General features: G+C 38.4%; 3 protein-coding genes across 4 annotated transcripts; 2 read left to right on the top strand and 1 right to left on the bottom strand.

Annotated features, from left to right (window-relative positions):
- Positions 1-567: 567 nt before the first annotated feature.
- pwwp2b (PWWP domain containing 2B) lies at positions 568-9,973 on the top strand. The gene is made up of 3 exons (XM_058049691.2): positions 568-1,045; positions 3,229-4,948; positions 8,341-9,973. The coding sequence occupies exons 1-2, from the start codon at positions 906-908 to the stop codon at positions 4,946-4,948; spliced, it is 1,860 nt and encodes a 619-aa protein (XP_057905674.2). The 5' UTR covers positions 568-905; the 3' UTR covers positions 8,341-9,973.
- Positions 9,974-34,574: 24,601 nt separating this feature from the next.
- Positions 34,575-195,411, top strand: inpp5a (inositol polyphosphate-5-phosphatase A). Of its 2 annotated transcripts, none has more exons than XM_058049722.2 (16): positions 34,575-35,087; positions 53,273-53,314; positions 64,175-64,275; positions 64,385-64,472; positions 107,045-107,108; positions 109,529-109,632; positions 119,489-119,541; positions 122,839-122,958; positions 135,023-135,107; positions 156,539-156,634; positions 158,293-158,367; positions 168,823-168,896; positions 185,286-185,397; positions 189,209-189,277; positions 191,851-191,887; positions 193,851-195,411. In XM_058049722.2, the coding sequence occupies exons 1-16, from the start codon at positions 35,010-35,012 to the stop codon at positions 193,898-193,900; spliced, it is 1,248 nt and encodes a 415-aa protein (XP_057905705.2). In that variant the 5' UTR covers positions 34,575-35,009; the 3' UTR covers positions 193,901-195,411. The 2 variants fall into 2 exon arrangements, with proteins under 2 accessions (XP_057905705.2, XP_057905712.2); XM_058049729.2 differs by having other exon boundaries at positions 191,851-191,942.
- Positions 195,412-196,355: 944 nt separating this feature from the next.
- On the bottom strand, positions 196,356-198,765 carry nkx6.2 (NK6 homeobox 2). The gene is made up of 3 exons (XM_058049792.2): positions 198,139-198,765; positions 197,466-197,638; positions 196,356-197,371 (listed from the first exon to the last, which is right to left on the bottom strand). Exons 1-3 carry the CDS (start codon positions 198,566-198,568, stop codon positions 197,120-197,122), a joined length of 855 nt encoding a protein of 284 aa, XP_057905775.1. The 5' UTR covers positions 198,569-198,765; the 3' UTR covers positions 196,356-197,119.
- Positions 198,766-203,641: the final 4,876 nt, after the last annotated feature.

Below are 203,641 nucleotides of genomic sequence, written 5' to 3'. Positions count from 1 at the left end.
CAATATTACAGTAACATGACTGACACCTAGTGACCAGCGTAGAATCTTATCATCTTATATTTGTATTTTAGGTCATTTTGCTATTTTTGTGCTTGAAAATGGCACAAAATTGTCTCAGTAAGCCTAATAATAACTAATAATGTGCAGTATTCAACCACAAAAGAGTATGATTTACTTATTGTTGCAATAACAGCGATATTGTGGCTGCAAAGTAATTTGCACAACACCGATAACAATATAGGTAATATGAGTTTGTAGATAACATTTACAATAATAAAAATACATAAAGCAGTTCACAGAACATGTTTTACTAACAACTAAGAACATACTATGTGATAAACAAGGCCTTAATTGAATAATGATAATGCCTTATTTAATATTTGTCTCATTTACTCTTACGTTATTTTTAGATTACGTTAACATCTTTGTTTCTTCGTCTTCCTCTCACAACACATGTCAGTTATTATGTCAGTTATTTATGTATGTATTTGTATTCCAATTAGCTCATGTGAATGTATTTGCAGTCTTCTTAGATTAAATAAATTCGCAGTATCTGCCGATAAATACGGCTATAAAAATGCTGTGTCGCGGTCGATCGTGTCCGTCAAACTGCCTCCAAAATCGGCGACATTGCTGAGGAAAAAAGGTTGGCAATAATGAACGTGATAGAGTCAAAGTGGGGCAGAGGAAGGGAAGGCCTTGTCTTGGGAGACTTTTGCTTCAGTGTGATGTCAGCGGTGGCAGTGCTGGTGTAATTGACTTGGTAGGGGTGATGGCGTCATTTTATGCCCTGCTGTAGCCTCCTGCTTCAATAGGGAAGGGGAGACGGAGCTCTAGCCGACGTGACCGTGGCTCCTTTGGCCCGGATCGAGCACCGCCGAGCCGGACACTTCACCACGGGAAACATGGAGGCTGCGGCCGAGGAGCTGCTGGCCGGCTCTCGGGTACCTGTCACAATCGATCAAATAGTTAACGATACGCTGCTGGTGACGCTGACCTACCGAGAACGGAGCTTCACGGGGATTTTACTTGACTGCAACAAAAAGTGAGTGTCATTTCTTACTTTTACTTTGATCATTTGTGCTTTTAATTCGACTTAGCTGGCGGCTAACATATCGACGAGGCTAGCCGCTATGGCTAGCTAGTTAGCCGCCTGGGCCTCAATACAAAAGACATGTAGCTGACAGTGGGGCTAGCATCCTTGCTAATAGCTCTGTTTCCTTTTAAAAGCGTCCGAAAACCTTGTCAAATGCGATATATCACTTCGGGGGAATCATGTGTAGCGATATAGTTGTCCCATTTTCCGAGATTACTAAGTTTTATTATGAACAATAGCTAATGTCAGTGGGTTCATCTCTAGCTTATTGTTAGCCTAATCAGACAGACCAGGACTCACGTACTCAATAAAATAAAGAAATTGCCTGTTCGACATTTTTTAGACATGTAATGAACCAGTGTATCTATATATGAATAGTTACACTGATTGTGCAGTGATTCTTTTAGAAGTAAATGCAACTGTGTCAATAAACAGCCATCTTTCAGTCAAATCTACACATACAATGGGTTTGATAAAATGTATATTATTCATATTTAAGTGACCACACTGTTGACTAAAGTCAGCATTATTTCAGAGAGGTATATTTGTGATTAAAAGTCAGCCCAGTTGATGTGTGAGGGCCACAGAAGCATACATTGGCATGTATCAATGTAATAATGTTGTATCTGCTCCTTTTGTGTGTGTTCTACCATGTGGTAAGCCTTGTGTAAGAGTTGTGCACCTTTGCTATTAATAGATGAGCAAAATCAGATTGGACCAGTGCTTCCTACTAAGTATGTGGATGGCTTCTCATTTGGCACTTGAATTAGGCCTCGACCTCCAGATCTTTAAACATGTCGACATGCTGTCAATGCCACATACCCGTTTTTCAGGTCATCGTTTAAATCCAAGTTGGGTCTACCAAATAAAACGACATTGTTTTGAGTCATACGCTGTGTCCTTGTGCGCTTAACGGGCCTTGTCTGGTTCATGTCATAGGCAGTGTGTGTGCCAAGCCAGGCCCTGCCAAGGTGAATATTCAGGTTCCTTAGGGGCACGTGTCCATAAGGGGACTTAATTCTGAGGTGACTGCTTGTTCTCTAGTGGCAAGCGCTGGTTCCCTAAATGTGCACTAATTAATAATCTCAACTCTCATACGCCCCAAGTAGACAGGGTGTGTAAATAAATAGAAATCTCCTGACTCCTTACCAAGAGTAATCACAGACTCCCAAGTGATTCGTATTTTTTCCCTTAGTGTTTGTGTGTGGATGGGTAAAACTGAACTTTTTAAATATTGTGACGTAAAAATCGAGTTCTGGTCCCCATCGATGCTAGATTCCCAACCCTACTTATTTATGAACTTATTTATTTAACGTTTTCCAACAACTAGCAACTATAAACCTTTCAGTTCTACATCCACTCGGTGTTCCCATGTCACTCGTTCATAAGGTTGAGCATTGAGTCTCATACATGGATGGGAACCGGGACTAACATTCAGATTCTTTTTTTCATCACGGTACAACAGCTGATGCAGTCCAAACTAAAGTTCTAGTAATTCTGCACTTGATCAAACTTACTGCAGATTTGTCAGATCAACAAGCTCGCTGCATAAGGCTTCATAATGTGATATTAGTGTCTAGTTAAAAAATTCACTACTTCCTGACTCTGCACTTTAAAAATCATGGGAACAGTAGTTTTTATTTTCTTTTTCTTTTTTGCCGTTAATTGTTTAAGTCAAATGGTTCAAAGCGTGTGAAAAATTTAGCGGTTTATAGTCTGGAAATTGTGGTAAAATATAGTCATATTTAATTCAAAACACAGATTATAGCTTCGTAACAATTGATCAATGATTAATTGTTATCTAATTATTCAACACCCATTATGATATACATTTTTTTAAATTGTAAAATATAAATATCCTCTTATTTCGGCCTCTCAAATGTGCCTTTTTTTTTCTTGGGTGTCGACAACAAATTGCAACTTTATTCTTTGGAGAAATACTACTTTTTTCTGGTAATTTCGTGAATGTATTCTTTTGTTTTTTCATTCTTTGTGTTTTCAACTTTTTTATCAAGGTATTAGATATTGTTATTGCGGTTTGCTATTAACATTACTGTAGAAATGTTGCCAGATGAGTGAAGTGAGAGGCTTGATTAATACATTGTCCTTTCCCCCCCCCTCCATCATTTTAGGACTGGGCTATTCTGTTTACCAGATTTCACAACAAATCCAGTGGACTTCCCGGTATCCAAGCCAACTTGTGAAATCCCAGAAGTCCCGGGTGATGAGCCAGATTCCAAGTCACCCAGCCAGTCATCGCACAGACCAAAGGATGAAAATACTCTCCCAGAAAGCAGTATAGCTACTGCACCCCCACTTTGCCCGCTTCCAACACCAGTGCCAGCTGGGCAAACTCCATACCCTCCTTATTTTGAAGGAGCCCCCTTCCCCCATCCCTTATGGGTGCGCCACAGCTACAGCCAATGGGTACCGCAGCCCCCTCCGCGACCAATTAAGAGGAGAAAGAGGCGGACACGAGAGCAGGGTCGCATGACCATCAGTACCATTCGCCTGCGCCCGCGGCAGGTACTTTGTGAAAAGTGCAAAAATACTTTGAATAGCGACGAGGACAGCAAAGATGGCATGAACAATACAAAGAACTCCAGAAAAGACAATACACTACAAAGCGATGACGATGCCGATGACAAAGATATACCTAATAAGCTGTCGAAAAAAGAGGATGCAGTTGCAGCCAAGGACAATAAGAGACGGGAAAACGGCACCAGCATCGATAGCAAGCGTCTCAGGAAGGACAAAAAGGGGGAACCTGAAGGGGAGAAGTTCCCCGGAAGCGACGTTATCCCTCACAGTCCAGTCATAAAGATTTCATACAGCACTCCACAGGGCAAAGGAGAGGTCATGAAGATCCCCTCGCGAGTCCATGGTTCAGTAAAACCGTTCTGTCCCAAGCAGAATGGCTCAGGAGAGAACTGCAAGATTCCTTCGAATCCCACCAAGGAGCAACGACACATTTTAAACGCTAGACGGTCCGGTCTGACTGTATCCATTCCCAAACTCAAACTGACGAGGCCTTTCACAACCGTGTGTCAGGATTTACCATCTCCAAAGATCCGCTTGAAACACCCACCCAGGGAACGGGACGAGAGCGTGGTCGAGTATGAGGCTGAACTTGTAGGCGACGCCAGGAGACGAAGTCCAAGGGCAACGGCACCCTGTCTCGCCCACTCCGAAGACTCCGGGGAAGGCAAAAACTCTTTGGAGTTGTGGTCAGGGAGTTCTGGCGAGGAGGCGGAGCACGGCCATAACGACCTCACCCTTCTCATCAATTTCCGTAAGCGAAAAGCGGATTCCTCTAGTCTGTCCGTTTGCAGCAGCGACAGCTTAGATGAGTCCAAGTCTTTCAGTTCCGATGGCACGTCCCCAGAGCTCTGCGACCTGGCACCTGGCGAAGACCTCTCCGTCACCTCATCCTCGCTACCATCACGGAACGATTGCAAGACAGTGCCCCCACTCACAGTGCGACTACACACGCGCAGCATGACAAAATGTGTGACAGAAGAAGGTCACGCTGTGGCGGTAGGGGACATTGTGTGGGGGAAAATCCACGGTTTTCCCTGGTGGCCCGCACGTGTCCTCAGCATCAGCGGCACCCGCAAGGAAGAGACTGCCACTTGTGAGGCCCAGTGGCCCCAAGCGAAGGTGGCGTGGTTCGGTTCCCCGACCACGTCCCAGCTCTCTGTTGCCAAACTTTCGCCCTTCAGAGAGCTCTTCAGGTCCCGTTTCAATCGCAAAAAGAAAGGGATGTACCGGCGAGCCATCCTGGAAGCAGCCAAGGCTGTTGGACACATGAGCCCCGAGATTACATCACTACTTTCCCACTGCGACACATAGGTTGGTTGACATCACTTGGATGGTACAGTTTGTTGTTATGGTGATACATTTTCCATGATGGGTCATTGGAGTTCTCCATTGTTCTTGCAAACTTTGGAAATGAACTTCTTTGAAAACAGGGTCGACTTCCTGTGTAAATATGTATGGAATGCTGGATTGTGTTGCACCGATCAAAACACGTCTTAAATATCAGCTGTTTAAATGTAGAATGAATCATCAGGACACTGGGAATTATATTATTATTATATTATTATGACAAATATTATGGGAGGATTAGTATTGCAGATTCACCTCACATCTCATTTGTTAACAATGTCAAATCAAAAACACTATGTTTGTTAACAAGTAATAGCTACCTCGCCAGTCGGTAATTAACTAGCTAGTTTCTTATATTAAAAGAAGGCTCCATTGCATGGATTTTAGTCTTGTCACGTTACGATTTTCACAATGCTGACTTATCTCTGTGGATGGTGTGCACCCACAATGGAGCCGGGACCTTGCCAGTGCTTTGAGTTAATTTTAACTGCGATCTATGACATCACACGTATTGAGGTTTCAAACTCAAGTTCAGGGAAAATCTCTTCCCAAAACGTTTTGTTGTACAGTGGATCCCCTGCACATTCACAGATTTATTTTGTTCGAAAACCAAACTAAACTCACTCCAAGTCAGTAATAATTTTTTTAAACGGTATATAATAAAACATAAAATGTACAGCATTCTACGTGGCGTTCAAGGTTTCTTAAATCTAAATTCCAGTCATTCCAATGTAAGGCCTTAAAATGTCATCAGAATCTCAGAAAATGTTGTCAATACAATTTGGAAAAGTCTTTTAACATAATATTAACACTTTTAAATGTTTATTTTTGAGGATACTGTAACATTGCTCTCATGTAAAAAAAAATGCACATTAATTCCCCTTATTTTGCATTCTCTAGTTATTATTCTGCAAGCAACAACACCGAATTAGGCATCTCTTTAGCAACATGAACAGTTAATTTTAGGCTATTTTGAAAGACACTGCGTTGGTCTAATGTGGCAGTGTTGCGTAAGGGCTAGCGGCTTGGGGTTGCTTTTAGACAGCGAGGTTTATTTCCTTGAACAACATTAACTCCTAACTCAAACAGCGCACTGGCTATAAATATTTCTTATATTTAGATACGGGGTGGGAAGTACTGTATACTCCTTTGCAACTAATTCTGGTGCAAATGTGTTTGAGTCATTGCGCTTTAACGAACATATGAGGTATCGTAGTGTTTGTGCTTGAAAGGTGGTTTTATATATTTTTCACACACGTTGTCATGCTGTGGCGGTTTCCCCCGGAGAGTGTAGATCGTTTCACTGCAGCACAGCAGCACGCCTTTGAAGGTTAAGTCCTTTATACGTCAATGGCAATCCTATTTCATTGAGATTCAACCGATATGCACCATTCCATGATACAATCATAACTGCAGGCTCAGTAAAAACTAATGCTAGACGTGTTGCAAACGTAAACATGAGTCCGTCTGACCTTTCAAGTGTCATTGTATTCCAACGGCAGACAAAAGTTCTACTTTGCAAAGTCAGGATAGGATGTCATCATGATGTCTGTCTTGGGGTGTAATAGTCATGTACCAGTTGAATCGTGTCATTTTGTCCCACCCTAATTCACACTATTGTCTAGAGCTGTGAATCATTCATTACCAATAATCCAATTATTGTTTTTATTTAAAATCTAAATATCCTCTGATTTCAGCCCCTCAAATGTGAACATTTTTGGATTTCCTTGTTATTCCTATTATCTTTGTGTTTTAGGCAAGATATTTACACACATCAGCTTTGACTTTGGAAAACACTGATGGACATTTTTAGCTCTTCTCTGACATGATGGGCCTGCTCAGGATTAATCCAGCACAACCAGATAGTGTGCTGTGAGTACACGGTGGTGTATTACAGTGGAGCATGGCAGCAGAGAAAACTTAAATGAAGCCCACGATACAGCTAAAATGTGTGAATTAATGTTCCAGTGCAAGTTTTAACGATTTGTTGCCTCGGACCGAACAAATGAATATGTGGTTCTAACCAGTGGATGGAAACAAATATGGTGATATATTGTGTTTTTTTGCCAGAATGGATGTGAAGCAGGTCTTAGGTCCTGTCCACTCAGGAACACCCCCGGGTTTTGTTTTTGGCGGGTTGAAAAAAAATCATGTGCACGCAGTGTTGGATCAGTCAATACTTAGATCCTCACACCCACAATGGATGACTTTATGAAAAATAACACATCAGGCTTACATACATGTTTTTGTGACAGCTTAAATATCTAAACAACTGTACGACAACAAACTATGGGTTTTATATCAAAATAGCAGTTTAATAAGAAAGATAACACCATTAACATTGCAATTTTCACATTAATCTGTGTGTGTGCATACGTTTAAAATTTCCAGACAATGCGTGCAATCTTCTGCACGCTACACTCCTCCATGCTGTTCTACTTCCTCCTAGCTGTCGATGTTAATACAGTACATGGTCCACCTTGTGGCTATTTTTCTATGGTTTAAAAACTAATTTTGTCCAAAAAAACATAAAATACGTCTTTGGAATCAGGTGTTGGGTTTATAAATAGTAAAAAAAAAAAGTCTTGGGTATTAAATGAGTTAAAAAGTCTAAAATATTATGTGTTTTAAACCTATAGAAACTGAATATAAAATCTCATTGGTTAAAAAAAAATGTATCACTACACTGGGCCAGCACCCCTGATTTTGAAGGCCCTGGGCAGATGAGATTGGCATGGCAAGACATACAAGCTGACATCTAAGTAGTAAAATCGAACATACGCATACATACTGTAAACAGTGCAGTCAACAAACATGCTAATGAAGATGATAGATGCAGGCAATAAATGGAACAAATACTATCATTTAAGTTATAAACATTAGTGCTTCTGAGGGCTCGCTCTACTGAATCCAAGCATAATCTCTTTTTAAATCAAAAAAGGAAATTCTCTTCATATTCAACAAGACTTATTAGAAGTCAGTCAGCTATTAATAGGCATGAAGAATTCAGTCCATTTTGTGGAGTAGACATTTAGTCCTGGTTCCAGCCATGTTGTTCACTGGCTCTTTTTGAGATGATGATTCACCAACAATTCCACGTAATCCTAAGGATTCCCAACAATGTGTCGGGCCCATCCCTTTACTGTCTACTGCACTATGGTGTACTGTACTGCTGGATGCAAATGTTTCATAGCAGTCCCCGTGACACAATAAGCATTGTATTTATTCCAGCAGTCTGAATAAGTGCCATCAGTGACGGCACCGAAAAGCACATTAGTGTTGAAAGAAAGAATGAAACCTGTCCTGTTTGCTCGTCGTCTTCACTGTGTGCTCTTTCTTGTCTTTGTCTTGTGTAGGAGGCCGGGTGCTGAACAGAAGTCGCAGAGATTTTTTTTTTTTTGGGGTGAATTCTCAGACCCGGTCATCAAGATCCAGGACGGAATACGTGCGGTTGCCTCGGCTACTATTTATATGCTGGTCCCTTCCTTTCATTTTACTTTTTTCACAAGGCTGGTGTAAAATGGCTGCCAAGGTGGAGGACAAGGGAGCAAAAAAAAAAAAAAAAAAAACGGCCATGCACCTCATGGTATGCTGTGACTGTTCCTCCCGATTTTGTTTTCTCGAAGGAATCATGGATCGCTAGAAGCGAACAACGAAACAACGACCAACACTACAAGAACCAGAATGTATCGATTATCTCGTACGGTTTAAGAATCCATCTTTTTCTCGCTGAACTTCCCAGTGTGCTGCTGTCACGAGGCGCCGCTCAGCCACCATTTTGTACATGGATGTTTGATGGAAGGGTTCAAAAAGTCTTACCATATTATTATTATTATTATTATTATTTTTGACACTACAAAATGTGAACATCTCCATCCAGTGACCGTAGTGGTGACCTGTAGTAACCTGCTCTTCTAGTGACCAGTGTTCCATCCTTGTGCATGTCGATACTGATCTTCGTCCCTGTCAAGTCACGTCGTACATCTCGCTTACATTTCATTTGGAGCTCCAGAGGCGTCACCCCTTTTTTTTCCCCTGTCACTTGTAATTATTTAAAGCATTAAGAAAAAGCACTTTATCTGTACCTCGGTGGCCTGCTGGAAGCTCACTGTCTGAAACGCTATTGTGAGATCCAGCCCTGATAGGCAGCAAGGGAGTTATGAAATATTTGTGGTTGACTATCCATGGCCTTGGAGATAGGAAAAACACTTTTATTTGAAGGGGGGGGGGGGGTGGTTGTGTACACTGTATTCTCACATGGGTGTGTTTCTTTCTCAGCTCATCTACCACACTACAAAAATTCCACATGTGACATTTCCACTGGACAAACGTGGGTTAAAGGCGTGCGACCCCTCCCTATGCAGTATCATTTCAAGCTTTACGGTCCACTTTGGAAGAATAACACAACACGCTGTAAGAATACTGTGAATGGGACGGCTCGTAGCCCGCAGTTATTGAGTCATCGGGCAAAGCAAACTCAAGCGCTGACCTTTTAGTGACCTTTAATGTTGAAAGCAGCACTGTTTGAATAAGGGAGAGAGGGCCGAAGCGGCGGCGACGGCGGCTGCCGTCGAGCTCGGGGCCGGCCCGAATCAAAGAACCGCACACGGTCGCTCTCGGCCAGCCGGCACGTCTAATATCTGCTCGGCCACAAAAAGCTCAGCTGTGATTAAGAACACAGAACGAGGGATGTTTGTTATTATTATTATTATTATTATTTTATTTTTTTTCTCCATGGGGAGCAGTTGACGACCGTTGCGGTTCTCGGCGCTTTGACTGCCATCAAGCCCGGCTAGTTTTCCAGGCAGCCTTACACAGATTCTAAATGTATGTATGCCTAAAAGGGGAAACGTGTGTCAGGATGATCCCATGTTGTGCAACACGGCTATCAACTGTTGCTCATATTGGTCAATGTTATTGGCTACTTTTTCTTTTTTTGTTTTGTTTTTTTTTTTTTACATGTACATAAAATAAAATATACAAGCAATATCAGTGATGTCGTGGATTGATTACTTAGAAGACGATACACTAATTCATCGCTGCTCTGAATTTGGCTGTTTCCCTCGATTTATGGTTTTTCAAAAATACATTAATAATAGGGCCTTCTCGAACCTGCTAGCCTTTAGCGCCAGTCTGATGACCAGGCTAAAGGCTACACGGTGACTCGGAATCCGTCTTACATGACCGTTATTAGTGCTGAGTAGCTATACATTTTATACTTTACATGGGTTTAATAAGCGGTGAGGCATACATGGAGCCTAAACCTCAAATGTGTCATGTATAGACAACGGTAATTGAAGAGAAAATGGGGAACGTTCCGGAGCTAATCATTGCAACAGTTCCTTGGATTGTGAATGTGAATCTGAAATCAATGGAGAGCCTTTTTTGGAAGAGTATTCATGTAATGGCGACACCATCAAGTGTTTGCTATAACTTGCAATGAGTCTCTTATTGCGCTGTGGGGGAATTTAGGCCCACTCAACTTTGCAGAATTGTTGTCATTCCGCCACATTGGAGGGTTTTTCCAACATGAAACAGCTTTTTAAGGTCATGCCGCAGCATCTCGACAGGATTCAGGCCAGGACTTTGACTAAGGCACTCCAAAGTCTCAACTTTGTGTTTCCTCAGGATTTCTTTGTAGACTACAGATTTTAGGGTTCCATTTATCACAGCAAGTCTTCCAGGTTGGGGTTTTGAGTCATTTTGGTTGACCGTCCACTCCTGGGAAGATTCGCCACCCTTCCATGTTTCTGCGATTTGTGGATAATGGCTCTTACTGTGGTTTGCTGGAGTCCTAAAGCTCTATAAATGGCTTTATAACCTTTTCTAGACTGATGGGTTTTGTTTTAATTTGCTGGACAATCACATTTTCACACGTAGCCGTGCAGGGTTGGATTTTTTTTTGCCTCCGTTAAGAATAAAAAGTTTCATTTAAATATGATATAGTTATTGTGTTTCAGTTGGGGCCGTACGCATGTGTGTTAATTTGAAGCCGCAAATAAATACCGGCGTATGACATATCACATTTAGTGATACTCTGTTGGACACTCCCTCCTGGAATCATCATGTCTGCTCTTATTTCATAGCTGTGGCTCGTCTTGGTGTCCTCATGCATTTCATGTCTCTGCACTCGGTTTCTGTGGGTGTAAATCCTCCCCACAGCAAGCATTGAGTCACCAGGGAGGGATGGCCTGTAAAAGAGGCATGTGCTTGTCACATTTTTATTACACACACTGCAGGCAATAGCATGTGATTTGCTTTATTTCTTAGTCACTTTATGAGTAACTGGAATAAAAGAATTTCAGTAGAAATTGCGGGCGAATGCTGAAAACGGAAATATGTTGAATTATATGTTCATCAACTGAGGATTGAACCAGCAATAATAATGTAAAATGTTTTTCCATTAGTCGGGGCTGCCTTTTAATTTGTCCATTATTTTTTTTAATATTTCGAGCTTAAACCCTGAAATCCAAAACACTCAGCCCGACAATGAGATGAGGCAATAAAATGATAAAAAGACATTTTTATGGCCATCTCAATTACTCGTGGATTTACGACATTCAGTGGTATTCTTGGAATGTAAATACAGTAGTATTTGTTTATTGGATAAGTGGTTTCGGAACTGACCTTGATAAGTGATTTTTTTTTTTCAATTGAATATTTTCCTGTTTCCAAAATTCTAAACACGATTCTCAAACATTACAGGAACATTACTGCCACCTAGTGACCAGTGGAGTACATATCACTACATATTTGAATACATCAACTGAATGCCTTATGTTTGCTATGTTTTACTCCATTTAGCATTTTTTATACTGTGTTTTAGAGACTACAAATAGCATCAAATGATGATGCAACACTTCTAGTGGAAAGTACCATCTGGTTGTTCCTCTCCTGCTGCAGTTATTTGGAGGTTTTCAGCGTCAAGCCTCCTTCAGGCAATCGTTGTCTCAGTGGGTTCTTTGGCTCAGAACATAGCGAGCAGGTGAGGCAGGCAGGGAAGCTGCATTGTCAATCGCTGTTCAGTCAAATTGATCCATATAATTGGGGGGGGGGGTGCAGTAAGAGAAAAAAATGAGCAGTGACAGTGAGGAGAGATTTGCCACGAAGACGAGCGAAAGCAACACATCAACAAATCTCTCTCCTTTGCACACATGCTTAAGGACAAAATGGCCGCTGTTGTTTATTCCCTTTGGGCGTAGTGGCACACATTCCGGCACTATCTAAGATGCTGGTTTAGATATGTGGAGAAAACACCCTCAGAGGAATAGACGCATACTCGACATTTTTATGATGTGACCTAAGGTTTCGCAGGTTTGATCATTTTTTACAATAAATGAAAACAGCCAGTCAGACTGTGAACTATGGCATTGCTGCAATGAATGATAATACACATAGTGTGGAAGTGGTAGTGTGCGAGACATAATTTGATCCACACTATTAAACTTGCAATTCGATCTACTTCGGTGTTAGCTAGTGTGTGGCTTTTTTTTCCCCATCGGAATTCAACTGCGGCAATTGTTTTAATGGTAATGGTAATGGTACTTTTACAATCAGTAACTGTTACATTTGTTCACTTCCTGCTTTCCGAATATAGTTTAGTTTTTTTTTTTTACATTTAAAATTTTTTTTTTTAATTTTTTATATTTTTTGTATTTTTATATATATATATATTTTTTTTTTAATTTAAATTTTTATTTTTGTCACGTACCAAAGTACAAGATTGAATTGGCTCATCGTTGTGCATTGTTTGATTTCCTTACTCAATCCATTCCATAGTTTGATTCCACATACTGAAATGCTATGGCTAGCATAACGTAGTCCTAGCATAGAAGTGTTTCAAATCTACTTCTTCCCTGAGATCATATTTCTCCTCTCTTGTAGAGAAGTATTGGATGACATTTTTAGCTAGCAGCAGATAGCAGCAGCCTCACTGTTGATATCAAAACATATACAGTCCATACGCTTGTATGCATACACACGCTGTACTTATACACCAAACATTACACAGTAATCCCGTGTTTTCCCAGGCCTTCATGCTCATACTCTTAGATTTAAATGCTGACATTTGGACACATGATCTCACACGGCAGCTGACTTTTATCCTTCAAATTCTCGACATAAGAAGAATTGTGCTGACTTCCTTCATGGAAATCTGGGAAATCTGGGAGAAAAAGGAGAAGCAAACGGCAGCGGGATCCGATCCGTGTGTGCAATTACTGCTAATGATACGCTTCCATGCAAGCTGTGTCCATAATTAACTTTAGTGGAAGCCCAGCCTGTCTGGGAAGATCCTCGCAGGAAAAGGTAAAACCTTCCATGACATTATTCCTTAAATTAGGCACGCTTGGTGGTAAATACCGAGGCTTAGAAGGTGTGGTGAAGTACTAAGTACTCCCTTAGAACAACAGCGCATACACTCGTTCATGTTCAGTACAAGAAAACTATCAAATAATACACCTGTTACTGACACTTTATTCATTTATTATGGTGGCTGTAGTTAGCCGTAGCGTAGCATAGCGTAGCACGTTGCATCATAGTGGGAGGTTGTCTTGTGCACTGAGCCGTAGCATCGTAGCATCGTAGCATCGTAGCATCATAGCATCGTAGCATCAGCCAATAGAGCAAGCTAACACCATTAGTGACACATCGGAACAGTGGGAAGCTTTCCAGCACTCTGGGAATAATTGGAGGGGGTGGGGGTGCTTTCTACACCACTGCAGTGTATAGTATGTACTATGCAGTAATATCAGTATTATGTCCAAATATAACCAGAAGTACTTAGACAAAAACCACAGTAATGTCAGTAATGTTACTATAATGTTGACTTGATCACAGGACAAACAGGCTTTTATTTGGTCCCAAGTGCTGATATTATGCGGAATTTCAATGAATTAATCAATGTATCAATGATTAATTGATTAATGGAGAACTATTTTGGTGTTAATCATTTTTAAATCGATTCATCAATAACGCTGATAGACGTTTTTGCCTCTTTTTTGACATGTTACAGATCAAAACCACATCATATTGATTTGTCCAGATGACTGAATGAATCGAAAGAACAAGCTTCAGATTAATCGACAAAGTTAATCTAGCCCTCGCCTATCATCAAAACCACCAAATCAACCAATCACCATCAAAACCACATCATATTGATTTGTCCAGATGACTGAACGAATCGAAAGAACAAGTTTCAGATTAATCGACAAAGGTAATCTAGCCCCAACCTAGTAGAAAACTGAAAAATATTAATCTCATCATGTTCGTAGCTAGCCAATACTGATACTACGCACTCTTGGTATCAAGGTGGTCTGAGGGTCATGGGGGTGCTGGAGCCTATCCCAGCTGTCTTCGGGCGAGAGGCGGGGTACACCCTGGACTGGTGGCCAGCCAATCACAGGACACATATAGACAAACAACCATTCACACTCACATTCATACCTATGGACAATTTGGAAGGAGGAAAACCGGAGTACCCGGAGAAAACCCACGCATGCACGGGGACAACATGCAAACTCCACACAGAGATGGCCGAGTTTGGAATTGAACTCGGGTCTCCTAGCTGTGAGGCCCGTGCGCTAACCACTCATCCGCCGTGCAGCTCCGGTCCACAATTAACTCAAGTTAATTCATGATAGCACAGACATCCAACAGCGATGTATGATCTTAAAATCCGCCAAATCCCAGGCTGGTACTGCTGGATTGGGTGTCTTAGTTGCTTAAGAGACGGTTGCTAGTGAGACCTGGTGCATGTCTCTAGAACTGATTAATCTAAGGATTTATGGCTAGCTCTTATTGATCCAGGAAGCTACAGTCTATGTTGCTGTATTTCTCTCTTGTCAAGAGACACAACATGATACGATATACTGTAGTACAATATCTACAGTACACGCACCAAAACTTGCATTGTTTCAAGGACATTCAAGGACAAATATTTGAAAGTCACCTTTGTCAGTGTGTTGTGGATTCCTATGACCAATAAGTCAACGGAACATGTTATTTTTTTACTAAATGTATATAACTTCAATGTATTATGGTCCTTTACCATTATGGTTGTTTACCACTCAAGGTATTTAAATGGATGGCCAACGGAGTGTTCAGGTTTCAGGACTTTACGTCTAGACTAGAGCAGTCCTATCTAGTCACTGAGCATGAACCTGAATAATCCATGGAACAATTACCGTACATCGTTTTCGGCCATTAAGAAAAATGAACTACAGTAGTTGACATTACTATGCAAATGGCGGTGGAATCAAAAACGGAGTCTTGGCGTGTCTCCAGAGCTTTTCCACTTCATTGTCCTTGATGCTACTGAGTGATACGACTTTCACGCTTGAGTTGGATTCTTCAGTATCTCTTCGACTTTACAACGTAATAAAGATCCTTTATGTTGCTTATGATTAGCCTGTTTGTTTAAAGCCGATCAATATTGACATTGACTCTCCAACATCGGCGGCGAGGACGGCTGTTTACTAAAAGACTGCATGAAGCAGTGAAGCAAGAGTCTTCTGGTAAACAGAGACCAAATGTGAGACTGGGATGGGCTGCCTGAAGGAAAGCCAGGAGGAGACTTGATACATTTTTCAAGGATTTGGGTGTGGTTGACTATTTACATGACAAACCATAGGTCAAGTCATGTGGACTACATACTAAGACTGTAAGACCAGCAACAGCAACCATGCGCTAGTCCCAGCGGTGGTCCAAAAGGTGGTCCAAAACCCTTCAAACAGCGTCTCGTGTTGTTCTTCTCCTCCCTTTGGTGACTCCTCAAATATTTCCATAAGTGAACAGATTGAGTAAACATTGGCGATACCTACGTTTCAGTTTGAGTGGTGCTGTAGCCACGAGCATGCATGGGGCCCACCGTCCCCGCCCTCCTCGCCCCCAGGATGTGGTTGAGCCCCAGCCCCAGGCCTCCCCGAGCAGCTGTCAGCAGGCTCTGGAGACGGAAAGAAAGAGATTGGCCCTGCCCCCAACTTTACCAGCCTGGCTGCTCGGCTGCAAGGCCTGTCGGGGGGGGGGGGGATGGGCGTTCCGTGTGGAAAACATGGAGAAAATACTGGGAATGTCTCAACATCTCCTCATGAATTGCGTTTGCTATCTCATATCTTGGGTTCTTTTCTGAAGCCACAGTCAGACGCATAACTCTTAATAATTCGGAACTAGAAGAATATTACTATATGCCACAATTTGTTGCCTTCATGATGATTATCTGTTGACATTTGTACCATGTGATAAATTTTCAATGAGACATCGCTCCAGGGAGTTTTATCGGAAACGTAACAGGTTGACACGTATTCAACAGCAGTACGTGTCAGGGTGTTTACAACATGAGGTTGGCTTCGGGCACATACTGATACAAGCATGCTCATATTTTCATAAGGAAATCGGAGCACCATTCCTCATATTATTTCATGTATTTGTACTTTATATTCATTTTTTGTGCGTATCGCTGATACGGTTTGTCATGTTGAGTCAAAAAAAATCAGTCACAACTGATGCCTAATTCAATGACTTCTTTGGGAAAGTAACCAATAACGACAGGCATCCCTTGGAATATGGCGGTTCGATTATCACTCCTTCGCTATATCATGGTTTTGCAGATTTACTTACTTCTGGGAATTGGATACTTTTCATGCAGTTTGCTTATTCAAGCAAAATTTTTACATACCATGAGAGCGATGTCCGGCATCCGAGTGGATTCCTGTTGGGAAAAAATACTCATGTCTACCCCAAAGTCAGATTTTTATAGGATATCGTCCTTTAATTATTAGTCAAAACATACTGAAATATAAGCGATATGCAGTATTCTCGTCACTAGGCGGCAGTAATGATACAACACATTGAGACATTACCTTACATTATATTACCTTAACACTGCATGAAGTCATGAAGTTAGCCACGACCTGTCCCACATGATAGAATGAAAAAACGATGTCCCATCCTGTGTGGCTTCTTAAGTTTACGAGAAATCAATTTGAGTTTTAGGTTAGCTTGGTAGCCTGTTAGCTAGCGGTTGTTTTGAGTCGCTGCAGAATTTGCAATGTAATGGTAATGGTAATGGTAATGGTAATGGTTTTATTTCATTTGAACATGCATCAGATTACAATTGAGTGCATCCCATAATCAGTTCACAGTTCCACATGTCCAAAAGGAGTAGGAAGAAGCAAAGCTTATTAAATCCTACCCCTCCATCTGGTACTTTTACAATCAGTAACTGTTACATTTGTTCACTTCCTGCTTTCCATAATACAGTTTAAGTTTTTTTTTCATTTTTAATAATGTACCTCATACCATACCATTCCATAACACAGTTTTTAGGTTTTTTTTTTTTTTTTTAATAATGTAGACTATAGGGTTGTAATTCATGTCTACAGTGCTCTAAAATATTTTAAAAATAGATTTAAAGAGCTTTTTTGTACTCTAACGATGATAATATTCTATTTGTTAACATTGAATCCTATATCACCGAGATTCATTTAACATGTCTTTGGTCCCTCGTTTATCGCAGTCTGTGTAACGATCGCATATACCTCGGAAATTTAGGCTAACATTTTACATTTAGCATAAAATTTGTTGTGTTATTAATACACCGCACAAGTATCACGACACTGTTAGCAGCCAATTAGCATGATACCAAACTGGAAACCGGAACCTGAAGTCCTTGTCCCCACAACTCCATATATAGTAAGGTCATAAGCAGTTCAATCTTAGCTAAAAAATAGCTAATAGCAAAGTGTTTTCTGCATGTAAACAATAATTGGGAAACTATTTTTAATTTTTAACTATTTTGTGGGTTTACATTTTTGGCTTTTTGGAACAAATTCATTTGATTTACATTATTTCTTATGGGAAAATTTGATTCGGTTAGAGTACGTTTTGGTTAGAGTCCGACCTTCAGAACAGAGTAATGACGCTAACCAAGGTCCTGCTGTACTTTTCAAAAGTCATTTTCCAAACACTGTCGCCATGTGTGCGTGCAGCTTGACCCCTGCATCGCCGCCATTGTCTCGCTAATCCAGCGCTATTAACAACGCCGCTAGCAACGCATAGCCGAGCTGCAAAAGGCTTCAGAAACTCTCGCTACCAAAGAGACTGCAATCTAATTAAGCCTGAAGAAATGCGGAAGGGGGGGCAAGAAGGGTGCATGTGTGTGAGGTTAACAGGATCTGGTGGATTAGCGCCTGTTGAAAATAGACTCGGCCCTCGGCTGGCATCCGTGCCAAAGTGGCCTCAATGGAAATCAGACTGAGATGGTTCATGCGATGCATTAGAAATGATGTGAATCAGCACATTGAAGTCATGTTTTCATCATCTTACCTGAAAAAATCAAAACATCTGGTGTCAAATATGATTATATTCACTTCCGGTGTGGACTAAACACGTTCTAGTATCACTAAAACCACTAGACGTGGTTTTAAATCAGACATCACGGCTTCTAAAAATGCAATTTGGCAACTGGTTAACTGGTTCCGGACTGAATTTCCGCCAAGCAGTTCGAAATTGAATATTTTTGTAGTGAGAACATAGAAAACCTGTGTGACTTTCTAAATACCAGTTTTAAGAAACCTTAAGAAAAACCTCTTAGGTGGGGAAGAAGGACAAAGAAGCAAAAAATGTACCACTTCCACACTGAATGAGAGGAGAACCTTTTTTGTTTCCAGTGGCTCTCGGCTATGACATTTCTGCCATGTAATCTATCGTCATGTCTCATAACATCACAGATGCTTAGCGATCGGAATACTACATATAAGTTGTCTTTCAATATTTTTGACAAATAGTAGGCCATAACGAACCAAGCAACATTTATTAATTATTCTGGAGTGAGGTTTTACAAACATACACTTACAAACATACTTCATTTCCAAAAACACTATTGCTAAGCTAGTCCATCATAATGGGACAAAAGTTCAGGAAACAACCCAAAAAAACACAATCGCCAAAATATTGCACAAAGATACTATTAATCATAATCAACTTTTATGATGTATCTAGCCGTGGTATATTTATTAAAGACTAAAGCTAGCTCAAGTGAGAATGAGCGTATCAATTAGTCATTCATGTTAAGCGGCATAGAAAATGTATGGATAAGAATAGAATCAGTTAAGCAGTACAAAATACACAATATAAAAAATAAACAATATAAACAACCCAAGTATTAACAAATCAACACTTTTACTACATTTTAACAGAGTTATATACGAATACAGTTTGCAGATAATATGAAATGAGATGATGAGGGATCTCAAACACGCGGCCCGCGGGCCAAATGTGGCCCGCAGGACACCAGTTTGAGGCCCCCGCCTTGATATGAAAGTTTAATGTTTTGATATGGATGCTGTATGGTATCATGTACCCAGAAAAAATGATTACGTTTGATTAATGTTCATGTTAAAGGTTAAATAACTGTTAATAGTTATCCTCTCTATCCGTGTGGAAGTGGTAAGTTTTTGGATTTTTAAGTTTAAAGGAAATAACTTGGAGGCTACCGTTTAGGTCGCTAGCTCTCTAGTTTGCGAGTTAGCATGTGTCTCAAGACGCTGCAGTTGCGCAATATGTTGTAAATAAAAAGAGTATAAATGTGACTATAGTCGTGTTTTAGGGCTCTAATAATGCTTTGTTCATTTTAATCTGATATTAATATAATTATAATTATTATAATGTGATTATAATAAGATATTTGAGAACAGTGGAATGTTTTATCAGCTTTTCTTGTAGAAAATCGGAACCAAAGCAAAGTTTATTCATTTTTCTGTTTTTAATAAATGCGTTTTTTTTGGAAAACCTGATGCGACCCAGTCTCACCCAGACCCTAGCTCCAGTGGCCCCCAAGTAAATAGAGTTTGAGACCCGTGTTATATGCATTTGTGTGTACTTTTACTTTGCTGTTGCTGATTTAAGAGGTGGAACGTTGGCAAAGGAATTCAACGATCAGGAAGAGAAATAAAAATAAATATGTTGAAGTTGTTGTTCAACTATGGAGCTTTCTTGCTTTCTATAAGCCAGAGCAGCTGAGCTAGCACAGCTGAAGCCTGGGAACTGTTGATTCTTCGATATTGCACCGTGTGTGTGTGTGTGTGTGTGTGTGTGTGTGTGCACAAGTCAATTCCTGTTTTCATCCTTGATTTCTCGCAGCTACGCACAGCGAACGTCTTCATCATCCAGTGAAGCAAACAGAAAGGAAGCTAGCTTGAAGCCGTCCCTACCCTCCCTCATATTTGACATTCTTTGGCCTTGTACGGTAGATCAGCATCAGATGTTGCTCCACGGGAGAATAATAATAAGTGGAGCTTGCTGAGACCTCTATGCCCCCCCCCCCCACACACACACCCCCACCCCACACTGCAGTGAAGAGAAGCTGCTTATGTCATTCTTCAACTTGGAAGCATTTTTGCTTATGTAGCGCTAAATTACACTCGCTAAATAGTGAGTATGCTATTTTATTGACATATTCAAAATAACCTTTCACCCTCACTTTGCAGTATTTTATACTATATAACGACTTCATTATACAGGTTAAATATGTAGCATGCATGTACCACAATTTGTACATACCTTTTCTGAGCTTTATCTTTATCTTGTAATGGTAATGGTAATGGTAATGGTAATGGTAATGGTAATGGTAATGGTAATGGTAATGGTAATGGTAATGGTAATGGTAATGGTAATGGTTTTAATTTATTTGAGCATCAGATTCCAATTGAGTGCATCCCATAATCAGTTCCCAGTTCCACATGTCCAAAAGGAGTAGGAAGAAGCAAAGCTTATTAAATCCTACCCCTCCATCTGGTACTTTTACAATCAGTAACTGTTACATTTGTTCACTTCCTGCTTTCCTAATATATTTGAAGTTTATTTTTTGTTTTTATTTTATTTTTTAACTTCATTTTATTTTTTAACTTCATTTTAAATCTTTAAATTTTAAATTTTTTAACTTTTAAATTTTTAAATTTTTACATTTTTACATTTTTACATTTTTACATTTTTACATTTTTACATTTTTACATTTTTACATTTTTACATTTTTACATTTTTACATTTTTACATTTTTACATTTTTACATTTTTACATTTTTCTGAAATCCTGAAATTCTTTTCTCATCATTGTTTTGCTCAACATTAATGATCAACTTGATTATCTGATGATAAATTTTATTTTTTAACTTAATTTTAAATTTTAAATTTTAAATTTTAAATTTTAAATTTTAAATTTTTAATTTTTAATTTTTAATTTTTAATTTTTAATTTTTAATTTTTAATTTTTAATTTTTAATTTTTAATTTTTAATTTTTAATTTTTAATTTTTAATTTTTAATTTTTAATTTTTAACAATCCTGAAATTCTTTTCTCATCATTGTTTTGCTCAACATTAATGATCAACTTGATTATCTGATGATAAAAATAAAAATAAAAATAAAAATAAAAATAAAAATAAAAATAAAAATAAAAATAAAAATAAAAATAAAAATAAAAATAAAAATAAAAATAAAAATAAAAATAAAAATAAAAATAAAAATAAAAATAAAAATAAAAATAAAAATAAAAATAAATTTCTACCGCTTTTTCCTCATGAGGGTTGATTAGAAAAATGAAAATAATAAATTATAGATAAGCTGCTCGTTTGTTGTTCTTTTCAGACAAAGCCATAGATCATCACCTCACTCTAAAATGGTGAAATCCAGCAGAGAGGCAACATGTTTCACACCCACCATTCCCAGCGGTAATATCTCTGTCTAACATCTCCCTCATCCTCGTACAGGATTTCCACACTGCCAGCTCAAATATGAGGGACTCACACACAAACACTTACACACGCAGAAATCAACAAATGACTGATTTTATGACAATGATAATATGATTGACACCATTGGTGACCCCAACATGATCTAATGTGGCATCGCAAAGAATGAAGTGTTGGTCTCAAGCAGGTCTTTATTCTTATTCTAACCAGAATTCTTATTTTCTATGCCGCTTAATCCTCATTAGTCTGCCAGCCAATCACAGGGCCTATATAGACAAACAAGCATTCACACCAATGTATTTATTTATTTATAACAATTTATTTTTTAATTTTATTTTTTATTTTTTTTCATTAAAAAATGTTAAATTTAATGTAGTTTTTTTATTTAATTATTTTTTTTATTTCATTAAAAAATTTTTTAATTCATTCAGTTTCTTCCGCTTTTCCTCACGAGGTGCGCTGGGGGTGCTGGAGCCTATCCCAGCTGTCTTTGGGCGAGAGGCGGGGTACACCCTGGACTGGTGGCCAGCCAATCACAGGGCCTATATAGACAATCAAGCATTCACACCAATGGGCAAATTATTTTTTATTTTATTTTTTAATTTTTTTTCATTAAACAATGTTAAATTTAATGTAATTTTTTTAAAATGTAATAAAAAAAATTAATTTAATTAAAAAAACTTTTTTTTTCATTCATTTTCTTCCGCTTTTCCTCACGAGGTGCGCAGGAGGCGGGGTCCACCCTGGACTGGTGGCCAGCCAATCACAGGGCACATATAGACAAACAACCATTCACACCAACAGGCAATTTTATTTATTTATTTTTTTAAATTATTTTTTTCATTAATTTTTTTTTAAATTTAATGATTTTTTTATTTAATTAAAACAATTTTTTTCAAATTTAATTACAAAAATATTTTTTTTAATTTAATTTTTAAAAAAAAGGGCAATTTAAAGTGGTCGATTAACCTAACATGAAACCCATGTCCCCACGTGGAGAACATGCACGCTCCGCACAAAGATGTCCAAGAAAAGATTCAAATCTTTTGACTGTGTGGCCAACATGCTAACCACTTGCACCCCGTGCGGCCTAAAGGAATGCATTGGCCGGGAATCAAACCTGGGTCAACTGCTTGGAAGGCAGCAATGCTCACCGGTATCCCACCAACACCGTATTTGCAGGGCAAATGGTCTTTCTTTTTCAAAAATGACAACTAAATTTCAGGAATAATTGAAGTTTAGTCTCATTTTTTTCCAGTGTCTCTTCGGTAAACATGAACTAGTTTGGCCTTTTTTTGGAGTCAGGTCATGATGTCACCGGGTTCACTCGTGTTCTGCTGAATAGCGTCGGCAGTCGTTAAGGGATTCAAAGTCTATTCTGTGCATGTGGAAGGCAGGAGGAGGATTCCATGTTTGCAATTAGACAGACGTTGTCCATTTACGGGAAAGACTCCCACAGAGCAGATGCAGCCTGCGGTGGAAGCGTTTAAAAACGTCTTTAGCTTGTAAAAATGTCTCATTGCTGACTCTCGTAAAGTAGAAACAAAAGAATAGAAACATGGGTTATAAAGATGGAAGATAATGATAATTAATGAAGGTAATGTATTGTATGTTTACAATTGGTGCAGTTTTACAGAAGGTTTACCCAAAATTACAATGTTGGGAGATACCATTGCAGATTATTACAAAGTGTACGACCATTTCATATCAAAACATTTGGATTATTCATTTGGATTCATGCAAATGAGTGAAATAGATCCATAAATTTGGCCTGTTTTTTTCTAAATTTACAACGGTGTGAAAAAGGAAGAACGTAATTAAGCGCTATCAGTCTGGAAAAAGTTATAAACAAATTTCTAAAGCTTTAGGACTCCAGGAAACCACAGCGAGAGCCATTTTCCACAAATGGCGACAACATGGAACAGTGGTTAACCTTCCTAGGAGAGGCTGGCGAAACAAAATTACCCCAAAAGTGCAGCAACGACTCATCCCAGAGGTCACAAAAGACCCCACAACAACATCCAAAGGTTAAGTTAAGTTTCTCAGTGGTCTCATCAGTGGTCTGATGAGACGAAAGTTGAACTTTTGGGAAAGTGTTTGTCCCATGACATCTGGCATAAAAGTGACACAGAATTGAAGAAAAACAACATCATACCAACAGTAAAATACGGTGGTGGTAGTGTGATGGTCTGGGGCTGTTTTGCTACTTTTGACCCTGGAAGACTTGCTGGGATAAATTGTTTGAGTTCCTTACTCAATCCATTCCACAGTTTGATTCCACATACTGAAATGCTATGGCTAGCATAACGTAGTCCTAGCATAGAAGTGTTTCAGATGTACTTGGTTATTTTTAGCCTTATGCATTATTTTAGCCGTTTGAAGATGAACTATATCAGCAAGTTGAAGTATTTGTGATTTTACAAATAAAGAGTCTAAGCTGTAGTAATTCCACATCTGATCAAACTTACTTGAGATTTGTCAGATCAAATCATGCAGATGTTTGAACTTGTGTGATCACCATATATAAACACAAACATGATGCTGTTTTCCTCCCCTCCATCTTAAGAATACCGCCCTACAGGAAGTTGCCCATGTGGCCCATCGCTAAAACCGGTTTAAAACCGCCACTGGTTGTATCTGGTAGGCTCCAGCTTTAAAGACACAGCAGGTTCTGCTTAGACATAATGATGTGGAAAGCTGTGAAGGAGGAAGGGGTGAAGACGAGGGGGGGCGGGGGTGTGGGGGGGGGGCTGTGACAGCTGTCACACTAACATTCTCTTCTCTTTGTGAGTAGACATTCAGGGACAAGGGTTGGGTTGGGGTTGGGAGGTGGATGGGGGTCGGAGCTCCCTCACCGCACAGCTGCCACAGAGCTGTCACTCACCGTGTTATCTGGCCTCCTCATCTGGACTGGCTGATGGCCCACTGGACACTGTGGGACCATTATAATTATTATTACAATTATTTATATTACCTACATGTATATACAACAGGGGAATAGGTTGCACTCATTAGTAAATGATTTCCTGTTTACTACAAAATATCTGCCTTAAAATATAAGTCAAATGATGCTGGAAATGTTAGCATATCTAAATAGAACAAGCTTTTTAATTTTAATACAATTTTAAAGCAATACCTTGTCCACTATAGTAAAATAAGTCAAACACTGCCACCTAGTGGTAAAAGTTAATCAGTAAAGTAACTGTTTTTTTCACCACGATCTCCTACACTCATTTATCGTTCTTGGGTTGTCAAATAAATTCAGTCGAGAGAGAGTCGACTGTGATTGACAGGTGACCTGTGATCCTGAACACGTTAAATGGGAGAATACTGCCTTGTTTGTAAGACAGGAATTATAACTTCCGGTACTGCGCTCTTATTTTGGAATTCTCCACTTCCTGCTGGGAGGAAGTTGCAGCTGCATTTCTGCGTCTTCACAGCGAAGGTTATTGACTAGGTTCTACTAGCCTGTGCGGTCACCCAAGTGGTTTAATTACCTGTTGCTTCTGCCGGTTGTTTGTTTTCGTAGCCGTTTTTTGTGAGTATCTTTTTGTTATTACAATATTTTCATTTGCATGTTGCCTTTGTCACGCATTCAACCGCCCCACCAAGTCGTTACAACAGGCTGGTGAAACGTTTAAGTTCCACAGCTAAAACGGAAAAAAAACACCCCACTAAAATAGAAATAAACATCTGGTTAGCTGGTTTCAACAGAAGTCATGCTATAATTCCTTTGTTTTTGTTTTTGTTTTGCAGGTGAACATACTAACTGGGACAAAATAGCACTAATAGTTTGATATTTAGAGAAATTTCTCAGTGGGAATGCAATAAAATACATTCCGTACTGAACTCAATGAAACGGAAATTCGGATTTTGTTTCCTTTCTTGTCATTTCCTCCTACATCATATGAGTGAATATTGTCACGTCAAGAAATTAGTGATATTGCAGTAGTTTTTCCCCAACAATACCTCTGTTTCCCATCGCTTTTACAAACAAAAATACAAGAGTCTGGTAGAGTTCTCCTTTGTGGCTTTAAGATCAATTGCATGCACAAAGCAATTGAACTCTGCTGCCCTCTACTGGAATAAAACAAGACTGCAAGTGCAATAGTGGTGCTTTGTAGGAGCCAGTCTACAATGTTGCCTAGCACTGAAATAAATACCACAGCCTCCTGGGGGAGCAAAGCATGATAAAAAAAAATTTTTTTTGATGAGGTTCAGAATCCCTGGTGCCACCCTTGTTCAAATCACATCCATTTTTCAAAATGTCACCTCAAGCCAAGTTAAATATATATTAGAATATTCATTTCAGAGCACAAGTTTAAAAACAAACAAGAGTAGTTTAGAGGAGCAACCCAACCAGGATGGCTCTGTGACCTGCTTTTGTGTCTGTACTACTCAGTACTATTGAGTATTACTGGTATAATGTATTCACTCTAGGTTGCACGGTGATCGAGTGGTTAGCGCGCAGGCGATCAATTCCACCCTCAGCTATCTCTGTGTGGAGTTTGCATGTTAACGGGTACTGCGGTTTCCTCCCACATTCCAAAAACATGCTAGGTTAATTAGCAACTCCAAATTGTCCATAGGTATGAATGTGAGTGTGAATGGTTGTTTGTCTATATGTGTCCTGTGATTGGCTGCATGGCCACCAGTCCAGGATGTAGAAAATATAGATATTTTATAAATATAAATATAAATAAATATAGATCATTTGTGATGCCCTACAAACATATTTCCAATGCATTCGATGTATTTTTGTATATTTTGAGGCATATTACACGTATTTTAGTCGACACCAGTCAACCATCTTGCATACAATATGTGTTTTTGCTGTACCAGGACGTTTGTTTCTAGGAGAGTTTCCACCCTGGTGCGAACCTCGGAGTTGGAAAAGACGATTCAGTTGTGATTCCAAGAGTAAACATCTGCTGAGCCCAAGGTGGAACAACTTTGTCATATTCAGTTGGGCCGCGGCACCACTTCATGCCAATTATAAAGCTCTTTTCTTTTGGGACATTTTACATAAGGCTGCGGCGAGAGCAGCACAGAGCCCGGCTTGTTTTCCATTCTGGCACCGCACGTTTCCTAGATACACTCCGGCCTGTTTTCAGCACCTTCAGGAGCTTTTTAACGTGAGGCAAAAAAAAAAAAAAGCTAATCCTCTGAGTTTATATTTAGTACAGACCTCTCATTAAAGTCCGACACCCAGGGTCGCTCGCTTGACTTATTGCCAGTTATGGTTTTAATGAATTGAGGAGCGAGTGAGATGTCGCTTGGCCTTGTGCGGGGCAACCTGAACCGAGGTTTGGCTTTGTTGAGTCTCAAGACTGTTTTTTTGGCGTATACCCTGGAGATTTAGTTTTATAAAAAGCTTTTTGTTTATGACCCGTCTCCACACTGTACTTCCGTGTGTAACAGCAATAAAGTGTTCTGTGTAATTAGCGTGTCACCGCTAGTGACCCGATGAAGGACAAGTCCTCCGTAGTAATGACAGATTTGGGCTAAATGGTGTCTAAACAGGACCCGCCTGATCAAAAATGTATTTGACAGGGAGCTTCGACGTAGAGCTTCTCAGGCCCCGCCCACACGTATCTCATTCAACAAAAGTATTTTTAAGATATAAAGATATTTGGTACTATAAACTGTGTGTATTTGGAGTAAAATCTGATTGTGTGTTTGTGTATGGACACCAATAACCGCAGTTTTACGTTTCCCGGCGTCACGACCTCCGATAACGTCACACACGCGACTTGTGTTTACATCAGAAACAACATGGATGCCCTCGGAGCTATTTTCAAGGAATAAACGCAGAACTGACAATACATCGATCTGGAACAGGAGTGGCCAAACCTTGATGACGTCACTTTGATGTCTTTTATCAGGCTAAAATCGATAAACCGGGGGTCTCAAACTAGTGTCCTGCGGGCCACATTTGGCCCGCGGGCCGCGTGTTGATATGAAAGTTTAAGCGCAAGTTTGATATGGATGCTGTATGGTATCATGTACCCAGAAAAAATGATTACGTTTGATTCATGTTCATGTTAAAGGTTAAATAACTGTTAATAGTTATCCTCCCTATCCGTGTGGAAGTGGTAAGTTTTTGGCTATTTAAGTTTAAAGGAAATAACTTGAAGGCTACCGTTGAGGTCGCTAGCTCTCTAGTTTGCCCACCAACTATATGTGGTTTCTTAGGTTTTTATTATTTGCCATTTTATTATTATTATTATTATTATATTTATTTATTACTGATTGATTGATTTTCTTTATTCTTGATTTGTTTATTTTTCATCTTATTTTGTGTAGAAAAATAAAAAGATATTTGAGAACAGTGGAATGTTTTATCAAAGATTTTATTGTAGAAAATCGGAACCAAAGCACTGAAAAAGTTTGTATATTTTTCTGTTTTTAATAAATGCGTTTTTTTTTTTTTTTTGGAAAAAACCTGAAGTGGCCCAGTCTCACCCAGACCCCAGCTCCAGTGGCCCCCAGGTAAATTGAGTTTGAGACCCCTGCAATAAACCAATCCAATATCCCAGTGGTTCTCAACTGGTTTGGCTTTGGGACCCACCATCACCCGTCAATGACAAGCTAAGACCCAAAATGTGGATTTTTTTTCAACTCAATCTTCTCAAATATCTTATCTTTAAAAGGCCACACATGAGCTCCTCCAGCGGATATCAGCAGCTGTGTGTCAGACGGATAACACATAAACTCGGCCCATAAACATGGCACACTTCATGGGCACAGACAAGACATCAAGACGCGTTCATGGACATTGGACCGTCACATTATTATGTTTTTCTCATGCATAGACCCGTGACCCTCTGAAAACAGCTCTGTGACAAACTTGTATGGTTGCGACCCGCCAGTTGAGAATCCCTACACTATTCAGAAGGAAACCTCTACTTGACAGTCACAAACCTTTTTAAAGCTTGCTTTCTTGCTTCCTACTTGATTTCTAACAATAAAAATGTTGTTTACTTTTGCTTGGCCTAACTTTGTACATGCTCCGATGGATTTTTATTTAATATTCTACATTAAAAAAAAAAAAAAGCTTTGAGCTGTAAGTTTAAGCAAGGATCTTTCCCTTGCAGTAAAATGGGTTAGGCTATCAGCAACCTCGTTCAGAAAATAACTGACCTTTGTACCACAAGAAAAATATGCTCCAAATTAATTGGTAAGGGAGGATTAAATGAGTCCGGCCGATATTATAAAACACCCGGTGGGAACTCCAAAATAGGCCTCATCGCAGTGGGATTCTCTTTGGCTGGGGGAGTGGAGGAGAAATATGTCAGAGATTGCAGGAAAGACTATCTTTGTGGAGTGACCCAACAGAAATAGCAGGACGGAATGAAGTGAAGGCCTCATCTTGGGATGTTTCCTAACCTTTGATACCCATGTGTGTATTTGGGTCTCTGCTGGGTGGGCAGTATGAGTTCCCCATACGTCGGTGCTACTAAGATACTGGATTTGGTGGTCGGCATGAGTCGCTGGTAAACTTCATTCAAACACAAAGTGCAGATTTCTTGTGTGGACTTTTCATAGCCCTAATTAAGCAAATAACAAATTTTTCTTTTTGCAGTTATCATGTTATTTCGCTAAATTAAACACGGGAAATATGATTGATGAAACCAGAACCGGAAGTGGGAATCAGTTCCAAGCGTAATAGAGCACGACTTCCCTTTCGCAGGTAAGGCTGCAGACAGGTGGGATCAAAAGGTAGTCAGAGCTGCGCCCCAAAACCTTGTGCAATCTGGAGCTACAACACTGAAGAGGCAGACGGTTTTCACCTGCGCTGCGCTGCGCTGCGCTGCGCTGCGCTGCGCTGCGCTGGGCTGCGCTGTGAAGCAAAGCATCGAGTGGACCAGTCTTTCTTCAGTGTGGCTACTCAGCCCCTTTTTCAAGTGCGATGATGCACAAGGCCAGGATGAACTTGACATAAAATAAAATAAAATAAAATAAAATAAAATAAAATAAAATAAAATAAAATAAAATAAAATAAAATAAAATAAAATAAAATAAAATAAAATAAAATAAAATAAAATAAAATAAAATAAAATAAAATAAAATAAAATAAAATAAAATAAAATAAAATAAAATGACAATATGTGCCCTGTGATTGGCTGGCGACCAGTCCAGGGTGTACCCCGCCTCTCGCCCGAAGACAGCTGGGATAGGCTCCAGCACCAAAATGAATGAATGAATGTTGTGTAACATTGGCTGCTTTGTTTTTGTTTCTTACTCTTCTATCTGTGGTTATCTTGCACACTGGAAGGGGCGTTGCAAAGGAGGGAGAGACAGGTTTAGCGGGACAACATGCAAATAAAATATCTTGGTCGAAGCACGGCTTCATTCTTGTTCTGACATAGAATACCACCTAGTTTTTGCTTCTGTGGAAAAGTGAGGTGAACACGGAAAATAACACCTGAGTTCCGTTGGGAAATCTTCTGACATTCCAAAATGAACAGGAGACACGGTGGTAATTCATTTGAAGGTCACTTGAGTAATACAGACAAGAAATGCGTTCCTGAAAAGGGAAATACAAATTCCACGGGGTGTGTAATTGTTTGTATTCAAATAGTATGGAAATACTGCATCTGAGAGTACTCCTCTCCTCTTTTAAAGTACCGAGTCCATCCGGTCTATGCGAGTCTTATTCTGATTCTTGAGTAGAACAGCAGATGAAAGCCCGTGTTGACCATCTCACAGCTGCTTCTAAGGCAACACAAGAATGCAAGATTATTTTCCAGGTTTTTCTATTTTTAGACAAGTCGTTTTAAGTACTGGTGACATTGGGGTCAAAGTTCACACTTGCTTGCAGTCAGGAATTCCAACAAAAAAATGCTTTCCATTTCCCAGAGTGAAGAAGGCGGAGCTATGGCCTGTGTGTAGAACCTCTTTATCAACACACACAACACACACACACACACACACACAGTCCTTACATTTCCCTCTGGGATATCCTGCCTGCAGCTAATGGTGTGTATTTACTGACCCTCAAGGAGCCTTCGTTGTTATCTCTGTGCACAGACTTCCACACATATTTGTCATCTGTTATTTTTTAGGTCTATTTCCTCTTGTTCTGCCTTGAAGCTATTTAATTACTGGGAATGAAAGTAGTGCAGTGGAGGTATGCTAGACTTGGCAACAGACAAACTGGCTGGCCGGGATCCCTGCTGAAGTCAAAAGGACTTGATGACGATTATCGAATCAGAAGTACCATTTGAATTTGTGGACGGGTTTCCCCTCTCGTGATTCCGATCATCCTGCCGGGCTGGCATTGAAAAAAAGCAGGTTAGCAATTTATGCTGCCGAAACAGAGTCCAGGAAATCATTGAACACTGAACACTGAAATTTTTATTTTTATTTTTATTTTTATTTTTATTTTTATTTTTTATTTTTATTTTTATTTTTATTTTTATTTTTATTTTTATTTTTATTTTTATTTTTATTTTTATTTTTATTTTTATTTTTATTTTTATTTTTATTTTTATTTTTATTTTTATTTTTATTTTTATTTTTATTTTTATTTTTATTTTTATTTTTATTTTTATTTTTATTTTTAAAACACCATGATAGAGAGTGATGTGTCGAGGGACAACTGTACTCTACAGCCTAGGTCCCCAAACTGAGGTCCACGCACCCAAAAGAAAAATGAAAAACTACATTAGCATTGAATACTGAGAGTTACATGATGGTCCTGAATGTCTCATGTGAACAACGGAGGTCGAGGGCAGAAGAAGGGAGACATTGAGACTCGAAGTGAGTCCATTTCTTTATTGATTTCTGTACTTTATGTAGGGGCATGGCGGCCGAGTGGTTAGCGCGCAGAAGACCAGAGTTCAATTCCACAATCAGGCATCTCTGTGTGGACTTTTCATAGCCTTAATTAAGGAAATAATGAATTTTTCGTTTTGCAGTTATCATGTTATTTCGCTAAATTAAACACGGGAAATATGATTGATGAAACCGGAACCGGTTCCAAGCGTAATAGAGTCCTGCAGACAGGTGGGATCAAAAGGTAGTCAGACCTGCGCCCCAAAACCTTGTACAATCTGGAGCTACAACACTGAAGAGGCAGCCGGTTTTCACCTGTGAACATTTTTTTTCTGTATCGAATTTACATAATACATCATTTTCAAGCGTCTCAGTCGCAGTCAGTCACACGTGCGCACACACACACACACACACACACACTCCAATGCCAGAGACAGCTGTGAGTACACGCTTTGGTAGTAATTGCTGAGGTACTCCTCTTCCTTGATGCCTGATTGCATGCACACAAATAATGATGCTATTACCGTAACAAATCCATGAGCACGTCTGGATGTGACGTAACAAATACGTAGATTCAAAGTAAACCCTATGATGCTTGTAATGTACATCTCATTCCACTGCATCATTGGAAACCAAACCACGATGACTCTATCAGACTTAATCAATACCGAGAGCTCAATATCTCTGTTGACCTCATCCGTCCTCCTCGGGAGCTCATTGTGCTGGCATCCGGTGTGTCATATTCCTGCCTTAAGCGGTTGACCTCCAGCTACCTTTAGCTGAAGTGGGTTATTTTTGGTTCCTAGCTTCCTTAGAATCACCAGGGGAGCTCTGATGAGTCTGCATGAAAAGCATGTCTGATGGTCTTTAAATGACGCCACATGTTGAGTTTCACGTGCAAATGGTGACGTGAGGCCTAAGAACTAGGGTTAGGGTTATTTGTAAATATTCAACCATGTACTGTAAACCCTCTAAGATTGAACCCAATCTGTTCCTCAACATGTCATGCTCCAGTTTATAGTAGTGTTTTTTTTAATTACTAGTTGTCATTAAGAATATGTAAATGAAAGAATCTGTTCTAGGGTTTTACCTGCTATCATAAAACATGTAATAACAGGTAATGGTTTCAGCAATGGTGTGCATTCAGGGCCTGCCAGGCCTTCTCTGCTGGCCTAATCACTAGTGATGTGTTGCTCGATACTGAAATACTCATTCATTCATTCATTCATTTTCTACCATTTATCCTCACAAGGGTTGCGGGGGTGCTGGAGCCTATCCCAGCTGTCTTCGGGCGAGAGGCGGGGTACACCCTGGACTGGTGGCCAGCCAATCAATTTTATTTTATTTTATTTTATTTTATTTTATTTTATTTTATTTTATTTTATTTTATTTTATTTTATTTTATTTTATTTTATTTTATTTTATTTTATTTTATTTTATTTTATTTTATTTTATTTTATTTTATTTTATTAGACAAACAACCATTCACACTCACATTCAGTCGCCAATTAACCTAGCATGTTTTTGGAATGTAGGAATGTAGCAAACCAGAGTACACGGAGAAAACCCACACATGCAAACTCCACGTAGAGATGCCTGAGGGTGGAATCGAACTCGGCTCTCCTAGCTGTGTGGCCTGCGCGCTAACCTCTCGTCCACCGTGCAGCCTATGCTCAAAGTTACTAGCAGTAATGTACTAAGTCAGGTATATTGGCAGGGCCGTTAACAGGGGTGTGACAAAGGGGTATCTTGTCCTGGGCCCACGCATGAGGGGGGGTCCAGAACTGGTGTGTGTGGCGAGGGGGGGACCCCACTCCATTATTTTATCCCGTTTTTTTATGTTTTTTTATACATCTTTTTGCACAAAGAGGTGATAATGCAACTTCACAATAGCATCCAGTTTGGTGCTGTTTTAAACCAAAAAAAACATTGATGCATTGACGGGAAATTTTATGTTTTATGTTCATGGTAAAAAAAAATAAAATAATGTTTACACCTTTAAAGATTGCCAGTCTTATGTTTTGCGTCTATGGGAAGATTGTTCAAGCAAATGAAAGCTCAATTATAGTTTTCATCCTGCAGCCCAACATGTTAAAACAAGCACATCAGATCAGGCTCATTCCACTGTCTGTTGAAACAGCTTGAACATGACGTGGTAAGTGTCATCATCATAAATTCATAAAAAAAAAAGTAAAAAAAAAAGTGGTGTTGGTGGAAAGTAGCTACACACACAGGCGGAAACAGAATGTTTGGCTGATTAGCCGGCCGTGGAAATAGTAACAGAGCTGTATCAACGTCTTGTATATATATGGGGCAGCTGCAACAATAGAGCAGCTGATTGAAAGCACAGATGTTATAAATGTAACTCTATTTGTCAGTATCCAAATACAGGTGCTTCTCGGGTTATGTGGTTCAGCGGTTGCAAATGCGCTCCTACAAATGAATTCAAATCGTACATTTTCATCCATAAACACTAAACTCCCCTGAGAACTAGTTACGGCACGCGCGGCGGATGAATACATGCGGCAAGTATTGCCTCATTCACAGCTACACCAAGTGAATAATATTGCTTATGAGTTGACTTTTTGCACTTGAATATGTCTCCCGAGTGTAAGGCAGGTCATCACCATGGAGGTGAAAATGAACATTCAGGAGAAACACCCACCAACCGCACTAACCTGTTTGGCACAACCATCATTAAGAATAGTTATAGTATTCTTCAGCATGTTTATGCATCTTCAAGTATGAAAGTGACAGTAATAACTACGCAGTGTAGTGGTCTTGTTATTGGCTGGAAGGTCAAAATCAATTTAATCAATTTGAGCTTTACTCGCTGTTATTATCCATTTTTGGTCATGATGGATCATCAGATTAGATTTTGAACGGATTAAATCTGATAAAAGTGTATTTATTTGAGTCAATTTCCATTGTCATGATCCTTCCCTGCGTATACTGTATTACCAGTAACAACCAATAGACCAATTGAAAATTGAACAGCTGTGTTTATGGTGCGCTGGCCCTTTAAGAAAGCCCCGAGTTTCTCATTGGCACCGTGACGTCAGAGCAGTGCGGGACTCCAGCCTATAGCTCGTGAACACTGAAGGCAATGGTCGTGGTTGGAGTCCTGCTTCACGAGGGACACTTTTACACTGTTCCACGCGAGGAGAGGTTCTCGTGGTTGAAATGAACCAGACCCCACAGGCTCCCGCCGCGGATTAAATCGGAAACTTTTAAGATGGAAGCAAGAAAGTAGCGCAAAGAGCCAGCACCCCAACCGCCGTCGCCGACGGACCTTGTACTGCAGAGCAACTCCTCGTAGATGCACGGCTGCTGCTGAAAAATATGCTCCAACCGAGCCGCCTCAGCCCGGGCTTCAGTCGCGAATTCCCCGTCTTTTAAGCAGTTTTCTGAGACGTTCGCCTGCATTCGCTGCTTTAGCCCCCACCCTGCTTCTTACCTGTCAAGTTCGCCGTCCAAGTCCTCGACTCACCTGCGGGAGAGAATGGCTGGGAAGATGACAGCAGCGCAAGGCACGGGAATACTGCTGGTGACAGCCAACGTTGGCTCCCTCTTCGAGGATGTGAGTTCCTCCGTTTGTGGGTTTTCTTCACCAGCGCGGCGCTGGTGAATCTAGCGTATTTGACGTTTGGAAATGTTGTTTTTTTAACGCGCTGTTCCTTCAACGTTCCATCTTGTCACGACTTGCGCGTTTCAAGTCCCGCGCGGTAGCCTAAACAGCAACAGTCTCGCGCATAAACACGCGAGGCTGTCACGTTGAGCACGAGCATACGCGCAGTTTCCTGTTGTGTATTCTATGACCCACTTTATCCCGTGCATTGCGGCTCTGCTCTGTATTAATTATGAAGTGTGATCTAGTCGATCTACTATGATCAACACGGGCCCACGTTGTCTGGTAGTCAGCCCAAACTCCTCATCACAGCAAACCTAAACCTAAACCTAGACCTAGACCTAAACCTAGACCTAGACCTACACAGGCATGAAGTGTTCTCTGCTGACATTGTGCTAACTTCCAAGCAGCATTACACAATATGACTTTTGTGCAACTCGCAGTGAAACATACTGCAAAGTGGTGGCGTGTCCCGAGATTAAGAATAACCATGGAACTTCCAAAGTAGAATGCCTCTCAGATGGAACAATTCGGAATTCAACCAACATATGTCACGGCATATGTCAAAGGACTTCCGCATACAGTATAGAGTAATATGTAATGGCCACTAATGAAGGATAATGTTAGATGATCCAGGCATGCTACACAAATATGGTGCGTTCAAGGACCGCTGAACAAAGTGTGAAACTTCATGCTAAATGAATGGCTACATGAATGAAAATAGAAATACAGCACTCAGAAGACGCATTTAAAGATGTAGTAACATGTTGGATGCTGCACTGGCCAATGATGATACAATAGCCACTAAAGGTAGTATACTGTCCAGAAAAAATAACTCTTCTAATGCTAACATGTGAGTCCATAGTACGTTCTTTTTATGTCCAATATGACTTATTGTCTCTTATCATGTTTACTGTATTGGGTAATATGAGTGAAAATGTTGCTATGGGTGTTATTTCATGTCAAGAGTGCTCTAATAAGGTTAAGATCCATATGTAGAAGGTTTCTATGCTGTATGAAAATAGTCCATTAGCAAATAAAGAATCCGACTCAGCAGAAATTCACTTATTACGCTTGGGTCTCAAACCAATTAACCGACAAAAACGAGGGATCACTGTGTACAGTATCAGCCACCCATCAGTATCGGACGATTTCTGTGGAAAAATCATGCATATGCTGATAAATGCTTTACCGTGCTGATCCCAAAAGCCGATCAATCGCCTGTGGCTGGTACTATTACTACTACTAGCCCGCAGCGATCCTTTCATGCAGTGTGGTGTTTTGCCCTAACTAACGTCTTGGGCAACATCATCCCTTCACTTTCCTTCAAAACAATAATGGCTGCTCTGTGGACTATGAACTTAACTATGGCCGTTAAAAATTAGCATGTTGAATAGATTCTAAAGGGTATTTGAAGAACAAACAGGTGACAAAATATGTGGTGTGGTCAACACTCGCCCGTATGTGTAACCTGAAAAATAATTGAATTAATCAGAGGAGAAAGTCTCCTTAAGGAACGTGTCTCATCCTCGGTAAGTTTCAAGATGATCGTTATCAGAATCGGTAGCATAAATCCCTGATCCGAGCATCCCTAATATGTTTGACTTGTATTATCACGTACTGTATTTGTAAATTATTACTGATTCTGGACGCAAAAGTGACACAAAACATAACTTTCTGCTGCCACAGTTGAATTAATCCACCAAATATAAGGCAAACTGCTGTGTTGTTGACACACATTCTTTGCCGGTCTCAGCCAGTTAAACGTCAGAAGACGTCAACCCTTTTGAAGTCATCTTGGTTTCAGTCTCCAAAAGTCTCTTGACTAGATTTGTTCATCACTTTCTTGAAAAAGATTATCTAGTGGGGTCTGATTACTCACAAAATATAGCGACGATGTCGCTCATCCTTTCTGCTACATCTTCTTTCTCTTTCAGAACAGGTGTGTATGAGGTGTGTTAACCAATGGAGTTATGTATGGTATTAAACATGATTGCTAATCTAATGTATCTTGTAACATCCACCATTTAAACCAGGGGTGTCCAAAGTTTTTTTTACAGCCCACGTTCTAAAAATTAGATTTAAACAAGACAATTAAATAAAAAAACAGCAAAAATGGAAAAAGAGCGGTACTTTTACAACCATAAGGACAAAATATTAAGATTAAAGCCAAAATAAGAGAAAAAAACTGCATAAATTGGAATATTAAAGACTAAAATATGTCCTTTTGAGTGTTGACATAATGATCCTTTATAATTGAACTGGTGTCTTTGTTCCGTATTTGCACTTTACGTTATTATTGATTATCAAAAAATATATTCACGCACATCAGCTTTGACTTTGGAAAACAGTGATCAGCATTTTTTCGGGTTGTTGCAGATCAAACCTCTCACTGTTAATATTTGGCTCATCTTGATTTGGTCCGTCGAGGGCAGGGGTGGGCAAACTCCGGCCCGGGAGCCACATGCGGCCCACTAAGCGTTTGAATCCGGCCCGCCAGTTGCTTAGTATTTCAACTTTTAACAGACAAACTGACAACATGACTTGCTAGTCGGATGTCCTATTTAGTAAAAAAAAACAACAAAACTGTAAAATTCAATGACATAGTATAGCTGATAGTATAACACTTTTACAGATAAAATTAGACAAATAATTCAAGGAAAATTATAAGCATAAAATAGTATGTGTGTACCGGACAAATTTGTTAACTCAATGCGGCCCACGAGTCAAAATATTTGCCCACCCCTGGTCTAGGGCCTAACCGATTAATCGAAACAACAATCTTCAGATTAATCGACAAAGAAAATAATTAATTTAGCCGTAATTCAGTGCCATCCTGTCTTCTTTCGTTCTTCCGCATCTTGACAACCCATTTACACTAAATCTTAGCAGTAAGTAGTATTTTGTCAAATGCTTGAAACTCTTAGTGTCACTTTCAGTGTTGCGCTCACCGAGTGTTCCCTTTTGCCACACAAGGGAAGAGCTCTCCTTCTCTGGCCTATAAATATCCTGCCTCTCAACACAGCGTTGGATGTCTCATGGATTTTTCTCCCCCAGACTTTGAACAGGCTCGGGCAAATTGTCCATGAGAATGTTTGTTTGTGTTCCTCCTTCTTACTGGCACTAGTGAGTGTGCTTGTGTTCGTAGCTTCCTGTGTTGGTACCCCGTAAGTTGCAGTTGAATGAAGTCTTTGTGACTGGGATTCTAAATTTAGGTCTGCCGTTGAGAAGTGTCATGTGAGAGACCCTGGTCTCAAAGATGCAATATGGAAGCCGTGTGGCTACTGAATTTGGTTAGCTCTTCAAATGGAATTGTTTAATGTGTACATCGGAAATGATGCTTGTCCTTGTATGAAAGCCTCCGTGTTTACCGTCATAAAAATGTAAACATCCACCTTTTAAGATGGAGCAGTGCTGTGTTTGGACAAGAAAGTACCACGCTGACCGTATTCATTTGCTGCAGGAAATAACTTTGATGCCCTGGAGCAATGTTAAACAAGGACCGATCAATAAGTTTAGTGTCCGGTTTAGTCCAAGCTTTCTGAAACCACCGAATGGTCAGCGTTTAGAAATACACATACTACTGACATTTTCATGCCTAAACATCTGCATTGCACACTTTGCTCTTGAAGTTCCTTCCATGATGTCATAGTTATTTTTAGCACTTTTCCTAAACTGAAATATGAAAAGTTATGGATTGAATGCGCCTCAAAAAAAGCCTCAAGATTGTGTTTTCTGAAACAAACTTGACTTGTTTTGTTGTTGCTGCACTGTGTTGAGTGGTTAGCGCGCAGGGCACACAGCTAGGGGACCCGGGTTCGATTCCACCCTCTGCCATCTCTGTGTGGAGTTTTCTCCGGGGTACTCCGGTTTCCTCCCACATTCCAAAAACATGCTAGGTTAATAGCGACTCCAAATTGTCCATAGGTATGAATGTGAGTGTGAATGGTTGTTTGTCTATATGTGCCCTGTGATTGGCTGTCCACCAGTCCAGGGTGTACCCCACGTCTTGCCCGAGGCCAGCTGGGATAGGCTCCAGCACCCCCGCGACCCTCGTGAGGATAATCTGTATAGAAAATGTATGAATGAATGATACTGCTTTTGCAGCCTCTTATTTTGAAAGATAATATTTAGAAGTATGTTTGTAATGATGTAATGATGCCTTGCCTCTTTTGTCGAGCCCAGGTGTGTCCTGTTGTGTAATTAATTTAGTAATTAGTCTGTGTATTTAGTTCCCAGCCTTCTATTTGTGTTGCCAGGTACTATGAAACCATTTTCGAGCAGCATTCCACCCTTGCCCTTGTTGCTTCCCTACACTTGGGTCCACTTGCCCCCGCATCTTGACTGCGACACAACAGGTTGAATGGGATTTGTTGGTGGCCTATGTGTAGGAACACGCTAAATGTGCAAAAAGCCAGCGATGATGCTGCCTAGCGAGGACATGCGGCGGACATTAGAAGATGGATCCATGGATTTTCCCAGTCATAGTTTGCCTACATCACTGTTAGCGCCTGTTTATAAAACACTCAACTGACTTAAAGGCTTAAACTGTAACTAAATGCTTTGTATGACATCTTAAATTATGTTTTCGTTTCTTTGCCAAATACTTTTTCAGTATGTTGCTGCAGGAATGGAAAAGCTTATGAAACAAAGATCAACTGATGAGGACATTTTGGTGTTCTCACTGGCTTACTGTCTTCCAAACAGGCATAAGAAAATGTGATGCTTGCGGAATGAGTTTAAAATAGTGTCATTGTTTGTCAGACTACAAACTACAAAACTGTGTCACTTATTTTGTACTATGGCTGTTTATACTTTAAACACTTTTTTTGTTTGTTTTAAGGTATTATTGCAAATGCGGGCCACTGCTTTGAGTACATAAACTGGGCTCTATGTAACACATGCATTTGTTACGATGTTGGACCTTTTTTTCCCAGTGACTTTGTTTAATTTGTTGGCACTGAAGCCAAAGCCGGGAGCTTAAGACTTCGGATCTTAAGCATTAAAATAAAAAAAAAATAATAATATATATATCAAAATAGTTTTGAATGATGAATCATCAAATTCAGTCGTGTACATTTACCCATTCATCCATCAATCTATTTTCTATGCCACTTATCCTCACTAGGGATGCGGGTATGCTAGAGCCTATCCCAGCTGTTTGAGGGCAAGAGGCAGGGTACACCCTGAACTGGACATTTACCTATATTAGCACTCATTTTTCAAAATTATTACCATCTTGGAATGAATGCGATGCTGAATTTTGAGTATGCAGGGATTCACTATAGATGTATTTGTACAACTGATAAAGAGTTTGTGACATTTTTTTGCATTCTCATATATTTCAGCATTCATTCTTAAAAAAAAAATGAAGTAGGTCACTGAAATATTCATTGAATCCCATGAATAATATTGCGCGATTACGTGCATTCATGTGTGTGGGGTTCCTCTCACTGTCTTAGCTCCACTGCCCTTTGCAGACGGTTATCACTGGGGCTTCCACCACCAACAATAAAGTTTCCCCTGCGGACGGCTCAGACAATACAAACCCTCCCTTGTCTGTTTGACACTCCATCTCCTCAAACGGCTATTTATAGATATCTGCTAGGACCATACGATATCTTTGTCTTAGACATCCTACGACATATTCGCAGTGCTGTCGGGAAAATGATTTGATTGTCTGCAGCCTGATGAACTTTGACAACAGGGGTGTAAGCCTACATTACCACTAACACCGACAATGTTCAGGTCATCTTATTTTAAGATTTACCTTCTTCAGTGCTGGAAGTACAATAGGCAAAAAGAGTGTAATATGTTGACCCGACTTGAGGAAACACCTTTTCTAGCCTGCCTGACGACCAGGCAGAAGGTTATACTTTGACTTTGTACCTAATTAGGGTTGCAGCTAACGATTAGTTTCTTAGTTGATTACTATGACGGTAATTGTTATGAGTAATTGGGAAATCCATATCGGTGTCAAATTAAATTGCACAGGGGGTTCCAGGCCAAACTGGGACAGTTCAGCTATCAAATGGACGGATTACGAGTTTCCCGGCGTACTTTGTTGAAGTTAAAATGATGCCTTACGCCTTTGTTGTTATTTTGTACAGACTGATTGGAATAGTTTTTATAGTTTTTAATTTCTGTGCAGTGAAATTGTGTTTTTTTTAGTAAGAATGGTTGTGCTCGAGCATAATATTGTGGCCACTTTGACATTTGTGACGTCAGATTTTTTTGTTGAGGTCCTCGATGTGAGCCCTCTCATATTTTCCAACAATTCTCTGGGCCAAATCAAATTACCTGAGACTCAATATGACACCTACTATGCACAACATGGACCAAATCAATATGAACATAACACATAATTAGCTGGTTTGGTCTGCAAAGTGTCAGAACAAAGGCCAAAATATCCATCACTGCTTTCCACATTCAAATCTGTGTGAATGTGGTTTTGCCTAAAAGACAAAAATAGGTCACTTTTATTGCAAATGTTGGTCCAGGAGAGGGCTCTGTGTCTAAAAATAGAAATTTTTATAGCCGCGTGAACTACTATTCCATATAATTTGCTGGTGGTCCTAGAAAGTACTCCCCGCGGAAAGCCTCCTATTTACTGCCTGTTGCCAAGCATCCTTCATCCTGCATTACCAGTGGAAACCTTGTTAAAGATCTTGTGTAAAAGTCTTAGTATGTTCCTTCCCAAGCCCTTTTTTTTTAATATGTTGGCATTGTAGAAACACCCATCGTTACTGTACCATGGAAGCGCTGTGGCGGCACAGAAGATGTAATGTACTAGGAAACCATTTCAAGCGCTCCAATTCACATAAAACTGACAGATGCAAAACAGGAGAGTTTTTACAAGGTCTGGCATTTGCTTTAGTGCTTCTGGCTTTTAAAGTGGAAAACTATTAGTTTGTTTTATATTAATGTGGCACATCCTCATTGCAAGTCAGGACATTTAACTTTTTAAGTTGTAGACAATTGACCACATGATGTGTTAGCAAGGAACTAAGAACAATGTTGGTTGCTCTTTTTATTGTACATTCTTGGGACTGTACAGAGTTGTAACGACGCGCCATTCATTCAGTCAGATCATTATAATGTGTCTGTGAGCCAGAATGACGCAAAAGTCAATCTGTGGTGGTCCAAATTCATCTGTGGTCTGTCATTTTACCCAAATCCAAAGCGAGTCAATTAGTAGATGAGTTCTATAAGTTGTTGAACCTTGTTTTCTGTAAATGCATAGAGGTTAAATGGCATGGAAAACCCTTTCCATATGATCTATATGAGTGTTTGTATTGAGCTGGACCGGTGCATAAACGCGGAGCAGCATGAAAGCTGAACCAAAAACCCTTTCCATCGTCACCACACGTTGGAGTTTGAGGCCTCCTGAGATGGGAAGCACTCTTCAAAAGCTTGACGAAGTAGAGCAGGCTTTTTATGTTGAATATATGACAACCTAGTTTTATCCCACTTTCACTTCCTAGCTAAATAATGCACAAGTTTCCAAGTCTGTTTTTACAGATGTGATTTTTACAGTGTGAGCCAACCTTCTTTCCTCATGTTGGATTGATTATTGGGAAGCTGCATAATAATTCTGTCATTATAATGCCAATGGTCGACATATGATGATATTGCTCGGTATTTGCATTTATGGTGGGGAAAAAAAAATCTAAACAAGTGTGACTTGTTGTGAACCAGAGATAAAGCATAGCTAAACAAAATGTCAACATCTGGTGATGTGGTGATAAACTACATATGGATGCTAAAAATAAAATGAGCAGGTGAAATTGACTGTTAAGTTGTTTAAAACTTGCTTTGGCGGTTGTGTCATTGTTGTCTGAAAGTATTACAATTAGCCCTCAGGGAACACTTCCTTATGTATGTGCACAGTTGATGCTTTCTTAATGTATGACACCTAAGAACAATGGGCGTCTCAGTTTTGGATTTTTGTCTCTTATCCCAAGTTTTCATGAGCTTCAATTTAACCATGCAATTCAACCATTGGGTATTCCTACTCCTTCTGGATACGTGGAACTGCAAATTATACTATGTGATGTATTCCATTGTAGCTTATACGCGTGTTGAATCAAGTTAAACCATTTCTATTCATTTTCAATTCCACTTGTCATTTGGGTCATGTGTATGCTGGAGCCTATCCCACGCGGTTAACTTTGGGTACACCCTGGATTCTTCCCTAGCTAATTGCAGGGTACACATAGACAGAAGCACACTGGGGGGAAAATGAATACTCCACACAAAGATACCCATTTGAACCCTCAAATTCCTAACTGTGCTATGCTAACATGCTAAGCAGCTCTTCAATGCAAAAATAACGGGGTTTCCAATACTGTACAGGTGGTTCTGAAAGACTAGTATGCTGAGGCAATGGACTACTGTGGGAATCAAACGTAAACAAAGTGAGGGCTGTTTGCCTGGGAGCGTTTTCGGGTTGAAACAGAATCGTTTTATTTTATTGTTTCAGTCTTTCATCTATGCTTAGTGGAAAAATATGCTAATGTAGGCTTTTCCTGCCATGTAGACAAGCAAAGTGCTACTTTCCGAAAGCATTGATGTCACTGTAAGAAGAAGTTAACGCTGTCGATACGGCCACATATCTGAATATTTTGACTGGCACTATATCGTCTTAAAGTAGAAAGTGGAAAACGAGGGACTGTATGCATTCTTACTTCTATCGTTTTAGTGAGTAACATGGTTTTGTCTGTGTCAGTTTACAGTGCCACAGGTGGGTGTGCCTGAGGTATTCCATCCTTTGCACCCAGTGACACTTTCCTGTCTGGATGTGTCGATTTAGTGATTTTTTTTTCCCAACCAAAAAATAAAAAATACACATCCCAGGAGTGTTAGCTTAAGAACATTAAGGTTATTTGCTTGGTTTATGAAAAAGACAAACTATAGACCTGTTCTACAGAAAAGGTCTCCTTAAATGACTTTTATGAGTTGATGTCATATAGAAAATACAATACATTAAATTAAGTTAAACTAATTTATTTAGTTCTTAAGAAAACCTGCACTTATTTCTCACGGTTAAATCATTGTCAGACAGTCTGACTTTATATACACGACTAGTAGTAATATTCTCCCTTCGACGTACTTCAAGTACTTTGAGTCTGTCTATTGATATATTGATACACCAGGATCAACTCAAGGTTCAATGGCGACATGGGGGGGGGGGGGTTGTGGTTCAAAATCACAACTCTCAGACATTAGGCACTTAATGAATTCACAGAATGATTCATGCAGATTAATTCAACTGCTACCGTAACGTGATTCAACTTGTAAAACAGATCTGCTCTTTAAAAAGAACTGATCTGATTGCTTTTGCTTGACATTTTTGCCTATTTTGAATTTCAGCAATATTCCCAGAAATCCTTGGCAAAAAAACTCAAGGACCTACATAATATTAGGAATTTGTTTTGTCCATTCATGCAAACACCCAGTCATACAAATGTATTTGTGCTTAAAAAAAAGGTATTATCTGGTTTTAGTGTGCAAGTCATGAAAAAACAAGGACATCCTTCAGCCCTCCTGGCAGTGTGTGTGTGTGCCAATTCATTAGTCTATTAATTATCTTTCATGCTCCAGAGATTTAGGTATAGATATAGGTATAGATTTCAGATTTTCACTGATCTTGTGAATATAGTAGATAAATCAATGAAATGTCTCCCCAAAACGAAAGTAGAATTTACCAATGGTTTTGTGGTGCAAAGTTCACCAAGGGTGGAGCCCGGCTACTGTCAGTGGAAGTAAACTTAAGTAAGTTCTACAGGAGTCAAAACTGTCTTAAAAAAACTTTTTTTTTTTTTAAATTATCAACAAACTACTGAATGTTTGTTGTATGCAGCTCAAATAAAGACAAATGTTGATCGAATGTCTTTCTTTGAAAAACAAATATATTTGTATCCTCAACTTTGGAATGGTAGCCTTTGTCAACAATTACTCAATAATTTCATGATTTATCCACTATCTAATTGATTGACAAAACTTTGGTATTCCATGAATCATTTTTTTATGTAACAATGTAAATATTGTCTGATTTTTGCCTTTCAAATGTGAATATTTTAAAATGTCCTTAGTTGTCTGTGAAATATGCGTTTTAGGCAGGATATTATACACATCAACTTTGGCTTTAGAAAAACTTGGTTTATTTTGGAAACAACTTTATATAAATTATATATGTATATTAAAAGAAAACTGCATCAAAAGCATATTATTAGTATGAACTTTGTTCTTTATAGTCATGCATTCATTCATAGCGCGTATCCTCATGAGGCTCACAGGCGTGCTGGAGCCTATCCCAGCTGTCTTCAGGCAAGAGGCAGGGAACACTCCGGATTGGTCGCCAGCCAATCGCAGTGGTCTTCATATATTATATTATATTATATTATATTGTATTAAACTTCATAGACAAACAACCATTCACACTCACATTCATATCTGTGAACAATTTGGAGTCGCCAATTAACCTAGCATGTTTTTGGAATGTGGGAGGAACCCGGAGAAAACCCACATGCAAACTCGGCACAGAGATGTCCAAGGGTGGAATCGAACTTGGGACTCCTGGCTGCGAGGCCTGCACACTACCCACTTCTTCTACCATGCAGCCTAAAATGATAAACAATCCATGGTACTGTAACAAATTAGTTTTTCTGGCGAAAGATGAGAGGTCTAATATTTCTTTTAGTAGGTATATGTTTTTATGTTTAGCCATAGAACATAATGTTCTGTGTGCCTTGAAAAATCAGTCCAAATTGTCAAAAATGGTTGGTACTAAGAGGGGTACTAATGAGTTAATGTACTATGAAAGTCATGGTCAGTAGCAGTCTTATTGACTACTGTATGGAAGTATTGCTCGAGAGCACAGTGGACTAGCTGTGCATCTGAAGGAGTATGATGTCTGTGTTGAGTAACACATGGCAGAGGTGTGAGTGGGAGAGCTCACACTATTCAGATACTATTGCACTGACTTTTCAATCCTACTGTGTGTTGCACAACAAACACAGTTTTACTGTTTAGATCATTTACAGTACATATCGTTTGATCTCATCTGTAAAATCGTCTAATGCTTAGATATGAAATCCATCAAATAGCATAAGTATGAGGCACACTCACAAACCATCCATTGGTCCATTTCCAAGGTGTCTTGTTTTTATTTTTAAATATTAGTGTGCACTTGAGTCTTCCACCCGAGAGAACAAAGCTTTCAACCCACACAGCTTTGTTGTGGCTGTTTGTTATTTCATTCTAAAGACGTTAAATCTGCACGGATCCCAACTGATTGCTGTGTTGATTCACACTAAAAGGCGTAAAACTGTTTGTGTGAAGTACTTTACTGCCACATTGACTCACTGATGCCTTTTCTTCACGACGCACACAGCGAGTGAAGCATCGTGCATTGCCGTTTTTCCACGGTGTTCAAACTCATTCAAAGAACAATGTGTCGAAAAACAGAGCTTTCTCTGACAAAGTTGCAAAGTTGCTTTTCAATTCTGTAGCCTACAGTTTAAGTTTTGCGGAAAATATTTGTTATGTTTATATACATTTTAATCCAGGGGTGTCTACATTTTTCCCACAGAGGACCGCATACAGAAAAACGAAGCTGTGTCGTGACCATATTGATATATTTTGTGCTTAGTTCATGAGATGAGAAGATAAATGAGATCGGGTCAACGAGACAAGATAAAAAAATAAAATTACAATTACACTCTGCACTCTGTGTGTACGCTACTGGACCCGCCTCTGCCCACCAAGACAAAGCGACTATATGAATTATGTGCAATGTGCTGATTTGGTTAGAATAAATTTCGGTTGGAACAGATTACCCCGTGGAACAGATTAATGACGCTAATCGAGATTCCACTGTATCGGTATTCGTGTAGACCTGGCCTAAGATGCTAAAACCAATCCAACATATAGGTTAATATATGCTAAGCTAAAATAATATTACAAAAAAACCATTGTATTTAAGTTAAACAGAACAGAATCTGCATGTTATTAATCCTGGGTTAACTCAGAACTTTGTTCATCTTTAGAAAATCTCAGAAGTCGCCCTCATACCTTAGCAGTACAGCCATAATTTCAAGTGTCAGTAGGTCTTCACAACTGCGTTAGAACGTGACAATTTTGTTGATATTGCTATTCGGTTTGTCATTTTATAACAAACGGATCAATCATTCCTGTTACAAATACTGACCTGTCATAGACAGCCCACCAACCAATCATCATATTCCTCTGCTGATCCACCAGCTGGCCTCATTTCTTAATTCCCTCCATCAGTCCGTGTCTTGTCCTGCCAATCTTAGTAGAGTATTTAGGTAGCTACCTACTCTTCTGAAAGCAATGACCTTGTTTCAAAAAGTCTGTCGGCATTCACAACATGCAGTCCGTAGATGTTGATCCCATGGCTACTGGTGAGGCCGTAAAGGAAACACATTAGTTTTATTGTTCCATCCGAGACACAACTTGTCAATTCAATGAAATTGCGCTTGAAGATATGATTGAAGGGCGTTATTTAATAATATTGATGGTGACTTTCAAGAAGGCGGGGCCAGATTTAGTTGATTGAAATAAATTATTTTCACAATGCAACTTCTTCCTCAGAATTTAAGATAATAGGGACTTAGTCCATCCTTTGCAGTTACGATCACTGTGGTTGCAACTAATGATTATTTTCTTTGTTGGTGTAATGGACCGAAACGATAAGAACCTGAGTGTGCATCGTCACTCTTTGACAAGGAAAATAGGAAAACATCCGACTAAAGAAATTACGGGATAAATGTAAAAATTATTGAATACCAAAATAGTTTAGTGGGTTTATTGGATGATCGATTATCATTGATTAATTGTATATAACATTATAACAACATTACACTATAACATCTTGGAGTGCGTCACTGATGTTGGGCAGCAGAATAGTTCCCCCAATTGCTCCCATAGATTTAACAACACGGACAAAACAGTTTGCATTATGCAAACCAGCTGGTCTGTCATGGCCGATAAAAGCATTTATATCAAGATCATTGAAAGAGACGCCAATATGAATATGCAGAAGGTTTTTATTATCAGAATATTGCGCCGTTTGGCAGTTTTCCACTGTGGTCCATGCCGCTGTTCCATTAAAAATGATATAGATCCATACTTATCCTTTTCCATAAATGATATGTATGACTTCCTGACACAAACCAGTCATAATCAGAAAATGTGCGATCATTTAATTGAAAGACTGCCACAGAGAAAACGGGGCATAGTTTAATTACAGAATGAGAAAGATTCAAAAATTCATTCATGTGGTTGTCATGTGTTCCTAGTCCTTTTGTGTTTCTAGTCCAGTCCTTGGATGTGATTTCACACCAAACCAAATTTAGTTGGCCTGCTTTCATACACAACTGGGTCAGGCGATGCTTCCTACCAATCAATGATAAATGCCTCACTCGGGAGTCAAAAAGCAGGTCTTTGCTATTCAAGGACAAATGTTACGTATGTAGTACTTTATGTGACATTAAATACATCTGTGTAATATGAATCCCAATACTGTACCAACAATACAGTCAATTTAGATGTGTAAAAAGCAAATACTGATCAGGGTTCTACAAAAAAATGGTAAACATACAGTATGTAAATATTGAATATCCTTACTTAACAAGCTACATCACATACAAACACTGAAATATCTTTAGCTTGACAGCCCCTTCCTGTCAGCCATGATGAGTTTTTGCTAGTTTTTCTAGCGTTGAACATGTTGTGTGTGTGAATCCCAGAGGATTGTGACAGTAGCGGTTCTGGTCACCAGGGAGATGGAGTGCCGATGGCTATTTAAAGGGTCACTAACATGATTTTTAAACTTTCCTTAAATTTGTTCTGTATTGTTTGTAATTATGTTCTATGTTAGTTTTTGAAAGCGAATGTTAAATTAGTAAAACTTGTACGTGGCGGCCACCATTTTGGGTCTGAGCTTCTTAGACAAGCAGGACTGTAAACAAATGCTAGCTTGTCGACTACTGTAAGTTTTGTTTTTTTTTCTCCAAAAGACAAAGCTTTAAGACAGGGATCTCAAAGTCAATTTACTTGGGGGCCACTGGAGCTAGGGTCTGGGTGAGGCTGGGCCGCATCAGGTTTTCAAAAAAAAAAAAAAAAAAACACTTTTTCAGTGTTTGATCTCAGTCTTGGATGATGAGAGAAAAAGCAAAACAGGCGGGCTCGTTCGCTTGCGTATCGCGTCAATTGTGTGCGGTGTGCACACAGCTTTAAGCTGTCATTTCTGGGTTCATGAAACCATATGGCATCCATATCAAACTAGGCGGGGGCCTCAAACTAGCATCCTGCGGGCCGCATCTGGCCCGCGGGCCGCGAGTTTGAGACCCCTGCTTTAAGACGACAATGAACGAAGCAAGTACGATGGCCACCCGCCATGGCAGAGGAAGGTGCTTGGTAAGAAAATAGGCTACTTCAAGACATCTCTCAATGGTACGTAGCTTTAGCATTTTAGCATTGTAGCCTTCTACAGCATCGGTAATGGTGGCCACTAATTGTGGTATAATATTGTTACTTACTGCTTGCTCTTCTGACTCTACCACATGACCGAGTAACGTTGAAAAGTCGTCGGGCTTCAGCAAGTTTGTCGGCTAGTCCAGCTGCATAGCGGCACGTGTTCACAAAACAGTCCGACGTGAAACGGCGTTGACGGACTTAAAATGCAGAAGTAGCAGACCGCCGTTCCACAAGCTCTTGGACGTGACTGAGACAGAGTTGACTTCTTCTGCCCACAAAAACAAGATCGCGCAGGATATCATGATATTTTCATGTCATTACGTCACTGAATCGCTTAATCGCAACACAATCCAAACAAGACTGTTTTTACTTTATACAGTTGCCATCGGATGGCGTTTTATACACAACAGGTACAAAAGACTAGTGTGGTATAAGAGACAATTAACATCGATTTTCACCAAAATCCATGCAGCATCGCTTATTTCCTGATGCTGCCTTTTATGTAGGCCATCAAGTCAGGGACGTTAAAAAGAGAGGAGGCGGAGAGAACTAGGCGACTGAGCGCACCAGAGGAGGAAGCGGAGGTATATACGGTGACGAGGCTGGGGACAGTATAGGTTTATTTTTATGTCTGGGCCCACTCTCTAATTAACTGCAAATTAAATTCTAATAAGCTCTGGCTGGTGCGCAGTGCTACAGGTAAAGCTCTCCGAGGACTCCGTGCCTACCGGTCTTCTCTGAGCCTCCCTGGCAAGGTCAACATCTAGTCCCCAGAACGACAGCCCACCACAGCTGGGTCAGACTTCATTTGAGCACTTTGGAAGTGACGGAAAATCATCTGCAGTAGCTTTTTTTTCTTTCCACTCTCACGTCCATGTTGACGTGATCTGGGATACATATTGCCCAGATGGTCAAAGACCTGTTTATAAGACTGACTGTCACCAGTGTGGTTTTATGGTCTCATTGCTATAGTCACCCATCTGGGTTGCTTTCTTGATCCGCACGCATCATGCGGTGACTTAGCGCTGACTTACATCCTTGACTTTGATAATAATAATAATACAATCTTTTTATACAGAAATCCACGGTCAGGTGGTTATTCTCTCATTCTACCTTTTCCGTTGCTCTCCATGTGTGTCTCGGTCTCTCCCTCATTTTCTCTTCCTCTGTTCATGTGACTAATGACAAGGTCCAGCGCTCATGTCCTTATATAGACCGATGTGCTGTCGGATCTGGCTGAAGCTGGGCCGATGGTGCATGCACGCACAAACAGACCTCCTAAGTCTCGAGACATTTTTGTTGCCGTGCCCTCTGAAAATGTCCACATATCAGGGATAAAATGCAAGACGCCTTTATTAATGTTGGTGTAGCCCAAGTGGTGATGTGCTGATTTTAGTTGAACCGGGCTCCAGTTGTTAGAGCACATTGGGCCCTAACTCAAGATTTACATTCACTTTTCCTTTCATTTTCACTGTATTACTAATAAATACTTCAACAATCTTTTGTAGCTACACTGTTTCTGTCCCTAGCTTCTGGAAGGCCTCTTTGGTGGCATCATAAACACCTTATGAAATCACATCACGTGATTTGCATCTGTTGACTGTTGTGCACGATCATTTCTTACTCCTTCAATATTTACTTTTAGATCTGCATATACCGGCCTGTCATCACAGTAGTATTTACAGTATTACAGTAATATTTGCTGCCACAAATAGACTGATATTTTTGCCATCCATTGTTGTTTCTAAATGCCGATGATGTGTGTGAATGCACAATGGTGAGCATTGATGATGTTATTATGTCTCTGTCGAGTGGTAGCATTTGTATTTTGTTCGGTGTCACGTTTATTCATGTGATAATCTTCTCTCCGGGCTGCAGGATTGTAGCAATGGTGCTTTTATTGTGATGTTTTGTGAGCTACTTTATGAGACGGAATGTAATAGCGAAGGTCTTTTATTGTGAAAGCCAGTCATTGTCATCTTTCCTTTAAGTTAAGCTTTGGTTTATACACTATATAAAATGAATAAGTAGCATTACATCACAACATGGGATTCATTATGACTCCAGCACCACCCTCCTTATCTTCTTGTTCTTTGGTGTTTCTCTCCTTTCTTCTTTATTTGGAGTCCATTTTTATTGCTTTGCGGATGACACCCAGCTCTACTGCTCAAACAAACCCGATTCTTTCCAGCCATGTTCCTCCTGGCTCACCTCAAGTTTGCTCAAACTGTACAGTGAAAAATGGTCCAGAATTCAGGTGCCCACGTTATCGCCAGAACCCCTTCATCCCCCCCCTATCCTGCGGCAGCTTCACTGGTTACTCATCAAGTCCAGAACTTAATTAAAAATTGCTAAAAACCTGCTGATTTGGCCTCATCAAATATGATGACATTACAACTATCACATCAGTACCATCAGGAGAACCAGTGTATAGAGCCAAGGAAGCCGTCTGCATGAGGTGTACTGTATTCAGGTACATGCTCCGAGCAGCCGGTGTGACGCCACACGGGTCTCTGACAAACCTTGTGCATGTTTCAAACTGCGGGACAACACGCCCCAGTCGTCATAGCGATGCTGGCATTTCAGGTTTTTTGATAGGGTGGATATTTGTTTACAGGTGAGCTCGGGAAATTTAGAAAGGCACTTGATTTGCTCACCTGAAAAAAGAAAAATGTCACTTTTGACACAAATTTACCGTTGCCAAAAATATCTAAACAACTAAATAACACACAAAAATGGTTGTTTTACATGAAAATGATTTTTTTTACAAAAGTAACACCATAAAGTATTGACAGTTTTCCCTAGTAAATTCCACGGAGATTATTTTCCAATGGCGACAACGTGAAACCTTAACACAGCATACGCGAGGCAGCCATCACGTCCAAGTATACTCTTACTTCAAAGCAAGTACTATATCTCCACCCTTAAACATCCATTTACCTTCTATCTTATACAACCTTTGTGAGCCGTCTGTTTAGACGTTTGTACTTTAGCTTTATTTCATCTTTACCGAGCGCCCGATTCAGATTATTCCAAAAGATGTAACATGACTCTACTACTTGAGCCAATGTTGACACAAGCAAATAATCACACTATTTATTTCACAGTAAAGATAATGGGATATCCTGGGTGGGCTTTTTGCTGGGGTGACGTCCAAGTTTATTGCTACTACTTTATTAAATGTCGTAGTTACCAACACAGCATTGTATGATTTTAATGGACGTGACATTTTAGGACACGCATACTCATACTCATGCATGCTCATCAGACCTAGTTATCGACATAAGGAGATCTCTCCTTAAATGGTAGACTGCCCAGGGCCCTGTCTCTTTTCCCGCGGAAATGAAGTCCAGGTCTCAGAATAGCCTTTTAAAGTGGAGGGGGGGGAGGGAATGATGATACAGGCACAGCAAAATAAGGTAAAATAGATGGCAGGAGAGAGGTTGATGATGCCCTAACTTGTGTAGTGACCCTTAAAAATGGCAGTAACCATAGCAGGACAGTATATTCTAATTTCAGAAACTGTTTGGGTCAGTCTACTCATTTTATTGCGCTAATAAGTTGCAGGAAAAGCATCAGTACATACAAGGTGATATTATCCATCACTAACAACTTGTCTTTTCTCATTGCAGCCTGAAAATCTACAGAAAACGTGGCTGAGGGAGTTATACCAGGTATGTATGTCTGGCCTTGATTATGTTAGATTTTTTTTGTCTGACAAGCCATAAAATCATGTTTGGCAATGGAGAGGAATGGTTAGCTTCATGTTAGTTTCAGGTCTGTGCAAGTATTTTGTGTTTCTGGACTTGGCTGAAATTTATTGTAAAATCAGAGATTTTGAAAGGCAAGTTATAGTAAAAACAATAAAATGGAGAACATTATGCTTATTTTTCGACCCTTTGTATTGACTTGTGGTCTCCTATAGAGCCGCTACACACAATAACCCGCACAGAAATTTTAAAAAAATTTTGCAGAATCTGTGTGTCATGTTCTCCCCGTGCATGCGTGGGTTTTATCCTGGTACTCCGGTTTCCTCCCACATTCCAAAAACATGCTAGGTTAATTGGCGACTCCAAATTGTCCATAGGTATGAATGTGAGTGTGAATGCTTGGGATAGGCTCCAGCATACCAAAATGGATGGACTTGCTTCATGACAGAAATTTTGAGCTGTCACAAAAGCAAAAAAAAATTTGTTTCAAAGTGAAAGCTATGCTTGAAATAAATATTTTCACAAAAAGCTGGGTTTCTCCCGTGTCTAGTTGGGAACTAATATTTTCCTGAAACTTACCTATGTTCTCCTGCTGATTACTAAAGAACGGAAGACGGCAGTCTAATCTTTCTTTTGGTCGGTTCAATGTTTATTTAACTGTGGAACCCAATATTTTGTGTGCCTTGAAAGATCAGTCAATATCATCTGAGGGCCCGATACTGAAGGGGTTGTCCTTCGAAAAGTGGACTGAATGAGTTAATAAACCGAGGCTAATTTTATACATACATTTTTTACCTAAACAAGGTTCTACTGTACCACACATACATGCTAAACCACAGACATGTTCACTAACTCACTTGCTTCTTACTATCTGTACATGTTGCCATTATTTTCCGTCTTACCTGAGTTGTTCATTTGGAGTAGAACAAGGATGGAATACCCATTTCATTTATACCATGACCTCTTCTGGATGGTCTTGAACCGATTGATTTGATGCGCACCCACGTCCAGTCACTATGTTCACACCTTAGCAAACAAAGGGCACTAAGCGTCAAAATGAACTCCAGTTAACAACTAAATATGTAGATTGTGATATTGTATGAACAAGCATGCTCTGTGTTCCTACAGCTTCAGGTGCTGTCATGGGACTGTTAGCACACCAAAGGCCTCAGTCCAAGAGACCTTAGATTCGAACGTTCTTCTGAGTAAAGTGAAGCTTTTGTCAAAGATAACCTCAGAAGAATGCTATTTTTTTTTATAGCATACGTGTGAATGTTATTCAATATTTTCCGAATCAAACTGGCATGGAAGAATATTTGGCCAATTCACAGTCAATTCCCTTATTGAGAGTTTGCAGGCGCCATGTTGATATCTCACATCTGGATACAAACTTGTGACTAACCGCAACTCGTTCCACTGGATACAAATCAATGTTGTGTTGAATGATTATGGGGATAAGTTTTTAATCTAGGTGCTGCAATATTTACATATTTATGCTAATTAGGCTTGGGCGATATGGACCTGATCATGTATCACAATATGATGATATAGAACAATGTAAAATTTTAATTTAGCCAAGTTTTGTATACAAAGAGTCCTGCTGCATGTTTAGGCAGGGTTTTTTTTTTTATGTCTTTTTCAAAACCGGATGTGCTGTTTTTGACGTGGGTTTGGATATGTATGTCAACAGCACTGTGTCCAGGGCAGGGTTAGTTTCTATGTAGGAGGATTATTTGTCTGTGCCCAATAAAACTAAGCCAAACTGATTTGTGTTTCCATTAACCGTTTAAACATTTAAGTTGTGCACCCAAACCTTTGCGTTGGTTTGACCGAGACCAAACCATTCGCTCTAAGCTTCGCAGAGACTACCACGACTTTACATTGTAACACTTTTAACAAATTTTAACACTTTAGGTTTTAACACTTGACACAGAGGACCAGGACATGCTGAAACATGAAAGGATGCAAGATATGCTATGATGTTATATACAGTAAACCTCGGATATATCGGACTCGGATATATCGGAAATTCGCTCACAATGGACAGATAAAAAATAACTGATTTTTCTGTAATGCATTTCCAATAAAAATTCATTGCATATATCGGATTTTTTATAACGGATTTCGCCTATTTCGGACAAAATCTCCAGTCCCGTTCCAATGCATTTCTATTAAATTTCCCTCGCATATATCGGATGGCCGCTATACGACGTCATTTGCAGCGTTGCCAGGGCCTAGCTTAATTAACAATTTGTTATGCTCAGAGTCCAATAAAGTTAAATTCTCATTACCTTACGCCTCTTTTCATTGCCCAGTCCAGGTACATTGGAAACATAGTCAAGGAAGTACCTTTTTATAACGGATAAAATCCGATTTACGCATATACCGGATATAAATCCGATATATGCGTAAAACGGACATTTTCCGGTATACGCATAAAACGGATTTCGCTGATATCGGGCAAAACCAGTGGGAACAATTGAATCCGATATATCCGAGGTTTACTGTATTATATAAAAAAATCCTGCATCTTAAGATATAGGCGAAAAAGTGTATTATTAGTACAAACTTCAGTCTTTTTTTTCCAATTTTTGCAGTTGTATTTTTCCATCCATACATTTTCTATGCTGCTTAACCTCACTAGGTTGGCTGGGATGTGTTGGAGCCTACCCCAGCTGACTTTGGGCGAGAGGTGGGGTACACTTTGGGCACTCACATTCATACCTATGGACAATTTGGAGTCGCCAATTAACCTAGCATGTTTTTGGAATGTGGGAGGAAATGGGAATACCCGGAGAAAAGCCACGCATGCACGGGGAGAACATGCAAACTCCACACAGAAATGGCCGAGCGCTAATGTGTACAGTTGTAGTATTTTATGAGTGTCCTATTCAAACAAGACACCTGTATTTAATGTGCTTTGTAAATAAAGTACAATTTAAATGTTGGCAGTCACATAAAAACACAAATTGATCTACTGAAACTCTAAAATGACGTTATTTTCCCTCAAACTACAACATTATTTCCATACTTCCACATTGAGCACCATAACCATTATTATTGTTCACATAGAAATAATAATATTGACGCTTTCAGAAACACCCAAAAGTGTCATCGTGTAGTAAGTTCTATGCTTTCATAAAGACCTCACTGATTGGGAAAGACAGTATTCCAGACTCACCCTGAACACACACTGCGCTTGACTGACGTCAGTCTGTTTTGCCTTAAGTGTCTATACAAGAATACCGTCTCTCGCATATCCAAATATTGCCAGAGGGAAATAAATGATAAATATACATGTGATCTAAAACATATTGACACAATCAGGTGACCATTTTTTTTTTTTTTTAACCAGTACTACATACTGAGTTACATATCGGATTACTCATATAAAGTCACATGACATCATTTAAATTGAACTCCAGTCGGGATTTGGTTTTGACATGCAGATTGTTTTTAGTTTTCAAGATTATTACATTGCCATAACATCAGATGCATGTCAAGCTACCATTATGTCGTTCTGAGGAGAAGCCCTCAAGCCACCAGAACATTTAGAACATTTAGATTGACTTCTGGAAGAGCTTCAATATTTACTAACTGCAATAATTTTAGTCAAATATTGGTGAATAATGACCAGAAAGTGAAAAATAAATATGAAGTAAATTATCACTTATCATGAAAGAATGAGGCTGCACGGTGTCCTAGTGGTTAGCGCGCAGGCTACACAGATAGGAGGCAGAGAGTTCGATTCCACCCTCGGGCATCTCTGTGTCTCTGCGTGGGTTTTCTCCGGGTACTTCGTTTTCCTCCCACATTCCAAAAACATGCTAGGTTAATTAGCGACTCCAAATTGTCCATAGGTATGTGAGTGTGAATGGTTGTTTGTCTATATATGCCCTGTGATTGGCTGGACACCAGTCCAGGGTGTACCCTGCCTCTCACCCAAAGACAGCTGGGATAGGCTCCAGCATGCCTCGTCTTTGCCGTTTTTTATGTAAATGTTTATTTCTTTTGGTGTTTTCCTGATTTCGGAGTCGCCACAGCAGATCTTTTGATCCGCATAGGCACTTTATATTCCGGATGTCATTCCTGACGAATACCATAGTACAGGTATAAAATAATAATTCACTTTTGTTAAAAAAAAAAAAAAGTGAGTTTAGACAAAATCAAAGCCGATTATTAGTGTCAAGTTTTATTAAAATAAATACTTAACACAAGGATTGACATTTTAAAGCTTCATGCAAGATGCAAATCTTATCCAAAAATAGGCGCTAAAATAAAGTTGGGCAAAAAAGAATCACATATAATCTTACCTAATAAAACAGTTTAGAGGACATTTTTAAATGTCAGCAACTCAAAAAATACAATTGCCCGTGTACGACTTCTTTGTACATTTGTAGTTGAGCTCGTCGTGGTGAATAATTGTGACTGCAAACTGATTAGGAAAAGTGCAAATTCAGCGATTTTTTTTTTTTTTTTTTTTTTTTTTTTTTTTTTTTTTTTTACAAAAGAATGTCAAACGATTGAACTCGTACTGAAAATCCATTCATAATACACTACTTCTTCTTCTTAATTTATTTCAGACATGCATACTATGGTACATTAATGTATCTCACATATACACCTACAATACAATACACTTACAATATCGATTTATATATATATATATATATATATACCATATTTTCCGGACTATAAGTGACACTTTTTTCATAGGTTGGCTGTTCCTGCGACTTATACTCCAGAGCGACTTATGTATGTAAAATTAATTACCCGCAAAAAATGTGACTTATGTATGTTTTTTTTCTACCTATTTATGAATTTTTGGCCTTGTGCGACTTATACTCTGGAGCGACTTATACTGTAGTCCAGAAAATACAGTATATGTATACACACACATATACATACATAGACAACACCTCATTACTACAAATGTCTACATCCAATGTCCAATATCCACATCACTTTCTAACCTCCTTTATGTACAGTAGTACAATGTCGTGTTACTGGTGCTGCAAAAGAAATACTATGCTACGTTTCACGAGGGTGCAACTACATTTATTGGCAAACATTTACACCATAAAGTTGCTGACTAACAGGAGCTTAGGTAGACCTTTTTAGTATTTTTGTCGTTGTAATACTTCCTGATGTAAGGATGCACAGTAAAAGAAGAGCAAAGTGTAATTACTTCTCACACCAGCGTGCCAAAACATGTTCCCCGCTTGGTTCCCTCCCGCTTCTAAAGCCAGTGTGTTGAAACACGACTTCCACATCTTACCGTACAACTTGTGTTTGCATAGCAGGAGAGAGAGGGAGCGAGATGCATGCGGGGGAGCGTGAGGGTGTGGCCTGTGTGAACCAGGCCGCCCTGTATGCCAGCTCTGTGCCGCTGCCAGCTGACGTCATGGAAAAAAGTGTCAGAGTCTGAACTTGTGAGTGGAGGCCAGGAACAAGCATCGGTGACATCTCAAGTTCACTAAAATCAGTCACGCCTTGCTAAATCACGCATGCATAATACGCTGATTGGGAAGCAAAACTGCATGATGATGATGATGATGATGATGACGGCTGGATGCGGCTGACAGACGCCGACCTGGTGACCTTTAAGGACAGGCAGGTTCATTTAGTATGTGTCCTGTGATGTTCCTCTGCAACATCCTAGAAAATAAACAAGCTGTTAAAGTCAGCTTTATCAACTTGTAACAAAGGTCAGCGTGCCACCTTGTTCAAGCCTCTGCCCCCCCCGCCCCCCCACACACCTTCATATACTTTAGTCTGGCTACACGCCCACATGTATAAACTCTAAGGGAATTCCTCTGAGAAATGGAATCAATCATTTCACGACACACCTTGATCGCCGATCAATGCCACTTGTGCGGCGGCTGCAGCATTTCTGCAACATCCAACCAACATCTCGCCACTATTCCTTTAACGTTGTGATGCAGAAGAGATTGTTTAGATTCATTATTGTGTATCATTTATGGCTTTAATGGTGTAGTGGAACATACCAAATAACGGCTGCCTGGTGGAACTCTATTTTATCATCTAAAGTCAGACCCGTTTAAGTGGAACCAGCTTGTGTCGAGTCTTAACTGATGAATTAATCTGAAGCTTGTTTAAATTAATTGAGTAATTGGTTTGGCCCATCGAAGGCCAAGCAAGTATGAATCAAATTGCAGCAATTAATCGATGAATTCATGTTTAATCGATTACCAGTTAATCAAATTAATCAATTAACCAACCAATTAATGAACAACAATGTTGATAATTAATTAATCGTCTTTTCATTTACCGTATTTTCCGGACTATAAGTCGCACTTTTTTTTCATAGGTTGGCGGTTCCTGCGACTTATACTCCAGAGCGACTTATAAATGTTAAAAAATGTAATAAAATGTAATTAAAAAAATGTAACAAATTTAAAATGTTACATAAACACTGGACACCTTTTCTGTTTATTTTTGTTTATTTTTTTTGTAGCTGTTTATTTTTTGTGTTAGCATATCTTACACTTTTCTCTAGTCTTTTATTCTTTTATTAATGTTAGAACTTGCCTTCCAAGATGACATAATGTCTGTTTTGGTCAAGTAGTTTGTAAAATAAATTAAAATCAAAAAAATAAAATAAAATAAAAAAATGTGACTTATACTGCAGTGCGACTTATGTATGTTTTTTCTACCTAATTATGCATTTTTGGCCTTGTGCGACTTATACTCCGGAGCGACTTATAGTCCAGAAAATATGGTAAGTATGTAAATATCCTAATTTCCTTTGTCATCCACAAAAGAAGAGCTATTATCTTTGTATTTTAACCAAAACAAGATATTGAAACATTTCAATGATGGATATTTCTGTCTCTGTTTGCTTAATTTGGTCCATCTATAAATCTTTACTCCCTAAATTGAAACAGCAAGCTTCAGATTAATCGACTAAGAAAAAGATTACGACTGTGTTTTTGTATTATTGAACATTATTTAAAAAAAAAACAAACTGGTGTTTGTGCAGTTATTTGCTGTGTTATTTGAAATCTTCTATTTCTGAATAAAAGGGTGGAAATTGAACACTAATTGAACGCTTACTTCAAGTGATCATTATTTGCAGCCCTAAACCAATCCAATATCAGAAAAGAGTGGTGTATATTTGAAAGGTTTTACCGTGGGCCTCCGATACACTGGCTTTGGGTAAATGGGGATCCAATGGGGATCCAATGGGGATCCGGCACTGGTGTGGCGGTGTAAATACCCATTTGCATTGCACCGCACTCTTGAATAGTCACACAGCTACATTTGCATTGGAAAATTGTCTGCACCATCATAGTGGTTTTGTCCAGCCCCCACATCCAGCCTTGTGACTTGTAAACTGAGAACTAAAAGAGAGATGTTTTGAAGGTCGTTATATCGTTATCTGACGCGGTGTCGTTTGGCACGTCCGCATTTACACGTCAGATTTATTATTTTGTAGAAAGAAGCGTGATACACAAAGCTTACATTGGAACATCAGGTGATGTCCATCTCATGCCAGACTGGATCATTGAGAATGGCGATCAAGTCTGGTGCTTGTGTGTCTCGCTGCTCACCTGGTGAGAATACAGTATAGAATACAACATACCATCACAACGTCTTATGAACGCCTTATATTCAGATTTTAGTTCATATCCTTAACTTAGGCCACCGATATTTACAGTTAGCTTAAATATTCATATGTTTTGACGACAAATAGGATGTATTCAACCACAAAACAGCTTGATTTATTACTATATACAAGGATGCTAAATTGCTAAATACAAGGATGAAGAGTCTTGAACCAGTCATGATGTGCTATATATATCACTATATTGACACTTACTATGGTACCCATTATGGCATTGGATGCTCATATCACCTTAAAAAAAATTAAAAAAAATAAAATAAAATAAAATTAAAATAAATAAAATAAAAAATAAATAAAATGAAAATAAATAAAATAAAAAATAATAAAATAAATTACAAAAAAAACTATATTAGGAAAGCAGGAAGTGAACAAATGTAACAATTGTAATCTGATGCATGTTCAAATGAAATAAAACCATTACCATTACCATATATTTTTGAAAAAAAAACAACAAAAAAACGTGATGGAGTGAAGCTGTGAAATTCAAGTACCGCCACAATTACCATCCACATTTATTTGTGCCTCATTGCCACAAATAAATGTATGGGAAACACTATAAATATATACTGTACAGAGTTAAAAATAACCCAACTTGAATCCATCTGATGGGTTACTATACCACCAGTCCAACATCTAACATTGTTGTTGGTCCTTTTTAACCCAACTTATGAGTTAAAATATTTCACCCAAATACTCGGTCAGTATTATTATATAATTAAAATTGTTGGTTGTTTCAACTCTGTATATTATTTACATATAATACCCGTTTCAACCACATATATTAAAATAATGTACTGTGTTTGTAAAAATATGCTACAACGGCATGTTATGAATAAGGTAACTACCGTATTTGATGATGTAGGTTTTGGAAGTGGACATAGCGGTTATTCTGACGTGGAAACGGCTGCTGTTTAAAGTGCGTGTTTGCCAAAGCTGTGCTAAATTTACGTCTCGGAAAGACAAACAAGCGCCGCCGAATAACACAAGTACACGCACACGCAAATCCACTCACACGGGACACATTCTATCTTGCTAATAGTTGCAATCTTGTCGAGAATCTGCCCTTTTCCACTCGGAGCTGATGGGTCCACCAATCTTTGCAAGTTTGAGCTGCTTTAGGCCCCCACTGGTTCTTGGGTCATTTGAGATAAGTGACAAGCCATAGGTTGATGGAAAATCCATACCGTTATTGCCATACATTACTTTTATTTGATTGGGCCTGCAGTGAGCATAATGCATCGCTGGGGTGGGCTGCTAGTCAAGTAACAGGGCCGGGTTAGAGCCCCGCCGACCATTTGTAGCTCCTGCAGCGCCCCCCCCTCCCATAATACTCATTGACACTGATGTATAGCTTCTGCCTGCCACCCATCGGGTGACCTTGTGAGTGCCCGAGCGCTGTAAATCACCCTTCGGTATCGATTTTCCATTAGAGGTCAGCCTGTCTGAACACCTCTGACAGGGTTATCACAAACACCTTGAAACATAAGGCGATCGGACTCGAGTGTTATCGCCGTGAGCGGATCTTCACCGCACAATGTGGACTAACCGAGTAAATCGCCTGTGAAGTGTTTGCAATGTCATTCGAAAAACAAGTTGCACAACCTGAATCGGCCGCATTCTGCTTCACATTGCCGCCATCTTTTTTTTTGCAGTTGCTGCAGTTGTTGGTATAGAGAGCCATTCGTCAGAACAAATATTGACGTGAGCGTCTGTCACACCCTCGTGTACATGAATGTAGCACTAGAGGCACATCCCTAAGTGACGCATAAGTCAAGGACCCGTGTTGTGCTTGTGGAACAAGCTTACTAAGTACATTTTGCTGCCGTTATTAAGGGACGTGGTTGTCTTGTATGTACACATCTGTTTTGTTAGTATAAACTTTAGCACAAAGGAGGTTATAAACCACAAAATAAATATAATGCATATTTTCATATTATTATCATAAATGTTTTTATTAATTGTATAATAAATAATAAATAATAAAAAAATATTACAAAAAAATACAAGTGCATTTGTTTTTGTATTTTATTATAATCACTTTTTTTCACTCTTTTAAAAAAAAAAACATTTTTCTTTTTTAATGAGCAGCCTGTCCTCTTGGTGGAGCCAAAGACTCAAACCTTGCGTGACGGAGGCTTTTTAAGCCATCCTGCATCCACCATACTTGAGCTATCATAGCTTCAAGAGTGGTTTTTGTAGTCGACCGATGTGGTGCACCATTTTCGCTACATTGCTGCAACATTATGTGCAAAAAAAAAAAAAAAAAAAAAATATATATATAGCCACACGTAACACATCAGTGCGAGATCAGTCGTGTGTGTGTGTGTGTTTGTTGAGGTTTGTGTCATAAAACATGTCAAACACTTCACATCTCATTAATAGAGCTGCAACAATTAATCGACAATATCCTGGTATTTGGTTTAATCATTGAAAAAAAATTACAAATTTGCAAATATCTTCCGATTTCAGCCTCTCAAATATGAATATTTGGTGAATTCCCTACATCGTTCCAGTTCAAAGTTGATGTGCTATATATATGACAATATTGACTGTTACTATGGTACCCATTATGGCATTGGATGCTCATATCACCTCGTATTTTGGTACAGGACAAAAAATAAAAAAATAAAAAAATTAGAAAAAATAAAAAATGTAAATAAATAAAATAAAAATTAATTAAATAAATTAAAAACAAACAAAACAAAAAAATCATAAACTATATTAGGACTACTTGTTTTGACTTGAATGTTTTTCTCTTCTCCCTTACAGACAGTTCATTCGCATAAGCCACATTTCTTAGCTGTGCACTGTCAAGAAGTGCACATTAGAGCAGACAAACGCCACATTCACACTGAATATTTTTTAATATTTTTTATATTATATTTTAATATTATTATTAAAATGGAATATTATTATGTGTACTTTATATGTATAAATAACAAAATATTCTCAAAGCTAAACATAAGCAGAAAAAATAATTATAAACCACAAAATAAATATAATGCACATTTTCATATTATTATCATAAATGTTTTTATTTGTATAATAAAAATATTAAAAAAAAAATACAAATGAATTTGTTTTTGTGTATGAATATTTGGTGAATTCCCTTAGCCGTTAGAGTTTAAAGTGCACTACTTTTTTTGACTTGAATGTTTTTCTTTTCTTCCTTCCAGACAGTTCAGTCGCATAAGCCACATTTCTTAGCTGTGCACTGTCAAGAAGTGGGTGGGAAGAACTACGAGGCGTCCATGTCACACGTGGATAGTTTTGTCAGGTAAGCGGAAGCGTGCAGCAGGGACCTTGTTGCTCTAATGGCTGATTTCACAGGACGGTCCTACTTGCGCCGGTTGCATCACAGGTGTGTGTCTGTGTGTTTTCACCAGAGAGCTGTTGTCCAGCGATGCTATGAAGGAGTACAGCAGAGCCCGCGTCTACCTCGATGAGAACTACAAGTCCCAGGAGCACTTCACTGTAAGTTATTTCATGGGCATACACATGCATACTTTGCTAGTTTTTGCCGCAGCTTTCAACTTCTAATGTGATAAATCATTTGTGGTTGAATTCCAATTTAAACACATTAATTCAATTTAATAAATTATACTGTTTTTTTTTTAAAAAATTATATCACCTGATAAAACTAACACTCTTAGTAACAGGTTGCAGTGTTGTCATCCAGTATGTAGTAATGTCATGTAACCACCAGATGGCAGTAGAGGTTTGGCAATATATTTAGCAAGCCTGCCTTGACCTTCTACATTGTTGCTTTTTATTTTCTGTCATAACCACTCCACTTTACACAAGAAATACTGCAATACTAGCAAAGGCAAAAACAAAACATTACTGACTTTCTGTCGCTACTGCTTAGGCATGCAATAAAAACTAGATCCTGGCATTTGGAAGTTATTTTACCACCAAGTATGTGTTGACTGTGAAGAAATAGTTATTTACTTATTTATTTTGTTGGGTTTGTTCCAAAATGCACTTCAGTTCATTCATTAGCCGATCGATATCGATTTGCTCAAATTGTATTGTAGACGTGTCGTCAAACATCGCTTGTCAAGATGAGTTTTGGATACATTATTCAAGTGTGTGTCGTGTGCGTTTTGTCAACTTATTTAATTTCCAGGACAATTTGCAGTTAGCTGGAATGTATGATTGGCGATTTATGTACATATTAATCAACATTAATCAACAAGATTACTGCCAGCGGCTAATTTTCATCTTTAGTCACTGAGGTCAAGATGATATTCAGTACAGTAAGAATAGCGCTTGATGTGAAATCAACTTCCAAAAAAGTAAAAGAATAGGCATAAATCGATGTACGCTTGGCAGACAACCCGCTGTTATTACATGTTTTGACATATTGAACATTATACACACTGACATACACAACAGCATTGTACCTGTGTGTGTATATATACACAAGATCATGACTTGTTTGACTTTTCCAAAATCACAGCCCAGTAAATAATCCCACACATTACAGCAGACAAACATCACATTCACACGGAATATTCCATCATATTTGACCAAAACTGTCAAAAAAAACTTGTAAAAAGAATAAAAAGTTACATGTACTTTATATGTATAAATAACAAAATATTCTCAAAGCAAAACATAAGCAGAAAAAATAATTTTAAACCACAAAATAAATATAATGCACATTTTCATATTATCATAAATGTTGTTATTAATTGTATAGTAAAAATATTTTAAAAAAATACAAATGCATTTTTTGTGTGTTTTATTATAATCACTTCAGTTTTTAATTTTTTTTAATTTTTTTAATTTTTTTTTTTTTTTTAATGAGCAGCCTGTCCTCTTGGTGGAGCCAAAGACTCAAACCTTGTGTGACGGAGGCTTTTTAAGCCATCCTGCATCCACCATACTTGAGCTATCATAGCTTCAAGAGCGGTTTTATAGTCTGTTACTTTTCCAGGTGCAGACGACCGATGTGGTGCACCATCTTCGCTACATTCCTGCAACATTATGTGCAAAAAAAAAAAATATATATATATATATAGCCACACGTAACACCTCAGTGATATGAAATCAGTGCGAGGTCACAGTCGTGTGTGTGTGTTTGTTGAGTTGTGTCCATCGTTGTTCCCCCAACCCGTTTTCAGCATTTCCACCACGCTCCAATGCATCTCCACAAATGCTCATAAATCACAGCAGCCGCCGACTCACGTATGCTCTTTAAAAGAATATTACAAACGCTGGCCTTTTGGAAATGTAATTATCTGCCGTTTCATATCTTGGCATTATGAGCTATGTATTTAATAGTGTTTGTGTATAGATTAACCTTTTTTGTTGTATTTCTATTCTCATCAAATAGAGATCACAGTTTGCGCTCGTCTTTGTGAATCCGTCTGCGGAAAGAGAAACATCTGCTGTCCTTTCTGTGATGTTCATGTTGAAATGTTGGCAACAGTAAATATGAAGAGACTCCTTGAGTCCGCCTCACGCCGGGCTTGCCATTTAGCTTTGATGACATCCCTCATATTTGTTTTCCCAATCTTCGATTTCTTTTCCCCGTGCTGCGGGGATAATTGTTTGTTGTCCACGCCACCTGTCAATTCTCAGATAATGTAAGTGGGAAGACTTTCCACGGCTCCGAGGCTTGTGTGTGTGTGTGTGTGTGTGTGTGTGTGTTGTGCTATGCATGTGGTTGCTTAGTGTCTCGGGAAGTGCAAGTGAATGGTCTGATTGAGTGGGAATATGGTAATGCAGGGGAGTGTATGTTAAAGTAAAGGTCAGCTTGTTTATTTGCACTGTGTGTGCGTGTGTGCAAGCAAGCTAGCGAGTGACTTCCGTATTATGGAAATACACATTTATTTGTGATGACTGTCTTATTTCTGTGGAAATTATACAAGATATTTTCTAAATATTATTTTTAACATCATAAGAACACACTCCTATTACTCAACATAGTAGACATAATGACAGGACCTGTGCTGACGTCAAAGGTTCAGAGTCGAGTTTAGGCTGGGTTGCAACAGACTCTTCTTTCATTGAGTCTGGTGCTTGTGTGTCTCCTGGTGACCGGTGTAGAATTCTGAATTCCTTACATTTGTATTTTAGTTAATGTAGCTTGAAAAATGTATGTAATTTAGGCCATAAATGTGTACGATTTGCTTAAAGATAGATATTTCTAAACAAATAATTGGCCACATTTAACCAACTCTTCTCTCATTGGGTCTGGTGCTTGTGTGTCTCCTGGTGACCGGCGTAGAATTTTGAATTCCTTACATTTGTATTTTAGTTAATGTAGCTTGAAAATGTATGTAATTTAGGCCATAAATGTGTACGATTTGTATAAAAATAGATATTTTAAAACAAATAATTGGCCACATTCAACCACAAAACATAAAAATGTATTAATTAATATGTTTTTGTAAAATGATGATGTCATGAAACCGCAAAATGTAATCGTTTATTAGCAAAGGTTTACTGCAGATGTCCGCTTTTAGCTGGTGATGCATTCCAGGGTCAGCAGAAAGTGGGGAAAAACCTATACAATAGACAAAAATGTCTATTTTTGACACAGGATGCCAAGCTGCTCGCTTTCTCCTCTGATTTTGGATCAACATTTGCACTTAAAGTCATAAGGTCTTCAATATGCCTCACACACTTGTTCAATGCATGTAAAGTCTAAAATGCAGTACTAAAGTACTCGCCACTAATTTACTAAATACTGTATAGGGAAGTTTCACTTTTGTGTCTCACGTGGTGCTTTCAAGAACCCCTTAACAAAGTGGGAAATATCAACGTTTCACAAAAAAAAACATTAGCAGTGAAGCAAGTTACAAATTTTATATAAAAAAATGTTTAACACTGGCGTGCATATGCTGTACATTTTATAATATTCCGTATTTATAAAATATTCTCGATTTTGGGCAGAATGAGCAGTTTTCTGTGTGGGGAATTTTTTGTTTTTTCTATTATAAAAATCTGCAACTTTGCCAGGGGATCAATCATGCAGGGATCCCCTGTATACATTTATATTCGGTATGTGTAAATGTATCATTACGAACATTATATACGTAAATATGTACACAATATATACACAGTAAAAAGGGCTCAGTGAGACAATTTTTCTTCTATTTGAGTATATAATCTTATAATGCGACATGTAGCTACTTGATGCTTGAGTGACATGTCACCCCTACGGGTGTGTGCAGGTACTTTACGGCCCTGTTAAGGTATACAGCAGGTAAAATGTCAATTAGGAAGGCCCGCCCTGATAACTCAACTCCCAATCCACTTGTTCTTGGCCATTAATATTTATCATGGGCTCGGCCCTGGAACTGCGGCTGGTGTCATCTGGAATGATGTGCCTCTAATGTCCGCTCCCGTTCCCGCTTTCTGACACGCGCATATACCGCCGCTTCTGAAGGGCTGCCGAGACACGCCAACAACCTTGGACATGCATAAACAACACACTGATGCCGTGTAATCAAGCCCGGCCACATACACGGACATGGCGACGCACGGCAGTACTCAACGCTTCCTTGTTCCGAAGGATTTTAATAGGAAATTAAAGGAATCCCTCGTCCGTGGTCCACAGGACGGGAACGAGTGCAGCGACTGATGATAAATCAACCTGACACTTGATTGTCCAAGATGACTGCTGGGCAAGACTCAGCTTTGTGCAGGGACAGTCTGGGATGGACTGTTTTGGTGCCGGACTGCACAGACCAAAGCCCTTAGAATCATGGTTTGATGACTTCGGTGTAGAAGATGTGGCTTTTGGGTGAACAAGAACGGGCTTTGCAATTTTACAGGAGCCCCTATAAAAGCACTGACTAGGCCCCCAAGACCCCACAACAACATCCAAAGAACTGCAGGCCTCACTTGGCTCAGTTAAGGTCAGGGTTGGATTGAGTAAGGAAATCAAACAATGCACAATGATGAGCCAATTCAAGAAACAATACAAGCAGTTGATGTTTGCTAAATACTCATAATATATTCACATGTTTCGACTAATAATAGGCTGTATTCAACCACAAAACGGCTTGATTTATTACTATATACAAGGATGCTAAATTGCTAAATACAAGGATGAAGAGTCTTGAACCAGTCATGATGTGCTATATATATCACTATATTGACACGCACTATGGTACCCATTATGGCATTGGATGCTCATATCACCGAGTACTTTGGTATGGGACAAAAAATAAAAAATTGTAAAAAAAAATTTTAAACGAAATTTTTTTTTAATAAAATTCAATAAAATAAATTAAAAAATAAATTTGCTAAATCGAAGGATGAAGAGTCTTGAACCAGTCATGATGTGCTATATATATCACTATATTGACACTTACTATGGTACCCATTATGGCATTGGATGCTCATATCACCTCCTGCTTTGGTAGGGGACAAAAAATAAAAAATGTAAAAAAAAAATGTAAAAACTAAAAAAAAAATATATAAAATTCAATAAAATAAATTAATAAATAAAATAATTTTTTTAAATACAAGGATGAAGAGTCTTGAACCAGTCATGATGTGCTATATATATCACTATATTGACACTTACTATGGTACCCATTATGGCATTGGATGGTCCTACTTTGGTACGGGACAAAAAAAAAAAAATGTAAAAAAAAAAATTTTCAAACTAAATTTTTTTTTTATAAAATTCAATAAAATAAATAAAATAAATTTGCTAAATTCAAGGATGAAGAGTCTTGAACCAGTCAAGATGTGCTATATATATCACTATATTGACACTTACTATGGTACCCATTATGGCATTGGATGCTCATATCACCTCCTACTTCGGTATGTGACAAAAAATACAAATAAAAAAATAAAAAATACAAATAAAAAAATAAATAAAAAATACAAATAAATGAAGAAAAAATATAAACTTAAACTATATTAGGAAAGCAGGAAGTGAACAAATGTAACAGTTACTGATTGTAAAAGTACCAGATGGAGGGGTAGGATTTAATAAGCTTTGCTTCTTCCTACTCCTTTTGGACATGTGGAACTGGGAACTGATTATGGGATGCACTCAATTGGAATCTGATGCATGTTCAAATGAAATAAGACCATTACCATTACCATTACCATATATGTGAAAAAGTGAGACCTAATCACTGGTTGGGCCACCCTTAGCAGCAACAGCTGCAATCAAGTGTTTGTAATAACTTGCAATGAGTCTCTTCCAGCGCTTCTATATGCTCTATGAAAATATTCCATATATAAATAAGGAATCCTAATTAGTGGAAATAGTGTGAATAGTCGTTTGTCTAAATGAGTCTAAATGAGTCGTATGCATTTTGTCCGAAGTCAGCTGGGATAGGCTCCAGCTCCCTGCCACCCTGAACAGAATGAACAGCAGGAAAAGGATGGATGGTGTTTGCGCCTCACCGGCAGTAAAACATACAGCAAATGAGTAGATAGCATGCACACGTTGGATTTGAACATATTATTATTTAAAGGATTTTTTTATTTGATTGCTCGGTCAGTAGGATGATCTCGGCTTCAATAAGCAGCCTCGTCAGCAGAAGCCCGCGGCTCAGCCTCACGGCGCTCTGGAGGTGAGTCCTTAATTCTTCTCCAGGCGCCATGTTGTAATGCAATCATCAGCACCGCCTTGGTCAGATAGGAATTTATGAACACTTAGTGTCCCTCGGTGCCGACGGGGGCCTCAGCGTGTGTTTACAGTATGGCTCAGAAATGCGTGTCACTTGCATTTATCACCTTTTTAAACATCTTATATCACCCCCCCCATGTTGGATTTTTATGGGGAAACAAAACTGGCTTGCATATAGAGATTATATAGAGCAGCAGGAAAGTGGGGTCAAAGAGGTAAGGGTCCCCGTGTACAGTCTGTTGGTTTTACACACAGAGGTTAACTAGCGGGTGCGGCTCTACCCCCCCCCCCCCCCCCCCCCCACTCTTATAAGTAGGTTAAAATATTGCAAACTAAATCTCAGTCAGCTCTTATTTCAATATGGTGAGAAGTACGGCACCAGCTGAGGCCACTTGAATGGAGTAGGTGTCAGCGCTGTAATATTGTGAGGCAATAATTCTCCATGACCATCACTCATACTCTTAGGCCGGACATAAGTGCATACGTACACACACACACACACACACACACACACACACACACACAGTGTCAAAGTTGAATAAACACAAATGCAAACAGGCACACAATCTCACATCCACTCATGGCACGTTTTGAGCGACAATCAATCAATTTGCCATAAATCGTGAGTTATGATCTAAGGCTGGGGTCTCAAACTCACGGCCCACGAGCCGCATTTGGTCTGTGAGATGCTAATTTGAGGCCCCCACCTTGATACCAAAGTTTAATGTTGAAATGACAGCTTAAAGCTGCGTGCACACCGGACACAATTAACATGATTTTGCCCCGCCCATACTGTTACCCTACCCCAGGGGTCTCAAACTCAATTTACCTGGGGGCCACTGGAGCTAGGGTCTGGCCAAGGCTGGGCCGCATCAGGTTTTCCAAAAAAAAAAACGCATTTATTAAAAACAGAAAAATATACAAACTTTTTCAGTGCTTTGGTTCCGGTTTTCTACAATAAAAGCTCTGATAAAACATTCCACTGTTCTCAAATATCTTAATTTTTATTTTTCTACACAAAATAAGATGAAAAATAAATAAACAAATCAAGAATAAAGAAAATCAATCAATCAGTAATAAATAAATAAATATAATAATAATAATAATAATAAAACGGCAAATAATAAAAACGTAAGAAACCACATATAGTTGGTGGGTAGACAAATTATTTTTTTCAGATTAAAATGAACAAAGCATTATTAGAGCCCTGTAGACATGACAAAACACGACTATAGTCACATCTTTTTATTTACAACATATTGCGCAACTGCAGGGTCTTGAGACACATGCTAACTCGCAAACTAGAGAGCTAGCGACCTAAACGGTAGCCTTCAAGTTATTTCCTTTAAACTTAAATTGCCAAAAACTTACCACTTCCACACGGATAGGGAGGATAACTATTAACAGTTATTTAACCTTTAACATGAACATTAATCAAACGTAATAATTTTTTCTGGGTACATGATACCATACAGCATCCATATCAAACTTGTTCGGGCCGCGCTAATATTAAACTTTCATATCAAGGCGGGGGCCTTGATATGAACTGAGTACGATGCTAACTTGCTAATTGGGTCAAATTATGAAGTTTCATTAATGTTCATGTTAAAGGTTAAATAACTGTTAATACTGTACATTTGAATCTGAAAAAAATAATTTCTCTACCAACTGTGTGGTTTCTTACATTTTTATTATTTGCTGTTTTATTATTATTTTACTTATTTATTACTGATTGATTTATTGTCTTTATTCTTAATTTGTTTATTTAATTTTTTTAATCTTATTTTGTGTATAGAAAAATAAAAATGAAGATATTTGAGAACAGTGGAATGTTTTATCAGATATTTTGGTGTGGAAAACCGGAACCAAAGTACTGAAAAAGTGTCGGGTATAGAAGAAGCAAAAGCATTGAAGATTTTTTTATTGATTTTTTTTTTCCATTTTTTAATAAATGTGTTTTTTTTTTTTGAAAACCTGATGCGGCCCGGCTTCACTTAGAACCTAGCTCCGGTGGCCCCCAGGTAAATTGAGTTTGAGACCCCTGATCTAAGGAGAAAGGGCTCCAGGAATAATCTGTAAAATGTATATAAAAATGTGTATATAATTAATGGATTGGGTATGGAAGCGGAGAAACGCATTCATTACAGGAAGTTGGATATGGAAAATGAAGCCTTTGGCCTCGGCGGATCATCACGGCCGCGACGTGAGCTAGTCCCTTATACACTTTAGCAGGGCGCATACCAAAGTCCCCAGATAATGATGTTATTTGAGCATGAGGCGGGCCGGGTTGTTCCTCGCCACCGTCCATTATGATGTGTGGCCTCCAGCCACAGAGGGTGCAGAGTGAAGGTGAGCCTGTCATATCGATCTTTTTAGTGCTAAAATATGAGCCACTTTACGCTGCACCCGGACGCAGTGATGTGAAAAATAATAACTCCAACCCAAATTAAAAATATTGATTGGTGTGGAGCTGTTGAGAGCAAATAAACAGCATGTGAAGGCTTTTTATTCCTCCCTCCTTTTGCACCCCCGCCCGCTGTCATTTTCCCCACCAGCCCAGTGAAATGGTCGGGTCAGGGATGGCGGGCGGCTGGGCTTTAAAAACATCCAACTGGCTCGATGTTGATGTGGGCTACACAGTGGATCCCTGCACAGTGCCATTCACCGTTCAGGTTTTTGCTCTTTTTTTCCCCCTCAAAAAATAGCCAATTTTTTGGGGAACCCAAATTTTAATGCGTGCACATGCACTGTTTAGTTCCAAATGCGAAAACTATAAATACTTCATGGGGTTATATTTGTTATATTTGATGCATAACAACCATATTTGTGTCGTTTATGTTGTTATGCTGTCCATCTAATATCCATCTATTTTCCACACCGCTATCCTCACTAGGGTCGTGGGCATGCTGGAGCCTATCCCAGCTGTCTTCGGGCGAGAGGCGGGGTCCGCCCCGGACTGGTGGCCAGCCAATCACAGGGCACATATAGACAAACAACCATTCACACTCACATTCATACCTATGGACAATTTGGAGTCGCTAATTAACCGAGGAGAACATGCAAACTCCGCAGGGTGGAATCGAACTCGGGTCTCCTAGGTGTTTGACCTGCATGCTAACCACTCGACAGCCGTGCAGCCGACTTTATAAATACATTATTTTGGTAATTAGAAAATATCAAACCTTTTTATGACTTTCTAAATGCGATATTTAACATTATTAGAGCCCTCTAGAAATGAAATAACACCCCTATAGTCACATTTCCGCTCATATTACTATATATATTAGGAATAACCTGAGAAAATAAGACATTTCAGACATAAATAAGACTTGTGTTTGTGTGCGTTTCCACAAATGTCTTCTCGACGTGTGGGCAGGAAGTCAGCATTCAGTGTTAAATGCAGTATGCCCCGGACAGTAGCCTGTATTGTTATTATTATTATGATGATGATGACTAATATTATCATCATTATTATGTGATTGTTGTGCCTGTTGTGAGGTTTAGAATTACAATATAATAAAAGTCTTTCATTGGCAATAAAGTCTGGTGTTACTAGCGACACCTACTGGCCAGTGCAGTACAGTACATCAACGTCATGTGTTTGTATTTTTGTTCATGCAAAACATTTTAGAGTGTGTAAAATTTGGAAGAATACAAATTACAAATGTAATATTTTTATGACTTAATTACAGTTTAACATTATTAGAGCCCTCTAGACATGAAATAACACCCCTATAGTCACCTTTACATGTGTATTACCTAATATAGTAGACATAATAACAGAAAATTAAAGACATAAATAAGACTTGTGCTTGTGTGTGTTTATGTAAATGTGTTCCGGAACGAGGGAAGCTGAGTGGGGGAGCAGACAGGAAGTGATGTTAGGAATTATAAGATGAGTTTTAGCTTGATGTGAGTTACAGTAGCTTGTCCGTTGTCTAATATTTGCTTGATTTTATCTTTTTTTTATTATTAGGTGGTAGAGCATTATGTAATCATTAATATATTTTTACATAGTGTTATTATTAATATGATAATATTATCATGATCATTTTTTATTATTATCATCATCATTTTTATGTTATCGTTGTGCCTGTTGTGAGGCCTGTGGAACAATCCCTTCTGTATATGGTTCAGGTTTAAATCAACAAGGCGCCATCTTCTCTCCTCTCTTCCCTACCCCAGATTGATTAGAGCCAATAATCTGGCATTAGTTCCTTTTTATTCAAGTACCGGTCATTTGCTTCCAGTCATAATTTTTTGTACATTCTCTCTGCTTTAATTAATGATGTGACACCCGGCATCAAACGGGTGGCAAAACAATTGCCACAAGGTTAATTTTATTGCTCGCTCCATGCATTTGTGAGCAGGCGGGAGGTGTCCTCTGCCCGGGTCCTGATGAATGGCGGTGCAGAGCGAGCGGGAATGAAAATGAGAGGGGAAAGAGGCCAAGCACGGCAATGCCGGTCCCGCCACCCGGCACCTGGAATTGAAATTTTTCCGACATGCACAAAATTGGTATTGCGACATATAAGGGAAGTGATGTTCCAATTATTTTGACGATAAAAGCTTCCATGCGTCCCAGACAGTTGCGTTGGATATGGCTTTACCTCATGCAGCCCACGAAGGTTAATACCCGCGTAGCCTAAATGGAGGATGTCATATTGTCCACAGGCCGTAGGAAAATCAACTATTTAGTGAGTCTAAATCCCGTCGTAGCAACTTGGCAAGCAGGTCTGCACTACTATTGATTGTCCACAAGGACGTTTGTTGTGTTTCGAGGCCAAGTCAGGATGAATAGATATTTGATGGAGCGTTTAGAATAGGGCTGGACCGGTATCTGCCTCTCAGTGCTGTGTCAGTACCGATGAAGGCCGGGGCGAGCGCACGCTGCCTGTTGACATCGGAAAGACAAAGCTGGCGAGATCTCCTGTTTCCCAAATGAGCTCCTTCTGAAAGCTCACTCCTGTCTTTTGGCATCAGGCCCTGACGCTGACTCTGTGTGTGTGTGTGCACGTGGAGGACTGTGTCCACGTGTGTCCGTCTCACACATCTGATATAGGACTATCATTAGCCACCACTTTGCCCATACGTATCGATCCTTCCTTCGCCAGTGGCTATCGCCGCTTCATTTGCATGGCCCAGCTGACCCGGGCAGTTGCTGGCCATTATATTCCCATTAGCTAATCTCTTTGATTTCCATAATCCTCCTTCTATTGAGAGCCCTCACAGCTTTCACAGTCATCTCTCTCCAAGGAGAAAAAAAAAAAAAGACCCTCCCCCAGCGCCCCCCACCCAAGTTACTTCACTTTAATATAATCAGTATGCATCATATCCCCAAGCAAGCATTCTTGCATAGATACATGTACCTTCTAAGGTCGCTGATGTTCTATTAGCATTTATTATTGACATTTATTGGGACAAATATAAGGTCATATGGGTAACTGCTTTCACAAATCTGTACTGCTGAGTATGGTATGGTTTATTTCTTTCAGACACTTCATAATTTCACATTAGAGAACATCACGTGGTCTTAAAAGGTATAGAAGGAGTACCCCTTCTCCTTATTTATTACTGATAATTCAGTCGATCAGTTGTGTAAATATGTAAACATATATTAATATGTAAAAATATATTATATTCATTCATTCATTAATTTTCTACCGCTTATCCTCACAAGGGTCGCGGGCGGTGCTGGAGCCTATCCCAGCTAATATATTATATAAAATATATAAAAATATATTAATGATTACATCATGCTTTGCCACCTATTAGTAAAAAAAAAAAGATAATTCAAGCAAATATTAGGTTTGAATTATCTCACAAGAGGCTAAATTCCTAAAAAAAAAAAACAACCCACACTCTACTGTAACTCACACTTCATCTTTAATTTCCCAACATCACTTCCTGTCTGCTCCCCCCACTCAGCTTCCCTCGTAGCGGAACACATTTACATAAACATACACAAGCACAAGTCTTATTTATGTCTTTAATTTTCTATTATGTCTTACTATGTTTGGTAATACACATGTAAAGGTGACTATAGGGGTGTTATTTCATGTCTAGAGGGCTCTAACAATGTTAAACTTTATTTAGAAAGTCATAAAAATAGTCAATTTGTAAAGAACTCATACATCGTTATTCTTCCAAAAAATGCATATTCAAGCAAAATTTACACATGAACAAAAATACAAACACATGACGTTGATGTACTGTACTGCACTGGCCAGTAGGTGTCGCTAGTAACACCAGACTTTATTGCCAATGGAAGACTTTTATTATATTGTAATTCTAAACCTCACAACAGGCACAACAATCACATAAGAATTATGATAATAATAAAAATGATCATGATATATTAGTCATAATAATAATAATAACAATAATAACAATGAATGCTGACTTCCTGCTCACACGTCCAGAAGACATTTGCGGAAACGCACACAAACACAAGTCTTATTTATGTTTGAAATGTCTTATTTTCTCAGGTTATTCCTAATATATATAGTAATATGTGCGGAAATGTGACTATAGGGGTGTTATTTCATTTCTAGAGGGCTCTAATATTGTTAAATATCGCATTTAGAAAGTCAAAAAAAAGGTTTGATATTTTCTAACTACAAAAATATTTAATTTATAAATCGTGAGTCGGCTGTGCGGCTGACGAGTGGTCAGCGCGCAGGTCACACAGCTAGGAGACCCGAGTTCGATTCCACCCTGTGGAGTTTGCATGTTCTCCCCGTGCATACGTGGTACTCCGGTTAACTCCCACATTCCAAAAACATTCTAGGTTAATTGGCGAGTCCAAATTATTATTTGTAACTACAAAAATATTTTATTTATAAATCGGTCCTCCACATTGGCAAACTTGATGTACCGATGTATCATTTAATGAATACAATAGCTTGATAGACGGCAAATTAGAAAGGTAGAGGCAGAAATGACATGCAGTGGCGTAAATAAGTAAAGAAAAAAGGTTATTTGGGTTATTTGTTGACTAAAAAATAAAAAAACTAAATGAGTATAGACCCGTTCTGTATTGTTTACCTGACAAACAACCATAACACTGTTGGCTATTTTGTGTTGAAATAGCTTAAAGTGATGTAAAAGTAGGAACATTTGCCCGATATCATTGTTAGTCATCGTTAGCATCCTCACCCACACGTCTAGAGCAACCTTCTCCTCTCCTGGAACAAACAACCAATGTGACCGTAATCACCATCAACTGTGTTTCTGGGAGCGATTGCTTCAATTGATCAATTGCTCCACTCTCCCATTTCTAACACTCTTGTCACCCCCTCCTCCAAATGAGCTGATAATTAATAAGGGTTGGGCCCTCAAACTCCAGTCAGCAGACAGCTTGATGGATCGGACATCTTGGATGCAAACCAATACAACGCCAGGTTTCTTCGGCCCTGTGGAAAGCCCCTGGGTGTCTTTTGGCCTGCTTGATCAGGCATGCACGAGAACACCCACCCCGCTAATTAAATACACACAGGTTGCCCTTGTTTTTTCAGCAGGGATGCTTCCTATCTGTTGTGTATTGGCACGCATTTAATTATTCATGCCGCTGCATCACTTTGGATAGTGCTTGGGATTTGGGTAGTATTGTTGCAGCCCTGGGTCACACATAGTTTAGTGGTGGACTCACTTCCTGGTGTTAATAGTTGTCTGTCTGTAATACGTATCATGCACTTTTTTTTTTTTTTGACCACGCGACCACACGTCTCTTTTCTGTGCTTTCTAAAAAAGACAAAAACAGCTAGCATGTGGGAGCTAACGAGGCACGTGATGGGACACACCCGTCTAAGTTTGTTACCTGTTTTTTTTTGTTTTTAGAACGTGCAGAATAGGGCAAGAAATTTGTATTCATGTTTCACATTAGGGTTGTGAGTGGGATAGGCTCCAGCTCCCCGTGGCCCTTAAGAGGATAGAACAGGGGTCTCAAACACGCGGCCCGCGTGCCAAATGTGGCCCGCAGGACACTAGTTTGAGGCCCCCGCCTTGTTTTGATATCAATGCTGTATGGTATCATGTACCCAGAAAAAATGATTACCTTTGATTCATGTTCATGTTAAAGGTTAAATAACTGTTAATAGTTATCCTCCCTATCCGTGTGGAAGTGGTAAGTTTTTGGCTTTTTAAGTTTAAAGGAAATAACTTGAAGGCTACCGTTTAGGTCGCTAGCTCTCTAGTTTGCGAGTTAGCATGTGTCTCAAGACCCTGCAGTTGCGCAATATGTTGTAAATAAAAAGAGTATAAATGTGACTATAGTCGTGTTTTGTCATGTCTACAGGGCTCTAATAATGCTTTGTTCATTTTAATATGAAAAAAAATCATTTGTCTACCCACCAACTATATGTGGTTTTTATTATTTGCCGTTTTATTATTATTATTATTATTATTATTATATTTATTTATTACTGATTGATTGATTTTCTTTATTCTTGATTTGTTTATTTATTTTTCATCTTATTTTGTGTAGAAAAATTCAAAAGTAAGATATTTGAGAACAGTGGAATGTTTATCAGAGCTTTTATTGTAGAAAATTGGAACCAAAGCGAAGTTTTTAAATTTTTTTTGTTTTTAATAAATGCGTTTTTTTTTTTTTTTTTGGAAAACCTGATGCGGCCCAGTCTCACCCAGACCCGAGCTCCAGTGGCCCCCAAGTAAATTGAGTTTGAGACCCCTGGGATAGAGTATGAATTCATCAACGCTTAGATTGGGTTTCATTGTGAATAAACAAATAAAGCTATAATAGTTTCCAATACAATAGTATAAAATATAATTTGATAAACCATCAATTCATCATTGCAGCTCTACAAATAGTCTTTATGAGTCTTTATGGACTCAATTACTCCATTTTTCACCATTTACCAAAGAGGGGCTCTACTGTACTCCAATTCAAAACATGGTGAAGCATTCCTAATGAAGTTGACAAGTAACTGCTATTTAAAATGAAATTCATCTGCGCTGACCTTATCCAACAGACTTATCTGTTTTGTGGTGTGTGTATTTTGCTTAAAGAGCTGAGCATCGACAGACTGTACACATTCATGATTGATCTTTTCGTCCGGGTTATTGGTTTTTCTTTATCCCCTGTACGACCTCCTCAACATGAGAGCTGCTCACATTTTAATTGGGAGCTGTAAATGTGTATATGTAAAATATATATATATATTGAAAGACAATAATCTCTTGTTTATCAGCATTTATTGGTTTGAAACCGACTGTGATGAGTGAATTTCAGCAGAGAAATAAGATTCCTTGTTTATAAATGGAATAATTCCATAATTATAGTTAGTTATAGACACCTAATTACACTCGTATTACCCAACATTGTACACAACCTTCATGGTGCAGAGGTCATGTCCTCAACAGTAGCTTGTGTTTTTATTAGGCATGATTATTATTATTATTATTATGAGATCAGATTGTGCCGATGTCTGGTGCTTGTGTGTCTCATCGAAAATTACAGTGACATTACTGACACCTAGTGAGCAGTGTAGAACATTACATGTCTTCACAACGTCCTTGAATGCGTCTTCTGAATGCCTTAAATTTGGATTTTTGTTCATTTATTCATTTTTGTGTTTGAGAATTTGGATTAAAAAATGTGCTTATGATTTTATTAGGCATTGTTATTATTATTATTATTATTATTATTATTATTATTATTATTATTATTATTATTATTATTATTATTATTATTATTATTATTATGAGATCAGATTATTCAAACCTGCAATGAAAGCCTGGTGCCCACGTCTGGTGCTTGTGTGTCTCCATTTTTGTGCTTGAAAATTTTGATAAAAACTGTCCTTACGATTTTATTAGGCATTGTTATTATTATTATTATTATTATTATTATTATTATTAGATCAGATTATTCAAACCCGCAATGAAAGCCTGGTGCCGACCTCTGGTGCTTGTGTGTCTCATCGAAAATTACAGTGACATTACTGACACCTAGTGAGCAGTGTAGAATATTACATGTCTACACAACGTCCTTGAATGCGTCTTCTGAATGCCTTAAATTTGGATTTTTGTTCATTTATCCATTTTTACGTTTGAAAATTTGGATAAAAAATGTGCTTATGATTTTATTAGGCATTATTATTATTATTATTATTATTATGAGATCAGATTATTCAAACCTGCAATGAAAGCCTGGTGCCCACGTCTGGTGCTTGTGTGTCTCCATTTTTGTGCTTGAAGATTTGGATAAAAACTTTGCTTACTATTTTATTAGGCATTGTTATTATTATTTTTATTATTAGATCAGATTATTCAAATCCGCAATGAAAGCCTGGTGCCGACCTCTGGTGCTTGTGTGTCTCATCAAAAATTACAGTGACATTACTGACACCTAGTGAGCAGTGTAGAATATTACATGTCTTCACAACGTCCTTGAATGCATCTTCTGAATGCCTTATATTTGGATTTTTGTTTGTTTATCCATTTTTACGCTTGAAATTTTGGATAAAAACTGTGCTTACGATTTTATTAGGCATTATTATTATTATTATTATGAGATCAGATTATTCAAAGCCGAAATGAAAGCCTGGTGCCGACGTCTGGTGCTTGTGTGTCTCGTTGAAAATTACAGTAACATTACTGACACCTAGTGAGCAGTGTAGAATATTACATCGCAACATCCTTGAATGCATCTTCTGAATGCCTTAAATTTGGATTTTTTTTCATTTATCCATTTTTATGCTTGAAAATGTTGGTAAAAACTGTGCTTTAATAGGACTAAAAAATAAAATAAAAATAGGACGTGTTGAACCACTAAACAGCAATGTCTTATTAATATACTTATGTGAAGTGAACTTTCGGTCACATTTTCGACGTGACGTATTTCAGCGGGACAGTCGCGCAATTGATATCAGTCCCAACGTGGGCCCCCCCCAAATAGTGTGACCGGACGTAATTGGTGGATGCGCTCTATGAGGAGTAGCGGGTCGCCGGCTATGGGCTGTGAGCCTGTCATAATAACAAACAACAATGTGATCATTTAATTTCCTTTTCACTTACACATCACCTCAGCTCACGTGAGGGAGGACACACACGGGGACAAGGTTAACGTTGGGCCCCATTTATTTCACTCCAACCATCACAATGACTCCAAATAGCCTTTCAAAAGCATAGTGAGGGGGGGAGACACAAATAATCTAATCACGCAATTACTGCTGGGCTTCATTCTATACTTAAGTGCATTTTTATTGTGTAACATTTCTTTTTTTCCCCTCTTCAGTCACCCCCCCCTATTATTTTCCCTGATTCCCTCTGCAAGCATTCTCTCCCTGCCACTTCTCATCTAATATGGCCATAATTGGGTTTCCTTGTACAAATCAGATTTCAGCAATTGGGTTACCCTCCTCTGAAATTGGAGAGGTCTCAGGGCCGGCATGGGTGGAGAGTTAATCTGCTTTTGTTAAACCCTCCTTTTTGTGACTACAGCCGCATAAATGTGCTGTTCTAGTTAAAGCGTTTTACCTGTCACTGTGTACACCCCACCTCCACCCCCAGCCGAGTTCCCCTCTGATTCTCCTTGTGCAAATAATGACATTTGAATCGAGCATTAACAGGCTTAATTACTTTAAAATTGTCATTTTAATTTACACTGATATAGTATTGATCACACAAGCAGAGATTAAGGCCCTCAGCGGAGCGCTTGATGTGGAATTAAACAGAGCCGGGTCCTCCTGGGGCCAGCCCGGCTTGTCCTGCAGCAGCCAGAAGAGGAATGACATCCTCCCCCTAATGAACTGGCAGCATGCGCGGACATGAATTTCAGGCCCTGTTGGAGAAGGAGGGAAATAATGGGGTTTGGGGGGGGGGGGCTATGGCGGGTTATTCATTCACTGCCATGCACCAATTCTCTTGTGATTCAACCCAGGGCCACCAGACCCCCCACCAGACCCCACACCGCCTGTTTGCCAGCCACATTCAGCCCGCCTGACCTTTTTCCCGCCTTTGCGGTGTATATATATATATATATTATATATAAATATATATATTATTGGCTAGATGGATGTATGGATGGTCAGTGGGTTGGTCCGAGGGGAGCCCCTCAGCCACATCCAGGTATCATGTATAGAACAAGGAGGTTAGACCCGGGCGCAGGGCGCCGGTGAAGGCGCCGGTCCGTGATTCCTCCTCTCATCCCGGCTCATCGGCCTGTCTGAAGAAGACAACACTTTCCCGGGGAATTGATCTCCTCACTCGAGCTCAGTGTCACGCACAACCTGTTATAATCAGCGGAGGGGGGGGGGCGGGAAAATCGTTACATTAAATCCAAGCAATTTCTTCCTCGTTTGGAGAAGGGCCGCGGCTTGTCTGTTGGTAAGCGTCTGCGTTGCGGAGTAATTATTGCAGTTGAGACAACCTCCTGACACCTGTCTCAGATGAACACACATCACCAACACTCAAACCATCGCACATCAAATGAGCGCCTTTTTTTTTTTTTTTTTTTTTTTTTTTTGACTACCTCCGCCCGAGTAAACGGCCTCGGAATAAAGCCGAGGCTTTGCACACAAATGGGATAAATGTCTGTCTTTCTGTCCCAGAGTGCCTGATGTGACTTTATGGTACTACTACATATACGCTACAATACATTCAAGCAAAGGTTACTTTTACAATTGCCAATTCAATTCTTATTGAATCCCTATCAAGTACTGCTGTGTCAAAGGTCACAGTCTTCATAGCCACACGGCAAAATGCAATTTACAAAAAGATCTATTATCTGCGGAGTAACCATTTGTGGATATACTTCTACACCACTATGTACATCTGCTAGCGAGAAGAGCAAAGCTGATTAAATCCTACCCCTCCATCTGGTACTTTTACAATCAGTAACTGTTACATTTGTTCACTTCCTGCTTTCTTAATTTTAATTTTAATTTTAATTTTAATTTTAATTTTAATTTTAATTTTTATTTTTATTTTTATTTTTATTTTTATTTTTATTTTTATTTTTATTTTTATTTTACATTTGTTCACTTCCTACTTTCCGTAATACAGCTTAAGGTTTTATTTTATTTTATTTTTTTAAATTTATTTATCTGGTAATTTTACAATCAGTAACTGTTACATTTGTTCACTTCCTGCTTTCCTAATAATTTTAATTTTTATTTTAATTTTACATTTGTTCACATCCTACTTTCCATAATACAGTTTAAGGTTTTATTTTATTTTATTTTTTTAAATTTATTTATCTGGCACTTTTACAATCAGTAACTGTTACATTTGTTCACTTCCTGCTTTCCTTTTAATTTTAATTTTAATTTTAATTTTAATTTTAATTTTAATTTTAATTTTAATTTTAATTTTAATTTTAATTTTAATTTTAATTTTAATTTTAATTTGTTCACTTCCTGCTTTCCTAATATAATTTTTTTTAAATTTTAATTTTAATCTTACATTTGTTCACTTCCTGCTTTCCATAATACAGTTTAAGGTTTTATTATTATTATTATTATTCTTTTTTAATTAATGTATTTATTTTTTTTTAATAATGTACCTTGTACCGAAGTACGAGGTGATATGAGCATCCAATGCCATAATGGGTACCATAGTAAGTGTCAATATAGTGATATATATAGCACATCATGACTGGTTCAAGACTCCTCATCCTTGTATGAAGAGTCTTGTATGTGAGAAAATGTCCCGATAACAAACTCCCATCGTGAAACGCTTGTGTCGTTACATAACTCAAGTCCATGCATGTCCTTCAGCCTAAAATGCTTTTCCACCAACACAAAGTTCCCAGTTCGGATCGGTCTTCATTTGATTGCGTTATCTATCCCCCGATGTTGCTGGGTGGAAGCCATCTTGACAGTGAAGGCGAAACAAAACAGCCGCCTCTCGTCTCTTCTCTTCAGGCCGGCAGCTCACCATGACGGATGTCAAGTTGTCTCCAATACACATAATGGACTTGGCAAGGTCCGGGCAGGCTGGGCTGTAGGCCGTCTACTCCACTCTGTCATCCAATCACCTTATTCTAATGCTATTGCATTGTTTAGTCAACCGGCCTGCCATTTACATCAACCCAAAAACCGCACCGCTGTACCACAGAAGCACTTAATAGAATTAGGAGGTATTGTGCAGCACATTTTAAACACATAGAGCATTTTAAACACTCACACTTTGTCACTCAGCCCATGATACCTCCATGGTTGTCATAATGGTACTGAATCTATCACAGGGGTCTCAAACTCAATTTACCTGGGGGCCACTGGAGCTAGGGTCTGGGCAAGGCTGGGCCGGAAAAAATATACAAACTTTTTCAGTGCTTTGGTTCCGATTTTCTACAATAAAAGCTCTGATAAAACATTCCACTGTTAATTTTTATTTTTCTGCACAAAATAAGATGAAAAATAAATAAACAAATCACGAATAAAGAAAATCAATCAATCAGTAATAAATAAATATAATAATAATAATAATAAAACGGCAAATAATAAAAACTTAAGAAACCACATATAGTTGGTGGGTAGACAAATTATTATTTTTCATATTAAAATGAACAAAGCATTATTAGAGCCCTGTAGACATGACAAAACACGACTATAGTCACATTTATACTCTTTTTATTTACAACATATTGCGCAACTGCAGGGTCTTGAGACACATGCTAACTCGCAAACTAGAGAGCTAAACGGTAGCCTCCAAGTTATTTCCTTTAAACTTAACTAGCCAAAAACTTACCACTTCCACACGGATAGGGAGGAACAGTTATTTAACCTTTAACATGAACATTAATCAAATGTCATAATTTTTTCTGGGTACATGATACCATACAGCAGGGGTCTCAAATGCCAAATGTGGCCCGCGGGACACCAGTTTGAGGCCCCCGCCTTGATATGAAAGTTTAATGTTAGTGCGGCCCGCGCAAGTTTGATACGGATGCTGTATGGTATCATGTACCCAGAAAAAATTATTACGTTTGATTCATGTTCATGTTAAAGGTTAAATAACTGTTAATAGTTATCCTCCCTATCCGTGTGGAAGTGGTAAGTTTTTGGATTTTTAAGTTGAAAGGAAATAACTTGAAGGCTACCGTTTAGGTCGCTAGCTCTCTAGTTTGCGAGTTAGCATGTGTCTCAAGACCCTGCAGTTGCGCAATATGTTGTAAATAAAAAGAGTATAAATGTGACTATAGTCGTGTTTTGTCATGTCTACAGGGCTCTAATAATGCTTTGTTCATTTTAATATGAAAAAAATCATTTGTCTACCCACCAACTATATGTGGTTTTTATTATTTGCCGTTTTATTATTATTATTATTATATTTATTTATTACTGATTGATTGATTTTCTTTATTCTTGATCTTATTTTGTGTAAATTTGGCTCAATCATATTCTTTCTTACTTTATCCTCATTACCAAATTGGAAAACAGGCCGTCGGTTATAAAAGGCATATTAGCCTAATATTCATTTCCAATAATGTTTGTGCGCCAGCTCATAAATTGACTAACAAAAACGACAATACGACAGTATCCTACTCCTAGCCTCGACGTTATTTCCCTGCGGTCCAACGCCGTCATATTACAAACAAACTTGTCTCATATGCTTCCCCTTGTGATTCCGAAACAACACATAAAATAGCTTGAATATGATCTCACGGCCTAGTTTCTAACCATATTAAACGTGCCGAGTATGGCTTTATTCGCAGGGACTCATCTCAGGGGTCGGAGGAAATGAGCCATCCCTTTGTCCCCCGACTGCCACCCGCTGTTAAACTATTACGGATAAAAACAGCCATAAACTCCCAGGCTGAGGGTGTGTCCTGCCTTGTGTATTAATAAGAGGCTTCTTCTTTGTCCTATTCCTTGGCCAATTGATTTTTCTTCGGAAAATTAATGTAGTCGCTGTAAGGTTGCGGGGGGTCAGAGCGAGACGGCTTTGAGCAGATGAGGGGCGTTGCTGGGCAAACAAGCAAGTACGGGATCTCCGCAGCCTGCTTGATGAAACTTCCTGTGGACATGTTTTAGGGCGGAGAACGCAATAGCTCATGATGAATTGTCACGGTGTTGTTTCATACCCAAAATACATCTCGTATGATTGACCAAGACACCGCGCAGGCCTATTTATTGAATGTACTCAATCACGGCCATGCTGCTTGGGATTGTTGCCCTTGCTTTATGTTGTATATTTATCTCGTTTTCTTGACACATACTTAAAGCAACAGGGATTCATATTTTCTTCATTTGCTCCTGGCTTTACGTTATGATTATGAGCTACTTTTTATTCCACTCGACTGTCATAATTGAATTTTCACATTTATGTAATCATGCTATATTAGCGTGTTTTGTCATTTACTATACATTTCAAGCATGTAGTGTGTGTATGTGTTTGTTTACACGACAAGCAATTCAACAATAACATATGGGAATTATTAGCGTATGATTTCACCATAACATGTGGAAAATATACTTTAACCCTTCGATGCACGAGTGACTGGACCCTACACTCTTCCATAAGTGGGTCAAAAATCACCCATACTAGAATCAATGCCTTTTTATGCCAATTTTGCCATTTTGGTTAGGAATAATGACTTGTATGATATTTAGTATTATATTTAGGACCACACAAGAATGATTTCATGTTAGAAACATCTTCATTTTTCACTTTTTTCCATCTTTGAAAAAGAAAATGACCCCGTACAACAATAGAAAATGTGAGGATCCATTGTGTGTTGCATAAAGGTAAGTTAAAAATGTGAATGGCATGATATCAAAAACATGTTTTTTGAGGAAGACCTGAAATATGAAATGATAACAATTTTTCATTACGAAGATATTTCAAGAAAACAACCTGACCGGGTCATTTTTGACCCACTTATGGAAGGTTGGGGTAGTAACACAAAAACTAAAATTTCTTAAAATGTATAAAAGTTAAAAATATGAATGGCATGATATCAAAAATATGTTTTTTGAGAAATACCCGGAATATGAAATGATAACAATTTTTCATTACAAACATATTTGAAGAAAATAACCTGACCGGGTCATTTTTGACCCACTTATGGAAGGTTGGGGTAGTAACACAAAAACCACAATTTCTTAAAATGTATAAAAGGTAAGTTAAGAATGTGAATGGCATGATATCAAAAACGTGTTTTTTGAGAAATACCCGGAATATGAAATGATAACAATTTTTCATTACAAAGATATTTCAAGAAAACAACCTGACCGGGTCATTTTTGACCCACTTATGGAAGGTTGGGGTAGTAACACAAAATATAAAATTTCTTAAAATGTATAAAAGGTAAGTTAAAAATATGAATGACATGATATCAAAAATGTGTTTTTTGAGGAATAACTGGAATATGAAATGATAAAAAAAATTAATTACGAAGATATTTCAAGAAAACAACCTGACCGGGTCATTTTTGACCCACTTATGGAAGGTTGGGGTAGTAACACAAAAACAACAATTTCTTAAAATGTATAAAAGGTAAGTTAAAAATGTGAATGGCATGATATCAAAACATGTTTTTTGAGGAATACCTGGAATATGAAATGATAAAAAATTTTCAATTACAAACATATTTCAAGAAAACAACCTGACTAAGTCATTTTTTGACCCACTTATGGAAGGTTGGGGTAGTAACAAAAACATATGACTCTGTCATAAAGCATAAACCAGCATAATTAATGGTGTAAACCCAAACTATATTTGCGATAGTAATACTTCCCAAGCGGCAACCAATCTAACACAAAGGACGCCTCAGTCAACAAGAAAGTTCATACCACAGAGGTACCCTGAATGCACCTTCTGTCGCTAATATCCAAGTCATTAAAATAGCTCTTATTGGATTAGATGTTGTGCTCTTTTCAATAAATTCAAACTCTTAGTTTTAACTTCCTAATTACATTTGTGTGCTTTGCAACAGGAACTGTTTTGGGAATTGACTACGATATGAGGATAAGCGGGAGAAAATGAATGAATGTCATGGAATGCCGAGACATGAGTCGGTTCTTTATTTTACCTTTTCTTTCATTCGAGGAAGGATTTTAATAGTTGAATCTGATTCTTAGCTTATGGACTCATCGTCAGGCTTTTGCTGTCTCAGCACAGCTAATGACAGCAAAGAACTCTTTCCACCTCAAAGAAATGAGGCTAAAACAAATAAACATGGCAGCTGGAGGAACAACATGACTTGGAAACAACAACCTGACACTCTGTTCGCAAGACTAGACGAGACGAGACGAGACACAAGCTTGTGTTTACGAGGCAAGACTTTAACATTGCTTTTAAGTAAAGTACATGAAAAAATATATGCAAACCGCCTATTAAATTTCTATTATGCTACACTCTTATACACATGATTAAAGGGCTCACGCCATTCACGCCGTTGTTCTACGCACTTCAATGCATGATCACAATTCAAGAAACAATACAAGCAGTTGATGTTTGCTAAATGCAAGGATGAAGAGTCTTGAACCAGTCATGATGTGCTATATATATCACAATTAAATTAAATTAAATTAAATTAAATTAAATTAAATTAAATTAAATTAAATTAAATTAAATTAAATTAAATTAAATTAAAATTCAAATAAAGTTAAAAAAATATGTATTAGGAAAGCAGGAAGTGAACAAATGTAACAGTTACTGATTGTAAAAGTACCAGATGGAGGAGTAGGATTTAATAAGCTTTGCTTCTTCCTACTCCTTTTGGACATGCGGAACTGGGAACTGATTATGGGATGCACTCAAATGTAATCTGATGCATGTTCAAATGAAATAAAACCATTACCATTACCATTACCATTACCATTGCCATTACCATTACCATTACCATTACATGGCATTTTCCGACAATTTCACCCCAAATTTGATGATCACACTGCTACGAATAAAATATTCTAATATTCTAACTTGCATTTTCATGTCATTTTGGCCAAAAGTGGCATGACTAGATTTGTTGCCAGTCGCTCTTATGAAAGAATATCTTGAGTAGAGCTGCAAATATTCATAATAACTTCTAATATTTGTGTTTCATGCAAAACAAGATATTCACACACTTTGGAAATCAGTGATCGACATTTTCTGATGTGTTGAAGACCCAGACACTAATTCTTTGTGTTTGGTTCGTACCGATTTGGTCCGTTTAGGGCAGGGGTGGGCAAACTACGGCCCGGGGTCCACATCCGGCCCGCCTGTTTTTTCCAAAGTAGTCAATTTAAACTTGATATACGAGCTGGGATCATGACTTGAGACAACCTTTTGATGGTTTAAGTAACTGTTTCAGTATTTGATGTGGTCTGTTGTTTACAAAAAGGGACACGAGCGCATATAGCAGATTGCATGACACTTTTACAGATATAATAATTCCCAAAAGTTTGCCCGCCCTTGGTTTAGGGCCTAACCGCTAACCGATTCCTCGCCAGCAGAGTCGCAAAGTTGGCTGCTCTGACTGACTGTTCTTGGACTGACCAAGTCCGTTGCGGTGTGTTTCCGATCGAGGGCAAACGGCTACCACCGAATATACGTATGGGAAACATCGATATGGCGTGTTCTCTGCCGCCGCCGCGCATACTAATGAGATACAGTAAAACACAGTAGCACCTGCTCAGCTGAGACTTTGACGGCGCCCCCTTCAAATCCTCTTTTCTTCCCACATGTATTTGCGCGTACACGCACCATCGATATGGCTTTGCTGCCACTCTTGCCCCTGGCACAGGTCTGAGGCTCGCTCACGTCCCAAAGCTCTTAAGTCTTAAGCGGGATCACGCAAAAGGCCGGATGCTGCGAGTGTACGCATGAAAAGAAACATCTGCGTAAGAAAAGTCGCCTGTTGTTGGCTTTTTAAAATTTATTATCATAATGATACAATAAGAGAAAATAGACCTATGACATAATTTCTTGATATGTAAGAAGCCGGGACTGCATTTACATTTGCTTTTCACGCAGCGTCCATGCGCTCTTAGTGGCAATGCAGTGGAGTATAACTAAGCTAGCATGAAGGATATCCAAGCGTTTAGATCAAGCCTCTGGGAATTTTACATAACACATCATTGACCGACATTGCTTTTTACATAAAGACAAAGCGGGCCACAAAGAACCACTGGACGGGCTTCTTAGCCTCAGACGAGCTGCAGAGTCCTCTAAAGCTTCACGCTCCTGTGGTCACTGTTGTGCACGGAGAACGCCTCTGCTCGTACCCCGACAGAAAGCTGCTTATTTTTTAATACGTAGCCGAATCAAACACTTTGGCTTATTTATTTATATGAAACCTTTGCCGCCGTCCAAACGTGGAGGACGGAGGAGATAAAGTGCTATTGATTGTTCCTGTGCTGATGAAGCTGTCATATTTTATCCATGTTTCGCGATCGTGAGCGTTCATTAAGAGCAGGGGGGGTCTAAACGTTCCACTGGGGGCCACGTGGTTAAAAATGAAAGGGTGCAAGGGAGAAATTATATACTGTTTAGGTCAAGAAAACTGCGTTTTTTTTCAATTTTTAAAATTAATATAAAAATTAAAGAAAAACTTTCATCTTTCTTCTTGTAAATATAATAATATTTGACTTAACTTTCATGACAATATATTTTTTCTGTGATGTAATTATCCAAGAATCACATCTTGATTTGTTGGATTGTTTTTCTTAATATTACAAATTTAAAATGACATACTTATGCGACTAAAATAACACAATTTTTCCTTCTAATATTTGAACATTATTATAAAAACATCACTTTTTTACTGCAGAATTTTCCGGTTTTACTGTTTTTTATTTGGTTAAATGATATGTTTAGATGATGTGTAGTACAATTTTTCCTCTCATAACGTTGCAACATTTTTCTCATTAGAATCCAACTTTTTTAATATGATTCTCAAATTATGACAGCAGCCTTTTCCATTTCTGATGATGCTTTTAAAGAAAATACGAAAATGTTAAAATTAATACAAAAAATTAAAGAAAAACTGTTTCATCTTTCTTCTTGTAAATATAATAATATTCGACTTAACTTTCATGACAATATATTTTTTCTGTGATGTAATTATCCAAGAATCACATCTTGATTTGTTGGATTGTTTTTCTTAATATTACAAATTTAAAATGACATACTTATGCGACTAAAATAACACAATTTTTGCTTCTAATATTTGAACATTATTATAAAAACATCACTTTTTTACTGCAGAATTTTCCTTTTTTACAGTTTTTTTTGGTTAAATATGTTTAGATGATATGTAGTACAATTTTTCCTCTCATAACGTTGCAACATTTTTCTCATTAGAATCCAACTTTTTTAATATGATTCTCAAATTATGACAGCAGCCTTTTCCATTTCTGATGATGCTATAAATAAGAAAATGTTAAAATTAATTACAAAAATTAAAGAAAAACTGTTTCATCTTTCTTCTTGTAAATATAATAATATTTGACTTAACTTTCATGACAATATGTTTTTCTGTGATGTAATTGTCCAAGAATCACATCTTGATTTGGTGGATTGTTTTTCTTAATATTACAGATTTAAAATGACATACTTAAATGAAACAATTTTTTCTTCTAATATTCGAACATTATTATGAAAACATCACTTTTTTACTGCAGAATTTTCCAGTTTTTTTTTTTTTTGGTTAAATGATATGTTTAGATGATATGTGTCCTAAAATGACCCCCGGGCTGCACTTTGGACACCTAATTTAGAGGCGGAAGGGCACTTAATGCTGAGCAATGAGGACCTCCTCTATAAATTGATCTGCTAAGATGCAGCAAACTAATAAGCAGTACTTCTTTCTTTATATTCCAACGTAAGCGTACGTAGCCCAGCTGTACGTCATCGGCGTTCCAAGGATGCCACTTTGTCATTCCAAGGCCTCGTGACGCATCCACAGCCCGAGTGGACAGGTGGAGAATCAGAGCCATCTGGAGACACGGGGCTGACTGATGACTTTTTCCAGCTGACACCACACGACATTCGCCCCCCCCCGCCCAGTCGGGTTTGCTCAATACAAATTATTTGACATTTAATGTCCTGCTGTCACCTTTAGTCCAGGTGTGGACGTGCGCCCGTGCGTGCACGCCAGACACCCACGCCAAACACTTTGCCGCTAACTTTCCACAGCAACTCGGCTAAATGAGTTTGCTTCTATTTCCCCGCAGTCCGTACGCTGGTAATCCAATCAATGCTGTCGCATACCAGGCCGCATGAATAGGCGCAATATCAAATGGCTTAAGAATATAGATTGATGAACAGTCCATGACAGCATTAGCAGCCTCTCCAGATTGCAGATGGAAAAAAAAAAAAAAAAAAATCGATGAATTTGAAGAGCTGTCATTTGCACAGGCCTCTTCCCTTAATGGCTGCGCCTTTCAGATGGGAATTACAAGTTGAAATATTCTTTCTGATTATTGGACATCCATAGCCAAATATGATTTACATTAATGAGGATAAGTGTATTAAAGGCATTTTTATCTCCCGGCAAAAGAAACAATTGAATAATGGCTATGGCAACCCGGCGCTGGCCAGAGATTATAGACAGGATGTAATGTCGCTTTAATTAGCTGAATTGTTCTGACTTTTCAGTTGAATCTAATAAGGCAAATATCCATCATCTTCATGTCCGCTTTTAAATATGATGATATTTTTCAAGCCGGGTTGGCATACTTATTATTACCTCTGCCATATCGACTACAATATGTCACTCGTATCGCTTGTTTAATATTACAGTAATGCTTCGCCACTTCCTGTTTTGAATTTTCTGGCTTAACTCTTTTTAAAAAATATATATTATGTTAATAAATTAGCTGCACGGTGGTGGAGTGGTTAGCATGAAGGCCACACAGCTACAAGACCAGAGTTCGATTCCACCCTCATTCATATCTGTTTGGAATATGCATGTTCTCCCCAGTTTCCGCCCACATTCCAAAAAACATGCTAGGCTAATGTGTGAATGGTTGTTTATCAATATGTGCCCTGTGATTGGCTGCCCACCAGTCCAGGGTGTACCCCGCCTCTCGCCCCAAGACAGCTGGGATAGGCTCCAGCTTATTTACTTCCTGTTTTTAATTTTCTGGCTTAACTCTCTTGTTTAAAAAAAAAAATATGTTAATAAATGGGCTGCACAGTGTAGGAGTGGTTAGCGTGACGCCACACAGCTACAAGACCAGAGTTCGATTCCACCCTCAGCCATCTCTGTTTGGAGTATACATGTTCCCCTCGGTTTCCTCCCACATTCCAAAAACATGCTAGGCTAATGTGTGAATGGTTGTTTATCTATATGTGCCCTGTGATTGGCTGCCCACCAGTCCAGGGTGTACCCCGCCTCTCGCCCCAAGACAGCTGGGATAGGCTCCAGCTTATTTACTTTCTGTTATCATGTCTACTATAGCGGGTAATAAGAGTGTAAAACTAACTATAGGGGTGCTATTTTATGTTCAGGGTGTTCTAATAATATTAAAACATACAACCTACTATTACAGCATAATTAGGAAAATATTCTATTATGAATAAATGATCTTACTTCACTTATACGGTCAAGTGTGGAACCAATAAAGAGTGATAAATGAGGGATTACTGTAATATGAATGACTTTTCACGCATACTATAAAATAATTACACCATTAGAGTATAGCACAAGTCTGTTGTTACACTAACTTAATTTTGCTCAATTAATACACAACTCTTGCATGTCGGATAAACCATCAAACACTTACAGTATTCGTCCTGACATCACTCAATTTTTGCTGGAATTGTGTATTTTTTTACAAAACCGATACCAATAACTTTCTGCTTCCTAACAACCGATAACTATAGTTTGTGCACACCTCAAACTAATTTGGATTCGATCACCTGATTCGGTTGATTTGTCCTAATCAAATACTACGTACTCAGGAGAACCAGAAGGTAGAGCAGAGGGAGCCACCCGGCATGACCCACCGAGGTGCACTGTTTTCGGGCACACGCACCGAGCAGCCGATGGGATGCCACGGAGGTCTCTGGCAACGCAACAAGCGTAGTGATGCTGGCGTCTCAGGTGGCATAGTAAACCTGTTTAAAACCTCGAAATATATTAAAAAGCATTATTAGAGCCCTCAAGACATGAAATAATAAGTGAATATGATAAGTGATAAGTGAATTTCTGCAAAGTAGGATCCCTTATTTATGAATATATTTTTTGGTAAATAGAAATTGTTTTGTAGTTAGCATAGTAAACCTGTTTAAAACCTCGAAATATATTAAAAATATTAGAGCCCTCAAGACATGAAATAATAAGTGAATATGATAAGTGATAAGTGAATTTCTACAAAGCAGGATCCCTTATTTATGAATATATTTTTTGGTAAATAGAAATTGTTTTGTAGTTAGCATAGTAAACCTGTTTAAAACTTTGAAATATTAAAAAAAACACTATTAGAGCCCTCAAGACATTAAATAATAAGTGAATTTGATAAGTGATAAGTGAGTTTTTGCAAAGTAGGATTCCTTATTTATAAATAGAATTTTTGTAAATAGAAATTATTTTGTAGTTAGCATGGTAAACCTGTTTAAAAAACATTATTAGAGCCCTGTAGACATGAATTAATAAGTGAATTTGATAAGTGATGAGTGAATTTCTGCAAAGTAGGATTCCTTATTTATAAATAGAATTTTTTTTGTAAATAGAAATTGTTTTGTAGTTAGCATAGTAAACCTGTTTAAAACCTCGAAATATATTAAAAAACATTATTAGAGCCCTCAAGACATGAAATAATAAGTGAATTTGATAAGTGATAAGTGAGTTTTTGCAAAGTAGGATTCCTTATTTATGAATAGAATTTTTGTAAATAGAAATTATTTTGTAGTTAGCATAGTAAACCTGTTTAAAAAAACATTATTAGAGCCCTGTAGACATGAATTAATAAGTGAATTTGATAAGTGATGAGTGAATTTCTGCAAAGTAGGATTCCTTATTTATAAATAGAATTTTTTTGTAAATAGAAATTGTTTTGTAGTTAGCATAGTAAACCTGTTTAAAACCTCGAAATATATTAAAAAACATTATTAGAGCCCTCAAGACATGAAATAATAACTGAATATGATAAGTGATAAGTGAATTTCTGCAAAGTAGGATCCCTTATTTATGAATATATTTTTTGGTAAATAGAAATTGTTTTGTAGTTAGCATAGTAAACCTGTTTAAAACTTTGAAATATTAAAAAAAACACTATTAGAGCCCTCAAGACATGAAATAATAAGTGAATTTGATAAGTGATAAATGAGTTTTTGCAAAGTAGGATTCCTTATTTATGAATAGAATTTTTGTAAATAGAAATTATTTTGTAGTTAGCATAGTAAACCTGTTTAAAAAACATTATTAGAGCCCTGTAGACATGAATTAATAAGTGAATTTGATAAGTGATGAGTGAATTTCTGCAAAGTAGGATTCCTTATTTATAAATAGAATTTTTTTTGTAAATAGAAATTGTTTTGTAGTTAGCATAGTAAACCTGTTTAAAACCTCGAAATATATTAAAAAACATTATTAGAGCCCTCAAGACATGAAATAATAAGTGAATTTGATAAGTGATAAGTGAGTTTTTGCAAAGTAGGATTCCTTATTTATGAATAGAATTTTTGTAAATAGAAATTATTTTGTAGTTAGCATAGTAAACCTGTTTAAAAAACATTATTAGAGCCCTGTAGACATGAATTAATAAGTGAATTTGATAAGTGATGAGTGAATTTCTGCAAAGTAGGATTCCTTATTTATAAATAAATTTTTTTTGTAAATAGAAATTGTTTTGTAGTTAGCATAGTAAACCTGTTTAAAACCTTGAAATATAAAAAAACAACATTAGAGCCCTCCAGACATGACATAAGGATTACGATAAGGATTATCAGTATGATGTCATACATATTCATCTCATATCAGACCGGAAATTATCGGTTTAATAATTATCGTGCAGACTTTGTATGCACTTAAAGTACTGGAAAATCTTGCATTTTTTTAAGGACCGGTTTGGGCACCATTTAAACACCAGTATCATTACTAAAGTAACAATTGATGATACTGATATTGGATAATACGGAAGCGATAGCAACCCAATTTACCTACAAAGTGGAACTACACATAAAATGTCACCGTGGCTCAATTTAATGTATTGCCGTGAGTTTACTGATCCCGCTCATTCATGCAAAGGTCCATTTCCCCCACCTCGACTAAGCGACCAACTGTGGCTTAACCCCTGGAGGTATAATCCCATTTACTGGGATCTTCTGTTTTTATGTCCTCGTTAAAAGATGCTGAAGTAGCAACTCGATTTGAGCAAACATGCAGGTGGAATATTCAGTTTCTGAGCATAATTTCATGCGTAAAATAATACTTCTTCTGAACATTCACAGCTTCAATTAAGTAGAGCCGGGCTAGTGCATGTCGGAGAAGCCAATCATAAACAAAAAGTCAATTTTCAAATCCAAGCAATATGAATAGATGCGTGCTATAGTTGGACGTCAATGCCGTGACAGTTTTATTGCTTAAGACCTCTCCGCCGGGCAGGTTAGAGGAGGGGAGTGCACGACTGATGAGCATGGCAGGAAATTGGCAGATGGAAGCATCCATTTCACCGCTAATTAGGGTGTCCAAAAGCCAGCCGACTGACAGGGTTCAACTGGGCAATGTAGTGCCTGCCAGCTCCCATCCCGTGCGCTTTATAAAATGCTCTTTAATTCCCCGCCACAATATCATTAACTTTGTAAGTGGATGAACACAATGGACAAGCAATTTAATTAACTTCTACCATTGAATGTTGGAGGGGAGACTAAATGAAATTAATGCACAATATTTCCCAGCGAGGCAGCCAACCTTGGGAGTGGGTCTGGATTGTTGGCAGGTCAGGCGCTGCCGTGGGTTTGGCCTATTATGCCTTGTTTAGCCCCATCCGTAATATTTCCCTCAAACCTAAATAAAATCAGTGGTTTTGAGATCAATCATGGCCGTGTGTCGCTTTGCATTCTGGGAGATTTTAGAATAATGAAGTGAAAGCCTGGAAACACTCAAAAGCCAAAAGCTTTCACGGTGTACAAAGATAAAATACGTATATCGTACCAGACCTTTGCAGCAATGGGAGATTGTCTGAAAGACACGATCAATAAGTGGGCAGATTTCGTTTTTTTTTTCGTTTTTTTCATATATAGGCGTATCTGCATTAAAGTTAGCGACTGTCAGTCGGTAGAAATCACACTAAAGCATTCCAACACAGTGAAACCCTGCTATGGTTATATGGTTTCGCACTCGACCGTGATAAGTGAATTTCTGCAAAGTAGGATTCCTTATTTATAAATAGAATTTTTTTTGTAGTTAGCATAGTAAACCTGTTTAAAACCTCGAAATATATTAAAAAACATTATTAGAGCCCTCTAGACATGAAATAATAAGCGAATATGATAAGTGATGAGTGAATTTCTGCAAAGTAGGATTCCTTATTTATGAATATAATTTTTTTTGTAAATAGAAATTGTTTTGTAGTTAGCATAGTAAACCTGTTTAAAACTTTGAAATATTAAAAAAAACACTATTAGAGCCCTCAAGACATGAAATAATAAGTGAATTTGAGAAGTGATAAGTGAGTTTCTGCAAAGTAGGATTCCTTATTTATAAATAGAATTTTTGTAAATAGAAATTGTTTTGTAGTTAGCATAGTAAACCCGTTTAAAACCTTGAAATATTAAAAAAACATTATTAGAGCCCTGTAGACATGAAATAATAAGTGAATTTGATAAGTGATGAGTAAATTTCTGCAAAGTAGGATTCCTTATTTATAAATAGAATTTTTTTGTAAATAGAAATTGTTTTGTAGTTAGCATAGTAAACCTGTTTAAAACCTCAAAATATTAAAAAAAAACATTGGAGCCCTCCAGACATGACATAATCAGTGAATTTGATAAGTGAATTTCTGCAAAGTAAGATTACTTATTTATAAATAGATTTTTTTTGTAAATAGAAATTGTTTTGTAGTTAGCATAGTAAACCTGTTTAAAACTTCAAAATATTAAAAAAATAACATTATTAGAGCCCTCTAGACATGAAATAATAAGTGAATTTCATAAGCGATAAGTGAATTTCTGCAAAGTAGGATTCCTTATTTATAAATAGAACTTTTTTGTAAATAGAAATTGTTTTGTAGTTAGCATAGTAAACCTGTTTAAAACCTAGGAATATTAAAAAAATAACATTATTAAAGCCCTCTAGACATGAAATAATAAGTGAAGTCGATAAGTGATAAGTGAATTTCTGCAAAGTAGGATTCCTTATTTATAAATAGAATTTTTTTGGTAAATAGAAATTGTTTTGTAGTTAGCATAGTAAACCTGTTTAAAACTTCAAAATATTAAAAAATAACATTATTAGAGCCCTCTAGACATGAAATAATAAGTGAAGTCGATAAGTGATAAGTGAATTTCTGCAAAGTAGGATTCCTTATTTATGAATAGAATTTTTTTTGGTAAATAGAAATTGTTTTGTAGTTAGCATAGTAAACCTGTTTAAATCTTTGAAATATTAAAAACAACAGCCCTCTAGACATGAAATAATAAGTGAATTTGATAAGTGATAAGTGAATTTCTGCAAAGTAGGATTCCTTATTTATAAATAGAAAATTTCTTGTAAATAGAAATTGTTTTGTAGTTAGCATAGTAAACCTATTTAAAACCTTGAAATATAAAAAAAAACATTATTAGAGCCCTCTAGACATGAATAACCCCCCGACCCCACCTCCCGTAGTCAACTTTACGCTTGCATTGGAGACATAATAAGATAAGGTAAGAAATAACATTGACTCACGCATGTTAGCATTTGGACAGTTCCACAATAATTGTGTATGCAGGCCCCCTTTTCACAACCTTTTCACTGGGAAATGAATAAGTTAGTTTGTTAAAATGTCTTTGATCAGTTTGATCTGTTTAACGCCGTATTCCCCATATGGGTACCCCATAACAAACACCTACGCTAGAGAAAGGGCTTCATTCAGAACAAGACAGATGGTCCCAATACTTGGGCCTCCTTCAAATGACTGGAAGTGATAGAGGAAGTTTTAATGAGAGTTTTTTTTCTGTGTATCCAGTCAGGCTTTCCAGCCAGCCGATGAATAATAGACATTGTGGCTCAATACTGTGAATACTCAATCAATGGCTCAGGAAGTGGGCCTTGGCAAACACATATGGCGGACGGGGGGATTGGGGGGGGGTAGCATATTCTGCAGCGGTAGAAAAATACTGAGACCTCTCCATCTTTATCTGTGGGCTGAAAAAGCACAGCATCTCTATTGATGAGGATGACTTTTGTGCTGCGGGAGACAAAGAAGCTGTTTGGGCGGTATTGGATATTTGTTCAAAGATGCTCGCTTGAAGGTGATTATTTGACCAAGTCCCTGCATCAATGCACATCTTTGACGAGGGAAAAGATGCTGTGATGGAACGAGAAATTATTATACATCATTGTGTTATCAGTAAAACAATTAAAGGGATAGTTGGGATTTTTTTGTTGTATGACACCACGACCAGCAGTGTAGTACATCAAAGGTGACCTTTCCCCAACTTCGTCTTGTGAGCTGAATCCTGGACGATGTTCTTTGTGGAAGAAAATAGTTTTGGCTAATTGCTCAGGTCTCTTGGAACTACTTTCCTCCACAAAGAAAACCGTCCAGAACTATCCCTTTAACATGTTTTTTAGTGTAACCTTAGTTAGCATCATTAATCTATTCCAGAAGGTCCGATTCTATCCAGAACATACTGTAACAAAATCAGTGATTCTCAGAAGTTCTAATGTTTACGTAAAATTTGGTTTTATAGTTTTACAATCATATATTTACATGCAGAAAACAACTAAAAATGAAAGGAATATATACATTTTTAAGGTTACCCTTACCATCATTGAGCATGTAGTCAGTTATGTAGTGTAAGACACGACATGGCAACATGGACACCACCTGTGTGTTTTGCCATGAGTTATTTCTTGAATTTAATAGCGTTTCTCACCTCAAGTTCCGGCATTTATTTTGATGACGGCTGCAAAATAACCCGGAATGAAGCCAAACAAAGTTGCCAGTACTAGCATTTTCATAAAGACGGTGAGAAACAGTATTGAATTCAAGAAATAACTCATAGCAAAACATGAAGGTGGTGTTTTTGTTTATTCGCTGCCATATTGTGTCCTTCCATTCATTTGTGTTAATCACGTCTTCAATGTAACCTTCAATGTTTTATCACTTTCATTTAGAAATGTTTCATGCATGTAAAACTATTATTGTAAAAGTATAGTGTGTTTTTTGTGTTAACATTTTTGAGACATAGTCGGTCGCTGATGACATCAGAGACGGGCGATGGCGCTTACGTCCGCTTCCTGTTTCTGTGTATTAGAAAGCTGCTAACAAGGATGTTTTATGATAAAGCAAGACAGTTAACCATGTTATTTATATCATTCATTCATCATTGCACTAAAATTAATATATCTGCAATATGTCTGCAATACATATCTGCTCCTGTGCAATATTGTGTGTATATCTTGTATATATCTTGTTAAACTGTCTTTTTTTACTTTTTCAACTTGACTATTGCGCCGAAAGGAGAAGCTCTCCCATGTCGTTGTACATCTTGTATAATGACAATAAAGGCCATTCCATTCTATTACAGTAAAGTCTCGTTATATCGATATCGGTTAAAACGAATTACTACTTATTACGATACTATTTTCATTTCCCGGCAAATTTCTAGTCTTTTATGATATAATTAGTTCCGTTAGTACGATACCTGGTTATTATGATAATCCGGTTACTACGATGCCCTTTTCATCTCCCGCCAGCCAATTTGGTCTGCTTATATCGATACAAAAGCAGCTTAAATCAATCTTTGCTTAAGGATTTCAATACCAAAAAAGAACACGGCGAACGGCTGCTTCCAGTCAACTTTATTTTTCACACTTCCACCACCAGAGTGCAGCACACACAGCGGAAAACACCCGTCCCTCGCGCCTACCCCTCCGGGTGCCAACACCTTCCCTATCGATAGTTCCGGGGTGAATTATGTCGCGGTAACCGGTAATCACTACAGCGTAAGTTTATTTTTATTTACTGTAATACAAAATGTATTGTAGTACAAAAGCATGCTAGATACGCAATCCATGAACTCAAGGAGAAAATTACATGCCATATCAAAGATCCGCCCACTTTTAATGCAGTTCGGCGCAGGATCGGATATATGGATAGTCCGGTTATATCGGTATTTTTCCCGACTCCCGAGAATATCGATATAACGAGACTTTTCTGTATTATTGCTATTAAACCAAGCAAATGTTGGGCTGATTTAATTTTTTTGTAAATTATATTTTTAGATTGACTCCAAATTGTCCATAGGGTATGAATGTGAGTGTGAATGGTTGTTTGTCTGTATGTACCCTGTGATTGGCTGGCCACCAGTCCAGGGTGTACCCCGCCTCTCGCCCGAGGAGAGGAAAAGCGGTAGAAAATGAATGAATGAATATTTTTAGCTTGTGTCGCAGGCCAACAAATGAACAACTACAGGCTGCAAATGGCCCCCGGGCCATACTTTGGACAGCTACTACAATAAATCCATCTCATAGCTCCACGTGCCAATAATCAAAGATCATTTCCAGCAAACAAGTAACCAAACCTGGAGCCCGGCTGCAGTTTTTCTTATTAAAGGCGGAGTGGACAGGAAAGCACAGCATCATTACTATGCTCCACAAAGCCATTCCGCCACACTTTGTTAGCGGCTGTGGGACAGCAGAATATTACTCTGTGAAGCTTTACAGTGACACCGTGATGACACGGGAGTGTGTACGTGGCAGCTCTCTCGGGACAGACCGCTTTCCCTCAGCACAGATTGGAGGTGAGACCTTGAAGAAAAATTATTACTTTTATGTTTGCTTTATGGCCCATTTTTCACCTTAAATGCAGAAAATCTATTCAGAGGTCACAGAAATCCCGCTTCTATCCATTGGCCAGAACTAATTCCTGCAGCCCTCGGTATCGATAAAGCATTCATGGGAGCAAAGTATGCAGGCTATGTACTGCGGCGTCTAAGTCTCTATTTTCTAGCAGCCAGTCTATTGGGACTTGTTCAGTCCTTATCTGCTCCGGTATTAGAAATGTCAACTGCACACTTGCATGGACACACACAGAGAGAATAGAGCCGAGCTGTTGTTGCCTTATCTGGTAGCCACATTGCAATACAAGTCGTGATAAGAGATAGCATTGGCACAAGCGGTCATAAAATCCGAGCTTTTACGGTGCGGTTATTGTCTTTGCTTGTACAATTATGGTGATTACTCATTTCCCCCGTTCCCTCCCCACAACGCTCGGCATCCACTTAATAGACTGCATTTTTCTAATAGAAAATTAAGTGTCCCCTTGGCCGTGGGGTTTATAAATATGTAAAATACCTTTTTAATTATTTTGCGGCTATCTGGCAGCTAATCAGTAAAGTGAGACGTGACAAACATACGCTTGACACGGGCTATTGTAAAGCTCCTGGTAAAAGATAAGCACGGCCTGTCAGCACAGTCCAGCCCTAATTAATATTTGGAAGCTGTCATGTAGGGAGACAAATTGATGAATTGTGGCCTGCTAATATAATGGCTTCTTCATGAAGACTTGTGCCGAGAGGACAGGAGAGGAGAGGAGGGAGAGCCCGCTAGCCGCTTGCTTTTGGAGCCTTGATGTCAAATGGATATTTACTGGGGTGGAGGTTAAGTAGACTACAGAAAGCTGCGTACAGAGTTGGACGTGAATTTGTGTTTGATGGGATATTAAGCAGTCCGTCTCGTGCATTAATGAATGGCTTCTAAAAGGACCCGCTTTCATTCCGGTCATGAATGCGATATGAATATTTTCACCATTTTCATCATTTAACACATTTTAGTTTGGTGGGCTTTTTAAAATTTGTTTGAGGTTTCAGTTCTCCCTTGCAATATTGCGGTTCAGTTATAGTATAATTATAGACTATGGTCTGTTACTCAAAAGTACTGAAATGAAACTGAAAGTTCCCCTCCCGTTCTGTGTGGAAGTGGTAATATTTTGCTTTCTTAAATTTAGAAGAAAACTATCGGTAGCTTGCTGGTTTTTCATACCGTATGAAAATATTGACTTTTATTAACTTCTATTAATTTTATAAATATTATATATATGATATTTATTTATTTATAAATATATATATCATATTTATAAATTAATAAATTAATACAAGTTAATAAAAGTCAATATTTTCATAGGGTATGGAAAATACAATATATAATACAATATATAAATATAAATAGATATGATTTATTTATTTATAAATATTATATGTATATATTTTTTATAAATATTATATATATGTTTATGATATTTATTTATTTATAAATAGTATGAATATATATATATAATATTTATACAATTTATGAATTAATAAAAGTAAATATTTTCATAGGGTATGGAAAATACAATATATAATACAATATATAAATATATACATATATAGATATGATTTATTTATTTATCAATATTATATGTATATATGTTTTTTATAAATATATACATGTTTATGATATTTATTTATAAATATTATGAATATATATATATATAATATTTATAAAATTTATGAATTAATAATATGTTCATAGGGTGTGGAAAACCTGCAAGCTCCCGATATTTTTCTTCTAAATTTAAGAAAGCAAAAATATTACCACTTCCACAAGGAACGGGAGGGGAACGTTTAGTTTCATTTCAGTATTTTTGAAAAGCTGATTATATATATATATATATATATATATATTAATTTATAAATGTATTTATTAATTTGATATTTATTTAACACGGTTGGTGTTAATGAATGTGTAAATGAATGATTACTGTATATAATCTAATAGTTCAGCACATTGTCAGTCTAATAACTTGTCAGGGGCGTTTAGGGAACACGTATATTCACATTCCATGATGCACAAAACTGATAATATGATTCATGGAAAATTATTGAGAGACACAAAAATTGCATTTTGGGCTCTTTGCACGTTTTTTCTCAATGTTGCAAAGAGTGAAGTAAACACGAAGAGACGTTTCTGTGTAGTATTTTTGTATTCAATGTTTTATAGTTGATATTTTAAGTAGCACATATCATTCAGCAGAAAGTCCAAAGAGACACATAGACACAAATAAGTGAAGCTTTCTTGGGATCCCGGGAAGAGTGGGAAGCCCTGACCTTGAGTCTTGCCTTTGCCCGTTTTCCCGTCTTATTCTCTAGCCCCGCCGCCCCCCTTTTCCCGTCCTCCATCAGAGAAAGGAAGTAGGGGAGCGCACATAAGGTACAGGTCACCAGCCGCTCCCCTCATCAATTAAATGTGCGACAGTGTTTCTTCTCCGTCGGCTGAACTTCTATGTCAAGGAGATGAGCGGGACCTCATGTTTTTGCTTTTGACAAATCAGCAAATGTTTAATCTCAAGATGTGCCAGCACTCATAAATAATGCAGGCTGAGTCCAAACTGTCGCCCATCCTGTCGGAGGAGCGAGGTGTTTTTTTTTTTTTTTTGTCAACAGAAAAATACAGGAAGACTAAATCCATGTCTTGTCTCCTTCATCTGCTCCAATACTCAAACCCTCACTTCATTCGTCCTTCGTTTCCTGTTTCTGTCTCCTACCTCCACTTCACTGTTTTCAGTTTTGGCCAAAAACGACTCCAACGACTCACTCGTATTTGAATTCAATTGTGCCCTCCTTTTGGGAGAAGTTACTCACTGGCCTTCACCTCCCTTTTCGGGACTCGGAATGATCCTCAGGCAAAGGTCTGCCATCTGAAAGACGTCTCGGATTGAGCCGGAGCTTTGCCTTCATTTGCCCTAAATGTAAAGAGGACTAACAGAAAGCAGGGTAGTGGACTGTGAACCGCATCAAATCCCCGTCTTTTGCCGCTCTCACTTCTTCCCACACACTTTGATTGGTTATTCCACACGCTGGGAAAGTTTGCCGATTGTTCACAGGGAAAATTTCGATTTTAAGCCTATTGAAGTGCGTCTTTATTCGTTCATAGGTGCAGTTGAATGCATCCTTTGGGGAGCTCGAGTTTATGAGCCGATGTTCCGAGGACGGTTGGCGTGTTGTTGTGTTTCAGAACCGCTCAAGTTTAATAGGCGCTCGCATTGTGATGTTGGTCTGTTCAACAATTGATGTGATTAACGATCATTTTCTCAGTCTATTCATCTGAAGATTGTTTTTTTTAATTGAGTATTTGTTTCGACGGACTAAATCAATATAAACTAAATATAAACAGTTGGTAATATGGGCTACAGCGTATCAGAAAAGAAGCAAAAAAGTTCACCGTTGACTCTGTGGCCAACATGCAAACCACTAGACCACCGTACGGCCTTACCAAAGCAGCAATTAATCAATATCCATAGATTAATTGTTGCACTACTGCATTTACTTCATCTTAACAAGACCCACAGTTCAGAAAAAATATTTTGCTATTCGATTAATCGCTTTTTGACTAAAAAAATTAAATATTCTCTGATTTCAGCCTCTTAAATGTGAATATTTTCACCTCGTACTTCGGTACGTGATAAAAAAAAATTAAATGAAAAAACAAACAAACCTTAAACTATATTAGGAAAGCAGGAAGTGAACAAATGTAACAGTTACTGATGGTAAAAGTACCAGATGGAGGGGTAGGATTTAATAAGCTTTGCTTCTTCCTACTCCTTTTGGACATGTGGAACTGGGAACTGATTATGGGATGCACTCAATTGGAATCTGATGCATGTTCAAATGAAATAAAACCATTACCATTACCATTACCATTACCATTACCATTACCATTACCATTACCATATTTTCGTATTCATCCATGAAAGCAGACCTGCTATCTTTTTGTTTTAGGCAAAACTGAATCAGCTTTGCACGGTGCATGAGTGGTTAGTGTGCAGGTCACACAGCTTGGAGACCTGGGTTCGATTCCCACATCGGGCAGATTTTGCATGTTTTCCCCGTGCATGCTTTTTCTCCGCATAATCCGGTTTCCTCCCACATTCCAAAAACATGCTAGGTTAATTAGCGACTCCAAATTGTCACCATAGGTATGAATGTGAGTGTGAATGGTTGTTTGTCTATATGTGCCCCGTGATTGGCTGGCCACCAGTCCAGGGTGTACAACCGCCGTCAGGATAAGCGACATAGAAAATGGATGGATGGATGAATCGGCATTGATGTTGGAAAACAGTGATTGACATTTCTGCCTCTTTTCTGCCAGGTTTTGAACCAAACCACAAACGATTTGTGTTTGGGCATATTTATTAATCGAAATAATTAATAATTAATCGAAACGACAAACTTCAGATTGATGGACTGAGAAAATATCAATAGTTTCAGGCCAATTGAAGACATACTAAATATCTCTCCAAAGTAGTTTTCCAACCTAATTCCCAGGTTCTGTGTCTCGTTCTTTCAGGCGCTGGGAAGTTTCTACTTCATTCACGAATCTTTGAAAAACATCCAGCAGTTTGATTTCAAAGGTGAGTCACACATCCATCATGGCGAAGGACTTGAAAATGAAAATCCTCCCGTGGTGGCCCCTCATCCCACCCCGGCATGTCGCACAGGCTATTCCCGCTTCCATCAAAAGCAACGAGCTAAGATTGTCTTTGAGGATAATGTAAAAGGAGCGGGACAGACTGGTCATGATTATTAATATTAGGATTTAATTCATAAGATTTCGGGCTTACAGTAATGGTGTGCAGCGGGTTATTGGACAGTTACGGCGCTCTCATCAGCCTGCCGTGTCAGAGGGCCCCGGGGTCCTGTGGCCACGCTAATTAAAGAAGGGATATAGATGTGGAGGCGCCTTCCTTCCTATTAGACCCTAGTCAGCATTAGCACCAGTTACCCCAGTGAAGGACAGGGCGAAAGCGGGGGGGGGTCCTTCGGGGGAGGAGGCCACAGCCCACAGCCCGCTTTATGCTTTTCAAATCTCATTAACAATTTCAATTACATGAACCCGCACGACGATACCAATATTTGTGTGCACACGTCACCTGATGTTAGTCGTTAGATCAGTACAGTAATATTAAATATTATTAAACATGCATGGTGCAGATCTAAGAAATCCATTTGTTATACTGGTTTTAACTACGGATGCAATTACAGATTCTTTTTTTAGTCGATTAATCTTTACCTTGTTGTTTTGATTAATTGAATAATTGGTTAGGCTGTACAACAGGGGTGTCAAAAGTGTGCCATGGGTCAATTATGACCTACTACTACTACTACAATAATAATGAAAAAAATAAAAATAAAAATAAAAATAAAAATAAAAATAAAAATAAAACAGCAAAAATTTGAAAAAGAGCAGAATTTTTGCCACCATTTGTAATTGGCCCTTTGCACATTAAGGAAATAAAACTTAATTAAATAATGGTAATGGTAATGGTAATGGTTTTATTTCATTTGAACATGCATCAGATTCCAATTGAGTGCATCCCATAATCAGTTCCCAGTTCCACATGTCCAAAAGGAGTAGGAAGAAGCAAAGCTTATTAAATCCTACCCCTCCATCTGGTACTTTTACAATCACTAACTGTTACATTTGTTCACTTCCTGCTTTCCATAATATGTTTTAAGGTTTTTTTTTTTTAAATAATGTACCTCGTAACGAAAAAAAAAAAAAATCAAGAAAACTTAATGAAACATTAGGGGGGCCCCGCACGGTGGGCTAGTGGCTAGCATGTTGGCCACACAGTCAGGATATCTGGAAGTTCTGTGTGGAGTTTGCATGTTCTCCCCGTGCATGCGTGACTTTTCTCCGGTCTCCTCCCACATTCCAAAAACATGCTAGGTTAATTAGCCACTCCAAATTGTCCATAGGTATGAATGTGAGTGTGAATGGTTGTTTGTCTAATATGTGCCCTGTGATTGGCTGGCCATCAGTCGCAGGGTGTACCCCGCCTCTTGCCCCAAAGACAGCTGGGATAGGCTCCAGCATGCCCCCTCGACCCTTGTGAGGATAAGCGGCATAAAAATGAATGGATGGCAAAACAACAAATACATTTTTAGGTCATATTATGAAAAATAAGCACAAGAAAGAATACATTTAATACAAAATTACATTGGGAAAAAGTAAAAATATCATGAGAATAAAGTAAAAATGTTGTGTAAGGGGGGAAGGCAAAATATTTTAAGAACAAAATCTACCTAAACAAAGTTTTAAGAGATGTTTAGTCACCTTTAATAGAAAGCTTTAAATGTATATTATTTATTAGATATGTGTAACTGATTGGGTAGGTTTACAAAATGTAAAATATAAGTGGCCCCCTTACATTTTTCAGTTGTGGCCCTCGTTGGAAAAAATGTTGACCCCCCTGGCCCTAAACAGACCAAACACAGTTGGTTTGGTCCACAAGATATAAGAAAAATGTCCATCACTGTCTTCCAAAGTCAAAGCTGTATGCGTGGAAAAAAATGTCTCCTTGGGTGGATGACTAAGGAAATGAAAAATATTTAAATTTGAGAGGCTGATATCAGGTCATAGTTCCATTTTTATACCCCAAAACAAATAATATTTTTAATTAATTGCAGCTCTGCTTTTAACAAATCCTCCCATTTCAGTGGTAGCTTCAGCATCTGACCATGCTATTTATGGATAAATACATTTTCTATGACATGAAATCATATTACATCACGCACTGGCCTGCTTATCACTGAGAATATGTCTGCAGTACATGCATGCACCAAAAGAAGCGTGTCTGTTCCCCACACCAGGCCTTCTGGTCATTTCAGTGTTTTGCTTTGTGACCAGCAGGTGGTGCAGTTGCCTGCGAAAGGCAAGCGGCTCCTTGTGCACACTAATGGCTTTTTAGAGATAATTAATCACACGCCGGGGTCTTTTCAAAATGAACCTTGTGTAATTGTTGCATATTTTCATTCCCGTTTTCATCAGCAAAGAAATTCCGGAAGGTGGCAGGGAAGGAGACCTGCTCCGAGATGCTGGAATGCACACCCATGCTGGAGAAGGAGAAGTTTCCTCAGGACTACTTTCCTGAGGTGAGTAGTAGGATGTTGTTATCTTGGTCCGGAAATGTCAGTGTGGAAGAAGAATCTCATCAATCACATATTTCAGTGGGAAAAAGCATTAGAATATGAATACAATAAGTAAATAGTGGAAGTTGTTACTAAATATATAAAAATTGTAATGAAATAATCTAGATTAATATCTTTATTAGGCTTTTTTATACCTTTTCATGCTTTTTATTTTCCTAGAAAAAATGCTTCCTGTGTCTTTTTTTTATTCCGGGACAAACCAAATTGAAATGTTGGATGTTGAAACTCTCTGCTGAGTCTTGTGTGTTCAATTTTGCGGTATGGCGTGATGGCGTGCGCCCTCGTAGGGCCGCCGCGCGCCGAGCAGGGCTATGCTGATGTAGTCATAAAGAGCACCGCCGCCCGCATGTCATCCCCACACTCCCCACTCATCTGTCAACCATGCTCCGACGGGCCGCCTCTGCAAATATATGCAAAACAGATGGATTCGACTCCGTTCGCACACGTCCCCCCAATTTCCATGTTCTTTCGCAAACTGTAGGAAAACCGTGCTTGGTTGTGCCGGGGATCTGGACATGATCAATATCCAGTCTCAATCTGGATATCATCAAAAAACAATTACACATTTAGGCACAAATCCACTTATTATTCCGTTTAAAAGGACAAGCAGCAAAAAAATGCAACAAAAGTTGGAAAAGTTTCCTGATTTATTCTTCTTCCCTGACTGGGATATGAATCTGGGATGACGCTCCAGAGAGCGCCACTCCAGATAATGTTAGCCCATTTAAAAAGAGCACATTTGTGTAGTCTATCAGGGTCGCAAAGTATTTTTTTTTTTTTTTACCCTCCCCCTCCTCCCCCCTTCTCCCCCCTTTCCAGCCCTCCATAGTGAGAAATTGGTTGTTATCATAGATCACAGATACGGCTCAAACCTCTTATGAAAGATGAATTAATTTCACTAATGCTTTAATGCAAAGCTCTCATGAGGGAGGCAGACTGGTGATAACCCCTGCCTCGTCCCCGCTTCCTCCGCCCGTGATTTATGCCCTCTTTTAGTAGATGAAACTGCCTACATTTGCCATCCATCTGAGGCTTTGAGGAATCCTATTACACAGGGATCTTGGAACGAATACGGTGCCGCACACACGCCGGTTCCAAAACCAGTTGCTTTGATTCCGGCTCGTTTTGGGGTGCAGAGTTAGTCTTTTGAGATTTACTTCGACAAAGATGGCGCTGTATCCGCGCTGACGTACCCGTGATTGGGTAGTTTAGAAATTATACACAAGGTTTTTATTCGTCAGACTGGAGAGTGAGTCGGCACAGACGAGTCGGCCGATGGAAGACAGATGTTTTCCCCATGCATCTGTCTGACCGTTATGGTTGCCCATCAATAAAATGTCATTGGCCGGGATGCTGATGACATCATGCTGGGAGGCTTTAGTGTTTGTGCGTGTGTGCGTGTACGATACAGTGGGAGCGCCGATTTCACATGCAATCCGTTTCGGGAAGATGGGCAGCGGCGTCCAAACTTTTCCAGAGCTGCATATGAAAAAATCTTATATTTTACATACATATAGTTAATATATGTAGCTAAGTCATTTACAGTAGTGATAAAATGTATTTCTTGCTAATTTTGGTCATTTTTTAAGCGTACAAATATTAAATATTATATTTCAACTTTAATCTCATATTTTATCTCTGAGTATTTTGACTTTTGAGAATTATGGTTTTCCATAATATTAGCATTTTTCCCAACATATATTTTTTTATAACCTGCCTATATTCTATTTTGCTTGTTTCTCATGATATTGTGATTTCAAAAAAAGTTTTTTTTAAAAATATTTTTACGATGCTTCTGAAGTTGTTTTCCACACTGTAATATTAAGACAACTTTCTTGTATTTTTTTTTTTTTTTTATGACGTGAGGATTGGGAAAAAACCCTAAAAACATTAATTTCATGTTAATTTCTTGATGCCATTTTATTTTCGTCAATACAAAATAAAACAAAAAACCCAGTGGGCCGTAAATAGTCCCGCGGGCCACACTTTGGATAGGATGGATGGATAGATTTATAGGCTCAGTCAATTTTCGACAAGCAGGGAATGCTTAAAATCACATTGATGGCATAAGTTAACCATCATATAATAAAGTTACTTTATTTTTAACAATTCATAAAAGTGTAAAAAGAAGTTAGTCTCTGTTAATATTGAAACTTTTTAAAACCTCCTGACTCCTTAGTTTGTGTCGTAAGATCTGTACGACATTATGTGATGTTTTGAAAGAAACGTGTATTTGTGTCTTATATATAACGCACTGGCGATTTAAAAAAAAAAAAAAAAAAAAAAAAAACATTCAGGATATTTTAGGGCTGTCAAAATTAACACGTTAATGACACACTGGTGGTATTCTACATCTGTAGTTACAGCCGCCCTGGCGATGGAAATATGGCTGCCAATTAGCGCCTATGTCCTTTCTGACCACCACCAAACATTGATTCCCGTTCAAACACCAGTGTGGGCACCGCTGGAGGCAAGGCGGGTGAAGTGCCCTGCCCAAGGACACAACAACAGTGACTCGGCGGAGTGAGCAAAAAAAAAATTTCTGTGCGAGTTATTGTGTGTAGCTGCTCTACAGGAGTCCACAACTCAATACAAAGGGCCGGAAATGATCACAATAGTTCCCCTTTAAAACATTTATGAAGAAAGTTTGCAAACATCATTAGAAAAGAAAGGTAGCCATAATAGGTTTTGTTGTTTTCCGATATCCTGACAGTCTTTTCACCCCCCCCCCCCCCTCCATTGAGCAGGAATGTTTTTTATTGCATGAGTAATACATGCCTCCACAAACCATTGCATCATAAGGATTTGTCATTGGCCAATATAAATAAAGTATACGACCCAGGCCTTAATGTGCCCTTGCTATTGATTGTTTTACACAGGAGGAGAAAAAAATGAAAAGGAAAAAAATGGCCGACAGGCTGTAGATCAACCGGCATAAGAGTTTGTATTTGTTGTTCTCACCACAAGCGTGTCCATAAAAGCATGGACTTGATTCCGTGTACCCTTTTAGTGCCCTCTGTTGTTCGCCGTCATACAGATATCTGATCACTCCGAACTTCCTCCATTTTATTATTATATTCTTATTCATATCTTTGATTTGATACGTTGGCGTCTGATGGCTTGCGCTACGGAGATGAAGTCGCTCGCAATGTTTTTGCTTTCGGAATTCTCCCTGCGTTCGTCAGCCGACAAGTCACCTGTGACAGATGGCGACGTTCTTGCACGTCAGACGTGATCCATGAGCTTGTTACGTCAGGCCCGTGTTGATGTCGTAACGATCATTTCAAAGTGAAACCTTCTTTTGAACACCATGGCGGTCATAACGTTTGGATTCAATTTCCCTTAAATGTCACAAGTACAGTATTTTATAATACGAGGAGGGACAGAATGAAGTCGGCATATTTTGCTTTTGTTGGCTTATTGGCGGTGCAGCTGTGGCGTAACTTTAATTACCGCCTGGTTTGTTATGAAATATGTGTGCAGGAAGTGTAAGGTTAGAACATATTATAACAATAATAGCATTTTAATCACACTTAATAGTCTTGAGATGATACTTGGAATATTTCTTCCACAGTTTGACACTGGAACAGAGGATTTCAATTACAGTAGTGCTCATTTTCAGTGTTTTGTGGACTCCTTGTGGCAGCGTTTACATGGTTTTGTGATTTATTATAATATTTAGTGATAGATCATATTAATTTATTATAATATATTTTTCAAAAAAAAAAATAAAAAAAAAAATATATTAATAAAATAATAAAAATAATAAAATAATAAAAAAATATATATTTAAAAAAATAAAAAATATATATATATTTTAATAATAAAATAAAATATATATTTTTAAAAATAAAATAAAATAAAAAAATTATATTCCCCCCCAAAAATATTTTTTTTTCAAAAAGAAAAAAATTATAAAATAAAAACATTATATTTTTCAAAAAATAAAATAAAATATATTTTAAAAATAAAATTCAATTAAAAAATTATATTTAAAAAATAAAATCAAATAAATAAATATTTTTCAAAAAGAAAAGATAATGAAATAAAAAAATTATATATTTCAAAAAATGAAATAAAAATATATTTTAATAATAAAATAAGATAAAAATATTTTTTTTCAAAAAATAAAATAAAACAAATATATTTTTCAAAAAATAAAATTAAAAAAAAAAATTCAAAAAGAAAAAAACAATAAAATAAAAACATTATATTTTTCAAAAAATAAAATAAAATATATTTGAAAAATAAAATGAAAAAAATTATATAAAAAATAAATAAATAAATATTTTTCAAAAAAACGTGATAGACTGAAGCCAAGAAATTCAAAGCGCAAAGTGTTGAGATATTACTGTATTGCAATTACAACCAATTTCAATGTCACAGACCTGCTTTTATTATTTAACCTTGACTGTATTACTACTCATCTGTATACTGTACTACTATATATTGAGCTAATGATAATAATGATTACGCTCGCGTTGCTACATCTTCATCCAAACATAAACATGCTCCTGAAGTGTCCATTCCAATAAATCCTTGCGAGGCACTTTCTTATTTCTTCATTGGTCCTACTGGATGATGGACTCAAGATAAATGCGAGTGTCTGGTGGGCCTCCAATCAATCTGTATTTGGGTGTATTACTCATTACTCACAGCGCGTTCCTGTCATGCGGCTTTTGTACCCCCACTTTCCTGCCTCCTGTGAATTAATAGGATCTATGAGGTTCGGACTCAAGTCCTTGCTTGACATTTTGCAGGGAGCGCAGTCAGGTCCAGGGTCCAGGCATCGAGTGACTCGGTCGTGGTTTCTCCTCGCAAATCTCCCGACGGTTCCACTGCACCAGTCCACCCAAAATAGATATTTGTTTTTTTGTGTACGTGTGTTGGAGTCGCCGTGTATATGTGAACGGGGCGGGCACCCCTGGATGCGACCCGCCGTGCAGCCGCCGTTCATCACTGTCACGGGCGTAGACGCCATCACTGACCTGTGGAGGGTCAGCCAATGTCACCCCGAGCCTTGCGACCTTTTACCATTGCCCTTTGACTCCCACCCTCATCCCCGCCCAGCGACTCTTCACAGCCACTAAATCTGATTTATGATATGATTACATGTCACTTATCCCTTTAATCCGACTATGTCGCCTGTTTTGGAAAAAGTGACAGCACATTGTCAAAAGGAATCTTATTTTTAAGAAGATGTATTTGTGGGAGGGGATTAGTATCCGTGTCATCATCTCCGCTTCAATGTCAGCAATCAAATGATGATGTCATCATGTCAGCTATATAGAGAGACACTTTTCTTCTTCTGTCCGTGATTGATTGCATTAGATAATCGTGTTAACTGGCGTTCTGCTCCAAACCGAAATTGCCTGTATTGTTAGAAAAGAAACGGCAACGTGTGATTTATTTATTTTACATGAATGTTTGTGCCAGCGCGCCGAGATTGCGTGTGCGTCTGAGCGTGTTTTGCGCGTGTCGGTGTTTATAAGCAAGCGATGAAGCGGCGGGGCCGATCAGTCATACGGAGAGCAAATGGGGCAATCTGGGGCCAGGTGTCAGGGAAGTGATTGATATTAATGTTGTGATTGTAGTTAATGGCTCTTTAAATTAAATCGAGATTAAACGTCTCTGGCTGCAGTCAGTGCCTGCATGGGCGCCGAGCACGACCACCCCCGACATCACTTTTCATCTTGTCCCTCGTCATCCTCGCCGCTCTCACACTTTCTTTCCCTCAACTTTACCTGAACGGCTCTCGGTGGAAAGCGTGCACGGTTAGATTCCAGAGGGAGATGGCTGCCGATGGTTATTGAAAGTTGAAATTGTTTTTTGACTTTGGGTGGGCCTGTCAGTCCATTAAAATATTGGATCGCATTTTGTCCATAGTTACGTCACAATTAATTAATCACAATTATATAATGATATATATATATATTATGTAAATTATTATAAGGAAGCGTTATAATAAGTAGGGTAAACAATGAAATACGCATCGAAATACATGAGTTAAGTTTTGATATATACATAAAAAATTTGTTCCGCTTCAATACAGTGTACAAACGATACGGATTGATTCAATACAAATGATACATTTGTTGATGTAGACCAGGGGTCTCAAACACGCGGCCCGCGGGCCAAATGTGGCCGCAGGACGCTAGTTTAGGCCCCCGCCTTGATATGAAAGTTTAATGTTTTATGGTATCATGTACCCAGAAGAAATTATTACGTTTGATTAATGTTCATGTTAAAGGTTAAATAACTGTTAATAGTTGTCCTCCCTATCTGTGCGGAAGTGGTAAGTTTTTGGCTTTTTAAGTTTAAAGGAAATAACACCCTGGACTGGTGGCCAACCAATCACAGGGCACATATAGACAAACAACCATTCACACTCACATTCATACCTATGGACAATTTGGAGTCGCTAATTAACCTAGCATGTTTTTGGAATGTGGGATCAACCTGGAGAAAACCCACGCATGCTCGAGAGTGGAATCGAACTCAGGTGTCCTAGCTGTGTGTCCCCCGCGGTAACCACTCACGCACCGTGCAGCCTTGATGTAGACCACTGGTTCTCAATTATTTCCTGTCGTGCCCCCACTGAGGGACAGAAATGTTTTCGCGCTCCCCTGATTTGAGATACTATTGAGAAATTGATAATGTCGATTTATGTATTTCTATCGCACAGACCGAAACCAACCAAATGCAACGAAATTGAGAGCAGTGAAGCGTTCAAGCATATTCAAGAATCAAATTGCATGCAGAATACGACAAATTCATAAATGTTGGCAGGTCTGCACTCAGACTGAAAGTCCTTCAGCCCCCAAATATATGCATGTTTACTGTTATTTAATACATAAGGACTTGTTGTAAATATATTTTCTTGTTGCTTTCATATCTGTACTTATCTGTAAAAAAATAATAAAAATCCACTAATCGAGGTGTACTGTATGTAAACCGAGGTTTCACTCTACAAGGATTGTGCTAATGATTGTAACCGTGATTAAAAGAGAACCACTCCTTACTTTCATTTCTGTACTTGTTCCACCTTCCAGTAAAAAAAAAAAAAAAAAAACGCTAACCGAGGTATACTGTATGTAAACCAAGGTTCCACTTTACAAGGATGGTGCAAATGATTGTGACCGTGATTAAAAGAGAACAACTCGTTGCTTTCATATCTGTACTTATCTGTAAAAAAAAAAAATAAAAATACACTAACCGAGGTGTACTGTATGTAAACCAAGGTTCCACTGTACAAGGATTGTGCAAATGATTGTGACCGTGATTAAAACTTCTTACTTTCATCTCTGTGCTTGTTGCACCTTCCATTCTGGAAGGATAAACTCCTCATCTTCTCCCAGATGTTTTTGTAACAGCGCACCGAATCCATGACCCCTTTAGCATTCTATATTTAATCATTAATGATGGCCACGACTGTCGAGCAGTTAGGACCCCAAGAGTGTGTAATATTTAATCATCCATAGATGCTTTTATTTTGAAATATATGCATGTTTACTGTTATTTAATACATAAGGACTTGTTGTAAATATATTTTCCAAGTCGATATTCTTTTTTTCATGTCCAAGGTCAATCTTTCACTTGCATCCAATTCCATTTGCTGCTTTTAACGTCACAATATTTGGACAGCAAGTCATAATTGGGCCCATACATCCTCCTGAGACAGTATGGATTAATTCAAGTATGCTAATGTAATTCAATTTGATACAGTTAATCTTGTACTAATGCAGATTGAAGGATGTGAGACGCAATCAAGTACTTCTTAGCCCTTTAATGTGCATCTGAGGTTTTTTTTTTTCTTTTTTTTTTAAATTAAATTGGTCAATTTGTAATTATGTGACCTGGTCCATAATTAGTTTATTCATCACTACAATTAACTCCCCATTAGGAGTATCAGAGAGAGTTGCACGAGGGAAAAAAATACAGCGGAAAAGCTACTTATTTATCCATTGCAAAGACAAGAACACTTGCAGCGTCAATTTGTCTATTTAATTTGATATCAATTTAATATCCAGCTTCATGAGGAATCATGTGCTGTTTGGGAAAAAGATCTTTAGACTTGTGATTAGATAATTAACTCAAGACTGGTTGGACCTAATCAAAAATGCCCACACTGTTCATCTAGCTTTTTTTTTTCCATTACTGCCATGGGTGCCTGTTATTATTTTTATCAAACGTTCTTTTACTTTGTAAATAAATCAAATGTAACTAGGTTACTCCCAAGTCACTCACACTGTACACAGACCATGCAGGACGTATGAAATACAATACATAAATACAGTGGAAGCATCATGAATGCATTCCAGGACATCTGACTCAAACCAAAACATACTCTAACTGAATACATTTTTCACAGAAGCAGTTAGAAATGTTATTGTTTTATATTATTTAAACCGCTTCCGGGTTCCATGCATGATATAAATTCATGAAGAACATAGTTGTGTATTATTAACACAACAAATTGACGTTAAAAACTTACGCTAACCGAGGTGTACTGTATGTAAACCGAGGTTTCACTGTACAAGGATTGTGCAAATGATTGTAACCGTGATTAAAAGAGAACCACTCCTTACTTTCATCTCTGTACTTGTTCCACCTTCCAGTAAAAAAAAACAAAACGCTAACCGAGGTATACTGTATGTAAACCGAGGTTCCACTTTACAAGGATGGTGCAAAGGATTGTGACCGTGATTAAAAGAGAACAACTCGTTGCTTTCATATCTGTACTTATCTGTAAAAAAAAATAAAAATCCACTAACCGAGGTGTACTGTATGTAAACCAAGGTTCCACTGTACAAGGATGGTGCAAATGATTGTGACCGTGATTAAAAGAGAACCACTCCTTACTTTCATTTCTGTACTTGTTCCACCTTCCAGTAAAAAAAAAAAAAAAAAAAAACGCTAACCGAGGTATACTGTATGTAAACCGAGGTTCCACTTTACAAGGATGGTGCAAATGATTGTGACCGTGATTAAAAGAGAACAACTCGTTGCTTTCATATCTGTACTTATCTGTAAAAAAATAATAAAAATCCACTAACCGAGGTGTACTGTATGTAAACCAAGGTTCCACTGTACAAGGATGGTGCAAATGATTGTGACCGTGATTAAAAGAGAACAACTCGTTGCTTTCATATCTGTATTTGTTCCACCTTTCAGTAAAAAAAAAAAATACGCTAACCAAGGTGTACTGTATGTAAACCGAGGTTCCACTGTACAAGGATTGTGCTAATGATTGTAACCGTGATTAAAAGAGAACCACTCCTTACTTTCATCTCTGTACTTGTTCCACCTTCCAGTAAAAAAAAAAAAAAAACGCTAACCGAGGTATACTGTATGTAAACCGAGGTTCCACTTTACAAGGATGGTGCAAATGATTGTGACCGTGATTAAAAGAGAACAACTCGTTGCTTTCATATCTGTACTTATCTGTAAAAAAATAAAATAAAAATCCACTAACCGAGGTGTACTGTATGTAAACCAAGGTTCCACTGTACAAGGATTGTGCAAATGATTGTGACCGTGATTAAAACTTCTTACTTTCATCTCTGTGGTTGTTGCACCTTCCACTCTGGAAGGATAACCTCCTCATCTTCTCCCAGATGTTTTTGTAACAGCGCACCGAATCCATGACCCCTTTAGCATTCTATATTTAATCATTAATGATGGCCGCGACTGTCGAGCAGTTAGGACCCCAAGAGTGTGTAATATTTAATCATCCATAGATGCTTGTATTTTATAACGTTGCTGCATCGTTCTGAAGGGAATCTCATGTGCTTTGCAGTGCAAGTGGTCCAGAAAGGGATTCATCAGAACTCGATGGGCCCTGCCTGACTGGTGAGTCTTTTTGTTGTGCTTTTTTTTTTTCCTTTTTCTTTTTTGCTAAGTAACAATGCATGCTATCATTGTTTAACCCTCATTACAAGTCATTCACTGCCAAAAGAGATGAAAATCTAATCATGGCAGTCATGTCTGGCACTCCAGAAGAAGAAGAAGAAGAAGAAGAAGAAGAAGCAGTGTCAGACAGCAGAAGGAAGGAGAAGTTCAATGTCTGAATCGTCTTCGGACAAGCGAGCAGGGGATTTGATTAGACATAATCACGTTAGTCAAGGAGTTGCATATGACAGATGACACAAAACATTACATGCAATTGAACCTGTGTGGGAGGAATGCAAATACCGGCTTCCAGTGTGCGGAGCAGAGGATTGTGGGTGGAAGGGCGGGTCGGGGTGAGTAGTAATCTAATAGAGGTATGACATGAGAACTAAAGAGCTGAAACGCGATGCATTTAATAGGGGCATGATGTTTGACAAGAGCAGCAGAGAGAAGGACTGAGTGACTGCTTAAGTGATAGATGAAGATAAAGGAGGCCATGCGTGGATCCTTTTGTTCGGGATCCAGACACAGCGGTCCGATACGATCGGATATGTTCATCACTATGCATTGAGCTATCGCCTTCATCTTGACATGACGAGCGGAATAAAAGCAGATTAGCGCGTTTCTTCGTGCCTCTGTTGGTGCTGGCAGTGCAGACGCCATTTTTCATCTGTTTATTCCTCTATTTCTTTTTGCTCATACGTTTCTCTACAGATTCAAACCAATACAGGTTCAAAATGTTCAGCTCGTTCAGGAAACACCGGCTAACAGGACTTTTCCCATTGAAAATGGAAAATCGTTGTACATGTTTGCTTATTCCAAATGGTGATGCGGTTCAGGAGCTCGAGTGGTTGTTTCCCAACTCAACGGTTGCTAGTTTGACTCTGAATTCCACCATTTTTAGTCTGCTGTAAATGGATGGACAAATTGCACGGTGCCCCCGACTGGTGAAAAATAATTTTATATTATTCTACTTGGCAGAGGGGTCAAGACCCAACCCGATTGTTGCTGGTTCGATCCTCGGTCCTCGTGTCATTGTTGAACACATTTATCTATTTCGGTGGCGTGGCTCGGGTTGTAGAGAGGTTGTTTGAGATGGTTGCTGGTTCGATCCTCGGTCATCGTGTCATTGTTGAACACATTTATGCATTTTGGTGGCATGGCGCGGGTTCTAGAGAGGCTGTTTGAGATGGTTGCTGGTTCGATCCTCGGTCCTCGTGTCATTGTTGAACACATTTATGCATTTCGGTGGCGTGGCGCGGGTTCTAGAGAGGCTGTTTGAGATGGTTGCTGGTTCGATCCTCGGTCCTCGTGTCATTGTTGAACACATTTATGCATTTCGGTGGCGTGGCGCGGGTTCTAGAGGCTGTTTGAGATGGTTGCTGGTTCGATCCTCGGTCCTTGTGTCATTGTTGAACACATTTATGAATTTCAGTAGCGCGGCTCGGGTTGTAGAGAGGCTGTTTAAGATGGTTGCTGGTTCGATCCTCGGTCATTGTGTCATTGTTGAACACATTTATGCATTTCGGTGGCGTGGCTCGGGTTGTAGAGAGGCTGTTTGAGATGGTTGCTGGTTCGATCCTCGGTCCTCGTGTCATTGTTGAACACATTTATGCATTTCGGTGGCGCGGCGCGGGTTCTAGAGAGGCTGTTTGAGATGGTTGCTGGTTCGATCCTCGGTCCTCGTGTCATTGTTGAACAGATTTATGAATTTCAGTAGCGCGGCTCGGGTTGTAGAGAGGTTGTTTAAGATGGTTGCTGGTTCGATCCTCGGTCATTGTTGAACACATTTATGCATTTCGGTGGCGTGGCTCGGGTTGTAGAGAGGTTGTTTAAGATGGTTGCTGGTTCGATCCTCGGTCCTTGTGTCATTGTTGAACACATTTATGTATTTCGGTGGCGTGGCTCGGGTTGTAGAGCGGCTGTTTGACATGGTTGCTGGTTCAATCCTCGGTCCTCGTGTCATCATTGAACACATTTATGCATTTTGGTGGCGCGGCTCGGGTTGTAGAGAGGCTGTTTGAGATGGTTGCTGGTTCGATCCTCGGTCCTTGTGTCATTGTTGAACACATTTATGAATTTCAGTAGCGCGGCTCGGGTTGTAGAGAGGTTGTTTAAGATGGTTGCTGGTTCGATCCTCGGTCATTGTGTCATTGTTGAACACATTTATGCATTTCGGTGGCGTGGCTCGGGTTGTAGAGAGGCTGTTTGAGATGGTTGCTGGTTCGATCCTCGGTCCTCGTGTCATTGTTGAACACATTTATGCATTTCGGTGGCGTGGCGCGGCGCGGGTTCTAGAGAGGCTGTTTGAGATGGTTGCTGGTTCGATCCTCGGTCCTCGTGTCATTGTTGAACAGATTTATGAATTTCAGTAGCGCGGCTCGGGTTGTAGAGAGGTTGTTTAAGATGGTTGCTGGTTCGATCCTCGGTCATTGTTGAACACATTTATGCATTTCGGTGGCACGGCTCGGGTTGTAGAGAGGCTGTTTGAGATGGTTGCTGGTTCGATCCTTGGTTCTTGTGTCATTGTTGAACACATTTATGCATTTCCGTGGCGTGGCTCGGGTTCTAGAGGCTGTTTGAGATGGTTGCTGGTTTGATCCTCGGTCCTCGTGTCATTGTTGAACACATTTATGCATTTCGGTGGCACGGCTCGGGTTGTAGAGAGGTTGCTGGTTCGCTCCTCAGTCAGGGAATAGATTTCAACACGTTTCAGTTTCAGAATTGACACACAATTTCATCTAGTTCATTTTTAATGCTGATTGCTGTGAACCTTGGAATGCCAATCATAGTGTCGGGAATCTCATCCGTTTTCTTCAGAGTTTGAATAATGTCCACAGGAAATAATTCAAACGAAATAAATATTTTTCCAAGTCTTGATGTGACTCGGACATACTTTTTTCCAAAATTCCACTGTATTTTTCATTTCATGTTATTATTTATACGTCATAATAAATTCTATAGCTGCAACTAATGATTATTAATTGAGAAATAATATGTCCGCTTTCATAGATTCACATTTAAGAGGCCGATTTTACATTTGAAAATAAAAATAAAAATAAAAATAAAAATAAAAATAAAAATAAAAATAAAAATAAAAATAAAAATAAAAATAAAAATAAAAATAAAAATAAAAATAAAAATAAAAATAATCCAATAACAAAATAGCTGTCGATTAATTGGATAAATTAATAATTTAATAATTGATAATAATTGCAGCTCGAATAAATTATTTCATGCTGTGTTCTTGTGTTCCAGTTGTTTTGACCTGGTTAACATCCACCTATTCCACGACGCTTCCAACCTGGTGGCCTGGGAGAAGAGTCCTTCCATCTACTCCGGAACCAGGCAGAAGGCGCTGGGCTACGTTCTAGACAGGTACATTTAAATAAACGACCCTACTTTGTTTTTAATCCATATTCATTTCCCTGCGACACCCCTAAGCACTCATGATGATGCACACGGGGCGGTTTAATAATAGAGTGCTCCATGTAGCCGTTGTCCTCTACCTGGCGGGTCCCTTCCCATATTAACGGCATCGGAATGCATAACGTGTCCGCCTGTCAAGCACTTTGAATAACTATATGTATATGGGTGACAACGTTGAATTATGAGACACATTTTATTTACACCATTCTCACTTTGATGAAAGAATGGCCCACCTTTTCACGGACAAGGATGTGGGAATGTTTTCCTGCATTTTTATGATGCCTTTACCGAGCCGGATTTACTGGCGTGATGAAGATTCTATTTTGATTGAATCCTCCATTTTTATTACAGGTTTTTTTTTTTTTTTTTTTTTTTTTCTCCAATGTCAGCTTGTAAGAAGATGTCAATCGTCGAGCGTCAGACTTGTAGTGAAGCGGTAGTTCTGGTCAGGCGGATTGGACGTCGGGGTATTGGGTTTCCGTAGCTCACTTTGGGGGAACTCGTCGTGCACAGATCCGGATCACCCGAGTGAGAGAAAAAAACCGGCAATGTAGAAGCAGAGGGAAGAGAGGAGGAGCACAAAGGGTCCTCGGGCTCTGTAAAGGGCAATAAATAATGGCTCGGTCCTTTCACAGAGGCTGCTAACCTTTTGGCAGCCACCAGCAAACTCCATTCTCCTTTGCTGATCTGGGAGGACAATGTGCCCGGGCTGGGCTTTCAATGAAGTGCTACCACCAACAGTGTTCCCATTCAGCCGCTGGTTGGGAACCATCTTTTCGACCATTGTCCCAAATGTGACTCCTACCCCCAGAAAGCGGAGCAGGAAAGGGGACAGGGGGAATATCTAAAGCCAACCCCCTCCCCTTTCCTCTCCTCTCTTCTCCGTCCTGCCTCCCTCTCTGTACTCTAATCTCTCATTGCGGGATGAGGAGAGAAGGAAAAAAAAAGGGGGCTCCTGAACACACCGCCAGCTGAGATCCGCAAGGAGTCATTACAGGAGAAAGACAGAGGGGACAGAGCTGTGCTACCGGGCATCAAACATCAGCTCGCACCTTATCTGGGGCCCAGGCTGTATAATGCAGCTTACGGCCCATTGAGAACTGATCTGATAAGCCTTTTCCTCTGTGCCTCTTTTAACCGCTAAACGGTGTTTATCTCCAAAGTGCTTCAAGGCCTCGGGGGAACAATGCTGAGAAGGAACAGCGCTTTGGCAGCCCTCGCTATTGAGACGCGTAAAAAACAACAACACGCAGCTCTGCAGCTTTCGCTGATGTGTGTTTCGCTTTCATCCTGTCCTGTACGGAAAAGGATCAACAAACTTTTTACGGTTAGGGCACCTACCCACATATGCAGATATGCTAACACGTTTATATACAGGGGTAGTATGAGTGTAAAAGTGACTATAGGGGTGTTATTTCATGCCTAGGGGCTCTAATAATATTATGAAGTATATTTAGAAAGTCATAAACAGGTTTTCTGTGCTTTAACTACGAATTCAACAAATTTTGTAAATTTAGTTCTATAAATATCCGCCCCCCCCAAAAAAAAATACAAGTTTATTGTTGTTTATAATAACATTTTTGTTTAATATTTCCACTCTATGCTGCTAAAATGACCTTATTCCTCTCATAATATTGCAGCGTTATTGTCATAAAAGTACGACTCTACCATTTTTCTGTTAATATTTCAACTTTAGTCTTTTTTTTAAATTTTGTGCTGAATTATATATTCAGAATCTTCTGCGGGCCAATAAAAAAACAACTATTTTGTACTTATTTCAAACCTAAATATTGTCTGTAATATGAGCAAACTCAAATAATTATAACTACAACTATATAAATGTACAGTGTATATACTGTAATACAGTATTTAATATTGAATTTCAATAAATGCAATAGATTTTTTTCCAAGTCTAGAAGTGATAAAAAGCAACATTTTGGGTGAAATAATGCTTATTGTGTGTGTTGCTTTCTTTTTTCCATCCACCTCTATTCAGTCCGCTCAGCCTTATTCATCGGAGAAGAGTTTTACATTACAACTGTGAAATCGTGGCATAAAACCTCCTTTTGTGGCCGGCCATTATTTTGGCACAAATATAGTCCATTGTCACAGAGCTGAAGTTAATTTGATCAACATTGGGGACATTTAACGTTTTTGTTCGCTGAAAAGGCTTGTTTCATGCTCATTTTCGGCCCATTGAAACGCAGTGATTGGCAGAAAAATAATGTTGCCTTCAACAATTCAAAGCAATTAGTTTCCCATGGGGAGGCAGTGGGCCACACTGGCTACCACACAGCGATGCTTTGTCATTTTATGGACGCTCATCAGTCAACTGTCACGGTGTCTCAAAGAGCCCTACAACCTAAATGTTTCCCTTTCGGCTTTTCCCAGAACAACAGGCTGAAAGAGCAGAGAAAGGCCGGCTAGTCTTCAGCCAATAGACATTTGGAGGAGCCAGAGGGTGGACTGGATAATCGCAGGGAGATCCTCCAGAAAGCCGGGATGAATTTATTAACGTGGCTGGCGTGGGGAGGGGGGTTATTTTCATGTATGTATTTGGCCAAATCTGAATTATGCTACCAATATCTACACACGCTGATGTAGGATATTTATGTCGGGTAATTTCTCTAATGCATTTACGGAATCCAAAGCATCCACATGCGGTGGAAAAAATATTAGAGCACCCCCACGCAAACGTTGTTTCTCCCTACAAGAATCTGCGTTTAACAGTAGATTCCACTTTTATTGACCAGTTCCGCGATTCTGTCTGCAAATTGGACAGCCCGATGAGTCGTTGAACATTGCGCCATTTTTAAATTAAGTGATTGCTGCTTCATGGTTGCTTCAAGTCCAGAAATATTGAAAAACAAGTTCTACTGCATGTAGTATTATGGTCACAAGGTTTTCTGTAGCTGGGATAGGCTCCAGCTTGCATACTGTAGAACACGGATGTATGGATAATGTCATCTTGCGGTAATTGATCCGAGATAGAATAGACTACAGTCGTTCCTTGCCATGCTGCGGTCCAAATTTTGTGGCTTAACGTAATTAATTACTTTTTTTGCAATTGAATTTTTGAATTTTTTGCAAAAAAAAATGTAATGTAATTATTTTTTTTGCAATAGAATTTTTGAATTAGAATTTTTTGCAAAAAAAGTAATGTAATTAATTTTTTTGTAATTGAATTTTTGAATTTTTATTTTTTGCAATGTTTTTGCAAAAACGTTATGTAATTCATATTTTTGCAATTGAATTTTTGAATTTGAATTTTTTGCAAAAAAAGTAATGTAATTAATTTTTTGTAATTGAATTTTTGAATTTAAATTTTGCAATTTTTTGCAAAAAAGTTATGTAATTAATATTTTTGCAATTGAATTTTTTTATTTAAATTTTTTGCAATTTTTTGCAAAAAAAGTTATGTAATTAATTAATTAATATGGCCTATTATTAGTGTATGAAATAAACACATTTGAATTTGAATTTTTTGCAAAAAAATGTAATGTAATTAATTTTTTTTGCAATTGAATTTTTGAATTAGAATTTTTTGCAAAAGAAGTAATGTAATTAATTTTTTTGTAATTGAATTTTTGAATTTAAATTTTTTGCAATTTTTTGCAAAAAAGTTATGTAATTAATATTTTTTACAATTGAATTTTTTAATTTACATTTTTTTGCAATTTTTTTTGCAAAAAAAGTTATGTAATTAATTAATTAATATGGCCTATTATTAGTGTATGAAATAAACACATTTCAGCAAATTGTACGTATTATTGGCCACCTAAATGTAGCTTATCAAGCATAAAATGGCTAAATAAAAAATTACAAATATAAGGCATTCAGAATGCATTCAACAATACGACATGTAGTATTCTACTCTGGTCTCTAGGTGTTACATTAATTCGACAATAGCGAACAGGAAGTCCAGAAAAGACAAAAAAAAAACAAAACAAAGAGGTCTCCTAATCCTTGTTGCTTATTTTGTGTTATTATGTCTACTGTATTGAGTAATACCAGTGTAAAGTTGACTATAGGGGTGTTATTTCTTATCTAGAGGGCTCTAATGTTAAATAATCTAGACGGTTTCAAACAGGTTTTCTATGTTCTGACTTCAAAAATATTGAACGTATATTCGAATGTATCAAATTTTGAAGAAATTCGCTTATCACGGCTGGGTCTGAAACCAATTAACCAATTAATAAGATGCGAGGGTGGGAAGGGAATCGGTAGCGTTGTCCGAATCGGCAGAGCGCATGGTCGTCATGCTTAAACGATACACACGCCTCCAGGTAGGTGGCGGCAGTAATCAAACAAATCAACAGGCTCCTTCGTCAAGACAGTAGAAGAAGTACAAAGGAGACAATGAGGAAGTACATACATAGTAGTTTTTGGATTTTACCATAAATACAGTACCGTAGGTCCTCCCCATTTAAGGGAATCGAGTCCATAGTCTCCGCCTATTTTCAAGCGTGACTCCCAGCATGTTGAGATTGTGCGTCTATCGCTGGAATTGACTTATTCCCTAACCTCTGTGTGACCGTCACAGCATCCCCACGCCCCACACACTGCGAGGTGTGGGGCGTTGCGGGGGAAGCTGTGTGCTGCGAACACGGGGACGTGGGGAAGGCCGTTCCGCTGTGTCAAAGGCCCTGTCAGGGCCGCCCCCTGACCTATTGAGAAAGACGGCGGCGGGCACATTCTTCACAATGTTAACATTCTGGCCAATTCTCAACATTTACTTACAATGGATGACTGCACACAACCCGGCTATTGTGTGCAAAGTTGAATCTGCCTGCCCCAAATTATGGTAAGTCATCTTGTCAATATCGTCATGACATCGCCCCCCGGTTGCACCCTCTTAATCCCATATTGGCTGTCTATTACTGCCCAGTTTAGCTGTCAATCACTGCTTATAATCCAGGTGGAAGTCAGTGAGGAGTAAATGCTGACAGAATGGAGAGAGAGAAAAATGATTTTATATAAGTACTATATTACTTTTTATATATGTACTGGCCACTTTTTCAGTGTTTTTCGGATGTCTTGACTTGACTCGGCGTCTTCGTGTATGACTGTTGGATCAATTTAGATTCAGAGTAAGAGAATGCCGGTGGTTTAAGGAGCCTGGGAGCAGAGTCGGGGGGCCGTGTTATAAATTAGCGTCTGACCCCTGTCTTTGTGTGGCCCCCCGAAGAAGGCCCTACCAAGGCCCCGGCCCAAACCTCAGTGAGAACGGTCCTTGTGAAGAGGCTCTTTCAGGGGTGTCACGGCAGGTTTATAGACTGTGTAAAGGAGTGCGTCTTTGTGCTGCAATGTCACTGACACTGTTACAGTTTGCCTGAATGAACTGTGATGACGAGGCTAATGGGGGCCCCCGGCTCAGGGTGAGGGTCAGCCGGCGGGGGTCGGGGAGTTCTCTGGACCCCCCATTCGCAGAGAGCCTTTTCACACCCAGTAGCTGTAGCTAATGTTGCAATTCTTCGCTTGCCGCACAAAAGGCTGAGGAAAAAAAAAAAGTCAACTTTCACACCAGAGGGTCAGCGTGAGTGCTTTAGGAAACGATCGTGTAAACAGAATGTTACCTTCTGACCTGTGGCTGATACCTTAGAACAGCAGACAAAGCGGGCCGGCTTTGGGTATTAGACATGGCTGTTAGCGGGATAAAGCTACAGGACGGGGCCTTGAAAGACCCCGAAACGTACATATCGACGGCCGCTTTCCTCGTCGTGTCTTTACCGACTCATGCTTGTCATTTGTCGTCAGATGGGGTGCAGATAACTGAAAATGAACTCCAACCACACTTTTTTTTTTTTTTTGTAGCAGAAGGCAAATGAGTTCTCGCACCTTCGACAACCTAAGCAAACTGTTTTACTGCCCTCTGTTTAGGATAAAAGTACTGAGGTTAGCTGTGGTCTCTTCGCACCAGGATGTCAGGCTATTAACCCTTAGATGCATAAGTGGGTCAAAAATGACCCGGTCAGGTTGTTTTTCTTGAAATATCTTTGTAATTACATTTTTTTATCATTTCATATTCCAGGTATTCCTAAAAAAACATGTTTTTGATATCATGCCATTCACATTTTTAACTTACCTTTTATACATTTTAAGAAATTTTAGTTTTTGTGTTACTACCCCAACCTTCCATAAGTGGGTCAAAAATGACCCGGTCAGGTTGTTTTCTTGAAATATCTTTGTAATGAAAATTTTTTATCATTTCATATTCCAGGTATTCCTCAAAAAACACGTTTTTGATATCATGTCGTTCACATTTTTAACTTTTATACATTTTAAGAATGTTTTGTTTTTGTGTTACTACCCCAACCTTCCATAAGTGGGTCAAAAATGACCCGGTCAGGTTGTTTTCTTGATGACAATTTTTTATCATTTCATATTCCAGGTATTCCTAAAAAAAACATGTTTTTGATATCATGTCATTCACATTTTTAACTTTTCTTTTATACATTTTAAGAAATTTTTGTTTTTGTGTTACTACCCCAACCTTCCATAAGTGGGTCAAAAATGACCCAGTCAGGTTGTTTTCTTGAAATATCTTTGTAATGAATTTTTTTATCATTTCATATTCCAGGTATTCAATCAAAAAACATATTTTTGATATCATGCCATTCACATTTTTAACTTACCTTTATGTAACACACAATGGATCCTCACATTTTCTATTGTTGTATGGGGTCATTTTCTTTTTCGAAGATGGAAAAAAGTGAAAAATGAAGATGTTTCTAACATGAAATCATTCTTGTGTGGTCCTAAATATAATACTAAATATCATACAAGTGATTATTCCTAACCAAAATGGCAAAATTGGCATAAAAAGGCATTGATTCTGGTATGGGTGATTTTTGACCCACTTATGGAAGAGCGAAGGGTCCAGTCACTCGTGCATGTAAGGGTTAAGAACACCATTCCCGTTTTTAATGTTTAAAAGGGTGTGTTTCGACTAAAGGAATCTCACAAAAACATACTTGTTGCATTTTTTTGCCTTATACATGAAAATAAATTATTTTTATTTTTATTTTTATTTTTATTTTTATTTTTATTTTTATTTTTATTTTTATTTTTATTTTTATTTTTATTTTTATTTTTATTTTTATTTTTAGTATTTTTATTAAATAATTGTAAGTTGCAGCCATAGTACCAAGCACAAGCTAAACAGTCCGTCTTTTTTTTTTTTATTAACATATAACATTTGTAATATTGTACTGCATGTGTTCGTGAATTAGCATTATGGGAGTAATTGAGTTTCTCTTCTGTTTTTAAAATCAATTTGAGTTACATTTTCCGTTTGGCATACAATATTGCATGTTGTGTTTTTATACTCAATGTATTCTTAATATATTTTATATTAGCTTGCTAATACATAGAAAGAGGAACCACGGTCAGCTCCGGCGCCCTGTCCATGATGTCATCAGCAGTTGACTTTGTAGTTCTTTGCTAACTAAGACAGTTATGCAACAAGTCTCAAAAACATTAACACGAAACACGGTTTTCAAATTTTACAATTCTAGATTTACATGCAGAAATCAGGAGTTGGGTAAAAAGTCAACCAACATGCTGCCACTGCGTCATATTTTGTCATATTTTGCTTGTCTTCCTGCTACCCACTTGACTCCTCCTGGAAGCGTCATTTCATTTTAATATCATGTAATGTAAAAGTTATGGCTGTACTTCTTGTCTTATTCCGTCACCTATGCCTCACGGAGAGGAAGTGACCGCGCATTACAACACAGACCCACCACCAAGAAGTGGCCCCTCGCTTTACGACCCCATAAATATATTGTTATCCGGGCCTGGGAAGTTCATGGCTAGATTTATCTGCACTATTAGTATAAGGATAGAGAGCCAAGCATTTGGGCTCGTTAATTACACAGGAGATCCGTCTATGTTAGCATTCATTTCCATGGAGAAAAAAACTACCAAGGTATTGGACTTAATCATTTTTCAATGATGAGGCTTTTTCTCACACATTTGTCATGTTTACTGTCTGTTTGTTTGTATTTGGAGTCCATTATGAACTTTGGGTCGCTCTGAAACAAATCGGCAAAGGCAGTTTGCTGGATTCTGGGAATCTCCGTATCTGTTTACGCTTGAGGTCAATGCTTTCTCCTCGTTAGTTCAAAGTCAATTCACTTCAAAACTGACAAGCGTTGCCATCAAAGCAGGTTATCAAACAAAGTGATCAAGATCTTCTAATTCAATTGGCGTGTCAGCTGAGTATTAACTGTTTGAATTGAGTTTGTGTTTACTTCACTTTGTATGAAGAAAAGAAGCCTGATCCCAGTACGGGACGGCATGGTGATGGGAACTGTGGTCGCCGAGCTGCTGCATGGACTTCATTCAAACATCCGAACATATGCATTGTTGCATATGTGGTTAATTAGCTCCAGACACCGCCGTGATGAGTGAATTTCGTGAAGTAGGATTCCATTCTTCCTTACTTATAGATTTTTTTTTTTTGCTTTGACTTTAAGAATCCTGTTTGCAGCCTTTTAACTCCATTTGTAGAGCCCTCCAGACATGAAATAACACCCCTACAGTCACCTTTACCCTCCTATGACGCAATATAGTAGACAGCATTACAGAAAATAAGCAATTTAAGACTAATGCTTGTGAAGTAGGATTCCACCCATCCATCCATTTTCTGTACCACCTATTCTCACGAGGGTCACAGGCATGCTGGAGCCTATCCCAGCTGTCTTCCTTACTTATAAATAGATTTTTTTTGCTTTGACTTTAAGAATCCTGTTTGCAGCCTTCTAACTCCATTTTTAGAGCCCTCTAGACATGGAATAACACCCCTACAGTCACCTTTACCCTCATATGACCCAATATGACAGAAAATAAGCAATTTAAGACTAATGCTTGTGAAGTAGGATTCCACCCATCCATCCATTTTTTGTACCGCCTATCCTCACGAGGGTCTCGGGCATGCTGGAGCCTATCCCAGTTGTATTCCTTACTTATAAATAGATTTTTTTTGTTTTGCTTTGACCTTAGGAATCCTGTTTACAGCCTTCTAACTCCATTTGTAGAGCCCTCTAGACATGAAATAACACCCCTACAGTCACCTTTACCCTCATATGACCCAATATGACAGAAAATAAGCAATTTAAGACTAATGCTTGTGAAGTAGGATTCCACCCATCCATCCATTTTTTGTACCGCCTATCCTCACGAGGGTCTCGGGCATGCTGGAGCCTATCCCAGTTGTATTCCCTACTTATAAATAGATTTTTTTTTGCTTTGATTTTAAGAATCCTGTTTGCAGCCTTCTAACTCCATTTGTAGAGCCCTCCAGACATGAAATAACACCCCTACAGTCACCTTTACCCTCCGATGACGCAATATAGAAGACAGCATTACAGAAAATAAGCAATTTAAGACTAATACTTGTAAAGTAGGATTCCACCCGTCCATCCATTTTCTGTACCGCCTTTCCTCACGAGGGTCTCGGGCATGCTGGAGCCTATCCCAGTTGTATTCCTTACTTATAAATAGATTTTTTTGTTTTGCTTTGACCTTAGGAATCCTGTTTGCAGCCTTCTAACTCAATTTTTAGAGCCCTCCAGACATGAAATAACACCCCTACAGTCACCTTTACCCTCATATGACCCAATATAGTAGACAGCATGACAGAAAATAAGCAATTTAAGACTAATACTTGTAAAGTAGGATTCCACCCGTCCATCCATTTTCTGTACCGCCTTTCCTCACGAGGGTCTCGGGCATGCTGGAGCCTATCCCAGCTGTCTTCTTTACTTATAAAAAAATATATATAAATATATATAAAACCTTAGGAATCCTGTTTACAGCCTTCTAACTCCATTTGTAGAGCCCTCCAGACATGAAATAACACCCCTACAGTCACCTTTACCCTCCTATGACGCAATATAGAAGACAGCATTACAGAAAATAAGCAATTTAAGACTAATGCTTGTGAAGTAGGATTCCACCCATCCATCCATTTTTTGTACCGCCTATTCTCACAAGGGTCTCGGTCATGCTGGAGCCTATCCCAGCTGTATTCCTTACTTATAGATTTTTGTTTTTGCTTTGACTTTAGGAATCCTGTTTACAGCCTTCTAACTCCATTTGTAGAGCCCTCTAGACATGAAATAACACCCCTACAGTCAACGAGCCAACTGTTGGCTGTTTTCCTTTGAACTGCAAGCTAAAATTCGGGTTCAGAGTTTCCATTTACTGGCAGGCATTGGCGAGGACAGCTATTTCGGGGAGTGTGTTTACGTCAACAAATGAATACTATCGTTTTTACACTCTAGCGAACCGTATCAAATCGTTCCGTTTATCTAGATCGATTCGTATCGAATCGTTCACCACAGAAATTTACAGCCGTACTTAGACTAAAACTTCTATATATCTGTGTTTAATTGTGATTAACTTTGGGTTAACTATGGACCAAATATTTCAATCAATCGACAGCCCGAGTTTTGACTCATAGGCCGTATTCAACCACGAAAAAGTTTGATTGATTAATAAATATATTTTCCAGTGAAGCTGCGGAACGTGACGGACGAGGTGACAAGGAACCATGAAACTTGCAGATTTTTGTCATCTGCTGGTGGTCCAGGAACATCTACTGTACTGAAGTTACTTCTAACAAGTTACTTCTAACTGTACTAACAAGAGAGGTGAAAATATTAAAAGCACGTATCTTTGATGCTACACATATTGTTAATGTTAGTGTCAGTAAAAATGATTGTTTCCTTTTTCTTTTTATCACGTCTGCTCTTAAAAGGTTTCTTTCAAAGTAATTACAGTGGATTTGAGCTCTATAAATTTACCTCGCAGTTATGAGTCAGATTGAATTATTTCTATTATATCATATTTCTCTTGTCTTCCATCTTTCAATGTTAACCGTATTTTATGCCCCGATACACGGAGAATGCTTTGACATCCAGCCTGACAAGAAAAGCATCTTGGGGGGTGGAATCATCAGAGTAATCAGACCACAAGGTGGTGCTGTGACCTTCACCTTTTTCCACTGAGGGCCACATACTGAAAAATGAAATATTTTGTAAAGCAACATATGTACATATGCTAAGAAGTTTTATACATATATATCAAGAAAAAGCTGGTATTTTAATTTTTATTAAATTTTGTAGCTATTTTAGCTTTAAATAAATAAATTATTTTAAATTTAAATTTTCTTCTCTTAATTCTGACTTTATTTCCATAATATTATGTATGTATTTTCCCACACATTAGACTGCAACTTTATGTATTGTTTTGTTATTGTCTCATAATATTTAAACATTTTAAAAAATATATATATTTTTTTTATTTAATATTTTAACTTTGTGCCATTAAAATAATATATTTTTCATCATATTACAACATAATTACATTGTTCCCAAAGCAGCCTGAAATAAGTGGAACTTATTTAAACACTCTCAAAGTTCAAATTTTGAAATTATTAAATGACTCGTGCAATTCACACTTCTGACGTTTCGTTCGGCTGTAGCGTTTTTGTATTCTTGTTAAAACATATTGCTCCCGTTGTACTATGTTACTCCTCCTTGTAGTCCTCCATGAACTGGCAATTCATTTACAGTAGGGTGGAATTGAACTCGGGTCTCCTAGCTGTGAGGCCTGCGTTCTAACCACTCGTCCACCGTGTAGCCCCATGCTGTTTTGTTGTAAAAAAAAAAAATGTAAATTCAAAATTACACTTTGTCATGAATGTATCTATATGATAAAATATGAATTTCATAATTCTTAAAGGAAAACTGCACTTTTTGGGGAATTTTAGGATTGACGGTCCTTTGACGGACATAACGGGTCACACCTATTTCAACTATAAATTCTCATGACACGTATAGTTAGCTCCATCATGCTAGCTGTTCTCCCGTCGTACAGCACAGAAACGGGATAAACGTGAAAAATGTTTTTCTTCCATATTTCTGGTGCCTTCCAGCCAACATGTCCTCCCGTTCAACATTCCGGCCTGTCAGCTCATTCAGCTGCTTGTGTCGATGTTTTGCAGGATCACGGACCAGCGGTATGAAAAGTTGCCATATTTCGTCTTTGGGGATTTTAACTTCAGGTTGGACTCCAAGCAGGTCATTGAGGTGAGCGTTCTCGTATTGTGTTTAACGTGTACGTCGTTAACATACACAACAGGCTAATTGCATGATATGATTCTGTCTTATGTGAAATATAGAGCATCTGTCTAATAATATACTTAATATGATGTAATGTAACTCGCTATTGTTGTTCCCCAAAGCGTGTGTGTGCGTGTACGAGCGAGATAAAGAGCACAATCTCCAGTAGTAAAAGAGCTTTAGTAGGCCCACTGTCTGCTTAGAGTTATGGCTCATTAAAGGCTCCACTGTGGATGGTCCAGCTGTGTTTGCTAACCGAGCCTCCAAGTGCATTGTTATGTTATGCCGCCATTCACTGCTCTTTCTCGCTCCCTTCCTTTCTTGCACCCTCCCTTCCTTCTCCTTTTCTCGGTGCAAATGAGGGCAAGGTGGTGCAGTCAAGAGGGGGTTAGCGGCATAACAAGTCATAAAGGCACAACGCAGACTCCGGGTGTCCATAACAGAGTGGGAGAGCTCCTTGTCGCTCCATGCTCTCCCTCCTCCTCGGCACAATGGCTGTGGAATCAGTGGGCCTGTTCAAGGTGTGGGCATTGTTGGTTTCAACCAGAAGCCCATTCATGACAGAAAGGAGGAGGGGACGCTTTCTGGATGGATGTGGTTTTGCTCAAATGGCTTAGGAAGGACTTCACTCTGTGTGGCACACATGGAAAAAGCCTTTTGTAGTGTCATCATCCGGCCGCTAGGAGGCCTTGAGATCCTTTGGTGCTCAGTCAAGTGGGCATAAAGTCACATGTTGCTACTTTAGCCTCCATCTGGGCCGTTGATTGATCTCCTTAAAGTTTGTGAAGTGCATTTGGTTTTGGTTTTGTAATTAGGTTACACCGACTCACAGATCATGTGGATGTGGGTTTCTTTGGGGATAACAAATCCGAGGCAAGGATTCCCAAAGGACAAACAGGGATGGGCCAATTTACATCATATATGTCTGTGATAAAGGACACTCATTCCACCATATTAATATTAACAGTATCGAACCAGCTATAACCAGCTATTATTTTCTTAATCGATGAATTTGAATCTTAATTAATTTGAATAATCTGTTAGACCCTAGACCAGGGGTCTCAAACTCAATTTACCTGGGGGCCACTGGAGCTAGGGTCTGGGCAAGGCTGGGCCGCATCAGGTTTTCCCATAAAAAAACAAAAACGCATTTATTAAAAACAGAAAAATATTTTATAATATTTTTTTCAGTGCTTTGGTTCCGTTTTTCTACAATAAAAGCTCTGATAAAACATTCCACTGTTCTCAAATATCTTAATTTTTATTTTTCTGCACAAAATATGAAAAATAAATAAACAAATCAAGAATAAAGAAAATCAATCAATCAGTAATAAATAAATATAATAATAATAATAATACAGCAAATAATAAAAATTTAAGAAACCACATATAGTTGGTGGGTAGACAAATGTTTTTTTTCAGATTAAAATGAACAAAGCATTATTAGAGCCCTGTAGACATGACAAAACACGACTATAGTCACATTTATACTCTTTTTATTTACAACATATTGCGCAACTGCAGGGTCTTGAGACACATGCTAACTCGCAAACTAGACAGCTAGCGACCTAAACGGTAGCCTTCAAGTTATTTCCTTTCAACTTAAATAGCTAAAAACTTACCACTTCCACACGGACAGGGAGGATAACTATTAACAGTTATTTAATCTTTAACATGAACATGAATCAAACGTAATAATTTTTTCTGGGTACATGATACCATACAGCATCCGTATCAAACTAACATTAAACATTCATATCAAGGTGGGGGCCTCAAACTAGTGTCCTGCGGGCCACATATGGCCCGCGGGCCGCGTGTTTGAGACCCCTGCCCAAATCAATATGAACCAAAAAACGGTTTGTGGTCCACAACATTCCAGAAAAGAGGCAAAAATGTCCGTCTGTTTGTTTTCCAAAGTCAAAGCTGACAGATTGATGTGTGCTCTATGCAAATGTAAACACTTAAAGTAACTTCTTAAGCATGTTTAAAACAAACAAAAAAAAAGTTATTCTTCAAAGCACACAGAATATTGTTATTTTAGATGAAATAACACAAATAATTCCAGGTGATCTGTTCAAGACCAATATTCAAACCAATATTACATGATAATGAATAAACTGGTCATAAATAGGTATGAAGTATGTGTGAAATGTGCCAGTTCGCAAATGTTCAAATGTATGGCATTTCCATGAAGTAGCCATGAATGCAGCATAAATGCAGCGTATCAAAGCACGCATCAGCGCGTCTCATTCACATGAATGGGTTAACCTTTCCCCCACCTTTTAGTGCAAGTCAGGGGGAATTTTCAAGTATTTTCTGCAGCTTCTTAGATCTTCCTTGTGAGGCTCTGTTAATAAGTGAACATAATGCCCAAAGCGATGTCTTCTGGTCAGCAATTCCCTCTCCCACACTATCAGCTCAGCTGCTTCTTTTTTTACTTTATTTCCCCTTTCAGGCTTGTTTTCTATAACTTGCAAATACAGGAATAAAAGAATAAATGCTGTTAGGTGGCATCTTGTGCTTTCCAAGTTTGTAATTTATGGTAATGGTAATGGTAATGGTTTTATTTCATTTCAACATGCATTAGATTCCAATTGAGTGCATCCCATAATCAGTTCCCAGTTCCACATGTCCAAAAGGAGTAGGAAGAAGCAAAGCTTATTAAATCCTACCCCTCCATCTGGTACTTTTACAATCAGTAACTGTTACATTTGTTCACTTCCTGCTTTCTTAATATAGTTTTTTTTTAAATTTTATTTTTGTCACGTACCGAAGTACGAGGTGATATGACCATACAAGAACATAATCGGTACCATAGTAACTGTCAATAGTAATGTTTGTCAAACACATTGGATATTCTGTATAGATTTGAAAGTAGGGCTATTATTACTTTTACTTTGTGTTTTAGAAAAAAAACACGATATCAACACATCAGCTATGACTTTAAAAACGTTTAGATTGACATGTTTGCCTCTTTTTTCAAATGGTGCGGACCACTAACTGTGTTTAGTTCACATTGATTTCGTCCGTCTTGGACCTAACCGATATAGTTAAAGTTTTTATTTGTAATGTACTTATTTACTTTTGTTTATTTATTTGTTTATTTTTAATTTTTAATTTTTAATTTTTTATTTTAATTTTTTATTTTTTATTTTTTATTTTTTATTTTTTTTTTAATTTTAAATTTTAAATTTTTATTTTTTTTATTTTTTATTTTTTATTTTTATTTTTTATTTTTTATTTTTTATTTTTTATTTTTTATTTTTTATTTTTTATTTTTTATTTTTTATTTTTTATTTTTTATTTTTTATTTTTTATTTTTTATTTTTTATTTTTTATTTTTTATTTTTTATTTTTTATTTTTACTCTTAGCCTGATGTTGCTAACTCTCCTCTAGCGTGTCCTCTGTTGTCCATGCTGCTCTGTGGTAGGTAAGCACAAACCCACTCCTTGTCTCTACCACTCTGACATGCTGTTTGAGTGCGGTGGGGGTCACGACCCCTTTTCCAGGGATGTGTAAGGCTCGCATCCTTGTGTGTCCATCTCTGCCCCCCCCCCCCGCTGCTCTTTTCTTATGCACCTTGGTGCTCCATTCGCATACACACACACCGAAACCAATTTAAGACCAAATGACTCTGATTGATTCGCCCATTTTAAGTTGAGGGAGGGGGAGGATGGAAGTTGTGTTGTGTACGAATATACTTAGAAACACATCATTTCTCTCCATCTTAATGATTGTTCCTCAAACATACTCACCGTTTAGCAGCTCAAGAAGACAAGAACCCAAGAAAAGGCCGATGATGTCATCCATCCGCCATTAAAGGAGTCTCCCAGCTCCAAATAAACCCGTCCGACGCGGCAATCAACTTGTCTGATTTAACCGCGACCTGCGTATTAGCGCAAGGCGGAGCTGTGATGTCACCAATAAACAAATGGGTTGCAACCTTGGCACGGGATGCAACTCCGATCCGGTCGGCCATTTTAAGGCCTTTAATGACGATTAATGTCAACAGGACAATTAGTGCACATCCACCAAAGTGTTTAACTGTAGATGGGCCGGCGGCGGATCGATTCCCCCGTGCTTATCTGAAGATTGATTCTGACACAGAGAGGCCGGCTCTCGTTCTCTCCGTCTCATTTCCCGTCTCCATTGCGGCTAATAGAAACGTGTTGTGCAGATGGGGCGGCTGTTTTTCGGTATTAAGTGGATAAAAGCAAGGAAAGCACTACTTGTTAGAGCGCTAAGGCTTTCCAGACTATCCGCAGAGTCACCGACAACAACAAAATACTCCAATACGTTTCTCTCCGGCTGCACTTCTCTGCCTCATTGTGGTTTACTTGACTGGAGACAAGCATTAGACACCCCCCTGTCACCCAGCCTTACATGTGGGTGGGTGAACGGAACAGGGGATATTTTCAAACGCATCATTGTGTACAGAAACAGAGGTGGCTTTGCAAAGCGGCCGGCTTGTTATTGTCACAGGGTAAATTCCAGGTGGCAAATTCCTGGCATGGTTGTGCGGCGGGATCAGTAACCAAAGACAGCAGCCCCCCACCACCCCCTTTTCTCCCCAGCCCGGGCAACCCTATTAATTGTGTCCGACAGAGGGAATTGGTTTCAATTGACCTCCATTCAGCGGCCCTTTGACTGGCAGACAAAGGACACAGCCACGTGGAGACTAATGTTAGGGCTGAGCAGCCTGGAGGCCATCCAGACCCACCGACCCTCCTGTCCCGTGGGGTCTGCTCCAGCTTTGGCTTGATCATGCTTTGCAACAGTGCTGATGAAACGGGAACCAGCAACGGAAGTGTTTTTGAAGCCGTTTCTTCAAAGTTCTTGAGGTTTCTCTCTGTAGGTCCTTTTCGGTCATTCTGTTCGTTGATGGTTTTTTTTGTTTTTTTTGCCGATTAATCTGAAGGTTGTTGTTTTAATTAATTGAGGAATCGGTTAGGCCCAAGACGGACCAAATCAATGTGAACTAAACACAGTTAGTGGTCCGCACCATTTGAGAAAAGAGGCAAACATGTCAACCCAAACGTTTTTAAAGTCATAGCTGATGTGTGGATATCGTGTTTTTTTTCTAAAACACAAAGATAATAGCCCTACTTTCAAATCGATAAAGACTGTCCGATGTGTTTGACAAAGATGACTATTATTATTATTATTATTGTATGGTCATATCACCTCGTGACAAAAAAAAAATAATAACTGTATTAGGAAAGCAGTGAACAAATGTAACAGTTACTGATTGTACTATAGTAAGTGACAAAAATAAAATAAATAAATAAAATTAAATAAATAAAAATAAAAAAATGAATAAAATTAAAATAAATAACAAAATAAAAATATCATAAATAAATAAATAAATTATTTAAAAATAAAAACTTAAACTATATTAGGAAAGCAGGAAGTGAACAAATGTAACATGTGGAACTGGGAACTGATTATGGGATGCACTTGTAATCTGATGCATGTTCAAATGAAATTAAACCATTACCATTACCATTACCATTACCATTACCATTACCATTACCATTACCAAAGATTAGGCATTGTTTCAATTTGAACAATTCAGATTCCGACTTACTAGCTAATGCTAGCGTTTACGTCAGGTAAAGTCCACATCTTCAATCGGCCAACGTATTCACAGTTTATAGTATCATTTGTTTGCTGCTTCAATGTTGGCATATGAGCGACATCATTTATTTTTTTGCCCACCGGGTTGGTTGAAAGTCAAGTCTAGACCGTTCAAAACGTGGCACCATGAATTCGGAAGTGTGCATCCATCTTCATTTTTTGCACAATTTCAGCCAAACTAGCAGACAGAGTTTTTGACCACCCACCCATCGCTATATTTGAGGCTAAAATTTGAGAATATTTACACGTTTTAAAAAAATAAAAACGATTAATCCAACACCAAAACAATTCTTGATTAGTTAGATAATCGATTGATTAATTGTTGCAGTGCTAGAGTAATCCATACTGAACAAAACTTGATAGAAAACTTGATAATACAGTTTCTAAGGAGGTCACAAAGTTGCTGTGCTTTTTCGTTCTGATTAAAGCGGAAACGTCCAAGGTCAAAGACGGTACTGTCACGGCAGTCAACTTCCTGTTTGTCCCGCCTTCTAAACAACTCTTGTCATTGCACGCTGTCTTCCTGCTCCGTTTCAGCTTCATTGGAGACTAAATCGTACTGAAAATCAAAAGAAGATGCATTTTGTAAAAAGACTAAAGAAAAGACTAAAGACTGAATACATATTAATGTCAACATTTCATTTTCTTCTTTTTATATTTAGCTTTTTTGCTCTATTTTTTTAATTTTTTTTGTTTTGGACATTGTGTTTTGGACACCCCTGTTCTAGCCTGTCCATAGATTTGAATGTGAATGGGTGTTTGTCTATTTGTTCCCAATGGCTACTGTATTATTGTTAATAATATATTATTATAATATATATTATAATATATTATTGTTAATAAGACAGTAGATCCTCATTTGTTGCATGCTTATATTCCAGGAAAATTGAAAATTGTAATTATTAGATTCAGTTCCGGAACCCTCCCCTTCTCTCTTCAATTGCCAATGTACACCTGAATAACATGTATGGGTACTCACCATGACTGAATAATTGACGATCCATGATTCCATGAATGACTTATGATCATATATAAATAGCATTCACGAGCTCAATCAAACGTTTATCTCTCAGCACACAAATATGGTGCGTTCACAGACCGACAAACAAATGTGGGATGTGCTGCACGGTATCGATATGTGCCGATACTTCACGATCAGCTCCGCCCATCACTCGCGATCCATATCCGGAGAAAACTTAGACTTGTAGTATATTTAAAATCCCTCCTAATTAAACGTAATAGAACGTAAATGTAATATCAAATCAGCACCGCCTGTCTTTTTTTCCTGGAACTGCATGGGGACAGACCGGGCATCAATCTTCCGTCCTTTTGTCCCGTGTCCTTTCTGTTGCTTGAGTAGCATGAAATTAAAGGTGGGGCCCTTGACGAGCCCCCCCCCACCCCCCTTTCCTAATGAATGCTGTAAAATGCCTTATAATGACGGGCTAACGTGATGGATCGTTCATTTTTCACACGGTGAAATGATTCACACAGCAACGGAGAACAATGAACACGTTCATAAATGTAAACAGCATGTTTTGAAATGCATTGATCAAGTGTGGGGGGGAGGGGGGGGGGGTCATGGCTAATTTGATGTATATATACTGCAAGTGTCAGTTTAATGAGCGTACGTCCGCCACACATAGACTTATCAGACTTAGCTGTAATATTAGCTACATGTTCATTAACTGGTTTATGGCCGTCGGCGTGGCCGTTGAACCCAGTCTGGGTAAATAATTTCTACCAGTAACGGGTAAGCAATTTTCCCTTTTAGCCTGTCTGTGACGAGCACGTGTGTAACACGCCAGCTATAAATCAAAAGCCGGCAAGTGTAATTAAGTGTACACTAGATTAGTCAGGCTAATTAATTTCGGGGGCCATCCATCCATTAACCAGTCGGCCAGCACTGATTGGGCGTCTATTCTATGGACCCCGCCCCTCCCCAACACTTGATGTCCCTCGATTCTTAATATAAAACCCACAGTTCTAGATACATTGCATATAGTACTTCCTCACACACTGGGCATTAGATTTTTCAATACTTAATAATTGTTTATTTTTCAAAATAACCGAGTTGATTAATCATGTCCGAAAACAATTGAGGCGACACGGAATGCATTGTTGATTTAATCTCCACTAGTTTATGAAGTAGAACAACATGGCTAAGCAACATGCATGATGACCTCAGATAACGACTGTCAGTCATCTGCTTTGGGCAAAATACTGTACATAAACTGTATATTTGTATATGTATGGTTTAAGTAGTTTTTTTATTATTTTAAATGAATTAATGAATTAGCTATGGATGAAAATGAAATTAGTCTCTAGGCCAGGGGTCTCAAACTCAATTTACCTGGGGGCCACTGGAGCTAGGGTCTGGGCAAGGTTGGGCCACATCAGATTTTCCAAAAAAAACAAAACTTATTAAAAACAGAAAAATATACAAATTTTTTCAGTGCTTTGGTTCCGATTTTCTACAATAAAAGCTCTGATAAAACATTCCATTGTTGTCAAATATCTTAATTTTTATTTTTCTGCACAAAATAAGTTGAAAAATAATAAACAAATCAAGAATAAAGAAAATCAATCAATCAGTAATAAATAAATATAATAATAATAATAAAAACTTAAGAAACCACATATAGTTGGTGGGTAGACAAATGATTTTTTTCAGATTAAAATGAACAAAGCATTATTAGAGCCCTGTAGACATGACAAAACACGACTATAGTCACATTTATACTCTTTTTATTTACAACATATTGCGCAACTGCAGGGTCTTGAGACACATGCTAACTCGCAAACTAGAGAGCTAGCGACCTAAACGGTAGCCTTCAAGTTATTTCCTTTCAACTTAAATAGCCAAAAACTTACCACTTCCACACGGATAGGGAGGATAACTATTAACAGTTATTTAACCTTTAACATGAACATGAATCAAACGTAATCATTTTTTCTGGGTACATGATACCATACAGCATCCATATCAAACTTGCACTAACATTAAACTTTCATATCAAGGCGGGGGCCTCAAACTAGTGTCCTGCGGGCCACATTTGGCCCGCGGGCCGCGTGTTTGAGACCCCTGCTCTAGGCAGTGTTCTACTGAGTCGCTGTGAGGTCAAACCGGGGGGAAATATATTAGAGCATTCTTTCGATGCTTTGTTTTAGCCGCCAAATGAGTAGTTAGCATGTAAGGCGGCCATCTTGACACCATCTCAATTGTTCCAATGTAGTTAACCGCGCCCGTTTCATGCACCGTGCAAGTTAAGTAGGGTTATTCGCACCTGCTATTTGACCCACGCTTGTTTATAGCCTCATAGTTGACGCCCGCACGGGGAGGGGGGGGGTTGTAACAATACAATGAAGGCATATTATCCAGCTAGAACAGTCCAATCTATCACAATGAGGAACCATTCTAACACAGATAACCCATCTGGATATAGAGGGAGACGATTCCCTCCAGACAACACTGTCTGTTCTTCCTCTCCTTTCTGGGTTTGCTTTTCATGCTAATGATTACAGCGCTGAAGACACAGGGAAAAGATGAGTCGAGCTCCGAGGGCGTTTGCAGCTTTGATGGAAGTGATGTCCATATCATTAAAACGCTGGCAAAGCGAGAACAAGCAATGGCTTCTGTTCGTCTCGCTCATTAACAACAGGCCGTTTGAGCCCGGCACCGGCCATTGCCTATGCCTATTGCCATTGTCTCCTCGGAGGCGTGGGCCTCTGTGACTGGCAGCTGGGAACACCATGCCAACAGCAAGATGGTGTGACCTACCAAGCCGGGGATGAGCGCAGAGCCTGGCACTAACGGGGCCTGGGAGGGACCCTGGGTTGGGCCCAGTTGGCAAATAGCGCCGTGTTTACCAGATACGGACAGTTACAGTAGAAATACAGTACATATGTACTGTATATAGCCTTTTACAGGGTACATAACCAGTCTGTACCCTGAGATCTTGCTAGTGAGTTAATATGAGGCATTATAGAAATACTTCATATATTGCATTTAGAGCCTTAATATTGCACGTGGAGGTTGATCAGATATTGCACAGAGAATGGAGTCTGGAGTAACTATACTGAATATAAAAACAAAATATTGCAGTGTCAGTGTGAATCCTGGAGTTCTGGCCGTGGTTCAGAATCATGTGTCATTTTATAGTTGTTTATTTATCTTTGACAGCAGTATGACTGCTTTCATTTTGGTTTTTCACACTTTAAAAAAAAAAAATGACATAAAAAATCTGACATAAAAAATTGGACAAAATTAAAAATTAAAAATTAAAAATTAAAAATTAAAAATTAAAAATTAAAAATTAAAAATTAAAAATTAAAAATTAAAAATTATTAAAAATTTAAAATTAATAATTATTAAAAATTAAAAATTAAAAATTAAAAATTAAAAATTAAAAAACAATAATAACCCAGAGAACCTTTTATCTAGATATGGGTATTGATGCTTGAACACAACACAATCCTGCAGCTAGGTGGCAGGAGGCCTCAAACTAATCAAACAGGATAGCTGCATGCTCAACCAACCCGGTATTCATTTATTTTAAGCATTGGAATACCGGTGCCAGCAACTTATACAGTAGTTTGTACAGATACATGAATAAATAAATATCAAGCATGACAGAAAAACCTATACGTGTCCAAGTATTTAACCCTTAGATGCACGAGTGACTGGACCCTACACTCTTCCAGAAGTGGGTCAGAAATCACCCATACTAGAATCAATGCCTTTTTATGCCAATTTTGCCATTTTGGTTAGGAATAATCACTTGTATGATATTTAGTATTATATTTAGGACCACACAAGAATGATTTCATGTTTAGAAAAATCTTCATTTTTCACTTTTTTCCATTTTTGAAAAAGAAAATGACCCCATACAACAATAGAAAATGTGAGGATCCATTGTGTGTTACATAAAGGTAAGTTAAAAATGTGAACGGCATGATATCAAAAATATGTTTTTTGAGGAATACCTGGAATATGAAATGATAACAATTTTTCATTACAAAGATATTTCAAGAAAACAACCTGACCGGGTCATTTTTGACCCACTTATGGAAGGTTGGGGTAGTAACACAAAAACAAAAATTTCTTAAAATGTATAAAAGGTAAGTTAAAAATGTGAATGGCATGATATCAAAAACATGTTTTTTTAGGAATACCTGGAATATGAAATAATAAAATTTTTCATTACAAAGATATTTCAAGATAACAACTTGACCGGGTCATTTTTGACCCACTTATGGAAGGTTGGGGTAGTAACACAAAAACTAAAATTTCTTAAAATGTATAAAAGGTAAGTTAAAAATGTGAATGTCATGATATCAAAAACGTGTTTTTTGAGGAATACCTAGAATATGAAATGGTAAAAAATTTTCATTACAAAGATATTTCAAGAAAACAACCTGACCGGGTCATTTTTGACCCACTTATGGAAGGTTGGGGTAGTAACACAAAAAATACAATTTCTTAAAATGTATAAAAGGCAAGTTAAAAATGTGAACGGCATGATATCAAAAACATGTTTTTTTGAGGAATACCTGGAAAAAATTTTATTACGAAGATATTTCAAGAAAACAACCTGACCGGGTCATTTTTGACCCACTTATGGAAGGTTGGGGTAGTAACACAAAAACAAAAAAATATTTAAATGTATAAAAGGTAAGTTAAAAATATGAATGGCATGATATCAAAAACGTGTTTTTTGAGGAATACCTGGAATATGAAATGGTAAAAAATTTTCATTACAAAGATATTTCAAGAAAACAACCTGACCGGGTCATTTTTGACCCACTTATGGAAGGTTGGGGTAGTAACACAAAAAATAAAATTTCTTAAAATGTATAAAAGGCAAGTTAAAAATGTGAACGGCATGATATCAAAAACATGTTTTTTGAGGATTACCTGGAAAAAATTTTATTACGAAGATATTTCAAGAAAACAACCTGACCGGGTCATTTTTGCCCCATTTATGGAAGGTTGGGGTAGTAACACAAAAACCAAAATTTTTTAAAATCTATAAAAGATGAGTTAAAAATGTGAATGGCATGATATGAAAAACATGTTTTTTGAGGAATACCTGGAATATGAAATGATAAAATTTTTTTCATTCCAAAGATATTTCAAGAAAACAACCTGACCGGGTCATTTTTGACCCACTCATGCATCTAAGTGTTAAAGTTTGAGCAGATTTGAAATCAGGTATTTCTTGTTGTCACGTTTTCTTGATCATCAATCGGCTGCCAAAATAACGTGTTGACTGTGGGGGCTGTGCGCCATGCATTGCCATCCCCGGCATTGTAATCATTTGACTTTGCTCTTATGCATATGCAATGAAGCAGTCTGTAAAAGAAAGGCTACACATGGCTGCTCACTCAAGTCTGTCACAATTCCTCTTCAAAACTTTCAGCTCACGGCTTTTAATGGCTTGAATTCAAGACCGCAGATAATAATAGCAGTAATGAATAAATTGTCTCTCATTGTAATATCAGAATTGTCAATTCCACGGCGTTGTGTCCCGGTGTGTACGCTACTGTCATCGCAGTAGCGGAGGGCTGCGTTCCAGCGGTAAAGTCGGCGTTGGCACCGCAAGCTTTTAAAAAAGCTCAGCCCGCTGACATTAAGTTACCAAGCCGCACTCCCACCTGCACACAACCATCCCATCATATTTAAGAGCGTCCATTAACGGCCACATTTGGAATTCATGGGCTTTTAGTCCTCCTCGTGTGATTTATCCGTGATGGACGTATCGCCCAGCCCTTCCAGGGAGCTGCTCCCATTTTTGTCTTAGTGGAGGCCCAAAACAATGCATTTCAGGCCCATTTCTCCTAAAGGGCCTCCCTTTTCGCCGGGGCCGGCCTAACATCTGTTTGTGGCCAGAGCCAGGCGGGACCGAAGCACAGTGGGCCTCAGTCACCCCCTTCCCCTCTCCCTGGGGGTCTTTGTTCCCGATTTCATGCTATCAGAGCGGCAGCATGTTTTCCTGCGCAGAGCTGTCAGGAGCATAAAAGGCCCTGAGTGGGGTCACATCAAGAGGGATGGGCATGAAAAATTGGTAAAATGTATCACAAAGCCCACCCACTAGATGGTTGCCTAGCGCTCTGTTGCGGGGTGTCAACATCCCACCCCTCTTCCAGTTCCTCTTTCCCTTTTCCTCCACTGAATTACCCCTCTTTCTCACCCGGGAAGACGAGCCCATCGTTAAGATGAAATGATGCAAACAAATTAAAGGGTGGTGCTCAGATAAGTCGGGTCTTTGTGCGTGAGAATGGACTTTTATGCCTCACTGGGGTCTTCGCCTCTTTTACACTGGAAAAAGATGGCTGCTCGCCTCGCTGTCTGCAACCAACTGTTTGATAGCGACGCAATTAAGAGAAGAAAAACAGGAGATCTCTCGTGACATTTGCGATAAGAGTGGCTGTTGTTGTGATTTTTACATAAACATGCACAAATAGTCATCCCGCACCACTTCTATCATGGCTTTTCATAAATATAATAATAAATTATCCTGTTTTCTGGGTGAATTTACTATTTCACTTATTATACATTTTAATTTTTAATTCATAAAAATGAATTAAATAAACTAAAATGCAAATATAAGGCATTCAGAAGACACATTCAAAGACATTACGATGATATGTAGTATTCTATAATGTTCAGCGAGACACACAAACACCAGACTTGACGGCCCGAACAACAGGCTTTTATTGCACAATAATAATTCCCAATGAAAATTCCCTGAATAAAAACACCGGCTCCACCCGCCAATCTAAAACTCAACTCTGAACCCACAGGTTTTATTTGGCTTATTTAGTCTTATTGTGTATACCACAAGTTTAAAGGCGACTATAGGGGTGTTATTTCATACCTAGAGGGCTCTAATAATTTAAAAACTAGGGATGCTTCAATCAGGGTTTTATGCTGCCGATTCTGATACCAATCCTCATGAGCGATATTGACCGATACCTACATGAATCACGCGGATTTACTGTAGATATGACCATTTATTAATGTGTCATTGGCCAGGGGCGCCATTAGACAAATCCGAGGGGTCATACTTTGTATTATTTGACACAAACCTGAATTTAATTTGATGGATGTTTTAGAGGTGTAACATCTGAATGAAACAGTTTGTTCCAAATATTGACAGTTTTTTTTTTTTTTCCAAATCAGCTGAATGGTGTCACCATCACAAGGCTGGACCGCCATGTTTATGTTCATGAAACAACCACACACAAATAACGTTTTGTGGACAAAAGACATAAGTAGTATGACAACAATACAGCTTTAAAAGTTAGTACTTACCTCCATGAACATGATAGCCACTTCCCCGTGGGGCAAAAACAAGCTCAGTACTAACCGCTGTGGTAAGAAGTCACATTCGGAGTTCAAAGACGAGAAGCGAGACGGATAACTTAGACCGCTAACTAGCTAGCAGTCAAGCTAGCGTCCTATAGTGACAGCTTGGCACAATGTGTAAACAAATATGCAAGATAACGACGATAATTTTGATAACGGAGTGATCAAACACGCTGGCACATTACAGGACAAAGTGCGTCCCTTGTTGGTTTAAAAAAATAAAAATTCTGGTCTTATTTGAACGTCATTTATCCGCATATGTCGATTATGTGTTTTTGTTTTTGTTTTTTTTTTTACAAAAATCAGCTGATATTGATCAATGACCGATCAATCAGAGCATCCCTTGTTAAAAGCGTGTATTTAGAAGGTCGTTAACAGGCTTTAAAACAAAAATGTAACATTTATGAATAAGGACTCTGGGTGTGGAACCAATGATTTGCGGCAAACAAGGATTACTTTATGAACCCCCAGTTTAACGCCGCGTATACACACGTCAGGTGTCGGCTACATCGCCGATAACGCGTAATCGCCATCAGACTTGTTTTCACGGAACAACGCTAGATCTTTAGCAATTGTTTGATGCTGATGCTCGCCCAATGGCAGAGTAATGAACCCACCGGACTCTGCATTCTTATTGGATCGTCACTAATCAGAGAGTGCCTCATCGATATCCAGTAATTGACTCAGCCGCAACAGATTGCCTCACTATCTGTTTCCTTTAATTGATTCCCATCTCGGGCAATGGAGGAATAGGTGAATTAAAGGAGTGCAATGTTTTTGAAGTGCTTAGTAAGTGTTTATACTCCATCAATAGTGATTCTCTCGGCTATATTTAAATACGATTCAATGACTGCGGCACAGTCGGTCATGAATTTGTTTTCTCATTAAGGGGACAAATGTTCTTTTTAAGGCGGCTTTGTTAAAAAGAAAACATGAATGGCGCTTGGGCTGCTGGCGACTCTCTCCGATAACAAAGCTTCCTTTCAGAAACGCAGCACAAATGCAGCTAAATGAATTCAAATGGCCGCCGCATTAAGGTGGCTATTGAGTAATCTTTGCATGTATGGTCGTATTGAGAGCCTGAAGAGGAGCGGGTACGTTAAACAGTCTTGCCGACATCTGCCGCGGTTGGTTTCAAAATGCTGACTATATACTAAGCGGCAGGGGAGGTATCCCCAATGAAATCTCTCATTAGCTTTTCTTTGTACAGGTGGTAATGTGTCAAGGGCCCGGATCGGAGACAATGTCCGCCTCTTAGCGGGTCTAATGCTCCACAGAAGAAGAACCCAGCCTCCTTTTACTGCCGCTACTTTACACACAAGACGGAGTCACAATGAAGCATCTGGTGGCTTTTTCCTGTGTGTGGAAAGCTTTTTTTTTTTCTATTGTGTTTGTCAGCATGAATGTCTGAAGTAGAGGCTTCACTACGGGTGTGATTTCACTTATCGTGGACGACGGGGTTAACTTAGGAGTACGAGTTCACTCCGTGCAAGTGTGCGGTGTTAAATTTTAAAATAGTGTTAACTTTGGATGGGTTGTGTATCTTTATATATATATGTGTGTGTGTGTGTGTGTGTACGTGAAACCCCCCACTCGCTGGAGGTCGGCGGGGTCAAAGTGATGAATTTTTATAGGCCTGTTCCCTGTGTTTCAGCCCTGTCTCTTTCTCTACGCGCTGCACTGCCTCTCAAAGACATCCATGCTGGGCAATTTGTCCTGCGGGGCCCTGCAGAATGGGGCAGCAGAGAAGTTAAATACCGGGGGGGAACACACACACACACACACACACACACACACACAAAACATACACATACATTGAGTTTCTCTCACACACTCACAAACCCCTTGGTCCTGTTGTCTGGAATGATTTGTGGCCTGTCTATTATCTATTCCAAGAGGACAAATGCTTTGGGCCGGATTCTGAAGTTAAAAACCCGAATGGCAGCCCTCATTGTTTTTAGAGAAGTTTCCCAGATGTTCTAATGCACAAGATAAATAGGGATTCTCACTATCTCACAAGCCCTTTTTACCGCTCTTAAAGCTCGTTTTTGACGAGGGCGTGGCAGGTTAGCGGACCTCCTGCGGCGCGTCCAACGGGGTTCACAGGAAAAGCGGAGAGTTACTGCGTCGCTCGCGGTCCAGGGTGACGGCGGGTAGCCTTACCAGGGTCAACAGTTGACCAGCGGGTCACGCTCGGGCTAGCTTTACTGTTCATAATGTGTCCACTCTCACCTCGCCGTTTGAATCACAATGTTTGTCAGTGATGAATCTTTGTTTGGAAGCATTAAATTAGCCTGCCACGGCGGCGGTGAGAAGAGTGGATGACTCTGGCTGGCGTCCAGTCCTGCCGGGTGGGGAGAGTTGCGGCTGATTTACTAGCGTTTGGATGTAATAGCTCGCTGTAAAGCAGAAGGCCAAATTTGTTGTTGCCCGCTTTGAATACCCTCCATCTTTCCTCGCTCGTGCGGACGCGGCGATCATGCATGCGGGATCGGTATGATGAACGACCGCAAACGGAGGAAGAGCGATCAGAGTGCTAAGCAATTCGCGTTGAACCTGCCAGCGCCGTTGGCACACCTTAACTCAGCTGGCAAGCGCCGTCGTGTGTGGCGGCGAGGAAATAATGGCGCATTGTGACGATGGCGCTGGCCTTGCCGACATGGAGGAGAGCCTCTGTTCCTGACTTTGCTAATGAAGAATGAATAGTTAGCTCATTGTCTCGCTTATGCTACACAGTCCGGTGCAGGACTTTCTAGCTAAGTGGCCTTTAAATATCATTTAAATATACAATATAACCTCACTTTTCACAGGTGTGGGGTTCCACGCCTGCTAGGAAATGGCGTTCTGTGAGTAAATGACGCTATGGATGCAATTTGAAATTATTTTCTTAGTTGATTAATTGAGTCATTAGTTGGCCCCGAGATGAACCAAATCAATATTAGCCAAAAAGAAAGAGACAAAAATGTCCATCACTGTTTTTTCAAGGTAATGGTAATGGTAATGGTAATGGTAATGGTAATGGTAATGGTAATGGTAATGGTAATGGTAATGGTAATGGTAATGGTAATGGTTTTATTTCATTTGAACATGCATCAGATTCCAATTGAATGCATCCCATAATCAGTTCCCAGTTCCACATGTCCAAAAGGAGTAGGAAGAAGCAAAGCTTATTAAATCCTACCCCTCCATCTGGTACTTTTACAATCAGTAACTGTTACATTTGTTCACTTCCTGCTTTCCTAATATAGTTGACGTTTTTTAAATATTTTTTGTATTTGGTTTGTTTTAATTTTTAATTTTTAATTTTTAATTTTTAATTTTTAATTTTTAATTTTTAATTTTTAATTTTTAATTTTTAATTTTTAATTTTTAATTTTTAATTTTTAATTTTTAATTATGACTCTTCATCCTTGTATTTAGCAAACATCAACTGCTTGTCTAAAGTCAAAGCTCATTAATCATTGATTAATCATTCTTTCGTCGATTAATTGTTGCAGCTTTAATTGTTATGCCCGCAAAATCTTTGGTTTTAACACATGGTTTCCATGCCTCCCAAATCATCCTGCTAGCTTGACTTTGGCGGTTTCCTCCAATTTTGGATCAACATTTGCAATTAAAGGGGCTGTTTGACTTATTGCTTTGAGTTACATCCAATTCCAGAACTCTATCTCTTTAATTGCTCAACGCGTTTACATCACCGCAATCCCTGAGGTTAGATTGTGATTGTCTCACTGAAAATATGGTGCATTCAAAGACCACCGATCAAAATGTGGAATCTCAATGCTTGACAAAAAAAAAAAAGATGGAAGGTGGCTAATTAGAAGTAATTTGTTTGAATGTTCAAATAAACATAAAAAAACCAAAAATAATTAGAAAGTAGATAAGTTACAATAATTGGTGACAAGCAAGACCTATAAATACCGGAGTATGCATTTTGACGGAATGGCACAATTGAGTAATTTCTGCATATAGATTAATTAGACATTAATTTACACACAAGTTAACTTTTATCCAATATAGTAGACATAATAGCGGTTGAGTTTTTGCTTAGTGTCGGTTAGGGCTGCAACAGTAGCTCGTGTTAGGGATTATTGTGCCTGCCAGAATTTGGATGCATCTTCTGAATGCCTTATATTTCTATCTGAGTTCCTTTTGTCGCTTTTATGCATGCAAATAACTTATTATTTTTTAAAACAAATAATAGGCAGATATTTATGAAAAGCCATGATGGAGTGAATCCGTGAAATTCAACAATCAAAGTGGCCAAGGATGGATGTACATTCATTATTCCAAAACACGTAAAATAAACAACCCGTCATGGAGGTAAATAGAAGTGAAAAACTGAGATTTACTGTCTGTGCACATTTTTAAAGATTCCCAAAGAGCCTCTTTTGAATCTGTGTGATGTTTCTGTGTTGTGGTTGAGTCCCTTAGTGTTTAAGTTGACCACAGTGGATCACCTCCATCTGTTGGAAGCAGCGGAGACAGAAGGCTCGGGTGTGCATGCGGGTCTTTGCTCTTTGAAGTGGGGCAGATTGCTTTAACCTCTCCACTAAAAGGACCAGCTGGAATAGAGAGCTCATTTAAACAGCCGCTTCCTACTGCGACAGTCATGAGATTATCCGCCATTGATGCATAAAGCCGGCGCTTTCCTCCGCGACCCCTCATCCGAGCCCCCCCCCCCCCCCCCCACTTCTGGCCCCGGACAAACACTCATTGTTGACCTGTGACACATAATGCAGCCATGCGATGCCCAGTCACTTTACAGGATCGGTTAAAAGGTCCGAATGAGTGAAGACATTTTACCTTCTGCTGGTAATATCGCTTCTGCAGAGAAGTGGAAGTGCCTCAACATCTAATGGGCTTTAGAGAGCCAATGATCCCTTTTCACAAATTCAAACGCCTCGCCGTATCAATCAGCGTCTTTGGGAAATTTGGAACTTCTTGTCACTTCAACAGTACTACCTTTGCATACCGGCGTCCCGACTATGAGATACGTATTACATACCTGACATCTTTCTGCTGCCAGCTGAAATGTTATTGTGATTAATTATGAGTTAACTGTGAACAAAATGTGATTAATCGCAATGAAGTGATTGACAGCCAGTCATTTTTTGAAATTCTTTAGATTTATTAATTCTCCACAATTGGCTGACGACCAGTCCAGGGTTGAACCGCGCCTCTCCCCAAGTCAGCTGGGATAGGCTCCAGCATACCAGGACCAGGACAAGCTGCATAGAAAATTTATTTAATTATTTAATTTAACTTGATTAATTTATTCAAGAAATGAGGATGAACATTGATTATTGATTGATTATATTGATTATTGATTATTAACATTGGATGAACAGTGATTAATCGCAATGAATCGATTGACAGCCAGTCATTTTTTTATTCTTTATATTTATTAATTCTCCACGATTGGATGACGACCAGTCCAGGGTTGAACCGCGCCTCTCCCCAAGTCAGCTGGGATAGGCTCCAGCATACCAGGACAAGCTGCATAAAAAATGAATGGATGTCAGTTATTTATTTCATTCAAGCAACCGCTTATGTCATATTTCACCATTGGAAATGTTGTCTTATTAATTTATTAAGGAAATGAGGATGAACATATAACTGCATGCATACAAATAATGTCAACATGAAAAGTAAATATAAAAATTGCATTAAATAAGAGCAAAAAAATCAGATATTTCACTTGTGTTCACCAAACTGGAAGATGTGATTAATCACAATCAATTAATCGCATTGTCATTTTTTTTTTTATTCTTTATAATTATGAATTCTCCACGATTGGCTGACGACCAGTCCAGGGTTGAACCGCGCCTCTCCCCAAGTCAGCTGGGATAGGCTCCAGCATACCATGGCCAGGACAAGCGGCATAGAAAATGAATGGATGTCAGTTATTTATTTCATTCAAGCAAATGTTTTTTTTTTAACCGCTTATGTCATATTTCACCTTGTGTCTTATTAATTTATTAAGGAAATGAGGATGAACATAACTGCATGCATACAAATAATGTCAGTATGAAAAGTAAATATAAAAATTGCATGAAATAAGAGCAAAAAAAATCAGATATTTCACTTATGTTCACCAAACAGGAAGATGACTAAAATAATGTCAATTTTTTCCTATAAAAAAAAGTCAAACATTTCAGACATGGGTTTTATATTACATATGTTAATGTAATTTTTGACTCGCTGTCTGCGACCCGAACAGATTAGATCTGTGACCCACCAGTTGAGAACCACTGCTCTATAGCTATAGAATTATCATAAATATAATAATATCCATTATTATTTTTTCAAGGTTTTCCAAAGTCGTGCGTATACTCGAATGTTTTTCTGTGTTTAAACTATTACATTCCCGAGTATTTCATTGAGTAAGCCCTTAACGGTTAAATAGGAACTTGTGGAAGTACCGTGTATTTTGACTACTTTTCATTTGGATTTGCATCTTAATATTCTCTCGAGCATCTGAAAGCACGCATGCTCATATTTCAGAAGCGCTTAAATCCCATCTCTTATTAATAAATTATCCATTCATCCCTTTTCAAATGTTCGACAATGTTTTATCACAAATTGGCGACATGAAAATATTTCCACACATTGCCCACGAGAGACTTCTGAATGTGGGAACAATGACTTTTTAACGGAGAAAAGTATCTCTTACCCGTCTCACTAGCTTCATCTATGGCCTATTCATTGCACAAAGCTGCTTAAGTACACTTAAGCGTATTAGCATTTGGCTGACAGGTGACCATATTGACCCTCCATTTGGATGCTCTAATGAGTGAAAGGTGGAGCCATTTGGAAGGGTTTTACAAAATTGCATGTGTGGATAAACTGAGGCACGCATGGTGAAATGGGAGTTGGGTTAGTTGTGGGGGGGTTGTTCCACTTTTAGTCAGAACACAGTGTTTAGTCTAATCTACCTTACCGTTTCTCCCAGGCCAAAACACAACTGGTTTGCAACATTTCCCCTCCAAAAGGCCCTTTTTCTGTTCCATATTGGCTTGACCTGATTATCTCATCTGTGCTTTGAATTTCAATCAGGTCATCCAGTGTCGGCCGTGTGTGGTATGGGAACCACCGGCTCCCGGATTACCTCATTCAACTGTCTTCAAACACAGATGGTCCAATGTTTAACTAATTGTTAAAAGAGTCCACAAAGGGGAATTGAACCATACACACAGTCCATGGGGTCGGTACATCGAACAAGTGAAAGACAAAGGACAGTGAGGAGTTTTTTTTTTTTTGTGGGAAGGTTCTTTAAACTTTAAACTCCAGTCGCCGTATGTTGTACGAAGGAATCGAGGAAACATTTTAGTCGTCCGTATCATCACAAAGCATATCATTGTCCTTTCTGTCTGTCCCTACCTGCAGAGTCTCTGCCCCACCACCACCATGCAGACCGTCAGAACCACCGACACCAACGAAGTCGACAAGTTAATATTCAGAGAAAGCGATAATGACCGAAAGGTAAGCCATAACTTAGACCAGTGGTCCCCAAACTAAGGCCCGGGGGCCGGACACGGCCCACTTCCACATTTGACCCGGCCCCCTGAACAATAAAGCATGGTCATAGAACTGGAAATGGTAGCCTATTGGGACGTGACTACAACCACACTTTGCCCCAGTCATAGAACATAAACAAACATACGACCCTGACCCTGGCCCCCTTCAGAGGAAAGAAAAGTCATGTGGCCCTCACTGGAAAAAGTTTGGGGACCCCTGACTTAGACAATTAAATTCATCATCCATTGGATTTATTTGATATTGGTACATCATAAACACTGCTGGTCAAAAGTTTTACACCACAATTTTTATTGAAATCAAGTCAATTAACAATGGAAGAGAGATAAAATGTAGATGTATCATCCAGAAAAATTGGAGTGTTTTGACTGGTAGTGTATAAATAAATAATAATAAATAAAATATAATAATAATAAATAAAAAATGTATCTAAAAATAAATAAAAAAAAATGTATAAATTTAGAATATATTCAAATGTTTGCCTCAGTTTGTGTACAATTTCCAGTTAGTGTACAATATGGTGCAAATCTTGTATTATTAATACACTGTGTGAGTGAAATGTGTTCTGAATATTCTTAATGAAATGCAATTTCTATCACAAGGAAGTTGAAGTCTTACGTCTGTGATGCCATTAATGGCTGACTCGGTAGTTTTTTGCCATTTCATCATTAGTCTCCAATAACAAGTTTTTATAGTAAATCTGCATTAATATAAATGTGTATAAATAATGAATGAATGGAAAAAATGAACATTTAAGGTTCCCTGTATTTTTTTTTTATTCAATAGTGTTTCTCCTACATTGGTTAGCATCATAAACTAGCAAAGACGCTAATTTATGTTCCCTGTTTTCATATATTAGCCAGCTGACACAAGGAAGTTTAGTGATTTAAAAAAAATCCATTAAAAGGTACCTATTATGCTCATTTTTAAACCCTTTGTATTGAATTGTGGACTCCTATAGAGCAGCTACACACAATAACCCACACAGAAAAAAATTGCCGAATCGGCACCTATTCCAGCGGGATTTACTTAGATTTATATTTCCTATTTATGCGTCTTTTTTAATTTATTCCACCCAAGGTCCGCTTCTGGGCATCCCCACTCAGCTGTAAGGAAGTCCGCCCCTCTATGACATCACAAAGGAACAGTTTAACCACGCCTTTTGAAATCGAGCGTTTTGAGCCATCCCAAACTTCTTTCAGGGCTCATTTCCAAATGTGCAAACTTCATTATCTGAAACATTGGCATCGTTTAACGCGAGAATACAACATTTTAACTACATTTATAGCTCAAAAAAGTGGAAAAAGAATAATAGGTCCCCTTTAAGAACACAGTATATTAATAACATGATACTAATACACATTTGATGCACATTGCACCTTCGGCAGAAAAACTTCTTAAGCTGGACTTGTTAAAACTTGTGTAGGTTTGAGGTTCAGCATGCAGTGCCCTGCCCTGCCATGTGATATTACAGACACGTGTAGAATGAAGTACTTAACACTGCAGCGCTCCACTGTTCATTAGTGCTCTAATTACTAAACGCTCGTCCCATTAGTATTGGTATTAATCAAAGGCCCTTGGTCTCTTTCTTGCCGCTGATGCAGGTTGTTCTCCAGCTTGAAAAGAAGCTTTTTAGTTATGTCAACCAAGATGTTTTCCGGGAAAACAATGGGACCTCGGTAAGTCAACCTAACCTTTTATATATTCATTCTCCCTCCATAGTTTCATCATTGCAAGCCACTTATTACAGGTTGAATTTCTTTTATTGACTGGGGTAAACTAATTCTCATTGGGAGTGACCAGGATGGATAGGATCGTACATCAGAGGGACATTACATGTTAGAGGCCTTGAAGATAAAGTCAGAGAGACCAGACTGAAATGGTACGGTATAGATTGGTAACTTTGGCGCTGTTTACAGTATTTGACAATGAAAAAAACAAAAGTAGTATACCCTACTGAACTGCAAATTTACATAACATAACAGGTTACATTAATGACCACTCACTATACTACCTACAAATGGTGTCTACAAAGGGCCAATACTAACAAATAAAAGGATGCAAAGGACAATTTGATATTTTGTAAAGCAATACAGATCAATATGCTACATGCTAATTGCACTTCAGCTACTATATGTGCCATAGATGAAAACTATGACCTTGGCTTTTTCCCTTTCTTCTTGTAAATACGCCATTTTTACCATAACACAACATAGCGCACACTTTGAAACTATGGATATATTCCATTTACAATTCCGGAATTGTACTGATTTCAGTTGCGGACCAAATCACTTTTTTGTGTTTGGTCAAAATCTTCCAAAATTTCCGAGGGCCACATCCATAGAAACTTAAAGTCGAATGGGGAAAACTGATATCTTACAGGTTCCAAAACAAATTAGTAAAATATCTAATAATATATATATAATAAAAAAAAATGAGCCATGTGCCAAAAATGGCCCCAGGCTACACTATTGGACACACATGGTCTAGGGACCTAAGTATTTACTAGATACTCGATTAATCAAAACAACATGAAAACATGTTGAACATGAATCAACATGAAAACAATCCTTACATGTTTCGAGAATAATTCTTCAATCCATAAAACCATGCACAATAATCATAAATGACGAATGAAATGGAAAAACATTTAACGTAATTTTCATTGACAACTGAAGACGATGAGAAGCAGGGAAGTTGGATTCAAAGAGGCGACTTCTTCGGAATTTTCAATTTGTAGTACTTTCTTAAATTCACGTAAAATTTCTCATCTTCTTTATAAAATTCCTAGCAACTTTCTTTGGCCCCATGGCGAGTTATTTAGCAGTAGCCCTTCATAAACAATGCACGGAAGTGATTCACCGACGCATTCACCGCACGATTTCACGGGCCGATACCGTACAGACTTGTTTGTTACACACGATATAATGTACGATAACTGATTTTTTTTTTTTTTTTTTTTTGCTGAAAACCGAATCATATAAGAAGTAAGATTTGACCGTATTTGTCCTCCACATACTATATTGACAGTTACTATGGTACCCATCATGTCATTGTATGGTCATATCACCTCCTACTTCGGTATGAGGTGCATTATTAAAAAAAAAACTTTCAACTGTATTATGGAAAGCAGGAAGTGAACAAATGTACGATAACTGATTTTTTATTTTTTTTTGCTGAAAACCCTTCCCTTTCTTCTTGTAAATACGCCATTTTTACGCCATAATATAACATAGCCCACACTTTGGATCCAGTATTCCATGTTGAATGGAATAAAGGGTGAAAGGTGCATATCGTACACTCGCGTACGCAGAAACTATTTCTTTAGCGGAAATGCGCAAGCATCACAACCGCTGTTGGAGGTTCCTGTTATTCCTCACATCATCTTCTTCTCTCCTCCTCCTCGCCAAGTGAGACAAGACGGATGACATAATGGCGGCTTCGGAGATAATCTGCCGGTCACGGTCTGGTTAAACACACCATGTAATGATCCTTATAAAACAAACTACCTTTCTAAATGGATAAATATTCCTCCTTGCGCTCCAGCAGTCGGGAAGGGTAAAAAAAAAAAAAAAAAAAATCATTGCACCCTTCATCAACTGCAAGACTTGTACCAGCTTGACAGAAATTTAATTCGAGGCAGCTCTTGAAAATAATTATTGTATTTTGAGAGGAGTAATCATTGGCCGGGACATGATTGAATGTGTCCATGCCTATTGACTTTTGCTATGATTAATAGGTTTGTTTAGTCGATATTCCCATCGAAATTGTATAATTAATTATCCCCCGCGCTGTCACGGCAGGACGATGGAGAGCCCTGATGAGTATTTGGGAAGATTAAATTTTCCGGGCGCTTGTGGCGTCAAGGGGCACGGCGGGGCTGTGCTCCAGTGGAGAGAGATGGAAGCATGTGTATGTGTGCTTTTCATGTTTGAGCGTCCGTATGTGTGTGTGTGTGTGCAGTCTCCACTTAGACACCGCGGCGCACGCACCCGCAGGGCCGAACCCGTCCTCCGTCCACATTGATTCTGTTTCAGTATCTCTTTATTGTAACTTTATCAGCGTGGTGTCGGCAGACGGAGGACCAAGAGAGGAGGCGGCGGGTGCTAGCTCCAGTAAGTGATGAACCTCGCTGTCTGACCTGCCTCATTTTTTTTTCATGCTGGCGGCGTCGCCCGCGCCATTACTCTAAAGGCCGGAGAATCCTTTAACATGAAAGGCACATTTAAAAAAAGATCAAATAACGCTGCTTCCCATCTTCTTCTTGTCGGAACTCTCAAGTGGCGGCGCAGAAGCGGAGCATCGGATTGAAATGAATGATTCGTGTGTTTTGTCCTCGCTAGCATACGTGGACAATAAGCCGAATGTATTCACGTATGATCTAGCGCTCCCATGAGCACTTTGGTGTGTACGCTGCGGTTGTCGCTTTTCCCGGTGAAGTAGTACCTTGGTGTTTGTTAGTAATTTCTTCCAAAAGGTTGGACAATAACTGAAATGTCCGATAACAACAGCAATTTTTCCAATAAGAATGAAGTTTAATCAAATTAATCAATTCCAGATGCCCAAAAAATACACTTTATGAGTGCTGTAGCGAAATATTGATAATTAATTGGTTACACAATAAATCGACAACTACTATTTTTTATTTAAATATGTAAATATAGTCGAGCCTTATGGCTTAACTTTATTAAGTTTTTTCCGAAATATATTTGTGGTTGAATTAGGCCTACTATTCTTATTTTTTTATAGACGCATATTGAAGCAAATGTATATTTTTGGTATTTTGTAGCTTAAAAATGCTAAATGAACTGATTTGAAAGATAATATGTATATAATATAATATGATAATATGTATATATAATATACATATAATATAGAATATAATGCATAAGAATAATATGTAATATGGCGTATGTTATAATAATATGTAGTATGTTACACTGGTCTCTAGGGGTCAGTAATGTACTGTAATGTTCAGTCAGACACACAAGCACCAGACCAGGCTGTTAGCAACCGTTTTTAGAGGGTCCTAAACAGGTACAACTACTATGAAAATATGAATATATTCCATTTACAAATACGGAATTGTACTGATTTCAGTTGCGGACCAAATCACTTTTTTTGTGTTTGGTCAAAATTTTCCAAAATTTTCCGAGGGCCACATCCATAAAAATGTAAAGTTGAATGGGGGTCACTTTGTAGTTTTAACAATAAAGCTGCTAAACCCAACAATACATCCTGAGCTATCTGATGACAACTGATATCTTACAGGTTAGTATTTTACAAATTAGTAAAATATCTAATAATATAGATATAATTTAAAAAATGAGCCATGTGCCAAAAATGGTAATGGTTTAATTTCATTTGAACATGCATCAGATTACAATTGAGTGCATCCCATAATAAGTTCCCAGTTCCACATGTCCAAAAGGAGTAGGAAGAAGCAAAGCTTATTAAATCCTACCCCTGCATCTGGTACTTTTACAATCAGTAACTGTTACATTTGTTCACTTCCTGCTTTCCTAATATGGTTTTTATTTGAATTTTTATTTTTATTTTTATTTTTATTTTTATTTTTATTTTTATTTTTATTTTTATTTTTATTTTTATTTTTATTTTTATTTTTATTTTTATTTTTATTTTATTTTATTTTTTTTTTTGTCACGTACCGAAGTACGAGGTGATATGACCATACAATGACATAATCGGTACCATAGTAACTGTCAATATAGTGTAATATAATATATAAAATGGCCCCAGGCTACACTATGGACACACATGGTCTAGAAACCCAAGTGCAGTACTTTCTTAAATTCACGTAAAATTTCTCATCTTCTTTATAAAATTCCTGCAAAAGGAGTAGGAAGAAGCAAAGCTTATTAAATATGAGGTACATTATTTAAAAAAATTTAAAATTACAAAAAAACCTTAAACTGTATTATGGAAAGCAGGAAGTGAACAAATGTAACAGTTAGTGATTGTAAAAGTACCAGATGGAGGGGTAGGATTTAATAAGCTTTGCTTCTTCCTACTCCTTTTGGACATGTGGAACTGGGAACTGATTATGGGATGCACTCAATTGGAATCTGATGCATGTTCAAATGAAATAAAACCATTACCATTACCATTACCATTACCATTACCATTACCATTACATTCATTTATGATGGAAACGGGTGTTCGGCATGGCGGTGCACTGCAGATGTGAGCATTGTTTGGCCCGCTCACCTCCTCCTACCAATCGGCCACCCCCCTGTCAGCGACTTTATCGCTTTTCCACACAAAATAATGAAGGTCCCATAAAAAGAGGGAAAATATAGCGCCTGCAATGAAAGCCGAGTATGAGGTGTAAAAATCAAATTAAATGACCTTTCACCCCAACGTTTATTGATGGCTTTTAACGGCAGCAGGTGTTGTCACAGAGGATATTTGACAAGACGTAAATCAAAGCACAATTACAGGTGGTGGACAACTCGCCAGTACGGCGAGAGGGACAGTCGGGGGGCCGGACACCTCATATTCCCACTTTTTTACCCCTCAACTCCCCATCTTAACTATCACCGCCTCCCTGATTTAGGATCCGATTTTTCATCCGAGCAAAGTCAGAAATTCCGGCTCTTGACAAGGTAGTTTTTACCCAGACGCTTCTTCATCTTCCTCCTGTGTGATATTGAGCTGCATCATCTCGCATCGCCTCCTCCACAACTTCCAAGGTCATTTCTGGTTGACAAACTACCGCTGGCTTTATAATGTCAAGAGGCCTTGAACCAATATAAGCTGATTTTTAAACCACTCACCCGCCACAGCGCCAGAGCATTATGCTTAATTGACCCTGGATTAAATGTAGTGTGAAATTCTGGCATGCCGTCTTTTCCGTGCACCTGAATGAATTACTCAACATTCACTTAACGTAGGTGGCGAGTACACACGGCCATATGCTACTCATCTGCTGCATTAGCTCTCCCGCCCACTTCAATTATTTATATTATACCCTATTTCCTTCAATCGCTGTCCGACCCCCTCGTCCCCTATGACAACAATACATGTGTAATTCACAAAATATATGTAGGTGGTTAAGTGCTGTGATTTTATATTACATACTTGATTGTGATTTACAAGCGAAATTCATGTCTTATTCGGACATGATTATACAAAATCCAATAGGTTAATGGAATTGTATTATCTTTATGAAATAATAACAAATACAGAATTTTTCTGAATAATGATAAAGTCTCTAAAAACGTGTCGTAGTTACAATTATAGTTTCATGTACATAAAGCAATTACAAATGCATTTTTTTACAACCCGACCGCTCGCTCCCAAAGACGCACAAACAGGTGATGATGCAACTCCACAATAGAAGAGGAGCATGTTGGATGCAGTTTTTAAGTCGAAAAAAAAAAATGACCACAGTGCATTTTATAAGAACTCGGTGTGCATCTCTTCCATTGAAGTCCATGCGTCACGGCAACCAGGAAGTCAAAAGGCTTCTCGTTGTATAGCGTGAAGGAGGCTATGCGTTGAAGGAGAATTTTAACACATTTGAGTTGCAAATGGTGTTGCATTTGGTAATGGTAAAGGTAATGGTAATGGTAATGGTTTAATTTCATTTGAACATGCATCAGATTACAATTGAGTGCATCCCAAAATAAGTTCCCAGCTCCACATGTCCAAAAGGAGTAGGAAGAAGCAAAGCTTATTAAATCCTAAATTTGTTCACTTCCTGCTTTCCTAATATGGTTTAAATTTTTATTTTTATTTTTATTTTTATTATTTTTATTTTTATTTTTATTTTTATTTTTATTTTTATTTTTATTTTTATTTTTATTTTTATTTTTATTTTTATTTTTATTTTTATTTTTATTTATTTTTTTTGTCACGTACCGAAGTACGAGGTGATATGACCATAGTACAATGACATAATCGGTACCATAGTAACTGTCAATATAGTGTAATATAGTGACCAATATATACCATAACTGGTTCAAGACTCTTCAATTTGTAAAAAAAAAACAACAAAAAAACAATTTATATTTTACTGAAACATACCTATGTTCTACTGCTTGTTACTGACTTAATACATATTTAAGCAAATTTTACATTCACCTATTCTCTATGCCGCTTGTCCTCACTGGGGTCACAGTGACTTTGGGCGAGAGTAAATTAAACATTTTCAAGCATAAAAATGTCAACATGAACTAAATAGAAATATAAGGCATTCAGAAGACACGTTTAAAGACGTGATGGTACGTAGTTCTGGTCACTAGGTGCCTGTAATGTTACTGTAATATTCGGTGAGACACACAAGTACTAGACCGAACAACAGACAGAACAACAGCCTTTTATTGCAGGTTCGAATGATATCCCAACTGGCACGGTGATCCCTAACACAGGCTACCCATGCCAAGCTAAAACTCAACTCTGAAACCAGATGTCTTATTGTTTATGGCTTATTTTCTCTTTCTCATATGCATAGATGCATAGATATTATATATAATATGCTATTATTTGTTTTAGCAATAAAACTCCTTTTGATGGAGTGGCCGTTTCGAAGTAGACAGTCTATCAGCACCATGTGTACATTTTTATGAGCTCTTATTGTGATATCGGTAGCGCACGCCTCAACATTTTGACTGGGTTTTGACACACAGACACCCCACCCAGTGGATGGATGGTGAGACAGGGTGGACAGTGGAGCGTGGGGTTGCATCCCGTGCTCCGCCATCCCTCATTCACAGTGTGTGAGTCTCTCCTATGACCCCGGCAGCGTGAGTTTGATGAATGCGCCACATCTGCCCTTCTGAACCACAGAGACTCAGACTGGGAGGCCCCGCTGGCTGGAAGTAATGGGCACTGTTCTACATGGCTGACACATAATCACAAATACTAACACTGAGACAGCGATCGCAGAGACACATATTGGAGTTGAGCCTATATGTGGACACTTGACGGGGATTTGAACGTCACACAGCATAAATGTGTTATGGCAAGCTGCAGTTATTGCTAAATCTTCTCTTTCATTTTCCAAAAATCTCATCATTTACGCTTTAACCCTCCTCTTGTTGGGACCGACCCGTTTTACATTTTAATGCATAAAAAGAATCACATAAAATTTCTTCATTGCATCAAGAATTTTGACTTTGTCAGGAAACTTTATTTGAACAAAATATAACCAAAAAATTTTTACAAAATTTTTAAAATGGTCTGGTTGAAATTATGACCACTGTATTGTTAGGGTCGCTTTCGACCCGGTTATAATAATATGGTAATGGTAATGGTTTTATTTCATTTGAACATGCATCAGATTCCAATTGAGTGCATCCCATAATCAGTTCCCAGTTCCACATGTCCAAAAGGAGTAGGAAGAAGCAAAGCTTATTAAATACGAGGTACATTAAAAAAAAAAAAAACCTTAAACTGTATTATGGAAAGCAGGAAGTGAACAAATGTAACAGTTACTGATGGTAAAAGTACCAGATGGAGGGGTAGGATTTCATAAGCTTTGCTTCTTCCTACTCTTTTTGGACATGTGGAACTGGGAACTTATTATGGGATGCACTCAATTGGAATCTGATGCATGTTCAAATGAAATGAAAAATGAAAACCATTACCATTTTTACCATTTTTACAATTTTTTTTAAATTGAAATTGAGGGGTATAGTGACAAAAAAAGGCCTACATGCCCACACCAAAATTTAAATTTAAACCAACATATTCATGGATGAGGAAGCCTAAGAAGGTAACCAAGGTATGAGAACCATATTTGATGGTAACTTATTGTTTTTAGTGTATTTTATAGCTGATTTAATACATGGGTCAAAACCAACCCGTTAATCTTCATCTATGCAGACATGCACCACGACCCACTTTACCAATAAACCTAACTGTCCCAAATCCATCCTTTACGAAGGGACCTGAGAGAGAGGGTTGCTAAGGGAACATCACCGCCTGTCTCTCAGGGAGGCAGCCATGCAGGTGCCATAGCTACCTGTTCATCTCCCAGATAATTAATGTGTACAAGAAGCTGCTAATTGCACTTTTCACTAATGATTTATGGCTTTTGTGAAAGGGGGTAAATTGAGGGACGTGTGTGTATACACTCTTGTGAGTGAGTACAGCTGGGTGAGGAGACATGATTAATGGAGAGTGTGTCCATGGACTGGCATTGTGGAGAGAGGGGAACCCCCCCCCACACCGCAGACCCCCCCCCCCATCTCGTAGGACAGGGCAACACACACACATTAACACACATTGTTATCTGCTGTAAAATTTCTCAATTATTATGTAATATAGTTTTTGTTGTGAAGTTTTCAGCCATATTGGTAACTATTGGAGTGACAGTCAACCAATGCACAAATGAAAAAAAAAATATTTCTAACTACAAGTTTCTTTAATTTGAGCTATTACTTAAATAAGTTGTCCCTTTTCATGTATTTTTGGTCAATTTCAACAAGTGGATCAGATCATTTTGATGATCTTCTTGGGTACGGTGGAGACCAGGATCTGACCATTTCCGAGCCTGGTGATTTCTTAATAAGATTTCGACTCCCATCACAAACTTTGGGTCATACTACTAACACGTATACATGGACCCAAATATTCCAATTGCATTCGGTTTATTTGCTCAAACGGAAAAAATTTAACCTTTGTATACACCTCATTCCGAAAGAAAAGTGCCAATTCGAATAAACATATACAGTAAAGTCTCGTTATATCGGTTATAACGAATTACTGCTTATTACGATACTATTTTCATTTCCCGGCAAATTTCTAGTCTTTTATGATATAATTAGTCCCGTTAGTACGATACCCGGTTATTATGATAATCCGGTTACTACGATGCCCTTTTCATCTCCCGCCAGCCAATTTGGTCTGCTTATATCGATACAAAAGCAGCTTAAATCAATCTTTGCTTAAGGATTTCAATACCAAAAAAGAACACGGCCAACGGCTGCTTCCAGTCAACTTTATTTTTCACACTTCCACCACCAGAGCGCAGCACACCCACCGATTCCCGCACTTCCTGGTTCACAGGTCATGCTCAACCCCCCCATATAGCTGGCCAAACACATGCCTGCAACAGAAGAACCAACTGACATAGCATACACACCTATTCCAACGAAGACACAAGCGTACAAATACATGTATTTAATTGTGTTGTATTCAGATATCTTTTTATCGCTTGCAGTAATCACAGTTTTTCATATGTACATGCTGGCGTTCGTACATGCTGCAGGAATCGGTGTGTGTGCTGCGCTCTGGTGGTGGAAGTGTGAGAAATAAAGTTGACTGGAAGCAGCCGTTCGCCGTGTTCTTTTTTGGTATTGAAATCCTTAAGCAAAGATTGATTTAAGCTGCTCGACATTTTATACTATAGAACAATGTCGAGTGCATTATTGCCCACTTTTAATGCAGTTCGGCGCAGGATCGGATATATCGACAGTCCGGTTATATCGATATTTTTTCCGACTCCCGACAATATCGATATAATGAGACTTTACTACTGTAATTGGATTCACTAAGGTGGAATATTCCTTTCCCTAATCCGATTGATGTATCTTGTACTTGATCGCTATTGAAATGTTTGTGTTAAGTTAATTTAAACATATACATAGCTAGCTAGTACTTAGGTCTTTTGCCTCATTGCATCAAGGTCTCGGGTTCAAACTTGGACTCGGGGCCTTTCTGTGAAGAGTTTGAGCTTCCTTCTCTCTGCAGTAAATAGCGTCCAGACGTGTGATAGAGTACGTCTCGATGTGTCAGCCAGGCAATTGTGCCTTATGTCAGCCGGGATAGCTTCCATGTCGCTGCGACCCTGCAAGGGATAAGCGATAGATATAATGGATGGATCGTAATCAATCAAAGTAGTCACCAGTGAATTTTGCTGTTATTGAGTAGTTGATGTCATTGCTGCTCTTCTATCAGAAAAGCTGTCAAAGATAAATATTGGAAGTTGTCACCGAATGTCTGTGAACCTACCAGGCTTCTCAGAGAAAACACAATTCTTATTATTGATGCATTCGCTGTAGTTGTATTTATTTTAAATAAAAACAAAACATTATAGCTCCAGTGTAATTAAGTTCTTGATGATTATTCCCTCTCATTCTTTTATTCATGACTTCTTATTTTCACAGCTTTTAGAGTTCGACAAAGAACTGTCAGTGTTCAAGGATCGACTGCACGAATTGGAAATCTCATTCCCACCCAGGTATGGCTCCCCACAAACACACACACACACACACCGAGTGTACACTTTTTGTCATCCATTTGCATGTAAGTGTTGACTAAGACTCACATTAAATCACATATTCGCCTAAGGACGAGGACGAGGACACAAAATGAAGGGGTATCACAAGAACAGATACAACAGAGCACAGATAGACTTGTCTAATACACCACAAGGACACAGAACACATGCTGTCATTCATTCATTCATTCATCCTCACGAGGGTCGTGGGGATGCTGGAGCCTATCCCAGCTGTCATTTGGGACGAGAGGCGGGGTACACCCTGGACTGGTGGCCAGCCAATCACGGGACTGTGGTGGTGGGGGGGTGTGGGGGTGGGGGGCATCTGTACTCCAACAGCAACGGCTCACGTCACACCCTGTACTGGTAGCAGTAGTAAATACAATAACAGACAGATACAACAGAGCACCGATAGACTTGTCTAATACACCACAAGGACGCAGAACACACGCTATTATTCATTAATTCATTTTCTACCGTTTATCCTCACGAGGGTCGCGGGGGTGCTGGAGCCTATCCCAGCTGTCATTTGGGGCGAGAGGCGGGGTACACCCTGGACTGGTGGCCAGCCAATCACAGGGCACATATAGACAAACAACCATTCACACTCACATTCATACCTATGGACAATTTGGAGTCGCTAATTAACCTAGCATGTTTTTGGAACCCACGGGGAGAACATGCAAACTCCACACAGAGATGGCCGAGGGTGGAATTGAACCCTGGTCTCCTAGCTGTGAGGTCTCCGCGCTAACCACTCGCCCACCGTGCAGCCCATGTTTATATGTAATATGAAATATATAAGTCAAAATGGTTTTATCTGTGTTTGACCGTGTTGAGCGTCCTCCGGCGCGTGCGCTTGTGAATGTTCTATATTGAATTCATATTCCGTCTCAGTGGGACTTGAGGGAGATGGAGAACGTGCGCTCGTCTCTCGTCTTTTCCTCAAACAAATGCATTTGCAATTAGCCCTTTCAGAGGAGGGGGAGGGCAAACACGCTGTCGGCGTGGAAATATGTTTCTGGAGCGTCGTGTTAATGGCGCTTGACCTTTGCCGTTGGTTGTGACTCAATCAGTGCAGATAATGAAACGCTGTAATCAAACAATAATTACTTGATAAACTGCTCTGGTGGCAGGCGCAGGGCTGTGGGGGATTTGTGTGTGTGTGTGTGTGTGTGTGTGTGTGTGTAAGAGCTTAAAATGTATAGTTATCAAAGCGCTAGTGTTGTGTGAACCTCAGAGTTGCATTGTGTATGGAGTTACTGTGTGTGTGCACTTGTGTGTATGTATAAGAGCTTGAAACCGACTAGGTGTGTGTGTGTGTGTGTGTGTCAAGGTTCCGCCAGTCCCTGTTTTTTAAACGACTCTGTGTCTTAATCAGGGCCCCCATTTACATCACTTTGCATAAGTGACATGTGGATTTATTGTCCTTTTATACCAGCTGACATTTGCACCTATCCATATAATACTTCATCATTTCTCCACGGGGAGGAATGACCGTGCTGCCGCGTCGGAATACAAATGATTGGCTCATACTTGAGGTGATGATGAATCAAATAGATGAAACCCAGGAGCAGCATATGAAATTTGATTTGATCTACTCTTGTGTGTGTAACAAACCACATCATTGTCAACCTCGTAATGGGTCGCAGTGGCGTAGTTAAACTTAAACAGCCCCCCCCCCCGCCACCCCCCCCCGTCCCGTTTCTATTACACACACACACTCATCATCACACATCCTGGAACCCCTCCTCCTGTCAGCTCTGCCTTGTGCTTCTTGAGCAATCAAGCCTCAATGATTGTTCTCCATCACATAGTCTGCTCCGGACCGGCCCCTCGCCATCTGTGAAGTAATTACTCTTTTTAGTGGCGGCCATCACGAGACAACCTCACTGAGGCGCGCACACGATTCACTTTTGTTCACATCTATAAATCAATTCTATTCACAAACATTTCATATGCAAGCCAATCCTCTCGGAGTTGGGTTGGGTTCCGTGTCACAACGTTACATAGCACACTTAAATATGCAAAATACAAAATACATGTACAGTAATACCTCATTTATTACCGTTAATTGAGTCACAAGTTTGTTTATGAATACAATATTTTTGGAAGTAGAGCATACAAAATCTGTTTATAACCTTCTAATTATGCTTTTTTTAACATTATGAGAGCCTTCTAGACGTGAAAAAATATACTTACACCTTTACCCTATTTAGTAGGCATAATTAGAGAAATTAAGACATTTGTTTTTTCGTGTTGCTGTAAATATGTTCCAGTGATCGAGGAGAAGAGAGGGCAATGGACAGGAAGTGATGTCACAGTTTTTTTGGATTTTTTAAATTTTCAATTTTTCAATCAAAATATAACTTTCCATTATTTACATTTGTATTCAACTATCTGATGACAAGCCCAAAAGGAGTAGGCTGAAGCAAAAGCTTATAAATGCCTACCCCTTTTCATTCATTGTAATATTATTATTGTTATTATTATCGTTATTATCATTATTGTTATAATCTTTATCATTATTACCATTATTATTGTTATTATTATCACCATTATTATAATCATCATTAATATTACAATTTTCATCATTATAGTTGTAACAATTTTTGGATTTTAAAAAACCTCTAGTTACACCTTTACCCTATAAAGTAGGCATAATTAGAGGAATTGATAATTACATTTGCTTTTTCGTGTTGCTGTAAACGTGTTTCAGTGATCGGGCAGAAGACAGGGGAATGGACAGGAAGTGATGTCAGAAAAGCTTTTGTTAAGCATCATTGCGCTTATTGTGATCAAGTCTGGTGCTTGTGTGTCTCACTGAACATTAAAGTAACATTACTGACACCTAGTGACCAATGTAGAAAACTGAATATCATTGCAGTGTCTATACATTTTGGTTCATTTAGCCAATTTTTATACTTGAGCATAATTAATTTAGGCAAAAACTGTGCATTATTTCCTAATAATAGGCCATATTGAACCATGACACAGCGTGATTTATTAATATATTTTTGAATAACCGTGAGAGTTTAAAACAGGACTCATTTCCCCATTAATGCATTTCGTTTCAGATCAGTTTTAAGTCATAAAACAGCAGGTGACAGAAATGCAATTGATGAAAAAACCTATAGTTACACCTCTACCTAATAGTAGCCATAATTAGAGAAATTAAGACATTTGCTTTTTCATGTTGCTGTAAATGGGTTCTAGTGATCAGGAAGTGATGTCAGAGAAGCCTTTGTTAAGGATCATTGCGCCTATTGTGATCAAGTCTGGTGCTTGTGTGTCTCACTTAGGATTATAGTAACATTACTGGCACCTGTAGAAAACTGCATATCATTGCAGCGTCTATACATTTTGGTTCATTTAGACATTTTTATACTTGAGCATACTTCATTTAGGCAAAAAACTGTGCATTATTTACTTATAATAAGCGATATTGAACCATGACAATGCATGATTTATGAATATATTTTTTTAATAACCATGCGAGTGTAAAACAGGACTCATTTCCCCATAAATGCATTTAGTTTCAGATCAGTTTTAAGTCATAAAACAGCAGTTGACAGAAGTGCGATTGATAAGATACTTAGTACTTAATACTTTGTGTAAATTGTTCAAATCATGAGAAACTCCAGCATTTAACTGCTTTAACCAAATGATAGTAATACCAAGAGGAGTGGTTGTGTCATACTCAGATGCATAAGACAAATATTTGTGTTATTTGTTTTCAGGCATGCACGTTTTTTGGATTCAGAAACCAAACTTTTAGAAAAATCCCTGCAGTGCTGTGATATCCGTTCTTCTTATACGAGCTCTTCGGCTAGAATGTGACACTCCATATTTCAATTCATCAATTCTTACTTTGCATACCCGCAGAACTCGCATTGGAGAACGATGCACAATATTTAACTTTGAAAAAGTTGTCTGTCAAGGTTGGCTCTGACAAGCGTAAGTGCTTAAACACGCAGGTGAGGAATTTACCCGGTCCTTGTCATAGTTGGACCTGGAGCCAGTCTGCTGCCATGCGCTGATCATCCACACGGCCGCCCACACCGACCGGTACTGGGGGGACTGGCTGGGACCTCAGTGTACCAGTTAGTTCATCGCAATTGAGAGATCCATTATGGCCTCCATACACGGTTAGATCAATGACTTTGCATAGTTTTTTACTGTAAAACAAGACAAGGGTTTATTCTAACTTATGGTGGTTTTGGTTCCATACTTGAAATGACATTGCTTGAGTAGACGTCCCTTCCAACATGCTCCGACATCGCTAACTTATTCATGCGTTTTGATGGATTCAGAGGAAAGCTTTTAGTATTCCTGCCATCCAGTTTCTTTACCACTTTTTTTTTTTTTTTTACAAAATCAATGCACCAATTGAATCGGGAAGCCAGCAACAGACATCGGCCAATGAGAGTGCAGTGGAGGAATGTATTCTGTCTGTAATTTGGTTACACAAAGTGGGCTTGGCCAGCGATTTTGAGTGACATCGATCAACAAGTGAAAAATGATGAGTGATTTCAGGGAATAAAAATTCTTTGGAAGTTATGCAAATTTTAAAATACGGCTGCAGCAGTTACGATTTTAATAGTCGCCGAGTGGTCGGTGTATCGTACTCTATAAAATGGATGAACACGGTTTCAGTGGAGCTAGCGAAATCCATAATCACAAGTTGTGATGTGATGTGCAGTCGTCCTTAGTTTATCGTGGTTCGTCGGTTCCAGACATCACGCTCCTAATGCGCAGGTTATGGGATCACTGCAGGTACACAAGAGATGGCGACGGCTGCATAGCGTGCTAGCGAGCTAACTAGTTTGCCTCCAAATTATATATTCTAAATTTTGGAAAGTCGGCAAGAAAGATGAAATAAGAAGCCAAAAAAAATGTACCACTTCCACATGAAATAGGAGGACTTCTTGTTACTGTATCATGACTGGCTACATGCAATGTAGACAGTGGTTTTATGTATTTTGTGAGTTGGTTTAAAAAGCTTAAATAACTTTATAGTAGATAATTAAATATGTCAAAATTTATATATAATATTTTATAAATAAATATAAATAAATATAAATAAATATAAATAAATATAAATAAATATAAATAAATATAAATAAATATAAATAAATATAAATAAATATAAATAAATATAAATAAATATAAATAAATATAAATAAATATAAATAAATTATATATATTTATATTTATAAGAAAACTGTAAAAAAATATATATATATGGTTAAAAAGTTTTCCAAAAAGGATTGTTTTAGTGACAAAGTGACTGCTCCTCTCTCCTCTATTTACTCTTAAATGCATCACCCTTGGGAAACTATTGTGACCATCTATGCACTTAAATAGAGGTTACAGTGTTCCTGAATTATTACTATGCATAGCATATCAAATTAACATTCGATATGCTAAACACACATGTTACAGTTACCACACACATGCATGTGAAAGAAAGCTTCACTAATGCAAGACAACTAAGCCTTGTTGGGGGAGTTTTCTTTATCGGTTCGGTTCGGTTCGGTTCGCCGGCTGTCTACTAGCAACATGAAATGTGAGGACAGCAAATTAGTCGAAGGGTTCATCAAAAACTAGACAAAGTCTTTGGTTTCTTTGACCTTCATTGAAGGCGACTGTTTCCAAAGACACAATGTGGCAGCAAGACACCATACGGACACCATCTTCCTGGTTTGTCATGAGTTTTTTTTTTTTTTTTTTTTTTATTCAATAGTGGTTTTTTCCCGGCTTTATCAAAGTGCTGGCACATGCATCTTTATTTGACTCCATTTTGGGTTACATTGTTGAGGTGAATTTAAGAAACAACCCATATCAAAACAGGAAGTTGGTGGTGGTTGATCTCATGTCAAGAATCACATCAAGGAAGCTAAAATTAACTTTTAAATGTTCGTGTATCCCTTTCATGTAAAAACATCATTGTAAATCCATTCTGTTAGCCTTGGTTTCGGTTAGCGGTAGACCTTCTGGAACTGATTGATGGTGCTAACCAAAGTTCCGCCATGCTTGACCAATTGACCCACAGCCTGAGGCGGTGTGGGAATCTGCCCGTACTCTTTATGCATACCTGCAATTACCTCTCATCGCATTCATAGAATGATGGGAATGCACGAGAAGCAAAAGGATGGCGTTAGTTAGTCTTTTGTGTTTGTGTTTTCCAAGTCTCGACGTGGATGGAGGAAAAGAGCCGATCGTGGCTCCCGGGTCCCGAGGTGATGCCATTGAGGATGCAGGATGCTCGGTGTAGGAGCCTCACTTAAACAAACAACAAACAACCTTGCCGTATTAGCTTTGGTTTTTTTTTTTGTTTTTTTTAATGCTTGTGACAAGACAGAAACTATTCCAGGCACAATGACCTTGCCCTTTTGAAAGGAAGACAACACATTCTGATCACACAAATGGCTGCCTGCCAGGTCCTCAATAATTACTAATAAGGGCATCTGAGTCAATAACTAGACTTCCTTGAAATGGCAGAAAATTGATGTTAAAAATGCAAACATTTGACAAATAAACACTGTTACTTACGAGTCGTCACAAGTATACAATACTGGGGATCACAATAGATGAAAATATGAGCTGGAAACCTCATATTACAAATATACAACATAAGGTGGCCAGAAATATTTTCAATATTGAACAAAGCAAAATTTGTTCTCAAAATCAGAAATCACTCCACACTCTTTATTGCTCTCTGGTTCTACCATATCTTACTTATTGTGTGGAAATATGGGCTAATAACTACAAAAGCACTCGCTAAATGTACTGCAAAAAAGGTCAGTAAGGATAATTCATAATGCCGCCTACAGAGAACATACTAACTCCTTATTTGTAAAATCACAAATACTTCAACTTGCTGATATAGTTCATCTTCAAACAGCTAAAATAATGCATAAGGCTAAAAATAAGCAATTAGCTAAAAATGTCATCCAATACTTCTCTACAAGAGAGGAGAAATATGATCTCAGGGAAGAAGTACATTTGAAACACTTCTATGCTAGGACTACGTTATGCTAGCCATAGCATTTCAGTATGTGGAATCAAACTATGGAATGGATTGAGTAAGGAAATCAAACAATGCACAACGATGAGCCAATTCAAGAGACAATACAAGCAGTTGATGGTATGGTCCTACCACCTCGTACTTTGGTACATGACAAAAAATAATAATAATTTTTTTATTAAAAAAAACTAATTTTTTTAAATGAAAATTAATAAAATAAATTAATGAATTATTCATTAATAAAATAAATTTGCTAAATACAAGGATGAAGAGTCTTGAACCAGTCATGATGTGCTATATATATCACTATATTGACACTTACTATGGTACCCATTATGGCATTGGATGCTCATATCACCTCCTACTTTGGTACGGGACAAAAAAAAAATAAAATTTTAAAAATAAAAAAATATATATTTAATTTAAAAAAAAAACATTCAAAATTAAAAATAAATAAAAATTAATAAAATGAATTTAAAAAACTTTGTAAACCTTGTATTTCAGTACATGACAAAAACTAAAAAAAAACTAAAAAAAAAACTATAACTATATTAGGAAAGCAGGAAGTGAACAAATGTAACAGTTAGTGATTGTAAAAGTACCGGATGGAGGGGTAGGATTTAATAAGCTTTGCTTCTTCCTACTCCTTTTGGACATGTGGAACTGGGAACTGATTATGGGATGCACTCAATTGGAATCTGATGCATGTTCAAATGAAATAAAACCATTACCATTACCATTACCATTACCATTACCATTACCATTACCATTACCATTACATGGCAGTGAAAGGTATTTACATAACAGATCGTAACCACTAGTCTGGTGTTTTCAGTTGTTTGTGCGTATTCTTATGAATGGAATAGACGGCCGTAAATTCAACTATATAAACGTACCTCATAAACGTCTTTGAGCTCAAAGGTAGCATCTGCCAAGCTAACTTTACCCTGGCATCTCAAAGCCGCTCGTATGATGTCATCCAACCCGAGAGTGTATTTGCCCGAGATGATATTTATCTTGTTTGTATGACTCGCATCATAAATGAGGCTTCCTGTTCTCTGCTCTGCTCTGCGGTGAGTCACGGCGTCTTGGTGCAGAGGCGGCGCGTCCATTTATGATGTGGCGTTCAAGTACTTAAAACAATGTTTAGTTAAAGCAGTGTATGGCTCACGAAGAAGAACAGCTGATCTACTGAACAGAAACGTTGTTTACAATCATCTGCACATCCATCATTCTAACTACTGGGGAGCCCGTGGAATCGGCGTGGGGCCATTGTGTCCATAATAGCTGAATAATGTCCACTGTCATGTGTCATTGCCCGAGATGATGCCACTGAATGGAGGGCTTTGTTGAAAACAATCACTCACAGAGAGGATTCAATTGAGGCCATCTGTGACTTGTTGTGTTCCCGCGGAGCCACTAAATGCCCAACATGTCATAGCTGAACCCCGGCAGGCTGCAAGCAATGAGCTAGCGATGGCATTTCACTCTGTTTGTCCTGCGCTGTGCCAATGTTGTGCCTATGAGCCTCCCGGCTCGACAAACTCAAGCAAACACGCTGCTTTATTGATAGCGTTTGGCTGATCTTTTGTGTGTGTGTGTGTGTGTGTGTATGTGTGTGTGTTGTGTCGTATTTTGCCAAGCCTCCCCTGACAACGCAAACAAACACGGCAGCAGAGACCGTGAGTCGTTCATATCTGACGTTTTTGCCAATAGCGGCTTCTCGAGTACAATCCCAACATACCGTGATGCTCTTCCGTGCCCTTGACCTGTCAGCGATTGACCTGGATTTTCTTGTGAGTGAGCAACGGCGCTTGAAGAGACAAGGGAGGGTTCTGGAGCTGAATCTAATTTAATAATCACAGCGGTCATTTTTATTGCGAATCTGAAGTGGTAGGAGAACGTCAACATCAAGCAAGGGAGGAGCGTTTTTCTGGGCTAAAGTACTTTTAGCCATGTTTTTGAACATAGTGGTCTTTGAATGTAACACCTTCGAATGGTGGGCATCTACTGTATCGCTTTGTGTTGTCATAGAAGCCATTTTACTAGGACATCGCCAAGTGTGGCTTGGAACTGTCCATACTTTTGTGGAGCCATGGTGACCGTCTCGTCTTTTAGGGGCTATCCGCACGCAAACGTTTTCAGGTTTATCGTTTCAGGTTTATCAGAACGGCGTTCTGGGTGGGGCAAAATTTTAAAAACGCTGCTAAGAGAACAATGACGTAGCCACAACAACCATTATCACAACCTCATGGCCGTCACATGACCAGAAGTGAGCTTTGACGCTAATATCTCGATGTACACAACTCACCTCAGTCGATATTGTCCTGATATTTTCGACCTAATGAGTTTCAGAAGGAATTTCATTGATCGTTTCTTCTTCTATGGTTTGCGGTGTTGGTGTTGTCTTCCTGTCTGGATGCAAATATGTACTCATTCGGTTTTTCAACCCGACCCCCTCAAAAAATCCCCAAAACATTAGTTTGTCAGATAGTTGATTTTCATTTTTCGCGATCCGCACACAAACGTTTTCAGGTTTATCGTTTCAGTAGCTTTTATTGTCTGAAAACAAACCAGTAGAAGTAAACATGAGTAATGCGTCAACACACTAAGCTCCAAACCAGGCGTGAATGACTGAGCTCTTGATGGGCTCCTCCACGCTCTCGATGTGGAACCATACGCTCATGCGTCATCTGAGATGATGGGTCGATGGTACAAAAAACGGTCACACAAACCAATCAGAAAATGGAAGTATGTACTCGATAACGTATCTTTTGCAAATGACTTTATTATTGTGGTATGTTCAAGGGTGTCGTAAATGACTGGAAAATGATTAACTGTGGTAGGCTAAGCTTATCCAGCATAGGATTATGAATGAATGTCTACCATTTTATAGTACATATTTTACATTTGTATGTATATTCAGTGTAGCATATGCTATATTTATTAAAGAGAAGGCTGGTTTTTTTCCAAGTAAGCTTGTTTTTTCAATGAATCAGACCCTAAACGCAACACGAACTATGAAAGTGCCCCCCACACCAAAACCAGTTCAGTCTATTTTGGCTTTATTCCCATAATTTTTAGCACTTTTTGGCCAAACTATTTTTCCAAAATTCCTTTTAGTTGTTTCTGATAGTATTCCAACTTTAAAAAAATATATATATATTTTTTAATATTTCAGCTTTGTTGCTAAAACAACCATGTATCTGGTCATAATATTTAGTTTCATAATATCGAGTTTATCTTCATAAAATGTTGACTTTTTCTTGTTAGAATATGACTTTTTTTCTGCTTTTTTCTGTGGGTTATTTCCACAACTATTTCAACTTTCTTCTGGTAGATGTTCTTCTCGTAATTATGACTTTATTTATTAATATTTTGATTATTCCCATGTCATTCTATTATTTTTTCCAAAAATTACAACGTTCTGTTTTATTGTTTTTCACATTACAACTTTAAAATACATAATTCTTTAATATCTCAACTTTATGCTGCAAAAATGTTATTTTCTCCTCATAATATTACAATATTTTTGTAAAATTATGACTTTTTCTCATTACACTCTAACTTGTTTCTTTAATATTTCAGCTTTGTTGCTAAAACAACCTTGTATCTGGTCATAATATTTAGTTTCATAATATAGAGTATATCTTCATAAAATGTTGACTTTTTCTTGTTAGAATATGAATATATTTTTTTTCTTTTCTGCTTTTTTCTGTGGGTTATTTCCCCAACTATTTCAACTTTCTGCTGGTAGATGTTATTCTCGTAATTCTGACTTTATTTTGTTTAATATATGTATTAAATATTTTTATTAATATAGTTAATATATTTATTCATATTTTGTATTTTATATAAACTATTTTATATTTATATTTATTCATATTTTGTTTTTATTTTATATTTTTATTAGGTTTTTTAAATATATTTTTTAAATTAAATAAATTACACATGCTGTTTTATTGTTTTTCACATTACAACTTTAAAATACATAATTCTTTAATATCTCAACTTTATGCTGCGAAAATGTTATTTTCCCCTCATAATATTACAATATTTTTGTAAAATTACGACATTTTCTCATTACACTTTAACTTTTTTTCTGATAATATTTAGACTTTATTTTTGCTAAATTCATGTTAAATAAAAAAATTTCATACATAACATAACAGCCAAGGGATACAAATTGAACACTATGGAAACCCCTGCACTGTACGTAATGGTTTGGTCCTGTTGTACTACTGTTACGGAACTGTAACACACTATCACAATAGGACTGCAGTGTCATTGCACCTGTGTGTGTGTGTGTGTGTGTGTGTGTGTGTGTGTGTGTGTGTGTGTGTGTGCGCCCGCGCACAACTTGCATCACCTCCTCCAGTTTCAAAGCTGCTAGTTATCAGCTCGGCCTATTAATTAATGTAATTAGTCTTTGTGTGGGCAATAAGGGTCTGATAGGCCCGTGGCCTCCAGCCCACACACCCTGGTGGACCGTTTACCCACCGTGATAGATTTGTGAACCTGCTAATCAGACACATCCATCACTTTAGCCATAGCGTGCCATTCGACTGTTTGCCGTCGCATTAAGCCTCGCTATCTCCCGGGGAAGCAATGAAGGGTGCGGTACAGAAAGCCCACCTACCTGTATATGCACACACAGGTGCGCGGAATGGCCCGCTGAGGACCTGTGCGGTTTATTTTTAATCAGCTTTTACTTCTAGTTTTGTAGTTAATAGCTCATTTCAAGTTGATTGTTTGAAGAAAGTGTGGAGGGAAACTTCATTTTCTCTCAATCTCCTTCAAACACCAGAGCGACCCCCCCACCCCCCGGCTTGTTGGTCAATAAAGCCATAAGAGAGTTGCTCTCGAGCCCTAATAGGGGGATTGTTCACAGGCCCGGGTCCGTCTTTCAGGAAGCAGGAGGCATTGAGGCCACCCTGAAGTCAAGGAGCTCCTCCAACCCTTTGAAGACTTTGCTCTTTTTCCTCCTTCCCCAAGCCTCTTTCTGTCTGATCCCCGTTTAGCCCTTCGCCTCTGCCTCCCTCCTTGTCTATCCGTTTGACTCATCCCATTCTTCCGGCTCCCTTTTATCCCCGGATCACTTCTTTAGTCTTTTCATTAGCATAGCAAAACCCTCATGCATTTCCCCCACGCTTGAAGTGCTATTAATGCTAATTGGAGGCAGGGAGCTCACTCTGCAGGTCTGTTTGTTCACCTGGTGGGGGGGCTCCATGCACGTGCACGTGCACGTGCATGTGTGTTGACCCTGTTTGTGCCCCCGCTTTAACCCCACACACAAATGCGCGTCACGCTACGTTTTGCAAAATCAATGTACAGCAATCTCTGAATTGTCCATTTTTAAGTATAAAAATGGCTGAATGAGCTAAAATGCAAATTGAAGGCATTCTGACAACTCCGACATAGACATGATATGTAGTATTCCACACTGGCCACTAGGCGGCATCGATACTTTATCGCCAGACTTGTATTGCATGTTTGAATAATCTCACGAAAGGCGTAATAATCCCCCCGAAACACGGCTGCTGTTGTACTGCTAATCTCTGTAATATGACATCACTTCCTGTCCGCTAGCACTGGAACACTTTTACAGCAACACACAAGTCTTAAATGGCGTATTTTCTGTGTTTATGTGTACTGTATTGGGTAAAAGTTGAGAGGGTAGAGATAATAATAATAATACATTTTTTTTTTCCTCTCACATACTTTTATTTTTCAATCTCACTGAAACAATACCATAACAGTGATGTTTTTATATCCATGTTAGCTTGTGTTTAGTTGGAGTGTTGGTACTGGACGATGTACGATACGATGATAATAACGAACTGGTTGCTCCTGGCACGTAGTTGGGTGCTTCAAACTGCGTGAGGGTGCTTGGATGTGGGCTTTTTATTCTGGTAGACAAGGAATAATATATGTTTTGTTGGGATGAGGTTGGAATCTGGGTGGTTGGGGGGGGTGGGACTAGATAAGTAGACTTCTTCCCACTCCCTTTCAAACATGTGTATGTTTATATGTAAATAGGTATTTTTATTTATATTGATTTTGGTTGGTTTGTTGTGCTTTGGATGTTTTTCATGTTCGAAATAAAGAAAAATAATAATAATAAATAAATAAATACCTTGTTGGGAGATGTACCTAAACGTTGTTTTAGGTACATCTTTGGTATACTATATATGTGTAGTTATTGAGCAACCTGTTTTTTTGTTTTTTTTTTATATTTTATTTGGGCAAATATATGAAACATTACAGTGCATTTCTTATAACTTTCCATTATTTACATTTGTATTCAACTATCTGATGACAAGCCCAAAAGGAGTAGGCTGAAGCAAAAAAGCTTATAAATGCCTACCCCTTTTTGCAAGATTTCCTGTTATTATTATCATTGTAATATTATTATTGTTATTATCATTATTATCATTATTGTTATAATCTTTATCATTATTACCATTATTATTGTTATTATTATCACCATTATTATAATCATCATTAATATCACCATTTTCATCATTATAGTTGTAACAATTTTTGGATTTTTTTTTTAAATTATTAAATTTTACAGACTTCATTGCTTCTTGTAGAGTTCTGCATCATTCCATGTGTTGTTTTATGAAATACGCAGTATTTGAGCAACCTGTTTTAACATAAAAAAAACTCCAAAAACTGTCAAATATTCTACCTTTACAAAGCCAATAATGGTCCATTTTGATTGACACGGTCAAAAATTGATCATTTTTATTGTTTGTTATTGTGGTTTGCAGTAATGTTCAAGTGCACTACTTGACTAAGTTGCCAGGTGCAGTTAAAAAGTCACATCCTGTGCTGCAAAATCAACTGATTTATGATTTTGAAGCTGATCTGGAACCTTGTAACTTTTGTTCTTTTGTGATATTTGGCACCCTCAAGCGTGTTTATTTTATTGTAAGAAAAACCAGACTGGGAGAAAACGAGCGACTTTGTGTTCTGCTACAGTTAGCACACATGCTAGCGAAGGAGCAAATTGGATTGCTATTACAGAAGGTAAGCCTTCCCTTCCACCCTGATGAGCGCCTGCAAACAAATTGGATCGGTGGGGTGTAAATCTGAAGCGGCCTGATGAGCCGAACGGGCAAATTGAATTCTCAACAATGTAAATCTTTTATCAGCTCAGCCGCTCGCCGTCGCTTAAATCAAGTGATCGTTCCCTGCTGTTCCAAGACGCGCGCTATCTCTATTGGCCATTTGCCGCCGCACCTAATCTGTTTTTGATGACTGTGTAGGGATGTAGTCGTACATATCGCCGACTGAGTCCCCGCTCCGCCTAAATTGCTCGCATTCTCGCTGTTATTCCGCTCCTCCCTCCTCCTCCTTCGTTTCTCGCTGTCTCTTTTCGCCGACCTGCACAGTTGGCAGAGAAATATCGCTTTGATTAAGCTGTTTGCATGTGTTGATTCCACAGATTACTCAGATGACTAGTCATGCTAATGGACCTCCTGTTGGTTGTTTTCTTCAAAATACTTTCATCTGTTTGTGACATAAAGCAGATGATGTGATTGCTCCTTTTTTTTTTTTTCAATATTCTTCTGCTCCGTTCGGTCATATAACCAACATTTATGACTTTCTTCACGAGAGGTGGCAGCTGAAATGGATTCCTGATCATTTGAATATGGATTCTTCTCACCAGCGTTGGACTTTCTTGATTGTCATCATCTTGCGTCGTACAAATGGCAGCGGTTCATTTAGTAAACATTAAAGAGCGTCACATGACTACGTTTACGCCATTCAACAACATGAATGGTGTAACGGCTCAAGATGGGATCATACGTAATATTCTGCACTCATTTGACCGTAATGTTGGGTGAGGTGGATACACAAGCACCAAAACCCGACTGCCAAAACAGCAGGCACGTTCATCTGTAATATAAATTATTCTCATTCATTCATGCATTTTCTACCGCTTTTTCCTCACGAGGGTCGCGGGGGGGGTGCTGGAGCCTATCCCAGCTGTCTTCGGGCGAGAGGCGGGGTACACCCTTGGACTGGTGGCCAGCCAATCACAGGGCACATATTAGACAAACAACCATTCACACTCACATTCATACCTATGGACAATTTGGAGTCGCCAATTAAAAAAACCCGGTCTTCTAGCTGTGAGGTCTGCGCGCAAACCACTAGACCACCGTGCTGCTAATATAAATCACAAACTCTGAAAGCTTGACGTTACAGTACTTCCTCTTCCGACCCCCCCACTCAGCTTTGCTAGCATATACGCATTCACGGCTAGCATCATTTTCTGTTATTATGTTTACTATATTGGGTAAAACAAGTGATATAGGGCTGTTATTTCATGTCTAGAGGGCTCTAGTCATCTTTAAAAGCATATTTCGAAGATTGTAAACAGGTTTTTCATGCTGTGACTGTGAACATATTTTGTCATAATATTTATATATTAGGGCTAGTGGTTAGCGCGCAGACCTCACATCTAGGAGACCAGGGTTCAATTCCCACCCTCGGCCATCTCTGTGTGGAGTTTGCATGTTCTCCACGTGCATGCGTGGGTTTTCTCCGGGTACTCCGGTTTCCTCCCACATTCCAAAAACATGCTAGGTTAATTAGCGACTCCAAATTGTCCATAGGTATGAATGTGAGTGTGAATGGTTGTTTGTCTATATGTGCCCTGTGATTGGCTGGCGATCAGTCCAGGGTGTACACCGCCTCTCGCCCGAAGACAGCTGGGAAAGGCTGCAGCACCCCCCGCGACCCTCGTGAGGAAAAAGCGGTAGAAAATGAATGAATATATATATATATATAATCATAATATTATGGCAATGACGTAGAAATTACAAGAAAAAAATCATTTTTCCATACATAATTTTTTGATTGTCTTACAATTGTAAGTTTTTTCTCATTACTTGTAGAACACAATTTTTTCCTCATAATATTTGGACTTAATTCTTGTAAAAAAAAAAAAAAAAAAAGTTGTATTCTAATAAGTAATGAGAAAAAAGTTAGAATTGTAAGACAATCAACTTGTATATAAAAAATTATTTACGGAAAAATGTTATCATTATGTCATCAACAAGTTAGCAGAATATCAAGTTCTTACCTATGGCCCCCCCAATGGATGGGCGACGAGAGTGTGTGCAAGCACAAAATCATGATATGGGGGGGATGAAATTGGATGGATCGGTTTTACGCAGAATTACACCAAAAACACGTAACGGAAATGTTCAACTTTTGCTGCAAATGTCACCTTCTACCCACAAACGTAGAGTTCTACCGTCTACTAAGCAGCGATGGTGTTGGCTTGTGTGTCCCCCCCCCAGTTACCCGTACAGTGAAGACAGCAACGAGGGGAAGCAGTACATGAACACCAGATGCCCTGCCTGGTGTGACCGAATCCTCATGTCTTCATCTGCCAGAGACCTGGTCTTAAAGGTGAGCTCCTTACAGCTTCAGAGCTTTTCATTTCATATTTTACATTTCCTTTTGCACAATTAATGAGCACATCGTCCCTCGAAATACTGGAGGTACTATGCACCATGTTTTTTTTTTTTGTTTTTTTTTCATTTGGTTTTTCTTCAGCCATTCAGAGGTGGACTTGCTGGTGTGTTTTGGATTATTGTCCTGCAGCTTTCAGCTTGAGGTCACCAACAGATGGCCGGACATTCATGCTTCCGTTTATCACAGCAGCAAAACAGCCCCAGACCATCACACTACCACCGTAATATTTTACTGTTGCTATGATGTATTTTTTTTTTTTTTTTTTTTTTTTTTTTGAGAAAAAAAAATGCACCATGTTTTTGATCCACTCTGTTGTCCCTCCATCGCATCACAGATGGAAGGATGAGGTGACTGTGAATATTCATTTAGAAGCACTAAGCCTCAGGGTCCCCAGGACAAGTATATATATATATATATATATATATATATCCCAGAACATATAGAGTTCCTCAGCCTCCTGTCTTCTTCATAAAACATCAAACCAGCGTTTGCAGCCTCTTGTCTTCAAACAGCATCCTCCTCTCGGAGCCTGTTCTGCAGTCTGTTCTCTCAATTTGTTTACTGGCTCGTTTCCTCACGTGATCAATCCTGGACCAGCAGAATCCAACCCAGCCGCTTTAGATCCTGGCGGTTGCATTCTGTGCACACATCCGGGTGGAGAGAGCCAACCATGGTGGCTTTGGGCTGTGAAAGAGCTTGTAGACCAGCACCCAGCAGGGAGCCGCTCAGGAAGTTTGACTGTCTTTTGTTCACAACAAATGACAAATTTCCATCCTGGCTTTTCTTCCTCTGAAGCAACACTAAAACAATGACTTAGCTTACAGTCGTGTACAGTAGAGCTCCGGTTCTTGTAGGGGTTACATGATCATATGCTTCTTACCAAGCTGTTTTTTTTATTTAAATACAAATAATATATCTTAGTATATACTGTATTCACATTTTTTCTTTGATTTTTTTGGACGTTTTGACATCCAAAATGTAATGGTAATGGTAATGGTAATGGTAATGGTAATGGTTTTATTTCATTTGAACATGCATCAGATTCCAATTGAGTGCATCCCATAATCAGTTCCCAGTTCCACATGTCCAAAAGGAGTAGGAAGAAGCAAAGCTTATTAAATCCTACCCCTCCATCTGGTACTTTTACAATCACTAACTGTTACATTTGTTCACTTCCTGCTTTCCTAATATAGTTTAAGTTGTTTTTTTTTTGTTTTTTTTTAGTTTTTGTCACGTACTGAAGTACGAGGTGTACGAAATTCATTTTATTAATTTTTATTTATTATTTTTAATTTTGAATGTTTTTTAAATTAAATATATATATTTTTTTAATTTGATTTTTTTTTTGTCACGTACCAGAGTAGGAGGTGATATGAGCATCCAATGCCATAAAGGGTACCATAGTAAGTGTCAATATGCATAGCACATCATGACTGGTTTAAGACTCTTCATCCTTGTATTTAGCAAATTTATTTTATTTATAAATTTATTAAATTAATTTATTAATTTTTATTAATTTTGTTTTTAGTTTTTATTTATTTATTTTTTTTTTTTGTCCCGTACCAAAGTAGGAGGTGATATGAGCATCCAATGCCATAAAGGGTACCATAGTAAGTGTCAATATAGTGATATATATAGCACATCATGACTGGTTCAAGACTCTTCATCCTTGTATTTAGCAAACATCAACTGCTTGTATTGTTTCTTGAATTGGCTCATCGTTGTGCATTTTTTGAGGTCCTTACTCAATCAAACCAAAATAAAAGAAGTATTTTAAAAAATCAGCCAACATTGTATCACAAAAGTGCGTGGATCCACTGCGAAGAGCAGCCACCAACGGTATAAAAGATTGGCATCCACGCATCTGGACGCCTGTTTGCTCTCCATCCTCGGAGCAAAAGCTAATTGCCGGTAATGCGGAGGACAGTTAGTGTGTCCACAGATTGGCCGATGATTCACTGAGCACCCGCCGCCCGCCTCTGAGCATTACAGATTGTCGAGACATGGTCTTGTAAACAGGCCGGCGTGCGGCGTCATCTATCATGGCACGGTCGGTTAACTCGCCATCATGTTATTTTCTGCTTGCCGAGCCCTAACACGCCAAAGGTTGCCTGCTGGCTGTGCGGCGCGGCACCAGCTCCAGGAGCAGCGGTAATGAATGTTTAGCCGAGCGAGCGCTCCTCCTCTGCTGGAGGGCCTCGGGTAATTTGTTTATCTGTCTAAAGATTACGCAGCCTGAAAATCCGCAATTTTATACCGCCTTTGTAAATGATCAAGTGTGCGTTTGATGAATGTATCGGCGGGCTTCGGGAGGCAAGCGGATCACGGCCCGGCTCGCAGACGTATAGGGAGGTGCCGGTGCATGGCCCGCTAGAAAAAGGTAGCGGGAGGTGGCGCCGTTGTGCGTGCTGACCCCGCTCCGTTGCAGGATTGGTCTGAAGTTAATTTGGATTTGGCTTTATGGTTCATTCTCAAGCTCTCTGTCTCTTTCTTCTGAACCGCCGGTGCAGCTCGCCATGGCAGGAGCGTGTGCGTGCCGACATACGTGTGTGTGTGTGTGTGTGTGTACGAGGGCGCTGTCGGCCATTTAAAAACTCTTTAGTTCGACCAGACAAGTGTGATTTATTCTCCGGGCTGCAGATAGACGTCTTGCACGGGAAGCGGCTCCTTTGTGTGCACAAAGCGAAATTTGAACACGATTCCCTCAGATAGGCGCTCGGATGCTTTGGAGGCAAAACACGCACTTTATAAATGACTCCTGCTTTTCATCACGCTTCACAGGTTTGAAAGTGGATCGGAAAAAGGTGTTTTCAGCTCAGTGGATACAACCACAAGAGTTTCACTCAAAGAACTTGATGTTTTTAAAGTTATGTGAGGAAGTAAATCTGTTCTATTCACTTTTTTTTTTATGACCATCACCTGCGTGATAGCTTTATCTATTTTTTGGACAGTTTGAACAGCTTTTTTTTCATCCAGTGTCCAGACTTTATTATTTATATGGGCCTGCAAGCAAAGCCTTATTATTCCCCATACTTTTATTTTTTTATTATATTATTATTAGTAGTATATTATTATTATATATTATTTTATATTTTATTGTTATTATTATTATATTTTATTATTTTTATTTATTTATTATTTTATTAATTATATAATTATAATAATTATATGTTTTTATTTTATTTTATTATTATAAAAATATTATATTATTATTAGTATATTATTATTATACATTATTTTATATGTTTATTATTATTATTATTATATTTTTATTATTACTTATTATTTAATTAATTCTATACTTATAATAATTATTCGTTTTTATTTTATTTTATTTTATTTTATTTTATTTTATTTTATTTTATTTTATTTTATTTTATTTTATTTTATTTATCCCCATTATTTAGGTCCTGATCTTGGGTGGGTAGTGTCCTACTGTATTCATATTATGTCATGTAGGTCTTGATGGGGAGGAAGCCCTATTTATTTTGGTAACATGCTGTGTAACCATGGCAACGTACATACAGGCCGTACCATGCATATTCTGCCACATGCTTGCATCTGGTAAAGATACGCCGCCGGGCCAAAGGTAATCAACAGGTACTTCATTCTGTTAATTGTTGTCTTTAATGATGCTGGCAAAATGGCTGACCGTGTAAAACAACATGGCTGTTGTGTTTGGTGTGTACACGTGTAGGCAGATCGTCATGTAAGCGCCTGCTGTTCTTTCTTTTTATGTTTGCAGCCAGAACACGAGGAGAAGTCTCTAATCTACGATAACATCGGGCCCAGCGTCTGCATGGGGGACCACAAGGTAACACCAGTGGACTCCGTGTGTGTGTGTGCATCATGTATATGATGTAACACTCCAAACATGGAAATGATCCTAAACTACCATAAAACACATGCAACAGGAACATTTTGATAATTAAATAATTCAAATGTTGCCGCAGGATCCAAAACCAAGACACAAACTCCTAAAACACCATCAGCCAGCCATACATCCATTTTCTAGGCCGCTTATCCTCACTGGGGTCTCGGGGGGGCATGCTGGAGCCTACCCAATGATTATTATTATTATTATTATGAGTAATAGACAGCACCAAGATTAATTCTTGTCTATTTATTTAATTGGATTTGGTAGTACATTTTAAAATGGGTTCCTATTAAGGATACTTTCATGGGGTGCAAAAACTTTTTCCATTTTCTAATGATTTAGTAAATTTAACGTATTACATTTTGAGTAGAAATTTAGGGTAACTTCTCCTTTTCATAATGAAATTGGTTATTATTTCATTAGGGTATGTGTGAACATCATATTCAACCTGCAGGTAAGCCATTTGTATTTACAGGTTCCCACAGGACCGCAATGTATTTGTGGTGATAGGTTGGGCTCGCTTGATGATGTCATCATCTCATTTGCATAGTTGGCTGTGACACTTGGATGCTGTGGACGCTGTGGGAGACAAAAAGTCAGCAAAAAAAAAAAAAAAAACCCAAACAAAGTCATGTTGCCGTCTATCCTACAAACTTAGAAGGTCCAAACGTATTCATGGCGGAATAAAACACTGATTCATTAAAATGGACGTTGGGGAAGATGCCAATCAAAAAAAAGTGCTGTTTTTGTGTATATTGAACTTCCGCTACATTTTACAGTGTACAAATTGCATCCAGGTTGCTATGGTTACATGGCCGACTGCATACGTACATGTTGTTGATCAGCTCAGGGCTTCGAGTGAGGCTGCAGCACAAAAATATCATTTAAAAAGAAGCAGCAAAAAAAATGAAAAATGCGTAGTACATTTACCAGAATAAAGTCAAAATATTAAGAGAACATTCTTGATATAAATAAATTAATACATAATGCAGCACAAAAATATAATTTAAAAAGAAGCAGCAAAAAAAATGAAAAATGTGTAGTACATTTACCAGAATAAAGTCAAAATATTAAGAGAACATTCTTGATATAAATAAATTAATACATAATGCAGCACAAAAATATCATTTAAAAAGAAGCAGCAAAAAAAATGAAAAATGTGTAGTACATTTACCAGAATAAAGTCAAAATATTAAGAGAAAATTCTTGATATGAATAAATACATACATAAATAAATAAATACATAAATAAATAATGCAGCACAAAAATATCATTTAAAAAGAAGCAGCAAAAAAAATGAAAAATGCGTAGTACATTTACAAGAATAAAGTCAAAATATTAAGAGAAAAATCTTGATATAAATAAATAAATACATAAATAAATAATGCAGCGCAAAAATATCATTTAAAAAGAAGCAGCACAAAAATGACAAGAATAAAGTCAAAATATTAAGAGAAAATTCTTGATATAAATAAATAAATAAATAAATAAAAATATATAAAAACATAAAATTGTAACGTAACGGGAAAAATAAATAATTTCACAATAATAATTTAGTAATATGAGGAAATGTAATTTTTGTTGTATAAAATAGAAAAGAATACAATAAATAAAGTTTTAGGAAAATTAGGTAACAGAAAAAAAAACTTGAAGCCAAAATATTATAATGATAAAATAATTGTACTATGAGAGGGAAAGCTGAAAAAGTAGGAAAAAAATAAAACAACAAAAAAAATTACATTTTATGAGGAAAAAAGTGACAATTTTACAAGAGTCAACTGTATAATATGAAGAAAAATAATGTCATTTTACTAGCATAGAGTAGAAATATTAAAGAAAAAACTATTTTTATAGTAAACTAACAATGCTGTGATTAATAAAAAAATGTATTAAGTTATAAGTCATCCCATTTAAATCGCATTATTATGAGAAATAAACATCTCTATGTAGAATATCTACATGCGCATCCTTGTGGCCCTCGGTGGGAAAACGTTCCTCAGTAGCGATGATGCTGACGACGCACGTACAGCATCACTAACAAATGCATTGCAAATGAGCCCCGCCCCCCAACTCCCACCCACGAAGCGTTAAACAGTGTCGCCTCAGTGTGCGCCGTGCCAGACATCAGATCTGGCGCTGAAAGAGAGGCGCCTCAAGTCAGGTCTTTCATCATGACTCGGTGCGACGTCGGCGCTGGCGTGTGCGTGCGAGGTGACCCCGGCTCGCCGGCACATACTGCGGCAGCCTTCACTTCCCAGCCGCACACGGGTGCTAAAATCCCAGCTGGCTATGTTTAAAAAAATGTCCCGTATAGTTAGCGCCGGGGCTCCAAAACACACGGCCTCTGGTATGTGAGTTTAACCTCTGAGTCGCGCCGCGCCAATGGCGGCTTCCACTTGTCAAGCAGGGCATTAATAATCAAGTCTGCAGGAACTGCTTTCTTCTGCTGACGTCTTTTTTTGTTTTTTTACATTTTCTAACTCTGATTTGTCTCTTCCCCCCCCCGCCAGCCTGTCTTCCTGTCCTTCCGAATAGCAGCGGGGGCAGGTAAACCTAATGCAAATAAGCACAAGTGTTGTGTGGTGCAGTGATGTCGTTCGTGGTAAATATTCATTTTTCTTTCTTTATTATTATTCATCGTTGTTTGAGTTTCTATCACTTTGAGCACACTTAATCACATTTGAAGTGTACTACTTTATATGGACAAAAGCACGGACGCGTCTGCCCTCGGCACACTTAAGTGTGCGAGTGTGCAAATTGAGACACGGTGGCAAGGCTTTGTTATGTTTCTGCGTCATATTTAGCTCCTCCCCCTATAAATGTCATGTGACGTCGCCTCATTTTCATTTGCAAGGGAAAGACAGCAGTGACAAGCACTCTTCATGAGGATGAGGACAGTACTGCACTGCCGCTGCTAATTAAATTTCAAGCAATAATAACGATGTCAGTCTGTAGAAAATGGCGGTGCATAATAAATATATCATATATTATACTATATTATAACAAACTAGCAAGCGGCATGATCCAACTCAGATGTTACGCATGTAGAGGAGCATCACAAAATGTGCAAATTCAGCCATTTTGATGTGTTATTGATATAAATGATTTTTTTTCCAACATAGGAATCATACAGAAAATTCATTTCAATAGACGTCACTTTACTGTTTGAATCGTCCTGTCATTGGTGATCTCATAAAGGGGGGGGGGGGGGGTGTTCCAATACTTTTGTCCATATCGTGTGACATGTTCACACGTCATGTCTGCTATCCGCTTAAAATGCTGCAGTCATTTTAAGACGTTTACTCACAAACTTCAGCTTCAACTCGTTTTGAATGATTGAATGATCACATCTGTATACAGGCGCACCTCGTCACTTTGCGCTTCCGATGATGCGCCTTCACTTTAGCGTCTTTTTTTCCAAGTACATTAACGGGGACCTTGTTCAACTTTTCTGACGTATAAACGTTGTTAGAAACTTATATTCTCGTGTTAAATGATGCCAAAGCATCAGATAATCAGGACTAAAAAAAAAATAATAATAATAACTCATTGTACTATGAAAGGCAACGCTGAAATAGTAAGGAAAAAAATAAAACGACAAAAAAATTAAATTTTATGAAAAAAAGGTGACAATTTTATCAATGCGATCCGGACTTCCTTATATGGGCTGATGATTTCCTGCGTTCAGTAAACACGGAGATAGTATCCGGAAGTCCTTGGCAGCTCTTGGGAGTGTGACCAATCACAGCGGAGTTGCCGTACCAATAGATGAGGGACCCGGGAGTGGAATAAATGAAACAGCTGGAATAGGTGCAGATTCTGGAAGCTCTAGAAAGCTTTCAGTAGCTGCTCTATAGGAGTCCACAACTCAATGCAAAGTGATGAAAATTAGCATAACAGGGTCCCCTTTAAATGTTTTGTGGTTGACAATGGCATATTATTATTATTATTATTATTATTATTATTATTATTATTATTATTAGACAATCAGAAGATGCGTTCAAGTACTCGTACTTGGTTTGACTCTCCCAAGGCTAACACAGATGAGTCAATATTATTGTTTTGTTTTTATTATGTCTGCTCTATTTGCTGATAAAAGTGTAAATATGACTATAGGGTGTTATTTTATGTCTATAGACGCCTCTAATCATGTTAAAATAAAACATATTTAGAAGTTTAGAAGAACCAGTTAGCGCCATTAACGAGGGACTACTGTATATTAACGACTTCTTTACAACATGTAAAAAAAAAAATAAAAAAAAACTAAAATATGACTATGGGGTGTTACTTTATGTCCATAGACACCTCTAATCATGTTAAAAAAACATATTTAGAAGGTCCTGATCATGTTTTCTATGCTCTAATTCACTTATTACGGTCGGGTTTTGGAACCAGTTAGCCGCCATTAACGAGGGACTACTGTACATTAACGACTTCTTTACAACATGTGAAAAAAAAAAAAAAAAACGTGTAAAAAGGCTGAAAATTTTTCCTTTCTTTTGCCCCTCAGGGAATTGTTGCCAAAGGGGGGAGAATATATTCTGTGAAGCGCCTCTGTGAGAACACCAGGAGAAACACACACACACACAAACACACACACACACACACACTTTGCACAAGCGTACACTGAAGAAGAACCTATAGAAACTTTCCAGCAGTGCTGACCAGTCGTCCCCACACCTCATTCAATTCAAACTACCCTACCCCCCCCTCTCCATAAAACACTTGTTGAAATGTGGACCAGCGCCCGAGAGCGAGGGCCCGGCTCCAGACAAGACACACATCGCTGACCTCACCGTTGCCATGCAACCCCCTCCCAATCCCCAAACCCCGAGACCTCCACTTGGAGAAAGCAAAATGAACAGGATGGACGTACGGGATTGGGCCTTGAAACGCTAATCTACAAAAAAAAAACAAAAAAAAACCAGTCCTGCTACATCCTACATCCCTTGTCCACACAGTATAAGACGATTTAAAGACAAATACGTGCAATGCAAAAACAACTTGTGTGTCGATATTGTTAGGTTTATTTGTATAACATGAGGGTTGGCGCCGCTTTTACTTCTTTTCATTTCATTTTTTGTCTGCCTGACACATCATTTGAGTCCCATTTTGTACGCTGTACTTTTTAAAGACATAATTTATAAATCTTCTTACCAAAATGCTGGAGTGTGTTTGGGAGATCCTCGCAACCATGATGACCTTTTGGGTGGAGAAAGCGTCCAGCCGCGGTGATTTATTGCCTAGCCAAGAATGTTTTAAGCCGTGCCATAGACCATGAAAAGTGTATAAGACTTCATATATATATATATATATATATATATATACATATATACATATATATATATAGCACCCTCACCTTATTCTTTAACTTATTTCTACTTAATAATATTATGGTTCTGAATGTCATATTTTAGATAGGCGTGGGTATCCTTTAAAATATCTTTTTTTTTTTTTTGCCGATTTTGTTACTGCATTATGGTGCCAAGTATACAGAAATGAAGTGTGAAAATGATAAGGATGTGTTTAAAAAAAAAATAATACTCTAAGAGAATTTGCTTTTATTTGCGTTCCATGTAGCCTGCAGCAGCCTTCAGTGCAAAAAAAAAAAAAAAGTATTGTCCATGGCTGGAAAAAGGCTGTTTTGTTTTTATGGATTGAATTTATGACACTACACGTCAGCTGATGATCATTTTTGGGTTTTTTTTTAATCGAAATCACAGCAAAATGATTTTGTGCCTGCTGCAGAATTGATGTTTTTGTGTGTGAAAGCCAAACAGGTTGTTGTTTTTTTTTTTGTTGTTGTTGTTGTTGTTTTGTTCCTGCTGCTCATTGTGAGTTGACTTTAGGAATATAAGCCGCAGTTTTCCTTCACTCCATCTTCTAAAAAGCAAATAGAGATTTTATTGTACAGCCTCTGTGGACGGCCCGGCCTTTATAGGTGATGCAGTTGTCAAGCAATAAACAACATTAGAACTCAACACATCTTTGTCAGTCCTCTTTTGTTCTAATATTCTTAAAATATTGCAAAATTCTACTTCTTATTGAATGAAAATTAACTTTGCTCTACAAAAAATTGCTGAAATTACAGTATGAGTACCAATTTGTTTATTTTCTAATAATAGTAGCAGTGTTATATTATTTCTAAAAATGCAAAATGTCGTGTTTTTATTAGCTTTCTCCATTTCCCGTGTATTACACGGCGTCCACAAATTATGATCTTTAAAAATGTTGCATAAAGCTACACTTGACATGACGAATAAAGATGCAGTACCCCTGACGAACGGAGGGGGCGCATTACAAACAGGCCTCGCTTAAGTCATGCCATCTTTTTAAAAAAAAATATATATATATATAATATATAATCAATGAGTGCATTATTATTAATAGAACATTATGTATTAAATATATGGTAATTTAATCATTTAAATTGCAATTCGTTTTGCAATTATGTTTTTAGTGTGTGGTTTTTTTTTTTTTTTTATTTGCTTTTGTTAAGCCTTTTCTTCCCCCCCAAACTCATAACCTTATATTATGTATATACATATAGTCATTTAAAAGTAGACATGTTAAGATAAGGGTGTCCAAAGTGTGGCCCAAGATGCCATTACTGTCCCGCCTCAGTCATTGAAATAAAATTAAACACATACAAAAAAAAACAGCAAATTGGGAAAAGTCGAGCAAAAAGGCACAATGTTAAAAATTAAAAATTTTACCTGAAATGTTAATAACACAAAGCTTTGATTTTTAATATATGAACTTTTTTTTGCTGTTTATTTTAAAGAAATTAATAAAAAAAAAATCAAAGTGGCCTTTGATTTTTTTTTGTATGAGGTGAAAAAACCCGCCTGATTAAGAGCCTATAAATTAAAAAGTTGACATTATGAAAGGAAATAATTAAATATAATATAAAATAAATTGTAATACATACACAAAAAAATCTACTTTATGAATACAATATGTGTATTACTAATAATGACATTCAGGAATGTGATGAATTTGTCTTTAATTTATATTAAGCCCATACATTAAGACAGAAACCATAAAAGAAATGTTTGTTAAATAATTTATTCATTATACAAAGTGTTTTTTTCCTTCCTCTATAACCTCCCTGAAAGCAATAATACTCTTTAAAAGCAACAAAAAAAGCTCTTCCAAGTGTAGTGTCAATTACATTTGTTTGTTTTTTTTTTACAGGGCATATTTACAGCATCGGAAGTGTGTGCAGACTGAAAAAGGAATGGCAGTCAGGAGTAAAAATGAAGCATCGGGTGTGTTTGCCAGGAAGTAAGCGCGTCAGGGCTGCGTGGAGGATGGGAGAAAAGTCTTGACCCCCAACATAAGTTATTCTGTAAAAAATATATACAATACAATCATACTTTTCGCACCCCCTAAATGTTTTTTTTTTCCTTTCTCGCCTTTTAGGACAGTGGATACCCTGCTTGAACTGAGCTTTAAAAGCATCAGAGCCCGTTCACACCTGACATATGGCACATTCACATCCGGATCAGCGTCGGTTCCGTTCATAAAATGTCCTTTTAAGTCCAAATCATACGTGAAAGAATATGAATATTCCAGAAAACAAGTCTGCAGAATGACACGGGCTCATATCGTTGCAATGACAAATGTTTTTTTGTGTGTTTTTTTAAACGTAATACTCCACTCGTCTGTCCGTCCGAGTCTTCTTGCGCTTGGACACCCGGATCACGTCAGGCGGGAATGGGCTCGGAAAGAGTGCGAGTTCTCCGGACTGTAGCTTTTCTCGAAAGGTGGCGGTTATCACAAGGTGTCCGAGCTGTTGCTACAGGGGCTGACCAGCGCCAGATTGCTGCCGGCCTTGTGCTTCTTCAACAGTCTCGAGATTTTCTCGTCGTCCGAGTTGGGATCCAGCGGTTTGTTGTACTCGTCGTCCTCCTCGTTGTCCGAACTCTCCTTCATTTTTTCCGTCTCGGAGTCGTGCTTCTTCTTAGCCGAGGCCATCTCCGCCGCGTGCCGCTTCCGCCACTTGGTTCTCCGGTTCTGGAACCAGACCTGGGAAAAACGGAAGGCCGCAGCATGCTCATCGGGTCCACATAATAACCACAATGAACAAAGGAAAAGGAAAGCATATGTCTTTGGTCCTTACCTTGACTTGGCTCTCCGTCATTCCCAAGGAGTAGGCCAAGCGAGCTCTCTCGGGGCCTGCCAGGTATTTTGTCTGCTCAAAGGTTTTTTCCAGTGCAAAAATCTGCTGTCCAGAAAAAGTAGGCCTGGAGTGTTTCTTCTTGCCATCCTTGTCCACCATTAAACTGGACTGAGCTGTAAAAAAAAACAGCAGAAAAAAGATGAGTCATTATGCATGCAAATCATTGAATAAATGAAGTCCAAATAAAAGTAAAAGATGGAAAAATAACCCAAATGTGCAGGGATCAAAAGTAAATAATTAAAACAATAATGTCTAATTTAAAAAAATAAATAAAACTAATGTTAGAAAATGGAATAAAATTCATCTGGATGGAACATTTTTCTTTTTCCATATTATATTAATATTATAAAAAAAATCAAAAAGGACCGTTTCAATATCTTTAATGTAGTAAAACACAACAAAAAAGCTAAAACCAATCCCATATAAATATAATAATTTAAAGAAAAAAATATCATGCATTATATAAAAAACAACCATACCAATTAAAGCAGCCCTTTTTATGCTCTATTTTATGATTGTTATTTTTGTTATATTATATTACATAAGTAGTAGTAATTGTAGTAGTATAAGTAGTAGTAATTGTACTTGAAATTAGAGAGTAAAAAGGACTTACACGGACACGGCACACGCGGGTCCCTCCACGGGGATCCCTGCATCACCCCCGGCCAGAAGATGGGCGCCCTCCCGGGCAGCTCGGCCAGCGGCTTGGGGTACCGGGACACGGCCGGGCCGAAGTACATCCCGGCCGCCGCCGCCGCGGCGCTGGTGGCCAGGCCGTTGATCCTGGGGAAGCCGGACAGCAGCTGCCCGGCCGTGGCGATGGGTCTCCCCAGGATGTCGCTTATTCCGTGCGGGGTGGCCCCGGAGAGCTGCGAGTTGAGGCCGGAGAGCGGCGGCGCCTTGAAGGCCGCCGGGCTCTGCTGCAGCGCGTACGGGAAGAGGGACGTCTTCATCTCGGTCATGTTGTGCAACGCCGCCAGCGGGGTGCTGCCCAGGACGAAAGCACTCTGCCGGTTAGCCTCCATCTGCCCCACCGCTAACATTTGTCAACATGAACCGCCGCTCTCGCTCGGATCCAAACCAGCAGAAAAAGTCGATGGAGTTATCCCGGAAACTTCTTCTCGCTCCTTCTCCAAGATGTCTCCCCGGGCGCCAAAGTCGCACGAAGTGTGGAGATGTTTTTCGCAGCTTTTCATGAGAACCGTGCGTGGACTCTCCGTGCCAGTGACGAGGAGCCTCTGATAACAGCGCAACCACCTGCACGCCCGGCCTTCCCATTGGACGAGAGTCGGGGCTGCTGTGCTCTGATTGGACGAGACCCAAAGTCCCCGCCGTTCACTCGCTTAAGGCTTTGGCGGGCTGGTGCTGCCTCGACGTGCTGTCGAAAAAGGGAGCTTCCAGTTGACGTGAACCGAGAGGACGTCTCGCTTAAGAATCGGATTTATTAAGAGACGTTTCACTGCGGGCCAGCGTATTAAAAGTAGGCTAGTTCATGTCATTATTATCGCTATTTTTTCTTTACACCGTAGACTTATTAATGTTTTATACCGTTTCGCTTCAACGCAGTCGTAATTTTCGAACTTTAGCACGCAAACGTTTCGTTTGAATATAAATACAATCACTAATTTGTGAATTAATTGCAATAACGAGATAATATCTAGAAAAGCTTTAAAAGCGTCGGCGCCGTGCATTTTTCTAATGCAACGTGTTGAAGTTGCGAATTCAGAGGTAACTTGAATGTGGCATAAACCAATTAAGTGTTAATGACGATAACAACATACAACATTATTTTTTTTTATTAAACGCGTTTGAACGAGCATATATTTTTATAAAATAATTATAAGAGAATAAAAAACAAGTTGCTTAATTTGTTTATTTGATGCGTTTTTGCAACATAACTATGCTTTGATATGGCGTTGTTTTTTTATAGCATTAAATTTGTTTTTAACAATTAAAGCTCCTCGTTTCACCTGTCAGATTTTAAATATTATTATTGAATATAAAGGAGATGCTTACTATTTGTCATTTTAAATTAATACCACGTTTTGGAATAATTCATAAAAAAAAAACATGGAAGATTTGTTGAAAAAAAAGCGTTATTATTACAAAAAATAAACAAAATCTAATATGAAGTCAAAGCGTCGGTCTCCAGTCATCACTCTGAGTGCTGTAATATTTCATGGAGATGTGAGAAGGTTATAAGAGTGAAATATGACCATGTTGTCATTTTTAAAAGGCACCAAAACGCACCTTGCTTCTCATTTTTCTCACCGAGGAAATATTGTTATTATTTAATATTAAAAAAGGGTCTTTTCAACGCGAGGTGATTCACAATTGTGAGACTTTATGTCTTCATGTTTTCATGTTTTCCCTGCAAATATCAAATATCAGCCATGCAATTTTTCATGCATCCTCCTCCTTTTGAAATAATCGTTTAAAGATAAGCGTTGGGAGGAAAAAAAACACACATATAAATCCCAGCTTCCATCTCCAAGCTACATCAAGCAGTCAGCAGGAGATCAATGACAAAAAAATGGCACTTTTTCTCCCCCCCCACACCCCCCCTCCCAGTTCATCAGCAGCCAACACTGCCCTGCCAACCAGCCCGTCACAATAAAACTATAATTGCACTTTAACTTAATAAATGACTCGCATTTCCATCGGGTAATTTAATGTTTGAACATGCCTTAATATGGCAAATCTTATTTAATATCTTAATGCCGGAATAACTAATCCATAGACGAATTATTTAAATGAAATTGAAAATGAGCTTCATCAAATAACAATTTCAACCTGTTGCTGGTGTGGAGGATAAATATGATAAATTAAATATGAGGCAGATTTATACCATTGAAATTATTATTTGTAATAATGAGCACCATCAGAGGCCTTTGTCTGTCTATGGGGGGGTAATAAAGATGCAAAAGATAAGATATCAGTTTGTAATCTGGACACAGATGGCAAGCAAAGGGTCCTCACAGAGAAGATAAGCAGATGTTGCATTCGAGGACATGACTTTCTCTTTGTGCATCGTTTCAAGAATTGATACAGAATACAGTTACCATAACTCTGTAAATATTGAAAATGCAGTACAGATATTTTGTAATGATGTAAGTGATTTATTGATATATACAACATATCGGCTTTAATGTAAACACTCCCAAAGCCAATGCCTGAAAATAACCATTGAAGGCATATACGCTTTTAAAAATAGGTCATTGGCGCCACCCAGTGGTAAATTTGAAACTTCAAGTCAGTATTTGTTTGCCCAACATTAATACATATTTACACACATATTATAAATTATACTTAACTCAATAGAGGTAGGTTGGAAGAGCAGTGTCTGGATTTTTTTGTTGTAAATATATATCGTTGATATATATATATCGTAAAAAATCGTTGATAAAGTATTAATTTAATTTAATTTAATTTAATTTAATTTAATTTAATTTAATTTAATTTAATTTAATTTAATTTAATTTAATTTAATTTAATTTAATTTAATTTAATTTAATTTAATAAGGAATATACAAATAAAATAATATAAAATCACCAACTCGGAAACTGTTCTACACAGAAAGTGTTATTCGTCTTTTCACCAATAGGGGCAGTGTAGCCACCTCTTGCCAAGTGCTCTGGCAAACCTTTAATATTCTATTCGATTAGTGTCTTCAATACACTGCAGAATACACTATAGACCTTTGGCTGTGAAGTAACATGGTCGACAGGGTACCACAATAGTAACCACTAAAAAGTTTCACTTAAAAATGAACAAAAGTAGAGTAATTCCTTGTTAATTGGTTCTAAACCAGACTGATAAGTGAATTTCTGCAAAATAGGATTACTTATTTATGTTTTAAGTCGAATATCTTTATAGTTAGAGCATATAAAGCCAGTTTAGTGCTTTCTAAAGTGTTTCAAACGCCGCGGGGAAAAAGAGCAAAGTAAGAAGGCACAAAGTTACCACTTCCACACAAAATGAGAGGAAAGCTTTTGTTTTCTAAAAAAATCCTTCAATTCCTTGTCTCATCAATGTAACAGGACTGATGCCTAGTGGCCCGAATACTAAATATGACTTGTCTTTCAATGTTTGTTGACTAATAATATGCCATAAGCAACCACGAAACAGTGATAGTTTATTAATGAATTTTTTTAAAACTGCGACAGAGCGAGAGAGTGGCGTTCGAACCATGATGTAGCGAAAAAAAAGTTTACAAGGCACATTCAAAAACACTGGTCAAAAGATGTCTGTTTTATTACTGTACTCTATTACATAACATGTCATGGCTGAGATTGGAAAAAAAAGTTTCTCTCACTGCGTGTGGAAGTGGTTAGTTTTTGTGGTGTTTGTCTTGTTTCAAAATCAGATTTATTGGCCGAGTATGCTAACACAAACAGGGAATTTGAAGGGGGTGGCGGGGGGGTTCTCCTGAAGTCCACAGTCAACAGTCCACCTTGTGGCCACCAGCTGGTCCCCTTCTATCTGCATGCAGACTCCTCGCCGTCCCGGATAAGACCGATGACTGTCATGTCATCCGCAAACTACAGGAGTTTCCCAGAAAGGGTCCTCTGAGGTGCAGTCATTAGTGTAAAAGGGAGAAGTGCAGTGGGAAGACAACACACCCTTGGGGTGCGCCACTGCTGGTGATACGAATGCTGGATGTGATGCTCCTCAGCCTTATCTGCTGGCCCCTGTCAGCCAATCCGTGTCTCCAATAAATAAAATGGAGAGGCTCACTAGTTAGCTCAGTCGCTTGCCATCCTATGGCGGCCATCAATGTGATGTAAACAAAAACTAAGTCGTGTAAAAGTGACTATAGGGGTGTTATTTCATGTCTACGTTTCGTGTGTGTGTTTGTGTGGTGTTTACAGTAGCTTTAAACGGCCCTGCTGCTGACAATAAGCAGTAATTCTTTGCTGAATTAGCAATGAATCAACACATGAAGTTTTATTTCCAACCGCTAGATGGCAACCTATGTTAGCGTTCATATAAGAGCTGCAGACCAATATGGAACTCTTGCTCACTATGTTTTGTTTTATTATTCATTTGGGATTTTTTGTGTTTCCAAGGGGAATTTTTTATGGCTTGGTTGCTCCGATGCTTTACTCAAGAACATTTAATGTATTTTTATGAATACTGTATGCACACCGACTTATTATATCCAATGCAGGTATAACAAGGTGTCCATATATTATCATTATTCACGTTCATCCCAAATGTCCTCTTTATGTTGAAAACACAAAGTGTGTTCTCCTTTTCTGTGTGGCTGATGCTCTGCGGCTATTTGGGAATCAGACAATGAAAGCTGCATCACAGCACAGATCAGGGAGTAATAACACAGGGATTTGGGACAGTGCTGGGTGGTACAAATAGAAAAACATTGTTTTAGGCTGAGCTTCCAGGAGGCTGACTAGAGACTGTGTCTGGTCGGGACTGCAGGAGTCTTCAAGATTACACATTATCATCCACACCGGTGGTTTGCTATAAGACACTGGAAGGTTGTGGTGAGCATGGAAACTGCATGATGATGGATACGAGGCGCATGTACAGTGCTTATAGAAATAAAGACACCTTGTATTTCTTCCCATCACTGTCATTGCAAGGTCTGTGCAAGTCATAATAAATGCAGTCCAGGAATGTTGACCAGAAAAGTGCATTAGCAGCAAGTTGAAAAAAACTGAAAAAACGACATACTAACCCCTTACGTTTTTTGTCAAAAATCACCAAATTCAAACACTGGCATTTTATGCCGGTTTTGGGTGCTTCTCAGGCCCCTAATGCGCATGTGTGAGGTTTCCCATGTTTTTTTTTTTTTTTTTTTACCAGAAAAGTGCATTGGCAGCAAGTTCAAAAAACTGAAAAAAAATGACATACTAATCCCTTACGTTTTTTGTCAAAAATCACCAAATTCAAACACTGGCATTTTATGCCGGTTTTGGGTGCGACTCATGCGCGTGTGTGAGGCTTCCCGTGTTTTTTTGACCAGAAAAGTGCATTAGCAGCAAGTTGAAAAAAAATTGAAAAAAACGACATACTAACCCCTTACGTTTTTTGTCAAAAATCACCAAATTCAAACACTGGCATTTTATGCCATTTTTGAGTGCTTCTCAGGCCC

Source organism: Doryrhamphus excisus, linkage group LG10 (assembly GCF_037039965.1).
Source record: "Doryrhamphus excisus strain RoL-2023G ecotype Guam linkage group LG10, RoL_Dexc_Guam_v1.1, whole genome shotgun sequence".
Lineage (NCBI taxonomy): Eukaryota > Metazoa > Chordata > Actinopteri > Syngnathiformes > Syngnathidae > Doryrhamphus > Doryrhamphus excisus.
Note: the sequence above shows the minus strand (reverse complement) of the source record. Positions and strands in the feature narration are given on the sequence as shown.

What these genes read in the sequence shown, in the direction of transcription:
- pwwp2b (XM_058049691.2), top strand. Translation starts at nt 906, where the DNA reads ATGGAGGCTGCGGCCGAGGAGCTGCTGGCCGGCTCTCGGGTACCTGTC. An exon ending in TTACTTGACTGCAACAAAAA is followed by an intron (nt 1,046 to 3,228) that starts GTGAGTGTCATT and finishes CCATCATTTTAG; the next exon opens with GACTGGGCTATTCTGTTTAC.
- inpp5a (XM_058049722.2), top strand. Translation starts at nt 35,010, where the DNA reads ATGGCTGGGAAGATGACAGCAGCGCAAGGCACGGGAATACTGCTGGTG. An exon ending in AGTCCCAGGAGCACTTCACT is followed by an intron (nt 64,473 to 107,044) that starts GTAAGTTATTTC and finishes TCGTTCTTTCAG; the next exon opens with GCGCTGGGAAGTTTCTACTT. An exon ending in AAAGCGATAATGACCGAAAG is followed by an intron (nt 156,635 to 158,292) that starts GTAAGCCATAAC and finishes CCGCTGATGCAG; the next exon opens with GTTGTTCTCCAGCTTGAAAA.
- nkx6.2 (XM_058049792.2), bottom strand. Translation starts at nt 198,568, where the DNA reads ATGTTAGCGGTGGGGCAGATGGAGGCTAACCGGCAGAGTGCTTTCGTC. An exon ending in CCCGCGTGTGCCGTGTCCGT is followed by an intron (nt 197,639 to 198,138) that starts GTAAGTCCTTTT and finishes TTTTTTTTACAG; the next exon opens with CTCAGTCCAGTTTAATGGTG. An exon ending in TGACGGAGAGCCAAGTCAAG is followed by an intron (nt 197,372 to 197,465) that starts GTAAGGACCAAA and finishes CGTTTTTCCCAG; the next exon opens with GTCTGGTTCCAGAACCGGAG.